The sequence below is a fragment of the Schistocerca gregaria genome, chromosome 3 (assembly GCF_023897955.1).
Source record: "Schistocerca gregaria isolate iqSchGreg1 chromosome 3, iqSchGreg1.2, whole genome shotgun sequence".
Classification (NCBI taxonomy): domain Eukaryota; kingdom Metazoa; phylum Arthropoda; class Insecta; order Orthoptera; family Acrididae; genus Schistocerca; species Schistocerca gregaria.
The window spans coordinates 927,320,517-927,608,874 of NC_064922.1; the positions used below are offsets into that span (position 1 = coordinate 927,320,517).

General features: G+C 42.6%; 2 protein-coding genes and 1 pseudogene across 2 annotated transcripts; 2 read left to right on the top strand and 1 right to left on the bottom strand.

Annotated features, from left to right (window-relative positions):
• The first annotated feature begins 8,809 nt into the window (after positions 1-8,809).
• LOC126355799 (facilitated trehalose transporter Tret1-like) lies at positions 8,810-106,638 on the top strand. The gene is made up of 6 exons (XM_050006220.1): positions 8,810-9,074; positions 32,034-32,365; positions 39,919-40,188; positions 73,459-73,767; positions 94,682-94,790; positions 106,047-106,638. Exons 1-6 carry the CDS (start codon positions 8,945-8,947, stop codon positions 106,316-106,318), a joined length of 1,422 nt encoding a protein of 473 aa, XP_049862177.1. The 5' UTR covers positions 8,810-8,944; the 3' UTR covers positions 106,319-106,638.
• On the top strand, positions 86,880-86,997 carry LOC126357324 (5S ribosomal RNA; annotated as a pseudogene).
• A 102,102-nt stretch (positions 106,639-208,740) lies between the features above and the next one.
• Positions 208,741-271,771, bottom strand: LOC126355709 (facilitated trehalose transporter Tret1-like). The gene is made up of 6 exons (XM_050006076.1): positions 271,578-271,771; positions 271,379-271,502; positions 253,842-254,111; positions 240,227-240,535; positions 223,363-223,471; positions 208,741-209,884 (listed from the first exon to the last, which is right to left on the bottom strand). Exons 1-6 carry the CDS (start codon positions 271,769-271,771, stop codon positions 209,592-209,594), a joined length of 1,299 nt encoding a protein of 432 aa, XP_049862033.1. The 3' UTR covers positions 208,741-209,591.
• Positions 271,772-288,358: the final 16,587 nt, after the last annotated feature.

A 288,358-nucleotide genomic window follows, 5' to 3' on the forward strand; every position in this document is an offset into this window, starting at 1 on the left:
CAAACTATCCTCTACCTCTGAGCAACTGCGTCCCTGCGCAATATTGCTGTTCATAAGAATGTCGTCACCTTCAACCATTTGTGGCACGTTTACACAGCTACTAGATTCTTTCACCTCGTTACTATTTCTACCCCCTTCATTCACCATTTCCTCCTCTCTAAAGTTTTGCAGTACTGATTCTACTTCTGCTACTTCTACTTCAGCTTTTAGATTGCCATTTTCATCGAAGATGTAAGCTTTTACTTCATCATTATTCCCATCAGACTCAAACCCATTATCTATTTCTTCCCCATTATCTACCTTGAGTTCCTGTTCTTCCTTGACCCATTTTTCTAGTGTATCCAAAATACTATCCACTATTTTGTGAGAGTGGCTTAATACATCACTGGTATTATCTGTATTTATTTCGTCATCCATGTTGTCTGTCTGTGTATGTTGGCTGATTGTCTGTGTTTCCGTTACTGGCTGCGTTACTGTTACCGCCTGGTGAGCGCCAGTTTCCTCATAGACGGGATTTAGTTTCCCACACGCGGCCTGTTGTGTTCATCTGTGACACCACTAGATATAGTTGCATCATGACTCCCTTCTTGTCTTAATGGCATAGTATTTACTTCTCCACTTTCGTCATAGTAGTTGTTACGAAAGCGTGGTGAGTATCTACCCCCTCTTCCTCTGCCACGGCTTTGGTTTCGATAGTTTGTTTTGGTGTGCCTAACTTCCATATTTCTAACGTTCACACTTCCATTATTTTGTACGTGATTGTTAGAAGATTTGTTATTCTGCTGCACCTGCTCCTCAGCAGCAGCTACTCTTTCCACTCTTTCCAGATATTCAATAAATTTGTCTATATTATCTCTAGGGGCGGAAATGATCCTCTTCTGCCAGTACCACGGCAGCTTACCTTCTAAACCCATAATGATCATATCTGGCTTCATCTTTTCTGTAAAATGCGACAGTCTTGAAACCCACTTCCTAGCGAAATCCTTTACTGATTCACGCCCTGGGAAAAACTTCTTACCACTCCAGAATTCCCTTAACACATCATTTTGTTTGTTATGTGACCAGTATTCGTTGAGAAATGCAGACTTAAATTCAGATAAAGTTTTACATTTGATCATTACATCCGCTGACCATCGCAAAGCATCACCTGACAAATGACTTCTTATAAATGAAATTTTTTCTCTTTCTGACCAAGTGTTGGGGAGAACATCCTCAAAGTCATTCCAAAATTCAAGAGGGTGAATGTACTTATCAGGATCAAAGCGCAAAAACTGTCGACACCCTATAAAAGCGGCGTCAACTGAAGTCACATGCTGTACAGTAGAATGACTAGAATTAACAGAGGTTACTCTATTTTCTAGGTTAGCAATGTTAGTATTTAATTCCTCTACTTGTGACTCTACTGCTTCTATCCTGGCAGAACATCTTTGTTCCACTGCACCACGAATTTCGGTACAGGTTTCTTTTACTTTCTCAATGTTTTTCTGACAAGTATCTACTTTAATTTGTACCTCTTTAACTTTGTCAGAGCAAAGTTTGGACTCGTTGCTCAATCTTTCGGACAACCTCACTTCCAAAAGTTCATCTGCCTCTTGATAATTTTTTTGAATTTGATCTATTTCACATTTGAAAGTACTATGCATTTTAGTTAACTGTTGCCCTACTTTTACTTGAATGTCATGATGAATAGCATCTATCTTATAATTCAAACTATTCCATTTTGATTGCAGTTCTTCTTTTAGTTCTTTATTACTATTTTCAATTTTAGCCTCAATTTTATTTTGGTTTGATTCGAGTTTGGCAAACAGTATTTGCATCCAATCCGGAGCTTCTACCTTGATACTTTGTATCTCTTGACTTGACTGAGCTGGAGATATATTGAGCTCAGTTTCACTACCTGACAAAGTTAGCAACTCTACTGGCTCCCTTTTGACTTCTATTTCACTTATTGATTGCATCCCTGCACTCTCATTTAAATTAAAGTCATAATTTACTGGTGACAAATTACGTTCTAGTTCAATATTTGAGGGATTAATGGAACCATCCTCATTAAACTCAATTCCTGATCCTGAGGATTCTTGGTCAGAGACCGGTTCCCTTCTGAAATGTACACTACTTTCCATATCTTTTAGTTTGTTAGCAGCAGTTAATAAATATTTTAAAAGTCTTTGACTTAACTTAAATGCTTGATTTCGACGAACGATGTCGTCGCGGTGTACCAGCAATCGTGATGCGACGCGTCGCGACGTATTGAAGGCAGCAGCAGCAGCTGTAGCGTCGAGTACCGCCACAGGAATCGCCTACTGCAATAGCTCCAGGGGGGGGGCAGCAAGGCACCGTTGACCGCTCGGCGCAGCCGGCAGCTGTCTCGCAGATCCGCGCAGCTCCGCGATGACGCACCGTCTTCCTTTAGTCTCAGCGCCGTCGGCAGCCGCGATCCAGCATCGTCGCCTTCCTCACCATCGTCACTAACCAACGTACAGCGGTAGACACTTATTGTTTATACACTACACCCACCTTTACTGGTAACACTGTTCCCACACTAGTTCAATTCAGTGTCCTGTTATTGCCTACCGAGTTCGTTAATTTATACCAATCGCTTTCACACATCGAGCACTTTTATTTGCTTTTAATTCAGTTTTCCCGGGCCGATAAGCACCATATGTGGGGCGGCTAAGAAGTTGTCGAATGAGTTGTTTGAATGTTCATTTCACGTAACAGACTATTGCCGATGCAACATATGTGGGACGGCGAAGAAGTCGTTGTTTAATGTTGAATGAAAGTTGAACATTGCCACCTTAAATCACGCGAGCCTGGCAACTAATTTGGTGGCCAGTCAGAAAGCGAAGGGAAACTTACTGACCTTAGTTCCCAGTCTGCACGGCCACATTCCTGTACAGCCCAGCTAAACGAAAAATATCCATAGTTCTTCACGGGATTAGGGCTGCTTCAATAAAATTTAAAGTTCCAAACAAGATTTTATTATCTTAAAGGCTCACACAAATTACTCGAAACTTCTGAAAATGCTAAAGACATTAAATATTGTTAATTCAGCCAATCGTTTAATAGTTCAGAGGCGACTTCTACAGCAAGTTCCTCCCGAATAGTTCATTACTCTAACTAACGGTGCTCTATTAATAGTTCGCAATAATGTTAAAAAAAAGATTAATGCTCGCCTTAAAAGTGGAGTTAGTCACCACTTGCCACGCGGAATTATACTTCACACGGACGGCACAATAACAGTTTGTTACCGAAGTCTAAACGATCCAGGACGGTGTACAGTCCTCGCGATTTTCAATGTCCGTTTACATTGCTAAGTACGCGCATGTCACAGCCTGCTATGACGTCACCCGAGGCGAGGCGCGATCGGACGTTAAGCTCGCGTGGACTAGGCGTTGGTCTAATGCGGAGTGAGCTTACTACTGCCTCTGCCGCTCTTTTTATATAGCTCCGGCGCGTACCGCCAAGAGAGCATCTGTTCTTTCTGTTCCTATGCAGATGCCTGCAGCCTCCAAATGATCGCTATCTCAGGCACATAATCTTAAATATCACATTTAATAATAGCTTTACAAACTTCTCAATTTTTGTATACATACATCTGAGCAGTACAGAAGCACGTAGAAAATCTCAGCCCGCTAAAATTAAAACTTTACTCTCTAGAATTTTTACAATGGAACTAACGGTAGATTGTTACCTCTGAACCATAGCTTTATCAAGACTTGTATCAGCTGTTAATTATGCTACAAGACTAAAACTTGGTGTAGCTTTGTTAATTGTCCTATCTGATCATTGGTCTTAAAGAATTTGTTTTATCATTAAAATTTAAAGTACTTAATCTATAATGCTTATGTACATTTTACTCACAAAAGTAGTTTTTACTAAATTACTAAAAAACTAGAAGAGGTAACTGATTGTGGTATTTCCATTATTATTATTAGGGTGAACTGAAGCATCCTACCAATTTTCAATATTGTAGCTCTATTATTTCGCGCCTCTGATTTTTCCGAAAAACGCGGATTCTGGAGTCAATTTTAGTTTTATGGTTTTGGAAACCAGCACCACTCATTAATCACTTCTTACTGCACCTTCTCACCAAATTTTGGCTTCCTAGCGTCATTATTTAGCGCCTCCTATTTTTCTTTCAAAACGTGAATTTTACGTAAACTACTAATTTTATAACATTAAGATTTGTTACCTGAAACATTATTACATAGAACTATACTTTAACAAAGTTTTACACACAAATCTTAATTTTTACTTTTATGTTAAATGTGGTGCAATACTATATGCAGGCGCGTTACGATGACGTGACGCTACTAGCAGTGAACTAGGGTAAGTCCCGTGCACTCGCTCGCCTCTGTATCTTATACATGATACAGCGCTTGCTTTGCTTCATGGGGACGTCAAGCAACTAGTGAATCAGTGCCAAGACTGTAATAAGGCAGAGCCCAGTCCGAAGACATGTCGAGGGGAACTTACTTCAATTCAGGAGGAAAATACAGTGGACAAAGTTTTTTTTCGATTACCTTGGTCCCTTACCGTGCACTGCAATTTATTTGTAGCACACGGTGCCATTTTAGGTTTTTCAGGCAGTTGGTGAGCAGGTTAGGGACCAATGGAGCGCCGATTGAACATCTTACTCAGACGTTTACTGTATTTGGTACTGCCAGAGTACTAGTGAGAGATAACCGCACTGCCATTTGTATCAAATGAATTCAAGAGGTGCTATTGAAGCAAAGGGATGTCCTATGTGACCGCAACTCTCTATTACCCCTAGCCCTGACTCGCCGAGCGGGTGAACCGCAGTCTAAAGTCGGCTCTCACCATCTTGCGTTCACACTCGCACTTCAAATGGGATCAGTCGACTGAATTTTGCATTTAACACTGTTGTTCATGAGATACGGTAGGCAACTCTCGATATCTCGATAATCATCTTCCAGTGAAGTCGCAACTGTTTTCCAATTTACGAAGAATCAATGATTCAATGCCAGAGGAAAGTGATCCTGAGATAATCAAGAGGAATTTGGGAAAGAGCCAACTAAAACGTTCAGGTCGCTCGTTACAAGCAGGGAAGGCGTCCTGTCTCGCTTCGGATGGTTAGCATGGGGTATTTAGAGTTTTTCAGGCACAAAGTAAAGAGGCGCAGAAGTACATTCGAAAATGCTACATAGATCCGTGGGGCGTTATAAGATGGTTCGAGCCATATCCATGATCAGTTATCCGATTCAGGATCCACCTTACTAAAAACTTATTAGGACCTACATGAGTCAATTTACACTACTAGCCATTAAAACTGCTACACCAAGAAGAAATGCAGATGATAAACTGGTATTCATTAGACAAATATATTATACTAGAACCGAAAAAATGACGTTTTGCCATTCGCGCACCCAGGTTCGTCGTTCAGTACACCATCGCAGGCGCTCCTGTCTGTGATGCAGCGTCAAGGGTAACCGCAGCCATGGTCTCCGAGCTGATAGTCCATGCTGCTGCAAACGTCGTCGAACTGTTCGTGCAGATGGTTGTTGTGTTGCAAACGTCCCCATCTGTTGACTCGGGGATCGAGACGTGGCTGCACGATCCGTTACAGTCATGCGGATAAGATGCCTGTCATCTCGACTGCTAGTGATACGAGGCCGTTGGGATCCCTTGTCTACAGCACTCAGCACTTCATGTGAATAAAGAGATAGTTTTGTTTCACAGGAACGATGTTTTCTAAACCTACGATGACTGTGTGTCAATAGACCGTTTCCTTCGAGGTAATTCATAATGTTCGAACACAATATATGTTCTAAAATCCTGCTGCATATCGTCGTTAACGATATGGTCCTGTAATTTAGTGGATTACTCCTACTACCTTTCTTGAATATTGGTGTGACCTCTGCAACTTTCCAGTCTTTGGGTACGGATCTTTCGACGAGCGAACGGTTGTATATAATTGTTAATTATGGAGCTAATGCATCGGTGTACTCGGAAAGGACCCTAACTGATATACATTCTGGACGAGATTCTGGACGAGATATTCAATCTCGCTATGGCAACCCTGTGTTCACAAGTTTAGTATTGGTGGGAAGCATGAGAGGTAAAAATTTCAGAGGGAGACCAAGAGAGTAATACAGTAAGTAGATTCAGAAGGATGTAAGTTGCAGTAGTTGTGTGGAGGTGAAGAGGCTTGCACAGAATTCAGTAGAATGGAGACCATATGAAACCAGTCTTTGGACTGATACCGCAACAACAACAACAACAAGAGATTCCAGATGTTTATGCCTCCTGTTACCGAACGATTGAAACCGTTGAATTACGTTTTCCGCAATAAAATTTTGACTGCTACATCCTCAGTAATGCTAGAAAAGAAGATTCCTAAATTAACCATATGCAAGTAATTTATGTTGCACGGAAACATAAGAAATCTGGATTACGCGCAGAACTACGCTGTAGGTAGGCAGAATGATGAACGGATATGTAAAGCAGATTCTTCAACCACTTTACTTACGATTTTCTGTTTTCTAGGGAGCAATTACCATTGTCCTTCCGCAGAAGACGTAAGGAGTTTATAAAGATGCAGCTGATGGTAGCATGTTGAGAGAACCACGGTAAGTCGACGAGCCTTAGTTTGCAGTCCCCTTCCGGTTACTACCCTTCATAAAACAGAGACCACTACTCTATGCAAGCGTATTGTCATATCGCTGGTTTAGTTGTGGAGTATCTTTGCGGGCAGCCGCGTATAGAGAGTCGAGCGCAGGACACGGAAGTGTTATGTTGTGTAGTGTGTAGTTCTCATGTGAGAGGCATTGTGAAACCTTCCCGTCTAATATTGGATGAACGTTTGCTTGCTGACTGAACGCTGCGTCTCTTAAAATCTTTTAACTGCTGCTCTGTCAAGACTACCTGCTGATTATTACGACGAAACATAAAATGTGTTGTCGCCGTGGCCCTCAGTCGTTACCTGAAATTATTAAGACTGATTCTTACCTTTAATTATTTATACTGGATCACCATCTGACTGCTACAGCAAAATGTGGAATGAATATACTTACTTCTCTTTAACATAATTATAAGCTGCTGGTGGAGTTTCATAATACTTTGTGACTGGAATTCTTTAAGTTGAAGTTAATTTAGATTTGATAAAAGCTGAAGCTCAGTTTAGACTTTTCTTTTAAGATAACAATAAATTCCGTAAAGCATTTACGTGAATGATTTTGGGATAGAAAATTCTTAATGCATTTAATCTGGTAGAAGTTAACTATATTCTGAGAACGATCTTGACAAACAATTACAAGGGGTATAGTTCTTTACAAAAATTCTTAAAAAGTAGCGTTGCGCTACATACCTAATTTTCCATCAAAATTACATAACTATATTCTGAGAACGATCTTGACAAACAATTACAAGGGGCATAGTTCTTTACAAAAATTCTTAAAAACTAGCATTGCGCTACATATAGCGAGTGGCTGGCGAGCACACCGCTTCTTTCAAAGTGTTAATTCATACCTCGCTTACAGCGACCTCCTCTCATGTCTCGCTAGCTACGACTGCCTCGTCTCACATCTTACTCGCAACTGCTCGCTTCCAACGCTCAATGCTACAAAAGTGCGGTCTCGCCGCCAACAATGGTTTTTGGTGCAGACAATCCCTGCTACCATTACAGATGTATTACTGCGCGCTGTTTCCCGCTCTTTCTCAAAATGTATCTATGCGCGGTTTCCCGCTCTTTCTCAATAATACACAATGCAATTTAATTAACAAAACAATTTAAATAAGAAACAGTTCAGATAATTACATGCTAAAACAGTTTAAATACGCCTATTACATAATTACAATTGTTAGCATGGAAGTTGAAGTGTTGCTACAAGTGCTTTTATAGTAAAGTGATGATATATGGAAATGGTTAAGAGAAAAGTGCGTCAAGAAGTAATTGAAAATTAGCAGTGCCGTCGATACCGTATTTATGTATCCTCTCGTTGCGTGTCGCACAGCATCGATCATCAGCGCCGTGTTCGGTCTCCCGGAATGAACTAATGTGAATCAGTAAAAATTGTAGCGAGCGCGAGAACGTGCGTTTGATCGTCGCGTTTTCGCGTCATCAACAATCATCCGGCCGTGTTCGGTACGCGTACGCTCGTCCAAGTGGGCAGATAATCATGAAGACTGTCAGTTGGAATAAACTTTTACGACTTATAGTGTAAGCAGTAGAACCTGTGATCTCCATATCGTCTCTGAATGTAGATGTTCGTACCAGACGTAGAACAGTGTTGTACTTAACGTTGAGTGGCTCCCCTTATTCGCTTGCATATTTCGATAAATAATTTCAGGCAAGCCAGCAGCAGTGTGGAGCAGGACAATACGACCGACGCGGGATTACCAGGTACGTGGAGCGGACAGGGAGAACGGCCACGAAAAGCAGAAACGACAACCAGTTTAAAGGTACCACCCCACCCTTTTGTACCCCCGGGCGTGTTACAACAAGCTTCTGCACAAGGCTGCTTTTTGGTGAAAATGTGACATATTGAGACTGTGGAGCTAAAGTAGGTTGCCGCAGAAAGTTTCAAAAACGGGCCGCATTTAAAAAGCACCGACATGTAGCGGCAATTTGTTGCCATGTACCACTTGAGATGTTTTCCATCTGTCCGGTCGTAATCAGACACGATTTATCTGACACGATTCTTTTTATCTCGAGTACACATTTCATGCAGTATAATGTGTTCTCGTCAGCCACCACGTTTGCGGCCGGTGTCATTTGTTTGTGTTACTAGCGGCACGGGACCGTTGGCGCTATCGGGGGATTTTTATCTGTATCAACCTCCGGCGTCCATGTAAGGGCATGATGCAATGAGAGGTGATACAGATGAACGATGAAATTATCTGCCCGGGCCCTTAGATGGAGATCAGAAATTAGTTGGAGCAGTGCGCAAGTACCCAGCAAGCGTCGCGCTGCTACAGCCTAATGTCTGCGGAAGAAGCCACGGCGACGCCCCTCAGGGTGGCGGAAGCTCCTTCCGGAAAAAAGAAAGGCGATGGTGGCGCCGGCGGAGGACGCGGCGGTGTCAGGAAACAGTACATCGCTGCCATAGCCGGTGAGTTAAAATCTTTTTTTTTTTTTAAAAGGAGTAGGATGTGGGGTAAGAGCGAGGGAGGAAAGAGGGGGGGGGGGAGGGCGGGGGAGGAGGGGGAGTAGGTATCACGGCCTTTCTCTTCTATGAATCGTCAGTCTTCTGATTGGTTTGATGCGGCCCGCCACGACTTCCTCTTCAGTGCTACCTTCTTCATCTCAGAGTATCACGTGCAACCTACGTCCTCAATTATTTTCTGGATGTATTCCAATCCCTGTCTTCCTCTACCTTCCCCTACGTTTTTTACCCTCTACTGCTCTTTCTGGTACCGTGGAAGCTGTTCCCCAATGTCTTAACAGATGCTCTACCATCTCGTCATATCTTCTAGTCACCATTTACCATATATTCCTTTCCTCCCCAATTCTACAGAGGTGCCCCTCATTCCTTACTTCATCAGTCCACTTGATTTTCGACAAATGTTTGTAACATATATCAAATGCTTCGATTCTCTTCCGTTACGATTGCCCAACATAACGCGTCACTACCATACCATGCTGTGCTCCAAATGTACATTCTCTGAAATGTCTTCCACAAATGAAGCCTTACGTTTGTACAGATTTTTCGTGGCCAGGAATGCTCTTTTTGCCAGTGCTAGTCAGCATTTTATGCCCTCCTCGCTCCTTCCACCACGGGTTATTTTGCTGCCTAGGTAGGAGAAATCCTTACCTTCGTCTACTCCGTGAGCCCAGTTATACCGTAGGTCTCTAGAAGAGCGTAGCGTTCCAAAGGATTGGAAAAGGGCACAGGTCACCCCCGTCTTCAAGAAGGGACGCCGAACAGATGTGCAGAACTATAGACCTATATCTCTAACGTCGATCAGTTGTAGAATTTTGGAACATGTATTACGTTCGAGTATAATGACTTTTATGGAGACTAGAAATCTACTCTGTAGGAATCAGCATGGGTTTGGAAAAAGACGATCATGTGAAACCCAGCTCGCGCTATTTGTCCACGAGACTCAGAGGTTCATAGACGGGGGTTCCCAGGTAGACGCTATGTTTCTTGACTTCCGCAAGGCGTTCGATACAGTTCCCCACAGTCGTTCAATGAACAAAGTAAGAGCATATGGACTATCAGACCAATCGTGTGATTGGATTGAAGAGTTCCTAGATAACAGAATGCAACATGTCATTCTCAATGGAGAGAAGTCTTCCGAAGTAAGAGTGATTTCAGGTGTGGCGCACGGGAGTGTCGTAGGACCGTTGCTATTCACAATATACATAAATGACCTTGTGGATGACATCGGAAGTTCACTGAGGCTTTTTGCGGATGGTGCTGTGGTATATCGAGAGGTTGCAACAATGGAAAATTGTACTGAAATGCAGGAGGATATGCAGCGAATTGACGTTTGGTGCAGGGAATGGCAATTGAATCTCAATGTAGCCAAGTGTAATGTGCTGCGAATACACTGAAAGAAAGATCCCTTATCATTTAGCTACAATATAGTAGGTCAGCAACTGGGAGCAGTGAATTTCATAAATTATCTGAGAGTAGGCATTAGGAGTGATTTGAAATGGAATGACCATATAAAATTAATCGTCGGTAAAGCAGATGCCAGACTGAGACTCATTGGAAGAATCCAAAGGAAATGCAATCCGAAAACACAGGAAGTAGGTTACAATACACTTGTTTGCTCACTGCTTGAATACTGCTTACTGGTGTGGGATCCGTACCAGATAGGGTTGATAGAAGAGATAGAGAAGATCCAACGGAGAGCAGCGCGCTTCGTTACAGGATCATTTAGTAATCGCGAAAGCGTTACGGATATGATAGATAAACTCCAGTGGAAGACTCTGCTCAAGAGAGACGCTCAGTAGCTCGGTACGGGCTTTTGTTAAAGTTTCGAGAACATACCTTCACCGAGGAGTCAAGCAGTATATTGCTCCCTCCAACGCATATCTCGCGAAGAGATCATGAGGATAAAATCAGAGAGATTAGAGCCTACGCAGAGGCATACCGACAATCTTTCTTTCCACGAACAATAAGAGACTGGAACAGAAGAGAGAACCGATAGAGGTACTCAAACTACCCTCCGCCACACACTGTCAGGTGGCTTGCGGAGTATGGATGTAGATGTAGATATAACGTTAAGTTTCTTGCTGTTCTCATTTCTGCTACTTCTCATTACATCCGTCGTTTTTCGATTTAATTTCGATCCATGTTCTTTGCTCGTTAGACTGATCACTCCATTCAACACATCTTGTAATATTTCTTCACTTTCACTGAAATGGCAATGTGATCAGAGGATCCCATCACAGATGTCCTTCCCCCATCATGACTTAAACACACAATGCACACAGTGTATCCTAACTAAAGGAATCTGAGAAGCTTGAAAGTATGCGATAACAGAAGTGCAAACGTTCCAGTAAACATGCGTCTGCCAGGACGACGTTTGCGATATAATCGCTAATTTATGGTTACCAGTCGCTACTGAATTCAGTGTGAATTAGTGTCCTAGTGATAGTACAATTTTTTTAAATGTAACTTTTTCGATAAAGTACTCATCTAACTGGCCTCGGAATTCACCCATCTCCCATGGTTGAGGAATGTGCCATGCAATATGGGACATCATTATTTTGCTACTCATTTATGTCTACATCAAAAGCTACACACCTGCTCTGCAGTTCACACTTACGTGCTTGTCAGGGGGTTCATCCAACTACTTTCACACTATTTCTTTACCGTTACACTCTTCAACAGCGCCTGCAATAAATGAATACTTAAATTTTTCCGTGGGAGCTCCGATTTCTTTTATGACCATTTCTCCCAATGTAGGTAGTGCCAACAAAATATTTTCACATTTGGAGAAGAACGTTGCAGACCGAAATTTCCGAAAAGATCTCGCTGGAACGAAAAATCACTTTCTTTCGATGGTTACCACCTGAATGCCACTATCGTATAGGTGACACTCTCTCGCCTAGATCGCTATAATACAAAACGAGCTGCCCTGCTTTGAAGGTTTTCGACGTCCTCCTCAATTCAGTCTGGTAAGGATGCCATACTGCGCAGCAGCACTGCATCAGAGGACGGACAAGCGTAATGTAGGCAGTCTCTTTAGTTGCATCTTCCAAGTATTCTGCCAATAAACCACAATATTCCGTTTGCCTTCCCCCACAACCTTATCTATGTGATCGTTCCAATTTAAGTTGTTCGCAGTTGTAATTCCTCGGTATTTAGCTGACTCATTTTGCAGCAAAAATTTGACGGATTCCTTTTAGTAGTAGTGTGGATAACCTCACACTTTTCATTGCTTGTGGTCAAATGCCGCTTTTTGCATCCTACAGATTCCGTATCATTGTACAACTGGTTTCGATCTTCCGATGACTTTCTTAGATGGAAAATGACAGCACCATCTGCAAGCAATCTAATATGGCTGCTCAGACTATCTTCCAAGTTGATTATGCAGATTAAGAGCAGCAGAGGGCATAAAACACTTCCTTGGGGAACGCCAGACATCACTTCCGTAATAAAATGGAACACCTATAGCGGTCCTTAAGATGTTATTTGTTATATGGCTACCAGTTTCGGTGTTTCGGCACACCATCTTCAGGCCTTAACTGACGCTGAGGCGGGTAACTCCAATCGTATACATCATTCATCGGTCGCCAACATCTATGAACTGGTTTTCGCAGACTACCTATAACAACGATGGTTTGTCTTCAACCGTCAACTATTAACTCAAAGTTGGTAGTCTCCATCCATCAACTACCAACTTATCTTATTATTTTTTCTTATCTTATTATCTCGTTGTTGTTTTTGTTCCTGGCTCAAAATCTTGTTGTGTCTAGGAGTAGATTATCGCTGGTGAAAATTTTGACTTAACGTTGCGGGGTCTTGAAGATGAAATAACTGATGAAGAGTGGCCTGTTGCTATAGATATCTTTTTATTTCACCCAATTCTTTTAAATCACACATACTTTATAATATCCACATTCAAAAAACCAATAATTACATTGTTGGTGATAAACTTATAAAAACATCTACTTCCATCTGAGTAATGCCCACCACCATTTACATTCTGCGGTACTCACAATTTGCAAAGAGTTTACAAAGCAAAAGAGTTTTCATAAATAAATTCAGAAACAAATTTCATAGTTAGCATTAGAGTGTGCGATTAATAATATGAATTTCAAATATGCCAGATATTTTCGTAATTTCAGTTATTTTCAAAAGAAGGGTAATTTTAACTGTTAGTACATATCGATTGTAGCACATTAACTTTTTTTAAACACATTTTTGCCTGAAATACAATACATCGTATACAAAATCATTTGAATTCTTTTAGTGAAACAGCTGAGATAATTTTAACCTATGCAAGAACAGATAGTATACATGATATCATTTATCTCTATAAAAAAGGCGATTTTAGAGGAGGATGATTCATTATAATCTCTGTTTTATTCGATGACTTTTCATCGCTTATTATGAACTGTGGTCTACCCGAAAGGAATCACCAATCCAGTCGCACAGCTCAAACGATACTCGGTATGCACGCAGTTTGATTAGAAGTCGCTTGTGAGGAACTGTATCAAAAGCCTTCCGTAAATCTAGAAATACAGAGTCAATTTGACATTCCTTGTCGATGGCACTCAATGCTTCTTGAGAATAAAGAGCTAGTTGTGTTTTGGAGGAACTAAATTTTCTGAATCCGTGCTGCCTGTGTGTCAATGGTTCATTTTCTTCAGGGTAATTCATAATGTTCGCCCACAGTAAATGTTCCATAATACTGCTGTCATGTTATTGTTCGTAACATATTTCAAGTAGATATAGTGTGTGTGTAGTAGCGATAGAGAAAGGAAAACTGTTTGTACTACAAAATATGAGTGGTAGATAGTGTTAGGTATCGTCCAAGATGGTCCAACCTCAGTGCTCTGACTTTTTCTGTCTGGGATTATCTCAAGGATATGCGAAGGCCCCTGCACATTATAGTCATCAGGTGACTCATCATCGGAGCCTAAGATTCCCCCGGAAGATGGATCAGCAGAAACTGACACTATTATTGGTCATCAAGTGTCCCCGGAACTGACACCTTTAGATATTCGATGGGCTGGAGTGGTTGAAAGGCGAAGTCTATAAACACAACATCAACATAAGAGACGAACTGATCGTCCGGATTACTAATAGGGCAGCCGTCATAAAAGAGCGCCAAGACGATCTCAGGAGAATTGCACGTGGTGTTGTCAACGGAATTTGGGAGTACGTCGAAGTCAGAGTGGCATCTATGAAAATCAACTTTAAATTTAATAATTTGCCTTAGATTAACACTTTCTGTGAGTATTTGTTTAGGTTCCATTCTATCAGCTATAACTGCCCACTTCGTGTTGTGCCGACTCCACTGTAGCTTGAATGGATTTTTAAGTTTGTTTTATATGCCCGACTTCTAATTTCACCACACAACTCTCCAGGGTTGAGCAGTTATTGATCGATGACGACACGCAATACAGTTTGTTAAAGCGGAGTTTGCCGTTATCAATTATGTTTTTAGATTTAATTTTATTACTCGTACAGAGACTCAATGGTCATTTGTTTAACAGCGAGTTGTCAAAATAAGTATCAAATGCTAATGTCTTTGCAATGCATAATGTCGACTGTTGAGTTAAAGTTCGTCCCTATTTTGCCATTTTAGAGAAGAGAAACCTTAAGCGCATCTGCTTCTATACTCTCAGTATCAAATGTTCACTAATTTCAATTTACTTCCTATTTCAGTTCAGTATTTAACACAAATTATATATCAGTGTCATTTCAGAGATATTACGCCGGTTCCACTAACACGTAATTGTCATTTAACATCACTTTTATTAATAATCCTTTTTCTTATGACGTAAAAGTTAATGGATGATCACTGTCTAGGAGGAAAGAGGGATTGACCCTAATCATGAGATAACAGCTTTTAATGAGCCCGCAGTCGTTAATTAGATAAAAAGTCACGTTCAAGGATGATATGCGAACAACTTTCGTTACGTCCGTTTTCACGTATCTGTCAAAGCTAATCCTGTCGTCCACAATTCAAATTAACACTGACGTTAACCCCTTTTGTCGGAACATCGAATCGTAACTATTATGTAAAAGTTTATTCTAGTCCCATAATTAATTCCTTTCAGATACGCGCGAAACCGAAAAGCAGAACGGGACACAAAGGACTTGTTTTAACAACCGAACGACGCAATGACGTTAAATTACGACAATGTCCGCCCAATGAACATCTCTTTGACCTTATCTTTTCTACTCTGCTTCATTAAATTATTCCTAATTACATCTTATTCAGCTATTTAACGAAAACATCTAACAAAAAATAAAATAAATTTATTCCAACGTGAAAGATCCGTTATACAGCTGTATCTCTTCTTCTTCTTTTCTTGTTCCTTTGCCCCTCATAGGCGCAGAGTCGGCTTGGCTATTAACGAATTAGACATGGTTATTTAGAGGGATGGCCGTATGCCCTTCCTATCGCCTAGGAACGGAATTTGTGTACCCCAAATGTTTGCGTGATGCGTTATTCATGTCGAAGTGAGCTACAGTTTTCTAAATGTTTGCGAATCGTATAACTGAGACGAGGATCGTGCACCAGCCTGGTTGTTAAATAGTCTGACATGAAAAACAACCTAAAAACACCATCCAGGCGGATGTTTATTACAGCACACTAAAAGCAGTAGATGAATTTCGCTTATTTGGAGAGCAAAATAAGTGACGATGGCCGAATCAGAGAGGTTATAAGATGCAGACTGGCTACAGCAGGGGAAGCGAGTGTGGAGAAGGCATTTGTTGAAATCAATTACAAATTTTAACTGTTAGGTACTCTTTTCTGAACTTAGTTGTCTGGAGTGAAAAGTGAGTGACAAGCAGTTCAGACATGAAGAGAAAATAATCTTTTTAAACCTGGTACGTCTGAAGAATACTGAAGAGATTAGCTGGAGTTATCGCGTAAGAAATGAATAGCGAATGCAGCTCGGGAAACAGTACTTTATCGCACAATTAGAAGACATCTGTTGATATAGGGCGCATCCTAACGCATCAAGGAATAGTCACTTTGGTAATTGTGAGGGGTAAAAAATGTAGAGGAAGCCCAAGATATAAGTACAGCAAACAGATTCAAGTCGAAGCGGGTTGCTGTAATTATGCAGACATGAAGAGGCGTGTACAGAGCAGACTAGCATCTAATTAATGCTGTGAAAGTATGTGGGCCTGGAATATAGCACGATAGCATGCATAACAAAAGTCGAACGTATTTTAATGATGGACGTTCTACAAACTTCCAGATAATGGGCTACGACATCTAAATTATTTGCAGACAATAAAGATTTTAGCATTTTTGTGGTTGTCGTTTTCATTAATAGTTTTACAATACACACTATAATGGGTCGACAACATTGAAATCCGATCTTTATAGAGGCAAGGAAAGATTTGGTATTGCATACTTAAGCTCAAGAAACCCCGTCACGGACGTTTCTAGCCATGTGAGCAGGGCATGAAGGTTGCTGTATGGACAGGAAAAGGAAGGGGATGTCAAACGACCCATATAGTAAATGAGTTCCGGTTTTTTGAGATTAAAAAAGTTATCCCGTCCGAACTTTGTACGGGAAAGTAAAATTCCGAATTAATATTTTCCCGATAAATTTTCTTCTTCAAACAATGGAAAGTCCGTAATGGAAAAATGACAATATTATGAAAGAGATTGACGAGAAACTGAATTACAGACAGGCACATCTGAACTTTCGAAAATATACATGTGCTATGCATCTGAGCTTTCGGCCAAAAGGCCTTTTTCTAATGTAGAAAACACATACACACTCGCACAAACACAACTCACTAGTGAAGTGGCTGTTCTTCACCCCACATTGGGCGCCAAATCAAGTGGCTCTTCATGTGGAGTATATTTGCTTATTTATTTGTATTTTTCTCATTTGTTGTGTCTAGAAGCACGCGTGAATGTAATTGTGCGGTCCAATATGCAAAAATTGTTAAATGATTTTTAGTTCAAATCCATCATTCAAAGAAATTTAGACTATGATTTTTTACTTTTGAGTTATTTTATTATTTTAGAAAATTATTTCAAAATTGGTTTTACTTTTAGGTAACTCACAACTGAGCAGTAAAATCATCAAACATAATGGACTGACCTACTGCCAAGAATATTACTTGAGAATGAAAATATAACAGTATTATAATTAGCCTCGGCTTATTTGTACTTTAAGAGCGTGGACTCAAATATTGAAATTATTGTGGACCCACAAAACACTCGAAGAATATTCCTCTTACCATCATATCCGGGCTGTGGTCGTCGAATCCTGGCTCTCAGCGTAAGCTGAAAAGTAAAATCTAAAAACTAATGTTGCTCTCCGCTGCGGCTCATTGCTGTGAAAAAATGTTTGTTAAATGTTAAAGCGGGTTATCCCTGCGCTCCGCTATGATTTAGCTTTGTAGGTCGGCGCGTAATGGCGTCAGTTGAAGATGCGGCCGCTAAAATTGTGGAGCTGTAAACGTTTTAAGAAAAAGTAATTCAATTCATGGAGCATGCCAGAGGGCTCCCTGTACATCGAAATAACTCACATATAAACTTCAACGCACTTTATTAACAAGGTTAACAGTTTCATGGCACAAGATGTCTGCCTCATGTTACTAGAAACAAGCCAAGAGAGAGGAACAGCAGAACATTCTGGGACCGTTCTTCTCCCTTATTAATAGAACAGACGTTATTACATTTAAAGAGTTTACTCCTTGACACTAAGATTAAATATAATATTTACTATGAAATAGGAAAATTTTACGCCGTCTATGCGGTAGGTGAAACACATAAGGTTAGTGTACATTTATTTCGTCGCGAGATACACTTCTCGTTGCAGGCATTTTTTTAATATCTTTACGACGTAACTGTCACTGGGACGGCACACTACCTTTGTCCCGCACCTGCACAGCGTCGTCATGGATATTAATGGATTTAGTCAGCTTAGAGTAACGAATGGCCTGATCTCTTTTCTCTCACCACCCTGTAAGGTAAGGGAAGACGTCGCTATCTTAATAGAACTGCATTTTTCAAGAGCCTTGGTAATGGTCAGAGTTGTTAAAGGACTGGGAACCTGGAATCACTCTTTCTATATGCACCTGCTTCATTAGCTGCAACATGGCAACAGAGTTAACGGGGAGCTCAAGTATTTCGACAGGATGTGGGACACAAGTACTGAGCACAAGCGAATTCGTTTTCTAAAATAGATCTGATCTCTGTGTTTCTTCCTTTTCGTGTCGGAAGCTACTATTCACTTATTGTGCAGTAAGAGGTTCGGAAGCTTCACGATTTAGACCATGCTTTTTATTGCAATTTGTATCAGCAATAAACGGCCCAGGGAATTGAGTTGACAGTAAGTTTACTTGTATATTATCCATTACAGTCTTAACACTGTACACCATTTCGATCAACAATCATCTTTTGATTCCTAATGAAACTATAAGAAAAACTGCCGTTTGTTACATAGTCCCTGTCAAATATCAACACTAGGACTGCAGTATCACCTGCTTTTGGCTTTGTGATTGTAATCAAATATTTTCAAATGTATTTCTGTTTGTGGGATTTCTGAACATTGTATGTGGAAAATATAAGTATAGGTATTCATCGGCCTAGCACAGTAGACTTTTCGCTTGTAGTAATGATAAATGTATGAATAGCATGACATTTACTTCAAGGCATATATTTTTATTTGTGTTTGGAATATTTGTTTGTTACTGTTTACGTCTGTTTTTGACTTTATACTCAAGTTCTCTAGTGAAAGTATAGCATAACTTTCATTTTTCAAATTGTGTGCTAAATAAGTCTTGAAAGATCAAAAGGCCTTTTTCGTTAAAGGAAGCTTGAAAATATACAAAAAAGCGATCAGTGCCTTGCGATACTGTTGAAATTGATACTTTTGTTCTCGTATTATCGAGGGATAAATATAACTTTAGGTGTTGCCAAAGATACCCAACATTACATCGATTCTGGTGTTAGGACGTCCCCAGGCCGGATTCCAGCATGACACGTGACCTGGGCCAACATCGCACTGGCGTGCGCTAATGATCACGGTGACGGTGTTCTAAGCTTTAACAGAGGCCAACGTTGGTTGTCTTTCGGTATATTTAGAGCTTCATACTAGAACTACAGCGACCGTAACTGCACGAACACAATCGATTCTGCTGAGCGTCATTTTTCTACAATTTCTGGTGTGTTGCTGTAGTGTGATGGTATTAATCTTACTTCAAAGTATTAATCAAGATTTCATTTCATTACTTTCATCAGTGTCTAAACATCACATTCAGTTTAAGTAAGCATATTTTTTATCACAGCGAGAAAGCAAATCCTTCCTTATGAAACTATGTTTCGTCCTAAAAAGTTAATGATTTAACTTTTGATAAGAATTATTGCTTTGTGCGATTAGAAGCCTCGTCGTCGTTGGGTTACCAGCAAAAGTGCATAAATGAATAAAATTTAATACATGAACTGTGATGGAAATGCCGAAAGAGCAATAAAAGAGCACTAAAAGTGTTACCTAACGGCAGTTGTGTGGAGTGCGAAATCACAATGATATTACATGTCTCATGCCGGAGATAAAAGTAAAAAAGAAAACTACTGAGATAATTGTGAAGTGGACGATGAAATTCCGAAGTTTTATCTGCCACTGGTTGTTTGCACAGGCCTGTGCGTTATGAGATCCCTTAAATGTTAAGTGCTATCAGTACCGAACAGATAATATCATTGGTTTCAGTAAGATACCGCTTTTCATCTGGAGGTCTACCGAGAATTTCGAATCCTTACTTCGAGGGAATTCCAGTTATGATTACAGAAACAGTGACATTTCTTTGCTGTAGAGTTTGGTAACAGGTAACACGTGGTTTTCGGTAGCATATCTGTGGCACGAGTAGACTTTCAAACCACTCATCATCAATGGAACGCTTCATAGTAGGTGTATAATTCGCTGTAGGTCAAGTACGATAAAATTTTCCCAATTTGTGGAAAACACCGAAAACTTTGTAAGAAATTGGACATAAATTTGCTAATGATAAAGCCATGAGGCTTCATTGGAGCAGCTCTGTAAGTCCTCTCGGTCTTCTTCATCTGGAATATCGCAGTAAACGACCAAAGATTGAAGATTAGGGTAATGGAAATGCCGTATGGCTAGGACCTCTCGTCGGGTAGACCGTTCGCCTGGTGCAAGTCTTTCGAGGTGACGCCGCTTCGGCGACTTGCGCGTCGATGGGGATGAACTGATGATGATAAAGACAACACAGCACCCTGTCCCTGAGCGGAGAAAATCTCCGACCCAGTCGGGAATCGAACCCAGGCCGTAAGGTATGACACTCCGTCGCGCTGACCACTCAGCTACTAGGGGCGGACGAAGATTAGGGTAGAATGTTCTATGTACCAGTTGACGCCAGTGCAGGAGGAACAGAAGCTCTGATTGGACAGAATGGCTCAGGAAACAAGCCGCAATCTTTTCAAAGAACCTAGCAGCATTCAGTTAAAAATGAGTGGGCGTACGGAGATGTTGAACGTAATACCATCGCAAGTCAGATCACTGGACGTCGCATGAATAAATTTTTATCGGAAGCGTATGAACAACTATTTTCCTGTGCAACAAGAGGATGGAGTAATTTAATGTGATAAGATGCATGGGAATGAAATTAGTAGTTTAGCGATAATTGCGGCGGCGCGGTTCCTTCCGTCACTTTGCGCCAGACCTGCACCTACCTGTGAACACTGTCTCAGCATATCATCAGTAGGGAAGCCGAGTGAAACTTACCGTACTTCGATGTGAACCAGGCTTCAATTAAAGTCACTAATCTACGTTTCGGGAGAAAGCTTTCACACAAATGATAGGTTGGAAATTTTGTCCTCAATTAATATATTCTGAAACTCAGGTGAACAAGTATCACTGCCAAGCCCGTGCTAGTTTCAACACAGTCACTCACAATCCCTTTCACTCACGTTAGCAAGTTTATGCTGTTGCATTTCCCGAAAACGTAATAGCTGCATAAATACGGATTGTTTTTGGTTGAGAATGCTTGCCAAATATTAAGTCTGTTGGTACCTAATGCAGTCACAGTTTTTAGCCACAGTTTTTTGCTCAATACACCACGCGGAATATATGTCTTTTCTCGTCACAAAATTCACTTAAAAATTCCGACATTTCTACACACCCATCGGAATAATTATGCCGTCACTTTACCACACTTTTGATGTATGAGACTCTGCTAGATCCGGCAACTTATCATTTCCATCGGAACTACTACTATACACGTCCGAACTGTTTCATGGCTAGGCTCCGACTCCTCTCTAGAATGCTCCAAGTCTTCTCTACCAGCAGAGAAAGGCGCGCGAAGAATATTGCTTTACCGTTGGTCAGTTTACTCAACAGCCAATAGCAAAACAACATTCTCCCGCGTCCGTTCGCGCTTTTCATCAATAACCAATCGCAAAATAGTAAACCTAACGACTGCACCTTTTGCCGACGTAATTATCTAATATGCTGAAGTTTTGTTTATGCATTAAGTTATTTACTACTGTTATTTATACCTGAATTAACTTTCCCTTTACCATAAACATACTTTACAAATCTATTCTACCAAAATCCCCTTTGTCCACATACATACTTCTTCGAAATTTACCATTGTTACTATTTACTATTGTAATTTATACCTGAATTAACTTTCCCTTTACCATAAACATACTTTACAAATCTATTCTACAAAAATCCCCTTTGTCCACATCCATACTTCTTCGAAATGTTCCCGCACTAAATCCCACTACATAACTCGTTGAACAATTATCTTCATATTAACCTTAAACCACACTTACGCAGCATTCATACTGCTAAAACACATCTATAACATTTTACATGCACAAAAATACATAATAACACTTTATGAGAATACTAGAACAGTTTATGAAAAACATTCTATTACTTTAGTGCACTCTAGTGGGCACAATCGAAACTAAATCAGTCCCCTATTCAATATTGTCCTCTATCGGCTGATACATAAACTAATTGCCCATCCAGTCTCGCGTCACCATCTGTCACTATCCAGCTCTGAGACACATCTCCTACTTAACTTCTCCCTCTGTCCATCTACTTCTTCCCCCCCTGCCCATCTCTTCCTCACCCTCTAATTCCATCTCATATTCCAATACCTTTTTATCCATCTCCTCTCCCCTTCCTCTGTCCATATCCTCCGCCCTCTATCTCTGTCCATCTCCTATATTACCTCTGTCCATATTCTCCCCCCCCCCTCTCTCTGTTACCTCCTACACCCCTCCTCTTGTCCATCCCTCTGTTCACATGCTCCTCCCCCCTCTCCCTGTCAATTTCCTCCTCTCCTTCTGTCCACCCCATCCACCCCTTTTCCCTGTCCATAATCTCCTCCCTATTGTTACTGTTAATCTCATCCTACTCCCACTCGCTCTGTCCATCTCCTCCTATCCCTCTCCCAGTCCATCTCTTCCTTTCCTACTGTTCATTTCCACCACTCTAATCTTCCTGTCCATACCCTGCACTTCCCATGCTGTGTCCATCACTGCCTCTCCCTCACTCTGCCCACATCTTCTTCCCCCTGTTCCTGCGCCTCTGCTCCTCTTTCCTTTCTCTGTCCAGCTCTTTCTCCCTCCTCTCTTTCCATCATCTCCTCTTCCCTTTCTCTGCCTACATCCCCTACCCCTTTTCCATCTCCTTGCCCCTACTGTGCCCATGTCGTCTTTTCCCCTCTCGCTCTGTCCATTACCTTCTCCCCCATTCTCTCTCCAAGTTATCACCCCCACTTCGACAGGGTGTTGCTGGTTATGATTCTCACAGTAAAAAATGAAATGAGCATATGGCATCGTTTGCTGGGAGATCCTATTCGGGAAGTTCGGCCGCCAAGTGCAAGTCTTATTTAATTCGACGCCACATTGGGCAACTTGCGCGCCGGTGACGAGGATGAAATGATGATAAGGACAACACAATACCCACTCACCGAGCCGAGAAAATCTCCAGTCCGGCTGTGAATCGAACCTGGGCCCGCTTGCATGGGGTGGCGTGCACGTTACTACCCAGCTAAGCAGGCGGACACTCTCAAAGTAATTTTTTCCAAACAGTAAGTAATGTTTTTCCCAAGTTTATTCTGAATCGATCCAGGGATTTAGAAGGATCTTTTTGTATCGAAATTCGCCCTGCATTTAAATTCTTACGCAGCTCAATTTTTATGTCGCCATATATTATGAACTATGTGTTGACAATGATGTAATTTTGCAGGTACGTCCAGTACTATACGTGAATATCCTCTGTGAAATGTGTTGCGAATAGATCAGTAGTAAAGAAGTAATAAGTTAAATGGCATTCATGTTGCAGCAATTTTTTACGCATCTCAATATATAACGTCATATCACCTCAGCTATGTGTCGTGCAATAATGTATTTTTGTAGGTACATTCTGCGACATATACGGATATTGTCTGCGAAATGTGTTGCAACAAGAGATAGTAGCAAAGATGGGATAAATTTGAACGTCTTCCATGGTTTGGCAGTTTTTCACGCTTCTGTGTGTTTCTAAAGTTCTGTATCCTGAGGCATGAGTCACACAATGATACAATTTTGCTGGTACATTCTGTGGTGTATGTGAATGCTGTCTGTAAAATTTTTCGGGAATGCAGATAGTAGTAAAGAAGTAATAAATTACATCGACATGCCTGATGTCACCGTTTTACTTCATGAAAAGGGAAAATGTAGTGAGCAATAAACTTTTTCCTGCTTTTATCAGTGAGAAAAAGTTTTGTAAAGGTTTGAAATAATGTCCAAAGTTCGTTGCAATCCTCAAAGTGCCCTCATTCTCAAACACTGGATGAATATTGTCTGCTGTTTGTGTGTCGTGAGCTACTCTACTTTTCCACCCAAACGCCATCCCTTTGACAGGTGCGTGTTTTCTTGCGTCCATAGCGGCTGTTCTCAGACAGCAAGTAATGTATGTACCAAGTTTGTTTGAAATCGGTCAAGTTTAGGAGGAGTTGAGGAACATACATACATTCACACGTAAATCTATTTTTATAATACGAATGGATTTGTAGATATATAGAAGGCTTTCGACACAGTTCCTGAAAAGCGGCTTGTAATCAAACTGCGTGTCCATTGAGTACCGTCTCAGTTGTGCAACTGGATTTATGATTTTCTGTCAAAAAGGTCACAGTTCGTAACAATTGCCAAGAAGTCACCTAATGAAACCGAACTGATGTCTGTGCTTCCCTGAGAAAGTGCTACAGGCCATGTGCTATTCTTCTTCTATACTGCATGTACTAAAGTCGCATCTGATGAGCGTCATGTAGGTACTTAATTTAAGGGCGGAGCAGTGTGCAGTTGCATGCTGTAATTGTTAGCACTCTGGACTTCGACTCTAGCGATCCGAATTCTAGTCTCGGTGGAACATTGCAATATGCTTTGCGATCGTTTGTGGAAATGTGGCGGAGCTGGTTGTTGAAATGGCGTAAGCTGAATTTTAGGTAGAACAATGTAATGCAAATTATCATTAGTGGTCAGTGTAAACGAATTTGGGAGGCTATCTCAGCAGCCCTGAAAAAGATTGTTCGCAGCTGATGCTTTCGTGTGCCGGCCGGAGTGGCCTAGCGGTTCTAGGCGCTACAGTCTGGAACCGCGCGACCGCTACGGTCGCAGATTCGAATCCTGCCTCGGGCATGGATGTGTGTGGTGTCCTTAGGTTAGTTAGGTTCAAGTAGTTCTAAGTTCTAGGGGACTGATGACCTCAGAAGTTAAGTCCCATAGTGCTCAGAGCCATTTAATACTGTCGTGTACTGTCTCGTAAAGTCATCAGATGCGGATTGAAAACTAATTAAGACAAGACTTCAGTACGGTGCGAAAACTGACAGCTGACCTTCAACAATAAAAAGCATGACGTCCTACATATGAGCACAAAAACATTCATTAAACTTCTGTTTGACTGAGGTTATTGATTAAGCCTAATCTACATTTTTATCTACATCTACATAGGCACTCTGCAAATCACACTTAAGTGCTTGGTGCCGGTACGGTAGCTCAGCGTGTTCGGTCAGAGGGTTGCGTGGTCTCTGGAATAAAAAAAAATTTAAAAAAAACTGAGTCAAGGAATCAACGATCAACTTGAACGAATGTCTTGTGACGTCCACCCAGACCAAACGCAACGTACTATATACAACAAAATGAAAAAAAGGGAAAAAAAGGTGGTAACATGCTCACCTCTCATGCAAGCGGCCGGGGTTCAGAAATGGTTCAAATGGCTCTGAGCACTGTGCGACTTAACGTCTGAGGTCATCAGTCGCCTAGAACTTAGAACTTATTAAACCTAAATAACTTAAGGACATCACATACATCCATGCCCGAGGCAGGATTCGAACCTGCGACCGTAGCGGCTGCGCGGTTCCAGACTGTAGCGCCTTTAACCGCTTGGCCACCGCGGCCGGCTGCGGCCCGGGTTCGATTCCCGCCCGGGTTGGAGATTTTCTCCGCCCGGGGACTGGGTGTTGTGTTGTCCGCAGCATCATTTCGTTCTCGTCACCGGCGCACAAGTCGCCCAATGTGGCGTCAGCTGCAATAAGACTTGCACGTGGCGGCCGAACTTCCCGCATGGTGCATCCCGGCCAATGATGCTATACTCTCGAACAACATGGGGAAGAAACAAACACCTATACATTGCCGTGCGAGCTCTGATTTCCCTTGTTTTATGATAATGATCATTTCTCCCTATGGAGGTCGACGTCAACAAAATATTTTGCATTCGGAGGAGCAAGTTGGTAAATGAAATTTTTTGAGAAGATCCCTCTGCAACGAGAAACGCCTTTGTTTTAATGATGTCCACCCCAAATCCTGTATCATATTCGTGACACTACCTCCCGTATTTCTCGATGATAGGAAACGTGCTGATCCTCTTTTAGCTTTCTCGATATACTCCGTTAATCTTATGTAGTAAGGATCCCACACCGCGCAGCAGTAATCCAAAAGAGGGCGGACAACAGTTTTTTGGCAGTCTCTTTAGCAGATCTGTTGCATCGCCTTTGTGTTCTGACAGTAAAACGCACTTTTTGATTCACCTTCCCCACAACATTTTCTATGTGTTTTATCCAATTTAAGTCGGTCGTAACAGTAATTACTAGGTCTTCAGTCGAATTTACTGCCTTTGGTTTTGATTGATTTATCATGTTATCGAAGTTTGACAGATTCCTTTTAACACCATGTTATTGTAAGATGTACACTGATGAGCCAAAACATTAAGACCACCTGCTTAACAGCTGGTTTGTCCGCCTTTGGAACGAAATACATTACTGATTCCGCGTTTCAGGGATCCAATAGTTTGTTCATACGTTTATGGAGGTATGTGACATTAGACGTCTACGCTCACCTCATGTAAGTAACGGGGCGCTGATTTGTGCACGCGTTGATGGCGTAGAATAGCGACACAGATGGGTTCCATAGGAGTTACATCAGGAGGAACTGGTCGCCGAGACATCGATGTGTGTTCACTATAATGCTTCTGAAACCACTGTTGCACAGTTCTGGCTACGAGAGATTGAAGGTGACGTCGTCGTCGGGGAAGACATCAACATGAAGGTGGTTTTCAGCTGGCAGCGTGTCATCGATTACTGCCACATGTCCCATGCAAGCCCAGGAGAATGTCTCTCTTAGCATAATACTGAATTCCTGTTATTCCTGAATGAGCAGCTGGACGATACCGAGGCGGACACGTAGGGATATATCTCATCAGCATGGGCTTCTTCCAGTTCTCCAAATGCATTACTACCCAAGCGCAGAGTTCACCACCCCCTGCAGCACCATTAACACAATTAATGATGAACTATCACACAAATCCAGCAACATTTCCTCTGAATACTGCCGGCCGCGGTGGTCTCGCGGTTCTAGGCGCCCAGTCCGGAGTCGTGCGACTGCTACGGTCGCAGGTTCTAATCCTGCTTCGGGCATGGATGTGTGTGATGTCCTTAGGTTAGTTAGGTTTAATTAGTTCTAAGTTCTAGGGGACTGATGACCACAGCAGTTGAGTCCCACAGTGCTCAGACCCATTTGAACCATTTTTCAACCTCTGAATACTCATCACGGTGAATTACATATTTTGGAAAACTGAACTGTTGAGGATATATCGTCATAAGTTTATTAATTTGTAACCGTTATTTATACTCGTACCACACTGAATGAAGTAGCACACTAGGTATTGTCACAAAAGAAAATAACTTTCATGGTGGCATTCTTTTAACGTGATTCACGCTCTTCCACCAACTTACATTATTTTAATGAGTAGGAGCTCAACACGAGAGATAGAAAGTAGAAAATTTGTGTCCTACTTTGTCAGCGCAGCTGATACTAGTTGCTTCAAAAAGTGGAAGCGTGGAATTTTTCATGCTGAGAGACCTCACGAGAAACCACAGCTGATCTACGTCCGATATACGTGTTGTTACAAAACTGACGAACAATACGCGGAAGATCTCTCAATGTTATTTGCGGTTCATTGACTGTTTTCGATTGCCACGAGCGGCAGTGCAGAATATGGAGCTACCTGCTGTGTTCACAGGACTCGTATCCTATGAACGCGACCCTCCTTTGTCTCGGTGGATGACAGTTTCAGACACTGGTTTCCATCTGCAGTTTATTTTCCTCCTGTATACCGAAAAAAACTAGAGATTTTAGAGAACTCCAGGAGAAAAATAAACTGCAGCTGGAAACCTGTATCCAAAACTGGCATCTATTGAGGCGACGGAGCGTGCGTTTGTAGGAGGCAAGGCCTGTTTACACAACAGCTAGCTAGCTCTGTCTTGTCCATTGGCGATCGTGCCGATCAGCCGTGATCACTGAATAACACCACTGCGATACATTCCACCTACAGCCCGTCAGTGTACAAAGTCACGTTAGAGAGCGAAGGGGTGGCCTAGCTGCAGGCGCTGGCGCCTACAACTTCGATGTTTCATAGCGTCGTTGGATGACGTTCCAGACGTGGGTTCCTACCCTCAATTTGTTTCTTAAGGCAACCTCCACAACTCCTCTAAGTTTGTCAGATTCATTTTGTAACTCCCTGAGTACAGCATTGTATGTGTTCACCTAGTATTTCCTTCAGTTTTCTGTCTTTTGATAATGAAATAATGATAAAGCACAATAATGTCCTCTTCAGAACAGCTCACAATTGCAACTGAAATTGAAACAAGAGTATGATTTGTGCTGTCTTTTTACTTGACGTATGGACAGTCGCATCACATCTCTTATAAGATATTGTATCATTCCAGTGGGAACACAAACATCCCACTGATAAGCATCGTGTCATGCGGCCTTTATTGCAACATGTCGTATTGCATATCGTATCGACACAGTGTGAAAGTTCCTCACTGGTTCCATATGAGGATGGCTATAGAATGTATCATCGTTTAGAATGGTGTTTGAATCACAATGTCCGACAGTTTTTTTGTTCAGTCATCAGTCTTCTGACTATTTTGATGCATCCCTCCACGAAATCCTCTCCTGTCCCATTGTTTTCATTTCAGTATAGCAACTGCAGTCTACATCCTCAATTATTTGCTGGATGTATTCCAATATCTGTCTTCCTCTACAGTTCTAAGCTTCTATAGCTCGTTATACTACCACTAAAGTTATTCTGTGATGTCTTAACAGATGTCCTATCATCCTGTTCCTTCTTATTGTCCATGTGTTCCATATACTCCTTTCCTCGCCTATTCGGCAGAGAACCCCCTCATCGGTTGCCTTAACTGTCCATCTAATTTTCAACAGTCTACCTTAGCACTATATTTCAAATACTTCGATTCTCTTCTGTTCCGGTTTTTTCGCAGTCCATATTTCACTACCATACAATACTGTGCTCCAAACGTACATTGTCAGAAATTTCTTCCTCAGATTAAACCCTATGTTTGATGCTAGTTGACTTCTCTTTCCAGTGCTGGTTTGCTTTTTTATGTACTCCTTGCTCTGTCTGTCATGTTGCCGCCTACTTAACAGAATTCCTTAACTTCGTCTACTTCTTGATACTCAATTCTGATGTCAACTTTCTCGCTGTTCTCATTTCTGCTACTTCTCTGCAGTTTCGCCTTTCTTCTATTTACTCTCCGTCCATACTCCATACTCATTAGACTGTTCATTCTATTCAACATAGCATGTAATTCTCCTTCACTTTCACTCAGGATAGCAATGTCATCATTGAATCTTATCACTGATATCCTTTCACCCTGAATTTTAATCCCACTTATGAACTTTTATTACTGTCATTGCTTTCTAGATGTGTAGACTGGACAATAGGGGCTAAGACTACATCCCTGTCCACCATTTTTAATCCAGGCCCTCGTACTTATTCTTCCAGTTTTTAATGTTCCCTCTGAGCTCTTGTACATATTGTATATTAACCATTTTTCCCCTGTATTTTTCTCAAAATTTCGAACCTCTCCACCAATTTCCGTTGCCTAACACTTTTTCTATGTCGTCAGGTCCTACGAATATGGGTTGATTTTTTGTCCAGTCCAGCTTCTATTATCAACAGCAGTCCGCCCCAATATGTCAACGCTGAAGTGGACCAGATTTTTTTGGTTATAGGATGAAAAGTGGCGGTGGCACTTAGTTTTTTTTTGTTGCTCCATTTTCCTAAGGGACTTAAAAATAAAAGAAATTATTAAAAAAGTAAAAAAAGAAGAAAAAGATGGCACATTGGTTAGCGCATCTGCCTATTAAGCAGCAGATCCAGGTTCGAACCCTAAAAAAAAGTGGTTAGCATATCTGCGTAGCGAGTAGGAGTACTGGGTTCGAATCCCGGCCCCATACAAATTTAAAAAAAAGACAACTGAAAGCTCGTCGTGACGGCCTGTCGTCCTAAGGGGTCCGGGTTCGATTCCCAGCTCGGTCGGAGATTTTCTTCGCTCAGGGAGTGGGTGTTGTGTTGCCTTCATCATAATTTCGTCTCCATCTGTTGCGCAGGTCGCCCAACACGGCGTCGAAGATAATAAGACCTGCACCACGGCGGCCAATCTACATCTACATCTACATCTACATGATTACTCTGCAATTCACATTTAAGTGCTTGGCAGAGGGTTCAGCGAACCACGATCATACTATCTCTCTACCATTCCACTCCCGAACAGCGCGCGGGGAAAACGAACACCTAAACCTTTCAGATCGAGCCCTGATTTTTCTTATTTTATTTTGATTATCATTCCTACCTATGTAGGTTGGGCTCAACAAAATAATTTCGCATTCGGAAGAGAAAGTTGGCGATTGAAATTTCGTAAATAGATCTCGGCGCGAGGAAAACCGTCTTTGCTTTAATGACTTCCATCCCAACTCGCGTATCATATCTGCCACACTCTCTCCCCTATTACGTGATAATACAAAACGAGCTGCCCTTTTTTGCACCCTTTCGATGTCCCGGGCAATCCCACCTGGTGAGGATCCCACACCGCGCAGCAATATTCTAACAGAGGACGAACGAGTGTAGTGTAAGCTGTCTCTTTAGTGGACTTGTTGCATCTTCTAAGTGTCCTGCCAATGAAACGCAACCTTTGGCTAACCTTACCCACAGTATTATCTATGTGGGCTTTCCAACTGAAGTTGTTCGTAATTTTAACACCCAGGTACTTAGTTGAACTGACAGCCTCGAGAATTGTACTATTTATCGAGTAATCGAATTCCAACGGATTTCTTTAGGAACTCACGTGGATCACCTCACACTTTTCGTTATGTAGCGTCGACTGCCACCTGCCACATCATACAGCAATCTTTTCTAAACCACTTTGCAATTGATACTGGTCTTCGGATGACCTTACTACACGGTAAATTACAGCATCATCTGCGAACAACCTGTGAGAACTGCTCAGATTGTCACCCAGGTCATTTTTATAGATCAGGAACAGCAGAGGTCCCAGGACGCTTCCCTGGGGAACACTTGATATCACTTCAGTTTTACTCGATGATTTGCCGTCTATTACTACGAACTGCGACCTTCCTGTCAGGAAATCGCAACTGAGACGATACCCCGTTCTGTCAACCGATATGTCAGAACTGTCTCTCTGGTGTCTTTACCTAGCCCCATTCCTTCCCTGTCCTTGCCTAATTGGATGAGACGGATGACCTCACTGACTGGTCTCCTCCCCCAAACGACCCAACCCGTCTGGCGCTATGAATATGGGACAATTTTTCTTCAGTCCTGCTTCCGTTGTCAAACGCTACATCAGGACTGCGTCTCTGGTGTCTTTACCTAGCCTGATTCCTTCCCTGTCCTCGCCTAATTCGATGATACCAATGACCTCGCTGCCTGGTCTCCTCCCCCAAACGACCCAACCCCAACTTTTTCCTGGTCCTCTGGTGCTACGAATATGTGTTTATTTTTCTTCAGTCCTGCTTCAGCCGGCCGCGGTGGTCTCACGGTTCTAGGCGCGCAGTCCGGAACCATGTGACTGCTACGGTCGCAGGTTCGAATCCTGCCTCGGGCATGGATGTGTGTGATGTCCTTAGTTAGGTTTAAGTAGTTCTAAGTTCTAGGGGACTGATGACCACAGCAGTTGAGTCCCATAGTGCTCAGAGCCATTTGAACCATTTGAACCAGTCCTGCTTCCATTGTCAAACGCTACGTCAGGACTGCCTCTCTGGTGTCTTTACCTAGCCCGATTCCTTCCCTGTCCTTGCCTAATTGGATGAGATGGATGACCTCGCTGACTGGTCTCCTCCCCCAAACGACCAAACCCCTCTGGTGCTATGAATATGGGTTAATTTTTCTTCAGTCCTGCTTCTGTTGTCAAACGCTACATCAGGACTGCGTCTCTGGTGTCTTTACCTAGCCCGATCGTCACCTGATCCCCAGTTTTCTTGTCCATTCTTCTGCATACCATTCTCATCAGCATGTTGGGTGCACGAGCTGTTCAGCTGACAGTGCTCGTGGCTTTGTCGGGCAGCCAACCTGTCGGCGGTGGCTGCCGGCGCCGTGCTGGGCTGGTCGTCGCCGGCGCTGGTGAGGATGCCGCTGAACCCCGAGCAGCAGTCGTGGGCCGGCTCGCTGGTGGCGGTGGGGGCGACGCTGGGGCCCTGGGCCGGCGGCTGGGCGACAGGCCGCGTGGGGCGGCGCGGCACGCTGCTGTGGGGGGCGCTGCCCTACCTGCTGGGCTGGGCGCTGCTCATGGGGGGCCTCGCCTCCTACTGGCTGCTGCTCGCCGCCAGGGTGCTGCTCGGCGTCGCCGTCGGCGTCACATTCACCGCGCTCCCCATGTACGTCGCCGAGATAGCCGAAGTGAGTCACTTCCTGCAGCTGGACTGTCTCGAGTGCAATCACAGAAACTGGGTCCGCAGCCTCGAGACTCACTTGATTCGCGACTCGTATCACACTATCCACATGCCAAATAGGCACATTATAACTCTGCTAAGTCCCGTAGTGTCATCATGGCCTAACTGGTAGTTACGCCAAGAGGAAAGCCTGTTACCGATTTCTGATACGGAGTAATTCAATCAGGTCTGCAGTACGTTAGTCAGTCCATCCCTCACCACATAGTATCATCAACACCCACGGTCTTTTACACGACCCCAGCCACTCTGGCTGTCTTCCTATGAACTCCTAGTAAAATCAGGATACCTGACAACGAGGCAATCTGTCGCATTTAATAACAGCGGGTGTTTTGTTCCTCCTATAATTCTTCACAGAGCCAGCCCCCACATCTACAGCGAATCTGTGTTGGCTACTAATCTTACGTAAGGGTTCATCCTGTTAAGTGAGCTTGCTCCACTCCACTCCCACCGCCACCCATCTACTCATTGTATAAGGCGGTTGAATATTTTTGTCAAAGCACTCCAACGAATCCAGAGCCTTGACGATTACTTATTCTTGACTCTGGCTGACCAACAAAGAAAAGTCGAGTAGGTTTTACGCTTTCTTCTGCTGTGAGAGTTCTGCTCCTGACATCAAAGTTTTAACCACAACAGAATGAGTTGCGCGAGGGGTGCCTCTGGCCACATGCGAGCCATGGCAGGTCACCGACTGTCTCTGCCCTATCTGTTGGATTCGTCCTTGTTTTACTCTTTTCTGATCTATGATCTTTACTGTTCCATTTAATCACTTTTCACTCAACTACTTGTTTCATTCACTTTGTCGTGGTAAAAGATTATCTGCAATTCCTGCTGTGTTGTGTATTACTTTTACGCATTTTATTCTGATATGAAGTATAGTTTTTCTAGCTAAATACTGTATGTTTCCTATGTTTCACTGTTGGACATACACTTTGGCAATGCAAAACCATTGCAATGAATGGCTTTTGAACACTACTGGCCATTAAAATTGCTACACCACGAAGATGACGTGCTACAGACGCAATATTTAACCGACAGGAAGAAGATGCTGTGATACTCAAATGATTAGCTTTTCAGAGCATTCACACAAGTTTGGCGCCGGTGGCGACATCTACAACATGCTGACATGAGGAAAGTTTACAACCGATTTCTCATACACAAACAAAAGTTGACCGGTGTAGCCTTATGAAACGGTGTTGTGATGCCTCGTGTAAGGGGTTTGTCGTATTGCAACATTGCTGCTCACATTGGTCCAGATCCAATGGTTGTTAGCAAATTATGGAATCGGTGGGTTCAGGAGGGTCATACGGAACGCCGTGCTGGACCGCAACGGCCTCATATCACTAGCAGTCGAGATGACAGCCATCTTATCCGCATGGCTGTAACGGATCGTGCAGCCACGTCTCGATCCCCGAGTCAACAGATGGGGACGTTTGCAAGACAACAACCATCGGCATGAAACAGTTCGACGACGTTTGCAGCAGCTTGGACTATCAGCTCGGAGACCATGGATGCGGTTACCCTTGACGCTGCATCACAGACAGGAGCACCTGCGATGGTGTACTCAACGACTAACCTGGGTGCACGCATGGCAAAACGTCATTTTTTCGGATGAAACCAGGTTGTTTTTACAGCATCATGATGGTCGCATATACGTCTGGCGACATCGCGGTGAACGCACATTGGAAGCGTGTATTCGTCATCGCCATACTGGCGTATCACTCGGCGTGATGGTATGGGGTGCCATTGTTTACACGTCTCGGTCACCTCTTGTTCGCATTTAAGGCACTTTGAACTGTGGACGTTACTTTTCAAATGTGCTACGACCCGTGGCTCTAACCTTCATTCGATCCCTGCTAAAGCCTACATTTCAGCAGGATAATGTGCGACCGCATTTTGCAGATCCCGTACGGGCCTTTCTGGATACAGAAAATGTTCGACTGCTTCCCTGGCCAGCTCATTCTCCAGATCTCTCATCAATTGAAAACGTCTCGTTAATGGTGGCCGAGTAGCTGGCTGGTCACAATATGCCAGTCGCTACTCTTGATGAACTGTGCTATCGTGTTGAAGCTTCGTGGGCAGCTGTACCTATACACGTCATCCAAGCTCTATTTGACTCAGTGCCCAGGCGTATCTAGGCCGTTATTACGGCCAGAGGTGGTTGTTCTGGGTACTGATTTCTCGGGGTGTATGCACTCAAATTGCGTGGAAATGTAATCACATGTCAGTTCTAGTATAACATATTTGTCCAATGAATAACTTTTTATCATCTACATTTCTTCTTGGTCTAGCAATTTTAATGGACAGTAGCGTATTTAATCTCTGATGTTGGACACTTATGTCACCGCATCACTAGCGCCCTCTACAGGCTGCAGTAGGTCCTTCCTCCACACCTACATCACCCCCTCAGGTAATAATAGTTTTTCATGTACTTGCGCGTGCAAAGTATTTGAAGGTGATACTTTATCAAAATACAGCAGCTGGTGTGTCATGCCGTCAGCCATGTTATACTTATTATGTACTACTTGATGCTTTTTTTTTTTTTTGAGGTTTGGCCTTCTTCTATTTCTTCTATTGTGACGTTAGTGTATTTTTCCATTTAGTTTTTGCAGGTCTGATGATGGTAGCGAGACGTTTATTTATTTAGTTATTTAGCTTGTGGCTACGTCACTGGGAATTACTATTTACAGTTTTCCTAATTACAAGCTAATACCCACGCCACGATCCTAGTCCACTGATCTCTCTGTCACCACCAGGAACTCTGCTGGATCACCAGCGAAAGCTCTCGGAGGAGAGGGTGAACAGTCTGTTTATCATAGACACAGTCACGATTTGGAGAAATTATCTTCTTCCATTTGGGCAGAGATCAGCACACCTGTGAATGTCGATTTTTTTCAGCTGAGAACCGACCAGATCTTGCAAGGCAGTTGAAATCTAGTTGACTTGGTCGACGTGTAGGGCATCTTAAGTTGCTCCATCGCATGATTAATTTGCCAAATGCATCTATAGCAAGGTTTATGTTTTATACATTTTTGTACACAGTTGAGCTACAAAACTCCAAAATATACAACATTTTTCGTTTTTTTGGATACTGTATGGTCAGAATATGAACTAGTATTTTGAACTATCTGTTTGTGAAAGGAAAGACATATAAATATACACGCGAAAAACACTGATCGTTAATCACTTCCTACATATTTGAGTGTCTGAACGCGAGCCTTTTCCATTGTTACTGCAAACGGAGTCTTGATTCCCTCAACCTGAATGGGTAAGTCATTTGCAGTCATTGGTACACGGGGTATTTGATATTTACAGCTACTGGATTTGTGAGTACAGTAAGTTCAGTGACATTACCGAGGGTATTTTCGTTCTGTCGTTGCAACTCCGAAAAATGCGCGCTTTTCTTTACCAGACGCTTTATTGAGGTACAGGATCACCAGTGGGGGCGATATCTGCTTGATTTCTTTGCTACATCGGGAAATGCCGCCTGCTAGCAAATAGTTAATGTTTTTATTCTTTGGGCACTGATAGTTGTTGTATAATTTTTAGTTGCTCTGCAGCTCTGTGCATTATTTTTACGTTTTTACAAAACACTGTTTTCTGTTTGTTTCTATACTTCTAAGCATGTATTGTGGTTTATGTTTTGTAGTGTTGACAACATTATTTTGCCACCTCAATAAAGGGAAACGCATCTGGTGAAAAAGAAGCAAGCATTTTTTTTTTAATTGCAACGACAGAAAGAAAATACACTCAAGAATTGTAAAGCAACAACGGACAATATGGCCACACAAATCATGAATTCAATGACATTGGTTCACGTAATTTTATTCTGCGAACGGATGGCATTACAGAGTAGTTGCAAATATTTGTACTGTGGTAGGAGGGGGTGTCATGAACAACACACCAGAAATGCTGACCGGTAGGGGGATGGATGTGGGAAAAGGGTAGCGTTTGAAGTCACTCCTGTACGTTTTTTTTAATATTTCGAACACCATGGCCTCTAGCACAAACGTGTACCAGTGCAAAATTTAACTGCATTAAATTTCCTACAAAAGGTCCTGTTCGTTTTTTTTTTCTGTAGGACTAATAGTTCGCGCGTAGCGAGCGAGCGAATACAAGGTGCGACAATAAAGTAATGAGACTGATGTGAAAAAAAAATTTCTTACCGTTTTAGTCATGCTTAGTGTTGTCTCCTCCAAAGTAGTTCCCTTCTGATTGCACACACTTTTTCCAGCGCTTCTGCCATTGATGGTAACATTTCTGGAACTCTTCTTCTGTAATATCCTCTAAGACCCTCGTCACAGCTTTTTGAACATCTTGTGTTGTTTGAAAATGGCGTCCCTTGACCGCCGTTTTGAATTTTGGAAATATAAAAAAGTAGCACAGAGTGATATCTGGTGAATAAGGTTGCTGTGGTAGTAATGAAATTTGTTTTGAGTTAAAAATTGCCTTACTGACAGAGCAGTATGGGATGGCGTATTATCGTGATGCAGAATCCAATTATCAGCAGTTTGGCGCGGACACAAAGAACTCTTTTACGAAATCCTCCTAAAATTTGTTTGTAGCAATATTGGTTAACTGCTTATTCAGGAGGCACGCACACTTTATGAACAATTCCCTTGGAATCACAGAAGCACACAAGCATGCATTTCACTTTTGACTTTGACAGCTTTTTTTGGTCTGGGTGATCCCTTTGAGCACCATTGCGAACTTTGGCGTTTTGTCTCTGGATCGTACTGAGAAAACCAACTTTCATCACCAGTGATAACACAGCTCAACAGTTCTGGATTGATTTCCGTTTGCTCTAATAGATCGGCTGCCACATTTTTCCGCGTTACTCCTTGTGGTGTGATATTTTTGGGGACCATTATTCCACAAATCTTTATCATACGAAGATCTTCAGTTATTATTAGACGAACCGTTTCTCGATAGATATTAAGTTCTTCTGCAATTATTTTCACGGATAATCTTCCATCAGATCATGCGAGTTCACGCACCCTGCCCAAGTTGTCACCCGTCCATGAGGTTGATGGTCGTCCAATGCGGTCTTCATCTTCAACATTCGTTCTGCCTTCATTAAACATTTTATGACAACTAAAAACTTGAGCTCTTGACATAACCTCCTCTCCAAAAGCCTTCTGGAGCTTACCATAAGTTATCTTCGCGTTTTCACTCAATTTAACACAAAAAGAAATGGCATACCGCTGGGCAATATTATACGGTTCCATTTCCGTGACGAGAGGCACTTGATTGTGTGAACCACAACATCCATTTAAATAAATTAGAATTCTATGGTGTCACGGCCAGTGCTGCAAAATCGTTCAAGTCATACCTCGCTAACAGGAAACAAAAGGTATCAGGGCAAGGGACCAGTGAATTAAGTCATCAGTCATCATGAGAATGGGAAGAAATTACATGTGGTGTCCCACAAGGATCCATCTTAGGGCCATTGCTTTTTCTTGTGTACACTAATGATCTCTCATCAGTTACACTGCCAGAAGGAGAGTTCGTTTTGTTTGCAGATGACTCAAGTGCAGTAGATCGTCGATTATCCGAAGTAATTGGCGGACATGTGTGTTCGGAAAACTGGTTTGTTCGGATAATCGAACTGTACATGTTTATTTGCCAAAAAGAACTACTGTACAGAAAATTTATTCATAAAAACAGGCATGTCTTTTAGTATTACAAAGTAACATACAAAGGCAACTTCGGTATGAATATATAGTATGTGGCATAGTTTATTAAATAAAAATATATACATATTACACACTCATTACAGCCAAAGCTGTAATACGGTCCTTGCTTGTTTTAGGACCAGGTGCTGCTAATTCATGACGTGAAACAAGAGTTTTTCTCGGTAAAGCTTTCCAGTTAAGTCCAGTTTCGTCAGCATTGTAAACGTTTTCCAGAGCATAATTTTCTTCCCTTAATACGTCCCTTACTTTGACTTTGAAAGAATCAGCTGCTGAAGAATCAGCCGACAGTTTTTCTCCCTGTATAGTAAGCTCACGAATGCCGTGTCTTCACTTGAAGCGTTTTAACCAGCCCGTGCTCCCTTCAAAGTTCTAAGGCCCTCCAAGTTTTTCGTTGAACAGGTTCTCCTTCCGATCTCTTTTGTGTAAACACTTGTAAACAGCATCATCTAAATCCGTGTTAGTGGCGAGCTTCATAGTTTTACGGCTTGTTGATCCATCAGTAGAATCTAGCATACCTATAAAATCTGCTATGCTCGTCTTTTGCTTTTTTATATCCGTAATTGTCGACTTCCCCACCTTGTACTTATTGAACAAAATGGATGGAGATTCACCTTCTTCTAACCTTTTAATAATCTCGTACTTGTCCCTCATAGAAAGGAAAACACGTTTACGTTTAAGCATTTTGTATCGTCAAGTTCACTTCTTCACGCAGCAGCACACACGTGGTCGTAACAGAGAACAGAAGGTGACTGTTTGCACCTTGAGAAGCTCTTCTTGGGGGAGCACAATCCTTCGAACTGCGCGGAGCGGCACGCCTCGACTCTAAGCTGACGCAGCTACTTCTACATGCCAGTGCCAAGCCGACAGAAGTATGCTGATTGTTGAAACACAGCGACTGGATTCTTGGCCGGTCAGCAGCGCCTTGTGAAGGCCCCATTAGAAGCAATGTTCCGCCAGCGGTGGCCCAGTGCGGTGACTACTGTGGGAAACTTGGTTTGGGAGTGAGGGGGATGATGGACGGTAGGGTGGGAGAGTAACAGGTGCGAGAGAGTACACAGTTCGGTTAAGCGGTCGTTCGGTTGACCGACGTTCGGGTAATCGACGCTCTACTGTATTGCAATAAATAGTATGTCGAGTGTAGTTCTAGAAAGATCTGCTAATGATATTTTCATGGATATTAATAAATAGTTTTAAGCCAACTCACTGGCATTAAACTTCGAAGTACTATGTGCAGTTCAGAACCTGTAAGAGTTTTCCACCCAGCTTATGCATAAAGTATGAAGAAGAGCAGATAGAAGAGGATGACAGTCTTAAATTCGTGGGATTACAACTTGATAATAAATTCAGTTGGGAGGAGCACACCACAGAACTGCAGTAACGCCTTAACAAATCTGTATTTGCAATTCGAGTGCTAGCTCACATAAAAATGATAAAGCTTGCATTCTTTGCCTACTTTCATTCCATAATGTCATATGGCATAATACTTTGGGGTAACTCTTCATGTAAAACAAAAAAATGGGGGTTCCTATTTGAAAAAAACGCAGTTGATATTCGTTTGACCTATGGCAGCTCCATCTAGCGCGCCAACCATAGCGCCATCTGGTTTCCCCCTTCAAGCTAGACGAGTTTAGTTTTTTGTAGATTTTTCGTTTGATGCTTATTTCGTGAGATATTTGGCCCAGTCACTATCAATGGACAACACTGTATGTCTCTTGTTCACTCGCACGTATCGTCGCCGGTGTTTTGAGTTCTTGCTCTTAGTCTGCCATCTATGTGTGGTTCCCTTACTCACCGCCACGTGGCGCAGGCGTCGGTGCGTGGTGCGCTGGGGTCGCTGCTGCAGCTGGAGGTATCGGCGGGCATGTTGCTCATCTACGTGGTGGGTCCCTACGTGACGTACCACGCGCTGGCCGCCGTGTGCGTCGCCGTGCCCGCCGTCTTCGCCGCCGTCTTCTTCACCCGACCAGAGTCGCCCTACTTCTTCCTCTACCAGGGCAACGACGGGGCCGCCGAGCGGGCGCTGCGGGCAGTCCGCGGTGACGACGAGGACATCTCCGCCGAGTTCAGCGACATGCAGGTAACTACGCCCTATAGGTAGACGTCAACAGGCGTCACCGCACGGAATATTTCACTCTGCAACTGAGTGTGTGCTGTTTCGAAACCTTTTTTCTTTACCTCATCAGTTCTACGACCGGTTTGATGTGTCCCACTACCGTGACTATCGATATCCTCAATTACTTAATCATACAATGTAAGCTTTCACGGCCGGCATTGTCTTCACTTAAAACTTCCGGGCTGATAGGCCGTGGTCGAAGTATAAAATTCTCTCCTGACGTTTCGTCTCCGACTGCGGGAGACATCCTCGGAGGTAAAGCGGCGAACTGCGAAGAGAACTCGAGGAAGCGCTTGTTATATAGGCAGTACAGAGGGCGCCACTGTCCATCACGTGGCATCGGCTATGAGATTGTCTCTGGTGATGCCAACATTCTCGATTGAAAGTAATCGATCGTCACGCTGACATCCAAATTTTATCCAGTTTAACACCTCTGTCTTTCCTGTTAAAATTATTACGATGTTTATCGATCTCGATAGCCTCTCTATACAAGCGTACATAATAATCGAGGTTTTTGATATGACGCTCGTCTCGCTGAATTTTATTTCATGATCACCTTCCTGGTAAACATGTTCCGCTACAGCCGATTTATCCGTGTGACCCAGGCGGCAATTCCTCTTATGTTCAAGAAGACAGGTGTTCACACTTCTCTTTGTGGTACCGATGTAAACCTGTCCACAAGTACAAGGAATTTTATATACCCCCAGTGTAGCCAAAGGGTGTCGTGCATCTTTTGTCGACCTTAAAAATTCTTCTATTTTCCTGGTGGGTCTGAAAATAGTTTCCTCCGCATACTTGCCTAAAACTTTCCCAATGCGATCTGTGACCTTACTAATGAACGGAAGAAAAAGTTTGCCCTTGGGCGACTGTTGTTCGTCGATGGCACTAAGTCAGATCAACTTTTTCGACATAGGTGACAGAGAGAAACCTCCACCCAAGTCTAAAGAAAAATTCAGTACCGTACGTTAGTTATATTTCATATCTAGCCACATGTTATGTGATATGCAGCAAACGCAAAACCATAGTGACCTCTGTTTTTCATAGTAAATTATTTTGAATTACGCGCTGTGTCCTACTTCCACGTAAATATCGCAATAACTATGACCGTTAACGAAATGATGAGCACACCATCATGAACTTGACATATAAAGTTATAAGTAAAGCAAAAATGAAATTTTTTTAGCTAATAGTTACTGTAAAACATTTTTGAGGACGTGTGTTGGGTGTGCGCCTCGATCCTGTCATCGCTGACTGGCTGAAAGGTGGAAAACACTGTCATCCTCCCCTTCCAAACAAATGAATCACCTCGACAGGCGCTTTGCACGAAAAGTGATCACTGCACATCTACCATCATATCTTGCGTGGACTCTACCACGAAAACTATTCGCCGATGACTTTAACGCATGTCCTGTCACCCTGTCCCTTCTTCCTGTCAGTGTGTTCCACAATTTCTGCCCTCACTGATTCTGCAGGAAACTTCCTCATTTCTTATCTCATCAGTTCATCTAGTTTTCTACATTCTTCCGTAGCATCATATCACAAATGCTTTGATTCATCTCCTCTCATCTTCCTTATAGTCCATGATTCCCTTTCATACAATGCCGCTCTACAGACGTAAATTTCTCCCCCAAATTAAGGTCAATGTTTGATACTATTAGTACTCTTTTTTTTTTTACTTTCTGCTTTTCCTTCTTCCGCCATACGATATTTTGCTTCGAAAGGAGCAGAACTCCTTCACTTTCTCTTCTACTTCGTAGTCCCCAGTTTTGGTGTTCATTTTATTACTAATCTCGTTACTACTATGTGTCATCCGTTTCGTCTTTCTTCAGTTTCCTCTCAGTCCATATTCTTTGCTCAGTAGACTGTTCATCTCCTGTAATTCTTTCTCGCCGCAGTGCAGATAGCCATGTCATCAGCGAACCTAATCATTAACATTGTTTCACCCCCCATTTCAATTCGATTCCTGAACATACCTTTTATTTCCGTCATTGCTTCTTCGATGAACAGGTTGAACTATACGTGACTATGGTTGCATCTCCGTCTTCGCCCTTCTTAATGTGAACACTTCCTTCTTCGTCTTACATTGTTATTGTTCCTTCTTGGCTCTTATAAATGTTGTTTATTACCCGTCTTTCTCTGTATCTTCCACCTATTTTTTGAGAATTTCGAACATCTTACAGTGTTAAACACTGAAATTAAAATCTTCTGCGTTATAAAGCCGTGTCATATTTCTGCTGAACGATCGACGTTTCGACCGCTTTGGTACGACCTCCTTCATGATCTTGTGGTGTCCACCATACAGTGCTCAAATACAGTGGACACCACAAGATCCCAGGAGAGGGTTCTAAACGTCGACCGTTTAGAAGAAATATGACGCGGCCTAACAACAAAAACGGTTCAAATGGTTTTGAGCACTATGGTACTTAACTTCTGAGGTCTTCAGTCCCCTAGAACTTAGAACTACTTAAACCTAACTAACCTTAGGACATCACACACAACCATGCCCGCGGCAGGATTCGAACCTGCGAACGTAGCGGTCGCGCGGTTCCAGACTGTAGCGCCTAGAACCGCTCGGCCACCCCGCCCGGCGCGGCCTAACACCCCAGAAGACTTTAATTTCATTGACAATGGCCACGAACGTCTGAAGACTTATTATTACACATTGTCTAACTCTTTTTCATGGTCGCCAAATCCTACTTCACCATCACTTGATTATACTGTTGTGTGGCAAAATAAACACAGCCTTTCAAAATTTTCGTTTGTTGCTTTGATTTTGGACAACAGTGTACTTTTCATCAGACAGTTGTACACTCACACTCAAAATATAAGGATTCTGCAGTTAAAGCATGATCTTAAAAGAAGTGTACTGTGCTCTTACCAGATCTTTACAAGCTATTTCATTATACGATCTCCAGAAACCACATCTTACGGGTACTGAGATTTTTCAGGTTACCCGCTATTGTACTGATAGTAACTGCTGCTGTTTCTGAGTTTTTCCCTCCATCTACAGGATACGAGAATGGCACTAATAATGTACAGAGCAAAGCATTCTATATGTTAGCGTCGTTTCCTTGAGGTAGTGTTCGTACTGTTGCAAATTAAGCTGGATGAAGTTTTTTCATTGTGTATAATATTATGTGGCATTAGTGTTAAATGGAATGTGATGTCCCCTTCTCCATAGAACTCTTCCAAATGACATCATCATCTCAGACAACATCAATCAAACTCAACGTATTCCAGATGCATATCGAATATCATTCCAACTTCGTTGTATTGCTTCTATCGGAGGATGATGTAGCACCATCCATCTCTAACATGAAAAAGGAAACAGTTCCAGACTCTCAAAACATTCATCAGCGACCGTATAACCTACAGATTCACAGGTAGTTCCTACTTTAATTTCTGTTCTTAGTGAACCAGTAACTGGCCCCGTCCCACTCACCAATAGTTATTGTACACTGGACGAGCATAACCTCAGTAGTTCTTGCTTCAATATTTTGGTAAGAAAAGCTAGTTTTTCGCATTTCTCAATGTTTATGACTTCATATATACTGATCTATGTGTCATACAGTGACATAATTTTGCTGGTAATTTTAGTGGTACACGTAGATACTGTTTGAAAAATGTGTTGCGAACAGAGATAATAGTAAAGAAGTAGTAAATTAAAGGGCCATGTCTGACGAAGTTTTACTACATGAATGACCAAAATGCAGTAGAAGACAAACTTTTTTCCTTCCATGATTTTGTGAGGGGAGTCAGCGGGAAAAGTTTCGAAATGGTTTGAAATTATGTATAAAGTTTGTTGGAAATTAGTAAGTACACTCATTTTCAAATTTTAGGTGAATACAGTCTGTGTAATTTGCACGACTCGAATCACGGTGCTTCAAGACACTATAATACACACATCAATAAAAGTTTTGCCTCACCCCGGTTCCCAGAAGTCCTGAAGATCGGTGTTGACTGTGGATATTGTATCACAGACACAGTCCCTTTGACTGTTCAGAGATGTCACTAAACCCGCCCAAAGATGTAAACAACCATGCATGAGCAGTGCCTAGTAGATGGAGGGGGTTCGACAGCCTATCTGTTCCAGTCATTCCACCGGGAATGAGGTATACGGCTCGTGTTATCTGTAGTTCAACCATGGCTAGACGGTCAATACCGCGGTTCGATCGCGTCCGCATTGTTACCTTGTGTTAAGAAGGGTTCTCAACAACGTAAGTGTCCAGGCCTCTCAGAGTGGACCAAAGCGACGTCATTTGGAAACGTAGAAGATACAGAGAGACAGGAACTGTCGATGACTTGGCTCGCTCAGGCCGCTGAAGGGATAGTAATGCAGTGGATGACCGCTACCTACGGGCTATGGTTCGGAGTAACCCTGATAGCAACGCCACCAAGTTGAGTAATGCTTTTCGTGCAGCCATAGGACGTCGTGTTACGACTCAAACTGTGCGCAATAGGCTGCGTGAAGCGCAACTTCACTCCAGACGTCCATGGCGAGCTCCATCTTTGCAACCACGACACCATGCAGAGCGGTGAAGGTGGGCCCAACAACATGCCGAATGGACTGCTCAGGATTGGCATCGTGTTCTCTTCACCGATGAGTGTCGCATGTGCCTTCAGACAGTCGTCGGATTCGTGTTTGTAGGCAACCCGTCAGGCTGAACGCCTTACATACACTGTCCAGCGAGTGGAGCAAGGTGGAGGTTCCTTGCTGTTTTGGGGTGGCATTATGTGGGGCCGAGATACGACGCTGGTGGTCATGGAAGGCGCCGTAACGGCAGAACGATACATGAATGTCATCCTCCGACCGATAGTGCAACGATATCAGCAGCATATTGGCGAGGCATTCGTCTCCATGGACGACAATTCACCCCCCCCCCCCCCCAATCGTGCACATCTTGTGAATGATTCCCTTCTGGATAACACTATCGCTCGACTAGAGTGGCCAGCGTGTCCTACAGACATGAATCCTATCGAAGATGCCTGGAACAGGTATAAAAGGGCTGTTTACCGACGACGTCCAAGTCAGCGGCTGCTCGCTGGCCAGTCACCCGGGCTTGGTAGGGCGATAGGGTCGGTGTTGTCGCCTGAGACGGATAACGGTGACAACGAAAGCGACTCCCGACACTCCCTGGCAGCTTTGACTCCCTTTCCGCCGACGGACATGAAAATCATCGGAGCGAGAGCGAGAATTGTCCCTCAAGCGGGAGGGTCGGCCATTGCGATCTTAGGAACTGAAGAGGCGAGTGCAAACAGGGAGCCGTCAGCTCCAAAAAAACCCCTAGGCTTATCACCACCAACTAGAGCTCTCCCACCCCCATCACAGCTTCCACTTGCAAGACAGGAAAACCTCTACCGTGCTGCGACTGCTACTTCCGAAAGGACAAGCAACGCCTAAGCAAACAATGAAACAACCGCGAAAGGAGACAACCCGAGAGGCGAGGGGTGAAACACCGGCTGTAGAGAGGGGAGAGGGGGGGGGGGGGGACCGGCCAGACATATCGGTAGACGAGGATACAAACGCAGCAAAAGAGGGTAACTCTGCAGACGCTGGAATGGACGCGGCTAGTAGTAGCTTAGAGCTCCTCACAAGTCTGATACCAGGAAGGAACCAGGCAGCGACAGACGGGGCGGCTGTCCAGCAGGGGTGCTCAGAGGCGGCCTCTGAGAAGATACTCCCACCAAAACAGACCGAGGAGAGGAGAATGTCCCACGGAAGAGGCCAGCGGCAACTTCCCAAATAACATCCCCAGAAAAGCCAACCACCTCGAAAGGAAAAGCTCCCAGTTTGCAAACGTGCAAAAAGGCATCACGTGCCGGCACAAAGGCCACAAACTGAGCCAGCTAACTGAGGACGGCTTCCAAGTGCTCGAAAAAGAGGCACACGGCCAGAGCAGCGGTGCCCGAGCAAGTACGACCACTTGACACCTCAAATAGGTGCGTCACGTTCGCGGACGCGCCGGGGGAATCAACAATAGGGGAACCCACTGAGGAACCGACACAGAGAACAGTTCAAATCCCCCCAATGGTCATTGTATGGACCGAGGACTACAAAGCCTCCAAATACTTTTGAAGGGTGTGACATCGTCCACGCTATCATTCAAGGTGGCAGGCAGAGAGACCTACAAGGTCCTCACATAATCCAGAGAGGACTACGACAATATTGTGGAGGTAGTGAAAGATAAACGGCTGCCCTCATATACACACAGCACGGAACCACTCAGGCTCCTGAAGGAAGTGTTCCGCAGACTCCCCTTCCAGATGGATCCTGACCATCTGAAAGAGGAACTTGAGGACCTAGGATACGGAGTAAGGGCTGTATCACGCATGAAGACGCCGAAGACAAATCGGCAAACGCCGCTGTTCATGGTCGTCCTGGTAGAAAACGTAGAAAACAGGAAGATATTCCAAGTAACTAGGGTCGCGAACATTACGAACGTGCAAGTTGAGAGTTTCCGCGGTAAAGGGGGCAGGGCACAATGCTACTCCTGCCAAGTGTTAAACCACGTGGCAAGATATGGCACAATGCCCCCACGGCGTGTGAAACGCGCAGGGGAGCACCAAAGTAGAGACTGCCCCACAGCAAGCACCAACACGCCCAAGTGCTGCAACTGTGGGCTCGCCCATGCAGCAAGCTACAGGGTGGTGCGTGGTCTTCAGGAAAGCTGACACCAAACAGACTAGGAACAACATACCGGCGAGAAGAAACACCACACCAGCCAGGAAAATCGAAAGTGGCGTAAGTTACGCCAGCATTGCCAAGCGGCGAAATGACGCGCAAGAAACTGCGGGTGGCAAGCGCGAACGAGCAAGCCACCGCGCCCGAGAGCGCAGCTAACACGAGAGAAACAGTGACGGCCACGGAACACACCAATGACGCGAATAATACCTCTACAAACATCGGTGAAGAACTCCGCGAGATGCGCCTTCTAATGACATCGGTAGCCGAAATGATGAAAACACTACCGCAGCTCCTAGTAACTGCACTTACGACAGCCAACAAGGCCCAACAACCACCTGGAACCAATATAACCAATGAATAACGCCATTCATGGATTAACAGTTTGCGCCTGGAACGCAAATGGCATAGGTACCCAAGGAGGGGAATTCAGGCAGTTTCTCCGGGACGAGGTAATAGATATATGCCTAGTTTCGGAAACTAAGGTAAAGCCAGGTATTTACGTACGCGCGGCGAATTACACATGCCACCGGACAGATAGGTTAACACATGGAGGAGGCACTGCTATTTATATTAAAAACTGCCTCAAACGCCACATTGTGCAACTGCCAAGACTGCACAGTTGAAGCCACAGCATCTACGTGATTACTCTGTTATTCACAATAAAGTGCCTGGCAAACTGTCTCTCTCCCGTCCCACTCTCAAATGGTACGCGGGAAAAACGAGCACTTCAATTTGTCTGTGCAAGCCCTGATTTATTTTATCGTGATGATAATTTCTTCCTAAGTAGTAGGGTGCCAACAGAACGTTTTCGTAATAGGAGGAGAAAACAGGTGATTTAAATTTCATGAGAAGATCCCGTCGCAACGAAAAACGCCTTTGTTTCAATGATTGCGACTCCAGTCCACGTATCATGCCTGTGGCACTATCTCCCCTATTTCGCGATAATACAAAACGAGCTGCCCTTCTTTGTACTTTTTCGATGTCGCCTGTCAGTCCCCCTGATGAGGATGCCACAGTGCAAAGCAATACTCCAGAATAGGGTGGACAACCGCGGTGTATAAGGTCTCTTTAATAGACCTGTTGCACCTCCTAAGTGTTCTGCCAAGGAATCGCAGTCTTTAGTTTGCTCTACCCACAACATTATCTATGTGATCGTTCCAATTTAGGCAGTTGTAGTAAAAACATTGTCAGGCGAAACCACATTCGTAGCAACCTACCGACCACCAGGTAAACTACTGGACCCGGCGGACTTCGCGGCATTTTTGTCCATCCGCGGTAAAATCTTTATCGCGGGGGACCTCAATGTCAAACACGCTGAATGGAACTCCAGAGTGACCAACGCGAGTGGACGTCGCCTGTTAAATGTGGTTCGACAGCACAACGCAGCCGCCCTGGGGCCGTATGATCCCACCTCCTACCCTGCAAAAGGCGGCCGTCCCGACGTGCTCGACATCGCACTGCTGAAGGGAGTGGGCGACCGCACAACTGCGACAACCCGAAACGCGCTCTCGTCGGATCACCTACCGGTGATATTCGACCTGGAGGTTCAAGGCGAGCTACTCCAGAGCCACCGAAGGCCACTAGGTAAAGTCAACTGGGAACACTTTAGAGAGAGCCTGCAAGGTACCCTCAGTGACATCCCAGACCTTGCTGACATAGATACTGATGAGGCAATCAGAAGATTTAATGGAGCTACAACACAGGCCGTAGCAAATGCGTCCCCCAGAGGCCTTCAAAAAATTAGACTTCTCACGCCAGCTCCCCCCAGAGCTAATAGACGCTATAACCCGCAAAAATAGAGTCTTTCAGGAATGGCAGGTAACCAGAAGTCCTGTCACTAAACGTCTCCTCAACAGACTCAGGAGGGAGTTGAAAGTGGCGGTGGAAGGCCATCGTAATAGGGAATGGCAAGGGAAAATAGCCAGCCTGTAGATAAACGATGGGTCAGCCTGGAAAACGACAAAGTACTTTCTGAGGAAAGGTCAAAGCATCCCTCCCCTACAGGTCAGGGGTGAGGCGATATGCGAGCCTGACGCCAAGGCCAGTGCCTTGGCCGATGTCTTTGCGGAGAACTTCACTCCTGTAGAGGACCCTATTGATGAGGAGACATTCGTCTAGTGCAGCATCGGCTCCCAGTCTTCCTAGAAAGTGATACAGGAACAGACACAGAGGAGAAACTACAGGCACAATTGAAGCAGTTAAACCCGAGGAAAGCGGAGGGGGGGGGGGGTGCGACCAGCTAGAAAATGCAATACTACTTCAGTTACCACAAGCAGCCATTCGCCCCATCAGCGCGATCTTCAATCGAATCATGCAGACTGGAAACTTCCCCTCTGCATGGAAACATGCAGAGGTGGTTGCCATACCAAAACAGGGCAAAAACACCAGGCTTCCACAGAATCTTAGGCCGATCAGCCTTTTACCAGCAATCTCAAAGGTATTTCAGCACCTATACTCTAAAAGACTAATGCTTCACATAAACGCGGAGGAGCTGATCCCGCCGGAAGAATTCGGCTTCCCACGTGGACATAGCACGGAGCAACAGCTGTTACGTCTTGTGCAGGATGCGATGGGTGCCCTGGAGAGTCGACAGTACGCAGGGGTTGTGCTGCTTGATGTCTCTAGGGCCTTCGATTGTGTGTGGCACAAGGACCTCCTCTACAAACTGTTTGTATGGGGGTACCTACGCCACACATTCGACTCATCAAGTCTTACCTTAGTGGACGAACGTTCAATGTCCGTGCGGGAGCGGGTATATCCACAGCAAGGTCCATACAGGCGGGAGTGCCACAGGGTTCTGTCCTTGGCCCCCTGTTGTACTTCTTATATACCTCGGACACGCCAAAGGCTAACAGAATCTCGATCGAATTGTACGCCGACAACACCGCGTTGTATACCAGAAACGCGAACGTGAACCTCATGCGCCGCCGCTTGCAGACGGCATGTGAAGCTCTAGGTACATGGGCCACATAGTGGCTCCTAAAATACAATGCCAGCAAAAGCCAGGCAATCATCATTACGAGGAAAAGAATCCCCATCGACCTACAGCCGGTGCGGATCATGGGAGGCCCCATCACATGGACCCACGCTGCGAAGTACCTTGGGATGACACTGGACAGGCGCCTCACGTGGGGACCACACATAAGGGACATTGTGGGTAAAGCCTATGGCAGATTGAGAGCGCTATACCCAATCCTGAACCCGCAGACAACCCTACCCACACACTGAGGCATCTAAACATTCATGGTGGTGTCTGTTTGTTCTATATCGTGTCTCCCTACCACTTTCGCGCAACGATGCTCTGAGCGTGTTTTTTAGGGAATTAACTAGTTTGAACCTGGGACCTGTTGCTGGTAAGGAGACGCCAGACCACACATGACATGTAGAATTCAGAAGAGTTCAGTGAGACTAGCGATGATACACTCCTGGAAATGGAAAAAAGAACACATTGACACCGGTGTGTCAGACCCACCATACTTGCTCCGGACACTGCGAGAGGGCTGTACAAGCAATGATCACACGCACGGCACAGTGGACACACCAGGAACCGCCGTGTTGGCCGTCGAATGGCGCTAGCTGCGCAGCATTTGTGCACCGCCGCTGTCAGTGTCAGCCAGTTTGCCGTGGCATACGGAGCTCCATCGCAGTCTTTAACACTGGTAGCATGCCGCGACAGCGTGGACGTGAACCGTATGTGCAGTTGACGGACTTTGAGCGAGGGCATATAGTGGGCATGCGGGAGGCCGGGTGGACGTACCGCCGAATTGCTCAACACGTGGGGCGTGAGGTCTCCACAGTACATCGATGTTGTCGCCAGGGGTCGGCGGAAGGTGCACGTGCCCGTCGACCTGGGACCGGACCGCAGCGACGCACGGATGCACGCCAAGACCGTAGGATCCTACGCAGTGCCGTAGGGGACCGCACCGCCACTTCCCAGCAAATTAGGGACACTGTTGCTCCTGGGGTATCGGCGAGGACCATTCGCAACCGTCTCCATGAAGCTGGGCTACGGTCCCGCACACCGTTAGCCCGTCTTCCGCTCACACCCCAACATCGTGCAGCCCGCCTCCAGTGGTGTCGCGACAGGCGTGAATAGAGGGACGAATGGGGACGTGTCGTCTTCAGCGATGAGAGTCGCTTTTGCCTTGGTGCCAATGATGGTCGTATGCGTTTTTGGCGCCATGCAGGTGAGCGCCACAATCAGGACTGCATACGACCGAGGCACACAGGGCCAACACCCAGCTTCATGATGTGGGGAGCGATCTCCTACACTGGCCGTACACCTCTGGTGATCGTCGAGGGGACACTGAATAGTGCACGGTACATCCAAACCGTCATCGAACCCATCGTTCTACCATTCCTAGACCGGCAAGGGAACTTGCTGTTCCAACAGGACAATGCACGTCCGCATGTATCCCGTGCCACCCAACGTGCTCTAGAAGGTGTAAGTCAACTACCCTGGCCAGCAAGATCTCCGGATCTGTCCCCCATTGAGCATGTTTGGGACTGGATGAAGCGTCGTCTCACGCGGTCTGCACGTCCAGCACGAACGCTGGTCCAACTGAGGCGCCAGGTGGAAATGGCATGGCAAGCCGTTCCACAGGACTACATCCAGCATCTCTACGATCGTCTCCATGGGAGAATAGCAGCCTGCATTGCTGCGAAAGGTGGATATACACTGTACTAGTGCCGACATTGTGCAAGCTCTGTTGCCTGTGTCTATGTGCGTGTGGTTCTGTCAGTGTGATCATGTGATGTATCTGACCCCAGGAATGTGTCAATAAAGTTTCCCCTTCCTGCGACAATGAATACACGGTGTTCTTATTTCAATTTCCAGGAGTGTATAACCAAATACTTAATGATCTCAGCGTCAGCTCCACTGCACTCCCTGTAAAAGAATCTTAATACTAACTTAATTTAGTGGAAGGGGTTCAAGGCTTTCCTATTTTTAGTTAGCTGGTAAAATAACGTCGAAAAAGCAGCTACGTTTACCATTGGAAATTTTATTCTACTCACAAAACTTCGTTTATAAATTGCACTATTGATAAAAGGAAATGTTTTAATACAGGATGGTAAAAACCAACTGCGTTCAACAAAAATGTGAACGAATATTCCCTGAGTGGGTTTCCAAGTTCTACAATGGATCGAAGGATGACCTATGCTATATCACATCTATAATCTAGGTTTAAATTAAGTTTCACAAAAGAGAAAACTATCAAAATGGTCTACAGTGACCCTCAATTATCTTTAATTACTTATCTAACTTGTCGTAAATTACAGTGGCTGATGTGGCTTCTCAATAACTATATAACAGAAAAATAATCGCGTTTCAGATTTTTACTTCAAGTGGCAAATGTGAACACCATGAGTTTTAACTAACGATCGACACTAGTATTACGCAAAAAGGGGGTCTAACAGATGAGACTTCTGCAGTTCTGAGTGAAGCCTTCTCGGAAGCAACTCTCCCCTAACTTCTCCATACTACAATTTACCGAAGTTGGTTTAAAAAAACTATCTGGCTGTGTTTTCATCTGACCAGTCAGGGTCTCAATGTTAACCTTAAGCTCCGCCTACAAAAATTCTGTCCATCCAATGAGAAACGTTATACTTTTCGTGGTGGGGCAATGTTTTTAAAGTTTGCAACGTAACAGAGACGCGAAAAAGTCTCACGTTAAAACCTGCAGCTGGTGTGGGCCTTTTAGCGTTATTGTAAGATCTATACTGTTCTTCTGGAGGGCTCTATCTTTTAACATGGGCTAGGGGGTGGTCCTAATGTAACAGACACGAGAAAAAGTCTCACGCTAAAACTTGCGGGTGGTAGTGGCCCTTTTCATGTTATCATAAGATCTATACTGTTTTTCTGGAGGGCTCTAGCGTTTACCATGGGCTGGGGGGTGGTCCTTGACGTAACAGAGACGCGAAAGAGTCTCACGCTAAAACGTGCGGGTGGTAGTCTTAGAGGTAGGCTGCCGACGTGGGTGTCCAGTCCGTCCCTTATCGTAGGGCCTTCTAGCTTAACACGGTTCTGCTCTCGGCTTCTGTTCTCGTTTCTCCCCTCGCAACTGCGTCGGTCTCACGGTGGGAAGGTACGGCATGCATTTAGGCATTCTTGTGTTATTCTGTGGTATTCCATTTGCTCACTCGTTACTCGTATTACTTTGGTTAATTTAATGTCACGAATTATTCGGGGCTATGTTACATACTACTGGATTTGCTTATCATGTCAGGGTTTTCATGGAAGGTGTTGGATTTGCCTGACACCTTACAGGCATTACTCTGTTTCTTGCCCTTATAAGGCCGGTGATGGAGTATGCGGCAGTGGTGTGGGGCAACGCGGCAGACTGCCACATCCGGAGATTACAGGGCCTCCAGGGTAGAGTACTTAGGATGTTCATGAAAGTCCCGCGTGATTTTCCCACTAGGGAGTTGCATACCATCACTGGAGTGCAGGCAATAAAGGAAAGAATAAGACAGACCGCTCAATTTTTCTATGAGAAATCACAGCAGTCAGAGAACAGACTGGTCTCGAACCTCGGGAACGAAATACATAGAAGGGGCACTACAAGATGGTCCGACCTGCTAAGGCAGTAAAAACCACTACAGTAACGATTATTAACTAACATAAAATGCTCATCACAAAATAGGACCAACACACACGATAGGCCCACTCAAAATACATAATAGGAAACGCAGGAATAGTGCAAAGCACTTAACTTGCTTAACCTAGAGATAGTCAGGCACTATCCAACTAGGTAAAGACCGGTAGACGTGACCCACCAACCACTCTGAAGAATCTACGTCGAATAGGCGTTGAGGAGTGGAGTGGGACAATCTGGACCAACAGTCCCTTGATGAAATTGTGGATAGTATGCAACGACGAATACGGGCATGCATCAATGCAAGAGGACGTACTACTGGATATTAGAGGTACCAGTGTATGCAGCAATCTGGACCACCGCCTCTGAATGTGTGGTTTTCATGAGCAAATAAAAAGGAAGGATATGTTGTTTATGTTGATCTCTGTTCCACTTTTCCGTACAGGTTCCGGGACTCTCGGAACCGAGGTGATGCAATACATTTTTTGATGTGTGTACAAAGATTCTAACATCAATAATTACTGTTTTTAACCGTTGACGTCAGATTATGCTTCTTGACTAGTACGTTATGACAGCATTTTAAATTCGGTCAGTAATTACACTGATTGAAAAAAAGTTGCAACGCCATGAAAGAGTTGTGTCACATAACGGATTTGGTAGGCGTGTTTCTACATCTGAAAGATGATATCTTTTCAAATTTCGCGCAATTCACATAAGAGGTACGCTAGTACCGCCAATATGAGGATAAAACTGTTTGCTTTAAGTACACGCTGTTAACGGTCGTGAACGTTAGTTACCTTTGCGATTGGATGTGGTGAGTCGATGTTAGTCAAAAATACTTTTAAGGTGACAAAGACGCCATTAAATCAACACCTCATTGAGTTTGAGCAAGGTGGTGTAATGGGGCTACTAAAAGCTGAATGTGCCTTCTACAATATTGCAGGAAGACTTGGCAGGAATGTACCCACTGTACATGATATCTGGCAGCGGTGATCACGAGAAGGTTCTGTCGCAAGAAGACCGGTTTCCGAACGGCCACGTGATACTACCGAGGGGGAAGAGCATCGTGTTCGGCGTATGGCTCTGGCGCATCGTGCTGAATCTGCAGCAGCAGTCTGAACAACAACCGGCACCGCAGTGGCAGAACGAACTGTTACAAATCGGTTACTTCAAGGACAAATTCCACTGATCACACCCCAGTCGCTTCCTACTTCAGTGATGTCAAGCGAGATCTCACTGGAGTGGGGGGGGGGGCAGGGTGGAGATCTGTTGTGTTTTCTGATGAAAGCTATTTCTGCCTCGGTGCCAGTGGTGGCCATGTGTTGGTGAGAAGGAGTTCACTCGAGGGCTTGCTGCTAACCTGTCTGCATGTTAGACGCACTGAATGAACACTTGGAGTTACGGTCTGCGATGCTATTTCGCATGACAGCAGGGGCATTCTGGTGGTTATCCCGTGCACCTTGACTGCAAATTTGTACGTCGGTCAGAGTAATTCGACTTGCTATTGTTGTGGTTGGCAGGAGAGCCAACCCGTATAACTAAAGGAGGCCGAAATGCACGCGTTTTATCTCACGCAATCTGGCGTGAGGTCTGGAACATGACAAGGGAATTAGAATCGAGAAAAACGGACGTAGCTGGTGGAATACTTAACTTTAACCCATTAATGACGAACGTCGCTCTTGACATTACATGATTCACAGTACCAATAGCAACAGATAATGGCGCCTTGCAAGGTCGTAGCAAATAACGTAGCTGAAGGCTTGGCAAATGAGAGCGTAGAAGTCACTGAACCATCGCTAGCAAAGTCGGCTGTACCACTGGGTCGAGTGCTAGGAAGTCTCTCTAGACCTGCCGTGTGGCTGCGCTCGGTCTGTAATCATTGATAGTGGCGACACGCGGGTCCGACGTATACTACAGGACCGCGGCCGATTTAAAGGCTACCCTCTAGCAAGTGTGGTGTCTGGCGGTGACACCACAGTTATTCTGCCATTCATGAGCAGCATCATTCCAAGGGGTGTTTTCCAGCTGGATAATGCTCGCACACATAACGCTGTTGGAACCCAACGTGGTCTGCAGGCAAGGAACTGCATCCCACAAAGTGGCATGCGGCACCTGTACAACACATTGCATGAACGTCTGCATTCTTGCATTCAACATTCGGGCGGTTACATCCGTTATTAATACAACAGTTCACATTCGGAATGCCTTATTTCGCGCTTATGTTAACCTGTGGTCTTTCAATGTTAATCACTTAAATACGAGGGTCACTCCAAAAGAAATGCACACTATTTTTTTAATCCATCTTTTATTCTACATGTTTGAAAGTTTTACAGTGCGTAGATACATCCTTTACGAACAATATTTCCATTTCTGCACATAATTTCCACCACTCCCAACTGCCTTACGCCATCTTGGACCAGCGCCTGTATACCCGCACAGTAAAATTCTGGACCAACCTGTTGGAGTCACTGTTTGGCAGCGTGCACAAGGGAGTCATCATCTTCAAACCTTGTTCCACGAAGAGCGTCTTTCAGTTTCCCAAAGATATGATAGTCACATGGAGCTAGGTCAGGACTGTAAGTCGGGTGTTTCAGTGTTGTCCATCCGAGTTTTATGATCGCTTCCATGGTTTCTTGACTGGCATGTGGCCGTGCATTGTCGTGCAACAGCAAAACATCCTGCTTTTGCCGATGTGGTCGAACACGACTCAATCGAGTTTGAAGTTTCTTCAGTGTCTTCACATATGCATCAGAATTTATAGTGGTTCCACTTGGCATGATGTCCACAAGCAAGAGTCCTCCGGAATCGAAAAACACCGCAGCCATAACTTTTCCAGCAGAAGATGTGGCTTTGAATTTTTTTTTTTCTTGGGTGAATTTGTATGATGCCAGTCCATTGATTGCCTCTTCGTCTCTGGCGAAAAATGATGGAGCCATGTTTCATCACCTGTCACTGTTCTTCCAAGAAATTCATCTCCACCATTTTCGTACTGTTCCAAAAGTTGGCTGCATACCGTTTCTCTTGTTTCGTTGTGAACCACTGTCAACATCTTGGGAACCCACCTGGTACAAACCTTTTTTAACGCCAGTACTTTCAATATTCTGCAAACACTTCCTTCCCCTATCCCAACGTAGCGTGACAATTCGTTCATTGTGATGTGTCTGTCAGCAGTCATCAATTCGTTAACTCTCTGCACATTGTCTGGAGTGTGTGCAGTACGAGGCCTGCCATTGGGAGGACAATTCTCAATATTGCTGTGCCTGCTTTCATCACTTAACCTGCTTGCCCACCGACTAACTGTACTGCGACCTCTTGTGAGTGTTTCCCACTGTCTCATGCTCACAGCACAGGAATTCTATGACAGCACGTTGCTTCTGACGAAGGTCAAGTGTAGCAGCCATCTTGAAGACATGCTGTGACGGCGCCACTCACGGGAACAGGTTGAACTAAGTTTGAAAACACACTGCAAAACTTTCACACATGCAGAGTGAAAACTGTATTTTTACAAAAACAGTGTGCAATTATTTTGGAGTGACCCTCGTATGATACCTAGACAAATGTATTCCCGAAATTTCATTAGTCTACATTAATTATTTTTTGATGTTGCGTCGTTGGATGTGAAATACTGAAAATAAAAAAAAAAGTTTTTTTGCCCCTGGTAGCTGTTAGATAGGCAGCTTCCAACTAGGACTAGGTGCCCACTTCATCCGTTTAGCATACAGACCACTCATGTTAGGGCTCTATTTCTGCAGTGCAGTGTGCAGTCTGACAGTTAATTCTCGGCAAGCTTGCTGGTCCAGTAGTTCTCGTAAGATCAGGGGCATCATTTGGAAAATACACCGCTAGAAGCATTGCAAGTATTGGTTCAAATGGCTCTGAGCACTGTAGGACTTAACATCTGAGGCCATCAGTCCCCTGGACTTAGAAATACTTAAACCTAACTAACTAAGGACATCACACATCCATGCCGGAGGCAGGATTCGAACCTCGCGACCGTAGCAGCAGCGTAGTTCCGGACTGAAGTGCCTAGAACCGCTCGGCCACAACGGCCGGCTTTCAAGTATTCTGTGAATGCATACAGCCAAAGCCTTCGAGGTGTTGATACTGGCCAACATAGATGTCAGCTTCTTGGTTGCGGAAAGTGAGACGATAGAGTCCAAATCACGATTAATATTGCATTAACTTCCTGTTCCCAAGCCACCGTGAAGGAATGAATCTATGGTAAAGTACATTAACGCAAATAGAGGAGTGAGAGGTTTTATAACAGGAAGTGGGCTGCATTCCCTCTATTTATGGAGAAATCGCGCCACGTAGCTTCTACAATTACGCAAAAGTTAATGGTTCAAATGGCTCTGAGCGCTATGGGACTTAACTTCTATGGTCATCGGTCCCCTATAACATAGAACTACTTAAACCTCACTAACCTAAGTACATTACACACATTCATGCCCGAGGCAGGATTCGAACCTGCGACCGTAGTGGTCGTGCTGTTCCAGACCGTAGCTCCTAGAACCGCTCGGCCACCCTGGCCGGCGCTAAAGTTAATGAGAACAAGTGGTAATTTCTATGTGAAACGTATTTTGTACGCCGTTATTTGCGTTTGCACCATATGTTTCTTCATACACGACGTAGACTTTATCGCAGAATACGTTAGTCTGGAGGGCGTTGGCTGTTTTTGTTTACGTTTCGGTTGCGTAAGCGGATGACCACGAGATATATTCCGATGGTCAGCAGAAGGCCAAATATTATTGGAGGCACTTTGATTCCTTTTCTACCGCACAAAATTACGCCACTGTACATTCAAATGCTTTCGGGGTACTTGTTTCTAATTCGAATCTCTTGACGCTAAAACGTGAAGAATCCAAATGCATCTGAGTAAACTGGTTTGATTTCATAATTACAGTAAAAGCGACTTACTGAGACCGGAGTTTACTGCCAATTTAGGTATTAGCGCTGCAGTGGACTGCACAGATTTCATTCGAAACTGTCCGGACTCCTAGCAATACTCGTTGAACAGAAACCTACAAGTAGTACAATGCCAGTATAGTACAAACTTCGGTTTCTCGCTTCTGCTTGTAAGCTTATTTGTAGTTTCAAAGTGCAGTTGCCGCAAAGCGTGGCAAAAGTTAAATCAATTGGGACCTAGGATTTCATGCAGTTATATATGATAGACCTCTCGTCAACTTCAGGTTTTTGCATTTGTTACCCACCCATGGATTAAAAAGTCATTACTTTTTCCGTTCTCTTTATTTAGGAGGTTACAGTAAAGCAGTTTCCCAAATAAAAAAATAAACTTTATCTAATCCTATTTTTTCCTCCTCCAATATATTTTTAAAATTTAGTGTGACTAAATAACTGTCCCGGAAAATTCTTTTTCCTTTTACAATATTTGCTATGAAGTTTATTTGCTCGCCGATTTGTTTTAAAATATATTCACTGGATTTTCTTTCTGTATGAATGGTCCTCGTTATTCTTCTCCAAAACTACAATCCAGCACATGTAGGCCAATAGAGGCACACTCGAAATGAGCGTTTGACAAACTGTCTGTTTTTCTATACTAAAAGATTTTCTCGCTAATAGTTCTCTTCTTTTTAAGCATTTTTTGTTGTTGTAATTCTTTTATCTACATCTACATCTACATCCATACTCCGCAAGCCACCTGACGGTGTGTGGCGGAGGGTACCCTGAGTACCTCTATCGGTTCGCCCTTCTATTCCAGTCTCGTATTGTACGTGGAAAGAAGGATTGTCGGTATGCTTCTGTGTGGGCTCTAATCTCTCTGATTTTATCCTCATGGTCTCTTCGCGAGATATACGTAGGAGGGAGCAATATACTGCTTGACTCTTCGGTGAAGGTATGTTCTCGAAACTTTAACAAAAGCCCGTACCGAGCTACTGAGCGTCTCTCCTGCAGAGTCTTCCACTGGAGTTTATCTATCATCTCCGTAACGCTTTCGCAATTACTAAATGATCCTGTAACGAAGCGCGCTGCTCTCCGTTGGATCTTCTCTATCTCTTCTATCAACCCTACCTGGTGCGGATCCCACACTGCTGAGCAGTATTCAAGCATTGGACGAACAAGCGTACTGTAACCTACTTCCTTTGTTGTCGGATTGCATTTCCTTAAGATTCTTCCAATGAATCTCAGTCTGGCATCTGCTTTACCGACGATCAACTTTATATGATCATTCCATTTTAAATCACTCCTAATGAGTACTCCCAGATAATTTATGGAATTAACTACTTCCAGTTGCTGACCTGCTATTTTGTAGCTAAATGATAAGGGACCTATCTTTCTATGTATTCGCATCACATTACACTTGTCTACATTGAGATTCAATTGCCATTCCCTGCACCATGCGTCAATTCGCTGCAGATCCTCCTGCATTTCAGTACAATTTTCCATTGTTGCAACCTCTCGATACACCACAGCATCATCTGCAAAAAGCCTCAGTGAACTTCCGATGTCATCCACCAGGTCATTTATGTATATTGTGAATAGCAACGGTCCTATGACACTCCCCTGCGGCACACCTAAAATCACTCTTACTTCGGAAGACTTCTCTCCATTGAGAATGACATGCTGAGTTCTGTTATCTAGGAACTCCTCAATCCAATCACACAATTGATCTGATAGTCCGTATGCTCTTACTTTGTTCATTAAACGACTGTGGGGAACTGTGTCAAACGCCTTGCGGAAGTCAAGAAACACGGCATCTACCTGTGAACCCGTGTCTAAGGCCCTCTGAGTCTCGTGGACGAATAGCGAGAGCTGGGTTTCACACGACCGTCTTTTTCGAAACCCATGCTGATTCCTACAGAGTAGATTTCTAGCCTCCAGAAAAGACATTATACTCGAACATAATACGTGTTCCAAAATTCTACAACTGATCATTTATGATTGCATTTGTTGCTTTCCTTAATTAAGATCCTAATATTAGAATTTACTAACTTTTAATATTTATATTTTTCAGTTCTGTAGTCAGATGCCGAAATCTTTGCTTTGCTTCCAACCATAGTTTTGTTACTCATTTTTACTATTAGTTTTAAGTACAACTTTCTTTAAAATCGTTGAAAATTTGTTTCTCACTATCTACCATGAGGTGAAATTCAGTTGCAAATCTCATGCACTGTATCTGGAAGGGGCTGTAAGTACTAACCTGACAGATGTTTACGGTACGTATGATACGTAGTCAACCAGCAAAAGGTAGCAACTGTGCTTTAAATAAAATACGGCATTAGTTACGTTTTTTTCGTGTGTATCAGAACGTTTTATTCCCAATAGCAAGAGTTTACATTAGCACTGGATATGAGGTCTGTGTGTGGATGGTTCTGTTTCTCTTTTCCTCTATGTGTCTCTTACCGTAATCGGGAAACACAAAAAAGTAAATATTGTAATTTTAGATGCCGATCTGTTGAATCATAATCTATTGTATACCCACCTGTAGGCCTTGCGCATACTGAAATTCAAACCATTCACACCGTTTGGTAAAATACACATTTATAACCACAGAGGAGAAAACTAAAATATTGTTGAACATAATAGTATTAAAATAGACTGCAAAGCATTATTATTATCTTAACAATCATTGCTGTTACTGACAGGAACTTCAAGCGACATTCTAATGTGAAAATAAATGTAATCTACAAAAATGGAACAACTTTGTTTTTACTCTTTGGTACACAGTACTATGTTATGATTTAACGAAAACGGTGTGAATAATGTGTTATGTGTATTTGAATTTCTGTGTAATGAACGAGCGACAAAGTTTTTAGAAGCTAAGTAAATAATAGGTAAAACTATATCTATATAAGAAAGGTACGAAAACTTTAGGAGGCTCCCGGAAGCGATTAAAAGACATACGCATGATACAGAGTGTACTATGTAAATAGATTTAAGCTGTGCTTTCAAATTCCAATCTAATCACCACATAGCAAATTGTGATGTATTCCTAAAGGAGTGACTAATATGCGGAACAATATTGATTGTGAAAGTCACTGTTGCACGTTCCATTCGTAGCAGCTTAAGGTATGCTCTTAGGTCACAACGTAACAGTCACAACCGGCCACTGTGGCCGAGCGGTTCTAGGCGCTTCAGTCCGGAACCGCGCTATTGTTAGGGCCGCAGGTTCGAATCCTGCCTCGGGCATGGGTGTGTGTGATGTCCATAGGTTAGTTAGGTTTAAGTAGCTCTAAGTCGTAGGAGACTGATGGCCTCAGATATTAAGTCCCATAGGGCTCAGAGCCATTTGAACCATTTGTAACCGTCACACTGACGTCGCTATCGATTTCGAGAAACATTCGACGTGCACCGCATAGCAACGACTCACAGCCAAAAATGGAAGCATTTTTACAAAATAATAGCCCGCCAAATCTAATTTAGTTCATATATTTCCCGTAAGAAGCGCTGGATCTGGGACGATTGGAAACTAATTCGTAGATTGAACGAAAGAGGCGCTACAATTTTCCTTGTTTATCCTTGCGAAGCTTCCTACAGACCATGTTAACGGGCTGCTAACAAGATTTAGCACGAAAAATGATCGATTTTTCGGATTGCAGGAAGACCATAAAATGACGGCTGCGGGGAAGAAGGAACAGAACTACATATAAGCGGACCTCTTATCCCAAAGCCGTGCCTGTTTTTTTTTTTTCTGGTCTCGTCTAATGGATCGTCCATTTTGGAAGAAATTTCTTTTTTTAATTTCGAAAAAAAAGTCCATGCCTGCAAATGTGTGTGGACTTAGATTAAACGGGAGCAGGAAATGGAAGAGTAGGCCTTATGAACCTTAAACGTAGCGACGTACAGGGTGTCCCAAAAAGAATGACCCGATTTTACATAGAATTATGTATAACGATGAAGTGCTTAACACCAACAAATTGCATACTTAATTACTCAGAAAAGACAGAAGTTCATAAAAATCCATCAGAAATGTTCAAAATGTCCTCTATTGGCTGCACGGACGACATATAGCCGATAGCCGAATTTATCCCAAAATGAGCGTACAGTGTCTTCTGTCACTGAAGCTACAGCAGCTGATATTCTGGTTTTTAGTTCATCATTGTCACGAGGGAAGGGAGGAACCTAAACTCATTGTTTTCACATATCCCCACAGGAAGAAATCACATGGTGTTAAGTCAGGGGACCTAGGAGGCCAAGAGTGTAAAGCCTGGTGTTATGATCCTGTACGCCCTATCCAACTTTGAGGCACGTTGGCACTGAGGAAACTGCACACGTTGTTGTGCCAGCGCGGTGGAGCTCCATCTAGCTGATAGATGAAATTGTCAGAGACAAGTTGTGGGAATATCAAATTCCGTAGCACTGCAAGATATGATTGTCCTGTTATAGTTTCTTCCTCAAAAAAGTACGGTCCATAAACCTTGCTTTGCGAAACAGCACAAAAAACATTCACTTTTGGTGAATCACGTTCGTGTTCAATTGTTTCATGAGGATATTATAGCCCCTATACACTCACATAATGACGGTGAGCCTTACCGCTAATATGGAAAGTTGCCTCATCGCTGAATATCAACCGTGACATAAGAGTGTCATCTTCCATGACCTCTATAACAGCACTGCTAAAGTCCACTCGCTTCACTTTGTCAGTATCTCTAAGAGCTTATACCAGTTGTAATCGGTACGCTTTGAGGGCTAAACGACGCCGTAACACACGTCACACTGTCAAGCGCGGTAACGTAAGTTCTCGGCTAGCACGACGCTTAGACTAGGGGGGCTCCGCTCAAATGCTCGTCGGATTTGTTCCAAAACATGGTTCAAATGGCTCTGAACACTACGGGACTTAACCTTATGGCCATCAGTCCCCTAGAACTTAGAACTACTTAAACCTAACTAACCTAAGGACATCACACAACACCCAGTCATCACGAGGCAGTGAAAATCCCTGACCCCGCCGGGAATCGAACCCGGGAACCCGGGCGCGGGAAGCGAGAACGCTACAGCACGACCACGAGCTGCGGACGATTTGTTCCACTGTTTGTTCAGGAACGCGTGGCCTGCCAGGACATTTACCTTTACAGAGGAACCTGTTTCTTCAAGCTGTTTACACCATCGTCTAATGTTCTTTGCTGATGGTGGTTTAGCAAGAAAACGAATATGAACTGCTATCACTGATTGAGTACAAATGTTCAAATGTGTGTGAAATCTTATGGGACGTAACTGCTAAGCTTACACACTACTTAACCTAAATTATCCTAAGGACAAACAAACACACCCATGCCCGAGGGAGGACTCGAACCTCCGCCGGGACCAGCCGCACAGTCCATGACTGCAGCGCCAGACCGCTCGGCTAATCCCGCGCGGCTGATTGAGTACGATTAAATTCAGTAACACAATACGCCTTCTGTTGCGCGGACACCATATTGCGCGAGACTGACTGCACACTCCAGGTCAGTAGAGAGCCTGTATACAGAGAGAGTGGCCATAAGTGAAGTTGCCCGTGATTGGTTGCTTAGCTTTGGCGCCATTTTTCTGCCAAACGTGTCTCGCGCTTCCTATGTTCGCCATGCTTTTGAGATGAATTGAAGTTCAGAGGACTTTTGGAAACAATTAAAAGGTATTTGAATTATTGAGAGACTTGTTATACGTTGTGCATACATGTTCGATTTAGTTGTATATCGTTTTTAGTACGTAATTAGCGTTTTGAATTTGGCAAAATTTGTAACTTCTTGTTGCAGTCTGAAATGACAAGTCAGGAAGGAAAGCGTAACTCTTGTAATAAAGTCCAGGTACAACTTCCTTAATGGTATATATCATCCAAAATATTTATTTAGTTACGCCTATAAAAGTGTTTGGTTCTTCACTTTGCTCAGAAAACTCTGATTGTAAGGTGTCAGTTTTTCTAAATATTTTTAGTCGCGCAAAACAGGTAGGCCTATTACAATTTACTGCTCTTGTTTCTTTAACAGTTCGTGCATACTGGTAGCATCAGAAGCCTTTCTGAAGCCATTATCTGACAGTCCTTGCTGGAAACGGAAAGTTCCTGTAATTGTTGAACCATGCTCATTCGACTTTACAGCGTCAAACTTTATTTCGTTCCGAATCAGAAGACTAGGCATTATTTTGGTTTCAGTATTATTGCCTGACTGTTGACGCAGGCAAGTTGTAAGTACGTTTTCCGCAGTTGTCGTGGTTGCTGAAACATTGTTCATAGTAAATAATTGTAGGTACAGTTTGTAATAGAAGGGATACAGTAGTTTTCTTGTTATATTTCGTCGTTATTACAGTAGCCTACATTTAACAATACCTGATTTTTGTAATCTTTTTCGTGTGTTATCTACGAGAGGTAGTCTTAAGCAGTTGTTTACTTATGACATGCAGAAAGTTTGAAGACGTGACAAGAAGTACTAATATATCTCACACTTTTTGCATGTTACAACTGCTTACGACTTTCATTCATCTGACGTAGTACAGGTACGTTAAATCTTTAGCGTTATGCACTTCCGACACAAAACAAATGCTATACACTATATTTCTTTATTTACGTTACTATCATTGCATTATGTCTAGTAAACGAACTTTAAAGGAGATAAATGCAAGTAACGAATAATTTTTACAGCCACTGTATCAAATTTTCCTGTGCTGTACGTAGTAGGCTACAATGAGTATATTATAGCTGTAAAGAAAGGCATTTAACGAATGATTCGCCATATTGTCTTGTGCTTTTGATTCGGTGACTGTGTACTCCACTACTGGCCATTCAAAAATCCCGCTCGCAGTTTAGCAGAAAAATGGCCGCCGTATCGTCCGGTTGGCCACTCTCTCCCTATGCAGGCTCTCTACAGGTCAGTGCTCATAGCGACATGTAGCGGATTTTTTCTGAAACTCTAGACCATGCCGATTACATCTAGCGCTGTTTCAGTTACCTAGTGAAATATGTCTCAATATTATTACAAGTTAAAATCGGGTCATTCTTTTTGCGACATCCTCTACTATGCGCAAAATAGTACTGAAGTCCACTGAGTTAAAGAAGACCCGAGGACGGACCGAAACGTCTTTTGACCAGTATATAGCACAATCATACGTGTCTCAAGGATAACTGTTTATAGCACAACAACATATAGGGACAGAAAAACCGTTTTGTTGAAAGTTCCAGGGTTTCTTTCCTGAAGGAAGAATTAAGGATTCTAAGCGGACTTTGTGTAGTTCGTACGATGGTGCTGGTCCTGCCTGTTCGTCCGGGCTCAACCACTGCTCAGATGTTTACACAAAAGTTGTGTATTTGTTACATGCACTCAAAGATCTTGTCTCCCACTAGCACTTTTCCTTGGTCTGAGAAAAATAGGACGGAGGAAGGGAAAAGGTTTATGACAAGGCAGAACGTGGATGAAGTAATACGACGTTCAGTATTGTTTGACAAATATCTTCTCCAAAGATGCGACAGTTTGATTCGTAATAAACAAGAATTGCTGTCAACCTAAACACAACACACTTTCCCACGTCCGCCGCCCCCGTTGTCACTTCGTCACATTCGCTTGTTGACTCCCACAGCACTTTGTAAGCGCATTGAAACCTACTACTGAACTTAGTCAGGACGATGTACCCTTTCTCCAGCACTGGTTCTCTTTGATTTGGAGCACGGCTCGTGAAAGCGATAAGCATTGTTTGAGTTTGCAGTGTGGAGTCTGTGGAGGCAGGTGAACATTGTAGAGTCGTGAGGTATGTGGTCACATTGAAGATATTACAACGAATGTAATACAGTTAGTTAACAGGAGATAGATAAAACAATGTAGCGAATGGTTTATACAGAATGTCTCTTATGTTGAAGTTTTTTATGTAACTAGAAGAGTGATTGATAGTAGTGGATTTAACATGAATGAAAAATACAATTATAGTTTCGATACCTTTTATGTAGGAACTAGAAATCAGAGTGACTGATAAATAATAATAAATTCCAAGAAGTTTATGAAACTTGATCTGTTGTTATATTTTACCAGTTAGTTATAGTACATACTAATAATTATGACTTAGACATTGGTCGTTCTGATCAGGGGCACGTTCATAAATATTGAAAATCGAATAAGACCGCTGGACATGAGTTCCATTGCTAGCTAAACAGATTGACTGTCGAAAGCTAATTCAAGTTTTGATGACAATTTGCTAATGCCGCTGGTTAGATTGCGTTCGTCACTTTGGGTTTTTCTTTTATTTTCAGCATGTCTGTCTGTATGCTACAATTCTCACATTGTTATATGACCCCATCTGCAATTCTGCCCTACATCTGTTGTTGTTCTTACTGTATGATGAACGGTGTTTGCCCTTTAATCTTTAGTCTTTTCTACAAGAGCATACAAGTATGTATGTTTATCATAGTGTTACTGTATAGTGCTATTTCTAATTCTGCTCCAATGTCATTGTCATCACTGACGTCAATTGTCTGGCGTTTATCTACTTGCACTTTTATTTCACTGTAAGAGTGTGCTTATATGCTAACTTTGTAATGTTATGCTACCCTGCTTTTTTGCGACTGTGTTTCATTGGCACTTTATAACCATTCTTGGCTGTATGGTCCTTGTAACCCAAAGCCAAAATAAAGAAATTAGAAGAGAAAAAACAATTTGCTTACCAAAGTTGGAAATGGAAATACATTCGTGACACATCTGAAGAACGTAACTGCTGCGGTACTTTGTTACTCAAAACAATGTTGACACAATTATTTTCATCCACAATGGCTATGTTTGTGCACCATGACTGTGCGGGATAATTATTTATTTCAAGTTTCTGCTACCAGACACTTTTTATTTTATGCTTAATCATATAAAAGCCTTTGACACAATTTTCATAACACATAACTGATGCAAATCTATCTGCATCCTATACAGTCTGTGATATACATAGTCAACCACAAGGAAGAAAACCAGCAGAAGACATCACTGATTTCGATTTCTAGTCATACACTGATCCCCTCCTTTCCCCCAAATGCCACACCAGCAGCTACAGTAAAAAAAAAAAAAAAAAAAAAAAAAAAAAAAAAAAAAAAAAAAAAAGGCAAAGAGTTCTAGATTAATCTAGTTAAGACTGTTTATTTTTAAGTAACATTTCTCCATATGTATGTATGTACGAGGGGGGACCCAAAAGAAACGGGATTGTTGTCATAAAAAATTTATTGATGAACCTTTTTACAAAATTACTTCAGTCACCTCCAAAATACTCTCCATTACATGCGATGCACTTGTCAAGTCTCTTTCCCCACTGTTGGAAGCATGTTTGGAACTCTTCAAGTTTGATATTGTCCAGTGCCCTTTGCGAAGCTGTTTTTACTGCCTCTACATCGTCCCCTTTTAGCTTTTTTTTCATTCGTGGAAATAGGAAAAAGTCGCACGGCGCTAGGTCCGGCGAATACGGAGCGTGGGGAACGACAGACCACCTCTGAGATTCCAAAGAGTGGGTCACTCGTAAGGCCGTGTGTGCTGGAGCGTTGTCGTGATGCAGAAACCAGTACGTGATCGCCAAAGTTTCGGGAGTTTCCTCCTCACATCGCTCGCAGACGCCTTTAAACATCCAAGTAAAAGTGCTGGTTAACAGTCTGGCCAGGGGGTACGAATTCCAGATGCACAATTCCACGAACATCAAAAAAGACAATGATCATAGTCTTCACGTTTCACCTCACTTGCCTTGCTTTTTTTGGTCTGGGAGAGTTGGGAGTTCCCCGCTGGCTTGACGCTTGCTTGGTTTCTGGGTCATACCCGTAACACCAGCTCTCATCCCCTGTAATGACTTTGTTAATAAGTTTGGATCACGTGCAATCTCTGTTTTAAAGACCTGACACACATTCATGCAGATGCTTTTTTGCTCCTGTGTGAGAAGGCGCGGAACAAATTTAGCAGCAACACGTCTCATGTGCAAATTCTCACTCAAAATCCGCTAGCACGAGCCCCAACTGATTCCTGTCTCTGCTGAAATTTGGACGAGAGTTTGGCGACGGTCCTCGTTGATCTTTTGGCTGACCTAATTTCACTATGTTGAAGGGCGTCCAGAACAAGCTTGGTCATCAACACACATCTCATTAGGTTTAAAGTGCCCAAACCACTCGAAAACCTTGTGCGGCTCATAGCGTCCTCCTGGAAAGCTTCTTGAAGCATTTAATGTGCCTCTGTTGCAATTTTTACAAAATTTCACACACACACTCTATGTTCTTTTAAAGTTGCCGTAACGACTTCGCAGAGGTAACCCGCCATGCCATAACGACTTCGCAGACGTAACCCGCCAACAGTCAGAGAAACACAATGCCACACTTGCAGGTTGAGCTCTACACTGACGCCGTCTGCACAGCTGTTTCATTTAGGTCTCTACTAACACCATCTAGCGTCAGAACTCTGCACTGCGTCTACGAGTGGCAGCGTCCTCGTAGTCCGGTTTCTTTTGGGACCCCCCCCCGTATGTATAAACGCCTTAAGATAAACAGAACATGTTCGAAATGCGTTGCATTATGTTAGATTAAGCGTAAAATAAAAACTTGCAATAAATAATATTGACACAGTTCAGCCTTACGAAAGAGATTATTTGTTGCTGTTGCGGTCTTCAGTCCTGAGACTGGTTTGATGCAGCTCACTACGCTACTCTATACTATGCTAGCTTCTTCATCTCCCAGTACGTACTGCAGCCTACATCCTTCTGAATCTGCTTAGTGTATTCATCTCTTGGTCTCCTTCTACGATTTTTACCCGCCACTCTGCACTCCAATACTAAATTTGTGATCCCTTGATGCCTCAGAACGTGTCCTACCAACCGTTCCTTCTTCTAGTCAAGTTGTGCCACAAACTCCTCCCCATCCTATTCAGTACCTCCGCATTAGTTATGTGATCTACCCAACTAATCTTCAGCATTCTTCTGTAGTACCACATATCGAAAGCTTCTATTCTCTTCTTGTCCAAGCTAGTTGTCGTCCATGTTTCACTTCCATACATGGCTACACTCTATACAAATACTTTCAGAAACGACTTCCTGACACTTAAATCTGTACTCGATGTTAACAAATTTCTCTTCTTCAGAAACGCCTTCTTTGCCACTGCCAGTCTACATTTTATATACTCTCTACTTCGACCATCATCAGTTATTTTGCTCCCCGAATACCAAAACTCCTTTACTGCTTTTAGTGTTCCATTTCCTAATCTAATTCCCTCGGCATCACCCGACTTAATTCGACTACACTCCATTATCCTCGTTTTGCTTTTGTTGATGTTCATCTTATACCCTCGTTTCAAGACACCGTCCACTCAGGTCAACTGCTCTTCCAAGTCCTTTGCTGTGTCTGACAGTATTACAATGTCATCGGCGAACCTCAACGTTTTATTTCTTCTCCATGGATTTTAATACCTACTCCGAACTTTTCTTTCGTTTCCTTTACTGCTTGCTCAATATACAGATTGAATAACATTGGGGATAGGCTACAACCCTGTCTCACTCCTTTCCCAACCACGGCTTCCCTTTCATGCCCCTCGACTCTTATAACTGCCATCTAGTTTCTGTACAAATTGTAAATAGCCTTTTGCTCCCTGTATTTTACTCCTGCCACCTGCAGAATTTGAAAGAGTGTGTTCCAGTCAACATTATCAAAACCTTTCTCTAAGTCTACAAATGCTAGAAACGTAGGTTTGCCTCTTCTTAATCTAGATTCTAAAATAAGTCGTAGGGTCAGTATTGCCTCACGTGTTCCCATATTTCTACGGAATCCAAACTGATCTTCCCCAAGGTTGGCTTCTACCATTCGTCTGTAAAGAATTCGATTTAGTATTTTGCAGCCGTGACTTATTAAACTGATAGTTCTGTAATTTTCACATTTGTCAACACCTGCTTTCTTTGGGATTGGAATTATTATATTCTTCCTGTAGTCTGAGGGTATTTCGCCTGTCTCATACATCTTGCTCACCAGATGGTAGAGTTTTGTCAGGACTGGCTCTCCCAAGGCTGTCAGTAGTTCTAATGGAATGTTGTCTACTCCGGGGCCTTGTTTCGACTTAGGTCTTTCAGCGCTCTGTCAAACTCTTCACGCAGTATCATATCTCCCATTTCATCTTCATCTACATCCTCTCCCATTTCCATAATATTGTCCTCAAGTACATCGCCCTTGTATAGACCCCCTATATACTCCTTCAACCTTTCCCTTCTTTGCTTAGAACTGGGTTTCCATCTGAGCTCTTGATATTCATACAAGTGGTTCTCTTTTCTCCAAAGGTCTCTTTAATTTTCCTGTAGGCAGTATCTATCTTACCCCTAGTGAGATAAGCCTCTACATCGTTACATTTGTCCTCTAGCCATCCATGCTTCGCCATTTTACACTTCCTGTCGCTCTCATTTTTGAGACGTTTCTATTCCTTCTTGCCTGATTCATTTACTGCATTTTTATATTTTCTTCATTCGTGAATTAAATTCAATATTTCTTCTGTCACCCAAGGATTTCTATTAGCCCTCGTCTTTTTACCCACTTGGTCCTCCGCTGCCTTCACTATACTTCATCCCTCAGAGCTACCCATTCTTCTTCTACTGTATTTCTTTCCCCCATTCTTGTCAATTGTTCCCATATGCTCTCCCTGAAACTCTGTACTACCTCTGGTTCTTTTAGTTTATCCCGGTCCCATCTCCTTAAATTCCCACCTTTTTGCAGTTTCTTCAGTTTTAATCTTTAGTTCATAACCAATAGATTGTGGTCAGAGTCCACATCTGCCCTGGGAAATGTCCTACAGTTTAAAACCTGGTCCTTAAATCTCTGTCTTACCATTATACAATCTATCTGAAACCTGTCAGTATCGCCAGACTTTTTCCATGTATACAACCTTCTTTTATGATTGTTGAACCACGTGTTAGCTATGATTAAGTTGTGCTCTGTGCAAAATTCCACCAGGCGGCTTCCTCTTTCATTTCTTACCCCCAATCCATATTCACCTACTACGTTTCCTTCTCTCCATTTTCCTACTACCGAATTCCACCAGGACTATTAAATTTTCGTCACCCTTGACTATCTGAATAATTTCTTTTAATTCATCATACATTTCTTCAATTTCTTCGTCATCTGCATATAGACCCGTACCATTGTTGTTGGCGAGGGCTTCGTGTCTTCGCCACGACAATGCGTTGGCTGTACTGTTTGTGGTAGCTTACCCGCATCCCTATTGTTTTATTCATTATTAAACCTACTCCTGCATTACTTCTATTTGATTTCGTATTTATAACCCTGTATTCACCTGACCACAAGTCTTGTTCCTCCTGCCACCGAACTTCACTAATTCCCACTATATCTCACTTTAATGTATCCATTTCCCTTTTTAAAATATTGTAACCTGCCTGCCCGATTAACGGATCTGACATTCCACACTCCGATCCGTAGAACGCCAGTTTTCTTTCTCCTGATAACAACGTTCTCTTGACTAGTCCCCGCCTGGAGATCCGAATGGGGGACTATTTTACCTCCGGAATATTTTACCCAAGAGGACGCCATCATCATTGAATCATACAGTAAAGCTGCGGCCGTAGTTTCCCTTGCTTTCAGCCGTTCGCAGTACCAGCACAGCAAGGTCATTTTGGTTAATGTTACAAGGCCAGATCAATCAATCATCCAGACTGTTGCCCCTGCAACTACTGAAAAGGCTGCTGCCCCTTCAGGAACCACACGTTTGTCTGGCCTCTCAACAGATATCCCCCCGTTGTGGTTGCACCTACGGTACGGCTATATGTATCGTTGAGGCACGCAAGCCTCCCCACCAACGGCAAGTTCTATGGTGGATGGGGGGTTTATATATATATATATATATATATATATATATATATATATATATATAGTTTTTAATATAAGATTTCATTATAAGAAGAATAAGCGAAATAGAATCTTTGGTGGAGTCCTTCGTCTTGGTAATCAGCGGCTGGCTTGCTGTAAGAGATCTTTACATTTACTATTACTATTTAACACTGCAGTCAGTCGGGAAAATCAATCGTTTGGACAATTTGTTCCCTTTACGAAAGATTGTGAATTCCATATGTGTACGAAGCTTTTTGGACGATGTAACACAGACTCAGTTATTGCAGGCTCTCTTCGACACAACTAAAACTTCCCAAGTAATTATAGGGCCAACGTGATCAACAAATGATTAAGAAAAAACTTATTCGTTCATTCACCCCAGAACAAAAAAGTCACAAACCTTATTTATGGAGGAAGTCGTGTATTAAATCCATCTCCATTACATGTCCAGATCTCCGGTGATTCCACGGCTTAATTATTTTCCTTTTACAATCTGTTTCTCTTCAAAACAAACCGCTAGCGGCACAAATGTTAATTGGATCGCTTTAGCGAGAAGAAAAGCAGAATATATATATATATATATATATATATATATATATATATATATATATATATATATATATATATCTCAGAAACACGTCAATCCCTCAACAGATACTCCAGAAGCTGTCCTAGTTACCACTCTAACAGCCATGGAGAATGCATATATGCATCTCTGTTATTTCAAAAGAATAAATGCATTAAGAAATACTTTGGCGTCGACGAGCTGTCGCTGCATATATTACGAGAAAATCAGATCAGATAACTTTTCCAAAGTGAATGAATGTGGATGGTTTGATTGAAAATGATTAATTGGTGCGTGGTAGAGGATATTTGCTGTGGGGATATTACAAACCCTGCACTACGTCTACGAGTGAAAGCGTCCTCGGAGTTCGGTTTCTTCCCCCCCCCCCCCCCCCTTCGTACGTATAAACGCCTGAAGATGAACAGAACATGTTCGATACGTGTTGCATTATGTTAGATTAAGCGTAAAATAAAAACTTGAAATAAATAACGTTGACACAGCTGCAGGCTTACGAAAGAGGTTATTTATGACGGATGAAATAAAGAACCAAGTACCTGAGGCGCGGTCGTATCAGAGGTTCTGGCGACAGGCAATTGGGCGCGTGGCGCCTCTGGTATCACCCTGTCTGGTTTTGCGTGTCCAGGAGGCAGTGGAAGACGCGAAGAAGAACGAGGCGTCGTTCCGAGACCTGGTGTCGACGCGGGGCAACGTGCGCGCCCTCTACCTGACGCTGGGCCTGATGACGTTCCAGCAGCTGTCCGGCATCAACGCGATGCTCTTTTTCGGCGAGGCCATCTTCAAGATGACGGGCAGCAGCATCGACAGCAGCGTCTCGCTCATCATCGTCGGCTTCGTCATGCTGGCCGCGTCCTGCACCACGCCGCTGCTCGCCGACCGCCTCGGCCGCAGGATCATGCTCGTCGCCTCCGCCATCGGCATGTGCATCTCGCAGGTACGACCCACTGCAACGCTTCCTCCCGCCTTTCTTGTGAAGCACTTCCCGTATACTCTAGTCACATCTTGATCTGTCGAAGTATACCGTTCGCGACCACCTTTCCATCTGACGTCAGCTTATTTCAAAATAAAACTTCCTGGCGGATTAAAACTATGTTCCGGGCCAAGACTCGAACTCGGGGCCTTTGCCTTTCGCGGGCAAGTGCTCTACCAACTGAGCTACCCAAGCACGACTCAGGCCCCGTCCTCAAAGCTTTAATTCATATCAGCGCACACTCCGCTGGAGAGTGAAAGTCTCATTCTGGAAATATCCTCCAGGCTGTGGCTAAGCCATATCTCCGCAATATCCTTTCTTCCAGGAGTGCTAGTTCTGCAAGGTTCGCAGGAGAGCTTCTGTGAAGTTTGGAAAGTAGGAGACGAGGTACTGGCGTTAGTAAAGCTGTGAGGACGGAGCGCGAGACGTGCTTGGGTAGCCCAGTTGAACGCCGGCACAGTAGCTCAGCGTGTTCGGTCAGAGGGTTAGCTGTCCTCTGAAAAAAAAAAAAAAAAAAAAAAAAAAAAAAAAAAAAAAAAAACCACTGAGTGAATGAATCAATAAAGAACTTCAACAGCCGTCAGGTGACGTCCGCCACGAACAATTGAAACTGAGCGACCGCTACGGTCGCAGGTTCGAATCCTGCCTAGGGCATGGATGTGTGTGATGTCCTTAGCTTAGTTAGGTTTAATTATTTCTAAGTTCTAGGCGTCTGATGACCTCAGAAGTTTAGTCGTATAGGCTCAGAGACATTTTAACTATCTGAACTATAACGAACAAAATGAGATTTTTTTTAGGAAAAAAGAGTTGGTAGAGTACTTGCCGTCGAAAAGCAAGGGTCCCGAGTTCGAGTCTCGGTCCGGCACACATTTTTAATCTGCCAGGAAGTTTCATATCACTGCAGAGTGAAAGTCTCAGTCTCTTGTTGCAAAATGTTTGGGAAAATTTTGTGGTTTTATTATAACATCCTTCTTTCACTTGAACTTTAACGCACACTACTGCAGTAATATACAAGGGTCGTTCCGAAAGTAACGCCTCCTATTCTTTTCATTCATGGAAACTACGATAGGTACATAAATCACAATAGCACAGCCAAATAGAGTAAATATTTCAGCTTCAGACTGTCATTTTTCCACATAGTCACCACCATTCACTATGCACTTTTGCCAACGATGAACCAGTCTGCATGTCGCGCTTGTAAAACTCGGGACCGGCTGACGCTAACCGCCTCCTTACAGATTTGACAACAGCATCCGAGTCTTGAAAATGCTGGCCACGTAGTCCAGATGCCGAAGGAGATGGAAGTCTGAAGCTGCTAAATCGCGGTGGCTCTGATAAGACAGTCCTGCCCAATTTTGCATGCTCGCAGGAATGGTGTGCAGCCTGGCGTTGTTATTTTTCAGGCGAAAATTGGTCTTCTTCTACATCTACTTCTACATGATTACTCTGCAATTCACATTTAAGTGCTTGGCAGAGGGTTCATCGAACCACAATCATACTATCTCTCTACCATTTCACTCTTTCTGTTCGAGCTCTGATTTCTCTTATTTTATTTTGATGATCATTCCTACCTATGTAGGTTGGGCTCAACAAAATATTTTATCATTCGGAGGAGAAAGATGGTGATTGGAATTTCGTGGAAAGATTCCATCGTAACGAAAAACGCCTTTCTTTTAATGATGTCCATCCCAAATGCTGTATCATTTCTGTGACACTCTCTCCCATATTTCGCGATAACACAAAACGTGCTGTCTTTCTTTGAACTTTTTCGATGTGCTCCGTCAGTCCTATCTGGTAAGGATCCCACACCGCGCAATAGTATTGTAGTAGTGCAGGGCGGTGTGCTTACTGCAAGACCTTGGGTACACACACCATCAGATTATTTGACTTGTTGCTCTAACCAAGTAGGCGAGTGTCAGCAATATGTCTCGTGGTCTTATCGTCGCGTGTTTATCTTCTGCCGTTAGGTCAGACGATAGAAATGCCATTTGCATGCTTAGAGTAGCAGATTGATAGTGGCCAACTTTAAACAGAATTTGATTAATTTCCACACACATTTATTAAAATAATAAAAAGCATAGATATTACATAACTTGGTTCTGGATGCTGTTTACAGTTGACAATCTGAAGTTCCTTTGGTCTTGGTACGTTAATATTATCACTGATACTTGACAAACTGTCTATACATTTCTCTTTATGGCTATGTACAGGAATATAATAATCGTATTAGGCGCAGACTGAAACTTGACTACAGACTAATGCAGACTGACTGATCGGAGGTCTGTACACTCATTATAATACCTCGCGCGTTCAGGTATCACTGCGCGAGTGTGATCCACGAGGAGAAGAGGTTCTACGTTAGCAGCAATCTCATTGGCTGCGTTACATATTAATATGTGGATCGGCGGAAGCAGAATTTGGTCCGTCTCTAAGGCAGCGCCATCTCGTAGTGCGGAGACGGACGAGTGCTGCGCCTGTGCTGTTGTACTTTGTGGAGCGCGCTCCAGTGAGAAAGTTGTGTACGTGCTGATTACGCGGAACTATATACACAACATGTAGGCAGCCTCCTTAGTAGGTCTGTTACAGTTTCTAAGTGTCCAGCCAATAAAACGCAGTCTTTGGTTAGCCTTCCCCACAACATTTTCTGTGTGTTCCTTCCAATTTAAATTGTTCGTAATTGTAATACCTAGGTATTTAATTGAATTTACGGCTTTTAGATTAGGTTTATTTGTCATGTAACCGAAGTTTACCGAGTTCCTTTTAGCACTCACGTGAATGACCTCACACTTTTCATTATTTAAAGCCAGCTGCCCCTTTTCGCACCATTCAGATATTTCTTCTACATCGTTTTGCAATTTGTTTTGATCTTCTGATTACTTTATTAGTCGAAAAAAGACAGCGTCATCTGCAAACAAACGAAGCTAGTTGCTCAGATTGTCTCCCAAATCGTTTATATAGATAAGGAACAGCATAGGGGCTATAACACTACCTTGGGGAACGCCAGAAATCACTTCTGTTTTACTCGATGACTTTCCGTCAATTACAACGAACTGTGACCTCTCTGATAGGAAATCACAAAAAAATGGCTCTGAGAACTATGAGACTTAACATCTCAGGTCATCAGTCGCCTAGAACTTAGAACTACACACATCCACGCCCGAGGCAGGATTCGAACCTGGGACCGTAGCGGTCGCGCGGTTCCAGACTGAAGCACCTAGAACCGCTCGGCCACAGGCGGCCGGCCAGAAAACCACAGATCCAGTCACATAATTGAGACGATATTCCATAAGCACGCTATTTCACTACGAGCCGCTTGTGTGGTACAGTGTCAAAAGCCTTCTGGAAATCCAGAAATACGAAATCGATCTGAAATCCCTTGCCTATAACACTCAGCACTTCATGTGAATAAAGAGCTAGTTGTGTTTCACAAGTACGATGTTTTCTAAACCCATGTCGACTGTGTGTCAATAGACCGCTTTCTTCTAGGTAATTCATTATGTTCGAACACAACATATGTTCTAAAATCTTGCTGCATATCGACGTTAGTGGATTACTCCTACTACCTTTCTTGAATATTGGTGTGACGTGTGCAATTTTCCAGTCTTTGGGTACGGATCTTTCGTCGAGCGAACGGTTGTATATGATTGTTAAGTATGGAGCTAATGCATCAGTATACTCCGAAAGGAACCTAATTGGTATACAGTCTGGACCAGAAGACGTGCTTTTATTAAGTGATTTAAGTTGCTTCACTACTCGGAGGATATTTACTTCTACGTTACTCATGTTGGCAGCTGGTCTCGATTCGAATTCAGGAATATTTACTTCGTCGTCTTTTGTGAACGTATGTCGGATGGCGGTGTTTAGTAGCTCTGCTTTGACAGCACCGACCATCTTACCATTGGACGTAAACTTATTGCAAAACGTTTGGGAAAATTTTGTGGTTTCATTATCATAACTGCTGAACCATAGCATCATTCTTTCACTTGAACTTTAACGTACACTGCTGCAGTGATGTACTAGGGTCGTTCCGAAAGTAATGCCTCCTATTTTTATTCATGGCAACTACAGGAGATACTTAAATCACAATAGCACAGCTAAACAGAGCGAATATTTTAGCTTCAGACTGTCATTTTTCCACATATTCAACTACATTCGTTATACACGTGTGCCAACGATGAACCAGAGTCTGCATGTCGCGCTTGTAAAACTCGGTAAAGGCTGACGCTAACCGCCTCCTTACAGCTCTGACAACAGTATCCGAGTCTTGAAAATGTTCGCCACGTAATGCAGATGCCCAAAGAGATGGGAGTCTGAAGGCGCTAAATCGGAATAGTACGGCGGATGTCGTAAGACAGTCCTGCCGAATTTTGCAATAAGTTCGTGGTCGCAAAACTGGTATGGAGCCTGGCGTTATTATGTTGCAGGTGAAAGTTGGTCTTCTTCTCTGGTCTTACCCTGGAAAGTCGGACTTTCAAGTTCGTGTCGTGTTGTAGCGTGCTGAATTGACAGTTTCTCCAGGCTACGACACATCCAAAATATATCCAAAAGATCAGGATACCAATTCGATTCTACACAAAGTACGCGAAAGAACTTGCCCTGCTTCCTACAGCAGTGTACCGCAAGTCTAGAGGAACGGAAGGTTCCAAATGATTGGAAAAGAGCACAGGTAGTTCCAGTTTTCAAGAAGGGTCGTCGAGCAGATGCGCAAAACTATAGGCCTATATCTCTGACATCGATCTGTTGTAGAATTTTAGAACATGTTTTATGCTCGCGTATCATGTCATTTCTGGAAACCCAGAATCTACTCTGTAGGAATCAACATGGATTCCGGAAACAGCGATCGTGCGAGACCCAACTCGCTTTATTTGTTCATGAGACCCAGAAAATATTTGATACAGGCTCCCAGGTAGATGCTATTTTTCTTGACTTCCGGAAGGCGTTCGATACAGTTCCGCACTGTCGCCCGATAAAGAAAGTAAGAGCCTACGGAATACCAGACCACCTGTGTGGCTGGATTGAAGAGTTTTTAGCAAACAGAACACAGCATGTTGTTATCAATGGAGAGACGTCTACATACGCTAAAGTAACCTCTGGCGTGCCACAGGGGAGTATTATGGGACCATTGCTTTTCACGATATATATATAAATGACCTAGTAGATAGTGTCGGAAGTTCCACGCGGCTTTTCGCGGATGATGCTGTAGTAAACAGAGAAGTTGCAGCATTAGAAAATTGCAGCGAAATGCAGGAAGATCTGTAGCCTATAGGCACTTGCTGCAAGGAGTGGCAACTGACCCTTAACATAGACAAATGTAATGTATTGCGAATACACAGAAAGAAGGATCCTTTATTGTATGATTATATGACACCGGAGCAAACACTGGTAGCAGTTACTTCCTTAAAATGGGAATATGAGTACGGAACGATTTGAAATGTAATGATCATATAAAATTAATTGTTGGTAAGGCGGATGCCAGGTTGAGATTCATTGGGAGAGTCCTTATAAAATGTAGTCCATCAACAAAGGAGGTGGCTTACAAAACACTCGTTCGACCTTTACTTGAGTATTGCTCATCAGTGTGGGATCCGTACCAGGTCGGGTTGACAGAGGAGATAGAGAAGATGCAAAGATGAGCAGCGCGTTTCGTCACAGGGTTATTTCGTAAGCGGAGATTTAGCAAAGTCAAGTGGCAAGAGAGGCGCTCTGCATCGCGGTGTAGCTTGCTGCCCAGGTTTCGAGAGGGTGCGTTTCTGGATGAGGTATCGAATATATTGCTCCCCCGTACCTATACCTCCCGAGGAGATCACGAATCTAAAATTAGAGAGATTCGAGCGCTCACGGAGACTTTCCGGCAGTCATTCTTCCCGCGAACCATACGCGACTGGAACAGGAAAGGTAGGTAATGACAGTGGCACGTTAAGTGCCCTCCGTCACACACCGTTGGATGGCTTGCGGAGTTTAAATGTAGATGTAGAAATCACAATAGCACAGCCAAATAGAACAAATATTTCAGCTTCAGACTGTCATTTTTCCACATAGTCACCACCATTCGCTATGCACTTTTGCCAACGATGAAACAGTCTGCATGTCGCGCTTGTAAAACTCGGAACCGGCTGACGCTAACAGCTTCCTTAGAGCTTTGAAAATAGCATCCGAGTCTTGAAAATGTTGGCCACGTAGTCCAGATGCCCAAAGAGATGGAAGTCTGTAGGTGGATGTGGTAAGACAGTCGTACATAATTTGCGTTGAGTTCGTGGTCGCAGAACTGGTTTGGAGCCTGGCGTTATTATGTTCCAGGTGAAAGTTGGTCTTCTTCTCTGGCCTTACCCTGGAAATTTGGACTTTCAATTTAGTCGGTGTCATCTTGTAGCGTGCTGAATTGACAGATTCTCCAGGCTCCAGGACAACCAAAAGAACGGCACCACGCGGATGTTCCAGAAGACTGTGCACATCACTTTTTCCTGCAGACGGCTGTGTCTTGAATTTCTTCTTTGATGGAGAATTTGCATGTCGCCAATCAATGGGCAGTGTTCTAGATTCAGGCTGGTAGTCATGGCACCAAGTCTCATCTCGGTAACGATGCTACTCAGAAAATTGTCACCTTCAGCTTCATATTGATCCAGCAGGACCCGACAAATTTGCATTCGATGAGTTTTTGTTCTTCTGCAAGCATCCGAGGCACCCATCTCGCACCGCCTTTGCGATAACCGAGATGTTCCAACATTGTTTTCATAGCATTACAGCGGACATTCAGCTTTGCACACAGTGCTCTGGTCGTTATACGCCGATCAGCACGGATGAGTTTATCAAGACGCTCTTCTTTGGGAGAGAAGACAGCTGTGCAGAGTCAACCGAGCCGTGGCTTTTCATACACATCCTTTGCACCACCTTTAATGCTTTATCCATTGCCTCACATTGCTCACATCTATTGTACAGTCTCATATGTTCAAATGTGTGTGAATTCCTAAGCGTCCAAACTGCTTAGGTCATCGGTCCCTAGACATACACACTACTTAAAGTAACTTACGCTAAGAACAACACACACACCCATGCCCGAGGGAGGACTCAAACCTCCGGCGGGAGAGGCCACACAGTCCGTGTCATGACGCCTCAAACCGCGCGGCCCCTCCGCGCGGCTTGTGTAGTCTCCATACACCTTCAGCAAGCATCGATGGATTTTCATTGGCGCAGTTTCTGCACCAGTGAGGAATTCAATCACACATCGCTGTTTTATACGCACGTCCATATCAGACTCCATTTTGAACACTCCTCTGCTGGCAGCAACTAACGCAGAACAATGGAAGCACCTGCAAAGGAAAGAGGAAGGTTCAAGTATTAGCACTAGATCATCTGGCACGGGCATCCAGAGTCATCGCAAAAAAATAGGACGCATTACTTTCGGTAGGACCGTCGAATATCAATTCATTAACCACATTTACTATTAAATCTAGCTGCATAATCGTTCAGCTGGAACAATGTTGCCTGGAACGCTCAGTAATCTCTAACGATGGTTTGGTATAGCTTCTTTGATTTGCACATTACATCAGTCGTATTAAAAGTGATTCCTACTCTTATTCGTATTTTAGTATTATTCTCCGGGACTCTAATTTCGCCATATACCATGGACCCTTGAAAAGCGTGATGACTCTTGAGAACTGGGGGGAATCAACATTTCCATACTTCAGTGCCACTGTGTACAATGTCATCCTAAGTTAAACTGTAATTTATTTTATGAGCCTCTACGTTAATCAGATAGGCAACTGACTTCATACTGAGGCTTCGACTCGACGACATAGGGAAATATGTGTCAATATACAGGGTTGGCGAGAAGTCCCTGTAACCCTTGTAATAGATTAGATTGGATTAGATTTCCTTTCATTCCAATTGATTCGTAGCGAGGAGGTCCTCCAGGATGTAGAACATGTCAGAAAAACAATAATACATGACAAATATTTACAAGTCAAACAAATAAGCTAATGTGCCATTCCACAGGTCCCAAGTGGAATGATCATCTTTTTTTTTAATGAACACTATATGAAAGAATCATTTTACAAACAGTAATGCACTGAATTTAAAATATTATTTTTGTTTATAAGGTAATAAACATGTAATACAACTACAATAATACTTATTTATGATGAAAAAATTACTGCACTGAAATTGTGAAGAAGTTATATTGTACTTTTACACACACACACACATGCATCATTTGGTCCTCCTGAGAAAATCCCCAATGGAGTAGAAGAAGTTGGCCACCAATAAATCCTTTAGGCTTCTCTTAAACTGAATTGCATTGCTTGTTAAGCTTTTTATGGCTGCTGGCAAGTTACTGAAAATGTGTGTTCCTGAATAATGCACATCTTTTTGAACAAGAGTAAGTGACTTTAAGTCCTTGTGAAGATTATTCTTCTTTCTAGTATTGATTCCATGAACTGAGCTGTTGGTTTGAAAAAAGTGATATATTTTAATGACAAATTTGACCAAGCAATAAATATATTGGGAAGCACTAGTTAGTATCCCTAGTGCCCTAAACAGACTTCAGCAGGATGTTCTTGAGTTCACACCACATACAACTCTTAATGCACGTTCTTGTGCCCGGAAAACTTTAGCTTGGTTTGATGAATTACCCAAAAGATAATCCCACATGACATTATGGAATGAAAGGAAGTATAGTATGCCAGCTTTTTCATTTTTATATCCCCTATGTCTGACACAATTCGCATTGCAAATAGAGATTTGTTAAGATGCTTCAGCAGTTTTGTGGTGTGCTCCTCCCAGTTGAATTTATTATCAAGCTGCAATCCCAAGAATTTAACACTGTCCACTTCTTCTATGTGCTTGTCATCGTCTGTTAGGCATATACTCGTGGGACGCCCCTAACAAGTTCTGAACTGCGTGTAATGTGTTTTTTCTAAGTTTAGTTACAAATAATTGGCTAGGAATCAGTGATTAATGTCCACAAATATTTTACTAGCCGATCTTTATAAGACTACACTTTATTTGCTATTTTTTGCCATGTTTGTATCATCGGCAAACAAAACGAACTTCGCATGTGGTAATGTTACTGATGAAAGGTCATTGATATATATAAGAAAAAGTAAGGGCCCTAAAATGGATCCTTTTGGGACCCCACATGTAATTAGTTGGATGACTCCTGATAGCTTAATACACGTCTCTTTCCTAATAAAACGCTTTGTTTCCTGCCAGAGATATAAGATGTGTACCATTTTGCAACATTTCCTGTTACACCATCATGTAATTCTAATTCATCTGTTTTATTTTAGCACAAGTGCTTCCTAAGTATTAAGTGTCCATTATATCTGTATATTCCCAATCAAGCTGTAAGCACATTTACATATGCCTCCAGGTCCTTCTTGACATATTTTTGAGCATGTCCGCTGTTACAGTGCGAAATGCATCCTCAACAGCTTTGCGTAGTTCTTTGTAGGACAACAGCGAGGTTTGTAGCAAAACGGTGTGTCTCCTTACTACACTCGTGAAGTGCGGGAGTTCCTAATTGAACACTTTCCAGCACGGTGGATAGGTCATGGTTTATCAGCAACACCTGTCGTGATCTCACCACATATGACGTCTCGTTATGTGAGTCACCAAGGTGCATATATATGCACATGCATCCTGTAAGGCCCCTTTCCTCCAGCTGAAGTATTAGCCACGTTTATAACACGCGTCAATAAACTGCGCCAGTCACAGTCCCTTCAAAAAAGTATGGTCCAAGCAGATTACGTGAGGCGAGTTCCTTCCTAACTCTACTGTGTAATGAGGATTCTCTTTGGCACAAACGACAATATTTCGAGCAAGTGAGCTGCGATAAATAGAACATCCATCTGAAAACATAACCTTGGCAGGATTCACTGCATTTGGAAACTGAGTTAACAGAGCACGGCGTGCTAAAACGCGATCATTCTCGTCTGTATCCAACAACTCGTTTATGAACATCAGTCGGAAAGGTCTGAGTTTAAGGTATTTCTTCATGTGATCTCGTATTGTTATCCTCAGCACACAGAGTTCCGATGCACGTTTGAGTGTCGACTTCATAGAAGATTGTGCAATCGAAACAGAGGCTCCGGACATGTTTCTTCTCGTGTCTTCTTCCTTCCACTCCGCAGTCTGTCTTTAACACTGCCAAAGGTAAAACCACGTCTTTTGCAATACAGAAGTGTATTCACTGTGGAACCTTATTAAATCTTTCCTGGAATGATTGCATAGTATATCTCCTTGTCTTGCTCTGTATGTTGTCGTTCGTGAACCCACTCACTTGTCACTAATTGCTCCTCAAAAGTGTAACTATGACTACTCATATCTGCCATGGTAACAAATTAAAATCCGACTGCGACTACGAAAACATGTAAACATGAAGTACAACAATGATTCTAACAACCGAGAAGAAGTAATGTAGCTACCATCCTGCATAACACCATTCGATACTAAACAGGGTTACAGGGGTACAGGAACTTCTCGCCCACCGTGTATATTCACCATACATTCTCTAAGTGAAGTGGTCTTTCTATTAGAGGTTCCATAAGAAGATTAGGAATATAGTGAGCTAGGAGTGAGGTTCAGAGAGAAAGTGACTCATGTTTTATGAAATGGAAGTTTATTAACAGAAAAATCCCTTCATTCTCACAGCTCGTATAGTGCACCGAGAAACGAAAATAAATCAACGTGGTTCCTTAAGGTGTGTGGAGGATTACTACTGATACTCTTTAAGATTAACATCAGTAAGCGAAATGTGGGCACTTTAGGGAGTGAACAACTCTAAATCTCGCAACATCCAAGTTTACTATATTCCATAAACGGTCGATAATTCCAACAAATCACATCCTATCGAATCGCTCTCTGGTCTATGGGTATTCATTCTATTCAGGGTGGCCGGCCGCGGTGGTCTCGCGGTTCTAGGCGCGCAGTCCGGAACCGTGCGACTGCTACGGTCGCAGGTTCGAATCCTGCCTCGGGCATGGATGTGTGTGATGTCCTTAGGTTAGTTAGGTTTAAGTAGTTCTAAGTTCTAGGGGACTAATGACCACAGCAGTTGAGTCCCATAGTGCTCAGAGCCATTTGAACCATTTTTTATTTAGGGTGTTGAGTGTGAGGCAACGATATGGGCCTATCGTTAAACATGCTGGTGGCTGCTTGGCCAGTAGAAAGACGCTAGTTAAAAAAGGCGTTTACTGCTCATGCTTGAAAAGAATCCAGTGCAAAATTTCAATTTTTTCAATCAGTATTTGATCAGTCAAAAGATCGTTGCTTTAGACCACTCCGGGTTAGGATCATGTTTGAATATGACTCAATGGAAAATTGCCACGAGTCTACACAGAAAGACAGGGAAACTGCTCTTATGTCTACCTGCACATTCAATTATTCACACATCAAGGCATTTCAGGGTTGAGTCATGATGGAGACTACGGAAATAAAAGACGTTGCTGATGTGAGCTGTACAGTAGAACACACTGGTCCCTATGAATTCCTTCACCGAGCACGGGATAGAAGTATGACAAAAATAGTGGAAAACTAAGTTGCCGGAATGAATTCGCAGTGAACAAAGTGTTTTAAGTAAACTTTATATGGAAGGTGTTTGTAACAGCCTCCTTTCGGTATCCCATGGATCAGACTGAGGCTGCTGTCTGGGACATGGAAATGTACACATTCAGTTTAATTTAAGTGCAGGGCTGTAGTGGAGAGGATGTCAAATGCAGGCTGGCTGTAACACTATAGCAAGAAAAGCTTTTGTAAAGAAGAGAATGTTTTTTAACATCTGATATTAACTTAAGTGCTAGGAAGTCTATTGTGTACATATTTTTCTGAAGTGTAGCCTTGGACGGAAGTGAAATGTGAAGAATAAGCAGTTCAGACAAGAAGAGAATAGAAGCTTTGGAAATATGCTGCTGTAGAATAATGCTAAAATTAGATGAGTAAGTAGAACGCAGGAAGTACTAAATCAACTTGGTTGGTTGGTTATTGGGATTAAAGGGATCAGACTGCTAAGGTCATCGGTCCCTAAATAAATTTATAGCCCAACATGATGCATACTGAGGCATGAAGTAATAGTCAATCTGGTAATGGAAAGGGATTTGAAAGGGGGGAAGAGTATACATTGTAGAGGGAGACCAAGGGATGTATACAGTAAGAAGGTACAGATGTATATGGGTTGCAGTAGTTAAAATAGAGATGAACAACCTTACACAGGAAAATTGTGTCAAACCATTCATTGGACAAGAGACCGCAACAATAACAACGACAGTGAAATATATACATTACTGTGCTTCGTAGCCGATTATAACAATAAACTAAACATTAAATTTAAGACTTTTTGTATGAAGATGCTCTTCAGTGGATTGCCAGGGCTTGCACAATAGGCAGTTCTTTATTAGAGACTTAAACTGCGCCACATCATCTACATAATATTTAGTGTGATCTGGTAGTTTGTTGAATATACATGTGCCAATGTATGTGATCCATTTCCTGTATTATTGTTAGCGCATTCAAATTTTTGTAAAGCTTGTGTTTGGTTCAAATTTTATGATCTTGCTCTCAAGAATTCGCTATTTTTTGTTTTTTGAAAATGAGATATATTAGTAATGACAAAGGAGATTAATGAGATTATATATATATCAACTGTGAAGTAGTTGTCAAAATATACAGTTTTTTAAGAGGTATTTGCAAGATGGTCTAGAAGTAAACCAAATATAATTCTGTTTACATGCTTCTGTATTCTCAAATTACTGTCATTCTATGACGAGTCTTCCCAGAAAATTATTTCATAATTAATTAGTGAGTGTAAACAGGCGGAATAAACCAGTTTATTCAGTTTTAAAACACCTATAGCAGCAATAATGCGTGCTCGAAACAGCTGAACTGTAAAGTTTTATTAATTCTAGCAGGTGAGGTTTGCCGTTAAGCTTGTGATCTATTTGTAGCGCTAAAACTTAGCGTATTGTACTTCTTATATTTCATCTAGGATCGTTTAAGTACATTAGAAACAACAGAGTACCCAAAATCGAATCTTGTGGTAATCATGTCTGATTTCTTCAAATAGTGGGTGCCTATGTTTTATTATTGGCAACGGCCTTGCTGCAGTGGATACACCGGTTCCCGTCAGATCACCAAAATTAAGCGCTGTCAGGCGTGGCCGGCACTTGAATGGGTGACCATCCAGGCCACCATGCGCTGTTGCCATTTTTCGGGGGTCAAAGAAAACCATCATAACGACTGGCAGTGCGGTGTGCTGGCCACACGCTCCTCCTATCCGCATCCTCAGCTGAGGATGACACGGTGGTCGGATGGTCGACGATGGGCCACTTGTGGCCTGAAGACGTAGTGCTTTTTTCTTATGTTTTATGGTTGATATGGAACTCTTTTCGCGTTGTTTCTGTCATTCGGATAAGATACAAACAAACATCATCCAAACAGGCCTTGAAGGACCAACGCCACCAACCAGCCACCGTGTCGTTCTTAGCCTCTAGGCGTCACCGGACGCGAATACGGAGGGGCATGAGGGACTGATGACTCCGTAGTTTGGTCCCTTTTTATCCCCAAACCAACCAATGTACGGAGGGACATGTGGTCAGTACAATGCTTTCTCGGTCGTTGTCAGTTTTCGTGACCAGTGCCGCTGCTTCTCAATCAAGTAACCCCTCAATTGGCCTCACAAGGCTCAGCGTACCCTGCTGCCCAACAGCACAAGTCAGATACGGACGGTGATCCATCCAAGTTCTAGCCGAGCTCAACACCTCTTAAGTTTCGTGATCTGACGGGAACAGGCTTTCCACTGCGGCAAGGCAGTTGGCATTCAGATAAAATGAAAATAAATAAAACTTATGACCCTGCTGTGTGTACTACGAGGGTCGTTGATGTTGTTGTCTTCAGTCCTGAGACTGGTTTGATGCAGATCTCCATGCTACCCTATCCTCTGCAAGCTGCTTCATCTCCCAGTACCTACTGCAACCTACATCATTCTGAATCTGTTTAGTGTATTCATCTCTTGATCTCCCTCTACGATTTTTACCCTCCACGCTGCCCTCCAATACTAAATTGGTTATCCCTTGATGCCTCAGAACATGTCCTACCAACCGGTCCCTTCTTCTTGTCAAGTTGTGCCACAAACTCCTCTTCTCCCCAATACTGTTCAAATCCTCCTCATTAGTTATGTGATCGACCCATCTAATCTTCAGCATTCTTCTGTAGCACCAAATTTCGAAAGCTTCTATTTTCTTCTTGTCCAAACTATTTATCGTCCATGTTTCACTTCCATACATGCCTACACTCCATACAAATACTTTCAGAAACGACTTCCTGACACTTAACTCTACACTCGATGTTAACAAATTTCTCTTCTTCAGGAGAGACATTTTATATCCTCTCTACTTCGACCATCATCAGTTATTTTGCTCCCCAAATAGCAAAACACATTTACTACTTTAAGTGTTTCATTTCCTAACCTAATTCCCTCAGCATCACCCGACTTAATTCGACTACATTCCATTATCCTCGTTTTGCTTTTGTTGATGTTCATCTTATATCCTCCTTTCAAGACACTGTTCATTCCGTTCAATTGCTCTTCCAAGTACTTTGCTGTCTCTGACAGAATTACAATGTCATCGGCGAACCCCAACGTTTTTATTTCTTTTCCATGGATTTGAATACCTACTCCAAACTTTTCTTTTGTTTCCTTTACTGCTTGCTCAATATACAGATTGAATAACATCGGGGAGAGGCTACAACCCTGTCTCACTCCCTTCCCAACCACGGCTTCCCTATCATCCCCTTCGACTCTTATAACTGCCATCTGGTTTCGGTACAAATTGTAAATAGCCTTTCGCTCCCTGTATTTTACCCCTGCCATCTTTAGAATTTGAAAGAGAGTAATCCAGTCGACATTGTCGAAAGCTTTCTCTAAGTCTACAAATGGTAGAAACGTAGGTTTGCCTTTCCTTAATCTAGCTTCTAAGATAAGTCGCAGGGTCAGTATTGCCTCACGTGTTCCAACATTTCTGCGGAATCCAAACTGATCTTCCCCGAGGTCGGCTTCTACCACCTTTTCCATTCATCTGTAAAGAATTCGCGTTACTATTTTGCAGTTGTGACTTATTAAACTGATAGTTCCGTAATTTTCACATCTGTCAATACCTGCTTTCTTCTGGATTGTAATTATTATATTCTTCTTGAAGTCTGAGGGTATTTCGCCTGTCTCATACCACTTGCTCACTAGATACTCGAGTTTTGTCAGGACTGGCTCTCCCAAGGCCGTCAGTATTTCTAATGGAATGTTGTCTACTCCTGGGGCCTTGTTTCGACTCAGGTGTTTCAGCGCTCTGTCAAACTCTTCACGCAGTATCGTATATCCCATTTCATCTTCATCTACATACTCTTCCATTTCCATAATATTGTCCTCAACTACATTACCCTTTTTTAGACCCTCTATATACTCCTTCCACCTTTCTGGTTTCCCTTCTTTGCTTGGGGGTCACTCCAAAAGAAATACACACTATTTTTTTTAAATCCATCTTTTACTCTACGTGATTGAAAGTTTTACAGTGTGTAGATACATCCTTTAGAAACAATATTCTCATTTCCCCGCATAATTTCCATCCCTCTCAACTGCCTTACGCCATCTTGGAACCAGCGCCTGTATACCTACACAGTAAAACCCTGGAGCAACCTGTTGGAGCCACTGTTTGGCAGCATGCAGAAGGGAGTCATCATCTTCAAACCTTGTTCCACGAAGAGAGTCTTTCAGTTTGGCAAAGAGATGATAGTCACATGGAGCCAGGTCAGGACTGTAAGTCGGGTGTTTCAGTGTTGTCCATCCGAGTTTTGAGATCACTTCCATGGTTTCTAGACTGGCATTTGGCCGTGCATTGTCGTGCAACAGCAAAAAATCCTGCTTTTGCCGATGTGGTTGAACACGACTCAGTCGAGCTTGAAGTTTCTCAGTGTCATCACATATGCATCAGAATTTATGGTGGTTCCACTTGGCATGATGTCCACAAGCAAGAGTCCTTCGGAATCGAAAAACACTGTAGCCATAACGTTTCCAGCAGAAGGTGTGGTTTTGCATTTTTTTTCTTAGATGAATTTGCATGATGCCACTCCATGACTGCCTCTTCGTCTCTGGTGAAAAATGAAAGAGCCATGTTTCATCACCTGTCACAATTCTTCCAAGAAATTCATCTCCACCATTCTCGTACTGTTCCAAAAGTTCGCTGCATACCGTTTTTCTTGTTTCCTGGTGAGCCACTGTCAACATCCTGTTAAAGCCACCTGGAACAAACGTTTCTTAACGCCTACACTTTCAGTATTCTGCAAACACTTCCTTCCAATATTTCAGTGTAGCCTGACAATTCGTTCACTGTAGTGCGACTGTCAGCAGCCACGAATTCGTTAACTCTCTGCACATTGTCTGGAGTGTGTGCAGTACGAGGGCTGCTGCTGCGAGGACAATTCTCAATATTGCCGTGCTTGCTTTCACCACGTAGCCTGCTTGCTCACCGATTAACTGTACTGCAATCGACAGCAGCATCTCCGTACACCTTTTCCCACTGTCTAGTTTTCACAGCACAGGAATTCTATGACAACACGTTGCTTCTAACGAACGTCAAGTGTAGTAGCCATCTTGAAGACATGCTGTGACGGCGCCTTTCACGGGAACAGGTTGAACTAAGCTTGAAAACAAGCGGAAGGGGCGTATCTACGTACTGTAAGACTTTCACACATGCAAAATGAAAACTGTATTTTTACAAAAATAGTGTGCATTCCTTTTGGAGTGGCCCTCGTATTTTATAATAACAAGTTTTAGTGGCATATATAAATGGCAGAAGTTCGAAGGAAAAACACCTCTCGCATGCTGTACATTTACTTTTCTATTTTATTTGCGCACCAACACGTGTTTTACCCCGTTTACAAGGCCTTTTCAGTGGGTGTCAAATCAGTGTCTAATTCGTGGTTCTAAGAGAAACAGCTTTCTGTCGTCTGGAAATGGTTGAAAGCTTCTTGCGTTCGCTCTGTTTTAGAAAATTACTATTGTAACTGACATTTTCTGTGTCCAGACGTGAATGGAGTAGCCTTTTTCTAGTGTTACATTTTTTAATGTTACGAGTACTCTGGTTCCTAACAACGTATTTCTTGTATCGATTACATTATTGTGGTGGTTTTGTCAGTATGCTCACTTTTTAAACGATTGCCTGTAGATGGTGGCTGAAACAACAGCAAAGAAAGCCGTTTATTTTGCGTACATATTGTGGTAGGTTATTTATGTATGGCAGGTCCAAAATTTAACTAAATTACTAGGGGCATATTAAAAGTCACAAATTCTAAATTTCTCCAAAATGATTTTGTGATTTGAAATGTCGAATACTTTAGACAGATCACAAATAATGGTGATAAGCATGTATCATAAAATGAAATATACTAAAGATCCACTAATACTGCGATCATGATTATATTTCGGTTTGTTGCAGGGAAAAATATAGGTATTACACATTTTCCACTCCACTGAACAACAGAATGTAAACTGATGCAAAGAGAAATCCTAATTCAGAAAGAATTTTCAGTCTGCATTGAGTGTGAATTGATCTGAAACTTCGTGGCACATTAAAACCACCAGACTGGGGCTCGAATCTAAGACCTTGGCCTTTCGCAGGTAAGCAGTCTACCGACTGCACTATCGAAACACGACTCTCGACCCGGGTCGGCAGAACATTTGCCCACGAGATGCAAAGGGGCCATGTTCGAGTCCTTGTCCACATATGATAAATATCCAAAACATGACCTCATGTCTCAACTATACTCAACATTAATACGCTCAATGTATACAGTTAAATCGAAGTCGTCGAGGCTCACAGCTCGAGATACAGAGGTCGCGAGGTTGGCGCTACAAGGTCTCTGAAACATCTTTCAGTAACTTCCTTCAAATCACATACGTCGTTCATTGAAACTCAGCGTCACTACGGATGTGGCCATTTTAAATGTGAACAGCGAGTGGCCGATAATGGAACATCCCAAATGACTGGATAATATACCCAAAACTGCTGCTAGCTGTATTGCAGTATAACACCATCATTACACTCTAAGACGTTTTCAGACCTTCACAGAAAAGAGATTGTGAAATGAACACTCCTTTCCATCCGGCTCTATGCGTTTAAGCTGTTGAAATTCCACTTTTTTTTAAAAATAAAACCAAGGTGAACTAAAGAGAAAACAAAAAATAGAAATCACCATATTTGTGTGTCCAGTGGAAAAAATGGGCTTATCACATGATTCTTCGCAGAAAGCGTGAACCGCATGAAATGAAAACCAATTCTACATAGAATTTTTTTTTTGCTTGAATATAATCATAGCTAACACTTGGTTTAAGAATCATGAAAGAAGGTTGTATACGTGGAAGAACCCTGGAGATACTAAAAGGTATCAGATAGATTATATAATGGTAAGACAGAGATTTAGGAACCAGGTTTTAAGTTGTAAGACATTTCCAGGGGCAGATGTGGACTCTGACCACAATCTATTGGTTATGACCTGTAGATTAAAACTGAAGAAACTGCAAAAATGTGAGAAATTAAGGAGATGGGACCTGGATAAACTGAAAGAACCAGAGGTTGTACAGAGTTTCAGAGAGAGCATAAGGGAACAATTGACAGGAATAGGGGAAAGAAATACAGTAGAAGAAGAATGGGTAGCTCTGAGGGATGTAGTAGTGAAGGCAGCAGAGGATAAAGTAGGTACAAAGACGAGGGCTGCTAGAAATCCTTGGGTAACAGAAGAAATATTGAATTTAATTGATGAAAGGAGAAAATATAAAAATGCAGTAAATGAAGCAGGCAAAAAGGAATACAAACGTCTCAAAAATGAGATCGACAGGAAGTGCAAAATGGCTAAACAGGGATGGCTAGAGGACAAATGTAAGGATGTAGAAGCTTATCTCACTAGGGGTAAGATAGATACTGCCTACAGGAAAATTAAAGAGACCTTTGGAGAGAAGAGAACCACGTGTATGAATATCAAGAGCTCAGATGGGGGCCCAGTTCTAAGCAAAGAAGGGAAGGCAGACAGGTGGAAGGAGTATATAGAAGGCTTATACAAGGGCGATGTACTTGAGGACAATATTATGGAAATAGAAGAGGATGTAGATGAAGACGAAATGGGAGATACGATACTGCGTGAAGAGTTTGACAGAGCACTGAAAGACCTGAGTCGAAACAAGGCCCCCGGAGTAGACAACATTCCATTAGAACTACTGACGGCCTTGGGAGAGCCAGTCCTGACAAAACTCTACCAGCTGGTGAGCAATATGTATGAGACAGGCGAAATACCCTCAGAATTCAAGAAGAATATAATAATTCCAATTCCAAAGAAAGCAGGTGCTGACAGATGTGAAAATTACCGAACTATCAGTTTAATAAGCCACGGCTGCAAAATACTAACGCGAATTCTTTACAGACGAATGGAAAAACTGGTAGATGCAGACCTCGGTGAGGATCAGTTTGGATTCCGTCGAAATGTTGGAACACGTGAGGCAATACTGACCTTACGACTTATCTTAGAAGAAAGATTAAGAAAAGGCAAACCTACGTTTCTAGCATTTGTAGACTTAGAGAAAGCTTTTGACAATGTTGACTGGAATACTCTTTTTCAAATTCCAAAGTGGCAGGGGTAAAATACAGGGAGCGAAAGGCTATTTATAATTTGTACAGAAACCAGATGGCAGTCATAAGAGTCGAGGAGCATGAAAGGGAAGCAGTGGTTGGGAAAGGAGTTAGACAGGGTTGTAGCCTCTCCCCGATGTTATTCAATCTGTATATGGAGCAAGCAGTAAAGGAAACAAAAGAAATTTTGGAGTAGGTATTAAAATTCATGGAGACGAAGTAAAAACTTTGAGGTTCGCCGATGACATTGTAATTCTGTCAGAGACGGCAAAGGACTTGGAAGAGCAGTTGAACGGAATGGACAGTGTCTTGATAGGAGGATATAAGATGAACATTAACAAAAGCAAAACGAGGGTAATGGAATGTAGTCAAATTAAGTCGGGTGATGCTGAGGGAATTAGATTAGGAAATGAGACAGTTAAAGTAGTAAATGAGTTTTGCTATTTAGGAAGTAAAATAACTGATGATGGTCGAAGTAGAGAGGATATAAAATGTAGACTGGCAATGGCAAGGAAAGCATTTCTGAAGAAGATAAATTTGTTAACATCGAATATAGATTTAAGTGTCAGGAAGTCGTTTCTGAAAGTATTTGTTTGGAGTGTAGCCATGTATGGAAGTGAAACATGGACGATAACTAGTTTGGACAAGAAGAGAATAGAAGCTTTCGAAATGTGGTGCTACAGAAGAATACTGAAGATAAGGTGGATAGATCACGTAACTAATGAGGAGGTATTGAATAGGATTGGGGAGAAGAGAAGTTTGTGGCACAACTTGACTAGAAGAAGGAATCGGTTGGTAGGACATGTTTTGAGGCATCAAGGGATCACAAATTTAGCATTGGAGGGCAGCGTGGAGGGTAAAAATCGTAGAGGGAGACCGAGAGATGAGTACACTAAGCAGATTCAGAAGGATGTAGGTTGCAGTAGGTACTGGGAGATGAAGCAGCTTGCACAGGATAGAGTAGCATGGAGAGCTGCATCAAACCAGTCTCAGGACTGAAGACAACAACAACAACATAATCATTGTCAAAACAATAAACTGTGAAGCAGTTGATAAACTTAATTTTTTCTCTGTACATAGAAATGTCCAGATGGAACAAAAATTCTTAGTTATTACAAGGCCTATTCTCCTTCGGTCCGCCAAATTCACTAAGTTGGAGTCAAATGTGTTCGCTACAACCTCGATACGGTTTCCTTGACGTGACATCTTTTTTCATGCAGGTTGTCCTGGCAATATACTTCCAAATGGCTTCATCAGGAAAAGATGTCTCATCGCTGGGCTGGCTTCCCGTAACGACATTCGTCATGTATATTGCCGTCTACCCACCTGGTAAGTCTCCCTGACATTAGTCACTGATTCAGCAGTCATACTATTCTGAAAACTCTATATTTTGCATATGATGTAGCTTCTGGTTAATCTGCAGACCAATGGGTATCTCGTAGTAATTTTCTTCTTCTGTACACAATGTATTCATTCCGTGTCTTCATTCAGCTCGTTAGAGAGGACAAGAAGTTCCAAACCAAGTTTAATCACATTTTTTGTACACCATTATTATGATACTCTTCTTGCTGTACATACAAGATCGCTTAATTAATCATAAAGGAACACTGATATAAATATGTAATACATGTGAGCCGCCTAACATTACAGATGCTTTTTTCTCTTATTTTTTAAGTAAATTGCATTCACATTGCCATACATTATGTAGAACGTAAGAATCTTCGATTTCCTCATTCTTCTTGTAACTGTGCCACTCGTATTTGATAGTATTACTTCATGAGTTGTTGTTTCCTTGCTCTTATGATTCGAAATACTGTACATCTTTCACATTAGTGACAGCTGACTTTCTTATTGTGTTCAGCCTACATGGGTACTGAGAAAAGTTCTTAGATCCACCAATGAAAATATGTCCTGAATAAAATGCTGAGATAAGAACATTACAAAACTCATTTTAAAGTACGTCTTAATGTATACCAAGGCAAACTGCTAAATACTTAATTATACTACAACTAGCTTCGGCTTTGTACTTCATAATCTGGCAGACTTAAAAAGTTCAAAATGATGTATACCACATACTCTGTGTTATAATTGAGAAATATTTTACACTTACGCACTTACGGTTAATGCTCTGAACTCTGATCTAGGGAGGCATGCATTTGGTCGTGTACATACATCTATTCATTAAAGCAGTGTACCACAACTTTAATGTACTCCAGTCATTGACTGAGTACGGAGGATGTTGCTCATTAGGAATTCAGTAGGCACATTCACGCGAGATAATTTCATGGCCGATGTGCATAATTTGTTACAAAGGACATTTATTTTACTTCAGGTTATCTGAAACATCGGTCTCAAGCAGCTACACTAGTGGCCATTAAAATTGCTACACCAAGAAGAAATGCTGATGATAAACGGGTATTCATTGGACAAATATATTATACTAGAACTGACATGTGATTACATTTTCACGAAATTTGGGTGCATAGATCCTGAGAAATCAGTACCCAGAACAACCAACTCTGGCCGTAACAACGGCCTTGATAAGCTTAGGCATTGAGTCAAACAGAGCTTGGGTGGCGTGTACAGGTAAAGCTGCCCATGCAGCTTCAACACGATACCACAGTTGAGAGATTTGGAGAATCTGCTGGCCAGGGCGGCAGTCGAACATTTTCTGTATCCAGAAAGGCCGGTACAGGACCTGCAACATGCGGTCGTGCATTAGCCTGATGAAATGTAGGGTTTCGCAGGGATCGAATGAAGGGTAGAGCCACGGGTCGTAACACATCTGAAATGTGACGTCCACTGTTCAAAGTGCCGTCAGTGCGAACAAGAGATGACCGAGACGTGTACCATCACGCCGGGTGATACGCCAGTATGGCGATGATGAATACACGCTTTCAATGTGCGTTCACCGCGAAGTTGCCAAACACGGATGCGACCATCATGATGCTGTAAACAGAACCTGGATTCATCCGAAAAAATGACGTTTTGCCATTCGTGCACCCAGGTTCGTCGTTGAGTACACCATCGCAGGCGCTCCTGTCAGTGATGCAGCGTCAAGGGTAACCGCAGCCATGGTCTCCGAGCTGATAGTCTATGCTGCTGCAAACGTCGTCGAACTGTTCGTGCAGATGGTTGCTGTCTTGCAAACGTCCCCATCTGTTGACTCAGGGATCGAGACGTGGATGCACGATCCGTTACAGCCATGCGGATAAGATGGCTGTCATCTCGACTGCTAGTGATACGAGGCCGTTGGGATCCAGCACGGCGTTCCGTATTACGCTCCTCAAACCACCGATTCCGTATTTTGCTAACAGTCATTGGATCTCGACCAACGCGAACAGCAGTGTTGCGATCCGATAAACCGCAATGGCGATGGGCTACAATCCGACCATTATCAAAATCGGAAACGTGATGGTACGCATTTCTCCTCCTTTCAAGACGCATCACAACAACGTTGCAGCTGGCAACGCCGGTGAAGTGCTGTCTGTGTGTGAGAAATCGGTTGGAAACTTTTCTCATGTCAGCACGTTGTAGGTGTCGCCACCGGCGCCAACCTTGTGTGAATGCTCTGATAAGCTAATCATTTTGATATCACAGAATCTTCTTCCTGTCGGTGAAATTCCGCGTCTGTAGCATGTCATCTTCGTGGTGTAGCAATTTTAATTGCCAGTACTGTACTTTACATTAACAGTAGTGGGAAAATTTCCATAGCGCCTCTCAAGTTCGTTGAGTATTCCTGGTTGATTGGTTGATTTGGGAAGGGGACCAAAGAGCGGGGCCATCGGTCCCATCATCGGATAACGGGAGGAAGTCGACCGTACCCTTTCAATGGAGCCATCTCGGCATTTGCCTGAAGCGATTTAGGTAAATCATAGATAACCTATAAGTTCTACCCGTGGTCTAGGGGTACTGTTTTTGATTCATAATCAAAACGTCTTCGGTCCCGGGTTCGATCCCCAGCACTGACTTAATTTTGATAAATAATCAGCATTGGCGGCCGAAGACTTCCGGCATAAGAAGTCAGTCTCATTCTGCCAACGGCCTTGTCAAAGAGGGCGGAGGAGCGGATAGAGGTTCAGGTCACTCTCTTTTCCTAGGGGTGGGAAATTGCCCCTAGAGGCGGAAGAATCATCAATGATCAACGACATGAGGATGCAGAAGGCAATGGAAACCACTGCATTAAAGACACGTAACGTGTATCCACAGGACATGTGGCCTGTAGTTGAAGAAGTGTCATGATGATCTCTCCATTGGCAAAAGATTCCGGAATAGTCCCAAATTTGGATCTCCGGGAGGGGACTGCCAAGAGGGAGGTTACCATGAGAAAAAGATTGAATAAACAACGAAAGGGTAACGTTCTACGAGTCGGGGCGTGGAATGTCAGAAGCTTGAACGTGGTAGGGAAACTAGAAAATCTGAAAAGGGAAATGCAAAGGCTCAATCTAGATGTAGTAGGGGTCCGTGAAGTGAAGTGGAAGAAAGACAAGGATTTCTGGTCAGATGAGTATCGAGTAATATCAACAGCAGCAGAAAATGGTATAACAGGTGTAGGATTCGTTATGAATAGGAAGGTAACGCAGAGGGTGTGTTACTGTGAACAGTTCAGTGACCGGGTTGTTCTAATCAGAATCGACACCAGACCAGCTCCGAAAACGATAGTTCAGGTATACATGCCGACGTCGCAAGCTGAAGATGAACAGACAGAGAAAGTGTATGAGGATATTGAAAGGGTAATGCAGTGTGTAAAGGGGGACGAAAATCTAATAGTCATGGGCGACTGGAATGCAGTTGTAGGGGAAGGAGTAGAAGAAAAGGTTACAGGAGAATATGGGCTTGGGACAAGGAATGAAAGAGGAGAAAGACTAATTGAGTTCTGTAACAAGTTTCAGCTAGTAATAGCGAATACCCTGTTCAAGAATCACAATAGGAGCAGGTATACTTGGAAAAGGCCGGGAGATACGGGAAGATTTCAATTAGATTACACCATGGTCAGACAGAGATTCCGAAATCAGATACTGGATTGTAAGGCGTACCCAGGAGCAGATATAGACTCAGATCACAATATAGTAGTGATGAAGAGTAGGCTGAAGTTCAAGACATTAGTCAGGAAGAATCAATACGCAAAGAAGTGGGATACGGAAGTTCTAAGGAATGACGAGATACGTTTGAAGTTCTCTAACTCTATAGATACAGCAATAAGGAATAGCGAAGTAGGCAGTACAGTTGAAGAGGAACGGACATCTCTAAAAAGGGCCATCACAGAAGTTGGGAAGGAAAACATAGGTACAAAGAAGGTAGCTGCGAAGAAACCATGGGTAACAGAAGAAATACTTCAGCTGATTGATGAATGGAGGAAGTACAAACATGTTCCGGGAAAATCAGGAATACAGAAATACAAGTCGTTGGGGAATGAAATAAATAGGAAGTGCAGGGAAGCTAAGACGAAATGGCTGCAGGAAAAATGTGAAGACATCGGAAAAGATATGATTGTCGAAAGGACAGACTCAGCATACAGGAAAGTCAAAACAACCTTTGGTGACATTTAAAGCAACGGTGGTAACATTAAGAGTGCAACGGGAATTCCACTGTTAAATGCAGAGGAGAGAGCAGATAGATGCAGAGAATACATTGAAAGCCTCTATGAGGGTGAAGATTTGTCTGATGTGATAGAAGAAGAAACAGGAGTCGATTTAGAAGAGATAGGGGATCCAGTATTAGAATCGGAATTTAAAAGAGCTTTGGAGGACTTACGGTCAAATAAGGCAGAAGGGATAGATAACATTCCATCAGAATTTCTAAAATCATTAGGGGAAGTGGCAACAAAACGACTATTCACGTTGGTGAGTAGAATATATGAGTTTGGCGACATACCAAAGCATCATCCACACAATTCCGAAGACGGCAAGAGCTGACAAGTGCGAGAATTATCGCACAATCAACTTAACAGCTCATGCATAGAAGCTGCTTACAAGAATAATATACGGAAGACTGGAAAAGAAAATTGAGAATGCGCTATGTGACGATCAGTTTGGCTTTAGGAAAAATAAAGGCACGAGAGAGGCAATTCTGACGTTATGGCTAATAATGGAAGCAAGGCTGAAGAAAAATCAAGACACGTTCATAGGATTTGTCGACCTGGAAAAAGCGTTCGACAATATAAAATGGTGCATGCTGTTCAAGATTCTGAAAACAGTAGGGGTTAGCTATAGGGAGAGACGGGTCATATACAATATGTACAACAACCAAGAGCGAGTAATAAGAGTGGACGATCAAGAACGAAGTGCTCGTATTAAGAAGGGAGTAAGACAAGGCTGTAGCCTTTCGCCCCTACTCTTCAATCTGTACATCGAGGAAGCAATGAAGGAAATAAAAGAAAGGTTCAGGAGTGGAATTAAAATACAAGGTGAAAGGATATCAATGATACCATTCGCTGATGACATTTCTATCCTGAGTGAAAGTGAAGAAGAATTAAATGATCTGCTGAACGGAATGAACAGCCTAATGAATACACAGTAAATCGGAGAAAGACGGAGGTAATGAGAAGTAGTAGAAATGAGAACAGCGAGAAACTTAACACCAGGATTGATGGTCACGAAGTCAATGAAGTTAAAGAATTCTGCTACCTAGGCAGTAAAATAACCAATGACGGACGGAGCAAGGAAGACATCAAAAGCAGACTCGCTATGGCAAAAAAGGCATTTCTGGCCAAGAGAAGTCTACTAATATCAAATACCGGCCTTAATTTGAGGAAGAAATTTCTGAGGACGTACGTCTGGAGTACAGCATTGTATGGTAGTGAAACATGGACTGTGCGAAAACCGGAACAGAAGAGAATCGAAGCATTTGAGATGTGGTGCTATAGACGAATGTTGAAAATTAGGTGGACTGATGAGTTAAGGAATGAGGAGGTTCTACGCAGAATCGGAGAGGAAAGGAATGTGTGGAAAACACTGATAAGGAGAAGGGACAGGATGATAGGACATCTGCTAAGACATGAGGGAATGGCTTCCATGGTACTAGAGGGAACTGTAGAGGGCAAAAACTGTAGAGGAAAACAGAGATTGGAATACGTCAAGTACATAACAGAGGACGTATGTTGCAAGTGCTACTCTGAGATGAAGAGGTTAGCACAGGTAAGGAATTCGTGGCAAGCCGCATCAAACCAGTCAGTAGACTGATGACCAAAAAAAAAAAGGATAACGTATATCAGGTTGTCCGGACGCGGGCGTGAACCTTCGTCCTTCCGAATGCGAGTCCAGAGTGCTAACCACAGCGCCCCCTCGCTCGATCGAGCATTGCTGTGGCGTCGACACGCCACCTACCGTAGACACAGTGGTAATGCAGTTAACAGCTCTTCTCTCGTGTCTCTCTTCCTTGGATGCTCTTTGGTAACAGGCTCAGGTCGATGAAGTTACAAATTAATTGCACAAGCTATAATGCGGCCGTAGGGATTTACAATTTAATTATTCTGTTTCATTAAGAAATAGCACCGTGTGCATCGGACTACCCAACGCCGTGCTACAGCAAAATTTCACATGTGTGTAGTAATAATAATTATATTTTACATTTAGAGTAATAATTGATAACTTGAAATTAGACAGGAAGAAAACATCAACGACAATTGTACGGTTGACGTAGGTTTGATAATGTTGTAATATTTATGTAGCACTAAATCGTATAACAACTTAGTATCGTAATAAATGTGCTTATCACTCACATGATCAAACATACAAACTAAACTGTTAGTCATGAATCAATCAACATTGAGATTTATATAGACGATACCACAGAGTTAATAAAACTATTAATTTACTGTAAAGACTAAACAGTATGTTCGTAAAGAAACTTTATACTTTAGTGCCAAGCTTCATTAGTAATTGAAATATACTGTGATAATGAGTTTTGAAAAAAATTGCCAATGAAAGAAGCTAGTTGTCTGAACCGTGTTAGATTCTTGAATTGCAGAGCTTCAACGAAAAAAGTTAACGAGAATCTGTTCTGTTGAAACAAATTTGACTTAGTTGGATTGTTATTGTAGACATCGTAGTTCAGTAAACAATTTTCTTCCTCTTCTTTATTCCTTCTGTTGTAGTGCTACGTTAATTATTTCATGATGGCAAACCTCTTCTTCGGGAACCTGCATATATAACCACGTTATAGCAATTTATCCATATGCTTTTTTCCCGATCGTAACAAATCCACACCGATGTACTGAGAGCAGCACACAGTGACAACGACAGACTGACGCAGACTACCATAACTCAATGCTGTTACAATGAATAAAATCTCTGCCTAACGAGTGCATTTCCCTTACTGGCATGATTGTATGTATTACATACTTTGCTTCTTTTTATTACACATTAAATAGTTACATTTGAATGAATTAATCACAAAAGTATAACATCTGCAATTACTAGTTCGCTCAAACAGAAAAACGGCAGAATTTGTGCAAATAATTTCTTAGGCAAGTAACAGGTGACGTTATCTGTTTTGCAGAATGTCGGCTCATACTTGGAAATATCTCAAAATGGACTATCAATTGAAATTTCAGATATACGAATGAAAATAATCCTGTTCCTTTACCTCCTTCATAAGCGAATCATTCATCCGTACGATTCATCCCCCCTCCCCCACCTCTCTCTCTCTCTCTCTCTCTCTCTCTCTCTCTCTCTCTCTCTTTCCAAACTCTTTCTCACTGGAACCTTGCCGAAGTCGGGTGTTCTGCGTACCTCAGAGTTACAGATAACTGTACAGTAGGTGCATGGATGCAACCGCGACTAGGGGATATCCGTGAAGAGGCCAAACCAATCCGTGGTTTCTGAAGATGGGCAGCAATGTTTTCAGTATTTTCACGGGTACTAATCTGGATGTTTTACTGATATGGACTTCTAACATTAGCTTACATGGATTCTCTGTGGTGATACTGTGAACCTGTGAACGTCTGAAAACGAGGAGAAACTAGAGCTGTTATTTCACCCCCCCTCCCCCCCCCCCGCCCCCAGGTCATACAGCTCTACTGTATAATTAAATGATAATCGCATCCTCTTGGATAATATATTCTGAAGATAAAATAGACTCTCAATCGTATATGCAAGCAGGGACTACGTAGGAGGAAGTCGTCATCAGAAAAAACAAAAATGGCATTTTGCAGGTCGGGGTGTGGAATGTTAGATCACTTAATCGGCCAGGTAGGTTAGAAACTAGTGAAAAGGAAAATGGATGGGTTGAAGTTAGATATAGTGGGAATTAGTGAAGTTCGGTGGCAGGAAGGACAGGACTTATGGTTAAGTGAGTACAGGTTATAAACACAAAATCAAATAAGGGCAATGAAGGAGTAGTCTAATAATGAATAAGAAGCTAGGAATTTGGGTAAGCTGCTTTGGACAGCAAGGTGAACGCATTATCGTAGCCAAGACTGACACAAATTCAACTGCCAGCACAGTAATATAGGTTTATATGGAAACTGCTCTGCAGATGAAAAAGAGATTGAAAGAACGTGTAATGAAATAAAGGAAATTATTCAGATAGTTAAAGGCGACAAAAATGTAATTGTGATGAGTGATTGGAGTTCGACTCCAGGAAAAGAAAGACGAGGAAAAATAAGAACATGTACTGACGAAAAGGAAAGACAAGGGGAGCTACCTGGTAGAATTTAGCACACAACATAGTTTAATCATCGCTGACGCATGGTTTAAGAATCGTGAAAGAACACTGTATGGGTGGAGGAGTTCTGACCACAGTGGGACGTTTCAGATTAATTATATAATGCTAAGAGAGAGATTTAAAAGCAAATTTTAATCTTTAAGCTATTTTCAGGCTCAGATGCGGATATATATACGTACATATACGGCCGTCATAGGCCCTGCAGACCACGTCCTGCTTCCACAAACTGCCTCCATTCCTTTCTGTTCTATGCTCGGTGCCTCCACGGGTCTTCAGCACTCAGGGTTGGTGCTTCACTCGTACTATGGGGCATCTGGTGTATGGCGTCAAGTCAAGCGCTTTGTTCAACTGTCTTTCGTCCGGCATACAGGCTACAGGGCCTCCCCACTGGATGCTTCTACTACTCAGCTTCTGTAGGATTGTTAGTTGTGCCATGGAGAGATAGACGTCTTCGTTCTCCCTCTTCCTCCATTCCCCATATCTTCCCACTACCCTTCTTGCAAATATTAATAGTTATTCCTTTTCTCGTTTAGTCATGCACCAGATTTCTGAACTCTGACCATAAATCAATGATTGTGAACTGAAGGTTAAAACAGAAGGAACTCAAAAATGTAGGACTGTAAGGGTACGGGACCTGGATAATCTGAATCAAAATCAGAGGTCAGAGAGAGCAAGAGGCAACGTTGGACTGAAACGAGGGAAAGGAATATAGTGGAAGAGGTATGACAGGTTTGAGAGATGACATAAGTTAAAGGAGCTGAGGATCACGTAAGTAGAAAGCCTCGTAGAAATAGTTGGCTAATGCAGGATATATTGAATTTAATTAACGAAAGGACATACTATAAAAATGCAGCAAATAAAGCAGGCGAAAGGGAGATCTATATGTGCAAAATGGCTAAGCAGGAATAGCTACAGGAAAACTGCAAGGCTGTAGAGAATGCTTGTCTAGGTGAAAGATAGATGGTGCCAATAGAAAAGTTGAAGACAGCCTTGAATAGAATCAGCTGTAGATGCTCAGATGGCAAGCCAGTACTAAGCAAGGAAAAGAACAGTTGAAAGTTAACGGGTGGTTATAACTGAGGTGCAGGTACTCACGAAGGTCCGGGCGGGCTGTCAATGTCGTACGGCAGCGAAGCTTGGTAATTAACGTGGAACCGACTTACGCTGATAAAAATTAGTTCCAGTTGTGGCCCCCCAGTGTAAATCTGGAGCTCTACAATGATTGTGTGACATCAACGCTCTCATTTGACAGGGCATAACGTATCATGAGTTCCGAGGAGAGAGACCGTGCGCTGTTAGTCAAACTGTTTTATGTGAATCGCAGCAATCCCAGTGCTGCACTGAGACAGTACCACCGTCTGAAAGATCTGAGGAGCGGCCAGATGTCATTAATTGGTTTAAAGGAGATGATAACGAAATTAAAAAACACAGGTGCTATTCCGTTGGAAGTTATTGACGTGGTTGTTGTTGCTGTAATTGACCATGCAGAAAGTGCCGTGTGTAGTGCTGGTGATCGTACAATGTCACGAGACTTGTCCATCCCAGGGCCAGGAGAATGGGAAGTCTGAAGAGGAGATCATTCTGCAGAGGTTGACTATGAGGGAATGAAAACGGCTACGAAACACTAATGCGGAGGCCGCGGCTTAGATTGTTGTTGTTGTTGTGATCTCCAGTCCTGAGACTGGTTTGATGCAGCTCTCCATGCTACTCTATCCTCTGCAAGCTTCTTCATCTCCCAGTACCTACTGCAGCCTACATCCTTCTGAATCTGGATAGTGTATTCATCTATTGGTCTCCCTCTACGATTTTTACGCTCCACACTGCCCTCCAGTACCAAATTGGTGATCCCTTGGTGCCTCAGAACAGGTCCTACCAACCGATCCCTTCTTCTAGTCAAGTTGTGTCACAAAATCCTCATCTCCCCAATTCTGTTCAATACCACCTCATTAGTTATGTGATCTACCCAACTAATCTTCAGCATTCTTCTGTAGCACCACATTTCCAAAGCTTCTATTCTCTTCTTGCCTAAATTATTTATCGTCCATGTTTCACTTCCACACATGGCTACACTCTGTACAAATACTTTCAGAAACGACTTCCTGACACCTAAATCTATACTCGATGTTAACAAATTTCTCTTCTTCAGAAACGCTTTCCTTGCCATTGCCAGTCTACATTTTATATCCTCTCTACTTCGACCATCATCAGTTATTTTGCTCCCCGAATAGCAAAACACATTTACTACTTTAAGTGTCTCATTTCCTAATCTAATTCCCTCAGCATCACCCGACTTAATTCGACTACATTCCATTATCCTCGTTTTGCTTTTGTTGATGTTCATCTTATATGCTCCTCTTAAGACACTGCCCATTTCGCTCAACTGCCCTTCCACGTCCTTTGTCGTCTCTGACAGAATTACAATGTCATCCGCGAACCTTAAAGTTTTTATTTCTTCTCCATGGATGTTAATAATTAGTCCGAATTTTTCTTTCTTTTCCTTTACTGCTTGCTCAATATGCAGATTGAATAGCATCGGGGACAGGCTACAACCCTGTCTCACTCCCTTCCCAACCACTGCTTCCCTTTCATGCCCCTCGACTCTTATAACTGCCCTCTGGTTCCTGTACAAATTGTAAATAGCCTTTCGCTCCCTGTATTTTACCCCTTCCACCTTTAGAATTTGGAAGAGAGTGTTCCAGTCAACATAGTCAAAAGCTTTCTCTAAGTCTACAAATGCTAGAAACGTAGGTTTGCCTTTCCTTAATCTAGCTTCTAAGATGAGTCGTAGGGTCAGTATTGTCTCACTTGCTCCAACATTTCTGCGGAATCCAGACGGCTTAGATTGTGTGATAAATGTTTGTAGTTTTAGTGCTGAGTTGTGCAGGCGGTGGGTAGCGCTGGTGCGCGGACTGCTCGCAGGCTTCGGCGCGCTGCCGTGGGCCGTGATGAGCGAGCTGTTCCCGGCCAACGTGAAGAGCGTGGCGTCGTCGCTGTCGGCGTCGGTGTGCTGGTTCCAGTGCTTCCTCATCACCAAGTTCTTCGCGGACCTGGTGGCCGCCGTGGGCGAGGCGGCGCCCTTCTTCGGCTTCGGCGCCTGCTGCGTCGCGGCCGCCCTCTTCGTCTACTTCCTGCTGCCCGAGACCAAGGGCCGCACCCTCGAAGAGATACAGGACATCCTCAACTCGCGGTAGCCGGCCTCCCCGGGACCGCTGTTGTCTTACTAATCGCTCAGAGGAAGCCTTGACTTCCTGGGTGTACAAACCCAAGGCACTTGTGCGTGTGCAGAGAAATTACATAACTTCTAAACGCTAGACTCCAGGACAAGTTTACTCCAGTGTTTTGTTGGTTGGCTCCAGAAGGCCACCGCGAAACTGAAATTACCTTGGAACATGTGGCAATTCGTGCACTGCTGTACACTCTCTGGTGCCATTGCTACATCTGGTGACTAAATCCTGTTCATGCAAATACTGGAACACTAACTCAAATAAATTATAACTTCTTATCTGTTGGATTGATGGTTGTACTTGATATCAGATTCACGCTGCTTAATAAACGCCGGCCGCTGTGGCCGAGGGGTTCTAGGCGCTTCAGTCCGGAACCGCGCCGCTGCTACGGTCGCAGGTTCGAATCCTGCCTCGGGCATGGGTGTGTGTGATGTCCTCAGGTTTAAGTAGTTCTACGCGTAGGTCGAGCGGTTCTAGTCACTCAGTCCGGAACCGCGTGACTGCTACGGTCGCAGGTTCGAATCCTGCCTCGGGCATAGATGTATGTGGTGTTCTTAGGTTAGTTAGGTTTAAGTAGTTCTAAGTTCTATGGGACTGATGACCTCAGATGTTAAGTCCCAGCCGGCCGTGGTGGTCGAGCGGTTCTAGTCACTCAGTCCGGAACCGCGTGACTGCTACGGTCGCAGGTTCGAATCCTGCCTCGGGCATAGATGTATGTGGTGTTCTTAGGTTAGTTAGGTTTAAGTAGTTCTAAGTTCTATGGGACTGATGACCTCAGAAGTTAAGTCCTATAGTCCTCAGAGCCATTTCAACCATTTTGCTTAATAAACAAGTTAACTGAGGTAAGCAGAAATTTTTCGAAATATATTCCAGGGGGAAAAAACTGCAGTGCCAAAAAATAATTAATGTAGAGCAATCAGAATTTCTACAATATATTTGTCTAGGTGACGTGTTTAAGTGATTGGCATTGTAAGATCACAGTTCAATGTTAGTGCTAGATAAGCCATCGCAGATGTGAATAGCTGGTACGTTCCAAGATGCTACTCCAGGCGGATGTAAAATGAATGTGCGCGACGGTAAATAATAAACGCTAAAATAAAGATTTTGCCCTGTCTGACTACCCCTTGAAGCACATCTTAGGATCTCTTAATTCTATAAATTACAATCTAAACGTAAATGAATGATGAAGGCTGTTCCTGCTTATATACACTCCTGGAAATGGAAAAAAGAACACATTGACACCGGTGTGTCAGACCCAACATACTTGCTCCGGACACTCCGAGAGGGCTGTACAAGCAATAATAACACGCACGGCACAGCGGACACACCAGGAACCGCGGTGTTGGCCGTCGAATGGCGCTAGCTGCGCAGCATTTGTGTACCGCCGCCGTCAGTGTCAGCCAGTTTGCCGTGGCATACGGAGCTCCATCGCAGTCTTTAACACTGGTAGCATGCCGGGACAGCGTGGACGTGAACCGTATGTGCAGTTGACGGATTTTGAGCGAGGGCGTATAGTGGGCATGCGGGAGGCTGGGTGGACGTACCGCCGAATTGCTCAACACGTGGGGCGTGAGGTCTCCACAGTACATCGATGTTGTCGCCAGTGGTCGGCGGAAGGTGCACGTGCCCGTCGACCTGGGACCGGACCGCAGCGACGCACGGATGCACGCCAAGACCTTAGGTTCCTACGCAGTGCCGTAGGGGACCGCACCGCCACTTCTCAGCAAATTAGGGACACTGTCGCTCCTGGGGTATCGGCGAGGACCATTCGCAATCGTCTCCATGAAGCTGGGCTACGGTCCCGTACACCGTTAGGCCGTCTTCCGCTCACGCCCCAACATCGTGCAGCCCGCCTCAAGTGGTGTCGCGACAGGCGTGGATGGAGGGACGAATGGAGACGTGTCGTCTTCAGCGATGAGAGTCGCTTCTGCATTGGTGCCAAAGATGGTCGTATGCGTGTTTGGCGGCGTGCAGGTGAGCGCCACAATCAGGACTGCATACGACCGAGGCACACAGGGCCAACACCTGGCATCATGGTGTGGGGAGCGATCTCCTACACTGGCCGTACACCTCTGGTGATCGTCGAGGGGACACTGAATAGTGCACGGTACATCCAAACCGTCATCGAACCCATCGTTCTACCATTCCTAGACCGGTAAGGGAACTTGCTGTTCCAACAGGACAATGCACGTCGGCATGGAGCCCGTGCCACCCAACGTGCTCTAGAAGGTGTAAGTCAACTACCCTGGCCAGCAAGATCTCCGGATCTGTCCCCCATTGAGCATGTTTGGGACTGGATGAAGCGTCGTCTCACGCGGTCTGCACGTCCAGCACGAACGCTGGTCCAACTGAGGCGCCAGGTGGAAATGGCATGGCAAGCCGTTCCACAGGACTACATCCAGCATCTCTACGATCGTCTCCATGGGAGAATAGCAGCCTGCATTGCTGCGAAAGGTGGATATACACTGTACTAGTGGCGACATTGTGCATGCTCTGTTGCCTGTGTCTATGTGCCTGTGGTTCTGTCAGTGTGATCATGTGATGTATCTGACCCCAGGAATGTGTCAATAATGTTTCCCCTTCCTGGGATAATGAATTCACGATGTTCTTATTTCAATTTCCAGGAGGGTATATATGAATATATAATGGAGACCGACATTGTCACGTATGCTCTGTAAATAATTGTTAACGCTTATTGAATGAAAGGTGACGGCTTGTCTTTATTATCATACTAGTAGAGGTTGGTACGACAGTGGAAATGAAACGACAGGCGGAACTCATGACCTGGGTGGAAGGCCCACACAGGTGTGTTGGTCCTTCTTAGAAACAGGAAGGGCCAAGACGGACAGTCTCGACATCTGAGCTTGAAGACGCAATACAGGGGCGGCTGGCCGCTATCGACCGCTATTGTAGTAGGGCAGGAAGGATAAACCGGATAATTCTTATGAACCCTGAAAATCTTGGACGCAGGTCAGAGGATCGAAGAAGCGGCATGTCGGAAATCACGCAATCTGGGTTATTTCCAAGGATTTTTACTCTGAAGCATACCGTTGTACGAGTAGGTTGTTCCTCGCAAACTTTCCGGGCTGGACGACAAAAGACTAAAATATTGTTGGTCGACTTTCGGAAGAATCTGTAGAGAGGAAGAATATTCCGTGGTTTCGGGAATATGATTCGTTTTTGGAGTTACGATCGTGGGTAGCCGAGCCTTGCTGGGAAGCCAGCGGTGGAGAGGAGAGGTCTTCAGTAGTGAGCACCCTTGTGTGACGGACTTGCTGTCTTTGCTCTCAGGAGAGTTTATAGTTAGAATAGTTAGGCGCTGTACTGTTGAGAACCTATACGATTCTGGATCTCACCTCCGGGTTGGAAGTAGTTGTTCATTATGGCGCGTTCAGTAATTGAGAACACTTCCTCTGCCTATACTTACGTTGAGACATTATCTGAACTCCGTCCTTGTGGCTGGGAGTTCGCGTTTCCCGTCTCTACAACACAGAGAGGAGCAGTCAGTATTAGAGTACAATAGTCAGAGGACCACCTTCTGCCGTCCTGGTGTTTGAAAGTTTATTTTGTGGCTGGAGTTCTTCCATCGTCGCAGACGAGTGTGAGAACCATCACTCCGGCGAACCGGACACAGTACATACGGCGATATCGCAAATCGCTTCGGCTTATTAGGGCTATAAAAGCTCAACAGCTGTTATCACGTTAGTTTATTTCCACTGAGGTTCCACACCACCAGAGATTATCTTTGAAAGTAGTGTCTTCTAGTGTTTGGTACGTGGATGATCTCAGTCATTTCGCGTTATTGGTATCCGATCACGCAATCATAATAAGGGGCAGAGTTGGGAAATTGATCCGTAATTTTACTTAGGAAATGTAAACTTTGTAATAGAAAGTTTCTTTTAATCTGCAATAAATACACTCCTGGAAATTGAAATAAGAACACCGTGAATTCATTGTCCCAGGAAGGGGAAACTTTATTGACACATTCCTGGGGTCAGATATATCACATGATCACAATGACAGAAACACAGGCACATAGACACAGGCAACAGAGCATGCACAATGTCGCCACTAGTACTGTGTATATCCACCTTTCGCAGCAATACAGGCTGCTATTCTCCCATGGAGACGATCATAGAGATGCTAGATGTAGTCCTGTGGAACGGCTTGCCATGCCATTTCCACCTGGCGCCTCAGTTGGACCAGCGTTCGTGCTGGACGTGCAGACCGCGTGAGGCGACGCTTCATCCAGTCCCAAACATGCTCAATGGGGGACAGATCCGGATATCTTGCTGGCCGGGATAGTTGACTTACACCTTCTAGAGCACGTTGGGTGGCACGGGATACATGCCGACGTGCATTGTCCTGTTGGAACAGCAAGTACCCTTGCGAATGGTACTCGCCGATACCCCAGGAGCAACAGTGTCCCTAATTTGCTGAGAAGTGGCGGTGCGGTCCCCTACGGCACTACGTAGGATCCTACGGTCTTGGCGTGCATCCGTGCGTCGCTGCGGTCCGGTCCCAGGTCGACGGGCACGTGCACCTTCCGCCGACCACTGGCGACAACATCGATGTACTGTGGAGACCTCACGCCCCACGTGTTGAGCAATTCGGTGGTACGTCCACCCGGCCTCCCGCATGCCCACTATATGCCCTCGCTCAAACTCCGTCAACTGCACATACAGTTCACGTCCACGCTGTCCCGGCATGCTACCAGTGTTAAAGACTGCGATGGAGCTCCGTATGCCACGGCAAACTGGCTGACACTGACGGCGGCGGTACACAAATGCTGCGCAGCTAGCGCCATTCGACGGCCAACACCGCGGTTCCTGGTGTGTCCGCTGTGCCGTGCGTGTTATTATTGCTTGTACAGCCCTCTCGGAGTGTCCGGAGCAAGTATGTTGGGTCTGACACACCGGTGTCAATGTGTTCTTTTTTCCATTTCCAGGACTGTATGATGTATAACCTATAACATGATACCTAATTGTGTTTGTAGATCACGGCAAAGAATGTGGATGGGTGCTTGTAAGGTTCGAAATTATGACACCTTGCAACGTTAATAACCGATGTGACCGCCAGAATGTTGAATGCAAGCAAGCAGACATGAGTGCATCGCTCTGTACATGCGCCGGATATCAGTTCGCGATATGGAGTTCCGTGGCTGCACCACTTGGTCGGTCAGCACAGTGATGCTTAACGCTGCCTGTGGACTACACAGGCGTTGTCTTCCGATAGTGTCCCACGTGTGCTCTATTGGAGACAGATCTGTTGATCGAGCAGGCCAAAGCAACATGTTGTACAGTCTGGAGAGCATGTTGTCTTACCAACAGCGATTATGGGGGAGCGTTATGATAAACACACCCCTGGAATACTGTTCATAAGCGGCAGCGCAACAGGTCGAATACCAGATTGACGTAGAATTTTGTACTCAGGGTGCTGGGGGTAACCACGAGAGAGCTTCTTGTGTCATACGAAATCGCAACCGGCTCCATAACTCTAGATGTAGGTCCACTGTGTGTAACACGCAGATGGGGTGCCTGGAGGCCCTCCACTCTCCTCCTTCCAACCAACACACGACCATCACTGGCACCGGGGCGGACCCACCTTTCACCAGAAAACACGACAGACCTCCACTCCGCGCTGCAACGAACTCTCGCTTGATACCACTGATGTCTCAAATGGCGGTGGTTTGGGGTCAGTTGAATCCACTCTACACGGCGCCTGTGTCAGAGCTGTCCATGAACTAGCCAACTTTTTGTCTCACTGTGGTGCTAGCTGCTACTCAAATTGCTGCTGAAGATGCGGTATGATGTGACAGAGCAATGCGCTGAACACGATGGTCTTCCCTTTCGGTAGCGCCACGTGACCGACCGGAATCCAGTCTTCTTGCCGGGGTACATTCTCGTGACCGCCGCTGCCAACAATCATGTACAGTAGCTACATTCCTGAGGTGTTGATAAAGGCGTCTTTGTCAAATGGAAGACGTTATGAATAACAACAATTCATCACGTTCGATTTCAAAGGTAACTCAGTATCACGACCATTACAACGTGAGTTTGGAGAAAATGAGAATGTGCATCTAGCTTCTTGTAGCCTTATTACACGACCTCGTTGAATCTCAGTGAGGTGTTGATAATGGCGTCTTTGTCACCTGGAGGCCGATCGTGACTAAGAACAGTTCATCACGTAAAATCTCAAAGGTAATTCAGTATCACGACCATTACAACGTGTGTTTGGAGTACATGAGAATGAGCATCTAACTGCTCGTCGCCCTATTACACGACCTCGTTCAATCCCAACGAGATATTGATAAGGGCACCTTTGTCGCGTGGAAGACGTTCTAGAAAAACAAAACTTCCTCACGTCCAATCTCAAAGGTTACTTAGTATCACGACCATTACAAAGTGTGTTTGGAGAAAATGAGTATATGTGAATGAGCATCAAGGTTCTCGTACCTCTCTTACACGACCTCATTCAATTTCAGTGTTGTTTTGATAACGGCGTCTTTGTCACCTAGAAGACGTTCTTGACTAACAACAATTCATCAGGTCGAATCTCATACGTAACTTAGTATCACGACCATTACAACGAGTGTTTGGATAAAATGAGAAAATGAGACTGTGCATCTAGCTTCACGTAGCCCTCTTACACGACCTCGTCCAATCTCTGTGAGGTGTCTATAATGGCGACTTTGTCACCAGGAAGACATTCCTGACTAAATACAATTCATCATGTCGAATGTCAAAGGTAACTTAGTATCACGACCATTACAACGAGTGTTTGGATAAAATGAGAGTGAACATCTAGCTTTTCGTAGACCTCTTACACGACCTCATTCAATCTCAGTGATGTGTTTCTAATGGCATCTTTGTCACATGGAAGACTTCCTTGACTAACAACAATTGATCACCTCTAATCTCAAAGGTAACCTAGTATCACGACCATTACAACGTGTATTTAGGGAAAATAATAAAATGAGAATGAGCTTCCAGCTTCTCCTAGCCCTATTATGCGACCTCATTCACTCTCAGTGAGGTGTTGATAATGGTGTGTTTGTCACCTGGAGGACATTCTTGACTATCAACAATTACTAACGTCCAATCTCATATGTAACTTAGTATCTCGACCGTTACAACGTGTGTTTGGAGAAAATGAGAATGGGCATCTAGCTTCTTGTACCCCTATTAGACGACCTCATTCAACCTCAGCTACATGTTGATAATGGCGTCTTTGTCACCCGGAAGACGTTCTTGGCTAACAACAATTCATCATATGTAATCTCATAGGTAACTTAGTATCACGAACATTGCAACATGTGTTTAGAGAAAATGAGAAAATGAGAATGGGCATCTAGCTTCTCATAGCCCTATTATGCGACCTCATTCAATGTCAGTTAGGTGTTGATAATGGCGTTTTTGTCACCTGGAAGACGTTCTTGACTAACAACAACACTTCACGTCCAATCTCAAAGGTAACTTAGTATCACGACCATTAATACACGTGTTTGGAGAAATTGAGAAAATGAGAAAATGAGATTGAGCATCTAGGTACTCGTAACCCCATTAACCGACCTCATTCAGACCCGACACGGTGTTGGTAAGGGCATCTTTGTCACCTGGAAGACGTTCTTAAATAACGACAATTCATCACGTCCAGTCTCAAAGGTAACTTAGTATCACGACCATTACAACATATGTTTGGAGAGATAAGATAATGAAAATGGGCATCCAGCTTCTCGTAGCCCTCTTACACAACCTTGTTCAGTCTGAGTCAGGTGTTGATAATGGTGTATTTGTCATCTAAAAGATGTTCGTGACTAACAACAATTCATCAATCTCAAAGGCAACTTAGTATCACGACCATCACAACATGTGTTAGGAGAGATGAGATAATGAAAATGGGCATCCAGCTTCTCCTAGCCCCATTATGCGGCCGTGTTCAATCTCAATGTGGTGTTTATAATGGCATATTTGTCACATGAAAGACGTTCTTGACTAACAACAATATATCACGACGAATCTCAGAGGTAACTTAGTATCACGACCATTACAACATTTGTTTGGAGAAAATGAGAAAATGAGAATGTGCATCTAGCTTCTTATAGCCTTATTACACGACCTCGTTCAATCTCAGTGAGCTGTTGATAATGGCGTTTTTGTCATCTGGAGGACGTTCTTGACTAACAACAATTCATCACGTCCAATCTCAAAGGTAACTTAGTATCACGACCATTACAACGTGTGTTTGGAGAAAATCTGATTTGCATTCTCACAATGATGCTACTACCGCCACTTTTATGAGACTGGCACAAAATCTGGACAGACATCATCTTTCAGACGTAGAAACACACCTACCTACTTTCGCTTATGTTGTATCACTCCTTCGTGGTGCTGCGGTTTTTTTCTTTTAGTGTAGAGTCATACTCAAACGAAACTCCTTCACCAAAGCGGACGAAGTAAATATTCCTGAATTCCAATCAAGAACAACTACCGAGAAGAGAAACAGTATCCTCGGAGTAACGTAGCAGCTTAAATCACTTAATAAAGGCATGCCTCCTGTCCAGATTGTATACCAGTCAGGTTCCTCTCAGAGTATGCTGATAAAATAGCTCCATATTTAGCAGTTATATACAAACACTCGCTCACAGATAGATCCGTACCTAAAGAATGGAAAATTGCTCTAGTCACACAAAAACCTAAAAAAGGAAACAGGAGTAATCCGCTCAATTACAGGCCTATATCACTACCGTCGATTTGCAGCAGGGTTTTGGAACATAAACTGTATTCGAACATTATGAAGTATCTCGATTTACTGACACATAGTCAGCACGATTTCATAAAATATCGTTCTGGGGAAACACAACAAGCTCTTTATACCCATGAAGTAATAAGTGCTATCGGAAGGGGATGTCAAATTGATTCCATATTTATAGATTTCCAGAAGGCTTTCGTCACCGTTCCTCACAAGTGCCTTCTAACCAAACTACGTGCCTACGAATTATCGCCTCAGTTGTACGACGGGATTCGTGATTTCCTGTCAGAAAGCTCACAGTTCGTAGTAATAGACGGAAAGTCATCGAGTAAAACAGAAGTAATGTCCGGCTTTCCCCAAGGTAGTGTTATAGGCCATCTATTGCTCCTGATCTATATTAACGACATAGGAGACAATCTGAATAGCCGTCTTAGATTGTTTGCACATGATGCTGTCAGTTACCGTCTTGTAAAGTCATCAGATGATAAAAGTGACTTGCAAAACGATTTAGATAAGACATCTGTATGGTGCGGAAAGTGGCAATTGAACCTGAATAAGGAAAAGTGTGAAGTTATTCACATGAGTACTAAAAGAAATCAACTAAATTTCGATTACGCGATAAGTCACACAAATATGAAGGCTGTAAATTCAATTAAATACTTACGGACTACAATTTCAAATACCCTAAATTGGAACGATCACATAGATAAAGTTGTGGGTAGAGCCAACCAAAGACTGCGATCATTGGCGGAACACTTAGAAGGTGCAACAGGTGTACTAAAGAGACTGCTTACACCACGCTTGTCCGCCCTGTTCTGGAGTACTGCTGTGCGGTGCGGGATCCGCATCAGGTGGGACTGACGAATGACATCTAAAAAGTACAAAGAAGGGCAGCTCGTTTTGTATTATGGCGAAATAGGGGAGAGAGTGTCACAGACATGATACGTGAATTGGAGTGGCAATCATTAAAACAAAGGCTTTTTTCGTTGCGACTTGATCTTCTCATGAAATTTAAATCACCAGTTTTCTCCTCCCATTGTGAAAAAATTCTGTTGGCACCCACCTACATAGGGAGAAATGATCATCACGATAAAATAAGAGAAATCAGGGCTCGTACAGAAAAATTTAAGTGCTCGTTTTTCCCGCGTGCCATTCGAGAGTGGAACGATAGAGAGACAGCTTAAAGGTGGTTCATTGAACCCTCTGTCAGCACTTTATTGTGAATACCAGAGTAATCACGTAGATGTAGGTTTTATTTTATATCAAAGGATCAGGATATAGTCTAATAACTGGTAGGCTTTCACCATGAGGTGAACGTTCTGTTTCTGTGTCTGTGTTAGCTTCAAGGAATATCACATATTTAAATTATCTGTCTGCCATCCGATGTTCCTCCAGAGTTTTTCATCTCCTCGGATTTCTCTACAGTGCACTGCTTTATATGGAACGGAAAAGGTAAGCAGTATTTACATTATATTGTGCTTTGTTAATGATAGTGGTCTTATTGCTTGTCTTTATGGTTGTTAATAGCGGCATTGCAGTGTTAATTATGGTTATTCCAGGTGTGAGATTATTTTAGAGACGTCTGTCCGCATTTTCGTTGGAGCGACACATAGCTTCTGAACTTACGGAGCCAATCACGAACAAAATGCTTCATAAGCATGCACATTTTTCTACGACAATAATAGTAACTTAAGAAAGAAATAATAAATATAATTAACGTAGCAGCTTGTATGTGTTTCTTGTTCACCCATATCATCCCCCCCCCCTCCCCCTGCCCCTTCCACTAGCTGCTCTCCACCTTCAGCTAATACGTGTTTTGTGTCAGTGTGTATCAGAATGCTTGCAATTGCCAGTCCGCAAGTGGTCCCTTCATGCATCCTTGGAGAACAAGTTCATGTTCACGAACAGTTACTCGTACTGTGCATATTTTATCTGTATTACGGGGGACGGTCATAAAAAAACACATTATTTAAAAGATGCACCAAATCCACATTCTTGAAGACACAGCAAATGAAATTTTGTACTGTGCTTTACATTAAATTAACGCATTTATCTTTAAGTTCCTTTATTTATACATATTTAACTTTTGTACGTAATTTAAACATTTTATTTTCAAAAAATAATATAATACCTTATTTTTGTAAACTATTCAAGAGATTTCCACAAAGTTTTCCATGTTTAATCTCTTTGCATATAGTAAGCTTCTCGCATGAGATTTTTAGAATATATCGAATAGGAGAATTTTAATAATTTTAATATAATTTTTTCACATAATTTTTAATGTAATGCTGTAAGTATAAAATTCATCGAAAATTTCAAGTTCTTTGCCTCATGTCTCAGCTAACAACCTAGAATTGCAAAATTTACTCTTGGTACAACGTTACCGGCTTTAGAGAAATAACTGCACAATATTTCATAATTCTATCCTTCATAGAATCTAAGAAGGAACATAATTTTCAGAAAATGCAATTTAAAAGAATAACTCAACCTATTTTCATGCATCACCTTTTCAGAAGGCCTCAGACTTGTACTCAAGGTCCTCTTTCTATTCAAGACTTCTATTCTGGTATCTCGTTTCTGCCCTCTTTCCTAAACCAGGTATCCAACTGACTTTTCAGCTGCAGAGAGGCGCTGTAAATTTGTTTTTCTCAAGATGTCTTGAGTGAAATTTCCTGTTCTGCCTAATACCTTCATTATCCCTACGTCTCCATCATTAAATACAAGAATTCCATCGTAAGTAACAATTCTGACAACTTAGTAGATAAACATGTGGCTCTAGGGTATCGTTTCCATATAAGTGAATTTAGAGACTCATTTGGACTCTGGATTTTGCGATGAACACACTTTTCTTTAGAAATTCAGGATGGACCAGAAAACTGTGAATGGGCTTGACATCATCAAGGGTACAATCAATTCAGAAGCCCCACCTTGTGGGCCTCCAGATCTTTACACCAGCTAATGTAGCACAGAAGATGAATGGGATATGGAAATATGTATGCCATGCTGCACTTTTCATGTCGCTTACACTGGTTGGGTTCTGGTATTATTGAATGATGAAAGAATCGAATACTTGCATGAATGTCTGGCAGGAGCAAAAGACAAAACAAGAATTGCTTCGTCATAAAAAAACTGGTTTGTTATTGTTTTTGACATACGGAACAGTCACAAATGATCTATAAAACCAAAGCGCACATAACACAGCCCTCTAGATGCATCCGGCGAAAATTTTCTTGAAATTAATTGTTTCAGGGGCATCGGATGCGAAACCATCTTTGAAACTTTGGGTACTTGTTGTCCGTGAGCTCTTCTAACAAATGAAAAAATAAATAGAGAATTGACGTTTTCGATCAATTTAACGAACGTCTCCCCGTATTGTAGAATTGGTATCCTACACGTAAACTCATACGCGGCAATTATATTTAATGAAGATCTGTTGAGAAGAAAATCATTTATGGTTTGGCGAAGGAATATCACTGCTGAATCTTGTTGTAGTATATGGCGAATATAGTTCAGTTTCTGAACAGAACAATATGATAGTGACACTTCTGGTTTCTCAGCATGGTCTTCTTGTAGGGTTACGTTACATTTGTTGCGTAAATGCTGTCGTTATTACAGATGAAAGGTCGGGGAAGAAGGCCAGTGTTCACTCTGTCTGCTTGCCGGGGGGTCTCATCCGAGATGTGGAGGAGGCCCTACCGGCGGCGACAGAGAGCACTGGGTGCACCCGACTGCAAATTGTTGCTCATGTCGGCACCAATGACTCCTGCCGTCTGGGTTCAGAGGTCATCCTCAGATCGTACAGGCGGTTGGCGGAGTTGGTGAAGGCGGAAAGCCTCGCTCGCGGAGTGGAATCAGAGCTAACTATTTGTAGTATCGTTCCCAGAACCGATCGCGCTCCTCTGGTTTGGAGCCGAGTGGAAGGCTTAAACCAGAGGCTCAGACGATTCTGCGGAGAGCTGGGGTGCAAATTTCTCGACCTCCGCTATCGGGTGGAGAAATGTAGGGTCCCCCTGAATAGGTCAGGCGTGTACTACACGCCGGAAGCGGCTACGAGCGTAGCGGAGTACGTGTGGAGTGCACATGGGTTTTTTTTAGATTAGAGAATTCCCTCCCTAGGCCCGACAAGACGCCTCCTGAGACGCGGCAGCAGTAGGCAAAATGCAACAGGGAATAACAATATTAATGTGCTAATAGTAAACTGCAAGAGCGTCTATAGAAAGGTCCCAGAACTGCTCTCATTAATAAACGGTCACAACGCCCATATAGTACTAGGGACAGAAACCACATGTAAACAGTAATGAAATCCTAAACTCTGATTGGAATGTATACCGCAGAGACAGGCTGGACAGTGAAGGGGGAGGCGTGTTTATAGCGATGAGAAGTGCAATAGTATCGAAGGAAATTGACGGAGATTCGAATTGTGAAATGATTTGGGTGAAGGTCACGGTTAAAGCAGGCTCAGACATGGTAATTGGATGTCTCTATAGGCCCCCGGGCTCAGCAGCTGTTGTGGCTCAGCACCTGAAGAATAATTTGGAAAATATTTCGAGTAGATTTCCCCACCATATTATAGTTCTGGGTGGACATTTTAATTTGCCGGATATAGACTGGGAGACTCAAACGTTCATAACGGGTGGAGGGACAAAGAATCCAGTGAAATATTTTTGAGTGCTTTATCTGAAAACTACCTTGAGCAGTTAAACAGAGAACCGACTCGTGGCGATAACATATTAGACCTTCTGGTGACAAACAGACCCGAACTATTTGAATCAGGTAATGCAGAACAGGGAATCAGCGATCATAAAGCGGTTACTGCATCGATGATTTCAGCCGTAAACAGAAATACTAAAAAAAGGTAGGAAGATTTTTCTGTTTAGCAAAAGTGACAAAAAGCGGATTACAGAGTACCTGACGGCTCAACACAAAAGTTTTGTCTCAAGTACAGATAGTGTTGAGGATCAGTGGACAAAGTTCAAAACCATCGTACAATATGCGTTAGATGAGTATGTGCCAAGCAAGATCGTAAGAGATGGGAAAGGGCCACCGTGGTACAACAACCGAGTTAGAAAACTGCTGCGGAAGCAAAGGGAACTTCACAACAAACATAAACATAGCCAAAGCCTTGCAGACAAACAAAAATTACGCGAAGCGAAATGTAGTGTGAGGAGGGCTATGCGAGAGGCTTTGAATGAATTCGAAAGTAAAGTTCTATGTACTGACTTGCCAGAAAATCCTAAGAAATTTTGGTCCTATGTCAAAGAGGTAGGTGGATCAAAACAAAATGTCGAGACACTCTGTGACCAAAATGGTACTGAAACAGAGGATGACAGACTAAAGGCCGAAATACTAAATGTCTTCTTCCAAAGCTGTTTCACAGAGGAAGACTGCACTGTTCTTCCTTCTCTAGATTGTCGCACAGTTGACAAAACGGTAGATATCGAAATAGACGACAGCGGGATAGAGAAACAATTAAAAGCGCTCAAAAGAGGAAAGGCCGCTGGTCCTGGTGGGATACCAGTTCGATTTTACACAGAGTACGCGAAGGAACTTGCCCCCCTTCTTGCAGCGCTGTACCGTAGGTCTCTAGAAGAGCGAAGCGTTCCAAAGGATTGGAAAAGGGCACAGGTCATCCCCGTTTTCAAGAAGGGACGTCGAACAGATGTGCAGAACTATAGACCTATACCTCTAACGTCGATCAGTTGTAGAATTTAGGAACACGTATTATGTTCGAGTGTAGTGTCTTTTCTGGAGACTAGAAATCTACTCTGTAGGAATCAGCATGGGTTTCGAAAAAGACGGTCGTGTGAAAACCAGCTCGCGCTATTCGTCCACGAGACTCAGAGGGCCTTAGACACGGGTTCCCAGGTAGATGCCGTGTTTCTTGACTTCCGCAAGGCGTTTGACACAGTTCCCCACAGTCGTTTAATGAACAAAGTAAGAGCATACGGACTATCAGATCAATTGTGTGATTGGATTGAGGAGTTCCTAGATAACAGAACGCAGCATGTCATTCTCAACGGAGAGAAGTCTTCCGAAGTAAGAGTGATTTCAGGTGTGCCGCAGGGGAGTGTCATAGGACCGTTGCTATTCACAATATACATGAATGACCTGGTGTATGACATCGGAAGTTCGCTGAGGCTTTCTGCAGATGATGCTGTGGTGTATCGAGAGGTTGCAACAATGGAAAATTGTACTGAAATGCAGGAGGATCTGCAGCGAATTGACGCATGGTGCACGGAATGGCAATTGAATCTCAATGTAGACAAGTGTAATGTGATGCGAATACATAGAAAGATAGGTCCCTTATCATTTAGCTACAAAATAGCAGGTCAGCAACTGGAAGCAGTTAATTCCATAAATTATCTGGGAGTACGCATTAGGAGTGATTTAAAATGGAATGATCATCGGTAAAGCAGATGCCAGACTGAGATTCATTGGAAGAATCCTAAGGAAGTGCAATCCGACAACAAAGGAAGTAGGTTACAGTACGCTTGTTCGCCCACTGCTTGAATACTGCTCAGCGGTGTGGGATCCGCACCAGGTGGGTTTGATAGAGGAGATAGAGAAGATCCAACGGAGAGCAGCGCGCTTCGTTACAGGATCATTTAGTAATCGCGAAAGCGTCATGGAGATGATAGATAAACTGCAGTGGAAGACTCTGCAGAAGAGACGCTCAGTAGCTCGGTACGGGCTTTTGTTAAAGTTTCGAGAACATACCTTCACCGAAGAGTCAAGCAGTATATTGCTCCCTCCTAAGTATATCTCGCGAAGAGACCATGAGGATAAAATCAGAGAGATTAGAACCCACACAGAAGCATACCGACAATCTTTCTTTCCACGTACAATACGAGACTGGAATAGAAGGGAGAACCGATAGAGTACCCTCCGCCACACACCGACAGGTGGCTTGCGGAGTATGGATGTAGATCTAGATGTAGATGTAGATGAAGCTCAAGATCAAGAGAACAGAAGGAACAGCCTGGAGATCTGTCGAAACAAAATATTAGACGTAGTGAATTAAAGGCGCACACAGTGATTGACAACAATAAACATAGTTTAATACGTTACGGTTTGCAAAAAAAGTCGTGGCCGAGCGGTTCTAGGTGCTACAGTCTGGAATCACGTGACTGCTATGGTCGCAGGTTCGAACCCGGCCTCGGGCATGGATGTGTGTGATGTCCTTAGGTTAGTTAGGTTTAAGTAGTTCTAAGTTCTAGGGGACTGATGACCACAGCAGTTAAGTTCCATAGTGCTCAGAGCCAATTGAGCCATTTGAGCAAAAAATTCTTGACATTTGCCAGAGATGATTAAGACAAAGAAATTTGAAATGTCTGGAAAAACTCATCTACTTTCAGTTTCAGAAACCTGTTAACAACTAACTGTATAAAAACGATTGCTTTATGATCAAGTATTGTCATTACTCACAAATCGTTGTTTTTTAGCCACAGCTCGCAAGTGGCATTCCTCCATAAAAAAGCCTGAAGAGCTAAAGCGAGCGACTTAGTACGGTATTTAAGATACTGGGATTTTCTACTGGAGGATCTGAACTTCCAGTCCAGATTTTCCATACTATTAATAAATTAGTCCACTTAAGCGATGGAACATTCCCTGAAGAAGGCCGCAGCTTACTACGAGGGCGTGTTGAAAGGTATTGTCGTCGAAATTATTCTGTGAAAACTCTTAAATCCTTTTTAAATAAAGCAAACGTTATTAACATTGTACGTCTTTAGTCGTCATGTCTACATACCTATTTCACAAAATAGTCATACGGACGACGAACACAGTTGTTGATAGTGTTACTGTAGAATATTTGACTTTGTTGATGTAGTCACTTCCTCACCTCTGATTGCACCGCTCCATTACTTTCAAAGTGAAGTCCTCTAAAATGTTCTTTAAGTACATGGAAATCGAATGGGGCCAAGCTGGGACTGTATGGAGGATAATAGATGACAGCGAACCCAAGGCGTCGGATTATCGCAGATGTAGCAGTGCTCATATGTGGTCTGGGACTGTCCTGTTGAAGGAGAGGATACTCTGTGTGGGGGCGAAATCTTCGACTTAGAAACTCGATTACTGCACACTGTCTGTATCTCAGGCCCCGATATACAAAGGTGGTTCGATAATTCTGGTAAAAAAGCAACAAAAATGTTTGTTTCGTAAACACCAAACATACTTTCCGACATACACTCACTCTTATAAATTAAGGATAATACTGGTATGTGGTGAAACAACGCTCTGGTGGGCGGTTTGCGGGTTTAAATCACCTCGGGGTATGACCATGCGGTGCATTTGACCTGCGGTCGTCGCACGGTGGCGCTGGCAGCAGTCCACATACGCAGACGTGTGTTGGTGCATGTCAGAGAACGATGCAGCGAGTAAGTGTGCAGACGTTTTCAGGCGTGATAATGGTGACTGTGCGTTGAAAATGGCTCAGAGAACACATATTGATGACGTTATGAGGGGTAGAATATTAGGGCAACTGGAGGCTGGTCAAACACAGCAGATTGTAGCATGGGATCTCTGTGTGCCACAAAGTGTGATATCAAGATTGTGGCAACGATTCCAGCAGACGTGCCAAGGCGCTACAGTAGAGAACGTCCAAAGTGTACAACACCACAAGAAGACCAATATCTCACCATCAGTGCCCACAGAGGGCCACGGAGTACTGCAGGTAGCCTTGCTCGGGACCTTGCCGCAGCCACTGGAACAGTTGTCTCCAGACACACAGTCTACGTACTTTTTTTTTTTTTTTTTTGGTCATCAGTCTACTGACTGGTTTGATGCGACCCGCCACGAATTCCTTTCCTGTGCTAACCTCTTCATCTCAAAGTAGCACTTGCAACCTACGTCCTCAATTATTTGCTGGATGTATTCGAATCTCTGTCTTCCTCTACAGTTTTTGCCCTCTACAGCTCCCTCTAGTACCATGGAAGTCATTCCCTCATGTCTTAGCAGATGTCCTATCATCCTGTCCCTTCTCCTTATCAGTGTTTTCCACACATTCCTTTCCTCTCCGATTCTGCGTAGAACCTCCTCATTCCTTATCTTATCAGTCCACCTAATTTTCAACATTCGTTTATAGCACCACATCTCATATGCTTCGATTCTCTTCTGTTCCGGTTTTCCCACAGCCCATGTTTCACTACCATACAATGCTGTACTCCAGACGTACATCCTCAGAAATTTCTTCCTCAAATTAAGGCCGGTATTTGATATTAGTAGACTTCTCTTGGCCAGAAATGCCTTTCTTACCATAGCGAGTCTGCTTTTGATGTCCTCCTTGCTCCGTCCGTCATTGGTTATTTTACTGCCTAGGTAGCAGAATTCCTTAACTCCACTGACTTCGTGACCATCAATCCTGATGTTAAGTTTATCGCTGTTCTCATTTCTACTACTTCCCATTACCTTCGTCTTTCTCCGATTTACTCTCAAACGATACTGTGTACTCATTAGACTGTTCATTCCGTTCGGCAGATCATTTAATTGTTCTTCACTTTCACTCAGGATAGCAATGTCATCAGCGAATCGTATCATTGATATCCTTTCACCTTGTATTTTAATTCCACCCCTGAACCTTTCTTTTATTTCCATCATTGTTTGCTCGATGTACAGATTGAAGAGTAGGGGCGAAAGGCTACAGCCTTGTCTTACACCCTTCTTAATACGAGCACTTCGTTCTTGATCGCCCACTCTTATTATTCCCTCTTGGTTGTTGTACATATTGTATATGACCCGTCTCTCCCTATAGCTTACCCCTATTTTTTTCAGAATCTCGAAGAGCTTGCACCAATTTATATTATCGAACGCTTTTTCCAGGTCGACAAACCCTATGAACGTGTCTTGATTTTTCTTGAGCCTTGCTTCCATTATTAGCCGTAACATCAGAATTGCCTCTCTCGTCCCTTTACTTTTCCTAAAGCCAAACTGATCGTCACCTAGCACATTCTCAATTTTCTTTTCCATTCGTCTGTATATTATTCTTGTAAGCAGCTTCGATGCATGAGCTGTTAAGCTGATTGTGCGATAATTTTCGCACTTGTTAGCTCTTTCCGTCTTCGGAATTGTGTTGATGATGCTTTTCCGAAAGTCAGATGGTATGTCGCCAGACTCATATATTCTACACACCAACGTGAATAGTCGTTTTGTTGCTACTTCCCCTAACGATTTTAGAAATTATCTATTCCTTCTGCCTTATTTGACCGTAAGTCCTCCAAAGCTCCTTTAAATTACGATTCTAATACTGGATCCCCTATCTCTTCTAAATCGACTCCTGTTTCTTCTTCTATCACATCAGACAAATCTTCACCCTCATAGAGGCTTTCAATGTATTCCTTCCACCTATCTGCTCTCTCCTCTGCATTTAACAGTGGAATTCCCGTTGAACTCTTAATGTTACCACCGTTGCTTTTAATGTCATCAAAGGTTGTTTTGACTTTGCTGTATGCTGAGTCTGTCCTTCCGACAATCATATCTTTTTCGATGTCTTCACATTTTTCCTGGAGCCATTTCGTCTTAGCTTCCCTGCATTTCCTATCTATTTCATTCCTCAGCGACTTGTATTTCTGTATTCCTGATTTTCCCGGAATATGTTTGTACTTCCTCCTTTCATCAATCAACTGAAGTACACTCCTGGAAATTGAAATAAGAACACCGTGAATTCATTGTCCCAGGAAGGGGAAACTTTATTGACACATTCCTGGGGTCAGATACATCACATGATCACACTGATAGAACCACAGGCACATAGACACAGGCAACAGAGCATGCACAATGTCGGCACTAGTACAGTGTATATCCACTTTTCGCAGCAATGCAGGCTGCTATTCTCCCATGGAGACGATCGTAGAGATGCTGGATGTAGTCCTGTGGAACGGCTTGCCATGCCATTTTCACCTGGCGCCTCAGTTGGACCAGCGTTCGTGCTGGACGTGCAGACCGCGTGAGACGACGCTTCACCCAGTCCCAAACATGCTCAATGGGGGACAGATCCGGAGATCTTGCAGGCCAGGGTAGTTGACTTACACCTTCTAGAGCACGTTGGGTGGCACGGGATACATGCGGACGTGCATTGTCCTGTTGGAACAGCAAGCTCCCTTGTCGGTCTAGGAATGGTAGAACGATGGGTTCGATGACGATTTGGATGTACCGTGCACTATTCAGTGTCCCCTCGACGATCACCAGAGGTGTACGGCCAGTGTAGGAGATCGCTCCCCACACCATGATGCCGGGTGTTGGCCCTGTGTGCCTCGGTCATATGCAGTCCTGATTGTGGCGTTCACCTGCACGGCGCCAAACACGCATACGACCATCATTGGCACCAAGGCAGAAGCGACTCTCATCGCTGAAGACGACACGTCTGCATTCGTCCCTCCAATCACGCCTGTCGCGACACCACTGGAGGCGGGCTGCACGATGTTGGGGCGTGAGCGGAAGACGGCCTAACGGTGTGCGGGACCGTAGCCCAGCTTCATGGAGACGGTTGCGAATGGTCCTCGCCGATACCCCAGGAGCAACAGTGTCCCTAATTTGCTGGGAAGTGGCGGTGCGGTCCCCTACGGCACTGCGTAGGATCCTAAGGTCTTGGCGTGCATCTGTGCGTCGCTGCGGTCCGGTCTCAGGTCGACGGGCACGTGCACCTTCCGCCGACCACTGGCGACAACATCGATGTACTGTGGAGACCTCACGCAGCATCTGTTGAGCAATTCGGCGGTACGTCCACCCGGCCTCCCGCATGCACACTATACGCCCTCGCTCAAAGTCCGTCAACTGCACATACGGTTCACGTCCACGCTGTCGCGGCATGCTACCAGTGTTAAAGACTGCGATGGAGCTCCGTATGCCACGGCAAACTGGCTGACACTGACGGCGGCGGTGCACAAATGCTGCGCAGCTAGTGCCATTCGACGGCCAACACCGCGGTTCCTGGTGTGTCCGCTGTGCCGTGCGTGTGATCATTGCTTGTACAGCCCTCTCGCAGTGTCCGGAGCAAGTATGGTGGGTCTGACACCCCGGTGTCAATGTGTTCTTTTTCCCATTTCCAGGAGTGTATTTCTTCTGTTACACATGGTTTCTTCGCAGCTACCTTCTTTGTACCTATGTTTTCCTTCCCAACTTCTGTGATGACCCTTTTTAGAAATGTCCATTCCTCGTCAACTGTAATGCCTACTGCGCTATTCCTTATTGCTGTACCTATAGCGTTAGAGAACTTCAAACGTATCTCGTCATTCCTTAGTACTTCCGTATCCCACTTCTTTGCGTATTGATTCTTCCTGACTAATGTCTTGAACTTCAGCCTACTCTTCATCACAACTATATTGTGATCTTAGTCTATATCTGCTCATGGGTACGCCTTATAAACCAGTATATGTTTTCGGAATCCTTGTCTGACCATGATGTAATCTAATTGAACTCTTCCCGTATCTCCCGGCTTTTTCCAAATATACCTCCTCCTCTTGTGATTCTTGAACAGGGTATTCGCTATTACTAGCTGAAACTTGTTGCAGATCTCAATTAGACTTTATACTCTTTCATTCCTTGTCCCAACCCATATTCTCCTGTAACCTTTTCTTCTACTCCTTCCCCTACAACTGCATTCCAGTCGCCCATGACTATTAGATTTTCGTCCCCCTTTACATACTGCATTACCCTTTCAATATCTTCATACACTTTCTCTATCTGTTCATCTTCAGCTTGCGACGTCGGCATGTATACCTGAACTATCGTTGTCAGTGTTGGTCTGCTGTCGATTCTGATTAGAACAACCCGGTCACTGAACTGTTCACAGTAACCCACCCTCTGCCCTACCTTCCTGTTCATAACGAATCCTACACCTGTTATACCATTTTCTGCTGCTGTTGATATTACCCGATACTCACTTGACCAGAAATCCTTGTCTTCCCTCCACTTCACTTCACTGACCCCTAGTATATCTAGATTGAGCCTTTGCATTTCCCTTTTCAGATTTTCTAGTTTCCCTACCACGTTCAAGCTTCTGACATTCCACGTCCCGACTTGTAGAACGTTACCCTTTCGTTGATTATTCAATCTTTTTCTCATGGTAACCTCCCCCTTGGCAGTCCCCTCCCGGAGATGGGGGACTATTCCGGAATATTTTGCCAATGGAGAGATCATCATGACATTTCTTCAACTACAGGCCACATGTCCTGTGGATACACGTTACGTATCTTTAATGCAGTGGTTTCCATTGCCTTCTGCATCCTCATGTCGTTGATCATTGCTGATTCTTCCGCCTTTAGGGGAAATTTCCCACTCCTAGGACAAGAGTGTGCCCTTAACCTCTATCCGCTCCTCCGCCCTCTTTGACAAGGCCGTTGGCAGAATGAGGCTGACTTCTTATGCCGGAAGTCTTCGGCTGCCAATGCTGACTATTTATCAAAATTTAGGCAGTGGCGGGGATCGAACCCAGGAGCGAAGACGTTTTGATTATGGATCAAAGACGCTAACCCCAGACCACGGTTATAGACTACTGAAGAGATATAGTTTACTTGCCCAGAGATCTAGAAGGTGCATTCTACTAACCCCTGGTCTCAGGAGAGCCCGTAAAGCATGATGTCAAGAACACAGTACATGGTCATTGGAACAGTGGTTCCCAGTTATGTTCACGGAGAAGTTCAGGTATAGTCTGAACAGTGATGCTCGCCGGGTTTTCATCTGGCGTGAACCAGGAACCAGACACCAACCCCTTAATGTCCTTGAAATGGACCAGTATGAAGGTCGTGGTTTGATGGTGTGAGGTGGGATTATGATTGGAGCACGTACACCCCTTCATGTCTTTGACCGAGGAACTGTAAGAGGTCAGGTGTGTCGGGACGTCATTTTGCACCAGCATGTCTGCCTTTTCAGGAGTGCAGTGGGTCCCACCTTCCTCCTGATGGATGATAACGCACGGCCCCACCGAGTTGCCATGTTGGAGGAGTACCTTGAAACAGAAGATATGAGGCCAATGGAGTGGCCTGCTTGTTGTCCAGACCTAAACCCCATCGAGCATGTCTGCGATGCTCTCGGTTGACGTATCACTGCACGTCTTCAAATCCCTACGACACTTCAGTGCTCCGACAGGCACTGGTACAAGAATGGGAGGCTTTACCCCAGCAGCTGCTCTACTACCTGATCCAGAGTACGCCGACCCGTTGTGCAGTCTGTGTACGTATGCTGGTGATCATATCCTATACTGATGTCGGGGTAGATGCGCAGGAAACAGTGACATATTGTAGCACATGTGTTTCGGGACAGTTTTCTCAACTTATCACCAGTACTGTGGACTCACAAATATGTGTCGGTTGTGTTCCCTATGTGCCTATGCTGTTAGTGCCAGTTTCGTGTAGTGGCACATCGTGTGGTATCACATTCTGCAATTATCCTTAATTTATGAGCATGAGTGTAGTATGCCTTGAGGGATATAGACTTGGTCTGAAGATCCACTAGCTTTTTTATCCTTTGAGAAAAGTAGGTTCTGTCAAGCTGTCCAAAATACTTTTTGACTGCAACTTTCACTTCCTTATTTTATGAAAATTCCTTCTCAGAGAGTCAAAGTTTTCTAAATACCTAACACTCTTTCCTCAGAATCAAGTAACTCTACTGCCTCTTGTTTATCAAGGACTGTTCTTTGCTCATCTATGTTTGAGACAAGTTAAACCGGAGCCTCTCCCGTCTCCACGTCATGACGCTCGAATGGGCGTACGTGTCAACTTTCTCAAACGTAATTTGTCCTTGCAGTGGAACAAATATAATCCTGCTCAAAATTACAAGGTGATTGGAACATCCTACCAGATTTCAATAAGCGAATGGTGCAAAGAAATATCTTATAATCTTCTAATATTAACGTTTTTAAGTTACTTTCAAGATCAATTTTACATAAAGAAATCCTTTTTAAGTTCAGATTTGCCTTTAAATTTTCTTAATTTTCACTAACTATTCGTTTTGTATAATATTCCCCCTGAGTGATATGACTTGATTTATAGTTTACTCTGTCAATGTAATAAAAAGCCGAGTAAGATATCTTTCTGGCGCAATGGCGTTTGTGATGAAATTTTCGCTTTATCTCGTTGCCTAAGTGCGACATAAGCAATTAAAGTTTTATGACATGTCATATCGCATCAGAGGTCAGGGATGAACACGCATAGTGCAGTATGCTACATTCTCGTCTCAAGTACGGAAGGCAAATATTGCAGTATGTTGTGCATGGGCGTGAGATTAAATTTACCCAGGGGGGAGCAAGATTATGATGTTATTTTTTATGTAACTCACTGTGTGTTTCAGAACGTGCAATGTCTCCAGAGTAAATTTTGATAGCATGAACGCATATTTTATTGTGTGTCAAAGGATTTATAGTTATCAACTGATTATTATTATTACTATCTTTTTTAACGGTGTGCCACTTTGACACCTAAAAGGTAAGAATATTTCCTTGGAAAACGCAAATAAATTCTCTTTGTACTGTTAATATAAATATAGATGCTACCTTTTTGATTTAAAGATCTGAAATAACATCTTCACGTGCTTAAATCCACCTTAGCAACGCATATGGAAATTAAACTAGAAAACTTTCACTAAAGGCATTTTTATTCACACACCAAAATTTTAATTTGACCATGAACATTAAAAATCCGAAACAGGAAAAATATCGGAGTACCTGAGAAAATTCTTTCGAAGAAAAAGCAATAATCATAAAAATGCAGTTGATCAATTTTAATCAAATTGCAAAAGTTCACATCTTATTATGTTAATGGACGTATTGCGTTATTGGCATGAGAGAATCATACCTCATAAACTGGTAAGAGATGGAACTGATCCCCCATGGTACACAAAACAGGTCCGAACGCTGTTGCAGAGGCAATGGAAAAAGCGTGCGAAGTTCAGAAGAACGCGAATCCCGAAGATTGGCTAAAATTTACAGACGCGCGAAATTTGGCACGGACTTCAACGCGATATGCCTTTAATAGGTTCCACAACGAAACATTGTCTCGAAATTTGGCAGAAAATCCGAAGAAATTCTGGTCGTATGTAAGGTACACAAGCGGCAAGACGCAGTCAATACCTTCGCTGCGCAGTGCCGATGGTACTGTTACCGACGACTGTGACGATAAAGCGGAGTTATTGAAGGCAGTTTTCCGAAATTCCTTCACCAGGGAAGACGAATGGAATATTCCAGAATTTGAAACACGAACAGCTGCTAGCATGAGTTTCTTAGAAGTAGATACCTTAGGGGTTGCGAGGCAACTCAAATCGCTTGATACAGGCAAGTCTTCAGGTCCAGATTGTATACCGATTAGGTTCCTTTCAGATTACGCTGATACAATAGCTCCCTACCTAGCAATCATATACAGCCGCTCTCTCACCGATAGATCTGCTGCTAGCATGAGTTTCTTAGAAGTAGATACCTTAGGGGTTGCGAGGCAACTCAAATCGCTTGATACAGGCAAGTCTTCAGGTCCAGATTGTATACCGATTAGGTTCCTTTCAGATTACGCTGATACAATAGCTCCCTACCTAGCAATCATATACAGCCGCTCTCTCACCGATAGATCTGTACCTACAGATTGGAAAATTGAGCAGGTCACACCATTGTTTAAGAAGGGTAGTAGGAGTAATCCATCGAACTACAGACCTATATCATTGACGTCGGTTTACAGTAGGGTTTTGGAGCATATACAGTATTCAAACATTATGAATCACCAGAATGAGATTTTCACTCTGCAGCGGAGTGTGCGCTGATATGAAATTTCCTGGCGGATTAAAACTGTGTGCCCTACCAAGTCTCGAACTCGGGACCTTGCCCGCGAAAGGCAAAGGTCCCCAGTTCGAGTGTCGGTCGGGCACACAGTTTTAATCTGCCAGGAAGTTTCATTATGAATCACCTCGAAGGGAACGATCAATTGATACGTAATCAGCATGGTTTCAGAAAACATTGTTCTTGTGCAACACAGCTAGCTCTTTATTCGCACGAAGTAATGACCGCTATCGACAGGGATCTCAAGTTGATTCCGTATTTCTAGATTTCCAGAAAGCTTTTGGCACTGTTCCTCAGGAACGACTTCTAATCAAGCTGCGGGTCTATGGGGTATCGTCTCAGTTGTGCGACTGGATTCGTGATTTCCTGTCAGAAAGGTTACAGCTCGTAGTAATAGACGGCAAATCATCGAGTAAAACTGAAGTGATATCAGGTGTTCCCCAGCGTACTGGGACCGCTGCTGTTCCTGATCTATATAAATGACCTGTGTGACAATCTGAGCAGTTCCCTTAGGTTGTTCGCAGAATATTGCTGTGATTTACAATCTAGTAAGGTCATCCGAAGACCAGTATCAGTTTCAAAGCGATTTAGAAAAGATTGCTGTATGGTGTAGCAGGTGGCAGTTGACGCTAAATAACGAAAAGTGTGAGGTGATTCACATGAGTCCCAACAGAAATCCGTTGGAATTCGATTACTCGATAAATAGTACAATTCTTAAGACTGTCAATTCAGCTAAGTACCTGGGTGTTAAAATTACGAACAACTTCAGTTGGAGAGACCACATAGATAATATTGTGGGGAAGGCGAGCCAAAGGTTGCGTTTCATTGGCAGGACACTTAGAAGATGCAACAAGTCCACTAACGAGGCATCTTACACTACACTCGTTCGTTCTCTGTTAGAATATTGCTGCGCGGTGTGGGATCCTTACCAGGTGGGATTGAAATCGGATATCGAAAGGGTGCGAAAAAGTGCAGCTCGTTTTGTATTATCAAATAATAGGGGAGTGAATGTGGCTGATATGATACGCGAATTGGGATGGAAGTCATTAAAGCAAAGACGTTTTTCGTCGCGGCGAGATCTATTTACGAAATTTCAGTCACCAACTTTCTCTTGGGAATGCGAAAATATTTTGTAGAGCCCAACCTAAATAGGTAGGAATGATCATCAAAATAAAATAAGAGAAATCAGAGCTTGAACAGAAAGGTTTAGGTGTTCGTTTTTCCCGCGCGCTGTTTGGGAGTGGAATGGTAGAGAGATAGTATGATTGTGGTTCGATGAACCCTCTCCTAAGCACTTAAATGTGAATTGCAGAGTAATCATGTAGATGTAGATGTAGATGTGTAATAATATGGGACGTGGTTTGATGCAGTGTAGCAGATGCCAGCGTAGCATCCCGCCAACAACGATACAGCCCTTCAAAATTTTTTATCTGAAGGGTACAATTAATTTCAAGTTCAGGAGTGTGAAGTGAAAGGCACGAATATATCACTTCAATGAAAGTGAAATCTAAGGGTGTGTATTATGGACATAGTAACTTTTCATACTAACTAACGCACATGGGAGACAAACCATTGGGTATAAATTTATTTTCACTCAGAAACAGACATACGGCAATTTCTTAATAAAACTGCAGACAAAGCTGTATGAAACAAATGAAAATATTCCTTTTTTATACCCATTCTCGCATCCGTGTGCGATATAAACAGCATAAGTTGTAGAAGGTTACACTGAATATAAATCCGTCTCATGACAAAGGATTAAAACACATTCGCTTATATGACCTTGGATAACAAACCAGAAACTTATTTCTGGTGTAGCTTTGGCGATGACTACTACTGCCACATTTTCCCCTTGGTGCTACATAATGCAAAATACAATCAACTTTCGTGTCTTGCCTCTTTCAGAGGCTAGATATACAACTAAGACGTTGATGTTGACAACAGATGGCAGCAGAAAAAGTTGTCTTACGCCTACGGGCGTGCTCTGCGATATACCCTATCCCTTACAGCCCTGAAATTTCATTAACTTCTAGTTTTAATTTGATTTGTAGTCAACAAATAGGTCAGGAAAAATACAAAAACATCTTTTTTTTATTAGGTTTAGGAAAAAGGACCCAAATAATCGTCCAAAGATTTATATACAAGAAATATGCTGTATGCTTCCAAGCGGTTTTTTTATCTCTTCCAAATGTAATTAATTATATACTTTACTATTATTGATATGTAAGCTATAATTCAAAGAACTAAAATCATAGGTTAAGATTCACTAAAACATCATTACTAATAATAATGGAACAGACTAACGTAAAATTACTTCCGTGTGAACATGGACAAAAAATGTTCATTCATTCACGTGTAACATAGAATATAAAATTAAAGAATCAGTTAAAGTTGTCAGAAAATAATCACTGAACAATCATTAATAATAATCTCTCAGACTATGAGCCTACGTCAGTGTAAATAATTTTTGTGCTACGAAAGATATACATTAAGTCAGAGTTGGCCAAGGTTACGGGTAGCCGGCAATTCCCGCGCCCGGCTGCCTAAACCTCGCCTCATATTTCCTGCATAGCCACTCACCACTGTCTGAGGGCGATGAGGGGGAACAGGGAAGAACAGCGAATGCGCTGTATGTAAATGGCAGTGGAGTCGTACTGCATACGATTTGCTTTACATTTCTGAACAACATAGATCAGAAACAAAATAAATTTTCAGTACTAATTAATTATTTTTGGGGAGCTGAAGATATAATATAACTTTTATCTGGTACAAATTGTTGGCAAAAGGACAAACGCAGACAGTTTCGTAAAGTTTCGCACTCAGGTTGCAACGTAATCCTGACTTATTTGTTTTCGTAATAGAGAAAAGACTCTTCCACACATATATGTCAATCGAAATATTGTAGCACTTTTGTAATTTCATTATGGAGACTTCAAAATCTACCTGAGAAAATCAATGTAGACGTCCTGGACAGTATTAATGTAAAAATATTTTGTAAATAGACGTGGAATTACCTTGCAGGTCTGTCTGTTACATCTGCACATACATACGGGCACTTTTTGAAACGGCAAACGTTCTCGAAAACAGCCCGAAAACAAACGTAAGGTTGACAGCGTCCTCAGAACGTTTACAAAGGTATCGTCGTCATTCTTGCAAGTTTACAATAAATTCTTCAAACCTCGGCTTTTTATAACGCCAGTGAGCTTAGAAACTGGATTCTCTTTGTCAGAATGTGCCCCTTCTACAGCACGATTGTAAATGCATCCCCACCTAATCAGAAAGGAGTTATCTTGCAATGCGGTACTGCGGGCACCGTGCAAAGTCTGCAGTCCATTCCAGATGATATAACTTTCGATGTTGTATTGCTTTTTCCTTCATGAATTCAACAAAAGCGATATTTAAATCGAGAAATGGCTCCAGGCATGCACCTTGACTTTGCAGTAATACGAGGTAAGTCCAGTAAGGAAGTTCCGTTTGGTTATATAAAAGAAAGGTGTACAGATACAGAAAAAATATTTATTGTACAAAAATCTGCAACTGTTAAATTACTTTTCTACATAGCTTCCAAAATTTTGTAGTCACTTGTCATAGCGTGGCACAAGTTTTTGCATGCCTTCTTCATAGGAGGTTGCCGCCTGTGTATTCGTGTGGTAACATGTTCTTTCAGCACATCATTATCGTTGAAGTATTGACCACCAAGGACAGATTTTAGGTACAAAAAGAGATGAAAGTCTCTAGGAGTGAGGTACGGGCTATACGGAGGATGATCAAACGCGTCGCAGTGAAATTCCTGTAAGAGGTGTTTGGTCACATTCGCTGTGTGAGGTCGGGCATTATCGTGGAAAAAAACAACACCTTTTGACAGTAATCCTCGGCGCTTGTTCTGTATTGCGCAGTGTAATTTGTTAATGGTCTCGCAGTAACCATGTGCATTGATTGTTTGGTCTCGTAGTAAGAAATCAATCAGCAAAATGCCTATTCTGTCCCAAAAGACGGAGCACTTGACTTTTTGAGGTGTCAAGATTTGCTTGGGCTTAACCATCATTGGGGATGAAGTATGGCTCCATTCCACAATTGCCGTTTTGTTTCAGGGGTGTCGTAAGATACCCAAGTTTCATCCCCCGTGACTATCCGAGAAAGAAAACCACCTCGTTCTTCATTGTAGCGTGTCAAAAACTGTTAATGGTCTCGCAGTAACCATGTGCATTGATTGTTTGGTCTCGTAGTAAGAAATCAATCAGCGAAATGCCTATTCTGTCCCAAAAGACGGAGCACTTGACTTTTTGAGGTGTCAAGATTTGCTTGGGCTTAACCATCATTGGGGAAGAAGTATGGCTCCATTCCACAATTGCCGTTTTGTTTCAGGGGTGTCGTAAGATACCCAAGTTTCATCCCCCGTGACTATCCGAGAAAGAAAACCACCACGTTCTTCATTGTACGGTGTCAAAAACTGAAGTGCACTGGCCATCCGTTGCTTTTTGTGTTGTTCAGTAAGAATTTTGGGTACCCAACGTGAGAAAAGTTTTCGAAATTTCAGTTCTTCAGTACAAATTTCATGAATTAGTGATCGTGAGTTTTGCGGAACTTCCATAGCAAGGGCACTAAGTGTAAACTTACGGTTGTGCTTAATCTTCTCTTCAGTTGTGTGAAACAGTTCATCAGTAACCACAGACGGGTGGGCACTTAGTTCTTCATCGTGCACTTGATCACGTCGTTCATTGAACAGTCTGAGCCATCTTCTAAACCAGTGAATCACTCATAGCATTTTGTCCGTAAACCTCCCAGATGTGACGATGAATTTCCTTTGGTTTAACTTTCTTTGCATTTAGAAAACGAATCACAGATCTGATTTCACACGCGGCGGCGTTTCTAATTACGACTGACAGTATAAAGAAACACTACGAAGCACATGTCGGGAGTAGCGGTCTGAAAATGGCGTACATGTCTTCTCCTTGAGTCAGAGTAACTGCCGCGCACTCTCGGAACTGCCATCGTGGCGCTGACGCCGATAGAAATAGACTACTGGCCATAGAAATTGCTACACCACGAAGATGACGTGCTACAGACGCGAAATTTAACCGACAGGAAGAAGATGCATTGATATGCAAATAATTAGCTTTTCAGAGCATTCATACAAGGCTGGCGGCGGTGGCGACACCTACAACGTGCTGACAAGAGGAAAGTTTCCAACCGATTTCTCATACACCAACAGCAGTTGACAGGCGTTGCCTGGCGAAACGTTGTTGTGATGCCTCGTGTAAGGAGGAGAAATGAGAACCATCACGTTTCCGACTTTGATAAAGGTCGGATTGTAGCCTACCGCGATTGATGGTTATCGTATCGCGACGTTGCTGCTCGCGTTGGTCGAGATCCAATGACTGTTAGCAGAATATGGCATCGGTGGGTTCAGGAGGGTAATACGGAACGCCGTGCTGCATCCCAACCGCCTCGAATCACTAGCAGTCGAGATGACAGGCAACTTATCTGCATGGCTGTAACGGATCGTGCAGCCACGCATCGATCCCTGAGTCAGCAGATGGGGACGTCTGCGAGACAACAACCATCTGCACGAACAGTTCGACGACGTTTACATCAGCACGGACTATCAGCTCGGAGACTGTGGCTGCTGTTACCCTTGACGCTGCATCACAGACAGGATCGAGTGCGATGGTGTATTCCATGACGAACCTGGGTTCAGGAAAGGCAAAACGTCGTTTTTTCGGATGAATCCAGGCTCTCTTTAGAGCATCATGATGGTCGCACCCGTGTTTGGCGACATCGCGGTGAACGCACACTGCAAGCGTGTATTCGTCGTCACCATACGGGCGTATTACTCGGCGTGATGATATGGGGTGCCATTGTTTACACGTCTCGGTTACCTCTTGTTCGCATTAACGGCACTTTGAACAGTGAACGTTACATTTCAGATGTGTTACGACCGGTGGCTCTACCCTTCATTCGATCCCTGCGAAACCCTACATTTCAGCAGGATAATGCCCGACCGCATGTTGCATGTCCTGTACGGTCCTTTCTGGATACAGAAAACGTTCGACTGCTGCTCTGGCCAGCACATTCTCCAGATCTCTCACCAATTGAAAACGTCTAGTCAATAGTGGCCGAGCACTGGCTCGTCACAATAATACAGCAGTCACTACTTTTGATGAACTATGGTATTGTGTTGAAGCTGCATGGGCAGCTGTGCCTGTACACGCCTTTCAAGCTCTCTGTTTGACTCAAAGCCCAGGCGTATCAAGACCGTTATTACGGCCAGAGGTGGTTGTTCTGGGTACTGATTTCTCAGCATCTATGCACCCAAATTACGTGAAAATGTAATCACATGTCAGTTCTAGTATAATATATTTGTCCAATGAATACCTGTTTATCTTCTGCATTTCTTTGTGGTGTAGTAATTTTAATGGCCAGTAGTGTAGAAACGGAACTTACTTTGTGGACGACCGTCGTATATGAGGTCTCATTACCCCGAAGAACTATTGCAACTGAAAATGGAATTATGTGTGCGACTTTAGAAATTTTGCGTCACCAGTAAGTTCAAGTGCTCCATGCCTATAGATTTAGCACAAATGCTTCTTGATGTACAGAACAACAATCCCGTCTCTCGATCGTTGTTATTTTTTGCTCTTTCATTGTCGTCTAAATGTTTAAATTATTTCTGCGTGGTACAACAATGTCGTTTTTGTAGAAAATAAATAGTCCCGTCGCTTATGCGAATTGAGAATTATCATCCCTCTCTTTTGTGATTCCTATTCATTTAAAGGATTGTGACTGCAAACCACTAGACTGCCACTCTTTGTGCAAATAGGCACTGGACCCGTGAAAATTCTTTATCCCATGAACAAATAGCGAAGGGTAAACAGCGGTGACACCAAGATTGTTCACATCTGACAGAGTTGTGCCGACCGCAAAATGCCGCACCGAGATGCTAAATGAAATGTCGCGGTGTTGCGGGCACTTCCGAGAAGGACCGATGTAATAAAGCCTTACCTATTAAAAATGTAGTGTGGTGAATAAAGGGGAAAAAATGCTGCACTTTAATTTCTCTAGCCGGCCGTAGTGGCCGAGCGGTTCTAGGCGCTACAGTCTCGAACCGCGCGACCGCTACGATCGCAGGTTCGAATCCTGCCTCGGGCATGCATGTGTGTGATGTCCTTAGGTTAGTTAGGTTTAAGTAGTTCTAAGTTCTAGGGCGCTGATGACCTCAGCAGCTAAGTCCCATAGTGCTCAGAGCCATTTGAACCATTTAATTTCCCTAAAATAGACGAAATATATAAAAGGAGAATGGTTGTTGTTACTCTTTAAATGTTTGCTTTGAAAGTTCTTTAAGTGTCATAAGAAGTTCATACAAGTGGGATTATACAATGCTGTTAACAGAATGATGTCAATTCCACATAATAGTACACGTAGTCAAAGGCGAACATCTCACGATAAATGCTATTTGCTTAGAGAAGTGGATAGCTTCAAAAACTGTGACGACGGCTATTCCATTAAACAGCAGGTTAAATTGAACATGAGCTATCTTATTTTCAGGGAAATGTGGTTTTTGCACGTACGGACACAGATGACGAAGAAAATACTAATAAGTAGCTGAAAATAGGAAAAGAAAATGAGCTGCGTCGTTGTTTAACATACACGGCTGGTTGCGTCCTGGCGTACTTGAAAAAATTTAAAATTCTGGCCGTATGTTCTTGTATTGGTTGCACATATTACTTCTCTTGATTAATGGACATGTTTTAGTGAATATGTGGACACCACGCCTAGCTTTAGGTGGGTTTAGGGAATGTTGCCGCCAACAATTAACGTACATTTGCTACACTGAAAATGGTTGTTGTTACTCTTTAAAATTCGGAGGGAAGGTGCTTCGCACACACGAGAAAAGTAAACAAAATCGCTCATTTTATGCTAACGAACAATAATTAAGCTTTGGGTAACAAACAGAAATTATTACTTCACAGACATTTCCATCCACGTAATAAAATGTTGGCGTAGAAGTTTACATCTTATTCTTCCAAGCTCTCGAAGAGAAGTATGCGTTAATAGTATCACAGTCCTTACACAATTAGTGTTAACAATGTGCATTGCGTTTTCTTTAATTTTTTCGCATCTGAGGTACGACTATAGCCTTAGGTTATCGGATTTTGTGCTTTAGTCACTTCGCGTCTTTTCACACGCAAGAAAATATTTGTTTAACATCTTTTCCATTTTCATACTGCTGTACACCGACCAAAGCCGAGTGTCGGATTTGGTTTTGGTCAGCATGTGGTCCGCACACGCTAAGTTTGGTACGCCGTGGCCGGGCCTGCATTACGTCTTTTGCAATGGGGTTTGTCCTCCTATTACATGCACTAATCTACTCATTCATGGGGAAGTTAGACCATCAACAACTGGCAAACGATCATAGCGATTAATTTCTTTTCACTGCGTGGAAAAGGGGCAGGGGGATTGCAATATTTGGATATTATAAAGATGTGTGTCAGGCTGTTTCAACTCCAGTGTCGTCCACCTCAGGTCATTTCTACATGGGAGTTGCCATTTACAGTTGAAATCTCATCAGGTCCTCAATACTTTTTTATGGAATTTTACTTCGTTTTGCGGCTATTCTGCATTCCATACAGTTGTTCTCTGTAGCTAAGCAGAAGTAGTGGAGAATTACACTCAAAATCAACTTCTTTGTTCTAATCCAAGGGCAGTAACACTCCATCACAGAGGCCGATACCTCTCACTGACTGGTGAAATCAGTGTGGAGCAGATTGACATTGATAGCAGGTGGTTTTTTGCCATACTCCACCTTGTACTTTGGGCGAATTTAAGAAAATATGGATGCCATTACAACCCGATTTCTACCTTTCTTGTCGTTACCTAAAACAGACTGTGCTGATTCTCAGCCCATGCCCATTATTGTATTTAAACAAAAAAATGATTTCTGCAATATATACTTATCACCCACTTCTGATGCTGTAGTAAAGAAACGTTGAGAGTAGTGATGCAAAGTGCTCTTAAGCATATCTCGAACATGAAAAAAAATAGTGTTGCCAATATGTGATGTACACTAGAATATTTAAAAAAATCATAGTATTAACTAAAGTGTTCTTCGCCTCTGTACTGGAAGCATCTGCAGAAAGAAAAATCTACTCGGTAAAATCCTTTCCTCTCCTTAACTATCTCCACTTTGTCATCCTCGATTTAGAAGGCTTCCGATTCACTTCATTGGTCGCTTTTCGTCTTGCACAATGTTCTGAACATGCACCAAGAGATGGGTTCGCTGAAAACGCTTTTGGCACAGCAAGAAATGTCAGATTCATTACTGCTTTTGAGACAACTTTGTTGACCACTGCCAGGACGTGCATAACCATGGGACCCTGAAGCGCACTTGGCCAACATGCTGGAGCATTACAACGAGTTGCTGTTGTCCGTCCTGCTCATCAGTTTACACATCCAGCCTTTTCCGGGAGCTCTGGAGAAGTGTGCTGTTGGTCCAGCATTAGACAGTACAGGTCAGTACTGGTCTCCAACAAGTGAGCCACCTTAGGACATTTCAGTGTTATTGCATGGACAGAGTATGGATGTGGTGGGTAAGAAGCTGCCAGTGCTCTAATTCAAGTTACAGTTTAACAGCTAGCGGTTCAAAGCGTTTAAATATCGCTATAAAAGCGTCAGCAGATAGTGACTGGTGTCTTGTGTTACAGATTGAAAATGTGGTTCATCGAGTTGGAATGCGATGATGAAGTGCCTAATGCGGAACTATGTTTCAATCAGCACATGACTACAGGGTACAATCCATCCTGCTTTCCCCAAGGCATTTGCTGTTTGCGTCTAACACTATCTATAACATGCACTCAAGCTATTGTGTGGTCGGTCCATTTATTTAAAACACTCCTTAGTTACAAACTTGTTCGGTCTACAGATAGAGTTTATCCACTGTGCTGGAAAGACCGAACAGATTGTTGCCTTATGTTCAAACCGTATATAAAGACATTATGAACTATCTCCATACATATGGCGTGCATGTAGATTATTTAGAACACTACATCAACACAATGCCGAAAGAGGAAGCTAAAGTGGTACCCATCACTTTGATGGAAATACACACTGGATTCTGTGCATGCAAGAAAGCTTTATTTGTCAAATTCCATAGTTGTGTCAAGAAAGAGACAACTCATTTTTTAGATGATATGCATCGTGTGTATGGCTACTGAATAAAAACAACATGTATACTACAGCAGACAGTGTTTAATTTTTTGTCTAGAACTCTCATAATAATGTTATTGTTCTCAGTCTTTCAATACAATTTCAAGAATACAGCTGCAGCAGCAGTCTGCCTCAGTCATCATCGTTAAACTGAATGGTACATGATACTTTCAGGTGTAAATAATTTTCTATAAAAACCCATTGGACGGCAACACTTGATGTACTCGGTATCACGGCAAGGTAGGTGTAGCATCAGAGCTTTGTTGTATGTAGTTGGTCCTGCGGTGATCACCAGAAGAAGAAGAAGAACTCTGGAATATTCCTCCCTCATAACATAGCCCACACAGTATGGGTTTCTTGTTATTGATAAAACAAGAAAACTGAGTAATGGTAGGTACACATATAACCTCAAGGAGTATGTACAGATATGAATGAGATGATTACATCAGTATATATTGTACCATGGGCAAGTTCACATGCATGTCAGGCACTCCAGCTGACAGGATAGACGTACACAGACAGAGAAATCATCTCATACATAGAAGGAAAATTTCAGCCTCTCGAAAATAAAGAGATGTATTCCCTACAGCTTCTGAGACTGATCAACCAATTAAATGCTACGGTTATCCTGCTTGAAAACATAGTAAAAACTTAGCTGTGAAGGACGACGAAATCGAACATAAAGTAGCGGACTTACATGTAAAGGCTGATAGAGTTAGGTGGGATGTATGTAAGGCGCATCTGTGAAGGAGTTTGCTTAGTATATAACAAAAAGTCGACTAAGAGTAAAGTCATCGTGGCATGGCTGCTTGAGAAAAGTTATGGCTGGGACATCAGGATCGAGAGGATACACTGAGAGAAACCTTTAAACCAGTTATTGAGTCTGCTGGCAGCAACATTATACAATGACAATGAGGTTGCAGATTTCACTAACCATCACAGCGATAACAGGATAGACAAAATATTCAGTGTCAGTGGTGAAAAATCATACAGCTGGACACACAGCCTATAAGTTTAAAAGAAAAAACAGTGTACATGGGCGACAGGGAATTTCATAGAACAGCTACTGTCTTGAATCTCAGTTTCTTAGATCCTGCAAATACTGTAAATTGGTCACCCAAAGATATGGAGATACACTCCTGGAAATGGAAAAAAGAACACATTGACACCGGTGTGTCAGACCCACCATACTTGCTCCGGACACTGCGAGAGGGCTGTACAAGCAATGATCACACGCACAGCACAGCGGACACACCAGGAAACGCGGTGTTGGCCGTCGAATGGCGCTAGCTGCGCAGCATTTGTGCACCGCCGCCGTCAGTGTCAGCCAGTTTGCCGTGGCATACGGAGCTCCAACGCAGTCTTTAACACTGGTAGCATGCCGCGACAGCGTGGACGTGAACCGTATGTGCAGTTGACGGACTTTAAGCGAGGGCGTATAGTGGGCTTGCGGGAGGCCGGGTGGACATACCGCCGAATTGCTCAACACGTGGGGCGTGAGGTCTCCACAGTACATCGATGTTGTCGCCAGGGGTCGGCGGAAGGTGCACGTGCCCTTCGACCTGGGACCGGACCGCAGCGACGCACGGATGCGCCCCAAGACTGTAGGATCCTACGCAGTGCCGTAGGGGACCACACCGCCACTTCCCAGCAAATTAAGGACACTGTTGCTCCTGGGGTATGCGTGTTTGGCGCCGTGCAGGTGAGCGCCACAATCAGGACTGCATACGACTGAGGCACACAGGGCCAACACCCGGCATCATGGTGTGGGGAGCGATCTCCTACACTGGCTGTATACCTCTGGTGATCGTCGAGGGGACACTGAATAGTGCACGGTACATCCAAACCGTCATCGAACCCATCGTTCTACCATTCCTAGACCGGCAAGGGAACTTGCTGTTCCAACAGGACAATGCACGTCCGCATGTATCCCGTGCCACCCAACATGCTCCAAAAGGTGTAAGTCAACTACCCTGGCCAGCAAGATCTCCGGATCTGTCCCCCATTGAGCATTTTTTGGGACTGGATGAAGCGTCGTCTCATGCGGTCTGCACGTCCAGCACGTACGCTGGTCCAACTGAGGCGCCAGGTGGAAATGGCATGGCAAGCCGTTCCACAGGACTACATCCAGCATCTCTACAATCGTCTCCATGGGAGAATAGCAGCCTGCATTGCTGCGAAAGGTGGATATACACTGTACTAGTGCCAACATTGTGCATGCTCTGTTGCCTGTGTCTATGTGCCTGTGGTTCTGTCAGTGTGATCTTGTGATGTATCTGACCCCAGGAATGTGTCAATAAATTTTCCCCTTCCTGGGACAATGAATTCACGGTGTTCTTATTTCAATTTCCAGGAGTGTATATGGTGAAAGACTGCAAATTACCGATGTACATAGGAAAGTGTGAAACTGATGCAGTGCGAAACATAGAGTCATCATAAACCCCTATTAGATGCTCAGTATGGCACCGGTGATGGTATTGACGTCTAGCATAAAAAAATCAGCATTGTATATTATGACGATCCAAATGAGCTAACAGATAGACAGCCACTTAGCTGTTGGCAGTACTGTTCGTTTGTACAAGGTTGTTTGAATAATTTCAGAGATTAGAGAGAGATATATGATCGAATAAGAGTGAAGACAGTGGTTTGGGAACTGCATAAACCAGCATGAAAAACACACCTTTCGAGGCATCTTATGATTAAAGGTTTGAATGACTTATGGCAGGCTGATCTTGTAGATACGAGGGAGTATTCACATGTGAATAATGGATTCAGATACATCTAAGGTGAAAGAAACTGGTATAGGCATGCATACTCAAATGCAGAGAGATATGAACAGGCATAAAATGACATTGCGGTAGGCAACGCCTATATAAGACAACAAGAGTGTGGAATAGTTGTTAGATTGGTTACTGCTGCTACAATGGCAGTTTATCACGATTTAACTTAGTTTGAACGTGGTGCTATAGTTGGCACATGATCGATGGGACACAGTATCTCCGAGGTAGCGATGAATTGGGGAATTTCCCGAATGACCATTTCACGAGTATACCATGAATATCAAGAATCCAGTAAAACATCATATATCCAACAATGTTGATGCCAGAATAAGTTTCTCCAAGAATGGGACCAGCAACGTCTGAAGCGAATCGTTCAGTGTGACAAAGTGCAACCCTTCCACAAACTGCTGCAGATTTCAGTGCTGGGTCATCAACAAGTGTCAGTGTGCAAACCATTCAATGAGACATCATCGATATGGGCTTTCAAAGCCAAAGGCCACTAGTGTACACTTGATGACTGCACGACACAAAGTTTCACCGTCGGATGAGTCTCCTTTCAAATTACATCGAAGAGATGGATGTATGCGTGAATGGAGACAGCCTCACATATCCGTGCAACCTACAGTCAGCAGGGGAGTGCTCTAGCTGGTGAAGGCTCTGTGATGGCGTGGAGCGTGTGCAGTTGGAGTGCTATGGGACCCCTCACATTTCTAGATATAACTCTGACAGGTGACATGTACGTAAGTGTCCTGTCTGATCACCTGCTTGCATTGATGTCCATTGTGCATTCCAATGGACCTGTGCAATTCCAGCAGGACAAGGCGACACCCCACACTTTCAGAATTGCTACAGAGTGGCTCCAAAAACACTCTTCTGAGGTTAAACATTTTCACATGAACATTATTGAGCATATCTGGGATGCCTTACAACGTGCTGTTCAGACGAGATCTCTACCCCCTGGTACTCCTATGGATTTGTGGACAGCCCTGCAGATTTCATGGTGTCAGTTCCTTCCAGCACTACTTCAGACATCAGCCAAGAGCATCTCACATCGTATTGGAGCACTTCTGCGTGTCCTCGGCAGGCAGTCACTATATTAGGCAGGTGTGCTAGTATCTTTGGCTCTTCAGCGTATATTTTAATGGTGATTGATACATACTTTAAATTGACCTTAGTGTTAGCTCTTAAAACAGAAACAGGGATCGATGTTCCACAAGTGTTTGAGCATTTGTTGGAGATACGGATTAATCGATATCCTCCTACCTTTGAAACTGATCACAGTCGAGAGTTTTGCAATGAGAGTTTCAAGATGGTGATGTAGATGTGTGGAGTACATCACTGCTCAACATTCACCCACTTGAAACCGAGTACTGTGGAACGTCTAAACAGAAGAACGAAAGGTCAGATTTTGATGCATTTTAATCTTCTTGATTCATTCAAATGGATAGATAACCTCCCAGAAATAATTGCACAGTATCATGAAATTAAATATGGCAAAATAAAATGAGATTAATTGATGTACACAAAAATGGACTCATGGATACAATATACTATCATATTAAATGCCAGATCAATGTAAAAAAAATTAATACGGGTAATTCGGTACTTACCTCAAAGCACAAGAGACGATTTGAAATGTCATACTTATCCAACTGGTAAACTGAGCTATTCATAGTTTCCAAAGTGCAGAGTACAAATCCCAGAACTTACATCTTAAAGGATGGCAGTGACACTGAAATTTTAGCATGCTGTTACACAGAGGAATTGCAGAAGAGCTCAGAACCACAGATTTTTCTTGCTGAGAGGGTCATAATACATCGAGGAAATAGAGAAATAGTTAAATGACTTGGTTTTACTGCAATACAGAACAGCTGGATTGACGATGACGACTTGCTATATAATGGGTTGCACAGAGCACACGCAGCACAATAGGATAAAATGCCTAATAGGAGATCTATTATAGAAAAAAATTGCATTTTCTGGGGTATAGCTACTCTAGACCTGATACAAAGCTTCAAAAACGATTGGCTCATGATGATAATGGGATTAACCTGCTTGTGTGATGCCACTACCCAAATTCACTGTATTATTATTAGACCATGTGTCATTGGACTTCCGGAAAGTGGCTCTCGGGTGTGATAGGTTTGAATACACAACCTATGGTGATCCAACTACTACACGGAATTTTTGGAATAAAGAATGATAATGGCGCGTAACCAACTTATTTTACGTCCACATTTGATTATTAGTAGCACTGATAATCTCTTTGAAGTGACTGAACAGGGAGCACTTAATTCTGTACATCTGATATTGCCTAGCAGTAGGACATTATTCATTTCGAACAATATCACAGCCTGAAATCGTTTCACAAATACATAAACACACATGATAAACACTTGAACTTGTTTTAGGTTAATGTAAACTACACACATTGCAATTATAGAATGTAATGTTATTGAGCTTGCTTTGTCCCTTCAGCACAATGTGTACTGTGGTGGCAACAATTTCCTTGAACGTGTAATTAGGGGACAGTATAGATCTGCTTGTCAATATACACTCCTGGAAATTGAAATAAGAACACCGTGAATTCATTGTCCCAGGAAGGGGAAACTTTATTGACACATTCCTGGGGTCAGATACATCACATGATCACACTGACAGAACCACAGGCACATAGACACAGGCAACAGAGCATGCACAATATCGGCACTAGTACAGTGTATATCCACCTTTCGCAGCAATGCAGGCTGCTGTTCTCCCATGGAGACGATCGTAGAGATGCTGGATGTAGTCCTGTGGAACGGCTTGCCATGCCATTTCCACCTGGCGCCTCAGTTGGACCAGCGTTCGTGCTGGACGTGCAGACCGCGTGAGACGACACTTCATCCAGTCCCAAACATGCTCAATGGGGGACAGATCCGGAGATCTTGCTGGCCAGGGTAGTTGACTTACATCTTCTAGAGCATGTTGGGTGGCACGGGATACATGCAGACGTGCATTGTCCTGTTGGAACAGCAAGTTCCTTTGTCGGTCTAGGAATGGTAGAACGATGGGTTCGATGACGGTTTGGATGTACCGTGCACTATTCAGTGTCCCCTCGACGATCACTAGAGGTGTTTGGCCAGTGTAGGAGATCGCTCCCCACACCATGATGCCGGGTGTTGGCCCTGTGTGCCTCAGACGTATGCAGTCCTGATTGTGGCGCTCACCTGCATGGCGCGAAACACGCATACAACCATCATTGGCACCAAGGCAGAAGCGACTCTCATCGCTGAAGACGACACGTCCCTCCATTCACGCCTGTCGCGACACCACTGGAGGCGGGCTGCACGATGTTGGGGCGTGAGCGGAAGACTGCCTAACGGTGTACGGGACCGTAGCCCAGCTTGATGGAGACGGTTGCGAATGGTCCTCGCCGATACCCCAGGAGCAACAGTGTCCTTAATTTGCTGGGAAGTGGCGGTGCGGTCCCCTACGGCACAGCGTAGGATCCTACGGTCTTGGCATGCATCCGTGCGTCGCTGCGGTCCGGTCCCAGGTCGATGGGCACGTGCACCTTCCGCCGACCACTGGCGGCAACATCGATGTACTGTGGAGACCTCACGCCCCACGTGTTGAGCAATTCGGCGGTACATCCACCCGGCCTCCCGCATGCCCACTATACGCCCTCACTCAAAGTCCGTCAACTGCACATGCGGTTCACGTCCACGCTGTCGCGGCATGCTACCAGTGTTAAAGACTGCGATGGAGCTCCGTATGCCACGGCAAACTGGCTGACACTGACGGCGGCGGTGCACAAATGCTACGCAGCTAGCACCATTCGACGGCCAACACCGCGTTTCCTGGTGTGTCCGCTGTGCCGTGCGTGTGATCATTGCTTGTCAGCCCTCTCGCAGTGTCCGGAGCAAGTATGGTGGGTCTGACACACTGGTGTCAATGTGTTCTTTTTTCCATTTCCAGGAGTGTAGTTACTAAAAATACTAATTAAGAATTACGTTGCTCGGACGGAACCGAGTAATTTTTGACTCTGGCAACGTACTGAACAGCCACCACATCGAGCTGTATAGCAATTAAGGCGGCACAGTACCTGTCATCTTCCATCCGTTGCATGAAGCGGCGTCTGCTGCCAATTTCGGCCTTAATTCAGAATATTTTCTCTTGCAACATAGCTACGCTGATACTCACGCACCATAACTTTTCACTGATGTTGCAACACATAGAAATCACTAGATATGGGGTAATAATGTGCTATTTTCTTTATATAATTGATTACACTCGGGGAATGCAATTTAAACCAAAAAATTATTGTTACCTCCAAACTTTACACACTGTGGAGAACTTGGTTCGACTATTACACAAACTGATTCACAGAATATAAATGTACTGGTAAAGACGTCAGTATAACCACCACTGTTCATAATAATACTCCTGTAAGGTAACTTCTAGTTCGTTGCTACCGAAGTGAGCTCACAAATGGACCTCATCAGTTACTGAGACCACAATACGCCGTTGGATGCAGCTACTGGTCCCTTCACATCTTGCCATTGGCACAAGCAACTCGTCGCACTAATGCAGCATTGCACCACGCAGTGCTATGAACCCCAGAGCGGGAAACCGTACTATTTTGCCGCTCACAGTCCATCTCCGTCGAAATACCGCGTCTTACAAGCCTTAGCGTCCATTTAGCTTGTAGCCACAGGCTAAACGAAGCCCATATCTGTTTTCAGCTCACTTCTAAATGGCCTGTTAGCAACGTTACCGTAGCACACACCGGCAGTCACTTTTATGCCACTTAACACTTGTTCTGGCTCAGAGCTACGCCATCTTACTTCTACCGCCAATATTACTCGCCAACCTGTACGCTGTTCTCGTTCTCGGGGATACCCCCCCCCCCCCACACCTTAACATTATTTTACATTACGCCAAGTTCTCTATTTACAATTAAACATGCCATAGCATTCCAATATTCAATTACAGTCATTTTCATATATTAAAGTAATATTACATTTATATTTTTACTACACATAACAATATTATTTAGTTTAGTTCTTTTGTTATTTCGCTGACAGAAAGCAGCACAAGCTAGACACTGTCTCCCACATAGCGTTCTTTAATTTAGCTGCCACCAGGCGGAAGCACTTCCGCTTTGCCTTCGATTCTGACACACAGATGGCATAAGCGTCCACTTTTTCTACCGTTGCGCCTTGACTATGCCTGGCCTTCACTAAATTGCACTTCATCACATTATATTTGGAACACGACGACACTGCTTAAGCAAAACATAGAGATCTCTCAGGATACCATACTACAGATATAATTCTGGCTAATAAAGCCAAGGCAGTACATGTGAGAAAGGATATTGGTATAGGACAGCATTTGTACTTGATGAAACCGTGTGGGGTAATAATTAACTTTGGCTTGAGTGTGAATTTCGAGCAAATTATGAGCGCTGCATGTCGAGCACTGAAGAAGAAGAAGAAAACGATGAAGAAAAAGCCAGAGGAGAAGTGTTTAAAAAACTGTATCCTGACAGCGATGTAAGCTGCAAAAGCGCTCTGAAGCATAAAGGACCAGTTAAAGCACTCTGGATACGCAATACATCAGGTGGAATTATCCTCTTCCTCATTCCTGGCCTCGCAAGTCTCTCAGCGATGGTTTCACTGGCTGGTGGTGTTACTGCTATTGCGATAACAGTCAAGAACGCGCGGAACTCTCAGGAGCAGCTAGAGGATGCAAGAAGACATAACCACATGATGAAAGCAGTAGCCATCGGAAAAGGACTATACCTGAAACACAACAAGAAAGGACTATGTCTCTTCTAAAATAAAAAAATACTCGTTAACCATCCCATCACATAGACCACTCACAACGACAGAAGTGCTCAAGTTTGTTAGGGGAAAATTTAGCATTCAAAGATTCTGAGGTGTGTTTATGTGGAATACAGTATATTGAAATCCAGTGAACATGGAATTGTGAATTTAGATGTTCCTGGGGACCCAGAACCCACTGAGTGGCGCATGTTAAGAAATAAAGCAAATGGTGTCTACTGTTTCGATTCATTTGGAGACATGCAACCACCAGAAGAATTACGATGATACTTCACTGGCAGAAGACATGTATTCTACAATTTTCATCACTCCCAAGATTTTAATACTTACCCGTGTGGACATCTGTGCATCATGTTCCTCCTAACATTTAAGAAGAAACTCGTATATAAGGCGGTGCATTGAGTATCCACTCATTAATTGAAGTTCAGATGCAGTGTTGTATACTCTGACTTTAAAAAAATATATCATCAGTATTAAGCTGAGATTACTTTCCACCGATTTATTTAAGCAATGAGAGTGGAGTTCTGCACTGATTGGTTTGGACACATACAGCAGCATTCCAAATATCAGGCAGGCGAACAATAAACTTCATCTGAAAGATAATGGTAGAAAAGAAATTGTCAAAATACAACCCAGTGCATGTGATGTCAATGTTTTAAATGACGTTTTAAAACAGCATGGGAAAGGAATTGCGCTATGTGGAAACATCAATACACTTAAATCAGAAATAAACACATCAGTGACTGACTTTAACCAGAAGGGTTCAATAAGACTGCTACTGAGTTTCACAAAGGGAGAGGTTTTGAAGGAGGATCCTAATAATGTTCACAGATCAGATGAGGCAGTGGATATACTTGTTGCTAGCACAATCCATGTTGAGTGTAACATTGCAACAAACTCTTATTGATGTTCTTCAACCAGTTGGGACTCACAGTGGCCAACAGATTCCCTGCATTCAGATGTTGTCAGTGAAGACGTGTTGGATGTAAGGCAAAAGCCCATCCCATCATATCCAAATCACACTATGACGCTTCACAAGAGAACACGAAGCTGATAAGAAAACTGTGAGTTTTCGTAAATCAATAGGTTTGAAACCTTACGATGATGTCGGTCAACATAACTAACCCAGCGGAACCTCATGAGAATGTTATACACCAGGAATACTTCTTGCACAAGTTTTATGCTTCAACCACATTTTAGGGTAGTTAGGATAGAAAGAAACCAAATTTTAAGAGAGGTTAGGACTGAGACAAACCTTCAGTTTGAGAAAGAAACCAAAATTACAACATTATAAACAGCTATCGGTTAAGAATTTTGAACAGTCAGCAGATATTTTAACTCTACCCAATTTTAACTCAGTTAATGTGAAATGTTAGCTATCTTTATTGCATCAAAATATTCGAGGACTGAGAAATAAAATTTATGAATTAATTACCTGCATAGATGAATTAGAGTCTTCAAACCCAGCTGACACAATCTGCCTCTCTGAACATCATGTGACCACTGGTATAGAACTTTTAAGTGTTACAAGCTCTAGGTTAGCATCTCACTTTTATAGATCAGAAATGGAGAAAGGAGGAGTTGCCACATTCATCAGGAACTGTGATAAATTTAAGAACATAGACATTCATAAATTTTGCCTAGAACAGCATATGGGAGCATGTGCAACAGAAATTGAATTTCACAAAAAAATTCTTCATAATATTAAGTGTATATCGAGAACCTGCAGGTAACTTTAATCTGTTTGCAAACCACCATGAAGCTGTACTGGCCCATTTAACAACCAAAAACGAAGAAATAGTGGTTGCTGGTGATTTCAATGTAGATTTCCTTAAAGACTCTCCCAATAAGAACTTATTTGAGTTGATCATTCAACTTAATACCTACTGTAAAGTTCCCCACTAGGTTAGCCAAGTGCTCACAAACAGCCATTGATAATATCTTCATAGAAAAGTCTAATGAACAAAATTATATTACAAAACCAATAGTCAATGCCCTCTCAGATCATGACATGCAGTTCCTTCTGTTAAATGTTAACACTGAATAGGATATAAAATCTGTTAAACCGCAGCTCAAGAGGGTAATCAATAAGCCAAAAATTGATTATTTTAGGACACTCCTCAGAGACATTCACTGGACTGATGTTTACAGTGCTCATGGCATGAATGAAAAGTATAACACTTTTGGTAATAAAGTGCTTACCTTATTCGAACATTGTTTTCCGCCAAAACTTATCAAGGTTAGAGCAAAGTCTACAATGAAGCCATGGATTGCTCAAGGCATAGGTGTACCTTGTAAAACAAAAACAAAACTGTGTCTGTCAATCCGAAAACGTTCCGATGTTGATGCTATAGCACATTACAAGAAATACTGCAAGATATTAAAGACTATAATATGGGCATCAAAGCAAATATGTTACAAGGAAAAGATAGTCATATCAGATAACAAAATAAAGACAATATGGGATATAGTGAAGAAGGAGACCAGTAGAATCAGACATGAAGAGGGACAAATAGCATTAAGAGTAAATGATACATTGGTGACAGATGTGTATAGTGTTGCAGAAATTTTCAACAAACATTTCATAACTGTTACTGCAAAGATGGAGTTGTCAGGTTCTATAGATGTTGCTATGGAATACCTCAGGCCAGACATTTCAAGTAGCTTCCATAATATGAATTTGACACTCACTACCACAGCAGAAATAATGTCCATCATAAAATCTTTAAAATCTAGTGGATATGATGAAATATCAACAAAGCTAATTAAAGAATGTGATTCTTAGTTAAGTAACATATTAAGCTATCTGTGTAACCAGTCGTTTATCTGTGGAATATTTCCTGAATGGCTAAAATATGCTGAAGTTAAGCCACTGTTTAAGAAGGGAGATAAAGGAATAGCATATTTTTCTGTCCATTTACATTTTTGCCAGCATTCTCAAAAATTTTAGAAAAAGTAATGTACAATCGGCTTTATAACCATCTTATCTCAAATAATATACTGTCAAAGTCACAGTTCGGATTTCGAAAATGTTCTGATATTGAGAAGGCTATCTACACTTACAGAGAAAAGGTGTTTAATTCATTAGATAAAAAATTGCACGCAACTGGTATATTTTGTGATCTGTCAAAGGCATTTGACTGTGTAAATCCTAATATCCTTTTAAGTAAATTATAATATTATAATGTAACAGAAAATACTCCAAAATGGTTCAAATATTATATCTCTGGCAGGAAACAAAGGGTGTTATTAGGAAAGAGACATGTATCAAGATATCAGGTATCATCCAACTGACAACTAATTACATGTGGACTCCCACAAGGTTCCATTTTAGGGCCCTTACTTTTTCTTGTGTATATCAATGACCTTTCATCAGCAACATTACCAGATGCCAAGGTCGTTTTGTTTGCTGATGGTATATCCATTGAAATAAATAGCAAATCAAGTGTTGTCTCAGAAAGCTCAGCTAATAAAATGTTTGTGGACATTAATCACTGGTTCCTAGCCAATTCCTTGTCACTAAACTTTGAAAAAACACACTACATGCAGTTCAGAACTCGTAAAGGGTGTCCCACGAGTATATGCCTAACATATGATGACAAATTCTCGGGCTTACAGCTTGATAATAAATTCAACTAGGAAAAGCACACCAGAGAACTGCTGAAGTGTCTTAACAAATCTCTACTTGCAATGAGAATTGTGTCAGACATAGGGGATATAAAAATGAAAAGCTGGCATACTATGCTTACATTCATTCCATAATGTCATATGGGATTAATTTTTGGGGTAATTCAACAAGCCAAGCTAAAGTCTACCAGGCACAGAAACGTGGAATAAGAATTATATCTGGTGTGAAGTCAAGAACATCCTGCAGAAGCCTGTTTAAGGAACTAGGAATACTAACTACTGCTTCCAAATATATTTATTCTTTAATGAAATTTGTCATTAAAAATATATCACTTTTTCAAACCAACAGCTCAATTCATGGAATCAAACTAGAAATAAGAATAATCTTCACAAAGATTTAGTCACTTGGTCTTGTACAAAAAGATGTTCATTATTCAGGAACACACGTTTTCAATAACTTGCCAGCAGCCATGAAAAGCTTAACAACCAATGAAATTCAATTTAAGAGAAGCCTAAAGGATTTATTGGTGGCCAATTCCTTCTACTCCATTGATGAATTTCTCAGTAGAACCAACTGATTTGTGTTTGTATATATGTAAGTACAATATAACTTCTGCATAATTTCAGTGCAGTAATGTGTTCATTATAAATAAGTGTGTGTGTGTGTGTGTGTGTGTGTGTGTGTGTGTGTGTGTGTGTGTAAATACAATCTAACTTCTGCACCATTTCAGTGCAGTAATGTATTCATTGTAAATAAGCATTATAGTAGTTGTATTACAAGTTTATTACCTTATAAATTAATAAAAAACTGTTTTTATTTTATATTATGTGTATTAGTATTTGTAAAATGACTGTTTCATATAGTGTTCATTAAAAAATGATGAAGATTCCTCTTGGGACCTGTGGGATGCTACATTAGCTTATTTGTCTGAGTTGTAAATATTTGTCATATATTGTTTTTCTGACATGTTCTGGAGGACCTCCTTACTGCGGATCAGTTGCAATGAAAGCAAATCTAATCGAATCTAATCTTAAAAGTAACAATGAAATTAATAAATTCATCGAGTACCAGGACAGTTTAACTCTCCAATATAAGAGTTTCATATATCTCAAGGAGGAATTTAAGAAAAAGAATGGTACTGCTGTAATGGGATCGAAGCTTTAGTATTCTTGTTTCATAAGGTACATTAGGAACTCGATGAGGGCGAGGTTGACTGTACACATAACACGGGTATAACATCAACTTTTAAAAGGTATATCTCTGCTTTTCCGTCGGGTTTGAATAATTTAGCAAATGAATCATCGTTTGTACATGAATCAGAATGAAAAACTGCTGAATAGTGTAGGAAATTTACTGCATGTAAACATCTAAATCTGTTTATGGTTTACTTTGAGGCTAAGCATCGAATTATAATGAAGGCTAAAAAAGAGGTATCTTGGTAGGAGTGCTAAGGATAACAAATCATACATTCAAGGAGCTAACGAGGACAACGAGATCACCATCAAGAAAATAATATGGAAAATTCTGAACATCACTGTATCTGATGAGCAACGATTGAATCTTTTAAGCAGGTGTATTGCTACGGTTAACTTTCCATTCATGTGAGATTTCGAGTACCAAATGCCACCGACAGAAAGCAGACAGACATGGGCTAGTAAACCTTCTGTTCAATTAGAGATGCCCAGATACACCATACTTGTATTTCAGACCAATAGCAGAGGGCATATGACAAATGATTCCACCAAATTAGACGATTGCAGGTTAATTAATGCCATAGTGTACCTGAACTCAGTATTCTTTCCAAATGATAATTTACACCTAACGTGAGATCCAAATGTGTACAGTCCAGCATTTAACATGTATGCCAAGTTCTGTGCTTTTTACTATTAATAAGGACGATGTCCACTCTCTGCATAGGAATTCATTCAGCTAGCAATGACCCCCCATGAACCATGGACCTTGCCGTTGGTGGGGAGGCTTGCGTGCCTCAGCGATACAGATGGCCGCACCGTAGGTGCAACCACAACGGAGGGGTATCTGTTGAGAGGCCAGACAAACGTGTGGTTCCTGAAGAGGGGCAGCAGCCTTTTCAGTAGTTGCAGGGGCAACAGTCTGGATGATTGACTGATCTGGCCTTGCAACATTAACCAAAACGGCGTTGCTGTGCTGGTACTGCGAACGGCTGAAAGCAAGGGGAAACTACATCTGTAATTTTTCCCGAGGACATGCAGCTTTACTGTATGATTAAATGATGATGGCATCCTCTTGGGTAAAATATTCCGGAGGTAAAATAGTCTCCCATTCGGATCTCCGGGCGGGGACTACTCAGGAGGATGTCGTTATCAGGAGAAAGAAAACTGGCGTTCTATGGATCGGAGCGTGCAATGTCAGATCCCTTAATCGGGCAGGTAGGTTAGAAAATTTAAAAAGGGAAATGGATAGGTTAAAGTTAGATATAGTGGGAATTAGTGAAGTTCGGTGGCAGGAGGAACAAGACTTCTGGTCAGGTGATTACAGGGTTATAAACACAAAATCAAATAGGGGTAATGCAGGAGTAGGTTTAATAATGAATAGGAAAATAGGAATGCGGGTAAGCTACTACAAACAGCATAGTGAACGCATTATTGTGGCCAAGATAGACACGAAGCCCACACCTACTACAGTAGTACAAGTTTATATGCCAACTAGCTCTGCAGATGACGAAGAAATTGAAGAAATGTACGATGAAATAAAAGAAATTATTCAGATAGTGAAGGGAGACGAAAATTTAATAGTAATTGGTGACTGGAATTCGAGTGTAGGAAAAGGGAGAGAAGGAAACATAGTAGGTGAATATGGATTGGGGCTAAGAAATGAAAGAGGAAGCCGCCTAGTAGAATTTTGTACAGAGCACAACTTAGTCATAGGTAACACTTGGTTTAAGAATAATGAAAGAAGGTTGTATACGTGGAAGAACCCTGGAGATACTAAAAGGTATCAGATCGATTATATAATGGTAAGACAGAGATTTAGGAACCAGGTTTTAAATTGTAAAACATTTCCAGGGGCAGATGTGGACTCTGACCACAATCTATTGGTTATGACCTGTAGATTAAAACTGAAGAAACTGCAAAAATGTGGGAAATTAAGGAGATGGGACCTGGATAAACTGAAAGAACCAGAGGTTGTACAGAGTTTCAGGGAGAGCATAAGGGACCAATTGACAGGAATAGGGGAAAGAAATACAGTAGAAGAAGAATGGGTAGCTCTGAGGGATGAAGTAGTGAAGGCAGCAGAGGATAAAGTAGGTAAAAAGACGAGGGCTGCTAGAAATCCTTGGGTAACAGAAGAAATATTGAATTTAATTGATGAAAGGAGAAAATATAAAAATGCAGTAAATGAAGCAGGCAAAAAGGAATACAAACGTCTCAAAAATGAGATCGAGAGGAAGTGCAAAATGGCTAAACAGGGATGGCTAGAGGATAAATGTAAGGATGTAGAGGCTTATCTCACTAGGGGTAAGATAGATACTGCCTACAGGAAAATTAAAGAGACCTTTGGAGAGAAGAGAACCACATGTATGAATATCAAGAGCTCAGATGGCAACCCAGTTCTAAGCAAAGAAGGGAAGGCAGAAAGGTGGAAGGAGTATATAGAAGGTTTATACAAGGGTGATGTACTTGAGGACAATATTATGGAAATGGAAGAGGATCTAGATGAAGACGAAATGGGTGATACGATATTGCGTGAAGAGTTTGACAGAGCACTGAAAGACCTGAGTCGGAACAAGGCCCCCGGAGTAGACAACATTCCATTAGAACTACTGACGGCCTTGGGAGAGCCAGTCATGACAAAACTCTACCAGCTGGTGAGCAAGATGTATGAGACAGGCAAAATACCCTCAGACTTCAAGAAGAATATAATAATTCCAATCCCAAAGAAAGCAGGTGCTGATAGATGTGAAAATTACCGAACTATCAGTTTAATAAGTCACAGCTGCAAAATACTAACGCGAATTCTTTACAGACGAATGGAAAAACTGGTAGATGCGGACCTCGGGGAGGATCAGTTTGGATTCCGTCGAAATGTTGGAACACGTGAGGCAATACTGACCTTACGACTTATCTTAGAAGAAAGATTAAGAAAAGGCAAACCTACGTTTCTAGCATTTGTAGACTTAGAGAAAGCTTTTGACAATGTTGACTGGAATACTCTTTTTCAAATTCTAAAGGTGGCAGGGGTAAAATACAGGGAGCGAAAGGCTATTTACAATTTGTACAGAAACCAGATGGCAGTCATAAGAGTCGAGGGGCATGAAAGGGAAGCAGTGGTTGGGAAAGGAGTGAGACAGGGTTGTAGCCTCTCACCGATGTAATTCAATCTGTATATTGAGCAAGCAGTAAAGGAAACAAAAGAAAAATTTGGAGTAGGTATTAAAATTCATGGAGACGAAGTAAAAACTTTGAGGTTCGCCGATGACATTGTAATTCTGTCAGAGATGGCAAAGGACTTGGAAGAGCAGTTGAACGGAATGGACAGTGTCTTGAAAGGAGGATATAAGATGAACATCAACAAAAGCAAAACGAGGATAATGGAATGTAGTCAAATTAAATCGGGTGTTGCTGAGGGAATTAGATTAGGAAATGAGACATTTCAAGTAGTAAAGGAGTTTTGCTATTTAGGAAGTAAAATAACTGATGATGGTCGAAGTAGAGGGGATATAAAATGTAGACTGGCAATGGCAAGGAAAGCGTTTCTGAAGAAGAGAAATTTGTTAACATCGAATATAGATTTAAGTGTCAGGAAGTCATTTCTGAAAATATTTGTTTGGAGTGTAGCCATGTATGGAAGTGAAACATGGACGATAACTAGTTTGGACAAGAAGAGAATAGAAGCTTTCGAAATGTGGTGCTACAGAAGAATACTGAAGATAAGGTGGATAGATCACGAAACTAATGAGGAGGTATTGAATAGGATTGGGGAGAAGAGAAGTTTGCGGCACAACTTGACTAGAAGAAGGGATCGGTTGGTAGGACATGTTTTGAGGCATCAAGGGATCACAAATTTAGCATTGGAGGGCAGTGTGGAGGGTAAAAATCGTGGAGGGAGACCGAGAGATGAGTACACTAAGCAGATTCAGAAGGATGTAGGTTGCAGTAGGTACTGGGAGATGAAGAAGCTTGCACAGGATAGAGTAGCATGGAGAGCTGCATCAAACCAGTGTCAGGACTGAAGACCACAACAACAACAACAGCAATGACCATCGCCATAGACCGCTAAAAACAGAATTAGACAATTAAGTCTGGACCCATATATGTGCAAATTGAATTTCAATATTCTACAAATTTCCCCGAACGCACAGCATGTATGCTGCAGTTCTACATCACCATGTCATTAAGTATTTGCCACTCACTGGTGTCGTAGAGCGAACTGTGTAAGTGAACAAGTGTGGTGCCATATCTGAAATCTTTGACAATGGCATCTCAAGGTGTTAACTCCATTCTCTCTCTCTCTCTCTCTCTCTCTCTCTCTCTCTCTCTCTCTCTCTCTCTCCTCAAGCACAGAAGACATAATTTGAGACATGTCTGCAATACGACTGCAAGCGAACATGGTCACATGCCACCTGCTCCCACGCCGAAACACATGCCATATTATAGGCATAGTCCCATCCAACCATTACGTATATTTCGTTATTCTCCACCTCATACTTCAACTCCCTAATAGGACTCGTGTTCAAAGCTAATGTCAGTTGTCTCCTGCACATCTTTTATAAATACGAATGCGATAGGTATTCTATAAATAACAACAGCAACAGCAAAGAAACAACAATAGAGATGTACGGTAACGATTTTTTTTCGTTTATCCAGGTCTCACAAATACAGTTTCGTTCTTGAGATTACAGTCTGGTTCATAAGATACAATACACACATCACCCTGGTTCCCAGAACTCCTGAAGATAGACGTTGACTGCGGATATTGTATCACAGACACAGTGCCTTTGACTGTTCAGAGATGTCACTAAACCCACCCAAAGATCTAAACAACCATGCATGTTATACCAAGGGGTCCTACAGCTGATCAGATCCAATCATTTCACTAGGATGGAGGTACACGACTCATGTTGTCTGTAGTCCAACTATGCCTAGATGAAACTTCCTGGCAGATTAAAACTGTGTGCCCGACCGAGACTCGAACTCGGGACCCGAGTTCGAGTCTCGGTCGGGCACACAGTTTTAATCTGCCAGGAACGTTCATTCAGCGCACACTCCGCTTCAGAGTGAAATTCTCATTCTATGCCTAGATGGTCAATACCGCGGTTCGATCGCGTCCGCGTTGTTACTTTTTGCCAGGAAGGGCTCTCAACAAGGCAAGTGTCCATGCGTCTCGGAGTGAACCAAAGTGACATTGTTCGGACATGGAGGAGACACAAAGAGACAGGAACTGTCGATGACCAGCCTCGCTCAGGCCGCCCACGGGCTACTACTGCAGTGGATGACCGATACCTACGCATTATGGCTAGGAGGAACGCATACAGCAACGCTACCATGTTGAATAAAGCTTCTCGTGCAGCCACAGGACGTCGTGTTACGACTCAAACTGTGCGCAATAGGCTGCATGATGCGCAACTTCACTCCCAACGTCCATGGCGACATCCATCTTTGCAACCACGACACCATGCAGTGAGGTACATGGGCCCAAAAACATGCCCAATGAAAGGCTCAGGATTGACATTACGTTCTCTTCACCGAGGAGTGTCACATATCACATTTGGAGACAACTCAGTCAGGCTGAACGCCTCAGACACACTGTCCAGCGAGTGTAGCAATGTGAAGGTTTCCAGATGTTTTGGGATGGCATTATGTGGCATTATACGCCGCTGGTGGTCATGGAAGGTGCCGTAATGGCTGTACCATCCTCCGACCGGTAGTACAACCATATCGGCAACATATTGGCGAGGCAATTCGTGACCCCATCGTGCACATCTTGTGAATGATTTCCTTCGGGATAACGGCATCGCTCGACTAGAGTAGCCAGCATGTTCTGCAGCCATGTCTGGGATAGCTTTAAAAGTGCTGTTTATGGACGACGTGGCCCACTAACCACTCTGACCGATCTACGCCAAATCGCCGTTGAGGAGTGGGACAATTTGCACCAACAGTGCCTGAATGAACTTGTGGATAATATGCTACGACGAATACAGGCATGAATCAATGCAAGAGGACGTTTTAGAGGTACTGGTGTGTACAGGAATCTGTATCACCACCTCTGAAGATCTCGCTGTGGCGGTACAACATACAATGTGTGGTTCTTCATGAGCCATAAAAAGGGTGGAAATAATGTTTATGTTGATCTCTATTCCCATTTCTGTACAAGTTCCGGAACTCTTGGAACCGAGGTGATGCAAAAATTTTTGGATCTGTGTAGTTCTTGTGACTGCAGTTTAGTTCTTGAGATACAGTTTGATTCATGAGATTATAATTTGATTCTTGAGATTAGAATATAGTTCTAGAGATACAATTTGGTTCCTGAAAGACAATATAGTTCTTGAAATTACAATTTTCTTCTTGACATTACAGTTCGATCCTTAAGATTACGGTCTAGTTCTTGAGATTCAATTTGGTTCTTGAGAGACAATATAGTTCTGGAAATTATAATTTGCTTACTGAGATTACAATTTGATTGTTGAGGTTACAATACAGTTCTTGAGATACAATTTATTTCTAAGAATAATTTCACTGCAAAGGTACTTCAAACTGACATATCCGTGTTGAAACTAATAACTACAACTAGGAAGAATACCTACCACAGTCCACTCAACAGTACTTCTGGTGAGAATATTTTATTACCATTTCTTCAGTAGCACTGATCCAAGATTTTTTTACATTGTTTTTGAAGGGCAGTGGTTGAGAATATTTTTAGATGGACTGAGATCTATCTACACAAAAACTACTCATCCTGGATGAATGGTAGCATGTAATATTCTATTTACATGATGTTTACTTGTTGTTTACGTGATAAACGTGTTTCCATTTCAACATACACTGTGTGCAAATTTTTACAAATGCATACAGTGTATGACTTGCACATGGTACAGATGTATTATTTATTTACACCCACCCACCCACACACACACACACACACACACACACACACACACACACACACACACAGTGTGAGTATGGGCTATTTTCAATAATGTCACCACAAATGACTCGTTTACCGTCATAAGCAAACATACCGATTTTAGACTGGAGTACGGTATGTACAGCTCACGCTCTCGAGAGCGTGTAATAGATTGCAGCACTATATATACTAACTGTGGAGGAGGGCCACAAATACAATTGTACAGGCACTGTAAATAGTCTTCAATCTCAAACCCTCTTTGCCCGCCGCTGGCTGACATCTTCCAGTGTGCGATATGTGTACACATCTTGGGTCGTAGATCCACAAACTCAGCCAACGTTGACCTATTTGCTTCATCTTTCATTACGCCAATAACCTGATTACTTCGTACAGATTGCAGTTATTCACCCAATAAACGAAGCTCTCTGTATCCATATGAAGTAACCTAGGATCAGTGAAATGAGGTACATGTGGAATTTGGGCAGTCTGGTATGCATATCCCCACAGTTTCATGAACTGTACTACAGTCTTCGACATCTCCACAACAAGTAAGTTCTTGTTGAAGATGATGACCTGTTTGAAATCCGGTCTGGGATACACTTCCTTACGCTCGTACACCCATCCTAGCACGACCTAACATGAGTTTCGCGATGTTTCCTCTAATTTTCCATCTCGTTGCCGAAAACGGCACTACTCATAATTTATAAAGGTCGTTTCCAAAATCATTTTTCACGGACTCCCTCTGTTTCGTATTTAAATCAATATACTCCTTTAACCAGAGTAACTGAAGGAGATAGCACACCTGACTGCAATTAGCTCCTTCCCTAAACTGAGACATTTCTAGAGATTCCTGTAATGTATGATGTATCTCTGTTTTTTCCCCAGCATGGTCATCAACTTGGGGGATGGTCCCGCCTTAGAGAATTAGTTGTTTTAGAAATAATGGCAATCACTTTATGCGTCATGTAAACTATTAGGATGTACTAGGTATGCCTCCACAACATACTCTACACCAGAATCAGCCATCATATTCTTGATTTTTCCACCTAAGCCCTTACATTTGGCCTCGGACTGCCATCGAAACTCGCCAGTCGGAAGTAATTGTTGCATTTCATACTCATATAGGTTGTTAACATCTAAATACATTACGTAGCTAAAATCAAGGGATGTGCTGAACCTCTTATCCACATGTGGGTAATTTGCCTTGGCATGTCTGCATACACACTGCAAAGTCCCCACAGATCCCTCTCTCAAAAAGAAGGAGCATGTAACCATCAGTCAAAAGCTCAATGTTGGCTTTTGTTTTCTTGAGCAGGGCATCCCAAGGCAACCCCAGTGCTGTGTAATAGAAAGCAGGGTCCAGGGAATATATGGTAATGTATTAAATACTCTGGAATTTCTCAAAAACATCCGCTACCAAACGCACGTCTGTGTCCATATAATGTCTTGCTTATTGACCAAAATTTGAGATATTAAACTCCTGTCGAATATTCAGAGCACGCTCATACCTTCCATCCCATATAGTATCGACTCTTAGGTTATTGGAGAACGCAATTACGTCAGGTCGTCTGGTTATATTGAGTTTACCCATACAGTCCAGATACTCATAAGGGAAAACCTCTTCCATGTCACAAGCGGAAATTTGCATCATCTGGATATAAAAATTGGGTGATGTGTGTGAGGAGTGGTTGGAAAATTTTAAGAATGGGCTTTTATTGTACAATGGTGGTACTTACATGCTACTGTGACGCATCGCCTTCAAAATAGTCCCCTTCTGAACACATCGACTGCAACGGTGATTCCACTTTTGGAAACATTCCTGGAATTCTTTTTCCTAAAGTGTGGTAGGGATGCTCTCTCTATTTCCCGGATGTCTTCAATCGAGTCAAATCGCTTCCCTTTTAGCGAAAATTTCAGTTTAGTAAACAGGTAGAAGTATGCAGGGTCCGGGCCAAATCAGGGGAATATGGCGGTTGTGGAAACACAAGAATTTTGAATTTGGTCAAAAATTCAACGATGGAGAAGGCATGATGAGTCGGAGCATTGTCATGATGTAGCACCCAACTCCTGTCTTTCCACAATGCAGGTATTTTCTTCAGCACCTTTTCGCGCAAAAGTTCAAAGACACATTTGTAGTATTCCTGGTTAATTGTCTGTCCTCCAAGGGTAAATTCATGATGCACAATACCGGTGGCACCAAAAATAGTTACCAACATTGCCTTCACCTTCGATTGTCTTAGCCGTGATTTTTTCAGTCGTGGTGAACCTGGAGTCTTCCACTTCAAAGACTGCACTTTGATTTCAGGATCATATCCTTATACCCACGATCCGTCACCTGTAATTACCTTATTTAACGAATCTGGGTCATTTTTAGACCGATTAATCATTTCTTGGCACACTTCAAGTTGGTATTGTCTCTGGTCACTTGACAACACTTTGGAATGAATTTTGCGGACACTCGTTGCATGTTCAGATCTTCACTTAAAATTTACTGAACTGCATTGAAACTTAAATTAAGTTCATCAGCCATCTCCCTAATTGTAAGTCTACGATCAGAGCGCACTAAGTCACGAACTTTCATAATATTTTCATTCGTTTTTGAGACAGACCGTGGTGCATATTCAAATTATTCGCGCCCATGTTTAAATCTGTTGAACCAGACAAAAACATTCGACTGGCTAATACAGTTATCTCCAAAAGCTGTTTTTAATAGTTTGTAAGCCTCAGAAGCTGATGTACCTGTTTGAAAACACTCCTGGCTAGGGGATCAGAGAGACAGCACAGGCAGGTAAAAGTCAAAGACGTTCCAGTGTCACAAGATTTGGGGTGGAGAGGTTGGTCACGGCCAAGTGGTTAGACCATCCCCTCCACCGGGGCCTGCGATATTCAGAGAGTGTTGCAGAAGACGGGTAAGTGATCAGGTATGCCCTCAGTGCGTCTGTCTCGATGTTCACGCGTGGAAGAGAAGTATTTGAATATTTGCACTAATTCTTTTATTTTCAGCTTCGTATTGCATAAGGAAATTAATGTGCTCGTTTAATTTTGGAAATATGACTCCTGTATTAATGTATCTGGTCCCCAGTTTGCCCGTTATCCTCCTCACATAGTGGATTAGCTGTTACTAGATGAATATTTCTAATATGTAAGGATTGCTTTGTGGAGCGCGTGGTGCGTCCGCGTGACATTTGCATCGGTCAGTGTGATGTCTCTGCCGCCGGGTGGCCACGTGGCCCGCAGCTTGAGGCATTGTTTGCTTTTTCGCGCATTACGCGAAAACTGTGTAACCTACAGCGAAGAACGATGCGGCAGTGGATTGTGGTCAGCAGTATGCACCTTCTGAAAGATCGATCTTTATTTCAAGTCACGAGACGCAAAAGTTATAGTTACCTCAAAACCGGTTAATATCACGAATACTGAAAGATTAATGAAAATAGTAAATAACAACTTATAAGGATGAACGAGCACTCATTAAAAACGTTTCGCCATAGCGGATCGAGTGCTGTAGTCATATGTTAAGATTCATAAATAATTAAGCCCGTAAAGAGCAATAAAAAAAGTTTGATGGAAAATTGTTCATAAAATTCAATAGAAAATTCATGACTTAAAGAACGGAACTATATATACTATTTTGGGTGGCATCACACGTACTTTAAACAAGTTAGGTTATACTATACACTTAACTTGCAATAGTTTTCATTGTTTGCAAGTTATTATTAACATCTATCGCCCATAATTAATTAATTATTATAGATATGAAGATTTTGAGGAGCGCAATGTGTAGATCGTTATAGATTACATCTAAAAACGGAGCTACTTGCAGTTCTATGTTAAAACTTTGCAGTACAGATGTAAAGAAACAAATTTGCGCTAAGTGGCGAAATTTTGCAAAACCCAAAATTTGATTTAAGGGCGATAGAATAATCGTAGAAATTAATGTAACATAGTAAATAAGATCTACTTCTTAGCGCGGTTCCGATGGTGTACTTATTTCTGCCGAGGGATGTCTGTATCAAAATTTGTAACCTTAACTGGTGAGATTGGTACTTAAAAAACTTAAATAACCAAGGTGGGGGGCGGGGGTGGACATCTGAGCCTATATAAGCGAGCGGCCATCTTGGTCAGGGGTCCGTCGTTGGTCAGTCGTTCTGGAGGGTGGGTGGCGAGCAAACCCCACTTGAGAGTGGCCCATGTGGTCGTTTGAGAATTCTTTTCCGTCCCGATTTATTTCGACAAAGAGTATTGTTTAATATCTACATCTACATCCGTACTCCGCAAGCCACCTGACGGTGTGTGGCGGAGGGTACCCTGAGTACCTCTATCGGTTCTCCCTTCTATTCCAGTCTCGTATTGTATGTGGAAAGAAGGATTGTCGGTATGCTTCTGTGTGGGCTCTAATCTCTCTGATTTTATCCTCATGGTCTCTTCGCGAGATATACGTAGGAGGGAGCAATATACTGCTTGACTCTTCGGTGAAGGTATGTTCTCGAAACTTTAACAAAAGCCCGTACCGAGCTACTGAGCGTCTCTCCTGCAGAGTCTTCCACTGGAGTTTATCTATCATCTCCGTAACGCTTTCGCAATTACTAAATGATCCTGTAACGAAGCGCGCTGCTCTCCGTTGGATCTTCTCTATCTCTTCTATCAACCCTACCTGGTGCGGATCCCACACTGCTGAGCAGTATTCAAGCATTGGGCGCACAAGCGTACTGTAACCTACTTCCTTTGTTGTCGGATTGCATTTCCTTAGGATTCTTCCAATGAATCTCAGTCTGGCATCTGCTTTACCGACGAGCAACTTTATATGATCATTCCATTTTAAATCACTCCTAATGCGTACTCCCAGATAATTTATGGAATTAACTGCTTCCAGTTGCTGACCTGCTATTTTGTAGCTAAATGATAAGGGACCTATCTTTCTATGTATTCGCATCACATTACACTTCGCTACATTGAGATTCAATTGCCATTCCGTGCACCATGCGTCAATTCGCTGCAGATCCTAATGCATTTCAGTACAATTTTCCATTGTTGCAACCTCTCGATACACCACAGCATCATCTGCAAAAAGCCTCAGTGAACTTCCGATGTCATCCACCAGGTCATTTATGTACATTGTGAATAGCAACGGTCCTATGACACTCCCCTGCAGCACACCTGAAATCACTCTTACTTCGGAAGACTTCTCTCCATTGAGAATGACGTGCTGCGTTCTGTTATCTAGGAACTCCTCAATCCAATCACACAATTGATCTGATAGTCCGTATGCTCTTACTTTGTTCATTAAACGACTGTGGGGAACTGTGTCAAAAGCCTTGCGGAAGTCAAGAAACACGGCATCTACCTGTGAACCCGTGTCTAAGGCCCTCTGAGTCTCGTGGACGAATAGCGCGAGCTGGGTTTCACACGATCGTCTTTTTCGAAACCCATGCTGATTCCTACAGAGTAGATTTCTAGTCTCCAGAAAAGACATTATACTCGAACATAATACGTGTTCCAAAATTCTACAACTGATCGACGTTAGAGATATAGGTCTATAGTTCTGCACATCTGTTCGACGTCCCTTCTTGAGAACGGGGATGACCTGTGCCCTTTTCCAATCCTTTGGAACGCTTCGCTCTTCTAGAGACCTACGGTACACCGCTGCAAGAAGGGGGGCAAGTTCCTTCGCGTACTCTGTGTAAAATCGAACTGGTATCCCATCAGGACCAGCGGCCTATCCTCTTTTGAGCGATTTTAATTGTTTCTCTATCCCTCTGTCGTCTACTTCGATATCTACCATTTTGTCAACTGTGCGACAATCTAGAGAAGGAAGCACAGTACAGTCTTCCTCTGCGAAACAGCTTTGGAGGAAGACATTTAGTATTTCGGCCTTTAGTCTGTCATCCTCTGTTTCAGTACCATTTTGGTCACAGAGTGTCTGGACATTTTGTTTTGATCCACCTACCGCTTTGACATAGGACCAAAATTTCTTAGGATTTTCTGCCAAGTCAGTACATAGAACTTTACTTTCAAATTCATTGAAAGCCGCTCGCATAGCCCTCCTCACACTACATTTCGCTTCGCGTAATTTTTGTTTGTCTGCAAGGCTTTGGCTATGTTTATGTTTGCTGTGAAGTTCCCTTTGCTTCCGCAGCAGTTTTCTAACTCGGTTGTTGTACCACGGTGGCTCTTTTCCATCTCTTACGATCTTGCTTGGCACATACTCATCTAACGCATATTGTACCATGGTTTTGAACTTTGTCCACTGATCCTCAACACATCTGCACTTGAGACAAAAGTGCAAGCGTATTTGGTGAACTGGAAGTGCTGCGATTATTTGTGTGAGTACGATTTACGAGGTATACATCGTCGTAAGTGAACATATGGCGAACTGTGATTTCGCGTCAAAACTGTTAGAACAAAGAGGACATTGGGATGTGTGGTTCTGTTCGAATTGACTGAGTAATTTTCGTTTATAGCAGCCTACATTACGGCTATTGGGAGCTCGGAGTCCAAATATGATTAAAGTAAAACTGTAAACCGTCTCACCAGTGTTAATTTCATTGTGTGAAAGAAAAGGACAACGCCAATAAATAGTGTTTGAACTTTGCCGTGAAAAACTGATTTTGCTATAATAATCGCCTAATTTTTGTTCCCTAACATAAACTGTACTCATGTCTGAGTGAATAATTAATTCAAAAACTATAACTAATGCGTGAGTATGGAACAATGTACTAATGAACCAAGTGTGGAAATCATCCCCTGAAACTTATGTGAGAGCCAAAATTTGCTATAACATTTTTTAACCAACATTTGTATATACACATTCACGTGAGACCTCTTCAACCGCACTTTATATATTTAACACCACGTCGCATGGTAGAATAACAGTTGGACGCTATTTCACGATCTGAGGGGACTGAACAGGTCAACCAATCCTCCTTCAGCGGCAAAGCGCCAAATCACTACTTCTTGCATTTCGCGAATTGAGGCTGTAACAAAAAAGAAAAAAGAACTTGAAAAATACAGTAGTCTTTGTAACGAAATCTATGAGGTACAGAATAAAGAAATCAAATTTAGAAAAAAACTCACACGGAGCTGCTAAATTTGGAAATTTGTGGTAAGATCTTATGGGACCAAACTGCGGAGGTCATCGGTCCCTAAACCTACACACGACTTAAAACTAACATACGCTATGGGCAACACACACACACACGCACCAATGCTTCCAGGAAGCGCTGCTTTCTTCAAAGATATCCATGAATCGGATGAAAATTATAAAGCTGGCTGCTTTGATGTAGACGACTAAAGACTGAATGGACTCGAACCTCCGACGGGGGCAGCCGCCCGGACCCTGACAAGGCACCTCATACCGCGAGGCTACACCGCGTGGCCTGCCGCTAAATCTGAACTGAGAAAACACTTGATACTACTCGTATAACGGGAATACACTGACACTAAATTACGAAGGAGAATACTTGCACAGTACTTGTTTAACGAATAAACCACACTTATAGAGCTAGTAAATCCCAGATATCACAGTCATTTTAAAGAAAAAACACACATTGAGCTACTAAATAACAGTAGTTTTGAAATAAGTGGCACTGACGAAAATAACTGCCCCTGACACATGTTATGATCAAATACGTATAAGTAAAGCTCAACGTATAAAATCCAGAGCTATGAAATTTTTTAGCTTACATGGCAGCTGTGGTGGTTGAATCACAGCTCGAGCTTGCTGTTGTTCGTGGCTATATGCTGAAACAACGACAAGTATTCATTACTAAGAAATTCTCAGGACAAAGTTACAGTTTTTATTATGTAACACCAATACTGACAATCACAGACCTGTGAAAGCACGAAATTATATACTTACGTGATATTTCACTGTTCACTTCCTGCCTTGGGGTTTACCGTCATTGACACAGCTGCTGGTGCTCGAAAAAAGCTTAATCTTTCACTGACTATCACAGAAACAAACGAACTGACGAACAAAAAATCACAGCCGTGGAGTAAGGTGGAATGAGGTAGGCTGTGTCAGAACCTGGTTTATATAGAGCCAAGCCCTGCCTCCTGTTTTAGTGACAGCCAATAGGAATGCATGAACGGCGATCAACAAGGTGGGACATGTCTGTGGATGAATAATGGACTGTACACACATTGCAAGTGTTTGTCCTAGAAGCAGGAGCGTGTTGACGTTCCCCTTCGTCTTTAAAAAACAGAGACCAGGCAACTTCTACTGGGAAACATTTTGTGAGTATACCTCTTTTTTGAGATACACTATTGTGCTTCAGCTGAAACTGCGAGTTCCCACACATACAGAGCGTAACTGCATACCTTTAGACTCTTCATAGAAGGGGTCTGATAGCGAGATAAATTGAAGAGCTCCAGAGAAACTTTTGTTGGCATTCTGCACCCCTCCCAGGAAAGATTTTAGTCGTCTACATCAAAGCAACCGGCTTTGTACACTATTGGCCATTAAAATTGCTACACCACGAAGATGACGTGCTCCAGACGCTAAATTTAACCGACAGGAAGAAATGGCTGTGATATGCAAATAATTAGCTTTTCAGGGAATTCACACAAGGTTGGCGCCGGTGACGACACCTACAATGTGCTGACATGAGGAAAGTTTCCAACCGATTTCTCATACACAAACAGCAGTTGACCGGCGTTGCCTCGTGAAACGTTGTTGTGATGCCTCGTGTAAGGAGGAGAAATGCGTATCATCACGTTCCCGACTTTAATAAAGGTCGGATTTTAGCCTATCGCGATTGTGGTTTATCGTATCGCGGTAGTGCTGCTCGCGTTGGTCGAGATCCAATGACTGTTGGCAGAACATGGAATCATTGGATTGCCGGCCGACCGTTGCTAGGCGCTACAGTCTGGAACCGCGCGGCCGATGCGGTCGCAGGTTCGAATCCTGCCTCGGGCATGGATGTGTGTGGTGTCCTTAGGTTAGTTAGGTTTAAGTAGTTCTAAGTTCTATGGGACTGATGACCTCAGATGTTAAGTCTCATAGTGCTCAGAGCCATTTGAAACATTTTGAACCATGGGAAGTTAACACAGGAAATAGGGTAGATGTGCTGTGTGTGTATGTGTGTTTGTGTTTACATCAAAATGTCAACACTCCACCCCCTACAGAAGTCCATGTGTATGCTTTAGTGTTGGATTTAGCTTGTAGTGTGGACATTTGGAGAAAGAATTATAGTTTGTACATACCCTGTCTGAGTTGGGACTGTGTGCCACAGTTGGATAGTGAAATATATAGCAAGCTACAGTTGATGATATAAGCAATAAGAGCATCATACATCTATACCTTTACCTATAGACTATAGAAAATAATGTGGAAAATATGAGAAAGTACTGACGGCCTTGGGAGAGCCAGTCCTTACAAAACTCTACCATCCGGTGAGCAAGATGTATGAGATAGCCGAAATACCCTCAGACTTCAAGAAGAATATAACAATTCCTATCCCAAAGAAAGCAGGTGTTGACAGATGTGAAAATTACCGAACTATCAGTTTAACAAGTCATGGCTGCAAAATACTAACGCGAATTCTTTACAGACGAATGGAAAAACTGGTTTGGATTCCGTAGAAATACTGGAACACGTGAGGCAATACTGACCTTACGAATTATCTTAGAAAAAGATTATGGAAAGGCAAACCTACATTTGTAGACTCAGAGGAAGGTTTTGACAATGTTGACTGGAATACTTTCTTTCAAATTCTGAAGGTGGCAGGGGTAAAATACAGGGAGCGAAAGGCTATTTACAATTTGTACAGAAACCAGGTGGCAGTTATAAGAGTCGAGGGACATGAAAGGGAAGCAGTGGTTGGGAAGGGAGTGAGACAGGGTTGTAGCCTCTCCCCAATGTTATTCAATCTGTATATTGAGCAAGCAGTAAAGGAAACAAAAGAAAAATTCGGAGTAGGTACTAAAATCCATGGAGAAGAAATAAAAACTTTGAGGTTCGCCGATGACATTGTAATTCTGTCAGAGACAGCAAAGGAGTTGGAAGAGCAGTTGAACGGAATGGACACTATCTTGAAAGGAGGATGTAAGATGAACATCAACAAAAGCAAAACGAGGATAATGGAATGCAGTCGAATTAAGACGGGTGATGGTGAGGGAATTAGATTAGGAAATGAGACACATAAAGTAGTAAAGGAGTTTTGGTATTTGGGGAGCAAAATAACTGATGATGGTCGATGTAGAGAGGATATAAAATATAGCCTGGCAATGGCAAGGAAAGCGTTTCTGAAGAAGATAAATTTCTTAACACAGAGTATAGATTTAAGTGTCAGGAAGTCGTTTCTGAAAGTATTTGTATGGAGTGTAGCCATGTATCGAAGTGAAATATGGACGATAAATAGTTTTGACAGGAAGAGAATAGAAGCTTTCGAAATGTGGTGCTACAGAGGAATGCTGAAGATTAGATGCGTAGATCACATAACTAATGAGGAGGTATTGAATAGAATTGGGGAGGAGTTTGTGGCACAACTACACGAGAAGAAGGGACCGGTTGGTAGGACATGTTCTGTGTCATCAAGGGATCACAAATTTAGCAATGGAGGGCAGCGTGGAGGGTAAAAATAGTAGATGGAGACCAAGAGATGAATACACTAAGCAGATTCAGAAGGATGTAGATTGCCTTAGGTACTGGGAGATGAAGAAACTAGCTCAGGATAGAGTAGCATGGAGAGCTGCATCAAACCAGTCTCAGGACTGAAGACCACAACAGCAACAACGTGAAAAAATATCGAAAACCGCGGAACAATTGTAAGAAAGAGAAAATTCATATACGACATGGTCATGCAGGATTTATACTTCTAAAGTATTCGAATGTTTTTGCGACATAAGCATTAGATCACAATTTCTGGATATCTGTTGGAAACGTTCCAGGGAAGCTACATGTTTGTACCAAGGCAGACATATGTATTTCAAATCATAAAGCTAATTTGATGAATTGTAAAGTGATATGACTCCAGAAGCAATACACATAGGTGACATATATTGACTCTACTACTTCAGATAGCATGCAAGATTTACATTAGAACCTAATGCTATTGCTTGGTGTTTTGTCTAATTTTTAACTATTTCTCTTGCTTTAATCATTTTTCAATTAGTCTCTCCAACAATATCAACTGTGGGAAATTTACTACTTTCGCCTTCCATACATCTGAGGCTTCTGGAGGAGAGTGAAAACCTGTTGGCGAGAGAGAGATAGTTCAACATGCTGTCAGCGCTGACACAGTCCCTGTCATGGAGTGGTAGGTTAGATAGTTCTCTTGATATCTCTATCTCAGGGTCGCCCTATACCGTTATCCATCAGCCAGTGAGCTCCTGTCTCTATGATCTGTTTAAATTCTTTACTGTTGCGTTATTATTATTTAAATAAGCAAATACCCTCTTTATATCAAGTGGATCTGAATGGCGTTAAAAAGTGATTTTCCTCCATCAGAACGTGTTTTCAGTAACACTACACATACCAAATAAAATCATATCCACTCCACCCCTGGCCCGGGGATATCCTCATCACAGTACAAAAACACACACACACACACACACACACACACACACACAGACACACATACAAATAACGTAATTACACCCATATGTAGAGTGAATGACCAAAAAGTCCTCTCATTTTTAGTTTTTATTAATATGCTTCTGCTACTGATGAGGATAATCAACTGAAGTGTGTTTGCCAATTGTGGGTTTAATGCAGAATATTATCCATCTCTCAATAATTGCAATTATTTACCAGGGTATCGATTACATAAAATTTTGATGGTATAAAATATCACAGAACGATTTATAAACCCTCCTTGCAGAGTATCATTGGTAGAAACAGTCAGTTTTTTACAAACTTTTTGTAAACAATAGTCAGAGACTAATAGCGTCCCGATTCAGCCACATTGTTCTATCACAAGATGATGTCCACTGGACCGTAAGCGGCTTATGTATGATAGCATCTGCCTGATGTCTCTGAAAGCTGTGCAACGCCCTCGGTAACGGAGTGAAAATTATTCTCACTTCATTCTGTTACTATTATTGATGCGTAAGTAGTGAGTAGGGGACTCTGAACGATGGTTGATACTTACGTGAATGACTTCCGCGCTAATGAACATCTACAAAAGGCGCGTGATTGAAATATGTACGGTATTATTCGACAGTGGTGCCTGATGTGTTGGTAGTGGGCTGCAGATCCCGCTCACAGTGTGCAGGGAGTCCCAAAGCATCAGTAAGTTCTTCTTACTCTCTGAAAAGCAGAAACGACACTCTCGTAAGGGACCAGTGAGCACCTACAATGAAATATAGTCCCGTATTCAGAAACAGTGGCGGAAGAGCTGTGAGGTAGTTAGTCTTACGCACTGCCGTCACCTCGAGCCATGATGTCTAAAAAAGCACCTGACTAGATACATGAATACTCATTTGTCAGTGGTTAATATAGGCAGAGAACTGTGGTTTTCATCTATAAATACAATTATTTCAGTGTGAGAAGTCATACCAGACTGAGACTTGCTAGCAGCAACATCAACAGCGCCAATGGATTCAGCAGAGACGAAAATCTACAGTGGAGACGATGGTTCATCAGTGGCTGTAAAGCGACCCTGATATGACTCCAGTGATCCTACAGGTATGCATTCAAAATTATTGTTATGTTTTCCCATGTTTGTGTGTGCTGTTTATAGCTGCATTATGACGATAAATTTCTTCTTTTTCTGTTGCAGATGTGATGGATTTATGCAAACTCTGCGATGCACTTGCAACAACTACTCCACGATCTCATAAGTGATGATGAGTTCGTCACTGCAGGCTATTTAGTCTATTCTCTGTGCTGAAAACACCACCACTTTCCATTCCATAATCATCACCATCCTATGGACTCATGACGTCTGCTCTTTTACCAGCACAGCTACACCCTGGACCATTTTGCTATCAAGATGGAATTTTGTCTTCAGACTCAGTTATGCTAATATTTTGATGGATTGGCAAGGTATGATGTTACAAGACATTGCTGATAAGAATGATGTGATGAGGGGCTTATGGTATTATTTGGAGGCCATTAATTTGAAACATTGGCAAACTACTATAAAAGGGTCCATATATCATTTTTTGAGATGGACCCAGTATCGGTATGTGGCCTTGTACCTTGAGCTACTACTCCACCGCCTGACCCGATTACGATTCGTTCATTGACCTTACCAGGTTCTTCGATGATGTATTCACTGCTGTCACTGGTATCATCACCACCTGGTCTATCATGAAAATCACCAATGTAGAATAGGCTGATGAAACCAGCTCAACTGCCGATGCAGCTGCACTCTGAACTGTCTTTTGATTGTCATGTGTCCACACGGCATCGGACATCACTTCAACACCATTCTCGATCTGGCAGCAGCAGTAACCCACCCATTTATCACATATCACAGAGCCGGCCTCTGTGGCCCAGCGGTTCTAGGCACTGCTACGGTCGCAGATTCGAATCCTGCCTCGGACATGGATGTGTGTGATGTCCTTAGGTTAGTTAGGTTTAAGTAGTTCTACGTTCTAGGGGACTGATGACCTCAGATGTTAAGTCCCATAGTGCTTAGAGCCATTTGAACCATTTGAAAATATCACCGAGTAAGTCTGGCAGCTGCATTCGACTACTCTGTCGTTGTTGGCACTGTTGGGGACAGGATTTCACGAGCCCTCATTGATAATCCGAATGCGGACTGCTGGGATGCTGCCACTTTCCTGGATCACTGTCAAAGAATTTTGGTAAGGATGATCCCCGAAATTGTCCGTGTCCCCCGTTATCCTGTTATTAAATGTAACATGCTTCTATAGTGCGAGCTCACGTTCTTCCTGACAGATAGTAGAGATTCCGGCGGGAATTTGGAGGAAAACTGGCATGACATCGCTGGGCTATTCGACCGCACAATGTTTCAGAACTTATGTCAAGAGTGAATAATTAGAGAGGGGAAGATGGTCGGGTAAGGCACTCAACCATGTGCTCCATCTCTATATAAACTCGTGTGCCTACAACCACTTAATGGGGTTGCAGATACAGCCCTGTTCTGGAAGCTGTTACCTGTAACCAGGCGTGTATTAATGTCCAGAAGTTAGATGAGAGGGATGTACATTGCTTCACATGGCCGCTTCTGGCTAGTGATAGAAATTATCCTAAACATGCACAGTGTACAAGTACATTTGAGACATCTGATGTTCCTGGGCATTATAGTTTCTGAGGCATCACTTTCCCTGTAAAACTCAAGAATGTACAAAAATTCGATATACAGAACCTTGATTATTCAATTGATGTCTACACCCAGGATGTTCATAGTGCAGAAGAAGATGATAACCATGAGCATACTGTGCTGAACAAGGAAGTCAATCATAAAGTTGTTAACCCTTCCCCCTGCTTTTCAAAATTAACTGATCAGCGTCCCAAACATGTTGCTTTCTCGTTATTCTCCGAGGGTGTGAAGCAACACTGCGTGTGGATCAAAAGCGTGTCCTGCTTACCCTCCTCCCGGTTGAGTACAATAAAATATGCCAGACATTTTTAACCCTAGATGTCTCAAATCGTTCACCAAGGCTAACTATCTTGAAAGATACCTCACTGATTGCTTGGGCCGGAAGCCGATTATGTGTGGAAATACGTATTGAGGATAAAAAGTTCTTAAAGTTTAAGAATGCCCACCACCAGGAGTGATGCCATTAGTTACATATGTCAACTTCGAATGCCTCCAGCCTCCTGTACTGACACTAATCAGTGGGGTGACAGTGCGTGACTGTGAATTTATTTGAAAATAATTGATGTATGTGTGGGATGAACAGAGTTGGATGAACAGCTTGTCATAGTTTTGAGTATGTGTGTGTGTGTGGGGTGGGGGGGGGGGAGGTGCATGTGATTGAGTATGAACAGTCTGATTGCCTCCTTTGGTGCTTGGTGAAGGTGCCCCTCCAACTCTCATACTATCTTCACAGAGCTGCTTGTACCGTATGTGGCCATATCAAGTTATATCTCATATGACACCAGTTGAAACAAGTTTGAATCTTACTTTGGGGATAATCTTGTGAGGTGGTGGCTCTCTACGTGGGTAATGTTTGGTATTTATTGCAACAACGTTCCCATGACCGACTATCAGGAGATGTATTATACGTGCATGCAATTAATTGTCGCGATACGTGATTTGATAAACAAATTTTCAAGTTAATGAACATGGAATAGGAGGCAAACTTTTGCAAACAATTAAAGGTCTTTACATGGATAGTCAGGCAGCAGTTAGAGTTGACGGTAAATTGAGTTCATGGTTCAGAGTAGTTTCAGGGGTAAGACAAGGCTGCAACCTTTCTCCACTGTTGTTCATATTATTTATGGATCATATATTGAAAACAATAGACTGGCTGGGTGAGATTAAGATATGTGAACACAAAATAAGCAGTCTTGCATATGCGGATGACTTAGTTGTGATGGCAGATTCGATTGAAAGTTTGCAAAGTAATATTTCAGAGCTAGATCAGAAATATAAGGACTATGGTATGAAGATTAGTATTTCCAAAACGAAAGTAATGTCAGTGGGACAGAAATATAAACGGATTGAGTGCCAAATAGAAGGAACAAAGTTAGAACAGGTGGACGGTTTCAAGTACTTAGGATGCATATTCTCACAGGATGGCAACATAGTGAAAGAACTGGAAGCGAGGTGTAACAAAGCTAATGCAGCGAGCGCTCAGCTACGATCTATTCTCTTCTGCAAGAAGGAAGTCAGTACCAAGACTAAGTTATCTGTGCACCGTTCAATCTTTCGACCAACTTTGTTGTATGGGAGCGAAAGCTGGGTAGATTTTGGTTACGTTATCAATAAGGTTGAGGTTACGGATATGAAAGTAGCTAGGATGATTGCAGGTACTAGTAGATGGGAACAATGGCAGGAGGGTGTCCACAATGAGGAAATCAAAGAAAAACTGGGAACGAACTCTATATCTGTAGCAGTCAGAGCGAACAGTCTAAGATGGTGGGGTCATGTTACACTCATGGGAGAAGCAAGGTTACCCAAGAGACTCATGGGTTCAGCAGTAGAGGGTAGGAGGAGTCGGGGCAGACCAAGGGGAAGGTACCTGGATTCGGTTAAGAATGATTTTGAAGTAATAGGCTTAACATCAGAAGAGGCACTAATGTTAGCACTGAATAGGGGGACACGGAGGAATTTTATAAGGGGGCTATGCTCCAGACTGAACGCTGAAAGGCATAATCAGTCTTAAATGATGATGATGATGATGATGATGAAGAATTCAGTTTTCTGATAATGGTGGGACGTGTTAGAGAATACCGACATATTCATTTAATTCACTGAAGGAAGGGCGTTATGATGCAAGAGGTTGTATCGCCAGATCAAATTTCAAACACGTTACCATCTTCAATGAAGGTTTTGTCGCTATGGAGGTGGCTAAGGTTTCAGTGCAGTTCATGAAGTCTGCTATGTCAGTATGTATGTTCTGGGTCTCTCCAAACTCCGTGTGTCCACATTCACTATGAGTTTGAGAATAAAAACTTCACTGGTCCCAACTTACTTATGTAGATATAGACAGTTTCAGCTACAGGGTGAAAGGCTGCAAGCCATAAAAAGCAATTAGGTACAATGACAAAGAAGTCGACACATCTCGATATGTGACTGATAATCCTTTCAGAATAACATCACATAACGAGAAAGTTACCGGCCTGATGAAAGACAAGTCAAATGATTCACATATTGTAGAGTTTGTAGGGCTCAGGTCGAAAATGTCTGCATAGCACGTAGATGCAGGTATTACCCAGAGGTGGGTTAGAGTTGTGCATCGTGATGCCTCAAAGGCTATCTTGATAGAGATTTATAACAGGTGCCTAGGCCATGTAGTCTTTCTATTGCGAGGCCATGAGGACGGGATCAAAATGACTCTGAGCACTATGGACTTAACATCTGAGGTCATCAGTTCCCTATAACTTATAACTACTTAAACCTAACTAACCTAAGGACATCACACACATCCATGCACGAGGCAGGATTAGGACCTGCGACCGTAGCAGTAGTGCGGTTCCAGACTGAATTGCCTAGAACCGCTCGGCCACAGCGGCCGTCAGGGACGGGCTCAGCATTCTCCTGTACTCACATTATTCGGTGGAGTGACTGAAGTGTGTAGCTGTTTATTTATTTGAAAATAATTGATATGAGTGTGAGAGTGTCTGAAGTATAGTTGGATGAACAGCTTGTCATAGTTTTGTGTGTGTTTGTGGTGTGAGTGGGGGGCGGGGAGGGGGGGAGGTGCATGTGAGTGAGTATGAATAGTCTGATTGCATACTACTAGTGCATATTCTGTATGCTGTGCACCATATATATAGGTGTTTTGCCCTTAAAGAGTGCAGTTAGAGTAAACGTAAACTACATAGCCAATTCCTTTTGCTGCCTCCCTTGCTGCCCCAACTTCTCTCATTCGCTCGCTGTGTTTCTGTTTCCGGTCCTCTGTCCATGCTTCTTGTCGACTTTGTGTCTTCGGCTTCATCTTGGTTGCCTTTTTGGTTGCCCATATTTCTTTCATCTTCCGGCTCTGATTTTGTCTACGTTCTTCGGTCCATTTTACGCCTGTTCGTTATCTCATGTAGTTTACCTTTCTTAATGATGTTTCTGAATTTTATTCTGTCGTTTATTGTGTCTGGTGTAATGTTGAGTTTGTTCATATCGTTTTTTACCTCTGCCACCCATTTGTTGTTTCTAGTCAAAGATCTGATTGGTCAGTCTGTGTGATGGCGTTCTGTATAGGTGTCCATAGAATTGCAGTCTGCGTTTTCTAATCTTTTCTGTGATTGTCTCCGTATGTTTGTATAGTTCCTCTGTAGGATTCTTGATCCATATTCCAGTGTTGTTAGTTGCCCAAATATTTTCCTAAGTATTTTCCATTCTACTTTTTCTAGTTGCCTGATACGTTTATGCCCTAGGATCAGTGTGGTCTCTGCTGCATATAGTGCCCCGGGGAGCACCACCGTGTCGTAGTGGCGTAATTTGGCTTTTTGTGAGATAGACTTCTTGTTGTAATGATTCCACACTACTTTGTACGCCTTGTTAGTTTTTCTTTCTTCGTTTGAGTCTCTGTTATGTCCGCTCATTTGAAGTGTTTCATCGAAGTATTTCAAGTCTGCTGTTTTGTGAATCGTGCCGTACTTTGTGTTCAGAGATGAGAGTTTCCTTGTGCTCATAAACTGTGTCTCTTAGTAAGAGATCTGTAGCCCAGTTTTGAAAGCGACTTCGTGTAGTTTTTCAGTAGCTTCTTTTGTTTCGTTTATACCTTTCGAGACAATCGCCAAATCGTCTGCAAAAGCCAGGCATTTAATCTGTAGGTTTCCTAAGTTATCCACAATTGTGATATTTCCCATTATTTTATTACCTTATCTAACACTAAACTGATAGTTCCCCACAGAAGTTTACTCTGGAGGTCGTGTTGATCAAGGTTTGCTCTATGATAATTTGTGTTTTGTTGTCTACTTTGTATTCAGCTAGAATTTTGAAGAGTTTTCTGGTCGATAGAGTACTACGTCTTTTTGAAGTCGACAAACGTAATGATCAGGTTCTGTTTGTGTTGTAAAATCATTTTCAGGTTCCAAATTCGTTCCACACAAGACCGCCTTTTACGGAGGTCTGCTTGTTATTCCCCAATCAAGTGGTCAGTCTGGGATTATAGTCTGTTTAGTAAAGCTTTAGAGAGGATCTTGTATGTGACCGTTAGTAGTGATATTCCTCTGTAATTGTTCGGGTCAGTCTTGTCACATTTTTGTGTAGTGGGTGTAACAGCGCAGTTTTCCAGTCGTCAGGAATTTCCATGATTTCCCAGATATCTTCCAGCCAGATATCTTCCAAGATCCTGTGGATGTATTTGTGAGTTCTGGGTCTTGTAACTTTCAGATTTCCCCGATGATGCCGTCTTTTCCTGGTGCTCTACGACTCTTGAGTAACTTGATTATTTCTTTAACTTCTAGAGTTCGAGGTTCACTATCTGGGTTGTACGTGCTCATTTCTGTCATCAGTTCTTCCATGGGGGGGGGGGGGGGGGGGGGCGGGGGGAGGGGTCCGTGTTGAGTTTACAAAGTACTTTGCCAGAATGTCACAATTGTTTTTGATATTCTATTCCATCCGGTCTTCTGAAGGACAGATTGGGTGGTTGTCTTCCAGTCATATTTTTCTCTGACCGTTCTGTAGAAGATTCTTGCATTGTTCTTCGTGTGTGTGTGTGTGTGGTTCTTTCTTCACCTTCTACCGTTGGTCCCCAATTCCAACGTGTATTTCACATACAGAGAAAAAACAGCGATTAAATGTAAGAACTGTATACAGGGAGTTTCAAAATTCCCATAAAAAACATCTAGGATTTATGGAGGGGCGTGAGTACATAGTATTTTGAAGAGGAACCCATGGCCGGAAATCAACCGTTTCCATTTTACAACGGTTTCATTTCAGATGTGTGATGTGTCCACGTCCACTGAGGGAAAGAAAGTGTCAGAATTGCTTTTCCTGGTATGCAGTAGTGTAGACAGGATGATGTGTACTGATCAGACGGTCATCTGATGTCACTTAATATCTGCCTTGCTGCGAGTCTCCTATAGAGACAAAGGAAGGTGTGCTGGCACGAGTTTTGCCCACTGTGCTATAAATTGTAAAGACACCAGGTGGAATGGAGTGTGTGTGCCAGATGATGCTTTGCACTCACGACATCTGTAACAACTTTGTTGGTTGCGACATGGAGCTGTTCCTTTAATGCATCAGTACTGTTCTGTGCATAAAGTATGCTGGGTCCTTTTTTGTTTTGGAACAATGTAAACACATAATGCCTCATACAGTAGCGCCTGCTCCTCGCCAACTTCAGCAGATTCCCATGCTGTAAGCAGAAAGGTGGTCGCAACTGGTCACTAGTAAGTAACTAAACATCTTTCAGCGATTGGGACTGTTTTACTATGACCATTTTAACAAAACGACTGACTTTCCAACAGAAACAAGAAAAAATGTTTCAAAAAATTTACAAACCAATATGTGAAGAGATAAATGGATGTTTCGCTTAATTTCCTTTCGAACTGTTACCTAATAATTGCACTGTGCCATGCCTGATTCAATTCTTCAGGCATAAGTGAATGAGTTAAAAATCTGAACTGAAACGATCGTAGAATGGAAACAGTGCATTTATGGTCGTTGGTTCCTATTCAAAATATTGTGTGCTCACTGCCCTCTACAAGTCCTAGAAGTCTGCAATGGGAGTTTTCAACACCCTGTGTACTGAAAGAAATGTAAGTTAGATTAAGTAGTGCATAAGCTTAGGGACCGAGGTCGTGTGACGAGGGCCTCCCGTCGGGTAGACCGTTCGCCGGGTGCAAGTCTTTCGATATGACGCCACTTCGGCGACTTGCTCGTCGGTGGGGATGAAATGATGATGATTAGGACAACACAACACCCATTCCCTGAGCGGAGAAAATCTCCGACCCAACCGGGAATCGAACCCGGGCCCTTAGGATTGACATTCCGTAGCGCTGACCAGTCAGCTACCGGGGGTGGACTGTGGACCGGTGACCTCAGCAGTTTGGTCCCATAAAGTCCGGGGAGTACGGTGGATGGTCCAGTACTTCTCAGTCCCATCGACTGAACAGAGCAGCCACAGCTTGTGCTGTATGCGCCCGCGCATTGTCGTGCAAAATGATGGGTGGGTTGCGCAGAAAGTGTCGCAGCTTCTTTCTTGTGTCTTGAAGACCTTGATGACACTGTCGTGCTGTACGACCTCTGGTACATTCAGTCTTGATCCAACTCAGTTGTTACTATTTCGAAAACGTAGTGACCCCGTTACGTTCGACTGCTCCCTCACAAGTGGCTGTGTTTCCCTCGATTGTGCGCACGCCGGTGACGTCGGACGGGCGAGTCCATTTGCTCGGAGGTAAGGTAGGTATGTCAACAACGTGTGCTACCAGCGACTGTAGTAGATTCCACTGCATAGTGTCTCCACAGCAGTGCCGCCACGAGAGAGAGAGAGAGAAGGAGAGACAAATAAAATGGGAAATGTAGTATTTAAGTTCCTTTTCTCTATACTAGCTTTAATGTAAATAGAAGAATTTGATAGTCTTAAGTCATCAGAAAAAACGTAGGAAATAAAACCAATGTAAGAAAAAATGACTGTGTAAATACACCAACAAGAACTTGTAAAAATTAGCTTTGCAAATCTTTGTGTATGTAAGAAAAAATAGACATGTAAAATATTCCAGAATGAGATTTTCACTCTAGTGGAGTGTGCCCTTATATGAAACGTCCTGGCAGATTAGAACTGTATGCCGGACCGAAACTCGAACTCGGGACCTTTCCTTTCTCGGGAAAATGCTGTACCACATTTTTTTTTCTTTCTTCATTTTGTTCGTTATAGTTCGTTGCGTTTGGTCTGGGCGGACGTCACAAGACATCCCTTCAAATCGATCGTTGATACCTTGACTCAGTTTTTTTAATTACGGAGAGCACTTAGCCCTCTGACCTAAGACGCTGAGCTACCTTGCCGGCGATAATGATTACGATGAAGACGACACAGTAACACTCAGTCATCTCAAGGCAGGAAAAATCCCTAACCACGCACCATCTGAGCTACACAAGCACGACTCACGCCACGCCACGCCCCGTCCTCACAGCTTTACTTCCGCCAGTACCTCGTCTCCTACTTTCCAAACTTCACAGAAGCTCTCCTGCGAAAGCTGTGAGGACGGGACATGAGTCGTGCTTGGGCACGGTAGCTTAGCGTGTTCGGTCGGAGGGTATAGCTATCCTCTGTAATAAAAAAAAACTGAGTGAACAGATCAACGAACAACCTGACCGAGTATCATCGGACGTCCGCCACGAACAAATTCAACGAAGAATATAGATCAAAATGCGATAAGCAAATAAAAAAATGAAGAAAATGATGCCAGAGCACGTGCTTGCGAAAGGCAAAGGTCCCGTGTTCGAGTCTCGGTCCGGCATACAGTTTTAATCTGCCAGGAAGTTTCATGTAAAAAATTCACTGTGTTGTGTGTCATCAGAGACAAATACAATTAAATTTAAAATAATAAAAACAAAAAATTATTATTATAAATTGTCTTCAAGGAAGAACTTGTTAACAATAAACCATAAAGTTAATTTGTTTATCACTGATATTATTTCAAAACACATTCACTATAGAACTATTGTTTCTAACCACTCTGTGGCCGAGCGTTTCTAGGCGCTTCAGTCTGGAATCGAGCGACCGCTACGATGCAGGTTCGAATCTTGCTTCGGGCATGGATGTGTGTCATGTCCGTAGGTTAGTAAGGTTTAAGTAGTTCTAAGTTCTAGGGGACAGATGACTTCAGATGTTAAGTCCCATAGTGCTGAGAGGCATTTGAACCATTTTTTTTTTTCAACGAACTTGAAGCTCACCCGCGATGACTGAAGAGCACTGCACACAGTTGAGCTAGTTAAAAAGGATGATGAGATGAGCAACAGGGAGAACTCCATTCCTATTGGCCCAGGAGCTGCCCACCATTTTATTGAGCTGAGAGAGATAGACAGGGGTTCCCTACCAATTTCATATCAAGTGACCACTATTGATAACTCTCATAATTGCCTAAGGCTTGTGGGGGAGGGGGTTCCTCGGTGTCGTCGATCAATTTCTCATGGTTCCCTGGAGGGAGATAGGCCTTGAATGTAAGGAGACCAAGTGTGTAGCTATACACCTCTCCTGAAAGATCATTATCTTGACTTGAATGGGCGCCGTCATACCCAGTTCACCAGTTGCAGCACAATCATGACACCAGACTTGTTGTTGTTATTGTTGTCTTCAGTCCTGAGACTGGTTTGATGCAGCTCTCCATGCTACTCTATCCTGTGCAAACTTCTTCATCTCCCAGTACCTACTGCAACCTACATCCTTTTGAATCTGTTTAGTGTACTCATCTCTTGGTCTCCCTCTACGATTTTTACCCCCCACGCTGCCCTCAAATGCTAAATTTGTGATCCATTGATGCCTCAAAACATGTCCTACCAAACGATCCCTTCTTCTAGTCAAGTTTTGCCACAAACTTCTCTTCTCCTCAATCCTATTCAATACCTCCCCATTAGTTACGTGATCTATCCACTTTATCTTCAGCATTCTTCTGTAGCACCACATTTCGAAAGCTTCTATTCTCTGCTTGTCCAAACTAGTTATCGTCCATGTTTCACTTCCATACGTGGCTACACTCCAAACAAATACTTTCAGAAACGAGTTCCTGATACATAAATCTATATTCGATGTTAACAAATTTCTCTTCTTCAGAAACGCTTTCCTTGCCATTGCCAGTCTACATTTTATATCCTCTCTACTTCGACCATCATCAGTTATTTCACTTCCTGAATAGCAAAACTCCTTTACTACTTTAAGTGTCTCATTTCCTAATCTAATTACCTCAGCATCATCCGACTTAATTAGACTACATTCCATTATCCTCGTTTTGCTTTTGTTGATGTTCATCTTACATCCTCCTTTCAAGACACTGTCCATTCCGTTCGTCTGCTCTTCCAAGTCCTTTGCCGTCTGTGACAGAATTACAATGTCATCGGCGAACCTCAAAGTTTTTACTTCTTCTCCATGAATTTTAATACCTACTCCAAATTTTTCTTTTGTTTCCTTTACTGCTTGCTCAATATACAGATTGAATAACATCGGGGAGAGGCTACAACCCTGTCTCACTCCTTTCCCAACCACTGCTTCCCTTTCATGCCCCGCGACTCTTATGACTGCCATCTGGTTTCTGTACAAATTGTAAATAGCCTTTCGCTCCCTGAATTTTACCCCTGCCACCTTCAGAATTTGAAAAAGAGTATTCCAGTCAACATTGTCAAAAGCTTTCTCTAAGTCTACAAATGATAGAAACGTAGGTTTGCCTTTTCTTAATCTTTCTTCTAAGATAAGTCGTAAGGTCAGTATTGCCTCACGTGTTCCAGTATTTCTACGGAATCCAAACTGATCCTCCCCGAGGTCCGCATCTACCAGTTTTTCCATTCGTCTGTAAAGAATTCGGGTTAGTATTTTGCAGCTGTGACTTATTAAACTGATAGTTCGGTAATTTTCACATCTGTCAGCACCTGCTTTCTTTGGGATTGGAATTGTTATATTCTTCTTGAAGTCTGAGGGTATTTCGCCTGTCTCATACATCTTGCTCACCAGCTGGTAGAGTTTTGTCAGGACTGGCTCTCCCAAGGCCGCCAGTAGCTCTAATGGAATGTTGTCTACTCCGGGGGCCTTGTTTCCACTCAGGTCTTTCAGTGCTCTGTCAAACTCTTCACGCAGTATCTTATCTCCCATTTCGTCTTCATCTACATCCTCTTCCATTTCCATAATATTGTCCTCAAGTACAACGCCTTTGTATAAACCTTCTATATACTCCTTCCACCTTTCTGCCTTCCCTTCTTTGCTTAGAACTGGGTTTCCATCTGAGCTCTTGATATTCATACACGTGGTTCTCTTCTCTCCAAAGGTCTCTTTAATTTTCCTGTAGGCAGTATCTATCTTACCCCTAGTGAGATAAGCTTCTACATTCTTACATTTGTCCTCTAGCCATCCCTGCTTCACCATTTTGCACTTCCTGTCGATCTCATTCTTGAGACGTCTGTATTCCTTTTTGCCTACTTCATTTACTGCATTTTTATATTTTCTCCTTTCATCAGTTAAATTCAATATTTCTTCTGTTACCCAAGGATTTCTAGCAGCCCTCGTCTTTTTACCTACTTTATGCTCTGCTGCTTTCACTACTTCACCAGACTTATGTGTTGTATATCTCCCTTGTTCCTGGATTTGTACCCTCCTTACTATTCTACTCCCAGTAATTTCGAACACCTCCAACACTGTGCCCCACATGTGAAAGTTGTGGTGGAGTGAAGTTCTGGGGTGGCAGTTCCTGGTGGCATTTCGTGGTTGTTGAGGGCACTACGGTACAGGGACGAGTTTCTGCAACCAATACTGGGCCCATGTCGCCAACATCTTGATGACAATTTCATCTTGAAGGGCGATAAGCCGCTTGCTCTTTGTACTTATCTCATCAAAATGCTCCTTCAGCATGCGAAGGTCACCACAGTGGAGTGGCCTTCTCATTCTCCGAACAGGTATGGGATCCATTGAAACGAGCTGTTTTTGACGTCGATAATTTCAACATGCTATGCGTGAATTATGTAGAATCGCCACTGAAGAGTGGGACAATGTGGACCCCGACTGGCTTGATGATATCATCGATGGTGTGCCACGACGGATTCAAGTCTGGATCCGAGCAAGGGGATGATCTACCACTTATTGATGTTACTGAGGAGTGCTGCGAACAACTCGCCATGGGGAATAGACGACTATGTCGTTACACATTTGCACAAATGTGTACTTTTTTTTTTGTTCGGTGATGCGGTGACGTTGCAAATGAATGGATGCGCATGCCTCATAGACTTATAGACAGGTTTCGTTCTCTGTGTCGTGAATTTGAAATAAAAGGGCGATTCGAAACTACTGTTGATCTATGCATGATACTAAATCATACCAAGTGGGGGTCAGCTTCCATGTCACCTGGTTACAGATCATGTGACCGTCGGCTTTTTAATTACCACGATGCAATATCTCGACAGGTTAATCGCAAGCTCTAAACTCATTGAAGCTTTGTCGGAATCACCTGCCGTTAACATCAAGATAACTTGGTATTCCAGAACTACTTATTTATCCACTTAGGCGGTAATTGGCGATAATTGCTTCGTCAGCACTATTTGCAGGATATCTGTTCATTATCTCAGTAGAGTGAGATAACAATCAAGAGACAAAACAAGAACAGCTACCACTGATTCTGCAGACTGCATTTCTCGTCGATATGCAGGTTAGTTTCCTGACTTAATGTATTAATTTAATGCCGATCTAAAACCCCATAGCACAGTAGGTTATCGAACAAACGGTTTTTCTCACTTTTTGTTTTCAGCTGTTGTTTCCTTTGTTTTATACTCCTGCTGTTCCGTGAATACAAATTAGGGGAAATGTTCGTTTTAATTCACCTCGATTGATACCTAACTCAGTGAATATATATTGCTTATGATTAGCAACTACAAACCTAGAATCGGATTTTGCCAAGTCAAAATATTTTGTAAATTATCGATTCACTGAGGTCGATGTATTACTTAATTAAAGTCGAGTAAAACAGTGTCCCTTTGATGAAAAAACTTATCTTTGTCAGGAAATTTTGATTTCATGCCTGGCCTATGATTTAACAACAGCTTTAAAACTGATTTTAAAGGAAGTGTCAAAACACTCACATAAGCTCAGCTGTATGAGGTGCAGGTGAAGCGGATGGCAGGCTTCAGTTTATTGGTAGAGTGATATGGAAATGGAATCAGTTAACATAGGAGATTGCTCTCGGACAGCAGGAAGTAATTAATAGTCTAGTGTGACTTCATCGTAGATTTTATAAAGAATTCTTACAGGAAAAATGATCTCAATAATTAATTTTCTAGTATGGGTGGATAAAGACAATAATACTCTAATTGATATTTCCTTTGGTGAAGCTCAATGCAAGAAAAAAACTGTTTACCCAATAACAAATCCTCTCTCTGATCATGATGCATAGTTAGTTAGGATAAATAACACAGTGCCTTACAATTTGGATACTCTTCAGTGGACATCAGTTAGAATGATTAATGACATCAGGAGCAATATTTTAATAACAGTCTACAAGAAACGACCTGGGTTGAACTTTATAATGAACTGAATACTAATATAAAATTTATAATCTTTTTGGTGATTAATTCACATCATTATTTGAAAATTGCTTTTCGCAAAAGCTGACCAGAAAGTACATTACACAGCCATATTAAAAGACTCGTGAGTCACTAGAGGCGTTAAAGTATCTTGTGGAAGGAAAGGGGAAATGTATCCGTTGTGAAGAAGAAGTAGAGATCCTCCAGTAACAACAAAGACTTCTCAAAGGTACTAAGAAAGGTTTTTAAAAAATCAGGGAACAATCACAAAAAGTCAGAAAACAGTAATCCCTGCAACAGAATTAAGAATGTATGGAATGTAGTGAACGGAGAGACAGGACAACCAGCCACAGAACAGCATAACGACACTACTGAATTCAGTGGAAGGGAAATAACTGATAAGTCAGAGGCTAAAAATGTATTTAATAATCATTTCTTAAGTATAGTAGAAAGCACAGGAGCAAACAGTTCAAGAGAAAAATCACAGCAGTATGTCTAAAAAGTAACTCTCATAAAATTCAGTCATATGGATGTATCACGAACTTCTCCTCCTGAATGTAAGAATTTATACATTCTCTCAAAAATAAAAGCTCATTTCACTATGATATTATTCCCAATAGAGTACTAAAGATTTGTTCCCATGTAATAAGTCCGGTCTTAAATGAAATATGTAATGCACGACTAGCTTTCGAGAGAGACTGAAAAGTGCCGTTGTTAAGTTCGTATGTAAGGAAGGTAATGAGACAGATGTCAATAACTACAGACCTGTTTCACTGTTGACGTAATTTATTGTAGAATGTATTGCAGTATAGTACAATATTAGTGTAGAATGTATTGTAGAATCGTATCTCACCTTTACAACAAAAATATCATCAGAAAACCATAGTGTTTCAGAAGTTTAGCTCTACTGATAATGCCATTTTCTTATTCACTCAGGAGATTTTACAGGTGTTAAATAAAAAGACAGCACCGGTTGGTATTATCTGCAACTTATCTAACCTATTTGATTGTGTGAATCACAGTATTGTTCTAGGTAAGTCGAAGTTCTGTGGGATGCATGGTACAGACAACGAATGGGTAATGTCATATCTAACTAAAAGAATACAGAAAATTGTATCTAATAATTTGACCAAAATATTTCGAGATGTAATCCTGACTGGGTAGAAATCACTTACAGGATTCACCAAGGCCCAATCATAGATCAACTATTGTTCCTTATATATGTAAACAATCTTCCATTTAATACACAACAACCAGAATTAGCAATTTTTGCAGATGAAACTAGTATTGTAATCAATCGAAGGATATATACACAAACAGAAGAAACATTAAAAAAGTTGTTAAAAGTATCATTGACTGGTTTTTTGAGAATGGTTTCACCATCAATTTTGAGAAGAGAGAACATACTCAGTTCTGCATATCTAGATGCACTAGATCAATGGTAGGTGTAACACGTGGTGAGGAAATAATGAATAAGGCGTAAACTTAAAAATCCTTGGGTGTCCATATTGATGAGAATTTAAACAGGGAAATGCACATTTTGGAACTCATAATACAATTTAACTCAGCCAAATTTGTACTTGGAATCATTGTAAATCTTGGCGAAAGACAAATCAGCAAGCTGAAGTTTTTTGCATATTTTCGTTCGATAATGTCATGTGGAATAACGTTCTCAGGTAACTCATCTCTAAGAAAGAACGTTGTCATTGCTCAAAAACATCTGTAAGAATAATATGTGGTGCACACCCACGATAATCTTGTAGACATCCGTTTAAGAAATTGGGCATTCTGGATACTGCTACGCATTATATCTAATGCCTCAAGAAATTTGTTGTAAATAACCTACTACAGTTCAAAAGGAGCAATGATGTACATAATTACAATGTGGTGATGGGTAGGAATTACTGACTCACATCTGTATGCATACTGAAAACAAAAACAAAAAAAGAACTTAGAAATATTCACGATGTAACGATATTTACAAACTAATTTGCGATGTGAATGTAAAATGGCACTCGTTCCATGTCATTATGAGTTATCGTGCAAAATTATCTATGGAACATGAAACCAGTTACCTATATTCGTGCCACACATAATGGAATATTGCAGAAGTGTGTAGGATTCGTACCAAACTGGACTAATAGAGGATATTGAACGTAGACAGAGAACGGCTGCACAAGTGGTAACAGGTTTATATGGTACGTGGAAGAATGCCACATAGATGGCAGATGCTTGAAGATAGACGCAAGCTATCTCGAGAAAACCTGTTTAACTGAGTTTCAGGAGCCAGTAAAAGATGACTCTTGAAATGTACTACAATACCGTTCGTATCTATTCCGTGGGGATCGCGAGAACAAGATTATATGAATTACAGAGGAATTCAAACAATCATTCTTTCCTCACTCAATGCCTGAATGGAGCGGGAAGAAGCCCTAATAACTGCTACTGCGGGAATTACCCTCTGCCATGTACTTTACAGTGGTTTGAGACTACGCGTGTAATGTAAAATCAGACGTAGAAGTAAGTTGATCATAGCTCCCGTATCAGGATTTCTGATTTTGGTTCTTGAAAGCAATTCCTTACAACGCCTGTTACGTCACTGCGAATAAGAGGCGGTTCTGACTTCCAATAAATGTTAGTAATGCTGAGGACACTTTCTAATTAAGAAATAAAATTTGAAAGTTTTTGATTGATAAGATAATTGTAATCAGAAATATACAAACGAAAATGGACAGATAATTGGAAGCATTTTAATGTTGTTGCCGAAAATGACTATCAGTTTAGATCATGAGCAGACGGACTTACCTCTGAAGCAATCAGTTAAATGTAGATCGAGTGTTTGCAGTCGATCTTAGATTGTAAAAAAGAGCGAAGAATTGAACGGATATACACCATGAGCTTACTGCGATCATTTGTGCCCAGTTGTTCCCTTACACTGCCACCACACTCAGCTTGTGTCTTTATTTATTTATTTATTTTATTTATTTGTGCATTTATTTTACCTAACCAGGCATACTCAGATTGAACGAGTTACAGTTTCTACATAACATTAAGGACATATATCCTATTATGCAGTATTGGTGTTAAAGAAAAAATAGGTATTATAACAGTAGTACAAAGATAATTATAACAATAAAAAATAATTATAACAATCAAGAATAATAATGATAATAATAATAATAATAATAATAATAATAATAATAATAATAATAGTAATAATAATAATAATAATAATAATGACTATGTATATGAAAGTAAACATGCTTTTCTTTTCTGAATGTCAGTCCCATTGTTAGTTGGGAATTTTCTCGTTATGTTCTTGCAGCTTGTGAGTTATTCTCATCGAGCAGAGACATAAGACGATAGTATGGGGTGAAAGAGATATATAAGAGGTAGATAGGTTAGAGGAAGAGAAATAGAACGGTAAAATTCGAAGCTGTGATGGAGAGGAGAAAGAAGGAGATGGGAGGGGCACAACAATGGTGGCTATACCGTCCCTAATATGTAAGTTTTGAGTTCCCTCTTGAATGTTGAGTAGTTCTGGATAAGACGAAGATCACAAGGGAGCGCGTTCCACAGTCGTATGGCTGAGATGGAGAATGACACGGAGAAAGATTTTGTGTTATGTAAAGGTACAGCCAAGATGATAGACGTATCCGATCTGGTGTTGCGATTGTGGAATGATGATAGGTGTTTAATGTGAGAAGGGGGGCACCAGTGGCTAAGAAATCGACGAAGTAAGCACATCGTGTGGAGATCGCGTGCCTTATGTGGGCGTATCCAACCTAGCTGGGAGTATGAAGGACTGATATGATCATACAACCGAATATTGCACACGTATCTAACGCAAGCATTCATCACTAGCTCGAGGCATCTAGAATTTTCACTATTTGTGCCGTGTTGAACTACATCGCAGTAGTAAAGATTAGGCAAGGCTAGTGTTTGGACTAATTTTTGTTTAACATGGGTTGGAAATATTTTTCTAAATTTTTGAATTGCATGTAGGAAGGAGAGCGATTTCCGGCAAGCTGTGACTATTTGTTCTTCCCAGTTTAGGTGTTCATCCAAGATTATTCCAAGGTCTTTTACTGTTTTTTGGTATGGTAGTTGGGTACCATTGAGGAGTATTTGAGGGACTGTTTCGCGAAAGTACCGGCTGATTAACTTTGGATGAGATATAAGTATGACCTGGGATTTCTTGGGGTTTAGTTTCAGACCTAGGTTCTGCGCCCATCGAGAAACAGAGCAAAGAACTGCGTTCATACTCGCTACTGCGCCAGCAATGTTTTTGGGGCTTGCACTTATGTACAGTTGGATGTCGTCGGCATAAAGATGGTAGTTGCAGGAGTGAATCACTGAAGAAATATCATTAAGTCAATGAGCCATCCTATCGCTCTCGTATAGTAATAGGGTGAAAATATTGCAGGCATATGCGTATCTATTCACCTAACATTAATCCCAAGTAGTACACACGTCTGAGATGCTGAGCAGCGTATGACGAGCGCCTTATAGATTCCTCCGGACAACGTCCATTAGTTGTAGGCTCCGGCTGAACACACATGGCTCAGGACAAGGAATGGCTTATATTGACCCAAAAGACCCTTCACAGTGCACTGTATGAAGTGACCAGCGCAAATGTACTAGGTTGGACTGCTGCCAGCCACTTCTGACTGACCTGCGATGGAAAGGTATCATATGAGCTCGTCAGCTCTGCGAGGCTGGATGGGAAGCTGTCTACATAATACACAGTATACCATTGGCACGAAAGGTGAAGAACTGCCGTCAAATCTAAAAGAGATGTGAGTATTCATAAACGTGAGTCTTCAATGTTTCCACTCTGGAAAGAAGACTGGATACAGGTTGCCGCAGGAGGACTGGACGATATTCAGGGATCCGAAATAAACGATCATGCGAAGCAAAAAAATGTCTAGTAAATATGGGTTCTAAACTGCATATCTTAAGACCTATGAGCAATTCTTCATTTCCGAGGCTTTGAAACACATATTTTCTATTGCAAGCTCTTTGCTTTCCATACTTTGACAGGTGGTACTCTGCACCAAAACAAGAAAAAAGTGTGCGTTAATTAAGTGCATACCTTAAGAACTAGAAACACTTGTTTGTCTTCGCTACTGTGAAACGCATCTCTTCTACTAAATAAATAGGTATGCATTTTAGAGCCTATATTTACTAGACAATTATTTCTTGATTTGGTCTATACCATCTCCTCGCAAAATATGGAAAGCAGAGAGCTTGCAGTAGAAGATATTTTTCACAATGTCGCAGATGGAGAGGTTCTCATAGCTCTTTTAAGTGTTTACTAACGTTTTTCGCTTCAAACGACCGTTCTTTTTAATCATAGTGAACTCAGTTTTGCGCTGGTATCGAAACCATTGCCTGTTATATGAGATCCTGTAAACTCCGGTGGGTTTCAGTTTGTCCAACGGAAGTTGAATTACATAGCCATCTGATATACAGATTCTCTTTCTCCTTGTGCAAATGGTCGCTGTGCCCGAAAGCGCTAGAAAATAAATAATAAATTTGCACAGCTGATGGTACACATGCAGTTCCTCGACCGCCGGCAACAATAGTTCAGGTATACATGATGACGACAGAAGCAGAATATGAACAGACAGAGGACGTTTCGAATACTCCGTTCTAAAATCTTAACAGGATTACATATATATGATAAAGGCTTGGACACGTGGAAATATACTAGGTGGATTACATCGTGGTCAGACAGAGGTTCCTACATCAGATATTGACGAGAAAGCCTCGTACAGAGTCAGACCCCAGTTCAGTAATGATGAAGAGCAAGCTGAATTTTAAGAGATTGTAGGAAGAATCAACTTAGAAAGAAGTGAGATGCTGAAGTACTGAGGGATGATTATGTACGTTTCAAGTTCTTTAAGACAGTAGATACTGCTATAATGAACATCATTGTGGGCAGTTTAGTAGAAGAGGAAAGGACACCTAGAAAACGCGCTATTATTGAAGTAGGACAGACAAACATAGGTGATCTGAAGATAACTGTGAAGAAACCTTGAACAACAGACTAAAACCTCAATTGATCGACGAAAGAAGGAAGTACAATGATGCTCGGGAGAATCCAGGAATACGGCAATATAAGTCACTTACAAATGAAATAAATTTGAACTCCACAGAAGCTAAGGCGGAATGGCTGCATGAAAAATGGGAAGAAATGGAAAAGAAATGATCGTTGTTTGTACAGGTTCAGCTTATAGAAAAGGCAAAACAACCTTCGGTGAAATTAATAGCAAAGGAGGCAACATTAAGAGTGCAAAAGAAATTATACTGTCAAAAACAGAGGAGAGAGGTCATAGGTGGAAAGAGTGTATTGAGAGCCTCTACGAGGGGGAGAAAATGTCTGATAACGTGGTATAAGAAGAACAACAAGTCATATGGATAACACAAGTGAGGCAATGTTCCAGAGATTAACAGAGATTTGGAAAACTTGGAATACAATAAGGCGGAATGACAGTATTCCTTCGAAATTTATAAAGTCGTTGGGGAAAGTGAAAACCAATTGACTGTTGAAGCTGGTGTGTGGAATACATGATACTAGAGGTATACCATCCGACTTCCGAAAAAATATCATACACACAATCCTGAAGAAAGTAAGGAAGAATAAGTGCGAAAAGTAAAGCACAAACAGCTTAATATATAAGTCATCAAATCCTTTGACAATGATTATATATATATATATATATATATATATATATATATATATATATATATAATCATTGTCATATATATATATATACTCCTGGAAATGGAAAAAAGAACACATTGACACCGGTGTGTCAGACCCACCATACTTGCTCCGGACACTGCGAGAGGGCTGTACAAGCAATGATCACACGCACGGCACAGCGGACACACCAGGAACCGCGGTGTTGGCCGTCGAATGGCGCTAGCTGCGCAGCATTTGTGCACCGCCGCCGTCAGTGTCAGCCAGTTTGCCGTGGCATACGGAGCTCCATCGCAGTCTTTAACACTGGTAGCATGCCGCGACAACATGGACGTGAACCGTATGTGCAGTTGACGGACTTTGAGCGAGGGCATATAGTGGGCATGCGGGAGGCCGGGTGGACATACCGCCGAATTGCTCAACACGTGGGGCGTGAGGTCTCCACAGTACATCGATGTTGTCGCCAGTGGTCGGCGGAAGGTGCACGTGTCCGTCGACCTGCGACCGGACTGCAGCGACGCACGGATGCACGCCAAGACCGTAGGATCCTACGCAGTGCCGTAGGGGACCGCACCGCCAATTCCCAGCAAATTAGGGACACTGTTGCTCCTGGGGTATCGGCGAGGACCATTCGCAACCGTCTCCATGAAGCTGGGCTACGGTCCCGAACATCGTTAGGCCGTCTTCCGCTCACGCCCCAACATCGTGCAGCCCGCCTCCAGTGGTGTCGCGACAGGCGTGAATGGAGGGACGAATGGAGACGTGTCGTCTTCAGCGATGAGAGTCGCTTCTGCCTTGGTGCCAATGATGGTCGTATGCGTGTTTGGCGCTGTGCAGGTGAGCGCCACAGTCTGGACTGCATACGACCGAGGCACACAGGGCCAACACCCGGCATCATGGTGTGGGGAGCGATCTCCTACACTGGCCGTACACCTCTGGTGATCGTCGAGGGGCCACTGAATAGTGCACGGTATATCCAAACCGCCATCGAACCCATCGTTCTACCATTCCTAGACCGGCAAGGGAACTTGCTGTTCCAACAGGACAATGCACGTCCGCATGTATCCGGTGCCACCCAACGTGCTCTAGAAGGTGTAAGTCAACTACCCTGGCCAGCAAGACCTCCGGATCTGTCCCCCATTGAGCATGTTTGGGACTGGATGAAGCGTCGTCTCAGGCGGTCTGCACGTCCAGCACGAACGCTGGTCCAATTGAGGCGCCAGGTGGAAATGGCATGGCAAACCGTTCCACAGTACTACATCCAGCATCTCTACGATCGTCTCCATGGGAGAATAGCAGCCTGCATTGCTGCGAAAGGTGGATATACACTGTACTAGTGCCGACATTGTGCATGCTCTGTTGCCTGTGTCTATGTGCCTGTGGTTCTGTCAGTGTGATCATGTGATGTATCTGACCCCAGGAATGTGTCAATAAAGTTTCCCCTTCCTGGGACAATGAATTCACGGTGTTCTTATTTCAATTTCCAGGAGTGTAGATGGACAATTTTATTGTGGGATACAGTGTGCCAGGTCAGTCCAGCATTGGGACGGACCTGTGTTGGTCTTTGCTTATAGTGGCCAGTCTGGCAGCAGTTTTATAAGTATTCTACATAAACTTGCATTCTGTTTCTATGTACATGTTCGGGCTATATTCTGCTTCTGGGTACACAACTCCGGGGCGGGATGGAACGGCAGCCTGAAACTTGGAGATCTCACGGTCTGCCTGAAAGAGGGCAGTGACATCTGTCTGCAGCAGGTCGAGGAGGGGCTCGGTTCCACTCGAGTCTACAGGCCACATGTGCTTCCCACCTGGCGTACCGGGGTCCAGGCGAGGCGTACGCTGCGGGAGGCGCAGCAGCGCTGCAACAGCTCCAGAGACGGTGGCAGGTGTTGCCATCCGGCAAGCACCACTAGCGACAAGTTGCGGCATGGCATCCAAGAGGGCGCGGGTTCGAGTCTAGCCCCGTACTGGGAGCAGCGGCGGCCCGAGGTCCACGGATGACCAGTACACCCACCTTCCTCCCATGGACTGGTAGAGCAGGCCAAACGGGGCAGAGGGTGGCGAGGACAAGAGACTGTAGCAGTCTCCGGAATCGCGGGCAGCAGCGAGGCACAAGTCGTAACGCATCGGCGGGCGGCTACAAGGAGAGTACAGCCGACTTCCAGCAGGGCAGCCTTGATTGCGGGAGCAGCGGCTTGGGCATACCAGGAGTCTGCTGAGCCGGCTGGACTCGTGGGACAGTGCGCGGGTGGCATGCCAACACTGCTCTCCACCCATCGAGCACAGTAAATTATCTGAATAAACGAATGTTAACGAATACTGCTGTATCACTCTGCACTGCCCCTTGACGCTCTTGAAATTGCTCCGCCTCCTGACGAAATACGGCGCGGTCGGTCCCAGCTTCAGCTTTGCCAGCTGGAGTCCCAGGTTCAACACACCGACCCCGCAACAGGTGTTAGATGTTCGAAATTCTCAGAAAAATTGCTGTAAGCTATAGAGAAAGACGGTTAATATACACTGAGGTGACAAACGTCAGGAAGTAGCGATATGCACTTATACAGACGGCGATATTATCGCGTACAGAAGGTATGAAAGGGCAGTGCATTGGGGAGCTGTCATTTGTACTCAGGTGATTCTAGTCAAACGGTTTCAGGCTTTATTATGGCATCACTACAGGAATTGGCAGACTTTGAACGTGGTATGGTAGCTGGAGCTAACTGCATAGGATATTCCCTTTGGGAGACTGTTAGGGAATATACCGAGATCGACAGTGCTGAGAATACCAAATTTCCTGTATTTCCTCTCACCAAGGACAACAAAGTTGCCAACGGCCTTCAGTTAACGACCGAGAGCAGCACTCTTTGTGTAGATTCAAATGCTTCAAATGGCTCTGAGAATTATGGGACTTAACATTTGTGGTCATCAGTCCCCTAGAACTTAAACCTAACTAACCTAAGGACATCACACACATCCATGCCCGAGGCAGGGTCCGAACCTGCGACTGTAGCGGTTGTGCGGTTCCAGACTGAAACGCCTAGAACCGCTCGGCAACACCAGCCGGCTCTTTGTGTAGAGTTGTCAGTGCTAACAGACAAGCAACTCTGCGTAAAAAAACCGCAGAAATCAATGTACAACGGGGGTGTTCATACGGACAGTGCGACGAAGTTTGGCGTTAATGGGCTGTGGCAGCAGACGACCGACGGGGGTGCTGTTGCTAACAGCACGACATCGCCTATAGTGTCTCTCCTGGGCCTGTGACCATATCGGCTGGACCCTAAAAGAGTGGAAAACAGTGGCTTGGGCAGATGAGTTCCGATCACATTTGGTAGCAGCTGCTGGTAGGGCTCGAGCCTGGCTCAGACCCCAGGAACCCAAGGACCCAAGTTGTCAACAAGACACTGTGCAAGCTGGTGGTCGCTTCATAATGGTGTGGGCTGTGTTTACATGGAATGGACTGGGTTCTCTTATCCAACTGAACTGATCATTGACTGGAAATGGTTAAGTTCGGCTTCTTGGAGACCATTTTCAGATAACCATGGACTTAATATTCCCAAATATGTCATCGGGCCACAGTTGTTGGCGGCTGGTTTGAAGAACATGGTGGACAATTCGAGCGGACGATCTGGCGACACAGATCGCCCGACATGAATCCCATCAAACATTTATGAGACATAATCGACACGTCGGTTCGTGCTCAAAATCCTGACCCGTCAACACATTCGCAGTTATGGACGGCTGTAGAGGTAGCATGGCTCAACATTTCTACAGGGGACTTGTGGGGTTCATGTCATATCGAGCTGTTGCACCATACCGGGAAATGGAGTTCCGGCACAACATTAGCAGGTATCCCGTGGCTTTTGCAACTTCTGTGTACAATATTTATAAAACCGAGAAGGAACAAGATGTAGCAAAGAGAAAGAACGAAGTATTCAGATTAAATAGGTATAAGACAGGGATCCAGACCTCCTCCCCTCCTGTTCAATCTGTGCATCTAAGAAGCAATAACGAAAATAAGATTAAAGAATATCAATGACTAGATTCACTGGTGATATTGTTATCCTCAATGTAAGCAAGAAAGAATTACTGGACACACTGAACTGAAGTGAGGGTTAAAGAATGTCAACATGGGATTGACTGATGACACTGCTATCGTCTGTGGAAGCAAGGAGGAATTACAGGGCATACTGAACGAACGAATAGTATACTGAGCAGAGAATATGGACTGAGAATAGATCGAAGAAAGATGAACGTGAAGAGAAGTAGATGAAACGAGGTAAATGACAAAATTAGCATCAAAATTGGGGATCAAGCAGTACACGAAATGAAGAAATTCTGCTACCATGGAAGAAAAGTAATTTATGACCAAAGAAGCAATGAGGACATAAATAGCAGACTATAACAGGAACAGAAGTCTGCTAGTATGAAATATTGATCCTTAATGTGAGGAAGAAAATTCTGAGAATGTACGTCTGGAGCACAGCATTGTATGGAAGTGAATCGACCTGTGGGGGAGCTTTGAAGAAAAGAATCGAAGCGTTTGAGATGTAGTGCTGTGGAAGAATGCTGAAAATTAAGTGGACTGATAAGATATGAGTAGGTTTTCTGCAGATTTACCGAGGGTAGAAACATGTGGAAAACATTGACGAAGAAGTGACAGAATGTTAGGACTAGTGTTAAGAGTTAATGGAGAACTTGCATGGTACTGTAGAGGGTAAAACCTGTAGGGGAATGACGAGATTGGAATATGTCCAACAGTGAGTGCAATTCTCCCATGAAGATGTTGGTACTAAAGGGTAATTCGTGGCGGGCCGCATCGAACTAGTCAGATGACTGATGATCAAAAACAAAACAATGTCATTGTCTTCCTTTGAACTTCGAATTGCGGGGTCCTAAAACTGACCAGGGATCGAACGCGAGACCTTTGTATCCGTACGTGTTACTAGGAGTCATCGAACAGTTAAGGAAATCGTTCAGAAGTTTGGAAAGATAATTAAATTTCAGGGAATAGAAATAAAACCCTTAAGGACTGGTGATAATATAGTGATTCTGCCAGAGACAATAAAGAATTTGGAAGATTAGCAAACTGTGTGGATAGTGTCTTGTAAAGAGGTTATAAGATGAATATCAACAAAAATGGAAAGTAGTTTGTTTAAATCTAGGGATGCTGATGGATTTAGTTTAGGAAATGAGACAGTAAAAGTAGTCGATGAGTTTTGGTATTTCGGAATAACAGAAGTAAAGACGATATAAAATGTATACTGGCAATATCTTCAAAAGTGTCTCTGAAACTGATAAAGTTGTTAACATCGAACATAAATTCATTTGTTAGGAAGTCGTTTCTGAAGATATTCGTCTAGAGCTGAAGCCTTGTACGGAAATGAAATGTGGACAATACGCAGTTGAGACAAAAAGAGAACATCTGTCGAAATGCGGTACTACAGAAGCATTCTGAAGATCAAATTGCAAGAGAGAGTTACTAATACAGAACTAATGGAATTAAAAACAGGCGTGCTTTAACTGGAAATTTCCTGCGACATTATGGAATCATAGATTTGGTAACGGTGGGTTGTGGGGGGTTAGATGTTGTAGAGGGATACCACGATTTTACAACAGTATGCAGGTTCAGTTGGATGTAGGACGCAGCAGTAGTAAATACAAAGCTGAAGAGGCGCGCAAGGGACAGAGTGACGTGGGAAGCTCAATCAAACCAGTGTTTGAGGAGCTCAACACAAGCCTCGTGAATACCTAATATTGTGTAAAGGTTGTAATTATTCTCGTGTAACAGTATTGTACAGTCGGTATGAGTACATTGTGATATATATATGAGTGCAATTTTGTAAGTCAGTGTACTGTAGGGAAACTGGAGTCTCAATTACAAAATCAGCTGATTTGAAGTACCAGAGAATTTCTATGGTACGTTTACAGAGAAATAGACTGCATATACCGCAATCTCTCCCGTGCTGAGATCTCGAACTAACACTAAATTTCTGTGCTAGGTAATAAGAGTCTAAATTCCTGTCAGTAGACGCTATGTGAAGTGCAAATTACAGTTACTGTTTTCCCATTTCTAATATGAATGGAGCAGTACTTTCAACATTAGAGCGTCCTGTATTGCAAAGTAATCAATCAGATCAGTGAATGCGTAAACAAGATTTGCATAATGAAATGTTCTTCAGCTGAACAGCATTTGCTTTTATTCATTAACAACCTATAATTCAATAAGTGAGCCAAAAAATTTTTGGTATTTGGGATACTGTACCTCAACCGGTAAAAACATAACTCTCATAAGATCACGTTGTTGTCTGTCTGTGTGTCTCTCCGACTGTTAAAAACCCTTTACCTCTCAATATATGGACGTATCACATTGAAATTTATGTCGCTTACTAAAGTCTGCAGTCCCTTGACGGTGTAAAAAATTGAAGCTTCTAAGTCAATGCAGCCTAGAGTTACAGCCATTTATGTCACATATTTTGACTCTCCCAAACTCACTAATCAAAACCTAGAGAGTGCTTCTCGTTGATCCATAATCACGAAATTTGAAAAGAAGCAAAGTCTCAGAAGACAAAGTAAAAACTAGGAAAACTGTTAACTTGTAATTATATCACACGAAAAAAATTGGCATTTGTAATCAGACTGTCTGTCTGCCCGTCAGTCTGCTAAGACCCCTTTTACTCGGAATGGGCAGACACGTCAGGCCGAAAATTAAGTCACATAAGTCACATACTAAAGCCTATGGTCCCTTGGCGGTAAAAAAAAAGCGTCTGAATCAATGCAATCAAAAAATATGGCCATTTATGTCACATATTTTGATACTCGCAAACTCACTAATCAAAACCCATATACGACACTTCCCGTTCGTCCAAAAGCACGAAATTTGGCGAGAAGCAAGCTTTCACTGTACAAATGAAGGAAAAATCCTAGCATCGTTAATTTATAATTGTATCACACAATTATTTTTCATTTGTTATCAGACGTCCTGTCCGTCCGTCTAACACCTATTTTTCTCAGGAACAGTAATACGTATCGAGTTGAAATCTATGACACGTACTGACGTTTAGTCCTCTTTTGGTGCAGAAAATGGAGTGTTCTAAGTGAATGCACCAAAAAGATACGGCCATGTATGTCACATATTTTGACGATCGCAAACTCACTGATAAAAACCTACAGTATAAGGTACTCCTTATTGGCCTAGAATAATGAAATTTGGCAGGTAGGACGGTACATGTAAAGAAAAATATCCTAACAGTATTAATTTGTAATTATGTCACATGGGAAATAAAATGGTCATTGTTATCTGACAGTCTATTTTTATGTGCCTCCGTCTGTTAAGACCCCTTTTTTCTCAGAAATAGGTAAACGTATCATGTTGAAATTTATATCGTCTACTGAGGTCTATGGTCCTTTGGTGATGTGAATAGTTAAAGATTCTAAATCAATGCAATCGAAAGAAAGGTCCATTTATGAAACACATTTTGATACTCTCAAAAGGAGTCATTAAAACATATATGTTACTTCCTGTAAATAAATAAATATTTAGTTACAGAAATGTAGAAGTTGTATCAAACGAAATGTAATGTAGTTTATTTGCAAACGAAACTACTACAATATTATCACAAACAAAATAACTTTCCAAAAATTTATTTTATTTGCATAACATCTGCCACGATCCCCATTTGAGACTTCCAAAAAAACTTTTAGATTTTTGGAAAAATTTTCCGTATATAAAATTAGTGTGTCAGGTTCAGATCTCTTATGAAGATGAACGGAATTTCACAGGACATTTAAGGGAAAAATTACGCATTTAATTGGCTAATACGATGACGATTGTAAATTTTGCAGAAATTGCGTTAAACATTGTATTATATGTGTTGTACTAATTCAACGAATCCCTAAAACGTATAAATCAGTACTTGATGTGAGCTAAAACTGTCAGCTCCTCTTCGCGTAGAGTGTAATGGCAGAATCTCAGAATCTCAGTATTATTCCACTCGTCTCCTGACTTGGATGTTAGTTTCAAATCTTCACATGTCAAGGATACGGAAGTAAGTGGTCAGTGTGTATCTATGGTCTAAGTTACAAAATCACGAGAACAGCAAGCTTTGATTCACGCATTTGTTTCAATGAGAGGCAAAAATGGCACATTGCTGTGCAGGGCAGCTGGACTTCGTGAACGGATGCCGGTAGCGTTGGCAGCTGAAAATGGTGTAACAGTGCCATTAACCGGGTGTAGAAGGTCGCTCAGCAACGCTGGTGGAATGTAGCACTGCCTACATTGTCACGAGAAACGTCAGTACTCGCTAGGTCCGACATTCCACTGTTGCAGACCTATGTATTGATGGCACTCCTTGGCAAATTTCCTTAAGACTGATTGAACTAAGACACCTTAAAGCAGAACAGTTTATTTCATAAACCGCATACCTTTAGTACACGTATTAAATAAATGTTCGTTTATATTACAAAGGACATTGACCGTTGTCATCCATCTTCCCCAGTCAGTGGCGAGTAGAACATTTCGAATACGAATGCAGCAAAACCAAATAAGCGTTTCCCTTCGCCTCGTTGTAAAAATCTGGTGCAGTTGCTTGTGTCTCCGTGGTGTAAGCATTTGTCTGTATGCTGTACTTACAAGGAGAGGTACCTAGCGGTGGTATCTACCTTTTTAAGCCATCTACACCATGAAGTAGGTTAAGCTCCCAGGTATCATACTTGCAGGCGTTCGCATTGGTGCGCCCTTGTTTGCGTGTAATTGAGGGAAAAATATTAGTAATTTTACATTACGCTCAACAACTGTTTGTGAGTTGAATGGATAAATTAAGATCTTCATGTGAAAGAGGTCGTGGACTCGAATATTGTCAGGCACTTCATTTTTTTTGTAGATCTTTATCGAAATAACTTAGATCGGGATTTATATTCAAATAATTGGTTTAAATGTAATTTTGTATTTCTGTTCCTCTGTTACATCATTTTAATAATCATAATAACTTTTTCATTTGTTCTTATTTCTTCTTTATTTTATTATTTTTCCACTCTGAATTATTGTGAACGTGAATGTAATTACACTTACGAATTAAAATATTTAAATATCTGAAAATACTGATCTATTGGTTACAAAACAAAACACAAAATAATCTACTTATATCGACCGTGAAATGGAGTCAAAAAAGTATTTTGCATTACAAGATGAGTATTTTTTTGGACGGTAATCTCATTTAAACATTTTAAAAACACCTAAATTACTAATGGATTATGGCAAAATAATGCAGATGAAGATTTAAACGAGAGAAGGGATCATAAGTAAAACTAAATTCAAGCAGAATGAGGAATAGCAGTAATGAATGCAGTAACTGGACGAAAAAATAGGATGATAAAACTAAAGATACTAAGTCAAAATTAATATATATGAACTAAAATTTCAAGCGAAAAAAGAGGAAAGGGAGAGAGAGCAAATGAAGAAGTTAATTTTATGACGAAGTGGGAAAAATAAAAAATTACGTTTAACCCAATTACTTGAGGAAAAATAGTGATGAAAGTCATTTCGATGAAAATTAAAAGAAAATTACAGTACCTGAAGAAATCTGAAACCATAATCTTCTGCACTGAAATGCCTTACTCTAGGCATTACACTCCACTTTTTAGTGCTATTAACTGTCAAGCAAAATTCCAATTTTTTTTTCGTCAGTTAGTCGTCAACGAGGGACCATCTGGCTAAATGGCTGTAGAGTGTGATACCTGGACTCTTAACCAATTTCACAGTATAAAAGATCTCAAGAAGTCGATCCCACCACTGGGCACCTCTCTTTGTTAGTGTTAGGGAATGTTCCGATATCTATGGTATGTCCAAGTTTTAAGGGGTGTGATGACCAGTCCAGCATAAGCCACTGGACACTGCTAGCAATTCGAAATATAATGGATATTCGCTAAAAAATGAGTTTCATTACGCCTCAAAAGTGGCAGCAACAAAGAAAGAATTTTGTGACCACAGAGGTCGTGATCAGCGGCGTAACTAAACATACGCTTCAGTGCATGTAGGAAATGTATAGGTTTCGAAAGTAGTCAGCCGCTTGGCTCACATTGTTGTACTATTATCGCTACGCCCCTCTGTCGCCCTCTGACTGGTCACAACTTGCCTTGCTGCGACAATTTGTACTTCATTCCACAGCGGTTACCGACGCTCCTGCCCCCACACATGTTCGTTTCTTGCCTTAGTTTGAAGTGAGAAAGAAAACGGGGAGGCAGGTGACTTGCAAACGTGTGCCCAACGACCGTCGAAATTCCGAATATAGATACCACTTGTAAATAACTTATAGAACAGTTTCAATTAAATTACATGCCACTTAGGTATACTAAGTAACTGCTCGAACAAGACTTAACATCGACCAATTTTATGTTGTAAAGTTTCATCAGCGTTCTTAAGAAACGCAAAGCATATGATTCTTTATTATATGCGTTTTTGCGTACTTAACCATTAACGAACGGGGTTTTGCATTAAGGATTATTTTGTAGATGATTTTATAAGTCATAGCTGTGAAGAACACTAATGAAACCCAATTTTATTCCTTGTAAAATATTTTTTATTTCCATCCTAAATTTGGTAGTTTTTGTAAATATAACAGTACTTTTGTGTACAGTTGTACCAGTGAGCCACTTTTGTTCATAATATATTGTAAGAAAATATTTGTTTACTCACTCAAGATTTCCGTCAATTTTTAGGTTCCTGTCCTGCCAATTTTTTAAACCACCAGTCCCTAAGCACTATGTAAGTGCCTGATTAGCAGTACAGGTATCCTTCACACATGCATCTGGTGTCAAATTTCGAGAAGTATTAACTGACAAGTGTTTCGAGATGTGTAAGTCAGTGACGCTTTTCGCAACCACTGGTAGCTTTCAGTCGTTCCTGTTATTCAAAAATGGTTCAAATGGCTCTGAGCACTATGGGACTCAACTGCTGTGGTCATCAGTCCCCTAGAACTTAGAAGTACTTAAACCTAACTAACCGAAGGACATAACACACATCAATGCCCGAGGCAGGATTCGAACCTGCGACCGTAGCAGTCGCACGGTTCCGGACTGTGCGCCTAGAACCGCGAGACCACCGCGGCCGGCCCCCGTTATTCAGAAACATCATTTAATTATTGAATTATTAACAACTGGCTCCCGTGAAAGAAAATCTCACGCATATGAAACCATATTACAAACCATTAGCAGAAACACTAAGTTCAATGAGTCACATTCCAATAATTTTATTCAAAAATATAGCCAGATGCTGAACCTATTGTATTCCAAACTAGGTATAATTATAATAAATGGCTGCTTGCTTGTTATTATTTCTATCCTTTTCCTGAACAGCGTCATAGTTTGCAATGAGCGGCTCCTAAATAGTGTAAGGTAGTTAGTTTTTCGATTTTCTGTTCTTGTTGTGAATGTTGTTAATTTCTGCGTATTTCTCACTCTTATTGATTTTGTCATTACTCACACCACGACTTCTTTCTTATGTAATAATTACCGAGCTCAGAAACGAGAACTACCAAACTGTGCAGCGATATGTCTAATGAAACGTCAGCCATTTTAAATGTGACAGACTTTCTTCAACTTGGATTACTAAGGTCTAGAAACCCATTCAGGACTTCATTGTATGAAACGTCCCCTTAGAAAAATTAATGACTGCTTAAACTGACACACAATATTTTTAGCGCAACGCAATCTGACTTTCAAAAATTCCTACAAAAGAATGGCCCTGACTAACAATAACCTTTACCTTTCATGAATCACTTACCTCTCAAAAATCTTCGTTACTCAAAGTACTGCAATACAGCATGCGCCAATACTGCCAGCTGAAAAAAAGATTCTAACTACTGAAGGCAGTAACTACTGATAGGCACAGTTAGCAAATGAAAGATTTTGATAGAGAACAAACAATTTACATTAACAGTGTTCAAAAGTCATAGTGTATATCAGTTCATGACATCCAGTCTTACAAGTTTACTGTCGCTGATGGGCACACGTCCAGATCATCCGCTCTCAAAAATCAGCCATCTCTCTCCCAACATCCACCACTGCTGGCGGCTCACCTCCAACTGCGCAACACTACGCGCTGTTAACATCCAGCTGCCCAACACTACAATAGCAATACTGCAACAATGCAGACCAGCCACAGACTACATATACAACACAGTCAGTGATTTTCATATAGAGCGCTACATAGCGTTACCAACATAACAACCTTAACAGCCTACTTACAAGTGTTCGCATAACGTAGACATTACAGAAACGAATTAAGAGTACATACAAGGCTCATCTAAATATAAAAGTTCTTACAAATACTTCAACGTTTTTAAGATAATATTTTAAGTTTAGAGAAATTCAAGTGATTAATCTATTACTTATTTCGGAATATACATGTAAACCAGTGGAAGAAATTTAGTGATCCTCTTTTCCGCCATTTCTTTATAAACTTTGTTTTATGATTTCTACATTCCTAATGAGATCATAAATTTAAAAATATTCTGGGAAATTCACACAAGTAACCATAATGTTCCCTTATTGTGCTTGTGCATACCAAACATATCTAGTATTGGTGTATATATTGCGTCCCGTGTTTCATTTTTGGAAATTATGTTTATTTGCCACACAGACGGTGGAAAACTAGTCCTGTGAACTGGTTTTAGTTGTTTGCTTGTAAAAATTGTGAAATTTGCAGTACACTGTTCTTATTTGTTTATTTATCCATTCATTTCGCGTGGCATGGTTATGGCCTTCCATTGTATCTAACCAGCCGTTCTTAGTGAGTTAATATTAGAGTTTCTTTAGTACATGAGCATTATACAATAATAACAGTAAGAATAATTTATTTAGTAATAGATATATGTAATTTAAGAAATGTCAATCTTATTAAAGTTGTCTTTAGCAGCATCCCCGTTACGACATTGTAGAATGTAATGACTTTTGAAAGAAATGTTGGCAACAGTGAAGGAGGGACCAATGTGGAGAAAAAGTTGACTTGTCAGAGGAAGGTAACAATCTCTATTGCTACTAATTAGTTATAGAGAAAGCTCTTCTGATTTTGTACGCTTTGCGAGATGTCCACTTGAAAATAAATAACCGTACAAGATATACTAACAATGATTTCATTCCTCACTTCCTCAAATGGTTGACGGTGTGTTTTCTTTTAATTTTTTCATTTTACTTTCAACTGATGGAAGCAGGCCTAATTTTAAACAGAAAAGTCGCGTTGTATGGAAGATTCCTCACATGAAAATGTTTGCAGGCTTTTTCACAGTTATTACCATTACAGCATCATTAGTCTATATTTCAAAAAAACTTAAATATCACAAAAACAGTTCGTCAATAGTGCACCTCAGTCTTCACAGGGCTTCGCACCCTGGCGAGTAAGTTATACAGAGTTCCATTGTAGTATTCTTCGTTTGCATAGCCTAAGAGAGAATATTGATTCCATTGCTCTCTATTTTTACTTTATTCTTCAGTATATGCCTTGAGTATTAACAGTTTTCTGCTCTCACTTTCAGTCAACGGAACAAGAATAGAAATTAATGTTGTTCAACGCACTCGTAAAGTGCTTTCACTGAATGAAGCAACATCCGACGCCATTTCTGCCAGCTCCATCAGTCCCAGCGCAAGAGTTATGCTTGTTACTAAGCGTTAAATCTTCTGCCTTCGATCTGGGTGTGAAAGAGATCAGTGGGCGCCATAAGAGAAGCTGTTCCGAAACGAAGATAAGCAAATATTCTTCTGTTCAGCAGCATGCTCGGATGGTCCTACCGCTTTCAAGCATAACCTGTATCTCTTCCAAAGTCTTCCCCTTCGTTTCAGGCATCAAAAAGTACACGTGGAACGAGGCGAGTAGGGAGCAAGCTGCGAACAGAAAGAAGGGCCCGTAGTTGCCAACGGCGCTGGAAATGTCCTCGAAGAACCTCGTCACCAGGAAGGACATGGTCCACGAAACGAAAGTAGCCACAGGTAATGCCACAGACTTGACGTTCTGCGAGAAGATTTCCGCAGGAACTGTGGCCGGCAGACCGCCGTAACCTGGAACAAAATAATGATGCTATAGATAGTTACAAGATTTTCTAACTCTCAAAACACACGTGATTGCAGATAATCATCATTTATCGTAGTTTTCATATAAATTTCACAAACGAGGCTCTAAAAACGTATATAGGCAGCAGTATATCTATGGGGCTTCTGGCACACGGTGTATGTACATGTGACATCAAACACCCCAGATGCCTATACGAAGGTGCTGGTTGGGTGACGATGGAAGAGGCAGGGCGAGGGGAATTGGCGCGCACACACACACACACACACACACACACACACACACACACACACACACACACACACACATGAACATTTTACTGGCCCAGTAACAGCTCAATATTTTGTAGAGTCGGCCATTTTGATCTCTGTATCCACACTTGTGTCCATACATGACTGTAGTCCGATCTTTGTATCCCGCTTAGTAGAAGGCATTATTGCCCTGAAGGGATGAACAAAACACACATGAGTCACTTTATTGACACTACTGTCATAAACTGCACGTTAATGTGCACTTGACAACAACTATAATTCGATCTTTGCACCCTGGATGGTGAAAAGCGTTACTGGCCTTCAAATTAATGTCACAGAACTCTTGCCGCATCTTAATTGCTTGTACTATTGTTATATAAGAGTATAAAACAAATATGACTCACTTGATCGACGCTACTGCTGTAAATTACATGTTAAGGTACACTTGATACTTAGAATACCACTGTAAATCTTCAAATTAAGTGCCAGAACGTTATTTCTGCGGCTGATTAGTCTTTATTACTGTTCTACTGACACTACTGATTGAACATACAGGATATGGCATACCAGGCGATAACTGTGGTTCGATTTTTGCACCAAATTAAAATAGCACTTTAAAGAAACCAGAACGACCTAGACTAAGAAAAACATGTTTGTCCAATTTTAATATAACAAATCTGTACAATACTTATGCTGTGTTTGTCAAGTCTGTGTATCAATTTCCACATAGTTTACAGGTAAGTGATAAAAGAACAAGCAGACAGAAAATAATTTATAACCTTGTCTCAATGACAATTTTCTGAATTATAGTAAGCAAGACCGCTGGAAAACTTGTGTCCTTGTCAGGAGAACTTACACTGCCTAAATTCACTGTTGAAATATCTCAAATATGTCTGATTCTAATTTCAGTTCCAACTGAGCGTTACTCTTTATTGCAGAGCTGGGTTCCCCTTCGAAATCATCGACTGCTGTACCCTGGTGATATTCTACAACATTCGATAACAATTTGGCTTACAAAACATTTTCTCTTCCTAACTCGGCAAGCTCCGTCGTTTCTGGACACACATCACCAAAAAGTTCGAAGATATATAAAAATTTTATTGTTTTACCTTTGTCCTTATAACACACCCCGCTGTGATTTGTTTTCAGATCCATAATGTGGTGTCCTTTTTTTCTATCTATCACGCTGAACACAGCCAGGTTACATACGGCTGCGATATTGTATTCTCTGGTTGTAGCACTTTCCTTTGCTGGCCTCTAACTGAATTGCACAGCATCTCACTGAAACTCTCGCGGACAAGAACTTTTATATTGTGAGGACGAAAAATAGTTCATTTCTCTTAAATTTCCTAGGCAAAAGTATATACTACACTTTTTTTTCCTTTCAGTCCGCAGGTGCCAAAATTGCGACAAGTCGGCTTTTGCATCTGATAATTTTCTGTTTTCCATGTGGACGTGAAGAAATGAAAGTGTAACAAAATTCTTACTTCCAACATCTGCAGTTACGGTCAATGGATAGAAAGCTCGCCTACAGATAAATCTTTAGTATTATTGGGATAGATAACTTTCCAGACGTGATTATACTTTACCAAAATAAAGCGATACTAGACTTCAGATAAATCTTACAGAAAAAAAAACAAATATTATTCCGTTTCGGTAATATATATATATCTTCACACTTCTCCCGCACTCCAGAAAATACGACGATAGTATGACACTTTCAGTTCAGCTGCTTCTCACGAAAAATAACTTCCAGAACGTCAGAGAACAAAAAACGATCTTCACAATGTAATACTCACAGAGTCTGCAATATAAAGCAAACCATAGATGTTACTTCACAAAGCGTAAAAGATAACTTTTATATCAGAGAGATTACTTCGATAAAATTATTGTAATTTACACGTTGTAATTTTTCCTCCTATCTATGTAGTTCTCAATTCGTTCGATCAATCAATCATTCATGATAGGAAACACAGTCATAACTCAGTCATTGAAAATGATTCAGAAATTTTGCTTGTTAGAACGAAATCAGGCGATGATTCTTCTTCTCTGCAGGCTCGTGCTTTGCGGCAGTCTGCTAATCTGTACAAATAAAATGCCTCGTAATTTTGGGAGCGTTGTATAATCAGTTGGGAAACCTCAGATCAAGCGGATATTTGGCTTTGATGAAGTTTAACCTTCCGAAGAAGTAATGGAGCTCTTGGATTATTAAATGCAAGTTCGTATCCAGTCTTTCGGAAGTTCCCTTCTGATTAAGAACTACGCAATGTATCGATGAATATCATTAATTATCAAATGTTAAATACACACCTTTTGTGTGAAGGAGCAATATATATATATATACAATTTCGTACCAGTTATCTTCGGTCATAAATCTCAATAATCAGATACAGTTCTTCAAACCAAAACTCAGGCTAATCGGCACGAAGACAATCTCGGAAGCTTTTTTTTCCTAACAACCACCAGAGAAAGCACTACTAAGAATAATTATGGGTTCATGGCATAGCTATTGTATGAAATTATTTTGCACATGGATTCTGCGAGTATGAAGATAGAAATTTTGTAAATGTCATTCAAGGGTAGAATTGTATCAGAATAATTCATCGAATATAAAGAGATATTACAAGGTCATTGTCAATAAAATAAAGAAAAACGTCTGTAAGTACATAGTAAGAAGTGGAATAATGCCTCGCAGTGGTCAGCCTTGGTATGTTTCAAAATGTACCCTAATCTGTAAGCTACACCAGTAGTGCCAATAAGTGAGCCACCTGCACTTTGTACTGGTATAGAACAAATCTTCAAATGTTTTGCAAAGAATGCAGAAAATTTTTGGTTTCTTCAAAGCGTTCTTTTGCAATTGGTGCAAAGATTGACCTTCCATCCAAGAGTCAGAGATAGAACTTCCTTGATCCTGTCAACAAATGGGACACAGAGATTGAAATATGAGAACAAGGTGACCGCTCTCGGGTACAAGGATAGAACTACTATGTTTTGGCTCTGACTGGTTGCTGCGTTTTTCGCGCTAAAGTATTGACCTATGATTGGGAGAGTAAAATGTGTGTGTGTGTGTGTGTGTGTGTGTGTGTGTGTGTGTGTGTGTGTGCACATATGCCAACTCCCATCCGTTGCTCTCTATGCCTCGACTGACCCCTGTTTTGGTACTATAAATAACACTTCACTAAGCTTATAAACTGTGGCAAGAAATCCCCACTGGTAGTACTACTTCCAGACTATCATAGGAGAAAATTATGCTCAGTGGTCACATGACACTCTTCAAGAAAGAAATATGGCAGCAAACTCATTCTTATTTATAGGGGATTTGTTGATCTTACCAGTGGCAGAATCTGGGGCCTCAGGTTGAATGCAGCTAGATCATACTACATGCAAAAGGATACAAAAGTAACTGGCGGTATACAACAATAGTAGGTCTTATATGTAAGCGAACATTCAACAAATAAATGTCAATATAAACACTGACAAAACAGCCTATTGTAAAACCAAAAATTTATTAATTGTAAACTGAGATAACTGTGAAGCACATACTTCAAAGACCATAGGCTGTACAGTCTTTTCATGTTTGGGAAATGGAAATCACTTTTAATTTTAGTGTATTTTAGGGAAATAACACAACAAACATATTAACATCTTGGATATTCGGGAATCCATCTGGATGTTCGCGTCGTTCTTGCACGCTATTTCAACAGTGTGCCTCGTTATCTTTTTCACGTGCTACCTGAGACTGGTCCTTGGGTCGATCGAGTACAATATTTATGCCTGGAAGGAGCTGAACGTTCCTCTGTGGTCCACGCCCGCCAGACTCGGCTTCAAGCGACCCCTACAGTCTCGTATGTTCCGACTGCCGCCCGCGCCCGTTTTGGCCGTGCTCAACAGTTGTGGTCCTCATCTGAGGTGTGTCAGACCCGGTCTGAGATGTTGGGTACTCTGTCCCATGACTGTTACTATGATTTCCACATCTGTTTCGTGCTGGGCTCTCCATAATCGGTCCGCGCCGCGTCGTGGCTTCCGTCTGCGGTCCGCGTTCCTCCAAACGCGGCTTCATTGGCCTCCGCGCCCGGCCTGACAGTCTTCTCAAGTAGAGTCTACGCTCAGGGGTGTGTCAAATCTGGTCTCTAGTGTCCGACACTTTGTCTCACGGCTGTTATCTCGGCCTCCACTTCTGTTTCTTGTAGAATTCCAGAGTGTCCTGCGTTGAGTTTACACAAACTCAAGCGCAGGATTCCAGGCACTGCTGATTTGGTATCCTGAGTCACAGTCGATTAGATTATCTGTGACCTTAATCTCAATGGCTTCTTTAACGACACTGTCCCAAAATCTTGAGGTCTGTGTCACAATATTGGTGTCATTGTAATCCATTGAATAACCAAGTTCCAGACAATGCTCTGCTATGGGTGATTTAGTTGCCTGTCTGAGTGTGGAGTGTCTCTGGTGTTCTTTACACCTGATGCCCACAGTTATGGTGGTCTGGCCAAAGTATGACATCCCACACTGGCATGGTATGTTGTAAATACCTGGCTTGTGTAGCCCCAGGTCATCTTTTACGTTCCCAAGCATAGCCTCAAGTTTTGTGGGTGTTCAAAATATGTTCTTGATGTCATATTTCTTGAGAATCCTACTGATTTGGGCAGAGATAGGTCCGGCGTACGGTAGGTATCTTCTTTGCCTCTGCTGGTTCTTCTTCTGGATCCTTTGGCTGATTGGCAGGTTGAAGTGCCTTGTGGATATCTTAGAGGAGTACCCACTGATCGTAGGTGTTCTATTTCTGTGGCCAAACTATCAGGATCTGACAGAGTTTGTGCTCTGTGGACCAGTGTTTTGAGCACTCCATTCTTCTGTGCCAGATGGTGGAAACTGCTGGCTTGTAGGTATAAATCAGTGTGCGTAGGTTTGCAGTACACACAGTGTTCAAATGTGCCATCTGCCTTTCTCTTCACTAGAACATTCAAGAATGGAAGTAGTCCATCCTTCTCCATTTCTATTGTGAACTGAATATTCGGATATCAAGAGTTCAGATGTAGGAGGAATTCATCACCCTGCCATGGGGCCAAATGACAAAGGTATCATCCATATACCTAAAAAACACTTGGGTTGATATGTGTCCGAAGAGAGTGCCTCGTCTTCAAACCTTTCCATAAAAAGGATGGCCACCATGGTGATAGAGGGCTGCCCATCGCCACCGCTTCTGTTTGTTCATAAAACTGACTCCCATATAGGAAATATGGAGTATAAGAAGAATGGAGTCACTTGACAACGATCACCCTCAGAGTCCAGGAACTGCGTAGAGATACATAACCACATAATGGTTCTGTGAAACTTCTCTTACGATTATCTCGCCACTGACAGAGTAACGCAACTTACTACTTGCACATTCTGCTGTTTTACTTGTCTGCTACAGGTGTACAAAATTTCAGGTAAATCTGTCATCACAACGTCGTGTGGCCTCCTCATGTTAGTGAAAAGCCAGTTCGTTAGTAATCAGAGAACTGTAATTATACTTGTGTTTCATTACGAGCAACTTGTGTGTGTGTGTGTGTGTGTGTGTGTGTGTGTGTGTGTGTGTTCGTAGTCAAAATCTTTACTTACCGTGATAAATAATTTAAATTTGCTGTAAATATCGATTTTTGTTCCTGATTAGAGATCTGTAATGCAAAGAGATATAAACCTTTGATCTCTGTCTGGGGAATTTCGACCAGGTTTCTTTTTGGTCATCTTTAAATGTCATATTTGGGGCATTATAGGGCTGGGGAGTATGACATAGTTGGTGACCTGGAAAAGATAGTCACTCAGACTGGCAACACGAATGTGCATTTCGTGGAACTGTTTCAGCGTCACGATTGGCCTCATCTTAATACAGCCATCAGGCGTAATAACATGAGACTTGGGGGGGGGGGGGGGCGCTGATGACAGAAAGCATGGGTCACAATTCAGTGGTGTCGGTGGAGTCTATCAGCAGCACGGGTTTCACTAGACATGGCCTGCACCTCAACTGGTATGGGAAGGGGAGCTTGACAAAGCTTATAGGTGACAGCATAGGTGGGGTTGGTGGGATCACTCATGGGAAAATTCCTGCAGTAGTGGGTGTTAGAGCTGCATCGTTTTTAGATTGAAGTCGCTGATAGGTATTCCTGCTTAAGAGAAGTCTCTCTAACAAAGGAACCAATTTTGACAAAGCTTAGGTATCTGAGTAATGAGGGAATTAGTATATTTCATCAAAATATACAAGGTATTAGAGATAAAGTTAGTGAATTGCTTATAGATGTTGACTCTGAGATTATTGGTATATCTGAACACTTCTTAAATAAGGAGATAATTCAGAGGCTTCCTTTACCACGATACAGGTTGGCTGGCAGCTTTTAGAGGAGCTCTTTGCGGTGTGGGGGAATAGCCATGTATGTGAAAAACGGCATCCCATTTGAGTCAATTGATTGTTTCAAAGTACTGCACTGAAAAGGTGTCTGAATGCTGTGCAGGTGTGGTTAAATTTAATGGAGCTAAACATCAAACTGTTGTTATTTATAGATCCCCAGACTCAGATTTCACAACATTTTTGCCAAAGCTAGAGGAGGTTCTTGGTTCACTTTATAGGAAATACAAAAAGTTAGTTACATGTGGTGACTTCAATATTAATTGTATAAGTGATTGTGCAAGGAAGAGGATGCTGGTAGACCTCCTTAATTCATATAATCTTATGCAAACCGTATTCTTTCCAACGAGGGTGCAAGGGAACAGTAGAACAACCATAGACAACATTTTTGTTCATTCCTCATTACTAGACGGGCATTCTGTTAGCGAAAAGGTCAATGGCTTTTCAGATCATGATGTACAAATTTTAATTCTAAAAGATTTTTGTGCTGCAACACATGTTAAATATAGTTATCAACTGTTTAGGAAAGCTGATCCAGTTGCTGTTGAGACCTTTGTAAACCGTATGAAGGAACAAGAGTGGCAAGATATTTATATCGCTGATAAATACGCTCCTGGAAATTGAAATAAGAACACCGTGAATTCATTGTCCCAGGAAGGGAAAACTTTACTGACACATTCCTGGGGTCAGATACATCACATGATCACACTGACAGAACCACAGGCACATAGACACAGGCAACAGAGCATGCACAATGTCGGCACTAGTACAGTGTATATCCACCTTTCGCAGCAATGCAGGCTGCTATTCTCCCATGGAGACGATCGTAGAGATGCTGGATGTAGTCCTGTGGAACGGCTTGCCATGTCATTTCCACCTGGCGCCTCAGTTGGACCACCGTTCGTGCAGGACGTGCAGACCGCGTGAGACGACGCTTCATCCAGTCCCAAACATGCTCAATGGGGGACAGATCCGTAGATCTTGCTGGCCAGGGTAGTTGACTTACACCTTCTAGAGCACGTTGGGTGGCACGGGATACATGCGGACGTGCATTGTCCTGTTGGAACAGCAAGTTCCCTTGCCGCTCTAGGAATGGTAGAACGATGGGTTCGATGACGGTTTGGATGTACCGTGCACTATGCAGTGTCCCCTCGACGATCACCAGAGGTGAACGGCATTGTAGGAGATCGCTCCCCACACCATGATGCCGGGTGTTGGCCCTGTGTGCCTCGGTAGTATGCAGTCCTGATTGTGGCGCTCACCTGCACGGCGCCAAACACGCATACGACCATCATTGGCACCAAGGCAGAAGCGACTCTCATCGCTGAAGACGACACGTCTCCATTCGTCCCTCCATTCACGCCTGTCGCGACACCACTGGAGGCGGGCTGCACGATGTTGGGGCGTGAGCGGAAGAAGGCCTAACGGTGTGCGGGAACGTAGCCCAGCTTCATGGAGACGATTGCGAATGGTCCTCGCCGATACCCCAGGAGCAACAGTGTCCCTAATTTGCTGGGAAGTGGCGGTGCGGTCCCCTATGGCACTGCGTAGGATCCTACGGTCTTGGCGTGCGTCCGTGCGTCGCTGCTGTCCAGTCCCAGGTCGACGGGCACGTGCACCTTCCGCCGACCACTGGCGACAACATCGATGTACTGTGGAGACCTCACGCCCCACGTGTTGAGCAATTCGGCGGTACGTCCACCCTGCCTCTCGCATGCCCACTATACACCCTCGCTCAAAGTCCGTCAACTGCACATACGGTTCACGTCCACGCTGTCGCGGCATGCTGCCAGTGTTAAAGAGTGCGATGGAGCTCCGTATGCCACGGCAAACTGGCTGACACTGAAAGCGGCGGTGCACAAATGCTGCGCAGCTAGCGCCATTCGACGGCCAACACCGTGGTTCCTGGTGTGTCCGCTGTGTCGTGCGTGTGACCATTGCTTGTACAGCCCTCTCGCAGTGTCCGGAGCAAGTATGGTGGGTCTGACACACCGGTGTCAATGTGTTCTTTTTTCCATTTGCAGGAGTGTATAATGCTTTTCTCATGCTCTTTGAAAGTTGCTTTCCGTTAGAACGTTCAAAACAGGGTGGCTGACTAGAGGGATAAGAACATCTTGTAGAACAAAGTGGCAATTACATCAAAACGTTAGAAACAGTCAGAATCTAAATGCAGCAGCCCATTACAAACAGTATTGTAAGGTGCTTAAAAATGTTATTAGGAAGACAAAAAGTATGTGGTATGCAGATAGAATAGCTAAGTCTCAGGATAAAATTAAGTAGGTGGTCTGCAGAGATAGGTCGAGGATATAGAATCAGTGCGTAGTGGGAATGTCTGTGTTACTGATAAGTCGCATATATGTTCAGTATTTAATAATCACTTTCTGAATATAGCAGGTGAACTAAATAGGAACCTAGTCTCAACAGGGAATCATATAGCGCTCTTAGAAAAAAGTGTTCCAAGACTGTTACTTGAAAAGCTCCTCCATGATACTGACAAGAGGGAGATTGAGTTAATAATTAAGTCACTAAAGACCAAGATCTCTCATGGATATGACGGGATATCTAACAGAATACTGAAGTATTGTTCCATGTGTGTTAGCTCAGTACTTAGCCATATCTGTAACTTTCCCTTTAGGAGTGGTCGGTTACCTGACCTATTAAAGAACTCGATAGTGAAGCCAGTTTATAAAAAGGGAGACAGAGATAATATTGACAATTATAGACCTGAAACTTCCTGGCAGATTAAAACTGTGTGCCCGACCGGGACTCGAACTCGGGACCTTTGCCGGGCGTGAGTCGTGCTTCGGTAGCTCAGTTGGTAGAGCACTTGCCCGTGAAAGGCAAAGGTCCCGATTTCGAGTCCCGGTCGGGCACACAGTTTTAATCTGCCAGGAAGTTTCATATCAGCGCACACTCCGCTGCAGAGTGAAAATCTCATTCTGGAAACATCCCCTAGGCTGTGGCTAAGCCATGTCTCCGCAATATCCTTTCTTTCAGGAGTGCTAGTTCTGCATTGTTCGCAGGAGAGCTCCTGTAAAGTTTGGAAGGTAGGAGACGAGGTACTGGTAGAAGTAAAGCTGTGGGTACCGGGCGTGAGTGGTGCTTCGGTAGCTCAGTTGGTAGAGCACTTGCCCGCGAAAGGCAAAGGTCCCGAGTTCGAGTCCCGGTCGGGCACACAGTTTTAATCTGCCAGGAAGTTTCATATCAGCGCACACTCCGCTGCAGAGTGAAAATCTCATTCTGGAATTATAGACCTATTTCTATGCCATCGGTGTTTGCTAAAGTTATCGAGAAGGTTGTATATACAAGGTTACTGGAGCATTTAAATTCACATAATTTGCTGTAAAATGTTCAGTTTGGTTTTAGAAATGGTTTAACAACTGAAAATGCTATATTCTCTTTTGCCTGTGAGGTTTTGGACGCATTACATAAAACGTTGCGAACGCTAGGTCTTTTCTTTGATTTATCGTAGGCTTTTGACTGTGTTGACCACAAAATATTACTGCAGAAGTTGGACCATTATGGAGTAACGGGAGTAGGTTACAATTGGTTTGCCTCTTAATTTAAGAACAGACAGCAGAAGGTAATTCTCCGCAATATTGAGAGTGGTAGTGATGTTCAGTCCCAATGGGGCACGGTTAAGTGGGGCGTTCCCCAAGGGTCGGTGCTGGGGCCACTGCTGTTTCTTATTTATATAAGTGATATGCCTTCTAGTTTACGGGTGATTCAAAAATATTTCTGTTTATTGATGACACCAGCCTGGTAGTGAAAGATCTTGTGTGTAATATTGAAACAGTATCAAATAATGTAGTTCATGAAATAAGTTCGTGGTTTGTGGAAAATAATTTGATGCTAAACGACAGAAGACTCAGTTTTTACAGTGTCTAACTCACAATTCAACAAGAACCGATATTTTGATCAGACAGAATGGGCATATTATAAGCTAGACGAAACAGTTCAAGTTCCTAGGCGTTCGGATAGATAGTAAGCTGTTGTGGAAAGCCCATGTCCAGGGTCTTGTTCAGAAGCTAAATGCTGCTTTATTTACCATTAGAACAGTATCTGAAATAAGTGACACTTCAACACGAAAAGTAGTCTACTTCGCATATCTTCATACTCTTATGTCATATGATATTATTTTTTGGGGTAATTCTTCTGATTCAAAAAGGGTCTTTTTGGCTCAAAAAAGGGCTGTTCGAGCTATATGTGGTGTAAGTTCGAGAACCTCTTGTCGACCCCTATTCAATAGTCAGGGAATTCTGACATTGCCCTCACAGTATGTATTTTCTTTAATGTCGTTTGTTGTTAGCAAATATTAGCCTATTCCCAAGAGTTAGTAGCTTTCACTCAGTTAATACTGCTGCATCCATTTTCAATAAGCTACCACAAGAACTCAAAAATCTTAGCAGTAGCCCAACTCTTTTAAGTCTAAACTGAAGAGTTTTCTCATGGCTCACTCCTTCTATTCTGTCGAGGAGCTCCTGGAAGAGCTAAAAAAATTGCAGTGTTCCATTGTTGATTTTCTTTATTTAAACTTACGACTTGTCACCTGAATGTTATTTTATATTTAATTTTATCTGTTTCTAATGTCGTGTTATAATTTCATGTATTGACTCATCCCATGACCATGGAGACTTCTCCTTAATTTGGACCCATGGAACAATAAATAAATAAATAAATATTTGTTTATTACTAATATATGTGGTTTAAGTGATATAGCACAGTAAAGATCCCACTAAAACACTTTCTTTCTTCCTTAAAATGACGTCTGGTGAATTTGTTTGTCTTTGGCTATATTGTGTATTTTTACATTAAGTATGTCGCAACAGTATTATTAGACTTCTTGGTATTGTTTAGTAGATGATTGTAATGATACTGTCCTTATATGTTTCGAGAGCCTTTACATCAGAGTTCCGATCGCTAAATGTTGCACCCTTCATTGAAAATTTGTATTTATGCAGAGTCTCGAGCAGGCCTAGATCAGGTGTAATAAAAAGTAAAATTAGCCAGTCAGTATTACTGTTGATATTTTTCTAGTGCTGATTATGTTGCAGTATCTTCTCTCCCCCGTTCCCCTATAAAATAATACTGGAAACTTTCAAGTTTTTGACATGTGTACGCTGTGAGTTATATTCCCATTGTGTATGTTGATGGATTCTTTAAAGGTGAAAATAATATTGTGCTGTATAAATTGTGTATGTTGTTATCTTCTTCTCCACTAAAATGGTGCTTGTTCAGGTTAGGTATTGTTCATACTCTCTGTTTGGCCCAGGGTCGCATTAATAACTTTCTTCCAGTAGCTAAGAGTAATTCAGTCTGTGTATTTGTTTGTGTGCTAGTCTGCTTAGAATAGTATTTTAATCAGGGTAGTTTTTGAACAGGCAAAGCCTTGATCAGGTTCGTTTTGATACACTACCCCATTTAGGTCAAAAAATTGTCACCTTGGTGCTTAGGGTGATTTTATAGCCACATGTGTTTCATAACAGTTTAAGCAGGCAAATACCATGAGCCACTTATTTTGAGAGTTTATGGTCATGTTTCAGGTATAAATTTTGTCACCCCCCCCCCCCCCCCCCACACACACACCTCTGTTTGTGTGTGTGTGTGTGTGTGTGTGTGTGTGTGTGTGTGTGTGTGTGTGTGTGTGTGTGTGTGTGGTGGGAGGGTGGGGTGGGGGGGGTGGGGAGAACAACGACGACGACGACAACAACAACAACAACAACGTCACTGGGTGTGACACTTGTCATAAAGATTGTTGCTCAATTCTTTTTGTGGGCATTTTAGACACTAAATTAACATTGTAAAACTTGACAAAAATCGCATCTTTTGTAAAACAATTTAGATATGGAGATATTTGTTTTGAGGGTCGGTCAACTAAGTACGATACAGAGGTGAAATTGCGAACGTTCACAGACATTTTTTAATCTATACGTGTATGGCGCTAACATAATGTGTGTGTTTTTCTGACATCTAGGTTTACATGTTTGAGGTATGAAAATATCTTAAATCACACCTTTCATATAATTTTTTTTGTTAATAATTCGGATACTTAACAAGGCACAAAATTCAGATCGTTCAGATACTTTTGAAGATTTTACAAAACGTTCTGATCATTGAGTTAGTTTAAAAATGGTGGAAATTTCAGCTCTTTCAGATATTTTTCAGTGTGTCACCATAATGGTTAGAAGCAGAGTAATTGCTTCTGCTATCTTGATTTTGTTGTCTTTTATTATATTTTTTAATTTGTTTAAATTTTCCATTAGCTCAAGTGCCCTAGAGCCGCCATCTTGCATTTTTGAATTTTCCACCACCGCCATCTTGGATTTTTAATTTCCCACCAGCACTCTCTGGAATTCACTGACTGCAGCGCTGATTAGTTGCAGATGCTTGAAGTGTGGGCTGGAGTCGCCATACCCATAAATCCATTCTCATGGGCCGAGCACAGTAAGCTGTCTTCTGCATGAGTGCCTAACTGGTAGCTCTTCAGGTCTCCAACACAGTGTCTGTTTACTATAGTATTTTATGAATAAATGTCATGAGAAATTAATATAATCAGGCAGTTACATTTCCCTTAAAGAATGGAAAGGAAAAGAGACATTTCATTGATTACCAGTCCTGGACAATCAATTTAATTTAGTGTTATCCAAGAACTGCTTTTTGATGCAACCAAAAATTAAATTATTATGAGGTAAAATTTTTATTCATAGCATGTTATGTACTGCAATTTATGTTCCAGATGTTTCAGTTTATATATCTTATCAGCAATCAATAGATCTGAACGCTTTTCCTGTAAAAAAAAAAAGTCATGAATAGTGATTAGAGTTCAACAACAAACCTGAAGTGTAGGTGACGATGTAGAAGACGAGGGCAGTGAGTGGAAGCCAGCCGATGTCTTCGACGTTTTTTCCCGTGTCACTCAGGTAGAAATACACAGCTAAAACCGTCTGAAACATAAAGATACATTAAAATACTTAGTTACGCATCAGAAGAGTTTGTGGAGTTTGTATATCTGTATGTTGCTGTTGTGGTCTTCAGTCCTGAGACACGTTTGATGCAGCTCTCCGTGCTACTCTATCCTGTGCAAGCTTCTTCATCTCCCAGTACCTACTGCAACCTACATCCTTCTGAATCTGCTTAGTGTATTCATCTCATGGTCTCCCTCTACGATTTTTACCCTCCACGCTGCTCTCCAATACTAAATTGGTGATCCCTTGATGCCTCAGAACATGTCCTACCAACCGATCCCTTCTTCTGGTCAAGTTGTGCCACAAACTCCTCTTCTCCCCATTTCTATTCAATACCTCATTAGTTATGTGATCTACCCATCTAATCTTCAGCATTCTTCTGTAGCACCACATTTCGAAAGCTTCAATTCTCTTCTTGGTTCAAATGGCTCTGAGCACTATGGGACTCAACATCTTAGGTCATAAGTCCCCTAGAACTTAGAACTACTTAAACCTAACTAACCTAAGGACATCACACACACCCATGCCCGAGGCAGGATTCGAACCTGCGACCGTAGCAGCCCCGCGGTTCCGGACTGCAGCGCCAGAACCGCACGGCCACCGCGGCCGGCTTCTCTTCTTGTTCAAACTATTTAGTTTGTGTAATTTTATATTAGATTTACAGTTTATAAAAACATTTCATAATTTAATACGGCTGTAGATCGTTAGCGGTGCTAAGTTTGAACTTCCTGTAGTTATGTACTAATCATATCTACCCAACTGCCTTAATCACCAGTAGCTAAGTGGATGTTCAATTATATATCTATTGAAGATAGCTGCATCGTTCTTGCATTCAGTATTTTTGTGTTCCATTCTCTTGATTTATATTTGTGATAGCACTTCGAGTGTACCGTTTCGTTCCTCCGATACTTTTACATTGAACTAACAATGAGTCAAGGAACATTCAAACAACAGGATTCAAACAAATTCTATATTATGTCGAAAGCAGGCGATCGTCGGTGATTTCCCCCCAGGATAGCGACCTCTGAAGAAAACAAACAAAAGGGAGAAACTTGTTAAAATGTTTTAAGTTATATCAAATATGGCATTTGTATTTGACTTCTACACAGCATTCGGAGATGGAAAAGTCGACCAAATGGTTTGTAAATGGGCTGTTTAGGTTTTTTATATTGGTAACGCCACGTAGCACTCTGTATGAAAATCACTGGCTGTGCTGTGTACAGTCAGTGGCTGGTTGGCATTGTTGTAATACTCGCCATTGTAGTGTTGGGCAGCTGGATGTGAACAGCGCGTAGCGTTCCGCAGTTGGAGGTGAGCCGCCAGCAGTGGTGGATGTGGGGAGAGAAATGGCGGAGTTTGGAAATTTGTAAGACTGGACGTCATGAACTGCTATATACACTCCTGGAAATTGAAATAAGAACACCGTGAATTCATTGTCCCAGGGAGGGGAAACTTTATTGACACATTCCTGGGGTCAGATACATCACATGATGACACTGACAGAACCACAGGCACATAGACACAGGCAACACAGCATGCACAATGTCGGCACTAGTACAGTGTATATCCACCTTTCGCAGCAATGCAGGCTGCTATTCTCCCATGGAGACGATCGTAGAGATGCTGGATGTAGTCCTGTGGAACGGCTTGCTATGTCATTTCCACCTGGCGCCTCAGTTGGACCAGCGTTCGTGCTGGACGTGCAGACCGCGTGAGACGACGCTTCATCCAGTTCCAAACATGCTCAATGGGGGACAGATCCGGAGATCTTGCTGGCCAGGGTAGTTGACTTACACCTTCTAGAGCACGTTGGGTGGCACGGGATACATGCGGACGTGCATTGTCCTGTTGGAACAGCAATTTCCCTTGCCGGTCTAGGAATGGTAGAACGATGGGTTCGATGACGGTTTGGATGTACCGTGCACTATGCAGTGTCCCCTCGACGATCACCAGAGGTGTACGGCCAGTGTAGGAGATCGCTCCCCACACCATGATGCCGGGTGTTGGCCCTGTGTGCCTCGGTAGTATGCAGTCCTGATTGTGGCGCTCACCTGCACGGCGCCAAACACGCATACGACCATCATTGGCACCAAGGCAGAAGCGACTCTCATCGCTGAAGACGACACGTCTCCATTCGTCCCTCCATTCACGCCTGTCGCGACACCACTGGAGGCGGGCTGCACGATGTTGGGGCGTGAGCGGAAGACGGGCTAACGGTGTGCGGGACCGTAGCCCAGCTTCATGGAGACGGTTGCGAATAGTCCTCGCCGATACCCCAGGAGCAACAGTGTCCCTAATTTGCTGGGAAGTGGCGGTGCGGTCCCCTACGGCACTGCGTAGGATCCTATGGTCTTGGCGTGCATCCGTGCGTCGCTGCGGTCCGGTCCCAGGTCGACGGGCACGTGCACCTTCCGCCGACCACTGGCGACGACATCGATGTACTGTGGAGACCTCACGCCCCACGTGTTGAGCAATTCGGTGGTACGTCCACCCGGCCTCCCGCATGCCCACTATACGCACTCGCTCAAAGTCTGTCAACTGCACATACAGTTCACGTCCCCGCTGTCGCGGCATGTTACCAGTGTTAAAGACTGCGATGGAGCTCCGTATGCCACGGCAAACTGGCTGACACTGACGGCGGCGGTGCACAAATGCTGCGCAGTTAGCGCCATTCGACGGCCAACACCGCCGTTCCTGGTGTGTCCGCTGTGCCGTGCGTGTGATCATTGCTTGTACAGCCCTCTCGCAGTGTCCGGAGCAAGTATGGTGGGTCTGACACTCCGGTGTCAATGTGTTCTTTTTTCCATTTCCAGGAGTGTATATTATGACTATTACGGTAAATGCATTGTGTGTTCTATTAAAATCTTCCATTTGCTAACTATGCCTATCAGTAGTTAGTGCCTTCCGTAGTTTGAATCTTTTATTTAGCTGGCAGTAGTGGCGCTCGCTGTATTGCAGTAGCTTGAGTAACGACGATTTTTGTGAGTTAAGTGATTTGTGAAAGGTATAGGTTAATGTTAGTCAGGGCCATTCTTTTGTAGGGATTATTGAAAGTCAGATTGCGTTGAGTTAAATAATATTGTGTATCAGTTTAAGCACAGTCCTATATAATTTTTCAAAGGGGACGTTTCATATGTCGACACTGCTAGGATACCTAACTGGAATCTTCTGGTTTTTTCTTGTACTTTGTGCAATTAGTGTAGCTATTGTTTATTGACAGTGCGTAATTGTAGAGAGAAACTCCTTTGTAGTTGCAGTCTTTCATTGTTGTACAGTAAAAGAGTTGTTGCATGCATGTAGATTTGCACCAAGTATTTCGCAGCTGCGCTTGCAATTAACTAGATATTATTTTCAGTGCTATGTTAATGTGTTCTCTTATTTTGGCTCTTCAAATTGTACTTTTCTGTGTCATGGTGTGAAATATTGTGACAATAATGACGTGTGAAAAACGTAACACTAGGCTCCAAAGTAAACTGAGAAATAATACTGACGACGAGCGTAGCTTATCAGCACCAATGTGTAGTGAATTAACAGACATTCGAAGGAGTAATTTGGTAATTGTGCATAGGGAAATGGAGCGTGCGGCAAATAATGGTGTAGACAATGAAACAAGTAGTGAACAGGGGAGCATTATCGATCGATCGGTCGGCAACAGCTCGCCTCAGGAAATGACAGAACACAATATTGCAAATACTGTAGATTCAGATTTTGCGTCCTCACCGTTTTCTCAAATAAGTCAAGACACATTTTGTGCTTGTCAAAATGTGAATGTTGCCGGTGCAAATGCATTGCCGAAAAGCATAGAGGAAGAGATTCCAGACACTAATACATTATTATTGCAATTAATGCAACAAATGAAACAAAATCGGAGACAAACACACCAAAAGCTTCAAAAGTTAGACACAATGGAACAAAATCTTTCTAAAGTTAGACACAGTGGAACAACACCAGAGCCAAACGCAGCACAGCCAGTGATTTATATACAGAGCGCTACGTGGCGTTAAATATAAAAAAACCTAAACCGCCTACTTACAGGTTCAAATGGCTCTGAGCGCTATGGGACTTAACATCTGAGGTCATCAGTCCCCTAGAACATAGAACTACTTAAACCTAACTAACCTAAGGACATCACACACATCCATGCCCGAGGCAGGATTCGAGCCTGCGACCGTAGCGGTCGCGCGGTACCAGACTGAAGTACCTAGAACCGCTCGTAAAAGTCGACTAGGTTCGCCGTGATTTACGATACGTTAGAAGTTAAAACAAAACTAGAGGACACGGAGAGAACCAGAAGGAAACAAGGAAATGGTGTAAGGAAAGAAGAAACGGAGTGACGGTAGTGTGCCATACAAAGAAGTCCAAAGTGGCAATATCAGAAAAGAAGTGATCCAAGCAGTGCTTACGTGCGTAATCATCAGTATTTTAATGAGACTGCCGTATAGATTTAAATAACACAATGAAGGGGAAAAATTCGCAAGACCAAGAAGGAGATTTGCGACACAAATGAAAGTTGTTAGGCGTTTCTACACCCCAAAGATGATGCCTATTTCTTTCTGAACCAACCCCATAAGGATGGCGCTAGTATCACCACTGTAGGGACGAAAATCAGGGTTGCTTTAAACACACTCTGCACCGGTCGTAACTTCAGTTACTTTTGAGATTGGACGTCGTGAATTGATGTTAGTCAGGAATATTTTTCAGGCGACATTGACGCCATTATCAACACCTCGCTGAGATTGAGCGAGGTCATGTAATAGGGTTACGAGATGTTCTTTCTGCGATAGCGTGGAAAGTCTTGACAGAATTGCAGCCACTGCACAGACTGCAGGTAGCGGTGGTCGCAAGAAGACGGGGATCTGGACGGCAGGGTGGCGCTACGGAGAGGGAAAACCACTGTGTTCGGCGTATGGCTCTGGCGCGTCGTACTGCATCTGCAGCAGGAATCTGAGCAGCAATTGGCATCACAGTGACACAGCAAACTGTTACAGCTCGGTTGCTTCGAGGACAGCTCCGAGCCAGACTCCCTGTAGTGTGCATTCCACTGACTCCAAACCATCGTCATCTGCGACTTCATTGGTGTCAAGTAGGAATTTATTGGAGGGCAAGATGAAAGCTGGATCTGCCTCGGTGCCAATGATAGTCATGTGTTTGAGGCCTACAACCAACTTTTCTGCGTGCTAGACACTCTGCAGCAACACCTGGAGTTATGGTCTGGAGTACGATTTAGTATGACAGCAGGAACACTCTCGTTGTTAACCCACGACCACTGACTGCAAATCTGTATGTGCGTCTGGTGATACGACATGTTGTGCTATCGTTCATGAACAGCATTCCAGGGCCTGTTTTCCAATAGGATAACGCTTCCTCACATACCGCTGTTGTAAGCCAACGTCCTCTACAGGGCGTCGACATGTTGCTTTGACCTGACGATAGTGTGCCATACAAAGAAGTCCTTGACTGGAATACTCTCTTTCAAATTCTGAAGGTGGCAGGGGTAAAATACAGGGAGCAAAAAGCTATTTACAATTTGTACAGAAACCAGATGGCAGTTATAAGAGTCGAGGGACATGAAAGGGAAGCAGTTGTTGGGAAGGGAGTGAAACAGGGTTGTAGCCTGTCCCCGATGTTATTCAATCTGTATATTGGGCAAGCAGTGAAGGAAACAAAAGAAAAATTCGGAGTAGGTATTAAAATCCATGGAGAAGAAACAAAAACTTTGAGGTTCGCCGATGACATTGTAATTCTGTCAGAGACAGCAAAGGACTTGGAAGAGCAGTTAAACGGAATGGTTAGGGTCTTGAATGGAGGATATAAGATGAACATCAACATAAGCAAAACGAGGATAATGGCATGTAGTCGAATTAAGTCAGGTGATGTCGAGGGAATTACATTAGGAAATGAGACACTTAAAGTAGTAAAGGAGTTTTGCTATTTGGGGAGCAAAATAACTGATGATGGTCGAAGTACAGAGGATGTGAAATGTAGACTGGCAATGGCAAGGAAAGCGTTTCGGAAGAAGAGAAATTTGTTAACATTGAGTGTAGATTTAAGTGTCAGGAAGTCATTTCTGAAAGTATTTGTATGGAGTGTAGCCATGTATGGAAGTGAAACATGGACGATAAATAGTTTGGACAAGAAGAGAATAGAAGCTTTCGAAATGTGGTGCTACAGAAGAATGCTGAAGATTAGATGGGTAGATCACATAACTAATGGGGAAGTGTTGAATAGGATTGGGGAGAAGAGAAGTTTGTGGCACAACTTGACCAGAAGAAGGGATCGGTTGGTAGGACATGTTCTGAGGCATCAAAGGATCACCAATTTAGTATTGGAGGGCGGCGTGGAGGGTAAAAATCGTAGAGGGAGACCAAGAGATGAATACACTAAGCAGATTCAGAAGGATGTAGGTTGCAGTAGGTACTGGGAGATGAAGAAGCTTGCACAGGATGGAGTAGCATGGAGAGCTGCATCAAACCAGTCTCAGGACTGAAGACCACAACAACAAAGAAGTCCAAAGTGGCAATATCAGGAAAGAAGTTATCTAAGCAGTGCTGACGTGCGTCATCATCAGAATTTTAATGAGACTGCAATACAGATTTAAATAACACATTGGAGATCTGACTCCAACCGAGCACATATGGGACATCATCGGAAGACAACTCCAGCGTCATCCACAAGCTCCATTAACCACCCTGTACTGACCGACCAGGTGCCGCAGGCATGTAACTACATCGCACGAACTGATACCGAGCACGTGTGCACAACAACGCCCGAGTTTTTGCACGGTTGCATTCAAAATTCCAGCTGTTGCATCTATTCATCTCCCAGGGTACACATTTCTTGGGGCAGACAGATAAAAAAAGCGAGGTGGCGGGGTCGGCGCATATATAAGAACAGATCTCAAAGCGAAAGTCTTATGTACGTCAAATCCTGCTGAAGAAAAAGAGGCTGAATTCATGTTCATTGAAATAAATATACAAAGTCGGAAATTCTTGACTGGCGTCGTGTACAAGTCGCCAAAAATAAGCTCAATGAGTTCCTTCCAGTCGGAATTACATTCACTTCAGTGTCAATACGAACATGTCATCGAATTGGGTGATTTGAACATAGACCTGCTAAGAGACACTCCCTCCGCAATAAACCTAAGAAGATTGTTTAGTTGCAATAGCATGAACATTCTTCCATTACAACCTACGCACCATACGGCGCACAGTCATACTCTTATAGACGTGATCGCAACGAAACAGACTGACAAAGTAAGAGATGTTGGTCAATCATCGGTCCCTGGCCTCTCAGCACATGATGTAATATTCCTGGCCTTCTCTGTGCAGCCCCCAAGGATCAAATCGCGTTACATAACTTGTAGGAACATGAAACGTATTGACCTTGACGCTCTAACAGCCGATTGCTCAAAAATCTCATGGCATCAAATAATCAGAGAACCTACAATCGACGGCAAAATTAATGAACTTGGTGATAAACTCACTGCCCTCTATGACAAACATGCACCTGTGCGCACAGTCCGTGTATGAAAATCTCCTGCTCCATGGTTGACAGCTGAATTACGTCAAATGATGACTAATAGGGATGGTGCCCACAGGCGTTTCAAGGCAGATCCGAAACTCGAGCGTTTTGAAGAATATAGAAAGCTACGGAACAGAGTGAAACAATGCATTCGCAATGCCAAAATCAGGCACGCTCGCTCCCTTGTATGCAGCGATCTGACACCCACGACTCTATGGAAGAAGCTCCGTAGCTTGGGAGTCGGAAAGGCAAAATCGGAAACTACTTTTCATGTGTCAGCTAACGAATTAAATGAATTCTTCTCTGCACCTCTGAATACCAGCACGGCTGATAATTACCGTCCACAAGAATCCCCAAACAGGATAACTAACAACGATACCTTCCATCTAAAACATGTAACAACAAATACGGCAAGAAAAGCAATAATGAGAATCTCTTCTGATGCAATAGGCAACGACAGTATCGGTATAACCATGATTAAGAATGTTGCCGATATCTTAGTACCTGTCTTAACTGACATATTTAATTTTTCCCTCATGAACGGAATATACCCCACTGCATGGAAAAGAAGCATAATTCGACCCATCCCTAAGATCGAAAACCCGCAACTGCCTAGTGATTACCGACCAATTAGCATACTGCCTGCCGTTTCCAAAGCACTTGAATATATTGTTCATGACCAAATCACTGAACACTTGCATGAATTCAGTCTATATGACAAATTTCAATCCGGTTTCCGTAAACATCACAGCACAAACACTGCTCTAATTAAAATAACTGATGACCTGAAATATGCCATCGACAATCGAAAGGCAACAATATTGACACTACTGGACTTCAGCAAAGCTTTTGACACTGTTAACTTTGACATATTACTCAGAAAAATGCAACAGCTTAATTTCTCTGATAGTGCAATGAGATGGTTTGAAAGCTACTTAAAAGACAGACAGCAATGTGTTGTCTGCGCAAATGAAAAATCTTCCTGGAAACATGTTTCTTCGGGAGTGCCACAAGGATCAGTCTTAGGACCACTTTTGTTTTCTTTATATGTCAACGATATTTCGTCGGTTTTGTTCTCCTGTAAACATCATTTCTATGCCGACGACCTCCAGCTCTACCTAAGCGTCAGACCTGAAGACGTAAACACTGCAATCGCTCTGATGAATGATGATCTGTCTTCAGTAGTGACATGGGCGAAAAACCTGGGGCTTAAATTAAATGCAAAAAAGACGCAAGTAATCTTAATAGCCCATCAGAAATTAATAAGTTCAGATTTCCGCGAACGGCTACCTCCTATTCTGCTCGAAGGTACTCCAATACCATATCAGAAAACAGTGAAGAACTTGGGTGTAACTTTGGACGAGCATCTCAACTGGGCGGAGAATACAGTCGCAGTGTGCCGAAAGACGTCTGCTTGTCTCTATGCTCTCAAAAAGTTTCGGAACATATTCTCACAGGACTTGAAACGCCAGCTCGTGCAAGCACTCGTTCTACCGAACCTCCACTATTGCGATGTGATTCAACAAGGCATGAGTAGTGAAAACAAAAGACGGCTAGAGCTAACCATGAATGCCTGTGTGCGTTACCTCTGCAACATTCGCCGATATGATCATGTTAGTGCTTTATACTCCGAGCTAGGGTGGCTGCGGCCGGACAAACTGCGTGACTACCACACTCTATGTCTACTTCACCGACTCCTCGTCGCGCAAGCACCCCAGTACCTAGCTTCAGAGATTAAAAACCTGTCATGCCATCATAGTCGAAACACGAGGTCACTCTTATCTGGTATCCTAACTGTGCCCACTCACAGAACAAAAACTTTTGCAAACTCCTTCTCAGTTGCCGCTGTCCGCCTCTGGAACAAACTGCCCCTTACCTTGAGGAAAATTCAATCTCCTGTTGCTTTTAAGAAGAAGTTGAAGCATTTCCTACTATCATCCGCATAAAATTCTCCACAAAATTAATGTGCAAGGCCAATCCTCTCATCTGTCAAATAGCAAAGTTAGCGTCTCCTTTCTTGCTCCTGAGATGCCTTCCTCTTCATCTATCTCTATTAGCCACGCAGTCTTCTTTTCCTTTATATTTTCCTTAATTATGTTTCATCATGTCTCTCTATTCTTCTCCTCCCTTCACCATGAGTCTCCCTCATATTCCCTGCTGCCAGCACTCGTATCTAAAATCTTTCTCTTCAATAATGTATTTTTCGAGGTGTACCTTTCTAATTGTTTATCTCACTTTTTGTATTAGATGTAGTTTAACATGCCTACTAAAACATATGTCTGTAAAATAAGTAGAATGCCTGGTTAGATGTAAGAGAGGGCCTGATGGCCCTAATCTTGCCAGGTTAAATAAATAAATAAATAAAAAAGATTATTAATGTAACAGCGTTCTACATATGCAATGGCTTATCTCGTGCTTGCATTAACCCGTGACCTTGCCACATTAATCAATCAAACATGTTACGTACAAAAATGTATTCCTGAATTTTCAAAACTCTGAATTCATTATTTTTTGGTGTTTCAATTTTTCCCCTCAGTGTATTATGAAATTAATTTGTAATTTTCTTAAGTTGTATTCGGTAAGCCACAGGCTCGAATCTCACTAGCCCAAAACACTTCTTTCCTTTAAATTAAGTTCTTATTGAATACAAAACTTAGGTAACAGAAGCTGAATCATAATGTTTGATAAAAATAGAATCTTTCACTTTTATTTATTGATAGAAGAAAAATAAATTAGTATTTGATACAGACATACTAACTGACTTATTGTTAAATGAAAAAGAAGTGTACATATACAGGGTGGTCCATTGATCGAGAGCGAGCCAAATATCTCGCGAAATAAGCATCAAACGAAAAATCTACAAAGAACGAAACTTGTCTAGCTTGAAGGGGCGAACCAGATGGCGCTATGGTTGGCTCGTTAGGTGGCATGGCATAGGACAAACGGATATCAACTGCGTTTTCTTAAGTAGGAACCCCCATTTTTTATTACGTATTCGTGTAGTACGTAAAGAAATATTAATGTTTTAGTAGGACAACTTTGTTCGCTTTGTGATAGATGGCGCTGTAATGGTAACAAACATATGGCTCACCGTTTTAGACGAACAGTTCATAAAAGGTAGGTTTTTTAAATTAAAATACAGAACGTAGCTACGTTTGAATATTTTATTTCGGTTGTTCCAATGTGATACCTGTACCTTTGTGAACTTATCATTTCTGAGAACGCATGCTGTTAAAGCGTGATTACCTGTAAGTACCACATTAATGCAATAAATGCTCAAAATTATGTTCGTCAACCTCACTGCTTTTGGCAATACGAGTAACGACATTCCTCTCGACAGCGAGTAGATCGCCTTTCGTAAAGTTCGCACATGCATTGACAATACGCTGACGCATGTTGTCAGGCGTTGTCGGCGGATCACGATAGCAAATATCCTTCAAATTTACCCACAGAAAGAAATCCGGGGACGTCAGATCCGGTGAACGTGCGGGCCATGGTATGGTGCATCGACGACCAATCCACCTGTCATGAAATATGCTATTCAATACCGCTTCAACCGCACGTGAGCTATGTGCCGGACATCCATCATGTTGGAAGTACATCGCCATTCTGTCATGCAGTGAAAAATCTTGTAGTAACATCGGTAGAAAATTACGTAGGAAATCAGCATACATTGAACCATTTAGATTGCCATCGACAAAATGGGGACCAATTATCCTTCCTCCCACAATGGCTCACCACACCTTAACCCGCCAAGGTCGCTCATATTCCACTTGTCGCAGCCATAGTGGATTTTCCGTTGCCCAATAGTGCATATTACGCCGGTTTACGTTACCACTGTCGGTGAATGACGACGCTTCGTCGCTAAATAGAACGCGTGCAAAAAATTTGTCAGCGTCCAGTAATTTCTCTTGTGCCCAGTGGCATAACTGTACATGACGTTCAAATTCGTCGCCATGCAATTCCTGGTGCATTGAAACATGGTACGAGTGCAATCGATTTTGATGTAGCATTCTCAACACCGACGTTTTTGAGATTCCCGATTCTCGCGCAGTTTGTCTGCTACTGATGTGCAGATTAGCCGCGACAGCAGCTGAAACACATACTTGGGTATCATCATTTGTTGGAGGTCGTGGTTGACATTTCACATGTGACTTAACACATCCTGTTTCCTTAAATACCGTAACTATCCGGCGAACGGTCCGGACACGTGGATGATGTCGTCCAGGATACCGAGCAGCATACATAACACACGCCCGTTGTGCATTTTGATCACAGCAGCCATACATGAACACGATATCGACCTTTTCCGCAATTGTTAAACGATCCATTTTAACACGGGTAATGTGTTACGAAGCAAATACCGCCCGCACTGGTGGAATGTTACGTGATAGCACGTGCTTATACGTTTGTGAATATTATAGCGCCATCTATCACAAAGCTAAAATGTGGCCCAACTAAAACATTCATATTTCTTTACGTACTACATGGATATGTGATAAAAATGGGGGTTCCTATTTAAAAACACGCAGTTGATATCCGTTTGAGCTATGGCTGCTCCATCTAGGGGCCCACCATAGCGCCATCTGGTTTCCACGTTCAAGCTAGACGAGTTTCGTTCTTTGTAGTTTTTTCGTTTGATGCTTATCTCTTGAGATATTTGGCCCGGTCACTATCAGTGGACCACCCTGTACATCAAAATAATGCTCAGTCTCTAGAAGCTGAAAAGTGTTTCATTTTCTGTTTGATGTTTCACTTTTCGGAACCATATTTTAATTTGTTGTGCAGTGTATCTTTGTTTTGCAATTAGCAAATGAAAATAAAACGATCTTTATCAAAAACACATGATTCAATATTTGTTAACTAACATTTGCGTTTGCAATGGTCAGACACCAAATGTGATAGGGTTGTACGTGTGTAGATAACACTGCTGATGCCAGAGGTGTGGGATGGTCGCTTCGTTGCGCATCGTTGACAGCACGACGCTACGCCACAATTACTGAAGAATTACGTATGGGCTGGCTTGCGTATCCCTTGGCTGGTTGCGAAACCAACCTGAGGCTGATGTCGCAACACATTTGTTAACAAATAAGGAATTGAAATCAATATAAAAAGGAAGTTATAACCAGTCAGATTTGAACTGTCGACTTTGCGATTACAAGACCCATACGCTAGGCACTTCGTCAGAGGAGATTGTGCTAATTATGTAGAAATGTTTTGTGCTTAACATAGCTCATCAACTGGATTATAATTCATCTTTGAACTTGGGACCTTTTTTCCAGAATAAAGATGTCCGTAAATACGTGTACGAAGAACACACAATCAACTGTAGAGCTCATGGTGTCGACAAAAGAAAAGGAATACACTGCTCGCAGACGTAAGCGTATGTTGACGACGAGAGTGCGCCAGAAATCATACTAAGGTAGTGGAGTAAATGTACTACACTCTTGGAAATGGAAAAAAGACACATTGACACCGGTGTGTCAGTCCCAACATACTTGCTCCGGACACTGCGAGAGGGCTGTACAAGCAATGTTCACACGCACGGCACAGCGGACACACCAGGAACCGCGGTGTTGGCCGTCGAATGGCGCTAGCTGCGCATTTGTGCACCGCCGCCGTCAGTGTCAGCCAGTTTGCCGTGGCATACGGAGCTCCATCGCAGTCTTTAACACTGGTAGCATGCCGCGACAGCGTGGACGTGAACCGTATGCGCAGTTGACGGACTTTGAGCGAGGGCGTATACTGGGCATGCGAGAGGCCGGGTGGACGTACCGCCGAATTGCTCAACACGTGGGGCGTGAGGTCTCCACAGTACATCGATGTTGTCGCCAGTGGTCGGCGGAAGGTGCACGTGCCCGTCGACCTGGGACCGGACCGCAGCGACGCACGGATGCACGCCAAGACCGTAGGATCCTACGCAGTGCCGTTGGGGACCGCACCGCCACATCCCAGCAAATTAGGGACACTGTTGCTCCTGGGGTATCGGCGAGGACCATTCGCAACCGTCTCCATGAAGCTGGGCTACGGTCCCGCACACCGTTAGGCCGTCTTCCGCTCGCGCCCCAACATCGTGCAGCCCGCCTCCAGTGGTGTCGCGACAGGCGTGGATGGAGGGACGAATGGAGACGTGTCGTCTTCAGCGATGAGAGTCGCTTCTGCCTTGGTGCCAATGATGGTCGTATGCGTGTTTGGCGCCGTGCAGGTGAGCGCCACAATCAGGACTGCATACGACCGAGGCATACAGGACCAACACCCGGCATCATGGTGTGGGGAGCGATCTCCTACACTGGCCGTACACCTCTGGTGATCGTCGAGGGGACACTGAATAGTGCACGGTACATCCAAACCGTCATCGAACCCATCGTTCTACCATTCCTAGACCGGCAAGGGAAATTGCTGTTCCAACAGGACAATGCACGTCCGCATGTATCCCGTGCCACCCAACGTGCTCTAGAAGGTGTAAGTCAACTACCCTGGCCAGCAAGATCTCCGGATCTGTCCCCCATTGAGCATGTTTGGAACTGGATGAAGCGTCGTCTCACGCGGTCTGCACGTCCAGCACGAACGCTGGTCCATCTGAGGCGCCAGGTGGAAATGGCATGGCAAGCCGTTCCACAGGACTAAATCCAGCATCCCTACGATCGTCTCCATGGGAGAATAGCAGCCTGCATTGCTGCGAAAGGTGGATATACACTGTACTAGTGCCGACATTGTGCATGCTCTGTTGCCTGTGTCTATGTGCCTGTGGTTCTGTCAGTGTGATCTAGTGATGTATCTGACCCCAGGAATGTGTCAATAAAGTTTACCCTTCCTGGGACAATGAATTCATGGTGTTCTTATTTCAAGTTTCAGGAGTGTATAACAGTGTAATACTGGATGGATTATGAATTTACGGAATATAAGGAAATAATGTTTAAGACAGACCTTCTTTGACAACATACCATCAAAATACTGTACCACAATAGGCTCCAGAACAACGTGGAAAGAATAGAAGTTTCCACAACTACTTACAACACTTAAAAGAAACTGTTTTGCGGTCAGCATAAGAAGCCCTTGTAGAGGGTGAAAAGAAGAAGAAATATGTAAAAGAGTTTTCCAATGAGTTTGAAGACATTACTGTGATATGAGATGGTTGTGTGACAAGATATCAGAATCAAGAGACTTATATGTCAAGATCAGGCAACAGGCTGGAGAAAAATGCAGACAGGAACGGGCTGTGCAGGACCCGTAGGCTCAGTAGGATATAATAAGTCTGGTAAAGCTTGGAAAGTTATTATAAAATAAGAAATGTCAACGATTGCAAGAATATTATAAAAAAGTTGCTGCTTCAGAGTGGATATGAGATTTTTCAAGGTTATTGCAGGTAAGAAGGTTGAACTAGAAAAGAGAAGAAGTTAATGTCTTAGGAGAAAACAATAAAGAAATAACAGAGGACCATATCAAAACAGCGCTGTCTGAAGAAAATGTAAACAAAGCCCCAGGGCCAGGAATATACGAATGAAGTATTGGGGAAGTGTTGTGATAAAATATCTGTGGAAACTTGCGGGGAAAGAAAAGAGGTGGGAGAAGATTCACCTGCTTAATGAATTGTTCATATGTCTCCTCGATATACAAAAAAAGTTACAAGACATTACGCACAATTTATAGAGGAATGAGTTTCATCCCAGCAATAGCTAGGTATTTTTCCAATATTTTGAAAATAGAAAAGTGTGTCAGATTTAAGTGAAGGTCCGAATGGTTTAAGGAAAGGACGATCACGTCTTGATACCATTCGCTGTATCAGCCAATTATTGGAAAAAATACAGAAATAAAAATAAGTGTGTATGCATGATCGTTGTGGGCCTTCAGAAAGCGTATGACAATCTTCCTATACTATGCAGTGAGAGGAGTTGTTTTGAGAGAGAAATGTATGGTTTAAAAAGTTATACAACAACACGAAAGCAGTGATTAATACGACAAACAAGGTTACTCGAAATATTTTCCTTTACAAACGTATGAAACTAGTTTGTGGAATGTCACCGTTCCGATTTAACATTTATTTGGGATATACATTGAATGGCCGGTACAGGAAATGCTGAGGCATTAGTTGCGGATGACTAGCTAATATTCTCTCAAGATGAAAAGGATGTGTAATACATGACGAGGAAGTTTGAATAGGAATGTAACAAGTGGTGTTTGGGAATAAATGTGACAAGACAGAGTGTATGTGTATGCAGCAGGATTGGTGAAAATTACACAGAGGAAGGAGAAATAAAATCCTGCGAATACTATAAATATTTGGGACAATAATAGATAACTCTGGCATATGTGACAAGGATGTTAATACGAGAATAGCAATGGGATAGAGAGATACTAAAATTTTGCATGGGATTATATGGAATAATGATATTCGGCAGAACACAAAGAAAAAATAGATTTCACTGTGTGGTAGAGAATATAATTGTACGTGGAGGTGAGATGTGGCCTCAAATAAGAAGAATTAGGGAGAAAATTAGAACAGTAGAAATTGACTATATGAGAGATGGCTGCAGACAGTGAGGCAAAATAGGATATAAAATGAGGAAGTACAGGGGTGAATGGAGATAAGTCCTCCATAGCAAAATCTTTGAAGACTAGAGTACTTTCGTGGTACAGGCACATACAGTGAACGCTTCACCACAGGTGGCCAAGGAAGATTTTTAAAATGGGAGCCGCCTGAAAGAAGAAGGAGAGTATGACCAGCGCTAAGATGGGAAAAACACACACAGGATGCAATAGAGGACAAAATATAAGACCAGGTGACTGCAGTAAAAGTGGCCAGCGGAGGTCAAAAAAGTCAAAGAAGGAGAAAAATGACATAAAGTCTATGAGTAGGAGTGGGTGTCGTTCAGAGTGTATGCTGCACTGTTGCAAGACTTCCTTGCCCCATGCAGCACTGCCAAATTTTCCTCTCTCCATCCACTTCCATCTTCTTCCCCCCTCCCCTTCCTTCCTCCCTAGATCTGCCATGTTTTTGGGGATTGATGGAGGATGGTGGAGGAGCAGGTGTTGACCTTGGGGGAGGGGAGAAGAAATCTGATAACAGTGCACCCTAAGCTCATAATGGCATCCACCTCCTTTCTTCTGTGCACCAATGTTTACTGCAGTGGTACAGGTACAAATTAAACGTGTGCCATAAGGATCGGCTGTATGATCACAGCAGTGAAACATGAATAAGCGACAAGTGCTCACCAGGGCGACGGACATGCCAGTGGAGGAGAAGATGAGCAGTGGCCTGCGACCCAGGCGGTCCACCAGGAAGGGCGTGATGCACGACTCAATCAGCATGGTGCCGTTGACGATGATGGGCGCCACACGGCTGTCCACGTCGCCGCCAGCGGCGTCGAAGATGCTCTGACTGTAGAAGATCACCGCGTTGATGCCCGCCAGCTGCTCGGCGCACACCACCCCTAGCGAGATGACCAGCGCACGGCGGCACCTGCGGGACCGAAACAGGTCCAGCACCGACGCCTCGTTCTCCCTGGACTCCTCCACTGCTCCCTGTAAGGAGAAACCATCATGTCGCCCCAGTCAGCAGGTCTCAAAACTCATGACGAAAAGGGTATGCTGCCATACAGGGTGTCCAGCAAAGAACCTCTGTTTTCTTTCTGATAAACCGAAAACAAAGATCGATAGAAGAACACAAAAAACGGTACGTTTATTGTGAAAACTGTAAGAATTTTATGCGGAAGTTTCGAAATAATAGTTACAAAAGCTGCTCCCAGATGGTGCTGAACGCTATACAGCTCGTATCAGGATGCATAAATAAGCTTGTTCTCTGCAAGAGAGATTAACGATTCAAGTGCGTCCAGCTTGGTAGAATAGTTCCGGCAGTCAGTGTCTTTCATTGTACCCCACAAAAAATAGTTAGAAGGAGGGATTCTATTGGCGAAGTATTAGTCCGGAAGAGAAACACCTGTTCGGTATCATGTGATGTGCCCCCATCTCGGATGAAGTGTTTGGTGCCTGGTTGGTCCTACATCATTTGCTATGTGGCGACAAACTGTTCGGAAGCTGTTACGTAACGTTCACTATTACTCGATTCTTTGATGAAGGAAAGCCGGGTAATACCTGTCCTGCATCCTGCTGCCCAAACAGTGACTGTGGGAGAACACAGTGGTTTCGCTTCCCACAAATTGGAACTTTCGGAACACCAAAGTCGTTTGTTTTGTTTATTCGAGGCTCCATTCAGGTGGAAATGCTCTTCCTCTATGATACAGACCCCACATCAAATGTTCCATTATCAATCTGTTTCGCGAAGTCGTCCCTTTGTCGCACAGGCAGTAAGGGTATGACTCGGTGACTCGGGATTTTGAGAGAAAACCCGCGTAAACTGTTTCTCTGGAACGCTTGAAGACAGTCTCTGCTGCAGTTCTTCTTAAGGATGTCCTTGGCTGTTGCTGAACAATTACAGAAAATGTGGTGACATTTCCAAGAGTAACCGCACTAGGTTTGGGACCGAATTAGCCATTAGATCGTCAGCCACGCTGCCTGTCGGCTTGAATCCGGAGAAGAGGTTTCGATTTTCGAGTAGCTGTCGCATAGTGTCTATTTGGAACGTTACATCGTGCTTTAATCTGCGTCTTGTTGCCGTAATACTCTATTCTAAGTTGCGATATTACAGCTATAAAATATCACGTTGTTCAATGGAAAATCTGATTCCAATCTCTTCCTTCGGAATGCTAACCTCCTTTCACGTTTCAGCGTAGGAACTGTTCGCTAGAGGCTTCGTGATATTATTTATAGGTACTACTACGTCGAAACACCTGTGTATAAAATTCTTACAGCTTTAACAACAAACTATCGATCTTTGTTTTCATATTATTTAATTCTAAAATAAGGGAGTCCTTTCTGGGCACCTCGAAGAAGGGAGCATAATCAGTAGCTTACTAATGTAAACATAGCAGAAGTATAATTTTAAACCATGAGTACAAGAAAGATGACAGAAGTGACCCACGTTATAGGTACTATTACGATCAGTGTGATGGGAGGTGCAACGTCGCCAACTTAGCAAGGCGTAGGATACACTTAGCAGTGCCAGTTGTGTTGACAGTTCGAGCGGCGCGATCTGTTACCCGACGAATTTGTAGCTGTTCTGAAGCGAATAGCTTGAAGTGTTTCCTTCAGTTTAGAAATAGAGTTGATCTCACGATGGCTTAAGTCAGGGGACTGCAGAAGGTGATATAGCTGTAAATAAATAGTTGCCACTATTAAAGTTCCATCCCTCGTACATGGAGTTCGAAATCAGATTTTAAGGTGCAGAACGTTTACAGCGGCAGATACGAAGTCTGATCGTAACTTATAGGTTACGAACTGCAAATAAATACCGAAGAAATTCACAAAAATAAGAAATTAAGGAGACAGGTCCTGTATAAGTTGAAATAAGCAGAGGTTGTTAAGAGTTTCGAAGGAAGCATTAGGCATCGACTGACTGATACAGCGGTGCGTAGCGCAATGAAAGAGCAGTTGGTAGCCTCCAGAGGTCAAATAATCAGGGCAGCAGAGAATCAATAGGTGAAAGGACAAAAGCCAGTGGATACCCTTGGAAAACAAACGAAATATTCACTCTGAGACAATATAAAAATATAGCAAATGAAGTTGGCAAAATGGAATACATAGGTCTGAAAAATGAGATTGACAGAAAGTAGAAAATAATGAAGCACTATTGGATAGACGATAATAGATGAGAGCTTTATTAGAGAAAAGGTAGACACCGCCTATAGGAAAACTAAAGAGACCTTTAGAGAAAAGAGAAGCAGCTATATGAATATCAAGAGCTAAGCCAATACTAAGCAAGAAAGGGGAGTCTGAAAGGTGGAAGTCATGCGTAGTACAGATATACAACGGCAATTGACTTGTAGATAGTATTATATAAATTGAGGAAGAAGAAAAAGAGGAATGAGTTGAGATACGATTCTTCTAAAAGAATTTTACGGAACACTGAAAAAACTTAGTGGGAACAAGGCGCCTTGAGTAGATGGTATGCCCTCAAAATTATTGAGATCCTTAGGACAGCCATCCGCGACAACACAATTACACCTGGTGTGTAGCATATATGAAACAAGAAGAAAACCTCAGAAGTAAAGTAATAATTCTAATCACAAAAAAGGAGAGTGTTGACAGGTGTGACTTTTACCGACCCATCTGTTTAATCATTCATGTTTCAAATTACTGACACGAATTACTTACTAAAGAATTGATAAACTGGTAGAGGCCGATATCGGGGAAGATTAGTTTGGAACGCAGAAAACGCAGGAACACACGATGCGATATTGACCCTACGATTTATTTTACAAGGTAGGTTACACACAGGCAAACTTTTTCTACAGTACTCGTATATTTAAAGAACGCTTCTGGAAGTGTTGATTGGAACACACTTTTAATTCTGAAGACAAAAAGATAAAATACAATATGCTGAGCTTTATTTACAAGTTGTACGAATACCTAGCAACAGTTATAAGAGCTGCAGGACATGAAAGGGAAGCTACAGTTGAAAAAAAAAGCGAGATGGCTGTAGCTTATCCCCTGTGTAATTCCATCGGTACATTAAGCAAGCACTAAAGGAGACTAAAGAGAAATTTGGAGAGGGAATTAAGGTTCAGGGAGACGAAATAAAAACTTAAAGGTTTACCGATTACATTGTAATTCTGCATGAGAGGTTAAAGGAATTGGAACAGTAGTTGAACGCAATGGATAACGTCTGGAAAAGAGTTTATAAAATGAACGCCTTATTCTATTTATTTATATACTTATCACTCGGCCGGTGGTCTAGAGGACAGAACCATCGACTCCGCCCGTGGAAGTCACGAGTTCAATAATGGACAGAGAAGGACTTTTTTCATCATCTTAATCGCTCTAGGACAGCCCAGCCCTCTACTCAGTTTACTATCTAATTAGTACCGGGGATCTTCCCCGGAGGTGCAACGCAGCATGAGGGATAGACTCGCCACCCAGCCCTCCTAATGCCACTGCAAGAAAGACCGCACAGTACCTACAGTCAGCCCAGTATAGTCCGGTTACGCGCTCTACGCCATCGACTTGCCTTTACCATTTAGCTATCGGGCATTATAGGACCATGAGAGCCATAGCTACTTGGTGGTGGAAAGTATCAGTATATACGTGGCAGATTGCTTATTAGAAAATTTATGAACAAAAGAAAGTGTGATGTACGTACACAGACTGAAGCGACGAATGAAAATTTGTGCCAAGGCCATCTAGTATCATTTCATTAAAGCACCTATGTCTGGGTTTCAGGCAGGATGCCCCGTTTCGTTCGATACTGAGGTGCTATTCCAGTAGACGTGGAGAGCCTCGGCAATGCTGTTCGAATTTTGGGAGGATATCAAGTGGGCTGAGGGGTGAGTGGGTATTTAGATTGAGGAGAGAGGCATGTTAGGCTAGTCCATGCAGTTGTGAAGAGTCACTGTGCCAGAATGGTGTAGTCGTTAGCACATCTACGTACTATATAGATTAGATTAGATTAGTACTTGTTCCATAGATCATGAATACGACACTTCGTAATGATGTGGGACGTGTCAGGTTAATAAAAGGTTTCTATACAAGATTTTACATTACACAAAATATTACATGATACTTAATATTTTTAATTTTTTTTGCGTGGGCGGTGGGGAAATTACTAACTTAGTACATCCTAAAATTCATCTAATGAGTAGAAGGAGTTGCCATTAAGAAATTCTTTTAATATCCCTTTAAATGCTATATGGCTATCTGTCAGACTTTTGGTGCTATTAGGTAAGTGACCAAAGACTTTTGTGGCAGCATAATTTACCCCCTTCTGAACCAAAGTTTGATTTAACCTTGTGTAGTGAAGATCATCCTTTCTCCTAGTGTTGTAGCCATGTACACAGCTATTACTTTTGAATTCGGATTGTTAATAACAAATTTCAATATATATATATATATATATATATATATATATATATATATATATATATATATATATATATATATATATAGTGAGGCTACAGTGAAGATCCCTAGCTATTTTAAATAAGTGTCTGCAGGATGATCTTGGATGAGCTCCAGGAAATTATTCTGATTACACGCTTTTGTGCAATGAACACTCTTTTACTCAATAATGAGTTACCCCAGAACAGAATATGATGCCATACGAAAGCAGCGAATGAAAATAGGCGTGGTAAGCTAATTTACTGAGATGTATATCGCCAAACCTTGCAATGATCCTAATAGCATAAGTAGCTGAACTCAAACTATTCAGCAGATCTTGAGTATGTTTTTTCCAGTTCAACCCCTCATCAATGCATGTTGTTGTTGTTGTCTTCAGTCCTGAGACTGGTTTGATGCAGCTCTCTATGCTACTCTATCCTGTGCAAGCTGCTTCATCTCCCAGTACCTACTGCAACCTACATCCTTCTGAATCTGCTTAGTGTACTCATCTCTCGGTCTCCCTCTACGATTTTTACCCTCCACGCTGCCCTCCAACGCTAAATTTGTGATCCCTTGATGCCTCAAAACATGTCCTACCAACCGATCCCTTCTTCTAGTCAAGTTGTGCCACAAACTTCTCTTCTCCCCAATCCTATTCAATACCTCCTCATTAGTTACGTGATCTATCCACCTTATCTTCAGTATTCTTCTGTAGCACCACATTTCGAAAGCTTCTATTCTCTTCTTGTCCAAACTAGTTATCGTCCATGTTTCACTTCCATACATGGCTACACTCCAAACAAATACTTTCAGAAACGACTTCCTGATACATAAATCTATATTCGATGTTAACAAATTGCTCTTCATCAGAAACGCTTTCCTTGCCATTGCCAGTCTACATTTTATATCCTCTCTACTTCGACCATCATCAGTTATTTTACTTCCTAAATAGTAAAACTCCTTTACTACTTGAAGTGTCTCATTTCCTAATCTAATTCCCTCAGCATCACCCGATTTAATTTGACTACATTCCATTATCCTCGTTTTGCTTTTGTTGATGTTCATCTTATATCCTCCTTTCAAGACACTGTCCATTCCGTTCAACTGCTCTTCCAAGTCCTTTGCCGTCTCTGACAGAATTACAATGTCATCGGCGAACCTCAAAGTTTTTACTTCGTCTCCATGAATTTTAATACCTACTCCAAATTTTTCTTTTGTTTCCTTTACTGCTTGCTCAATATACAGATTGAATAACATCGGGGAGAGGCTACAACGCTGTCTCACTCCTTTCCCAACCACTACTTCCCTTTCATGCCCCTCGACTTTTATGACTGCTATCTGGTTTCTGTACAAACTGTAAATAGCCTTTCGCTCCCTGTATTTTACCCCTGCCACCTTTAGAATTTGAAAAAACACCTAGAAATTTTGAATATTTTGCCTTAGCTACCAATATCTGATCGAAGCCTATATTTATTAATGGTGTCATTCCATTTACTGTGTGGAACTGTATATACTGTATTTTGTCAGAGTTTAATGAGAGCCCATTTGCAGACAACACTTAATGATATTCTGAAAAACATCGTTTACAATTTCATCAGTTAATTCTTGTCTGTTGGGTGTGATAGCTGTACTTGTATCATCGGCAAAAAGTACCAGCTTTGCATCTTCGTAAACGTAGAATGGCAAGTCATTAATATACCGGTATATTAAGAACAGCAGAGGACCCAAGACCGAATCTTGCGGCACCCCATCCATTCTTGATTGTTCCCCAGTTTGATAAATCACCTGTTTCACGCATATTATGTGAACTGCTTATTTCAGCTTTCTGCACTCTTCCAGTTAGGTATGATTTAAACCATCTGACCGCTGTCCCATTCATACCATAGTACTTGAGCGTATCTAGAAGTATTCCATGATTTACTGAGCAGGAGCCCTGGGTTTGAATCCCGGCCTTGGTACAAATTTTCATTAGTTGCTTCAGTTTGCATATATAATTCATAGATGTCTGAGAATTCAAAATGTTTCTGGACCTACAAAGATTCAATTGATAAAAGAAAGTATGGAACTGAGAATACATTCAGAAAATTTCTCTTCCTGTATGCCTACACATATATTAACATGTAATTTATATCATTTCTAAGTGCATAAAATTGTATATTTGCTATGTGCAACGGTAAAGAAAGAGGCCAGAGAGAAGTGAACAGAGATTATTATCGTGTGTAAGCGAGGGAATGGCGTATATGTAGCAGCAGCTTGATGGACTGTGCTTTCGGTGTACGACGAAGGCTGCTCTCGATGCACAGCACTGACTCTGAATTTAATGGTGGGATAGATGAAAGTTATTCTTGTTATAATCTATTATATCCGAAAATAATGGTTTGAAAGCTGTTCGGACAGTGGAGTAAAATGTTTGGTGAGTGGACTGTTTTCGGCGTATAGCGAGAACTGTAAATCTAATGAACGTCGAAATCAAAGCGATTGTCGTTATAAGCTATGTTCTCAGAAAGTAATAATATGAAAGCCACAAAACCGCAACAGTGAAGTGACAAGTGGTTCAAATGGCTCTGAGCACTGTGGGGCTTAACATCTGAGGTCATCAGTCTCCTAGAACTTAGAACTATTTAAACCTAACTAACCTAAGGACATCACACACATCCATGCCCGAGGTAGGAGTCGAACCTGCGACCGTACCGGTCGCGCGGCTCCAGACTAAAGCGCCTAGAACCGCTCGGCTACAACGGCCGGCCATGAAGTGACAGGTTTATCACATGGCTTCATAAGAGACTTTCTAACGCTTAAATGTACATTTTATGTTAATAAATTCCTGTTTTTTCAGAAATGCTTCTTATCATTGAGAAGGTTACAATGTTCCCGTCAAACCTCAAAGTTTTTTTTCTTCTCCACGAAAATCACTTCCCTTTATTTCTTTTCCTACTTTCTCCATGTACAGATTGAATACCATTAAGGGTTGACAACAGCCTAGGCTGAGTCCTCGGTTCCTTTTTATGCCTTTCAACTATTATAAATACAGTCTGGTTTCTGTAAAAAAAAAAGTAAACAAGCCTTCGCTCCCTGAATTTTATCCCTGCCACCAACACAATTTTCAAGAATATAGTCCATTCAATGTTGTCAAAGGCTTTCCCTAAATCCGAAAATCAATGAACGTAACCTAAGATAAACCATGCGGTCAGAATTGACTCGCGTACTCCTAAAGCTCTCTGGAAACCAAACTGACCTCCCCCGATGTCGGCTCCTGCTGGTTTTTCCATTCTTCTGAAAATAATTTGTGACAATATTTTGAAACCATAACTTACGGTATTACACTGACGTTTGGGTAGGATTTACGACTGTCGGCACCTTCCTTCTGGGAACCGAAATTACTACGTTCTTCCTGAAGTCTGAGAGTATTTCGCTGTCTCATATATCCTGCACATGAGGTAGAATAATTTTGTTCTGGCTGTCTTTCCCCAGAATCTCAATCATTCTTGAGAGAACGTCGTCTATTCCACAGACCTTATTCCCACTTGGCTCTTTCAATGCCCTGCCAAATTCTTCTTGCACCGCCTTTGTCTTTACCTACTTCGTCTTCCTTTTTTATAATAACGTCCTCAAGTTTTGTACGTTTTACAGACACTGTAATATAAACGGTCTATGTAATCTTTCCATGTTTCAGTTTTCCTTGCATTACTTATTATTGACTTCCCATATGAGCTCTTCATATTAATACAGCATTCTCCCTTTTCACGAAAGGTCTCTTGAATTTTCATATATGCAGCACCTATCTTTACCCTAGTTACGCATGTTTCTACACCCTTGCATTTGTCCTCTATCCATTAATGCTTATCCATTCTGCACAGTCTGTCAGTCTCATTTTTAGACGTCTGTATTCTCTTTCGCCTGCTTAATTTTCTGTATTTTTATATGTTTTCCTTTCGTCAGATAAATTCAATATCTGCGGTTCATAATGAATAAATTACGATCACAGTCCTTATCTGTTCGAGGTAATATGTTACCGTTTAGAATCCGCAGGTCTCTTCCAAGTACACAGCCTTTTTTCGTATTTCTTAAAAAAAAGTGTTAGTTCCGAGTAAAGTACGCATTATGCAAAGGTCTACCAGCTGGCTTCCTCTGTCATTCCTTTACGAGTACGGTAGTCCATGTTCTTCTACTATTTTTCCTTCTCACCTCACTTACAGCTTTCGGGCTATTAGGCAATGGTCGATGAATAAAACTTTCTCCTAACGTTTCCTCTCTAACTGCGGGAGACATCTTCAGAGGTAAAATGGCGAACTGCAATCAGAACTCGAGGGGCGCCGAATATATAATTAGTGCAGAGGGCACCATATTCTACCACCTGACGTCGGCAACGAGATTATCGCTGGTAAGCCCAGCTTTCTCTGTTGAATGTAGGAGTTAGGAGAAGGTTTTATACATCGACCACGGTCTAATAGCCAGGAAGTTTTAAATGATATCAGCACCAGCCGTGAAATATTGTATATTGTATTTTTCTTTCTCTTCCTTTTCTTACTGTTGCAGTCACCTATCTCAAATAAATTTTCTTCTTCCTTAACTATCTGAATAATTTCCTTTCTCACATCACACGTTCTTTCAGCCTGTTTATCACTTATACTATGGCTGATATTGGCTTTGTTTTTATTTTGACAATGATAATCATTTCGTACCCTGTTCATATTAGCTTACCAGACTTCCTATTTTTTCATGATAAGGCTTACTCCTGCAATATCTGCATTCCATTTTGTGTTTATAGTCATGTACTCAGCCAACCAGAAGTTCTCTTCTTCCTATCAGAGCACTTCACTAATTCCCACTATACCTAACTTTAACCTATGCGTTTCTTTTTTTAAATTCTCCAACCTATCTTACCGACTAAGAGATCCAGCACGCCACGCTCCTACCAGCAGAACGCCAGTTTTTGTGTTTGCTGATGATGACAGACTCCTGAGTAGTCACCATCCTGAGATTCGAATGGGGGACCATTTTATCTCCGGAATATTTTACCCAAGAGGATACCATCATCATAAATCCATATAACAGGGTTGAATGCCCTCGGGGGATAAAAATATCAGCTGTAGTTTCACCTTGCTTTTAGCCATTCACAGTATGAGCACAGCGAGGCTGTTTTGGCTGGTGTTACAAGACTAGTTCAGTGTGTCACCCAGACAGTTCGCCCCTCCAACTACTGGAAAGGTTGCAGCTCTTCTTCAGGAGCCACGAGCTAAGTACATCAAACATATGGTAACATTCGATATATGAGGAGAAGTGTGACCGGGCCAAAACTTCAGCCGGTGCGTTACTGGACATACATTCCCTGTAGAAAACTACCCTCTAGACCCAAACCATTATGACCACCTGGTTAAGAGCGCGCTGGTCCTCATTTGGAATGCATTGCTGCAACGAAAGTATGTGTCATGGGTTTAACGAATCCTTGGTTGTGTTCTGGAGGTATGTGGCACCAGATGTCTACGCACAGGTCATGCAACACACGTACATTACGAGCCGGTGGTTTGCGGTCGAGAAGCTACCTCTGAATAGTGCCCCATATGTGTTCCATCTGCTTCAGATCAGGCGAATTTGGTGGCCAGGACATCGACATGAGTTCGCTATAATATTCTTCCAACCACTATAGTAATATTCTGGCCATGTGACACAGACACTTATCCTGTTGGAAGATGCCATCGCCTTCGACGTAGACATTAGCAAGAACAGGTGCTTTGATTACTACCACAGGTCCTGTGAAAGAATAGATGGTTACCCCCAAATGCATACCCACAGCCTTGCGTCAGTGGCTTGTTGCTTATTTCGAACACCCGCTCGCCTTGATGAAGGCGTGTCGAAATACAACCATCGACCTGGTGCAACAATAAAAGTGATTAATCCGACCGGACGGCACGTTCCCATTGACGCATGGTCTAATATCAATTATGGCGTGTCCACTGCAGTCGTAACTGACTGTGTCGTTGGGGTCAACGTGGCAACATGTAAGGGTCGTAATAACTTTCATTGAGCGGTGCGCTCCGGAACACTTAGGCCTGGTTTCGTGGCTTCACGCTTCAGGCGCCACTTGGTGGCCCATGCCTCCAGAACGGCGCATGCCTTCTGCAATCGGCGATGTACGATGTCAGTTCTCACAGAGCGAGCGTAGAACGAGGTGTCGTGCCAACAATAACCTCTCTGTCTTTGGGACGTGGGGGCATACAGGGAGTGCAGAAGGGGTCCAAGGATAAACCCCTGCGGCACTGCCGCTTGTACTGCTCTGGCTGTCGAGATACCATCTTCAGCAGTGACTTGAAGGTCTGGTCACAAAAGTTAGACGCGGTGAGTCTGACATGTGAGGTTGGGAGCCCCAATAGAAAAGGCTTGTAGAGGGGGCCCTCTGCCGCATTCGATCAGAGGCCTTGTATTTTCCCATTTGTAGCCCGTGCCGTCCATAGAACGATTCCCGTTCTCTGATCCGACTATATGCTTTCCTCAACGCGTCCTGAATCCCCAACGCCAGCAAGCGACATTCAGTTTCGCGGCGGATAGAGGTCAGTGTTTAATGCGACCCCCAGCCGTGAGTTGAGGGGGTGTGAGCTGTATAAATGCCGCGCGAAGTGGCCGCGTGGTTTAAGGACACATGTCACGGAGGTTTGAGTCCTCCCTCGGCATAGATGTGTGTGTTGTTCTTAGCATAAGTTAGTTTAAGTAGTGTGTAAGTCTAGGGACCGATAACCTCAACAGTTCACAAACATTTAAACATTGGAGCTGTATAAATATTATCGGCGTTATTCGAGTCCTTCTCCATATCGCTGAAGTGGTAGGATATTAGAGTGTCTTCATTTCATTCTTTGTTTCTGTTTGGGAAAGCTTATTTGAAATATAGGGCATTCAAAAAGTCCCGCTACAAACTTCCAGGACTTGTAGAGGGGAGTGAGTAAAAAATATTTTTAACAGGAAACGAGTTGACGTAACCACCACCCACCGTGACAGTCCTATTGCATACCTACGGAGCAAACATGTTTTCAAACGTCTCTACAGCGGAAACGGTAGATTTCCGGACATGGGTTCCTGTGCAGTACGTGGTCAGTCCCCTCTAGAACATTTAGAAACTTGTAAAGGAAATTTCCGAACATTCCATATTTCTTTTACAGCTTTCGGGTTTACCATGCTTCACTTCTCTGGATTTATACACTATTGGCTATTAAAATTGCTACACCAAGAAGAAATGCAGATGATAAACGGGTATTCATTGGACTGATATATAATTTTAGAACTGACATGTGATTACATTTTCAAGCAATTTGGGTATATAGATCCTGAGAAATCAGTACCCAGAACCACCACCTCTGGCAGTAATAACGGCTTTGATACGCCTGGGCATTGGGTCAAACAGAGCTTGGATGGTGTGTACAGGTACAGCAGCCCATGCAGCTTCAACACGATACCACAGTTCATCAAGAGTAGTGACTGGCGTATTGTGACGAGCCAATTGCTCGTTCACCATTGACCAGACGTTCTTAATTGGTGAGAGATCTGGAGAATGTGCTGACCAGGGCAGCAGTCGAACATTTTCTGTATCCAGAAAGGCCCGTACAGGACCTGCAACATGCATTCGTGCATTATCCCGCTGAAATGTAAGGTTTCGCAGGGATCGAAAGAAGGGTAGAGCCACTGGTCGTAACACGTCTGAAATGTAACGTCCACTGTTCAAAGTGCCGTTAATGCGAACAAGAGGTGACCGAGACGTGTAACCAAGGGCACCCCATACCATCATGCCTGGTGATACGCCAGTATTGCGATGACGAATACACGCTTGAAATGTGCGTTCACCGCGATGTCGCCAAACACGGATGTCACCATCATGATGCTGTAAACAGAACCTGGATTCATCCGAAAACAAAACGTTTTGCCATTCGTGCACCTAAGTTCATCGTTGAGTACACCATCGCAGGCGCTCCTGTCTGTGATGCAGCGTCAAGGGTACCCGCAGCCATAGTCTCCGAGCTGATAATCCATGTTGCTGCAAACGTCGTCGAACTGTTCGTGCAAATGATTGTTGTCTTGCAAACGTCCCCATCTGTTGATTGAGGAATCGAGACGTGGCTGCACGATCCGTTACAGCCATGCGGATAAGATGCCTGTCACCTCGACTGCTAGTGATAAGAGGCCGTTGTGATCTAGCACGGCGTTCCATATTACCCTTTTGAAACCACCGATTCCATATTCTGCTAACAATCATTGCATCTCGACCAACGCGAGCAGCAATGTCGCGATACGATAAACCGCAATCGCGACAGGCTACAATCCGACCTTTATCAAAGTCGGAAACGTGATGGTACGCATTTCTCTTCCTTACACGAGGTATGACAACAACGTTACACCAGGCAACGCCTGTCAACTGCTGTTTCTGTATGAGAAATCGGTTGGAAACTTTCGTCATGTCAGCACGTTGTAGGTGTAGGCACCGGCGCCAACCTTGTGTGAATGCTCTGAAAAGCTAATCATTTGCATATCACAGCATCTGCTTCTTGTGGGTTAAATGTCGCCTCTGTAGCACGTCATCTACGTGGTGTAGCAATTTTAATGGCCAGTATTGGATATTTAGTGACACTAATTTTTTATTCTAAATCACTACCTGAGGTAAGGCAATTTCGTAGTCTTTTTCTCTTGTAAAAATATACTTTTTATGTCTTATGTGTGATTTTGATTTATATGCATGACCTACAGAAAATAAGGGAGAGATATTAAGGAATCTGGAAAAGGGGGGAGAGGATGAATCTGAAGACTGGTAAGCAAAACTACGCACGTTTAAGATGACAATTGTAGCCACAGTGTCTTGCAAGGTTCGAGAAAGATTACGTTGGAGATGCAGTTAGTACAGATTGTGTAAAGCGTGTACCTTCATCCTCTGAAGCTCAGAAGAGATATCACTGTCGTCGTCTCGCAGCCGCCGGAGGGAGCTTTCGGCGTCTTCATCCCTGCCCTTGGCCAGCAGGTAGTAGGGCGACTCTGGCACCCAGAAGAAGGTCACCATAAACAGGAGAGGCACAGCCAGCCCTATGGCCGCTAGCGTAGTGTACGACACGAAGGGGCCGATGCAGTAGTCGAGCATGAAGCCCGTCGTTATCGACGGCTGTTGTAGCATTAGCAGGGCGCCCCTGATGTTGGCCTGTAGACATAAAGCAGAGAAAACTATTAGTGTATCGCGCTTATTTGGAGTGCTTGACGTCAGGACTAAAACTCCAGTCATGGAGAAAGGAACAGAAAAGCCGGAAAGAAACTGTCAGTCTGCAAAGACACGTGCGCCATTTCGAAACTACCTGTTGTTGTTGTTGTTGTGGTCTTCAGTCTTGAGACTGGTTTGATGCAGCTCTCCATGCTACTCTATTCCAGTGCAACCTGCTTCATCTCCCAGTACTTACTGCAGCCTACATGCTTCTGAATATGCTTAGTGTATTCGCCTCTTGGTCTCCCTCTACGACTTTTACCCTTCACACTGCCCTCCAATACTAAACTGGCGATCCCTTTGTAATGCTGGAATTACATATCCTCCTATTTCCATCTATTGTACTATAAATTTCTTCCTTATTTTGTTACCTGAAGATATGACATTTCTGTGTCTTTGTGTATTGTGATTGTTTTACAATTTGTATATATATTTTTATGCATTTATATCGATGTCTAATTGATTTGTTTTGTAAATATTATTTGTATTTTTACGCTGGGCCTGGCCTAGGGAGAACTATGCTCTCGAATGATTACATCGATAGGTCGTGTGGAGAACCAAAGTGTTTAGGATCTTTGGTAGTGTTAACTCTGCCGCGTGGAGCGCGGGCAAAGCAGAGTCTGGCTGGAGTAGGGCAGTGGAGCAGGTGTGTTGTGTGACGCTCCCGCGAGTTGCCGCGCTTTTGGGGCAGCATGTAATTGCGCTCGACTATCTATGATAGTTTCTGACATGGTGTCGCGGACGGGAAGAGTTAGCTGGCACACATCAAGAGCCCGTTTCGGCTGGAGACCGTGTCGAGAAGAAGGCGCGCCAACATCCAGCTTCTGCAATGGTGACGGACGACAATGAGTGATTGTCGCCACCTCCTCGATCGACGGCTTCAAACCTTCTATCAACCAACAAGGAAGACTGGAAGCACGTAGAGTTTTAGAACTGTATGGCAGACCTCAGCTTTTAAAATTGTTCCATTTGCCTCACAAAATTACAGCAACTTAGCATGAACCTTTGTTGCTCATTGTCCCAGCTGTATTACCAGTCAGGGTCCCTTCCTTTTCCGGAATGAACCCGAGTGTCGTTGAAATTCAAACGCCAGCATTAAAGTAATATCATTCGATTTCACTGCTTTAATTTCAAAGTTCAGTCAAGGTTTTCATAGCTGGCTACAATATTTAGATTACACAAGCACGAATTAAGAGTGCGAGTTTTGTTACCATATTTTAGCTTACCCTTGACTGCAGCTGAGCTTGGTATGTACTAAATTTTACTATTGTTAATTGTTTAGAATCATTTAATTCAAGTTCAAAGTTAAATCTCTTATTTCTAAATTGCGTAGATTCAAGTAGCTTTTGAGATGATTATTGAGGTAGCCCAAGACTAAGCTTATTTTACTGAATTTCGTAGTGCTTCAGAAACAAAGCTCACTATTAATTTCAGTCACTAAATTAACTTTCAATTTTCCAGTTTCATTAATTCTTTTGCTAAATTAAGTCAGAGTGTAGCGAAATTTATTACTTATGACAAACATTCACTTTTCACACAACACATGTCAACCTTCAGTTGCCACGTTCCTGGTGTTAATTATATCTGCAATAATCTTTCTTTTTCAGTTATTATAGTAGTTGTCCATAGGACTGGCGACCGTAATTTTCCCAAAATCTCAAATATCTAATTAACGCCAGTTAATTGTTAACGTAACGACCGTACATTTACTTTCTTTATTAAGTTAACCCCTTTTCAAAATTAATTTCCACCAGCTTCATTTGCATTTTTCCTTTCTTTTGGATGTAACCCTTTCTCCCTTTTTACTGACAGATTTACTTCGGTGACGATTGCTTTTCCCAAATTTCCATTAGGTACACGCGGTTTACTTTTTACAGTCATTAATGTCGATAAGTGAGGGGGAGGTTACACATTGATGCCTCAGAATATGCCCTACCAACCGATCCCTTCTTCTAGTCAAGTTGTGCCACAAATTACTCATCTCCCCAATTCTATTCAATACCTCCTCAGTAGTGATGTCATCCACCCATCTAATCTTAAGCATTCTTTTGTAGCACCACATTTCCAAAGCTCCTATTCTCTTCTTGTCCGAGCTTTTTATCGTCCATGTTTCACTTTCATACATGGCTACACTCCATACAAATACTTTCAGAAACGACTTCCTGACACTTAAATCTTTACTCGATGTTAACAAATTTCTCTTCTTCAGAAACGATTTTCTTGCCATTGCCAGTCTACATTTCATGTCCTCTCTACTTCGACCATCATCAGTAATTTTGTTCCCCAAATAGCAAAACTCCTTTACTACTTTAAGTGTCTCATTTCCTAATCCAATTCCCTCAGAATCAACCGACTTCATTCGACTACATTCCATTATCCTCGTTTTGCTTTTGTTGATATTCATCTTATATCCTCCTTTCAAGACACTGTCCATTCCGTTCAACTGCTCTTCCAAGTCCTTTGCTGTCTCTGACAGAAACTACCTGGCGGATTAAAAATGTGTGCTGGACGGGCAGTCGAACCTGGAACTCGGTCTTACATGAGTAAGCTCTTACCACCTGAGCTTCCCCTGCACGCATCACAACTCGCACATAGATCTTCTCTTCCGCCAGTACCTGTGTTCCACTTTTATTACAGCAAGGTGAGCAGAAAGACTTCTGTGAAGTTTGGAATGTAGAATGAGGTACTGGCGGAAGCAGAGTTATGAGGACGTGTCGTAGATAGTACCTGGATAACTCACAGCCAGCGAGAGACTTGCTCGCGAAAAGCAAGATTCCGCGCTCAAGTCCTTGTTCAGCGGCCGGAAAGTTTCACAACAAAAAACGCGTAAAACGCTGTTACTGACGCCATTGTTACAGGCAGGCAATTAAATTATTTCTATACAATAAGAAGCTTGGCAGGGGTGTTTATTCTGTGAGTATGCTGATCATTACAACAACAACAAAATACTCTGGTTTAATGTAACTGCATTAACACCTGCAATCCACAATTCACGGTACACTGTGTTACGTACACCACTTAGTGTCTCAAAATCACTTACCCATCATCGACTATTATCGTTCCATTCAAAACAAAGACTGTCAGCTCTTCTCTATACACATCTGTGTTTTTCTGAGAAAGCAAACCGTTTCTTTACTGGTACCGAAATTTTTTGGAGAATATAGCTCTCCACACCACTCAGGGCCTTCCTTATGGTGTCCCCCTTCGGTGTTTATTGAGTCCTTCTGTGATGAATGTTGTTGGGTCGAATGCACCACTGAAAGAAGCTCGTGGGGAAACAGTGAAATGTCTCAATAGCGTCCACTGGTGAGTGCAGTATGTTCAGAAATTTGGAAGTCAGTTCGCCGATGCGTCTCTACGCCTCCCCACACCATAACACCTGGAACACTAAAACGATCTTCTTCCACAGAATTTCTGGATGCATTACGTGTTCACTACCCCCCCCCCCCCCTCCCCCTCCTACCCCCTCTACGTGAGGGCACTTACAGCATTGTCCAATATGATCGCTTCGATGGTCCAGGTGTTACGGTATGGGGAGCCAAAATGTGGCAGGCACGTACTGACCTACAAATCATTGAACACTCACAGCCAACGTTATTGTTATCTTTTCAGAGGTGCATTCGGCCCTGGCTTCATTTTTATGGATGACAGTGCGCCACCATATCGAACAGCCTAGATGGAGTACTCTTAGCCAGCCGCTGTGGCCGAGCGTTTCTAGGCACTTCAGTCCGGAATCGCACTGCCGCTACTGTCGCTGGTTCGAATCCTGCCTCGGGCATGGATGTGTGTGATCTATTTCGGTTAGTTAGGTTTAAGTAGTTCTAAGTCTAGGGGACTGATGACCTCGGATGTTAAGTCCCATAGTGCCCAGAGCCATTTGAACCATTTGAGTACTCTTGGAACGAGAGGATATTCTGGTAATGTAGTGGCCTGCCTGTTCCCCCGACTTAAATCCTATTGAGCACATGTGGCATGCGTTAGGGAGACTTATTGCAACACGTCCACACGCATCAACAACCATTTACCTGTTCTCAACCGCACTTGTGGAGAAATAGAGCGCTCTGCTACAGGAAATCCTTGCTAACCTTACGACCAGCATGGCAATACACTGCACAGAAAGCACTGTCGTCCATGGTGAGCACACACCTTGTTAAGAACCTGTCTTCCTGTTTGCAAAGTTCAGGGAGCCATCATAGAATCGCGGCTTCATTGTTATTATTGTCATTGGATAAAAGTATAATTTTTGTTCGTCTCGTTGTGTATTTCTTCCAGTTACATTCTGTACTGAACTGTAGCAGCTCTTTCTATGTCTGGTACCAATTTAATCGAGCTATATCAATCGGCTGTAATATATCGCGTATAAGTTACTTTCGTCTTACGTTTTTCACACCAGTGAATAAAGCAACAAAGTTAGACTGTTTTTTGTGCATTCTGGATACGCGTTAATAAAAAAAATTCAATGCTTATAGCCGCCCGCGGTGGTCAAGCGATTCTAGGCTCTTCAGTCCGGAACCGCGCGACTGCTACGGTCGCAGGTTCGAATCCTGCCTCTGACATGGATGTGTGTCATGTCCTTAGGTTAGTTTGGTTTAAGTAGTTCTAAGTTCTAGGGGACAGATGACCTCAGATGCTAAGTCCCATAGTGCTCAGAGCGATTTGAAGCATCTGAACCAATCAAAGCTTATAAAGTTAATACGTAACTGCTGTAATCATAGGACAAAGAAAGCTGTAAAGGTTGGAACTGATACGTCTTTCTAACAACGACTTTGGAAAGTGCCATGTGAGGATGGGCCCGCTGATTGTAGAGTCGGGATCCGGCCATTGGACTTAACATTAACAGAAGGTTTGAGCCGTCGATTGGGCTCATACATGGAAGACGAGAGTTAACAAAATGCGTTTCTCTCGCAAGACTTGCGCTCGTGGGTCGCTGTGCGCAAAGGCCAAAACTCAGATATTAGTTAACGCAATTACACAATATTATTAGGGTGTCGCAAAGAGCAGATGTGAAATAGTAATGGACCTTGGTTGGTGCTTATAAACCTCTCCACAGATTAAGACATTAAAAGGTATAAGAGTAATGCTTAAAGTAATAAGCAATTTAATCTACATTTTCAAGTGACTCTTTGGAAAATAGTAGTTTTCTTTAATACAGTCTTTTGTGTCAGTGCAGATTGTGTGTGATAGATTATATTGTTACCTTAAAACACTAACAGAAGTCAGAGAATTATACCAAATTCCTCAATCCCTTTGAGAAATTCATGAGTAAATCTAAATTAACTAACAGTCAGTTTGAGTAATAACAACCTTCAACCTCGTATCATTTTGTTTGATAAGTGATCATTTAATTTAATTATAATATTGCCATTCAGAAAGTTAAACAACGTAAGAAATTTGCATTTCGTTCTGTGTCCTGAATTATGGCCGTATTTCAGCGTTGTTTCCAAAAGTTTATCTTTCAATGTTGACTGGAATACTGTCTTTCAAATTCTAAAGGTGGCAGGGGTAAAATACAGGGAGCGAAAGGCTATTTACAATTTGTGCAGAAACCAAATGTCAGTTATAAGAAAAAAATGGCTCTGCGCTCTATGGGACTTAACATCTGTGGCCATCAGTCCCCTAGACTTAGAACTACTTAAGCCTAACTAACTTAAGGACATCACACACATCCACTCCCGAGGCAAGATTCGAACCTGCGACCGTAGCGCTCACGCGCTTCCAGACTGAATTGCCTAGAACCGCACGGCCACACCGCAGTTATAAGAGTCGAGGGGCATTCAAGAGAAGCAGTGTTTGGGAAGGCAGTGAGACAGGGTTGTAGCCTCTCCTCGATGTTATTCAATCTGTATATTGAGCAAGCAGTAAAGGAAACAAAAGAAAAAATCGGAGTAGGTATTAAAGTCCATGGGGAAGAAATAAAATCTTTGAGGTTCGCCGATGACATTGTAATTCTGTCAGAGACAGCAAAGGACTTGGAAGAGCAGTTGAACGGAATGGACAGTGTCTTAAAAGGAGGATATAAGATGAACATCAACAAAAGCAAAACGAGGATAATGGAATGTAGTCGAATTAAGTCGGGTGATGCCGAGGGAATTAGATTAGGAAATGAGACACTTAAAGTAGTAAAGGAGTTTTGCTATTTGGGTAGCATAATCAATGATGATGGTCGAAGTAGAGAGGACATAAAATGTAGACTGGCAATGGCAAGGAAAGCGTTTCTGAAGAAGAGAAATTTGTTAACATCGTGCATAGATTTAAGTGTCAGGAAGTCGTTTCTGAAAGTATTTGTATGAAGTGTAGCCATGTATGGAAGCGAAACATGGACGATAAATAGTTTGGACAAGAAGAGAATAGAAGCTTTCTAAATGTGGTGCTACAGAAGAATACTGAAGATTTGGTGGGTAAATCACATAACTAATGAGGAGGTATTGAATAGAATTGGGGAGAAGAGAAATATGTGGCACAACTTGACAAGAAGAAGGGACCAGTTGGTAGGACATGTTCTGAGGCATCAAGGGATAACCAATTTAGCATTGTAGGGCAGCGTGGAGGGAAAAAATTGTAGAGGGAGGCCAAGAGATGGATACACTAAGCGGATTCAGAAGGATGTTGGTTGCAGTAAGTACTGGGAGACGAAGATGCTTGCATAGGATAGAGTAGCATGGAGAGCTGCATCAAACTAGTCTCAGGACTGAAGACCACAACAACAACAACAACAACAAAATCTTTCTTGGTGAGTTTCAGTGGATTGAAAGGTTTATTTTTATGTTGTGCTTAATGCATGTAAAAGAATTTATAAAGGTAAGTGTTAGTGTGCTGTGGCCTCTATGTTTTGCCGTGTTCAAGATAGTTCCATTGTCACACACTGTGTTTTATTGTACTGCATGTTACAGAATTATGTAACCGAGTTTTACATACAGCTACATATTACCTACGTCACTGCTGTAACCAACTAATTTTGTAGTGACGTTTGTCCAGTTGGATTGGCGACTGTACTATTTCAAAATTATGCAGGTTCATTTCAAGCAACTAAATAATCCAGTCACCGTAAATATTTATTTCCGTGAAAGATCACTACCAGCTTTAAGCCTTTTATTCATTAATAATAATATATCAAATATATTGTCCTAGTTGAGTGACTGTTGTTGCCATTCACAGTAATGAGTTGCACATGTTTCCCCATTTCGATTCGGCAGTATCTGGAACCGATGGGCTTGCTTCCGAAATCCTTTGGTAATTGACCACATGGACAAGTTGTTTAACCAGAGGAATGTTGGGACGTCACAGGATGAAGAGATAGATTTGTTAGCGACCACTTTCAGGGCTAAATTACACTTAGGATGTATCTGATAAATCTCTTTCTGGCATCTGCTACATTTGTATCGTCGTCCATCACAAAACACTGCGAAACGATGTCGTGTATTTACACATATTTTCTCATGCTTCATTACATTTACTTACGTTGAAGCATACCACTATTTACTTCTATTGCAGTACCGTCTTCTGTACTTGGATGAAATTAATAGATACGAGACTTCCGTCTATACAAATTAGTCGTCTGCACATAGCCACAATGAGCTACAAACATTACACAGGTCAACGAAAAACAGATTTCTATATTCCTTTTCCCTAGCTAATAGCCTAATTCAGTAGAGTCTTTGGGACTGAGTCCATATTTGTCCTCTGTTCTGTTTATCAGGTACAGTTTAGTCATGACGTGACTTCGTTAAAAAACAGGACAAATCAAAGCACGTTCGATTGGAATCAAAAGTATTTCTACTTTTCGTCATTAACAAAAATGTTACCGAAAGTAAAGAAGAAAACACCTCCTTCTTACGTAGTAATTGTTACCAGTCGCTTGTATTTTTCTCTCTCTTCATATTAAAGCATCTAACACGATAACTTTTGTGAACAGCGTAAGTGATTCCTTTTATAACATGTTGTAAAGGAATTGCTCTATGACGACAGGCTGCTAGGTCTTGGCGACTTTTTTCCGCTAATTTCACCTTTCAGGCTGTTTTCTGTGCACACTCGCCTCGGGAACAAACCCGGAATTAATATTCACGTTAGCTGATTCTCCTGTCCCTTCTTGATGGAATAACTCCATACAGTGTGGTCAGAAACAGTCTGAAGAGCTTGTAAGGGTGTTACATGGTAGATTGTGCTGAGAAATAGTTGTTAAGAAAATCATTCGATTGTTGCGTTTTCGGGTTAATTAGCATCGTAGTTAGCCAATCAGTCCGTTGCGAGCGCAAATTAAAGCGGCCCGCCAGACACGTCGTCGCCAAACGTGTCCTTGGTTTGATTTCCTAAAATCGATCAAGAGAGGTGTACAAAAATGGGTCATGGGACGGTAGTAAGGATGGAACCCGGGCGCTGCCACCTACGCTGTGAGAACAAGTAACAGTAATTGTGTCTGGAGAGTGGCCTGAATTTGCACGCATAACGGCCTGATTGGCTACCTTCAGTACTAATAAACTCGCAGACGGCGCAACGTACCCAACTGTTTTGTTATTTGAAATAGTAGCAGTCACAGTACTTCAGTTAGTTACTGAAACATTTATTCAGATCGAACTGTCTTACAGAAACTATAAGTCGTCAGACTTGAGATCAATTACGAAGTACTGACTGAATAAACTAACTGACACACACAGTGGTTACGGTTACTACAAGCCACACCTCAAGTTGGGAAACGGGGCCAAATTTCTGGTAGTTTACCGTCGAGTTGAGATTTTGACAAATGTTTTATTCGTATCTTACAGAAACTAGCAGTACGGCAATAAACAGCCTTTTAAACACGCCGCTAACGGCAAACAAGTAATTTATAGCAATAGTGCACCTTAAATTTATTTTTAAAAAAACACAGAAGCTAGCAGTACGGCAATAAACTACCTTTTAAAACACGCCGCTAACGGCAATCAAAGTAATTTATACCATTACAACAATTTAAAAAAATTTAAAGTACATTGGTAAACAGGCTACTAAAGTAAATACAGAACTTTGTTAATAAAGTACGGTGAGGTAGTGCAGCTACCAACCGCCAGTAAAAAAATTAAACAGGTCTCAGCAAACACACGTATATGGCAATAAAAGGAATTAACAAACTTGGAGGAATTTAAAAAATTTAAACAAAAGTATCCTGGGATGTTATTAGAATATAAGAGATATGACGGACCCGTGTAAGGCGGCCACAAATCACCCACTCAGGCATGCTCAGGCTAGGCAGAATACTGACCAATCTAAATACGCCCGTAAACACAATTGCCACTCTCAGGCTGGTCACTGCACCGACTTTTAGCCAGCGAAAACTTGTTATAAGATGGCTTAACTTGCTGACAGAATTAGAGCTAATTTCGTGCGAGGAAACATTACACCACACCATTCTGAATGAGCGACCACATGATCAACCAACAAGAAGCATGAATTTATTCATACCCCACGACAGAATAGCGTAACTATTAAACTGCCAAACCTACACCTCCCATCGGACAGTAATGAGAGGAGGAGGAAAGGTCACTGTCTTCAATTACACTGGTGCCAGGGACGGGAAACCCGGCCGCCGGAAGCCACAAGGCAGAAGAGACGCTGGTTACACAAAATTATTACTTAATGATTAAACCTGCCTCCGACCAGTATGCGTTACCTTCGAAGCGATCACTGTCACTGCACCGAAATACCAACACGAAGACACCGTGGATCCACATGAGATTGCACCCACTAGGTGAGGGCGTGTACATGGACTTACTCTAGATTAATGAATAGTGAAGAGTTTGTCTGAATGCTGACTATTTTGCTGCTACCGCCTTCACCTCTAATGGATTCCTATAGTCCCCGCCAGAGCATCGAACCCACGCTATTTTGTGCGTAAGCAACTAAGCCAATCTGACAGACCAGAAGAATGGCTCCCCACACATCCATAGCAGTCGTAATACATACACACGACCACTATCCAATATACGAAGTAAATGCAACAAACTTTTATCCTTATTCGCTTATAGTAGAAGAATTTTAATATTCGTGACGAAAAGAGACACGATTTCGTTTCAGGTAACATGGTCCCTCAAAACTCCGGTCAGAACGATGGACATATAAAAACCCTTTAACCATGACTGATCGTTTCACAGAAAATTGCTTCAACTGAGAATCAGCAATATAAAGCGCTAGGGAAGTTACGTGGCAAGGATGACATTTACAATGGTTTTGCACTTCACTTAACATGTGTACTATCTTTTCCAATAATCACCTATACTGTTCATATATATTTGATACCAGTCAGTTACAATCTGATAATGGTCTCAAAAGCGGATATCTGGTTAACAAGATAAATTAATACTGTGAAAGATTTTGTGCAGGAATTAAGTTCATTGGTAATTTTAAATAATCAGAAAAAACACTAACACTTTTTTAAAAGTGAAGGATATTCACAAATATACATGGTCAGCATAAAGTCAAAGGTCATATATATACTAAATAATAGTTAACAGAAATGCAACATCACTGACGACCGATACAAGAGTATATCGAGGAAGCGACGTCTGTTTCGACCATTAATTTATAATTTCTAAAATGAATATTTCAACAACATGGTGAAGCAGTAATAAACCTAACAGAAATAAAGAAACAGCACTCAGAGTACAGTTATTACGAGATAATAGTATACACGTCTTACACGAAATTGATTAAATGAGCAACTGGTAATGAAACTCGGCCACTGAACATGTTAATGAAGAATGGGAGAATACAAGAAGAAATGTTCAAAAGGAAGCTTTGGAAGCAGTGGGAACAAGATGTAAAATATGTGATAAAACTGATTAATAATATGGAACGAAGCGTTAGAAAAAAGTAATAAGGGAGAAAAAGGAAAGATATCTAAAATAATTATAGAAAAAAATGGCGCAATAAAGAGATGAATATAATCGAAGAAGAGCAATTGCTACTCGAGAATATAAAAAAGCCAACAGAGCTAGTTGAAACATCTAGAAAATTGCAGTCATGGACAGCAAGCAATAGCTTATAAAGCAAACAAACCTTTAAACAGACAAGAAAAAGATATGTTAAATATTAAGACAATAAAAAAAACAATGGGAACAACATTATACAAAGTTGGGGTATGACCAAACTTAATGCAACAAACAGAAATATATGAAAGTGGGAAAGGAGTAGATGTACTAACATTAGCGTAATAAGAATAATGAAAAACTGGAAGGCCGATGGTGTAGATGGTATTAACTGCGGATTAAGGAAATACAGCCCGATGTTTCTTAAAGTAAATTTTTTACATTACCTACATTTATGCTGGGAAAAAGCGAGAATACCGCAGATCTGATTAACAGCTGTTGTGTACTCAGTTTCGAAGAAGGCAGATCTAAAAGACAAAAATAATTATAGGGAATACGTCTTTTAACAGCTGGATATAAGGTATATATAAACTTGGAACTCTAAGGTTAAGTGCAATAGCTGAAACAATTGCAACTGAAGACCAGGGTGGATTTAGATTTGGACGAACAACAGTGGATGATATAATCGCTTAGAAGAAATTGACAAATAAAAGAAGAGAATTTACGTAGCGTTTATAGACTATGAGAAAACATCTGACAGATTAAACAGGACAAAACACTGGTTAATATTACAAGGAAGTGGAATTCCGTGGCATTTGACATGAGAAATAAAGAGTTTATACAATGAAACTAAATTTGCGATAAAAATGGGAACAAAATAAGAACAGCTTTATAGCAATCTAAGAAGGTAAACAAAGTTGCAGTCCACGTGGAACGTGGAAACAAAAAAAAAAACAAAAAAAAACAGAGGAATAGAACTAGATAAGTATCGTCATATGAAAACATTAATGTATGATGACAGCCAGATTATAGTGGCCGCTCCAGAAGGTGAATTAATAACAACTGTTTTTTAACTAAACCAGATTGGTCAATTGCACGAGTGCAATTAAAAACAGGCAAAGAAAGCACAGAATAGTGGCATTCTGAGGAAAGCTACAGGCATGATCGAAAATAGTGTTAGGAAACAAAATAATAGAGCAAGTAAGCCATTTTAATTACCTGGACTGCGAAATTTCTTTTTATCATGATAAAGAAGAAAATAGGAACTTTTCTGGGTGAACGTGTAACAAAAGAAACAACATTAAACAAAAAGACGGCTATCGAATAGCAGGTGAAATTCTATAAAACACTAGCTGTTCTACTGCTAATTTACGGATCTGAGGCTTCGATGGCAAACTAGGAAGAAATTCATCGTATCCTGAAGTCAGAACTGAAGTTCCTGACATCAGTTAAAGCAAAAGAGTAAGGTACGTGGGTCAAAATAGGAAGTGATGGAGCTAAGGAGCTGAAGCCGGAACCGGTTCCTCCCACCTAGTCCATGAATGTAACCGGGAGAGGTAGGGCATGGTTAGCACACTGGACTCGCTTTCGGGAGGAAGACGGTTTAAACCCGCGTCCGGCCTTCCTGATTTAGCTTTCCCATGATTCGGCTAAATCGCTTCAGGCAAATGCCGGGATGGCTGCTTTGAAATGGCACGGCCGACTTCCTTCCCCATCCTTTCCTAATCCTATGGGACCGATGACCTCGCTGTTTGCAACCAACCAATCAACCAATCTTGAATGTAGATGATGATGATGATGATGATGAATTAAGTACATAATAACTAATAACTTTTTACGCCAATTTTTAGTTTAGCCCATTTCTTATTATAATACAACGTAGGCTTTCACGACCGAATGTCATAGATGCTGATGAGTCTTCCGGGCTGTATGGCCATGGTCGAAGAAACTTTTTGGTTTCTCACGTTTTGTCCAGAGCTGTGCTGGACATCTTCGGAGGTGCTCCTGGAAACGTTGAGTTATACCGACTGATGAGTCGGACATCGGAAAGCGGCATAATTACTGTGTACAGTGGACATGGCCGAGTTTATACTTGATCAGCTGAGAAAAATTTCTTCGAGAAACTTATCGATTATCGTCTTTCAAGGATAAAACCTTATCTATTGATTCTTCAGAGCCACTGTCCATATATAATTCAGTTTCATTGCCTCTTTCTGTTAAAATTATTAATATGCTTATATATTCCGATGGCTTCTCTATACAGTCGTGGATAAGAGTTTGTCATAGAAATGTAAAAATTTGGTTCCGGAAAACTTAACTTCATGATTTCCTGACAGAAGAGTATGCTCTCATACAGCTGATTTTTCTGTTTTCCCCAGTCGTCTAATCGTTTTATGTCCCTTCAATCTTGTATTCACGCTTTACTTGGTAGATACAATGTAGACCTCCCCACAAGTACATGGAATCTTACATAGTCCACTTGCTGACAGAGGACGGCGTTTATCGTTTACAGATCAGAGTGCTTCACATATTTCCTTCTTTGGTTTCTGTAAAACCTTGCCGACCTGAACAGTTAATTTTTTGATAAAAAGGAGAGAAATCGTGATCTTCCATAGCAGTGTTTTATCGTCGTCCTTTTTCCTACTGTTATACGGTTGCGGAACCCTGTTTACGCCCTTGCCTGAATAATCATTCTTCTTGAAAGTCTGCTTGCGATGATTAACCCTGTGGTGCATTATTTTCACTGCAGTGACAACTTATAATGATCAATTTTCTGGCGTTTTCAATCAGCCACGAGGCTGCAAACGCATGCAGTAGGGAGTGCCCACTGCAGTCAACTGCGTGCATTTGCAGCCTGAGGACTGATTAGATTAGATTAGATTAGATTAGATTAGATTAGATTAATACTAGTTCCATGGATCATGAATGCGATATTTCGTAATGATGTGGAACGAGTCAAATTTTCCAATACATGACGTAATTAAGTTAATTTAAGAACATAATTAAGTTAATATAACAACTTTTTTTCCTTAATTTATATCTAAAAATTCCTCTATGGAGTAGAAGGAGTTGTTGGTTATCTGTCATACTTTTGATACTATTTGGTAAGTGACCAAAGACTTTAGCGGCAGTATAATTCACCCCTTTCTGTGCCAAAGTTAGATTTAATCTCGAATAGTGAACATCATCCTTTCTCCTAGTATTGTAGTTATGCACACCGCTATTATTTTTGAATTGGGTTTGGTTGTTAATAACAAATTTCATAAGAGAGTATATATACTAAGAAGCTACTGTGAATATCCCTAGATCCTTAAGTATAAGTATGCAGGATGATCTTGGGTGGACTCCAGTTATTATTCTGATTACACGCTTTTGTGCAACAAATACTTTATTCCTCAGTGATGAATTACCTCAACATATGATGCTATATGCAAGCAATGAGTGAAAATAGGCATAGTAAGCTAATTTACTAAGATTGAAAATGCCTAAGAAGCGACCATTAACAGCTGTCCACTGTATTGGACACCATGCGCCACAGTGGTAATCCAGTTGCAGATATACCGGCTTGTGAATCCTTTTGCCTGTAGAAAAGGCTTTTAATGACACCTCTCTCTTGTTTATAACATATGAAGCCCGAAAGACTCATCAGCAGTTATTTTTTATTTCACATCCCCCTAACGTTTCATCTCCGACTGCGGGAGACATCTTTAGAGGTAAGGTACCACTCGATGTGTCTCCCGCCATCGGAGATGAAACGTTAGAGGGAAGTTTAATGGACCGACCACGGCCTATCACGGAAGTTTAAAGTGAAGTCACTACCAGCCCCAAAAGTCTACATTGTATAATCGTTTCTTATGTTTGTTATCCCGTGATTCCTAAATATAAATATGGATCTCCACCTCTTGCCAACCTTGGGGAAGATCAGTTTGGATTCCATAGAAATATTGGAACACGTGAGGCAATACCGACCTTACGACTTATCTTAGAAGGAAGATCAAGGAAAGGCAAACCTACGTTTCTAGCATTTGCAGACTTAGAGAAAGCTTTTGACAATGTTGACTGGAATGCTCTCTTTCAAATTCTAAAGGTGGAAGGGGTAAAATGCAGGGAGCGAAAGGCTATTTACAATTTGTACAGAAAGCAAATGGCAGTTATAAGAGTCAACGGACATGAAAGGGAAGCAGCTGTTGGGAAGGGAGTGAGACAGAGTTGTAGCCTCTCCCCGATGTTTTTCAATCTTTATATTGTGCAAGCAGTGAAGGACAGAAAAGAAAAATTCGGAGTAGGTATTAAAATTCACGGAGAAGAAATAAAAATTTTGAGGTTAGCCGATGACATTGTAATTCTGTCAGAGGCAGCAAAGGACTTGGAAGAGCAGTTGAACGGAATGGACAATGTCTTGAAAGGAGGATATAAGATGAACATCAACAAAAGCAAAACGAGGATAATGGAATGTAGTCGAATTAAGTCGGGTGATGCTGAGAGAATTAGATTAGGAAATGAGACACTTAAAGTAGTAAAAGAGTTTTACTATTTGGAGAGCAAAATAACTGATGATATTCGCACGAAGTAATGGCCGCTATCGACAGGGGATCTCAAGTTGATTCCGTATTTCTAGATTTCCGGAAAGCTTTTGACACCGTTCCTCACAAGCGACTTCTAATCAAGCTGCGGAGCTATGGGGTATCGTCTCAGTTGTGCGACTGGATTCGTGATTTCCTGTCAGGAAGGTCGCAGTTCGTAGTAATAGACGGCAAATCATCGAGTAAAACTGAAGTGATATTAGGTGTTCCCCAGGGAAGCGTCCTGGGACCTCTACTGTTCCTGATCTATATAAATGACCTGGGTGACAATCTGAGCAGTTCTCTTAGACTGTTCGCAGATGATGCTGTAATTTACCGTCTAGTAAGGTCATCCGAAGACCAGTATCAGCTGCAAAGCGATTTAGAAAAGATTGCTGTATGGTGTGTGAGGTGGCAGTTGACGCTAAATAACGAAAAGTGTGAGATGATCCACATGAGTTCCAAAAGAAATCCGTTGGAATTCGATTACTCGATAAATAGTACAATTCTCAAGGCTGTCAATTCAACTAAGTACCTGGGTGTTAAAATTACGAACAACTTCAGTTGGAAGGACCACATAGATAATATTGTCGGGAAGGCGAGCCAAAGGTTGCGTTTCATTGGCAGGACACTTAGAAGATGCAACAAGTCCACTAAAGAGACAGCTTACACTACACTCGTTCGTCCTCTGTTAGAATATTGCTGCGCGGTGTGGGATCCTTACCAGGTGGGATTGACGGAGGACATCGAGAGGGTGCAAAGAAGGGCAGCCCGTTTTGTATTATCGCGTTATAGGGGAGAGAGTGTGGCAGATATGATACACGAGTTGGGATGGAAGTCATTACAGCATAGACGTTTTTCGTCGCGGCGAGACCTTTTTACGAAATTTCAGTCACCAACTTTCTCTTCCGAATGCGAAAATATTTTGTTGAGCCCAACCTACATAGGTAGGAATGATCATCAAAATAAAATAAGAGAAATCAGAGCTCGAACAGAAAGGTTTAGGTGTTCGTTTTTCCCGCTCGCTGTTCGGGAGTGGAATAGTAGAGAGATAGTATGATTGTGGTTCGATGAACCTTCTGCCAAGCACTTAAATGTGAATTGCAGAGTAGTCATGTAGATGTAGATGTAGAAGTAGAGAGGATATAAAATGTAGACTGGCAATGGCAAGGAAAGCGTTTCTGCAGAAGAGAAATTTGTTAACATCGAATATAGATTTAAGTGTCAGAAATTCGTTTCTGAAAGTATTTGTATGGAGTGTAGCCATATATGGGCGATAAATAGTTTGGACAAGAAGAGAACTGAAGCTTTCGAAATGTGGTGCTACAGAAGAATGCTGAAGATTAGATGGGTAGATCAAATAACTAATGAGGAGGTATTGAATAGAAATGGGGAGAAGAGGAGTTTGTGGCACAACTTGACAAGAAGAAGGGATCGGTTGGTAGCACATGCTCTGAGGCATCAAGGGATCACCAGTTTATCATTGGAGGGCAGTGTGAAGGGTAAAAATCGTAGAGGGAGACCAAGAGATAAATACACTAAGCAGAGTCAGAAGGATGTAGGTTGCAGCAGGTACTGGGAGATGAAGAAGCTTGCACAGGATAGAGTAGCATGGAGAGCTGCATCAAACCAGTCTCAGGACTGAAGCCCAAAACAACAACAACCACTTACGGATGGGGTATCAAAGATTTATGATCGAATCATCATTACGTTTCTTTCGTAATGGTCTGAACCGAGGCTGGAGATCTGTGTGGAGCTGCTTGTTACCTAGAGGGATTGGTCAGTGCGTGCCAAACAGAGGAGCCTGACGTACCTGGGAGATCTCGGCTCCGTACATGCCGAGCGAGGTGACGATGAGTCCGATGCCGAGCCCCGAGACGAAGCGTACGACGCAGAGCCAGGTGGGCGCGTGCTCGACGAACATGAGCGCGACCCAGCTGCCGGCCATGGGCACCGCCCCCAGCAGGGCGGTGGCGCGCCGCCCGACGCGGTCCGCCGCCCAGCCGCCCAGCCAGGGGCCTAGCGCCGCCGCCAGCGACGGCAGGGAGCCCACCCACGACGCCTCGGCGGCCGTCAGGTGGGGCAGTTTGGGCACCGCCGGCGATGACCACGCCAGAACCAGGCCCGTCGACACCATCGCCAGACTCGCTGTCAGACAGAAAACACAGCTGACGATCACGCAGAGGCAGGGGAACCAATGCGGCATTTGCTATGTCGAGTGTTTGCAGCAAGGCATGTGGCCAATTGGGACTCGAATGCAGAACCTGGGTGGTGTGGCCTGGAAATATCAATGCTGCGCTCACTGGGATGACAGAGGTCACGGGATATCTCCAATATCGTGTCGGATCTCCTTTCGCCCAGTTTAGTGGTTCAAAATATTTCAAATGGCTCTGAGAAATTTGGGACTTAATATCTGAGGTCATCAGTCCCCTACAGCTTAGAACCACTTAAACCTAACTTACCTACGGACCACACACACATCCATGCCCTAGGCAGGATTCGAACCAGCGACTGTAGCGGTCTCGCGGTTCCAGACTGAAGCGCCTAGAACCGAACGACCACCTAGCGTACTGCATGGACTCAACAAGTCGTTGGAAGTTCTCTGCGGTCATATTGAGCCTTGCTGACCTCTCCATTATGTCCCAACAGTCTTTGACGTATTTCATGTCAGGTGATCTTCCTCCCCAAATCATTCACTCGAATGGTCCATCTACATCTACATACATACTCCGCAACCCACCATACGGTGAGTGGCGGAGGGTACCTCGTACCACAACTAGAATCTTCTCTACCTGTTCCACTCCCAAACAGAACGAGGGAAAAATGACAGCCTATATGCGTCTGTACGAGCCCTAATCTCTCTTATCTTTGTGGTCTTTCGACGAAATATAAGTTGGTGGCAGTAAAATTGTACCGCAGTCAGCCTCAAATGCTTGTTCTCTGAATTTCCTCAGTCGCGATTCACGAAAAGAACCCCTCCTTTCCTCTAGAGACTCCCACCCGAGTTCCAGAAGCATTTCTGTAACACTTGCATGATGATCAAACCTGCCAGTAACAAATCTAGCAGCCTGCCTCTGAATTGCTTCTATGTCCTCCCTCAATCCGACCTGATAGGGATCCCAAACGCTTGAGCAGTACTCAAGAATAGGTCGTATTAGTTCAGAATGAGATTTTCACTCTGCAGCGGAGTGTGCGCTGACATGAAACTCCCTGGCAGATTAAAACTGTGTGCCGGACCGAGACTCGAACTCGGGACCTTTGCCTTTCACGGCCAAGTGCTCTACCGATCGAGCTACCCAAGCACGACTCCCTAGTTCGAGTCTCGGTCCGGCATACAGTATTAAACTGCCAGGAAGTTTCATATCAGCACACACTCCGCTGCAGAGTGAAAATCTCATTCTGGAAACATCCCCCACGCTGTGGCTAAGCCATGTCTCTGCAATATCCATTCTTTCAGGAGTGCTAGTTCTGCACGGTTCGCAGGAGAGCTTCTGTAAAGTTTGGAAGGTAGGAGACGAGGTACTGGCAGAAGTAAAGCTGTGAGGACCGGGCGTGTGTCGTGCTTGGGTAGCTCAGTCGGTAGAGCCGCGAAAGGCATAGGTCCCGAATTCCAGTCTCGGTCCAACACACAGTTTTAATCTGCCAGGAAGTTTCAGGTCGTATTAGTGTTTTATAAGCGGTCTCCTTTACAGATGAACCGCATCTTCCCAAAATTCTACCAATGAACCGAAGACGACTATCTGCCTTCCCCACAACTGCCATTACATGCTTGTACCACTTCATACCGCTCTACAATGTTACGCCCAAATATTTAATCGACGTGACTGTGTCAAGGGCTACACTACTAATGGAGTATTCGAACATTATGGGATTCCTTTTCCTATTCATCTGCATTAATTTACATTTAGAGTTAACTGCCATTCTTTACACCAATCACAAATCATGTCCAAATCATCTTGTATCCTCTTACAGTCACCCAACGACAACACCTTCCCGTACACCACAGCATCATCAGCAAACTGCTGCACATTGCTATCCACCGTATCCAAAAGATCATTAATGTAGATAGAAAACAACAGAGGACCTACCACACTTCCCTGGGGCACTCCAGATGATACCCTCAAAACTGGTGAACACTCACCAGCGAGGACAACGTACTGGCTTCTATTACTCAACAAGTCGTTGGAAGTTCTCTGCAGTGATATTAAGCCATGCTGCCTCTATACTCGTCCATCATTACGAAAGTGTTGCCGATGCAAGATTTCGTGCACGAACTGACGTCTCGCTCATGTCCTATCAATGTCTGACGTATTTCCTGTCAGGTGATCTTCCTCCCAAAATCATTCACTCGAATTGTCCAGAAAGTTCTTCAAACCAATTGCGAACAACTGCGGCCCGATGAGATGGTGCACTGTCATCCACAAAAATTCCTTCGTTGTTTGGGAACATGAGACCATGAATGGCTGCAAATAGTCTCCAAGTAGCCAACCATCCAAGGGACCCAGTCCATTACACACTAATAGGAGCCGCCACAAACTTGTACACTGCCTTGTTGATAACTTGTGCCCATGGCTTCGTGGGGTCTAAGCCGCACATGAACCCTACCATCAGCTCTTACCAAATGAAATACGGGCTCATATGACCACCGCACGATTTTCCAGTCGCCCAGTATCCAGCCGATATGGTTACGATCCTATAGAGGCGCTGTAGTCGATTTCGTACTGTAAACAAAGGCCTTCGGCCGGCCGGTGTGGCCGAGCGGTTCTAGGCGCTTCAGTCTGGAACCCCGCTGCTGCTACGGTCGCAGGTTCGAATCCTGCCTCGGGCATGGACGTGTGCGATGTCCTTAGGTTAGTTAGGTTTAAGTAGTTTTACGTTCTAGGGGACTGATGACCTCAGATGTTAAAGTCCCATAGTGCTCAGAGCCATTTGAACCATTTGAACCAATAAAGGCACTCGCGTCGACCATCTGCTTTCGTACCTCATTAACGCCAAACCTCGGCGCACTGTCTTAACGGATACTTTCGTTGTACATACTACGTTGATTTCTGAGCTTGCCTGTTAGCGTGGACAACTCTAGGCAAACAGCGGTGCTCTTGATTCTTAAGTGAAGGCCGTCGGCCACTGCGTTGTCCGTGTTGAGGCATAATGCCTGAAATGTGGTATTCTCGCACACTCTTGATACTGTGGATTGTGAAATACTGAATTCCGTAACGATTTCTGAAATGGAATGTCCCAAGCATCTAGCTCCAACTAACATTCCGCGTCAAAAGTCTGTTAATTCCCTTCGTGCGGCCATAATCACGTTGGAAACCTTCTCACATTAATCAATTGTGTTCAAATGACAGCACCGCCAGTGCAGTGCAAGTGATACTGTCGCCAATTGTACACGTGCGTATCGCTATCCTTTGACTTGTCACCTCAGCGTGTACTCCCGTAAAAGTAAAATACAGGATGACAAAGAAAAACGGGACCTTTTGAAAGACAAAGAAGTAATAAACCGAACAAAAAAGTTTTGTTGGCAGCAATTGAACCACTGCTATTTACCTTTTAAGGGACAATAATCCAAATTATCAGTGTTTGAGAAATATTTCCTGTAGATGGCGTCCTACTATATGTATGCACTCTTCCATTCTGCACTTGAGTGCTGCGACATCTCAGATGGAATACGATGAATTTCATCTAGGAGAATTAGTTCAAATGGTTCAAATGGCTCTGATCACTATGGGACTCAACTGCTGTGGTCATCAGTCCCCTAGAACGTAGAACTACTTAAACCGAACTAACCTAAGGACATCAAACACATCCATGCCCGAGGCAGGATTCGAACCTGCGACCGTAGCAGTCGCACGGTTCCGGACTGCGCGCCTAGAACCGCGAGACCACCACGGCCGGCGGAGAATTAGTAATAAGGCATCTATCAACGGACTTTTTAGCTCTGTACTGAAAAACGGGTTGGAGAATGATACTGAGGGAAAGATGAGAGTGTAAAAGGTAGGTTTTACCGTTGAACGCTCTTGTATCGATCATATTTTTACCCTGAGACGAATAAGAGGCAAGACGTGTTCTAAGGGTCAGGAGGTACTCCTAATACATGTGGATTTAGGAAAAGCATATGATTCTGTACCATCAACGCACTATGGGTAGCTATCGAGTACATAGGTGAAGAAGTACAACAAATCCCTAATTGGGAGAGAATACCACTAATGGTACGTAATAGTAAAATTAGGGAGAAAATAGGGTGAGACTTTCCAAAGATGGAAAGGACTTAAAAGGGCTGCAGTATTTCGCTAACCCTGTTTAAAATATTTATGAAGTACACTGAAGAGCCAAAGAAACTGGTAAACCTGCTAAATCATTTAGCGGCCACCGCGAGCATTCACAAGTGCCGCCACACGACGTGGCATGAACTCGACTAATGTCCGAAGTAGTGCTGGAGGGAACTGTCACCATGAATCATGCATTACTGTCCATAAATCCATAGGAGTGTGAGGGGTCGAGATCTCTTGAGAAAAGCACGTTGCCATGCATCCCAGATATGCTCAATACTGTTCGTGTCTGAGGAGTTTTGTGGCCAGCGGAAGCGTTTCAACTCAGAAGAGTGTTCCTGGAGCCACTCTGTAGCAATTGTGGACGTGTGGGGTGTCGCAGTGTCCTGCTGGAATCGCCCAAGTCCGTCGGAATGCACAATGGACATGAATGGATGCAGGTGATCAGACAGGATGCTTACGTATGTATTACCAGTCAGAGTCGTATCTAGGCGTATCAGGGGTCCCACATCACTTCAACTGCACACGCCCCACCCCATTACAGAGCCTCCACCACCTTGAAAAGACCCCTGCTGACATTCAAGGTCCACGGATTCATGAGGTTGTCTCCATACTCGTACACGTCCATTCGCTCGATACTATTTGAAACGAGACTCGTCCGACCAGGCAACGTGTTTCCAGTCATCAACATTCCAATGTCGGTGTTGACGGGCCCAGGCGATGTATAAAGGTTCGTGTGATGCAGTCATCAAGGGTACACGAGTGGGCTTCAGCTCCGAAAACCCATATCGGTGATGGTTCGTTGAATGGTTCGCACGCTGACACTTCCTGGAGGCCCGGCACTGAAATAGCAGCAGTTTGCGGAAGGGTTGCACTTCTGTAACGTTGAACGATTCCTTTCAGTTGTCGTTGGCCCCACTCCTGCAGGATCTTTTCCCGGCAGCAGCGATAAGAAAGATTTGATATTTTACGGGATTCCTGATATTTATGGTACACTCGTTAAATAGTCGTACGGGAAAAACCCACTTCATCACTACCTCAGAGATGCTGTATCCCATCGCTCGTTCGCCGACTTCAACACCATGTTCGAGCTCACTTAAATCTTGATAACCTGCCATTGTAGGAGCAGTAACCGATGTAACAGCTGCGCCGGACACTTGTTGTCTTATACAGGGTGTTACAAAAAGGTACGGCCAAACTTTCAGGAAACATTCCACACACAAAAATAAAGAAAAGATGTTATGTTAACGTGTGTCCGGAAAAGCTTAATTTCCATGTTAGAGCTCATTTTAGTTTCGTCAGTATGTACTCTACGTCCTTGACTCACCGCAAGTTGGCCCAATTGAGTGAAGGTAATGTTGACTTCGGTGCATGTGTTGACATGCGACTCATTGCTCTACAGTACTAGCATCAAGCACATCAGTACGTAGCATCCACAGGTTAGTGTTCACCACGAACGTGGTTTTGCAGTCAGTGCAATGTTTACAAATGCGGAGTTGGCAGATGCCCATTTGATGTATGGATTAGCACGGGGCAATAGCCGTGGCGCGGTACGTTTGTATCGAGACAGATTTCCAGAACGAAGGTGTCCCGGCAGGAAGACGTTCGAAGCAATTGATCGGCGTCTTAGGGAGCACGGAACATTCCAGCCTATGACTCGCGACTGGTGAAGACCTAGAACGACGGGGACACCTGCAATGGACGAGGCAATTCTTCGTGCAGTTGACGACAACCCTAATTTCAGCGTCAGAGAAATTGCTACTGTACAAGGTAACGTTGACCACGTCACTGTATGGAGAGTGCTACGGGAGAACCAGTTGTTTCCGTACCGTGTACAGCGTGTGCAGGAACTATCAGCAGCTGATTGGCCTCCACGGGTACACTTCTGCGAATGGTTCATCCAACAATGTGTCAATCCTCATTTCAGTGCAACTGTTCCCTTTACGGATGAGGCTTCATATCAACGTGATCAAATTGTAAATTTTCACAATCAACATGTCTGGGCTGACGAGAATCCACACGCAATTGTGCAATCACGCCATCAACACAGATTTTCTGTGAACGTTTGGGCAGGCATTGTTGGTGATGTCTTGATTGGGCCCCATGTTCTTCCACCTACGCTCAATGGAGCACGTATCATGATTTCATACGGGATACTCTACCTGTGCTGCTAGAACATGTGCCTTTACAAGTACGACACAACATGTGGTTCATGCACGATGGAGCTGCTGCACATTTCAGTCGAAGTGTTCGTACGCTTCTCAACAACAGATTCGGTGATCGATGGATTGGTAGAGGCGGACCAATTCCATGGCCTCCACGCTCTCCTGACCTCAACCCTCTTGACTTTAATTTATGGGGGCATTTGAAAGCTCTTGTCTACGAAACCCCGGTACCAAATGCAGAGACTCTTCTTGCTCGTATTGTAGACGACTGTGATACAATACGCCATCTCCAGAGCTAAATCAGCGCATCAGGGATTCCTTGCGACGGAGGGTGGATGCATGTATCCTCGCTAACGGAGGACATTTTAAATAGTTCCTGTAAAAAGTGTTTGAAGTCACGCTAGTACGTTCTGTTGCTGTGTGTTTCCATTCCATGGTTAAAGGTGATTTGAAGAGAAGTAATAAAATGAGTTCTAAGATGGAAAGTAGGCGTTTCCGGGCACATGTCAACATAACATATTTTCTTTCTTTGAGTGTGAGGTATGTTTCCTGAAAGTTTGGCCATACCTTTTTATAACACCCTGTATAAGCGTTGCCGACCGCAGTGCCGTATTCTGCCTGTTTACACGTCTCTGTATTTGAAAAGGCATGGTTATATCAGTTTCTTTGGAGCCTTAGTGTATATATTGGAACGGTGGAATCAGTCATGTGTAGACCTCAGAATTTCTTTCCAGCGTGATAGTATCTACTCAGTATTCTATGATAATGATAAAGTATAACAAGGTCATGTCATTTTGATTTTTGTATGTTGTCGATCTTGTCGTGTCACATTCTTTGCCTCTGCATGGTCTGATTCATTCGAACTGAAGTTTTGTAAGTGATGGACGTGTACTGTAGTGCTGTGTTGACTTGTGATCAGTTAGATCAAGAAAGATTGATTGTAAAGGACAGCAAGGAAGAATAACATGTACAAATTAGAAAGCAAAGAGAATATAAATTTCGAATAATGTTATTATTTTTTGAACAGAAGAAGCTTGTGGTAAGACTGCAGCATTGCGCAGCTAGTTTGTCGGAATGATTATTGTCAGCCAGTTATCTTTGTTCATTTGCTCAGAGCTGAGACAAAGACCACCCCACTTCCCTGAGTCATTGATTGAGATATTAACTGATTAAACTGTTTGATTTTTATCTAAATTCTCTGTTAATACTGTACCATTTTTAAATCATTGTTCACTTTGTTATGCACAGTATTGTTCAGATGTATGTTATGTGTAAAAATCAGGTGAAGTTTTACTCTGTCTTTTTGAATATGTACCTCATTCTAAAATCGTTGTTTTGGTATATCACTTCATAGGTATAGCTACCCTCCTCATCCCACTGTTTATCATTACGCATTACTACATAGTACAATGAAGTATGAAACTGCTTGAGTATAGTTTGGAAATTTTATTTAGAAATAGAAATCAAGCTTAGCCGCTGCCTGCTTGCTGTTTGCTGTTTGCTGTTGTGCTTCCAAGAAATCTGCAACAATATTGCGTGGTAAGTGGAAATTTTGATTAGAGCCAGATAATTGTTTTACTTCAGTTGCGTAATTCACATAAGGCAAGTTGCATTCAGATCAGTTATAGTTCAGTTCAAATTATGTTCTGTTTAGTCAAAGACTAGAATACTAGTTTAAGTTGGATAACAGATTGTGAGTACATAGTTATGGTAAAACGTAGACCTTTAGAGAGTGGGAGGTAAGTTTGGAAATAATTTCATACCGAATCGAAATGTAGTCTGGAGGCTACGCAAGTACTGATGGAACATGGTAGAGAGAATATCTACATCTACATCTACATCTAGATACATACTCCACAAGCCACCTGACAGTGTGTGGTGGAGGGTACCCTGAGTACCTCTATCGGTTCTCCCTTCTATTCCAGTCTCGTATTGTCCGTGGAAAGAAGGATTGTCGGTATGCCTCTGTATGGGCTCTAATCTCTCTGATTTTATACACATGGTCTCTTCGCGAGGTACACGTAGGAGGGAGCAATATACTGCTTGACTCTTCGGTGAAGGTATGTTCTCGAAACTTCAACAGAAGCCCGTACCGAGCTCCAGAGCGTCTCTCCTGGAGAGTCTTCCACTGAGTTTATCTATCATCTCCGTAACGCTTTCGCGATTACTAAATGATCCTGTAACGAAGAGCGCTGCTCTCCATTCGATCTTCTCTATCTCTTCTATGAACCCTATCTGGTACGCATCCCACACTGCTGAGCAGTATTCAAGCAGTGGGCGAATAAGCCTACTGTAACCTACCTCCTTTGTTTTCGGATTACATTTTCTTTGGATTCTTCCAATGAATCTCAGTCTGGCATCTGCTTTACCGACGATCAACTTTATATGATCATTCCATTTCAAATCACTCCTAATGCGTACTCACAGATAATTTATGGAATTAAATGCTTCCAGTTGCTGAGCTGCTCTTTTGTAGCTAAATGATAAGGGATCTATCTTTCTATGAATTCGCAGCACATTACACTTGTCTACATTGAGATTCAGTTGCCATTCCCTGCACCACGCCTCAATTCGCTGCAGATCCTCCTGCATTTCAGTACAATTTTCCGTTTTACAACCTCCTACGACACTCTCCTGCGGCACACCTGAAATCACTCTTACTTCGGGAAACTTCTCTCCATTGAGAATGACATGATGCGTTCTGTTATCTAGGAACTCTTCAATCCAATCACACAATTGGTCTCATAGTCCATATGCTCTTACTTTGTTCATTAAACGACTGTGGGGAACTGTATCGAACGCCTTGTGGAAGTCAAGAAACACGGCATCTACCTGTGAACCCGTGTCTATGGCCCTCTGAGTGGACGAATAGCGCGAGCTGGGTTTCACACGACCGTCTTTTTCGAAACCCATGCTGATTCCTACAGAGTAGATTTCTAGTTTCCAGAAAAGTCGTTATACTCGAATATAATACGTGTTCCAAAATTCTACAACTAATCGACGTTAGAGATATAGGTCTATAGTTCTCCACATCTGTTCGACGTCCCTTCTTGAAAACGGGGATGACCTGTGCCCATTTCCAATTCTTTGGAATGCTAAGCTCTTCTAGAGACCTACGGTACACCGCTGCAAGAAGGGGGGCAAGTTCCTTCGCGTACTCTGTGTAAAATCGAACTGGTATCCCATCAGGACCAGAGGCCTTTCCTATTTTGAACGATTTTAATTGTTTCTCTATCCCTCTGTCATCTATTTCGATATCTACCATTTTGTCATCTGTGCGACAATCTAGAGAAGGAACTACAGTGCAGTCTTTCTCTGTGAAACAGCTTTGGAAAAGGACATTTAGTATTTCGGCCTTTGGTCTGTCATCCTCTGTTTCAGTACCATTTTGGTCACAGAGTGTCTGGACATTTTGTTTTGATCCACCTACCGCTTTGACGTAAGACCAAAATTTCTTAGGATTTTTCTGCCAAATTAGTACACAGAACTTTACTTTCGAATTCATTGAACGCCTCTCGCATAGCCCTCCTCACACAACATTTCGCTTCGCGTAATTTTTGTTTGTCTGCAAGGCTTTAGCTATGTTTAAGTTTGCTGTGAAGTTCCCTTTGCTTCCGCAGCAGTTTTCTAACTCGGTTGTTGTGCCACGGTGGCTCTTTTCCATCTCTTACGATTTTGCTTGGCACATACTCATGTAACACATATTGTACGATGGTTTTGAACGTTGTCCACTGATCCTCAACACTATCTTTACTTGAGACAAAACTTTTGTGTTGAGCCGTCAGGTACTCGGTAATCTACTTTTTGTCACTTTTGCTAAACAGAAAAATCTTCCTACCTTTTTTAATATTTCTATTTACGGCTGAAATCATCGATGCAGTAACAGCTTTATGATCGCTGATTCCCTGTTCTGCATTAACTGCCTCAAACAGTTCCAGTCTGTTTGTCACCAGAAGGTCCAATATGTTATCGCCATGAGTCGGTTCTCTGTTTAACTGCTCAAGGTAGTTTTCAGCTAAATCACTTAAAAAAATTTCACTGGATCCTTTGTCCCTGCCACCCGTTATGAACGTTTGAGCTTCCCAGTCTATATCCGGAAAATTAAAGTCTCCATCCACAACTATAACATGGTGGGGAAATCTACTCGAAATATTTTCCAAATTATCCTTCAGGCGCTCAGCCACAACAGCTGCTGAGCTAGGAGGCCTATAGAGACATCCAATTACCATGTCTGAACCTGCTTTAACCGTGACCTTTACCCAAATTATTTCACATTTCGGATTTCCGTCAATTTCCTTCGATACTATTGCACTTCTTATCGCTTTAAACACGCCTCCCCCTTCACTGTCCAGCCTGTCTCTGCGGTATACATTCCAATCTGAGTTTAGGATTTCATTACTGTTTACGTCTGGTTTCATCCAACTTTCTGTCCCTAGTACTATATGGGCGTTGTGACCGTTTATTAATGAGAGCACTTTTGGGACCTTTCTATAGACGCTCCTGCAGTTTACTATTATCACATTAATATTGTTATTCCCTGTTGCATTTTGCCTCCACCTACATTGCCGCGTCTCAGGAGGCGTCTTGTCGGGCCCAGGGAGGGAATTCTCTAACCTAAAAGTCCCACATGTGCACAGCACACTTACCCTTGTAGCCGGTTCCTGCGTGCACTGCACGCCTGACCTATTCAGGGGTACCCTACATTTCTCCACCCGATAGTGGAGGTCGAGAAATGTGCACCTCAGATCTCCGCAGAATCATCTGAGCGTCTGGTTTAAGCCTTCTACTCGGCTCCACACTTCGAAAATGTCATGGAAAGACAAACGGGCGCTCCTAATGAATGGGTGATAATGCATCACATGTACTGGAGAAAACTGTCGTCCTAAAAGACTGCAAAAGGGGCTGTAGTTGTACAAGCGTTCTCCTCGATGTACAATCACAAACTGCCGAGAGCCGAGGCTCTCTCACTTCTCCTCTCGCCTCCCGCTCCCCCCTGCATCCCTCCATCCACCTACAGGGAGGACACACGCTTCAACCAGCCAGAAGCTCCGCAAAGCATCTCGCGCTCCCATTACCACCCATCTACGGCCGCTGGCAGGATCAAGCGTTCTGATAACCTCGGATGGTGCTCGTGACACACAGCCTGCCTTGAGGTTGCGCCACTTGGCACAAAAGGGAAATTTACCAGCAAAACCCCGTCCATCCAGAAAATGCCCCAGACTTCTTTTTCAAAAGACTGGTGCTTACAAAAATGGAGGTCCCCTCTTCGAGTGCGTCCTTACACCACAGCGCCATCAGTACAAAGCATGAAACTAGCATCCTTTAGAACAAAACTGTGATAAATGAGTGGGGATTGTTTATCTAAGGGGTCAGCTGTGACCTCTTACAGAACTCCCACCATGCCGTCGCGAGCACAGGACTATTTAACAACAACGCGACTCCTAATTCGTAACACTGTTGCAGAAGCAACGAAAAAATCATGGTAAATTCGGAAGAACGCAGAGTCCTCAAGACTGGCTAAGTTTCACGGAAGCTCGCAGTTTAGTGTGGACGTCAATGCGAGAAGCTTTTAATAGTTTCCACAATGAAGTATTGTCTCAAAATATGGTAGAAAACCCAAAGAGATTCTGATCGTATGTAGAGTACATCAGTGGCAAAAACAATCAAGACTGTCACTGCGCGATAGCGATGGAAATTATACCGATGATGGTGCCAATAAAGCGGAGTTACTAAATACAGTTATCCGTAATTCCCTCACGAAAGAAGACGAAGTAAATATTGCAGAATTCGAAGCCAGAACAGCTGTTGGCTTGAGTGACATAAAAGTAGATATTTTAGGTGTTGCGAAACAACTGAAATCACTTAAGAAAGGCAAGTCTTCCGATCCAGATGGTATACCAATCAGGTTCCTTTCAGAGTATGAAGACACAATTGCGCCATTCTTAGCAATCATATACAACTGCTGACTTGACGAAAGGTCTGCTCCTAAAGACTGGAAAGTAGCACAGGTCACACCAATATTCAAGAAGGGAAATAGGAATAACCTATTGAATTACAGACCCACATCACTGACCTCAATTTGCAGTACGATTTTCGAGCATATACTGTACTCGAACATTATGAATCACCTTAAAGAAAATGACCTGTTGATACATAACCAACACGGATTCAGAAAATATCGTTCTTGTGCAACACAGCTAGCTCTTTATTCCCATGAAGTAATGAGTGCTGTCGACAAGGGATGTCAGATCGATTCCATATTCCTAGATTTCCATAAGGCTTTTGATACCGTTCCTCACAAGCGACTATTAATCAAATTGCGTGCATATGGAGTATCGTCTCAGTCGTGTGACTGTGATTTCCTGCCACAGTGCGTAATGATAGACGGTAAATCATCGTGTAGCCGTCCGAAGTGGCCGAGCGGTTCTAGGCGCTACAGTCTGGAACGGCGCGACCGCTACGGTCGCAGGTTCGAATCCTGCCTCTGGCGTCGATGTGTGTGATGTCCTTAGGTTGGTTAGGTTTAAGTAGTTCTAAGTTCTAGGGGACTCATGTCCACAGCAATTAAATCCCACAGTGCTCAGAGCCATTTGAGCCAAATCATCGTGCAGAACTGATATCTGGCGTTCCACAAGATAGTGTCATAGACCCTCTGCTCTTCGTCATTTATATAAATGATCTAGGTGATAATCTGAGCAGCCCCCTTAGATTAATTTCAGATTACGCTCTAATTTACAGTCTAGTAAAGACATCAGACGATCAATTCCAGTTACCAAATGACCTAGAGGGAATTTCTGTATGGTGCGAAAAGTGGCGATTAGCACTAAACAAAGAAAAGTGCGACGTCATGAACATGGGTACTAAAAGAAATCCGATAAATTTTGGGTACACGATAAATCGCACAAATCTAAGGGCTGTCACTTCGACTAAACACCTAGGAATTACAATTATGAGCAACTTAAATTGGAAAGACAACATAGACAATACTGTGGGGAAGGTGAAACAAAGACTGCGCTTTGTTGGCAGAACACTTATAAGATGCGAAAAACCCACTAAAGAGACAGCCTACATTACGCTTGTCCGTTATCTGCTGGAATATTGCTGTGCGGTATGGGATTCTTACCAGGTAGGATTGACGGAGGACACCGAGAAAGTGCAAAGAAGGGCAGCTTGTTTCGTGTTATCGCGCAACAGGGGTGAGAGCGTCACTGATATGATACGCGAGTTGGGGTGCAGTCACTGAAACAAAGGCGGTTTTCTTTGCGACGAGATCTATTTACGAATTTTCAATCACCAGCTTTCTCTTCCGAATGCGAAAAATATTTTGTTAACACCCACCTAAGTAGGGAGAGATGATCATCATAATAAAATAAGAGAAATCAGAACTCTAACGAAAAGATTTAGGTGTTCCTTTTTCCCACGCGCCATTCGAGAGTGGAATGGTAGAGAAGTAGTATGAAAATGGTTCGATGCACTCTTTACCAGGCGCTTAAGTGTGAATTGCAGAGTAACCGTGTAGATGTAGATGTAGACGTGTAATAAAGCAACAATTAAAAAGGTAAACCACTATCGAAACGATATAAATGTACTCTTTCCCCGAAAATAGGAAAGTCCATTGTCTTTTAGTTTTATTAGCAATATCGGTTAGTTTTCATGTTCGACTGCAGAATACAATTCACATCTCATTATTTTGTGATGTCCAACAAAGTGCACCGCCACCGATCACAAATCATCAGCAGCGACATGTCCACCACCTGTAACATCAGGAAAAAGAACTTCGGCTACTTTGCTGCAAAAATTACCGATCACCACAGAGTGTCCTCATTATCTCGAAACCGTCACCGGAGTAAAAAAAAGTGAGGATTTAAACTCCAAAGAAAAAAATTTATATTAAGCAACCCCCATTCAGCTTGTTGAAAAAATTACACGATCTGAAAGCGTCTCTCACGTTCCGGGCATGTGTGTGTGTGTTTTTTTTTCTTAGCGTAATTTAGTTTAAGTTAGATTTTTAGTGTGGAAGCATAGGAACCGACGACCTCAGCAATTTGGTCCCATGGAACTTTCCACATGTTTCCAATTTTTCGTCCCGCAGGTTCAAAAGGTGGTTTAAATGGCTCTGAGCACTATGGGACCTAACATCTTAGGCCATCAGTCCCCTCGAACTTAGAACTACTTAAACCTAAGGACATCACACACATCCATGCCCGAGGCAGGATTCGAACCTGCGACCATAGCAGTCCCGCGGTTCCGGATTGCAGCGCCTAGAACCGCACGGCCACCGCGGCCGGCTCCACGTTCAGTGTTCGTAAATAAACTTTCATGCATATGTGTAATACAAACATTTCAGACAGTCTTTCACGCCATGGCTCACATGTCAGAAATAGATGACATTCATTATACGTTTGACAAGAACAATCTATAATTCAAGTCGATGTAGCTGGTTTGTACACTATGACAGGTGCCCTTTTACCACTGCAGTGCTATATCGTACTGGCATTTACGAAACAACTCGTGAGAACCTGTCTCGCCCTGTGTGGGTCGAAGACTGAAATTTCATTAAAATATATCGGCACAAAGAAAAAAACGGGAACGTCTGCAAGAATCATTCAGCGGTGCGCAAGCCATCTCCTCCCCACACCAACCGGCACATCAACCATATCAGTTTTATAGGCTAAGTAATTAAATTGATCATGAGAGTGACAGTAGAACTTTTGGTTTGGTCACCACGTTGATGCGGGCGAGGAGGGGTCCCATCTCTATTTAGTCAGTTTGCATAGCGAGCAATTTTCTTTCTTCAGTTGTCGGATGAAACTCACTATGTAGGTCAGATGGGAATCTGTGGAGGGAAGACGATGTTCTTTTCGAGGAACACTATTGAGAACTGACATTTGAAGCTGACCGCAGAGGGATTCTACAGTCCTCACCATACATTTCGCGTAAGAACGGCGCTATTAAAAACACGATCGTAGCGATATGTTAGCCCCACCCTCCATAAAAAGCGGTCTCGTGTCTACAGGCACACACATGAGATGCTGATAGTGTTACGTTTTTGGGTAGAAATACTGTCTGTGATTTGGAATCAAGTCCATGCAATATAGCACGTATTTGCGTTGTATCCTGTAAAGACGTCTTTTAATGATTACAGACACTAGTGAATAATATACGTGCCACTCTCATATCTGGAAACGAGTCACCTTTTTCGAATCTATCTGCTAAGGATCCTGTACAGAAACAATTCCAGCGCTGTTTTTTAGACAGCCCCTTTGCATCTCGGTCGTGATAGAAGTCGCTTCCACAGACCAGTATAAAGTTTCGTCACCTATACTGTAGGATGACCACATCCAACAGACTATCAGTCACACAGTACAGGTATTTTTCCTTCAAAAGCAATTTAATACATTGTTTTTTAGTTTGTAACACACCCAATCAGTGTACACAGCCATACACTTTATTTTTTCTACCATGACTTAGAGATCCGTGTCACCTGCTGCTAAACCGATGTAACTTGTTTCGACCCTCGGGCTCTCACAGAAAGCTGAACATCGCATGGCATAAACTGCACAGCCACCACAACACAGGCTGATAGAAATGAAACACAGAGGTAACGTTTCTCATTAACAAAAAATGTGGAAGACATTGCAACATATGGAATCTGGAAAAGTTTGCGGTATTGTAGAGCACTTCCAACAGCTATTCGAAGGTGATCACCTGTACAGTTAATCTCATTTTCCCCACCGTCAGGGTAACGGATGTCTTGATGGTCCACTTCGAAAAGCATTGTTCCTTCATTTTGCAGTTATGTACATGTTTACCATTCCGTTGTTAACCATCGCCAGAAGGTAGGGTAGTACAAATAAAAAGAGTTACTGTCACCTTATTGGTGAAAAAAAAGAACATCTACATCTCCACGTGATTACTCTGCTATTCACAATAAAGTGCCTGGTAGAGGTTTCAGTTAACCACCTTTGTGCTATCTCTCCACCGTTCCACTCTCGAACGGTGCGCGGGAAAAACGAGCACTTAAATTTTTCGGTGCGAGCCCTGATTTCTCTTATTTTATCGAGATGATCATTTCTCCCTACGTAGGTGGGTGCCAACAGAATATTTTCGCAATCGGAGGAGAAAACTGCTGATTGAAATTTCATGATAAGATCCCGTCGCAACGAAAAATGCCACTCCAATTCACGACACTATCTCCCTTATTTCGCGATAATACAAAACAAGCTGCCCTTCTTTGTAATTTTTCGATGTCATCCATCAGTCCCACCTGTTGCGGATCCCACACATCACAGCAATACTCCAAAATAGGGCGGACAAGCGTGGTGTAAGCAGTCTCTTTAGTAGACCTGTTGCACCTTC

Coding starts and splice junctions, on each gene's coding strand:
- LOC126355799 (XM_050006220.1), top strand. CDS start 8,945: ATGTCTGCGGAAGAAGCCACGGCGACGCCCCTCAGGGTGGCGGAAGCT. Junction 40,189..73,458: donor CCGAGTTCAGCGACATGCAG/GTAACTACGCCC, acceptor TTGCGTGTCCAG/GAGGCAGTGGAAGACGCGAA. Junction 73,768..94,681: donor TCGGCATGTGCATCTCGCAG/GTACGACCCACT, acceptor TTTTTCATGCAG/GTTGTCCTGGCAATATACTT.
- LOC126355709 (XM_050006076.1), bottom strand. CDS start 271,771: ATGCCGCATTGGTTCCCCTGCCTCTGCGTGATCGTCAGCTGTGTTTTC. Junction 254,112..271,378: donor ACGGAGCCGAGATCTCCCAG/GTACGTCAGGCT, acceptor TTATGTCTACAG/GCCAACATCAGGGGCGCCCT. Junction 223,472..240,226: donor CTGGCATGTCCGTCGCCCTG/GTGAGCACTTGT, acceptor TTTATGTTTCAG/ACGGTTTTAGCTGTGTATTT.